Source organism: Pan paniscus, chromosome 18 (genome assembly GCF_029289425.2).
Source record: "Pan paniscus chromosome 18, NHGRI_mPanPan1-v2.0_pri, whole genome shotgun sequence".
Lineage (NCBI taxonomy): Eukaryota > Metazoa > Chordata > Mammalia > Primates > Hominidae > Pan > Pan paniscus.
Window position 1 is genome coordinate 89,304,777 of NC_073267.2, and position 288,358 is coordinate 89,593,134.

Here is a 288,358-nt window from a genome sequence, read left to right on the forward strand (position 1 = left end):
ACAGCTAGAAACTGACAGGACAAGGACTGGACACCAAGTCTGGCAGACTCTAGGCCATGCACAATTCACCCTGCACTGATAGACCCTGGGCCACTCTGATCCTCCTGGCTCTTAGGTCTAGGTTTGTGTATTAAAAACAAACAAACGCAACCAAACAAAACCCAACCAACTCACAGGTAATTCTGATCTGCATCCAGAACAACATCTCTGTAGATCATCAGTTTCTTTTTTTTAAAAGAAATGTACATATTCATATATCTGTAAGGACCAATTAAGTGCCAACACTCTGTCATTAGAGATACAAAGACAATCCCCATGCATCAATATAGGACACAGTTTCATCTTTGTGGCACTTTTAGACCAATGTGGGACAGATTAATCTTAGGGTCTTACAAAAGGCTGTAAGAGCTGAGGGAATGGTTGGAGGGGCCTGGGCTGGGATTCACAGCAGGGAGTGGGGACTGTACTGCAAGACCCCCAGTCCTCCCTGTTGATGGCCCAGCAGATCCGTGCTGAGCTGACGGAGTGATGGTGCTTCTGGGAAGGAAGGGCCCATGGGAGCATCTTGCCCACCTTTCAGTGCTAACCAAACCAACCATCTCTGGAGGGTTGATCCTGGACATGCGTTCCTTTCACTCTGCACCCTCGTGGCCATTTGGCCCTCTTGACCATGCCACAAGTGTAGATCTTGGGGGAAGAAGCCAAGGTTGAAGAGCAAAGTGTAATGTCCCCCATCCCCCAGCCTGAGTTAGTGGATGAACGCTGAACTGGAGTCTACTTGGCCTGAATCCTTCATCTTGGTGAGATGTGCAGGGCCCTAAGGAACCTCCAGTTCCCGACTCCTTCCACCACTTCATGGAACTGGGACTCTCACCAGGAGGGAAAAGGCCTTTGGAACCCTGTGGTTTGATTTCCAAATCCTCTTTGGCTGCTGAAGTTTTTGAGGCTCTGATGGATGTAGGGACCCTCTTTCCAGAAAAATGGACTTGGATAGAATCTTGAATACCTCTTAGGGCATTTTATAGAGTCCTGGAAGGTAATCTTTTGGCTGTCTGGGATGAAGTAAATGCATATAAAGAAAGACTACCTACAATTGAGATGCAAACATTAGGTGGGGCATGGTGGCTCATGCCTGTAATGCCAGCACTTTGGGAGGCTAAGGCGGGCAGATCACGAGGTCAGGAGTTCGAGACCAGCCTGGCCAACATGGCGAAACCCTGTCTCTACTAAAAATACAAAAATTCGACAGGCATTGTGGCAGGAGCTTGTAATCCCAGCTACTTGGGAGGCTGAGGCAGGAGAATCGCTTGAACCCAGGAGGTAGAGGTTGCAGTGAGCCAAGATCGTGCCATTGCACTGTAGCCTGGGTGACAAGAGCAAGACTCCACCTCAGAAAAAAAAAATGCAAATATTAGCTAGAGGGGTCACTCATTCAATCTGAGTTTTGATTACTACCTTAGTTTGATTATACACATACACAGATACATCCACATACTGTCAAATCAACTGAGAAACAGATCCATAGAAGCCACAAGGCAAGGGATTTTTTTGTTTTATCTTTTTGCTTTTTCTTTTTTAAAAAAAGTAAGTAAAAAAAAATGACCAATGATATTAGCAAACTAGTTTTGTCTGTTTGTATGTTTTTCCTGTCCCGATCTGGGTCAAATTTAATGAGAATTAAATAAAGTGAGGGCTTCAGAAGGTGAAGCATGGCCTCTCCCCACTGGGCTTGGGACAAGGCCTTGCTGGGTATCTCCTCCCTGCCTACCATCGCCTCCATGAGCAGCTCAGTGATCTGCATTTCCAATAAATAAATCCCATCTACAGGGCAACAGGCTTTCCTATGTCTAGGGAGATGTGTGCAAAATACCTTCTCGTCCTCAGAAATGGAATCTTCCACCTGCCAGCTAATGTCTCTTTGAGTTCCCTATTTATTTTTATAAGGCTCTAAAGGTGAATTTTCTCCTGCATCGAAGAGCTGAAAGTTAAGCTTAATGTACAAATCTTTATTTTCCAAAGAGGCAGGTTGGCCTTCTTGTATCGACAGACTCCAGAGCTTAGATTTATTACAGAATGATAATCAGGCAAAAGAATAAATACGCTGCATCTTTAATTCATTAATCACCTCGGAAAGCAAAATGAACTGCAGTAAAGAGGACAATATGTTTTCAAATGTTGGGGGTGGGGGAAGAGGGAGTCTGTTTCTCAATAAAATCCAGTCGCTAAAATCCATTTTGCATGCAGATTAGAGAAAGGGCATTTTACCTCTGCGGCTGTAGTTCAGATAGGAGCTGGAAGCTCTGCAAAGGAAGTCTGGCAGGGATGGGTGTCTGTGGATGGCCCCTAATGGTCCCTGGTGTCTTCCGCTGGGTTCCTGTTGTAACTCACAAGATGACCCACAGGCTTGTTAAGAGCCCAGGTGTTGGAATCAGACAGACCTGGGTTCAAATTCCTGTTCTATCTGGAAAATGGGAAGGCCTGTAGGGAGCCTTCCTAATTCATTTACTGCCTTGAGACGTCTACCTCATGGTAGGTGAGACTGAAGGTCTTTTATCTTCTCAACATTTCACTTCACCAAATTCTCATTAAAACAGGCATACACTGAGGCTAGAAACATGAGGTAAAAATTAAACATCAGGTTTTTTAGTGGCCACATGCACTTGAGCACTGTTGGAGATATCATCTGGTTTCTGAGTCTTGGGTCTGGCCTGCAATACTAAATAGTTGCTGTTATTTTTGCTGCTGTTCCTGAGTCCTTGCCACATGAAAACTAGAAATTTGCTGCCTTTCCACCGTTTAGTGGACCTACAAATTGAGAAGTAGTAAGTGAGCATCTTGGACCCTTCAAGACAACCTTCAGAATCAAGGCCTGTGTAAACATCTAACAGAAATGGCAATAATAGATCATGTTTACTGAGCACTTCTAGGGGCTTTACGTAGATTATCTCCTTTAATCCTTACAAGCATTCTTCAGAACACTGAGTCTGTTACTGTGCCTATTTTACAGATGAGAAGAACAGATCCAAAGAGGTTAAGCCCCCTCATGCAAGTTTATGTCACTAAATTAGTCAGCTAGAAGGTTAAGCATGTCTACCATGTACTGAGCACTTCCTGCCTAAGTCCCTGCAGGATCTCATTCACTCGTAGCAACAATCTAGAAAGACAGGTCTCACTATTCCCACTTCACCTAGGAAGCCAAACAGCCTCAGAGAGTTTAAACCAGAGTTTCTCAGTCCCAGCATAATTGACATCGAGGGTTGGATAACGCTTTGTGGGAGGGTCTTCCCTGTGCATTGTAGAATGTTTAGCATTATCCCTCGTCTCAACCTCACTGGAGGCCAGTGGCCCCCCTGCCTTGAGTCTTGGCAACCAAAAATGCCTTCAGACATTGCCAGATGTCCCTGGAGGAGCAGCATCCTCCAGTTGAGACCCATTGCTTTAAACAGGTGAGTTTCTCTGGATGGCAGCTGCAGAGCTGGGTATGGGATGTGGTCTATAACTCCTCTATCAGATTGTTTTCCAAATCCTGCTTTAGTTACTGAAGGCAGAGGTTCTCAAGTGCTCAAATGTGGTCCCTGTTCCAATATCACCTGGAAACAGGTTCGAAACGTAATTCTCAGCCTCTACACTCAGACTGCCTGAATCGGAAACTCGGGGTGAGGCCATGCAATGTGTGACTCTGATGCTCACCGAAGTTTAGAACTCGTGCCATAGAACAGTGCTTCTTAGCCTTCGCTACACAGTACAGTCACCCAGGGAGCTTTGAAAAAATTATTGATGCCTGGGTACCACCCCAGGATTATTTAATTGATCTGGGCTGGGGAATAGGCATTTGTATTTGAAAAGCTTTTCAGATGATTTTCACAAGTGACCAATGTTAGGAACTACCAACCTAGAGGGAGCTGTCCCCGGCTCTTAGGGAGGCAGGGGTCAAAGTACAACAAGTTAAATACAAACAATTGACGTTGGCTTCATGATCCATCAGCTGGAATCCGGGAGGGATGCAGCAAAGACCAGGTGGTGGGATCCTTTGCTGTCAGCTTCAAACCACAGCCCCCAAAGCCCCACTCCTGTCTTTGTTCTTTTTTTTTTTTTTTTTTTTTTTTTTTGGATCTTTCTTCCATTGATTTATCTAAATTTGTTCAGCTGTTTGGAAGCTATTTAGTTAGACTCTACACCAGCTCAAAAGGTTAAGAAAGCCATTAAATTGACAGGTTGATGCTTTTCATGCTGTTGCACATATTTGCAAGGTAAAGGAATTATTGCTTTGGATGGAAATAAGATTTACCTTTCTTTCCAACACTACCTAAGCATCCTTCTGGGCTCTGCCTAATCTAACCCCTCCCTCCAGCCCTGGCCTTCCAAAATGTCCTGTTATCCCCCCATCCCTCCTCAGCTCTTTGCTTGCCTATCTTCTCCCCAGTCTTTCAGATTCCAAAGCCATTTCCTTATTAACCCAGCCATGTTCCCTCCTATCCTATTCCCTATAGCCCTGGAGCATCCTATCACTTCTTCCTGGGTATCCATAACCTCTCCATTTTCCAAGATCTTTCTTTGACATCTCCAGCCCACAGCCATCTCTAACTTCTCTGCTTAGTTTGTGCTTACCACCAGACTAGCAATAGCAGATATACATTTGATACTCCTGTGTTGAAATTGTTCATCTGGGAAGCTCACGCAATGGTGTGCTGCTAAGTGTTTAACAACTGGCTCTCTGGGTGGGTCAGGATAAGGAAACGGGCTCTGATTTTACAGCATTTGTATTCCCTTCTGCAAATATTCCCACTATGGCCAATTTCATGCTACCAATGTAAAGTCCCCAGATGTGGAATTGAGAAGATACAATACAACTGGTCCTTCTGAGCCCATGCCTATGGGCATACTACTGACAGTCAATCCAGCAAACATTTACTGGGAATACGTTCTGTGAGAGTTTCTGTGCTAAATGCTGAGCGTAAGGAGGAAAAGAGCAGCCAGCTGGTATTGGCACTTAATAGATGCCGCCTGGGTTCATTCATTTAACCTGTATAAGAATTCCATCAGATCTGTTCTAGCATTCTCATCTGAAAGGTGAGGAAACCAAGCATCTATAGAGGGAAAGTGACTTTCCCAAAGTCACAAAGCTAGAAAGGTCTGGCACTGATGACTGTGTAGTTTGCTCCACCCTGAGGAATCCCCACATTTCCAGTTTAAAAAAAAAAAAAAAGTGATCCTTTGCTACATCCAAGACTGTCTGAGCTGACATTTCCTTAGAGAGAAGTACATCTCATAGATATTCAAATTGAATATCTCATAGATATTCAAATCCATAGAACTTAGTGTCCCAGGGAGACGAGCGGGAGGGAGGAAGGTCTAAGAACTTGGAGAATCAGCTCCACCCTCAGTGGCTTCCAATTTCTCTTTTACATAGTGATCCCAGATACACTTTCATTTTCCAAAACGGCTCCTCTACAGAAACAAAACAAAATAAAACCAGTATGAAAACGTCTGATTCATGCCAAATCCCTAAATTTATGGAGGTGGTAACTGAAGCCCAGGGAGCTTCTAGCGGTCATTTCCACCACTCCATAATTCTTTCTAGCCTGGTGCAGTATTAGCATACTACAAGAAAAAAACATCTCAGCGGAATTTTTTTTTTTTTTTTTTTTTTTACAAATGCACCAAAGCCCAGTACTTCCCCATAAAACGGGAAACTGTTAAGGCAAAATTTTAAGCATGCCAAGAACTGCATCCTGTAGGCCAAATGTAGTGGGTTCAAATCTCTCTATCCTCTGCTCTCCTAGGTTCAGGCAGGATAGATCTATAGGTCTACAAGGTTTCCAGCCTTGGCATCATCAGCTTCTCTTAACCCAGTCAAATCTAGATTCACGAAGGAGCTCCAACTGGACCCATGCTGGAAATGCTTTTCAGCCACGTTGAACAAAACATGTTTTACATCATTTCTTTGCAGGAAGTTTTGTCCCTGCTTCCAGGACTTCCCCCAAGTGCAACAAGGTCAAAGAATTAGAACTGCAAAATCTCCCCCTTTCTTTGCCAGCCCCTGCCCCTGCCTGACTCACTCTTCATTTTCCTTCTCCTAAGAAAAGACTATGACCGCATTGGTGTATTTTAAGATATAACTCACAAATTAAAAACTGAAAGAAGAAACACATTTTTCTGTCAATGGCTTAAGGGGATTCCACCTCTAAGCTGCTGCTAAAGCTTTTTCAGTCTTTTTTACATTTGTAGCATTTTGGAGCAATTTGCTGGCGTCAAAGAAAGCAGTGAAATTTCCACAACCAACTTCAAAGCCCCCAAATCCTGTATCGGTGGAGGGGAGTCTGGTAGCAACACTAGAGGGGCCGTTTTTCAAAGAGGTGTGTGGAGGGACGTGCCAGGCATTTTTGCCCTGCATCTGCGATTGATGTTAATGGCAGGCACGTGACCAAATCCCCATGTAGTTCTTTGAAAAATGCCCCTCCCTTTCTTCCCCCAACACTTTTGGCTGTGACAATGCAGATGATACAGAAAAATCCTAGAACAGAGGAACCGCTGCCACAGCTCAATGAACAATACCGGCCTTAATTCAATTAACGCACATAAGTCTCTTTTATCTGGTGGAGAGCTCAGAGCAAATTCAGGTTGATCAGGAGGAGGGGCTACCTGGACGGTTTCACATTTGAAAATGTTTCGCAATTGAAAAATGAATTCTAGGCAGAAGTGGCTTCAGAGAAGGGAAACATGCCAAATGCCAGGCACTGACCACTTTAGTTCATTCCTCTCTTGAGTTTCAGCCTCCTGTTTTCACGCCTTATTTGGCCTGACCTTCGAATTTCTTCTTGATCTGCGCCCTGTCTACCCATCTTGGCTTGTGTCCGAGGCAATCCTTCCTCCCCAACTCACACACATAAACACACTGTTTATTCCAGCTATATCCAAAGTGCTGTATTGAATTAAAATTCCCAAACATGAAATGTGTATAAAAAGGTGTTATGTCTGTGAATAGTCTGTGCTATAAGATGCTATAAATATTAGCTGCTTAAGAGGTTACCCAATTTAAATGCTCACAATGGTGTATGGAGACTGCCAATCATTCTATGTTCTAGCCAAAAGAAAATATCATTATTATGTGGTTGTGAGGAAGGTTGAACATTGTTTCATAATGTTATTGGCCATTCATGTGTATTTTTTTTTCCCAAAAACTGTCCATTCTTCTCTGGACATTTTCCTATTAGGTCATTTATCTTCTTATGGATTTCCAAGAGCTATTTATATTAAGGAAATTAGGTTTTTGACTATCTTGTGGTTGCAACTTTCCCCACTTAGTGTTTTCATATTTTTGTTGTGTTTTTGTTTTGTTGTGCTTTTGCTCTGCATAAGTTTTAAATGCTTATGTCATCAAACTTACCAAGCCTTTGCTTTACAGCATTTGGGTTTTACATCAGGCTAAGGAAAATCTTCCATATCCCAGATTAAAAATCTAGGTTGCTTTTGATACTTTTGAAGCTTTTGTTTTTATGCATGGTGTTTACAAAATGGTTACACCCCTCCTGTTCACCTCATAAATCCATGTTTGAAAAATTCCCCGCCCTTTCTTCCCCCATATCCTCTGGAGAGCATTGATCAAACAGGACCAGCATTTATGTTTTTAACTGTCTTAATCAATAATAAATCTTGAAAGCAAGAATGCATTTTATTTGTTTCTATATCCTCAGCACCATGTTCATTTTCTACTGTATAGGTAATACACAATAGATATTTGTTCAATGAAATCTTAAAATAATTAAAGCTTAATAACTTTGACAACAAACCAGTCAGAGAAAAAAAGACGAACTTTCTAATATATGTCCAAAGAAGAACATTAAGTAACAGCACTAGTGCAGACTACATTTAACAGGCTATCCCGGAAAGGAAACTTAGTCTGCAAAAGTGACAAGGAAATGTCAGGCTAGGGGTCTTTTGAAAACCTACAAAAAAGTTAAGAGAATAACTTCTAATTTTGACAGATTGCAAAGATGTCATCTTGGTCATTTCACAAACTTTTACCAGGCTCTTATCTCCCGTTCGTTTGCCTGTTTGTGTACCTAATTGCTTATTCAGGTATACCCTGACGCATTCTGGAAAGGATCTGAGACAGCTACTATGTGCTACTCACCGATACAGGGCTGTGTTGGACACAAAAATAAATGAGGCGTGAACTTCACGCTCACAGAGTTTAGCGTCCAAGAGGAGATGAGAAATTTAAAACGTAATTGTCTTACAAGGCAGAGTGAAGAGTGCCTTTGGAGCAGGCCCACTTTTGTGTGGTTTAATACTATGCTTTAGTGGAGAATCAATGAGTCTGACAGTGTGCGATCAAGTATCTTGGTTAATTCCAGCCAGCACCATTTTCCCTCAGTCCTGTTTCTACTTTAGCCCCAATCACACAGTAAATAAGTGTCTGATGATGACAAATAAATAAATATTTTATTGGTATCTGCAGAAGTCTGTGCAAATAATTTGGGAATACCTCCATCCTTGTGACTTGATAACTAAATACATTATTCTCTTTTCTCTGCAGAATGTTTTTAAAAACACCATCAACAGCGTTAAAATGAGCCATTCTAACACCTCAAAATTGTCTATGCATCTCTTTTAGTTCAGGTGCTGGCTCTGGGATGAACTGATCACTTCACTGATTTCGTGAGACCCATGGAAGACCTCTGACCATAGCTAATTGACCCATTTTCCAAAAGAGAAGAGTGAGACTCAGCAGGGCAATCGGGGGAATGTGACCTACCCAGGTCACTTGGCTGCTTTAGTGGCTAAGTCTGGCTTCAAACTGAGGCTTCTAGACACCAACTTCAACTCACTTTCCCTAGGCACCTTACCTGACTGCCTTGGGCTTGCTTATAAAGAATAGCATTGATGTTAATGAAGAACTAGGAAGGGCAGATGAAGCAGGGGAAATGCAAAGCAACTGTTCATCCCTTTCCATTTTAAACTGGACCTCAGACATGCTGAGTTGTAAAACTCAGAGTAAAATGTGGGAAATTCACCAGCAACTTCTTCCCTTTCTGGGTTTCAGTAGATAACTGTGTCCCTGGGGTTCTTCTACTAGGAGTTCTCAATCCTAATTGTACATCAGAATCACTGGGAATTTTTTTTTTTTAATACTGATGTCTGAGCCCCACCGGCCACTAAAGGTTCTTGATTCATGTGGTCTGAGGCAAGTCATCAATGTTTTTAAAGTCCCACAAACCAGTCTTTAGATTCAGAGACCCGTTTATGCCCCAATCCTACTCACTCCTCTCTTCGAAAGGGGTGCACATGAATCTCAGTACAAGTTTCCCTCTCCCCTATTGTGAACTGGTCATTGCCCCAGCCTTACCCTATCCCATGACCCCATTATCAGAAAAGCAGGCAGCTGACCATGAAGGCCCACCCTTGGCTACTGCTGATTGAACAAGAGCTATACACCTGACTAAGAGGAGACAGTCAGCTATCTTTTCTGACAATTCCTATAACCACATTTTCAGAAAATCTAATGAAGCAGGCAAGGGGCCATGAGGACTCACTCTTAGCTACTGCTGACTGGACAAGACATGAACACCTGACCAAGAGGAGGCAATCAGCTATCTTTTCTGAGAATTGGAGCTTAGAGACTCTAGCCAACCTCTGCTGAGGGTTTCAAAGGAACTGGCATGTTTAGGGTGGGACCCAGGGGTGATGGTGGGAATAATTTGTACTGCACAGTAGAGAAGGCCTGCCTGCTTTCTGGAGGTAGAACAAAGCAGATGTGCAAAAAGAGAAAAGGGAGGAACGTGGGACAAAGAGAATGTACCTTCATCCCCAATTTTTCCTGCTAGCCAGCTTCTATTTTATATCCTTAATAGATACCTTCATACCTATAACAAAGGAACAGAAACCTGAAAGCATAGTTTTTATATCCAAAGAATCTCTGGCCAAGACCCTAGGAAATTAACACATTCTTATACTACGTCTGCTTTCCTTGGAAGGCTCATTCCATCACAAATGTCTGGGTCAATTTAATCAGTGATCCTGGATTTTCTACAAGAGCAGAGAGTCCTAAACTGGGGTCCTGAAATCCCACAGGAAGCCTATGAAGACAGTAAAGGCACTCATGAGCCACTCCCACTATTAATGGGAATAGTGACCTTTACCCCACTGTAAAAACCTATAGGGTTACCCTCATAAGGTTTTCTTATCTTCTGACTGAGTATACATCAATGGAATTGTATCACTGCTCTTGCTTTTCTGATTAATAAAATGAATACAAAGAATGACAAATGAATTTTTCAGATAAAGGTTTCATGGGGAGAGATTAATAAAAGAGCCCTGTGGTACTAAAAAAAAAAAAAAAAAAAAAAAAAAGGACCAGTTCTTTAGGCAACTATTTTTCAAAAGTGCCCCATACAATGTGAATTCCATGAGGCGGTTGATTAAAAAACTGGTTCCATGTTCATGGAAGTTTGAAAGATACCATATACCACCTGAGCTGGTCCTTCCCCACGGAGAGTCGTCATGCATGTTAGTATACAAAGCCTCTGAGGTGGATGATAGCAAGATTAAATGTTTAACTTTCTCTGACCCTTAATTTTCCTAAATTGTTTGACCACAAAACTCCCTAAGCACAACTTTATTTATTTTTCAGGAGGAGTGCTATTTTTTTTTTTTCAGAGGAGGGCAGCTATAAACTAACTTTGTATGTTTTTCTTAGTTTTCCAATCTTGAAAAACTTGAAGTGTAGGAGGGAAACGTCCAATTTCATAACGGCAAAGTGATTCTAAAACAAACCAAGGCTTGCAAGGTGTCAAGGTCAAATTTTTATTCCATATAATATTGTCCAAGGCCAAGCATGGCAGAGTGTTTACCCTGTGCCAGGTGCTTTACATACATTATCATATTTAATCCAGGTGCTTTACATACATTATCATATTTAGTCCTCTACACATGCCTTTGAGGGTCTATTCCTATCTTACAGATGCAGAAACTGTGTATCCTTTTTAGTGTTACTACAGATTTTGCTGATAACTTTTTATTAAATGGGACTTTTATTAGAGTGATTTAATGCTGATTTATCTTCACTATCCAGTAATTTCCTGAGTGCCAACAGTGCACCTGATATTTTACACATTACAGGGTATTAATGAAATGTGCCATCTATTGTTTTTTAAATGGTCATAAAAGGACACTCTCTTTTTCAGTAGCAAAAAAGCCACTCATTACCTACCAATATCAAACCACAGAATCATTTGTTTTCAGAGCCGCAGGGGTCTTGGATCAAGACCACTGGCAGCCACAGCTCCAGCCTTGATACTAATCACATTATATGCATTTTCTTCTGGGCCTCAGTCAACCCTACTGAGAAAAAGATGACAAAGACGGAGAGGAGGGCACCTGGGCTCCTACTACTTGTGCTGAGGTCAAAAACGGGCTGCTTAACTAAGGAGGAATGAGGGAATCAACTGGTCGAGATAGTGTCTATCTAGAAATATCTGCATGACTGTGGTGAAGGGTCAATTGATACCTTAATTGCTTTGTGCCTGAGTCTCCTAATCTGTATAAAGGAGATTAGAATATCTGCCTCTCTATTCATTGTTACGGGTCAAAGACGGCATAGATCTGGTGTCCAGGAGACACTCGGTGCATGGTAGCTGTTGTCATCATAGCCCATGGAGGTTTTGGGTGACCTACAAAGGGCAGGGCTTCGGGAACATCACTGTCTTCTGCTCCACGGAAGTTGTCTCTAACCCCTAACATGCTGGAATGGCCCTCAAGTGATCAGAAGAAATGCTAAATGTTAACTTTTCTGTACATATTTTTAAAATCTGACTTTCATAATAGTCTCCACTGTTGTAGAGTTAGAGAAAAATGAAAGTCTATCTATAGTAAAATTTTGTGATTAAATATTATGGTGCAATGGCCCAAAAATGAAATGTTCTGAATCTTGACTGTGGATCTCCATGTATATTTTAAAACTTCCATCGACCCCTTTTTCTACATTTTCCTCTTCATTTTGGTGATCTTTGCAGAAACTGAGCTCTGGGTAACCTCTGACTCAGTCTGTTCAATACCCTTGACATTGGTTACATACGCTGGCATTCTGGTTTCAAATTTATGTCTTTGGTACCTTTGTAAAAGTATTTCCCAATTTCTGAACTAATGAGCCCATAATAAATAGCAAATAACAAGCAGAATAGCTGCTTTAAAAATATATATTTCAATTAATGAGATAATGTGGCATTAATTTAAAATGATCACTTTTTTAAACCAGCATTTATAAATTTAACTCCTTGGCTAAACATGTTATTGTATACCTATAATATGCTATGTGCATTGTATTTGTAATTTACAGAATACATTGATTTTTATTTTATTTTATTGGTATGCTTTGGGGTAAGTTTTTTTAAGATTTATACCAGGGACCCACTTTGCCCCAGAGAGTCACACCATGCTTTCTTCAGTATTAATGAATCCAAAGACTAAATGCCCAGGACTCAGGTGCATGCCGATATTTATATTGATACTTATGATCAATTTCTTCTCTACTTTCACACGATGTATCATTTTTCAAATGTAAAGATTTTATTATGTAGTGCTTTGTTTCTAGATAGAATTCTATAGCTCTATTCATTTCTCATATTAACAGGTTAATATTTAAATTTGAAAAAAACAGACATGGAAATATAAAATGAGAAAACTACAAGACTCCCCCAATAAATAACACTTATCTCCCATCTGACAAATATTAGAGAAGCTTTGACACACAAAACCTTTTAAAAAGCCATCCGTCCAAGTTGAAACCCAATGGTCCTGAGAAATAGATAAATAATTTTCACTTGCTATTAATCACAAATTATTTTTTCCTTTAAAAAATTAATTAAACACACTACATGAAATAAATATTTCAGGCGACCAGCAGCAAAATGGGAAAATACCATGTGTTTGGAGCTTTAGGGCCCTCTGAGTACAGAAATTTATTTGCAGCAAGCAGAAAATAGACAGCAAGCATAAAAATACAGCAGAGTCCCCCTAGTAAAATTATTTGTCAAGCTAACAAGGGAGGGACCCTTCCAGTAACAACAAGCCAGCCAGGAAAAGACATGGCTTTATATTTTACCTTTGGGTTAGAAAACCAGTAAAAATGCCAACTGACAAGCACTTCACATAAACATTTCTTTCTAAATGAGCTTCCTTGTTAGGGGGAAAGAAAAAAAAAGTCTTCCAAGCTAAGGAGCCCTATAGCTTACAGACAGAGAATTCTAGCGCGCATACTCTGACTCTTTCGTGCAAAAATAATACTCCTTCATGAAAAAGTAAGGGAATGTGAATTATGAATGGAGTTTAAATAACAAATTAGAAGTTCATTAAAGAAAATGTGCTTATATCCCATCAATGTATCCTTGTACTTGGATGTTAGAAAAAGTCACAGTTTCAGAAGATGCTTTTTCAAGACCAGCTTTAACAATCTGTGAAACGAAACACATATATATTTATATACACAGATATATATGTACTGACATTGCCTCTACCATACAAGCCTCATTACTATATTTTTTCAAATATTTATTTTATGAGCAAAACCCCAAAGTTGGTTTTTACAGTTTAGTTTACCGATACCAAACTTTGATTATAAATTACAAGTCACTTTATTGCAGCTTGCAATACCAAAAGAAAAAGGAAAAAGGGAAAGAAAAGAAAAGAAACAATAAAAGGAACCCTTGAGTCACAGTGGCCTGATCCCAATTAAATTTTAAAGAAATAGTAAAAAGATGCATTCTCCGAATAACTGCCTCACTGCCTCCTCAATAGCTCTACAAATAACTCCTGACAAATTCACAATGAAATCACACACTAGAATCTCGTCTTTCCTAAAGTGAAAATGTCATTGTTTAACCATGGCAAACATGGGAAGGTGCCTTTATTATTATTAGTGTAGAAGGAAATGATGCTGAAGAGGATGGGAAAATCTGAATGGCACTGTGACATGTTGAGTAAAGATAGAAAGAAACATCTTGCAGGAACCACACACCAGCCCAGCCTCCTACCAATACTTGAGAAAATAAAATTTCTCAGCAACAGCGATGGCATTTTTTTATTACTAATATTACCCTTCTCAAACAAAATAGGACGAAAACAAATAAAAAGAAACCCTTCCTTATTATTTCGCCCCTCTCTTGAACAGAGTAACATTTCACCACGCCTCCGTCAAACCTCCTACTCTCAGGCAGAGACCAAGTTGCACCCTATATTTTTCTTCCAGGGTCAGGACCAAAACACTCCAACACTAACCCTATCAGCCTGATTTGAGAACTGGGTCTATTATGTGGCCACAGATCTGCAGGGATGGTTTGTAGCACAGGTCATGCGCTATATCATGACCATAGCCTTTGTTGCCCTTAGACTAGGGTCTTGTCAGGATGCTACCAAGTGATCAAAGATCAGAGCAAACAGATGGAACATTCTAAATAACACGGTTCCCCCAAACTGCACAAGCTGACTAGAATGCCTAGGACACATCAATGAACAACTTTATCACTGACAAATAAGATGAGGACAGGCTGAAAGCAGAAGTTCTGGAAGTTCTGTTTCTGTGGTTCCGCTGGATTAGAAAAACATTGAAGATGCAGAGGCAGTACCTCGGGGGAAAGAGTGGGATGCCAGGGGGCTTCGAAGGTCTGATGAGTCTCCAGACGCTGCTTGGAGGGAGAACAGCTGGGATCCCTCAGACCTGGGCAGCTGAGTGGCCCCAGCTCCACGGCTTAGAGAAATCCTGGCCCCATCACAAATTCTTTCTCCTCCCTTACTGTGACAGATCCAGCCTCAAACCTCCGAACCTGCTTGGTAAAGCTCATGTAGCCTGTGCACTTTTCATTTTCATTCTACCAGGTAATGGTGAGAAACTGTTCCAGGCTTTAAAAGGAGAAAAAAAAAAAAATAGAAGAAAAATTTAAAAATAAGAAGTCTGGAGAAAACCAATACCAAATAAACAAAACAGCCTTTGAGCGTTGGGAGAGAACTTCAAGTATGTGCTACCCACTGGAGCAAAGAATGAGAAAGCAGTTCTTAGTTTGGGTCAAATAGGTCAACACGGGCAAAGGAATTTCTGATCTCTCTTGGCTACCCTTACTGCTGAGAGAAGAGAGATGCCAAGCATCTCCTCCAGCAGACTCACACGCCTTCTAAAATGCAGTGCTTGATTTCAACACTATTAAATGTACAGTAAGCACCTTAAGTTTTTTTAAAAGAATTCTAATCACTCCATTAAAAAGAGGAGAGAGAGAGAAGAGGAAAAGAAGTAATGAAAGTTAAACAGAAAATTCCATTCTGCTATTCAGAATGTTCAGCCCAGTAAGAGACCCTCATGTTCGCTTTCTCCCCCATTTCCTGTTCATCAGGAATGAACCTCATTTTAAAATATAAACAAGCCAGAGGCACACCACAGCAGTATAGACTCAGCCCTTTAATTAACTACCACCGGCAACAAAAGGTCTCTATTTTGATTAACTTTGCAGAGGGGGGAGTCAACCCCGGCGTTAGAATCCCTTTAAATAATGACAAACCCCAACTCAACTCTGCTACTGGCAGCACCCAGGAGCCAGGGAAGAAGAAAAGAAACTTTGTCTGTGGAACCCAATTTAAAGGAAGAGCGACCTCAGGGTCAATTTCTCGGAGCATTTCAGATCAATTCAATTCTCACCTCCACTGCCTACCTGCTAGCAAATGAACTTACTGTGCTTTTCAATAGACTGAGAGGACTAAAAAGAAATCGTCACCACTGCATGTGAAAAAAACACATTATTAGATGATGCTTGCCGAGGGAAAACACAATCCTACCAACAAAAAAATCTCCCTTCGCCTCTCTTTTTGGACTGTCATGCTCACCGTACTGATGATTAAGTTGTACAATGCGCCCCTGGATTGTTAATTACGTGTTAATGTCATTCCGCAGGCTTACACCTGAGGTCACTGCTCGGTGGCCACCTTGTCTCTATTGACAATACCTGTAAATCTCTCAGCTGGTTGGATTTTCCCACTAAGTACCTGACACTATGTCCTTCCATTTGGTATTAGTTCCTACGTGAAATTTTATAAGTGCTAATAATTTTACTGTATTTCCTATAGATACAGAAAACAGAGGCGTGCTGAATTTTCCCACTGTCTTACTGTTGTCCTACCATTTTCCTAAGAGTGCAAAATAGAGACCAAAAACAAACCCACAAAACTCAACCCTGCTGCTTTAGCTCATTTATTGCTGATAATTTCATTAGGTGTCAGGAGAAGCCAAAACTGCAGACACAAAACAACAACTTTACAGTAATTTTTGGATGGAGGAAATAAAAGACTCAGCAAGCAGCAGGTGAAGGGAGTTTAAACATTGGCATCTGTGAACGGCGGCAGTAAATCGGAGATTTTGGCAGGTGACTGAACGTGTGCTTTTAGAATGAAAGCTCTACAGAAGCATCATTTTGTTTTAAGTAAGTAATGAGTGCTGCACTTTTGCAGAAATTCCTTCGTTTTATTTTTTATTTCTAAATGCTTAATGTTTCTTTAAGTTGGCTCCTTCAATAGTACCCCAGAGTTGACTGAAAATAATACAAGTTTACATGGCATAATTAGGCTAGTTACGCTGCACATGCTCTGCTATAATTAATTGATTAAATCGACTCAGTAGTGGGCCAGTGCCCACAGAAAGAAAAACGTTAGCCAGCCTGTATGGAAAGGGGGTGATGTGGTAGTTAGGAAGGAGTATAATCCAAATAAGCAACAATAGCAAAAAAACAATTTAGGGTAAGTCCAAATAATAAAACGCTTTAAATAAAATTGTTTGGCCTTATTTTCTCAGTGCCAACAGATATATTGATGTAATTAGCTTAAGACATACTCGTCGAATTTGGGATAGATGGGTCTCTGCTCCAAATCTACAGCAGAGAGCATTCTCCTTCCCTTCTTGTGGGTGGGGGATTTACTCTTAAAACCGAATATTTAGAAGCCCTGGGGGGCCTTCAGTGAAGATGGGGTCAAGACCAGCCACCTGGATTTTTCAAATAGAGGCACCAAGAAATCAGAACTCACAGTGTTGGTTTTCACATGTCTTTTGTATGGGACCACGTGGTTCACCATTTCTGTTAAAATATGTTGATGGGTTCTGCAAGGGAAATTTGGTTATGGCTTCTTTACTTTTATATTTGAAAGAAGTAGCTATACACGTTGCGCTAAGACACCCACACCATCACTCAGCATCAGGAAGCCACATTTGCATTTTATTTCTGGATGATTACGGGCAACACAGAAGGACAGGCATGCAAGATAGAAACAAGATTTCTGAGTACTTTTTACTGTTTTTGTTTTGCTTTGTTTTTCCCCAGTTCACAAAATCATAAAGCCTTCCTTACGTTTGACAACGTTTGAATTCATGTCATCGGATTAGGTGCAATCAGGGTAAAAGATGTCCACTCCATCTACCGATTGTAAGACTAGAAAAAAAATATCGATGGGTACTTAAGGCCCAGGAAGTGCTGTTTATACCAGTTCCATCAGTTTCTCCCTTAGGTGACAGGAAAGCTACAAATGGGCCTCTCCCCTAGGTAAGTAAGTGTCCCACCTGCCCTGCCCTGAGACAACTCTGTAAGGTTTTGTTGCATCCGGATGGGTCTTAGCCAGTGTCAGGAATATCTGAAAGGGGCAGAGCATAGACATGAGCAGGCTAAGGTCCATCCCCACGTTCTGATCGGTCTTTCAGCGCATAACATGCAAGAACATGTTTTGAACGCCAACTCTCCACTTTGGTGCAAACCACAGTTAGTTGTGTTGTCTCCTTGTCACAACTCAAGATAGAAGACAGCCTCAAAGGGAGATTCAAAAGCCACCTTTAGCGGGAGGTTAAAACATCATCATCATCACGTGTTTCCCTGGCAAAGATGGTACCATGGAAAAATTTACATCAAGTAGCCAAATCGGGTGAAAGGCATACAAGGAGTGTGCAATTGTTGTCTATGTTAATCTTCATGTTAGAAGCCCTATTTTAAGAAGGCACAGTCTTGGCGCAGCATGCTTGTTGGTTGATGTGCGTATGTTAAGCTGTAACATGCCCAAATGAAAAATGTTAGTCAGGATCAAGGGATGCTACTGAAATAGAGATTTTAATCTTTTTGAGATACCACTTGGGATGAATATTTTGTAATATGTCCAAGAACCATAATATAATCTAGAATGCTTCTGAGACTACATAAAAGGTAATTAAATGACTCCCCAAATAGCTTATGATTTAGTTTTTATATCCTAGCCTAGAAAATTGTCAGAAATAAGCCATGAAGCTGTACATGGTTGAAATTAGCCAGAGAGCAGAAAAGCTAGTGGTTCATCAGTTTTGGCTTCCATGACTGAAATCCCTTAACCAAAGTGACATTCTGAAAATAAACTAAGTAACTCCCCAAAGAGTACCAAGTATTGAACTTTTCATATATCAGCTTATAATATCTAATATCACGGAGTAACTTCAAGGAATTGTCCTTCTCCTCCCCAAATTCCCCATCTGACCAAATGCCTTTCTCTTCCTTGCTCTCACCTGTCAATCATGTTCACAGCTGAAATTTGATTTCTTTCCCACCAGTAACCTTATATGAAATATTACCAGGGGGTAAGGACCAGTGTGAACCTTGCCTTTCAAGTTCATTAACTCTTTGCTGAAAATGGATGGTTTCAATGTCACGAAACCTGCCAGTGGACCTAGATCATCATATTTAATAGGTGGTTTTCACATTGTAATGATAAAGGCTGAGACAATAAAGGAATAAAGCATCGGAACTGCATGCACAGACTCAGACACACAAATTAACCCCAAATGTATACACTGAGTTTAAAACTATGTATGGGAGCTATTAAAGAAAACATTAATTTCATCCAAGACTAGAAAATAAACAACAAAATATTCACAATCTGGTAATTTAAAGTAAGACTCTCATGGTAGCACCGTGTAGAAGTAAGTAATCAGATACTAATTTTAAAAAGTGGGAAAAAAATGAGGCTATGTTTTTCCAACACTCTCAACTCACTGGATCCTTAACGTACCTCCTTTGCAAAGAGCAGCAATTTGAAAGTGTGATTTTTGCCCCCCTCAGTTTCACTAAAAACCAAAAAATATATTTCATGCAAATTTCTCAGCAAGCACAATTTTTAATTAAAAAAATCAAATGTACCATTAGCCAATAAGAGGTGATAATAATACATAAAACTATCACACTAAGTAATTATTGGTGTAAGAATGTTGGTCTAGTTTTCCAAATGAAGAGCGTTCATAATAAAATTCATGCTGGGACACTTGTAATTGAAAACCCATTTAAATAGCTCAATTCCATTATTTTAATAGATGAAAATCAGGTTTCTGCTTCCCACCCATCTCCTCCTTCCCCTTCTTCCTTGTATTGAAGTGGGGAGGGGATCCATAGTCACATTTGGACGCTGAAGTGAGGACACACTGTGCTTTGAAATTACACTAAAATGTCCAAATGTAAGCAAGAACTGAATTATAAGTGACTGTAAATTTGAAATGTTTATGAGGCCCCGGTAAAACTGGCCAAGGGCGATGGATACTAGTTTCACAGATTCACCCAAATTATCTGACACTCAAGTAGAAGAAGCAGCTCTTTGAATGTCAGTAGACTCACGTTGGATAAAGCTGAAGATCTGAGATCTACTCAAACTGGATTAGTAACTTGACAGAACACATGGATATAATGAAATAAACACAGAAAAAATAAATGCATGCTGATTCTCACATATATCGCATGTATCCCTCCTCTTTGGCACCTAGTGTCACCATTTACATGACATGTGAAACCCAAATACTAAAACTAATGAAACAGGAACTTTTCACACCTAAAAAGTTAGCAGCATTCCTTGTTTGCTTCCTTGCTTTTCCCTTCATTCAAAAAAAAAAAAGAAAAGGAAAAAAAAAAAAAAACAAAAACTCAAGCACATGCAAATCAAAAATCAAGATGTACCTCTTTGACTTCAGGCAACTGGATTTTTTCACATCACTGATGTAGAGGATTCCCTTGGGTACCTGATTTAGTAAATATATTAAAATAAACAAAGGGTAATTAATAACCACGAAGAATGTTTCAAGAACAGTATGCTACAGGCAGCCTATCTATCAAAAGGGCAGAATTACACCAAAAGAAGAGTGATTTTGTTCCATTTACTTTTGTGTGGTGGCCTCAACCCTGTCAAGCCAGAGGAGGGGTTGACGTGGAAGAGAATGGCCTGCGTTACAAGTTCACTCCCTCTGAACTACTGTTTCTCAACTGAGAGGCTGAGATAGCCATAACCCACTGGTTGGCAGCCTGGATCAGCTTTGAAGCTGTCCTGAGTTCAAAGGGAGCCAAGAGATTCTGGGTTCATAGAAGGGAAGGATTTGAATCATTTCTGTTGGGCTTCTCTCAAGGACTCTCAGGCTGTCCGCCCCTGGGAGAACCACACTGGCCCAGCTTCTGCCGGTGTGTGCTAGGGTTCCTTCTCTTCCATCTGCCCCCACCTCCTCTGTTGCTTTGTCTATCCTGCTGGCACCACTGACCTTAACTGCAAATGTTCTTTTAACAAATAGAACAGCTTAGATACTGCCTCTTTATTTATTAACTTCTGCCCTGTTTAAATTAGTAGCAGGGAGTGCTCAGAACGGTGATATGAAAATGAGGTTGCTTTAAAGAAAATCTTTTTGCTTCACAGTGAATAACAAAGCACAGTAATTCAAAGTAGTTAGCTTTCTATGGTTCAAAAAACGCTTATTGCTATTAGCTGTACTAATGTAAGTGGCAAAATAATTATCATTTACTGTACAGAGTCCAATATTTTCCAGACAGCAGTTTAATAACAAAGCAGACCTGTCATTTCTTCCTATAGTTAGTCACAATATAGAAGTTCGGACTGTCAAAATATATTTAAAATCTAATTTAAAAAATTCAACATGGTCACAGAAAATCTGTGTACAATAACGGCGATAAACTAGTAAGTCAATCTAATTCTTTTTCCAACATGGATATTCAGTTATTTTTCTTTAATCCCCCACACTTTTATTTGGATTACCTTACAATTGGTGCGAACAAATATGCTATGCTCATGCACCTGCTGAATTCTCTAGGCTGCTGTAACAGAACATATAATCTTTCTTTACTTTACATTTTCATTCCGCGTAACCCTCTAATTCCTTCAAATGCCCTTTATCTAAATGGTAAGACTATGCCCAAAGCACTCAGATAAATCATTTCTTACCCTTGTATCTGTCAAAGTTGCCCTAAACACGTTATATGCGTTTATTCACATTTTGTATAGAAATGCTTTTCAAATCTTAAGGTAGAAACTACTCGCATTTACGTATTAGTATACATTTTTTTTGCCAAATATATAATTTCTATGCAAAAAATTATAGGAAAGAAACAAGAAACAGACTGAAGTGATAAAACCTGGAAGTGTATCAGTATCAGTTGTTCTCCATTTGAAGTTCAGATGGCTAATCTCTTTAAAAAAAAACTTCCCCTATAGGATTACTTTTTTTTTAATCTTTAGAAACAACAGAGTCTTTCAGAAACGCCAGTGAATAGAGTTTAAAAGCTTAAGAGATTGTGGGGAGAATATTTTTGTAATTCCTTGGGGACGTTGCAAACATATGTTAAGCTTCGGCAAGGAATATTTACATGAGATCATATACTTGTGAGGCATTTTTCAATTTTAGAAAATTATTACAGAGCAATAATTGGACGTAGGCTTTGCAAAATGCCCCCTTTGCCTTCCTGACCATATCATTGATAGTCTCTGTTATTTTTGGAGGAAAAAAAAACAGGCCTCATTAAATGCGATATTTGGCATCTTGCCTGAAATCTCATAAAGTAGATGTCCTTTTTAGATCATTGGTGTCATTTTCTTCAAGATGACCTCTACTCTCTGGCCACCTGGGGAAACCATCCTGTTATCAAAGCATTTACTTTCAAAAGGGGGGGGGGTAGATACTATTTGCACACCTGAATAGCGTCCAAAAGCCATTGCAGTTTCTGTGTTCATATTACATTCTTTCAGACCAGTTACTGGGGAAAGATGGTGGGGGAAAAGGAGGTCTCACATCGGGGTAAGAGAGATTTTTGAGCTGGGCCGCAATGAAGTAATCTAAGCCAGATGTCTACGAGCACATAGCTCTTACACTTGGATCTGTTTACCTAACAATTGAAGAGTTCTTTAAACAGTACAGGAGCATGCACTGATATTCCAGGGAAGATTTTAAAAGGGCTCATTACCTGCACAGTGCAGTAAATTAACATGGGGATCGCAACCTGAAAACGTGTTGCAGGCTGTCAGCATGTGTCTCCACACTGCTCCGAGTCACAGAAAGTCTGGAAAAGGGAGCTTACCTGCCTTTTACTTGGGAAGATTGCCCTAAGACAGCAGTTTCAGCCCAGGCTCTGCGCATGTCTACCAAAGGACAGAGTTGACTGATGAACTCTGCCTTTCGGATCATTTTTATTTCATAAAGTGGGAACTGTAGATTTTCCTCTTTTCTTTCTTTCTTTCTTTTTTTTTAAGATACAGTCTTGCTGTTTTGCCCAGGCTTGAGTGCAGTGGCGCAATCTGGGCTTACTGCAACCTCCGCCTCCCAGGTTTTAAGTGATTCTCCTGCCTCCCAGGTTCAAGCGATTCTCCTGTCTCTGCCTCCTGAGTAGCTGGGATTACAGGCACGTGTCCCCACGCCCTGCTAATTTATGTATTTTTAGTAGAGACCGGGTTTCACCAGGTTGGCCAGGCTGGTCTCAAACTCCTGACCTCAGGTGATCGGCTCACCTGGGCCTCCCACAGTGCTGGGATTACAAGCATGAGCCACCACACCGGGCCAGATTTATCTTTTAATAGCTTCCCCCCTCCCTAATGTGTTAAAGGGTCCCAGGAAAAAATAAATGAATAAATAAATAAATAAATTTTTTAAGCCAGATGAAAAAACATATTGGAGTGAATGCCTGAAGATGGAAAGACACAAACATCACCTTTTAACAGATAAAATCTTAGAAAGATTACCGAGGGTTTTTCCGCCTTCTATGAAAAACAAGATTTACATAAAAAATCTGACAGTGTAAAAAGCATCTCAGATACTGACATGTTTGTTTTAGTTTCAATGTATTTATCTGTGCATGAATAAATTCTTCCCTAAAAGAGAGGGAGAGAGTAAAAAGTAGATTTTTTTAAGGTGTAACGATACTTGCCTAACTTAAGTATTCTCACAAACCAAGGGTCCCTCTAAGAAAAAGGCCCCTCATGGAAAAGATCCTTTCTGAAATTAGTGGTTTTAAAAGTCTGTCCTCTTGAGACAGTTCCTGGATGCCTGAGATGTGTCTAGAACTGTGTGAAATCCAAGAATGCAGGCAGGACCCTCATCCTGGCGCTGTTGGAGCAATCCTCATAAAGTTTGCTTGACTGACTTTGTTTTATAATGTGCATCAAACTACACCACGGAAACCCCAAACCGTATCGAGATTTCCATAAAGATTTTTAAACATGCTATCTGGATTTCCCGCTTGCCTTTCTCTTTTTCCCTCTTACTCTGTCTCTAACCGAAGCAGGAAAAAAAAAAAGAAAAAAGAAAAAAAATCTGGAAAATGGGCCGGAAAACTAATAGAAGAAAAATCAAATGATCTGGAGCCGATGATCTTATTTACAGAGGGTTCCTGGGGCCGCGATCGGGTGGAGTGAGGGGGTCTCAAGGTGAAGGGCGGAGCCTTGCGGGACCGAGTCTCGCTCCCTCCCTCCAGGCGCCCGCCCACCCAGGAGAGCGGCGCACCGGGGAGTTTTGATATCCCCCGGAGCTCGCTCGCGCTAGGGCAGTCCTTTTGACTTTTTAAACCAAATTTGAACACAATCCGAGCTCCTGCAGGGGTGCGGGAGCTTGGGTGGGCGCGGGGCCCTGGAGCGCGCTGGGTGTGGCCGTCATTAGCTCCCCCGGGCGCCGGGCGGCGTCGTGGGCATCTCCGAGGGGCGCTGCGTTGCTGGCGTCTGAGCGCACCGGCTCCCTGGGCACTGCCGCGGGTCTGGGACTGCAGGCCCGGCCCAGGACTGAGGGACTCGGTAGCTTCAGGCAATCTTCGGGACCCGCCCCCTCTGTCTGGGCTCCAGTCCCTGCGCACCTGCTGTACGCCCCTCGGGGGAACTCAGAGGGTGGGGAGCACACCCAGCCCCACGCAGCTGCAGCCACCAGGCTGGGGCAGTGATGTCCAGGGCTACTGGGCCCCGCAGAACCCATGCATAAAGGACTGGGATGCGGTGTTCCTGTCCCGGGCCAGGTTGGCGGAGCGGGGGATGATGGGGGGGCATGGAGGGAGGGTTGTTCTTAGAAAATGGGAGAGGGGACAAACTCAGCATCCCCTCTGCCTTCATCTCCTTCATTCCAGGCTTCAAGACCATTGCACCAAAAGCTCTGGCCAGCTTTGAAGATTCCAGCTGAGCTTCCAGTGATGCTCCCCGGACCCTCTGCATAGCCCTGTCTGTGTCTACACTTAAACTGGGGCGGAGGTGACTTATTGGGTCCCAGATCTCAGCTTCTGCCACTTGTTGGCCTGAGGACAGTGCCTTTTGAGGCTCTTTCATGGCCCTGGATGACCAGGCATGGAAGGAAAAGGTGTCAGAAATTATGGAGAGGACACTGGGATTGGACAGGAGTCAGGTGGGAAGGGTGCAGACCCTGGTGCTAAGGACCTCACTGTTGTTTCTAGGACTCTGTGGAGAGCTCACAACCTGTCAGCGGCTTGTCAGTCACCCTGCAAACATATCCTTCTTGGTGGGAGGTTTTGGGGGGACTCTGAGAATGACCTGGAGCTGACCCCTGGCGACTGGAGGTCATAAGCCAAGGTTGGCCTGTGTTAAAGTCTGGGCCATACTCTCCCAGCCTCTGCAGGCAGGTCCCTTCCTCTCCTCTGCTCTCTGGGCCTAGTTTGGGGTTGCCTATTGTCCTGGGATCCTCGGCCTGCTTTCCTTCTGCAGAATTCCTCCAACAAAAGTCAGAAACGCACTTCTACAGGCCTCAAGAAGTGGATGAGGTCATATAGAGAAGCAGGGCAACTATAGGTTGCAAAAAGGGACTCTGAACTCCTGACCTAATTTTTCAGGCCAGTGTTCCCTTTACAAAAATCCTTGTTGGGGATTCTGGAAGGAGAGTGATTTTCACTCCTTCCTATCCAGTTCTATAAGGTTTCATCGCTTCTCCTGTTCCCTAACGGAAAGCACCAACCACAAGGAAAAAATAGTTCTTTGGAATCTCAGTTTGGAAACGGTCAAGGCTGGTAATCAGAATATTTAGAATAGAGAAATTCAGAATGCGAATCACTGGTCTGCAGCTCACACCAAGGCCTGGGTTGAGGGGTGAGGGGCAGGTTGAGGAGTGCAGGGGAAAATACAGAAAACTCTTTCCTCTCCTTCCACTCTTTTCCCCAAAGCTCAGCAGACACGACTCCTTCATCCTCCTTTCTTGAATTAATGCTCCTTCTAATTGTAACTAAAGATCTAAGGTGCATCTCTGTAGAAGAGAGGAATGTGATTTTGCAATCCACAGTTCTAATTATAGGGAAAGCTGTTATTTAGTAAAAAGGAAGGAAAAGGAAATGAATTGTGTTGAACAAGAGAAGAGGTGCTCAATAGAGGCTACGATTTGTGTAAGGAACTGTGCATTCCAGTCATAGTCGTGGAAAATGTGTTTTGTGAGTTTCTTAAAACTGTACGACTCTGATGAAAATTCATAGAAAGATCTTATTTCTGTGTGTCGTTGGTTTGCTCTTCCCATCTCAGCCTTTTTCCTTCTGGCAGACTTACGGAAAACACACAGAGGGCCTTCGAATTTAAACAATAAAATACTGTCACGATGTCATAAAACTATTGCAGTGACCATTTAAATATTGGTACAACATGTCTGGCTGGTCCAAAATGTCACCATTGTCAAATCACAGACTGGTATATTTATAAATATACTCAAATGTTAAGACATTAACGATTTCCTCAAATCTCTCCATTTGGGTTTAGTCTCCAAAATTGTTTTCAAAAAGGAAACATGTGAACATATTTTAAAGAAATGGACAGCCGAGCCTAGTTTACTTCTGGCATACATGCACACTAGGTCTGACATTAGCCACGGAGCAAGTGAAATTCAGACTGGTAACAGGGATTATTTCTGGGCCTCCTGCTTTTAAAGTTCCCCTTTCTCTTGTTTCCCTCATTTCTCACCTCCTACAAATGGCGCAGGGAACAGGGAGCCCGAGATTTTATTTGCTACGCCTTCATGCAAAGCAATTTGATTTGTTTGTTTAGTTTTGTTTTGTTTCTCTCTAAAGGGTAAAGATGCTCCCAATTTGTGGCAGGACTGTGTTTCTTTATGCCCCAACAATCATGAGACAGCCTGGGAGACTGAAATTCTCTCACCCTGTCCCCTACCCCCGCTAGGGAAAAAAATGCTAGACAGAGCTGGGTTTGTTCAGGAGCTGGGGCGGAGCAACGCCTGGAGAGAATTCCCCTTTTCTGGGGCTGTTTGATGTCTGAATTTTGAAGATTTACATCAAAAGCGAGAAAAGCAGTGTTATGGCAAGTTGGGTTAAGACTCTTGCTCCGCTTTTAAGCAAATGCTTCAAAACAAACAAATCCTGATTGAGGTGGCTGGACCTGGACCACCTCCTTTATAACTACTACATGGCCTGCCTGGACCTGGGACATCTTCTTTTAGATTTAGGATGGGCTAAGAGTGAAACAAACTTCCAAGTTTCTCTTATTTTCCTCAAAACAACAAGGAAGGCACAGGACCCAAATTATTCATTCAGCATCCTGACAAATAATCAGCGGAGATAAAAATTGTAGCCTATCACTGCAGATAAAACTTCTCTAAAAACAAACAAACAAACAAAAGAACTAAGACATTTCTTCAAAGAGATGGACAAAACTATTTTTCAAAAATCAAATGACAGTGAATCGTAGTGGGGAACCTTGCAAATCAGCAAAGTGAAGCTGGAAAATCTCACTTCCTATTCCCTCTTAGTGAATGTTTATATTAGCAGCGCTAAGAAGAGCTTGGTTGTGTGTTTTACTGGCATGGAAATCAGACGGCTGAAGGTTGTCACTCATGTACTCCTGTATTTTAGTCTTCCAACCTATCTCAGTCTTTAACTACCGGCAGCCAAAACAGAAAAAAACAAACAAACAAAAAACAAAAAGAGAGAGAGAGAGACTTATGTGGCAATCAGACTTTTAAATATATTGATTGGCCTAGTAGACTGGAGGAGTGTATTTCGTAAAGCCAAGAGTATGTGAATACGGAAGTAAGTTGGCCTAAACGAAAACAACGGCCACAACAGCAAAAGCCTCCCAATGTACTGTGCTTGGGAACCTTTGAACGTGTCATAGGCAACTCTAGATATTTAGACCAGGACATGCTGGGAATGCAGCTACCGAGACAGCTGTGTGCCATGTTTGTGAGGGTGACCATGATTTGTCTTCTGTCCACTGCTTTTAGCAGGAAAACTGGCTGTGTGGCAAGCGGGTGGTTGTACTTCAGAACAGAAGTATCTAGAATTGGTGTTGCTAAGTAAAAATGACTGGGGTAAAGGCACAAGGGAGAAAAGATCAGAGCGTGAGCATCCTGCATTCAGTAATAAACAGCATTTCCCATCGGAGGGGTCTGTGTTGAAAGACTCCCAGGTAGTTATGGCTTTGAGACAGTGAGGAAATGATGTCTCCATAGCAGATTTATCTGCCAGGCAAAAGTAGAATGTCTGCCTATTTGATGTCAATATATTAATGTGTCAGATACATTGTAAAAAATTATTACATGGTTTTTGAAAAGGGAAACATGCAAGAAGCCAGGGAAATGTAAAGGAGGTGATTTTTTTTTTTTTTTTGAGTGTTTGGGAGCAAAAAAGAAAAGGGAGCAAAAAATCACACAGAGGGTGTGTATTTAACTAACTTTGTATTTTGCCACACATTGTTTTCATTTACAGCTATGTCTGACAAATGAGCACGTTTGACATCACTGATAAATGCAACACCATCTAGGGCCTACGAGAAAACCAGGGGGCTCCGCTCCGCTGGAGCCTCTGCCCGTGCATTTGTTTAGGGAAGAGGAGTCGAATATCTATTTTTCTTCTTAGTAAAATTATCTGCCAGAGAAACAATGAAGCATGAAAAAGTACTATTTAGAATGTGCATGCCTATATATGATTTTAAAATGCTAATTGTTGCATTCCGGGAAACTTTCCATTATATATATGCATATATATGTATCTTTGTAATTTCAGTGAATTTTTAAAACTAGTATGGCAGGTTGAAAGCAATGCACCTGTTTACTTGCACACACCATAAATCGAAAAGCAGGAGTGCGCTTTCCTACGGGTCTCTATGAAACCCCCAGACAAGAGGCATAGTTAACTACTACATTTAATAGCCTTCTTCTCTAACACAGTAATTTTTATTTAAAAAGGAGACTAAACAGAAGTCAGGGGTAGGTGGTTCTCCATGACTGCAAATAATAATAATAATGATGATTTTTTTTTAATGTACAGCTCTCACACAAATTTCATTTTGTGAACACACTGGTAAGTACACGATGCTGGGGCTTCCAAAATGTGGCGTATCCCACTGATGGCTCCAACTTGCGAGTGGGCTCAGTTCTGTAATTGGAATGAAAGGAATTTTAACACTATTTAGACAAAGATCAAACGCAGCGTAAAGGGGAAAGCTAGATTTCCTCATATGATTTTTTTTTAATTTTATTTAGAGACTTATTGTAATGAACGGCACTTACTCAGGATTTAGGAGTTCTTTGTAAGAAAAAAAACATGTATTTGTTTGCCACTTCCACTATACTTCAAAGTTTTCAGTAATTGTTATTTCTAAAAATGCCTTTTACTAGGAGTTAACCTTCTCTTACAGCCAGCCACTCAAACCTCATTTTTGCCAGCACCTTTGCATTTGATTTTCTAAAGTTTGGGGGCTCAAACCTGCTTATTATATTCAACTGCCTTGTAGATTCCTATCAAAATGCTTAATTCTACACAACTATATTTTCCTCCCAATCCAGGCCTCATTTGTCATGAGATAACTGCAATAACTACATCCAGAATATCACTCTTATTTTGAGAATGTTTGCCTAAAATCTTTCATCAGATGCTTTTTTGTCAAAAGCGTTCTCTCCATTTCTGCTTCTTCAGAGTTTGTGTATCTCTTAGTTGTGATGAGGAAAAAAAAAAAAGGAAAGAAATATCTGAAGTCAAGAACACTTGACTTCAAGCTCATGAGGGGAGGTTTACTCTTAAGACTTTTGTTAAGCAAAATTAAGTGTGGATTCAGGAGCCTGTCTAAACTAGCACATAAAGGAAGGTCAAAATGTCGAGGTTACACACTGTCTTCGTGTTCTGTAAAAAATAGGCAGGAAGGCCAGATGATAAACTGGCCAGAACTTAGCAGCACCAAACACAACCTGTTTTCTTAAAAATAAGTCTTTCAGTCAGAGTTGCAGTATTATCTTTTTTTCTTTTAAGAACGGCAGAAAACAAAACAAAAGTCATCGTGTTTGGCCATATTTTCAAAACAGTGCTGGCTTTGTCTAACATTCTATTGGTGTGCTAGGGGAAGATGACTAAGAGTGCAAACTGCATGAATTTGTAACATTAGTTTCATGAATTTGTGTCATTTAAAAATAGGTCAGCGCTTAGGAGTCCTACTAGTGAAGGTAGTTTTGAGTCTTTCCAAGGGATCTTTAAGTCAGCCCCCATACACAGCCTATTTTGGGGTAAATACCAATAAATCAAAGCACAGCCTATATTCCACACAGGTATTATTTTTTGCTTTTATTTCTGGGGATAGCATGATCTGAAATCATTACTAGCTCATCTAAGTAGAGAAGTTCTCCACTGAATATTCATGGTGAAATATGATTTGATAACATAGTTTAAACCAGATATGTACTTGGAAATATGGAAGTAAGGAGTGGATTTTCTTTTTCCTATTTAAGACAAATGATCTTCAATGTTAAAGAGAAAAGCAAAACAAAACAAACAACTATGATTTGTCATGTTTATGTTAAATCTTGTCAGGCCTTGCTAACAAGAAAATCACGGTGTGTAAGAGAAGAAGGAAAAATAATCAACTTTAGTGAAAAGGCAAGCGCTGTTTCTCTTTACCGTTCAATGCATATGTGCACAAGCCACCTCTGATGCGCCATATTTGTCCGGCTCCTCTGTCTATGGATGGCTTTGCTCCTGATCAGAAGTGTAGGGCCATGTTCAGGAAGCCTAGTTCCACTGTTTTGTTTTGTTTTTCCTACCAAGGGCAATTATGGCTCAACTCATTTGAAAACTGAAAACTTTGGGGAGAAAAAAATGAGGTCATAATTTACATCTATATTAAATATTGCTAATCAGCATATGGGGCCAGCCTCCTCACCTCAAAAAACAGCCTATAATTTCACCCTGAATTACTGTCTCCCTATTCCTCCATGAATCCTTCCACTGGAGAAAAGGATGCATTTTACACTTTTAATGAGGTTGTTGGGCCCAGTTAAACTGTACACTAAGAAACTGAGTACAGAATCAAAAAAAAAATGCCGTTTATTATTGTAGATTATTCTTTTCTTGATATAACCAGAATTGAAAATGAAAGAAAAGCACATAGGAACATCACGCGTGGTTAGTTAGTAACTCAAGATATAAAACAATTTTGCACAGCAAAATATGTAAAAGAAAAGTAACTGACAAGATTTTTTTATATTTATTGTGGTAAGATTTACTTTTCATTTCTTTTTAAAGACAGGATGTCAGTCCCTGAAAATAACATTTACTGATTATTGCCTTTAAAACTGTGGATTTTTTTAAGTTACAGAAAATCCAGTTCTGCACCACAATACAACTGTAAAAAAATCTGCATCATCTTAAAACTGTGCAGTAATGCCATTTTTATAACTGCATAAATTTTATTAGCGTTCTAAACAGTTTTGCAATTTTTTTTGTATTATATGCTTGCAGGTTATATCTTAGTGCAATTCAGTCCCAAATACTTTAATTTTGAAAAGAAAAAAAAACATACATTTTTGAATGTAAAATACCCCTACAGATATAAACAGGGGCGTTTCCCCTTTTAATACTTTGGTTTTCAATACAGTCAGTGGTATAGCAAAGACTACACATACCCAACTTATATTTAAGTTGCAAGCACATGCTGTATAAGCTACTTTTTTTAAACAGTCCCCTTGCAAACTCTACCCCCCTTAACATCACAATAGTAAACAATTTAGTGCATCAATCGTTTAAAAAATCTACAGCTAAACAGACCTAACTCTTTCAAATTTATCTATAACATTCCTTTATCTGTAGCATACATTTTAACTGGGCTAACAGATTATAAAAACTAGAATTAAATTATATACTAGAAACCCAGAGCATTCCACATTTGACAATGACCAAAAGCCAAAAAATATAAAATAAAAATAAAACAAACCAAAAATAATGGGGCAGTTTCTCTTTTTAAAAAATAAATTTTAGACCGCTTTTCGGCAATAGCACAATTTTAGTCCCCAAAGTGGGGCGTCATTCTTATTAAAAAGAAAACATTAAGAGTTCTTCAATGTTTGCCAGGTTAAATGTGTAACCCATTCTGGTATCTTTGACAAGGAATGCCTTCAGTGCATTGGGAGGTTGAAGTTCTGAGTAACTCAAAGCAGTTTTGGAGCAGATGCAAAATTTCATGGGAAGAAGGCTCTACGGTTGCACTGTTTTGTTCTAAACTCAAAAAAGTCATGAGGCAATAAAATAAAAGTATGAATGCCATGCTATAAGTCTTCGAACGTCCATTTCCAAGCCAAAAGGAAAAAAAAAAAGGAAAAAATAATTATACCATACATGTCCAGCATGCAGGCTTTTTTTTTTTAATATAATGTCTCTTTTCCATAAAGTCTTTGAAACAGTTATAGTTCATTGTTGCTAAGACAAAGTAGCAAGCATAATAATGCATGAGATGAGAATGAGTTTTTTTAATGGCAGACTAAACTCTCAGATTTGGCATCACAAGGCCAAAACTCACAAGTCACACCCAGAAGGTTGATGCAGGCTTGATTGTGGAAGGTTCATGAGGATTTTTTCTCTATTTTAGCATAACAATGCTAAAAAAAAAACCCGATGGAACTCGGCACGCTGCAAGTCTATAACATTTCACATTTTTTTTTTCCTTTGCAAGCTCAATCTCACATGAAGAACTCAGGAGAAGAAAAAAAAACTTTGCTTTTTTTTTTCTTTCATCTCGGAAGAGATGGGTTGAGAAGGAGTGAGGGTGGAGGTTGGAAAAAAGGTGGGCAACACAGCAAGCTCTAAAAGTAAAATTAAAAAAAAATCCAAACAAAATAAAACACACACACACAGAAAATGAACACCAGTTCATGAACTGAAGGGGAAGAAGAAGAAAAAATATGTGAATGATGCAGGCTTCAAAGGTGATCAACGTTTCACATGAAGAACTCTGCTGAGATCATTGAACATTGTGCAAGTCCGGGGGTGGGGGGGGGGTGTAAAAAAAAAAAAAAACAAGCTAGCAAGTTATGGAGAATTTCAGATTGGCAATCCATGAGCCAGACACCCATTCCCTCCCCAGTTTAAAACAGCCACCACCACCACAAACTCGAGCAGGGTGTGGGGTGTGTGTGTGTGTGTGTGTGTGGTGTGTGCGTGCGGGTTTGTGTGTGTGTAGGGGGCCAAGGGGGCCAAACTCGGTGGGGGTGGGGGTGGTGAGGTGGTGGCGAGCATGGCTCTAGAACTAGCAAGCCCACACCCGAGCCGGACCCCCGCGGAGCACTTATCAGGGTGGCTAGCTGGAATCGCGTGTCAGACTCACATGAAAAACTCGGGAGAGGACGGGTTGTCGCTGCTCGAGCCGTTTTCTCGGAAGCCGCTGCTCACCAACTTCTCGTATTTCTCCTTGTACGCGTCCCTCTCGCGCACCAGCCTGGAGATCTCCTGCTTGAGGTGGTCGACTTGCTGCAGCAGCTGGTTCTTCTCCGACTCCAGGACGTGTCTCTGCTGCACCCTCTTGAAGCGGCAGGACTGGGCATAGCCGCGGTTTTTCAGGGTCCGCCTCTTCTGCTTCAGCCGGATCACCTCCTCCTTGCTGACCCCGCGCAGCTGCCGGTTCAGCTCGCGCACAGACATGGTCACCAGCTGCTCGTCGGAGAAGCGGTCGTCGAAGTGCAGGCCGCCGGCGGCGTGGTGCGGGTGCAGGGCGCCCCCCGCCCCCGCCGCGCCCCCGCCGCCTCCGCCGCCGCCGCCGCCGCCGCCGCCCCCAGCGCTGGCCGGGCCACCGCCGCCCGCGCCCCCAGCGCCACCGGCCGAGGCGGCCGCGCTGCCCGCGGCGCCGGGCGCGCCGGCCGTCGGGTGGTGGTGGTGGCCGGCGGCGTGGTGGTGGTGGTGGTGGTAGTGCGGGCCCGCGCCGCTCTGCGCGGCGGCCGCGGCGATCACGGCGGACACCACGGCGGCGGCGGGGCCCATCTCCTCGCCGCTGCCGCCCAAGGAGGCGCCGGCACCAGCCCCGGCCGCCGCGGCCAGCTGCTGCGCCCCGCGCGCGTAGCCATCGAAGCCGCCCTGGAGCTGGTGGCTGTTGCTGATGAGCGCCTCGACCGCGTCCTCAGGGCTGAAGCCCAGCGCCTCGGGGTTCAGCTGCTGCGGGTAGCCGGTCATCCAGTAGTAGTCTTCCAGGTGCGCCTTCTGCTCGCTGCCCGAGCCCGGGCTGGGCGCCGAGAAGCTGGGGGAAGGGGGCACCGAGCTGCACGGCGTGCTCATGGGGGTGGAGGACAGCGAGCCCCCGGCGATGAGACGGCCGCACTGGCTGATGATGCGGTCGGTCTCCACCGGTTCCTTTTTCACTTCAAACTTCATCAGATCGAAGTCATTAACATATTCCATGGCCAGGGGACTGGTGGGCAGGTCGGAGTTGCTCATTGCCAGTTCTGATGCCATTCTCCTGCCGCCGCCGCCGCCGCCGCTCCGCCAGATGGGCTGCAGGAGAGGGGCCAGCGGGCTGTGCTGGGTGGCCAGCGGGTGAGCCAGCTTGCCGGGCTGGGGCGCTTCTAGCTTGCGCGGCGGTGGCTGGCCCGAAACCTCCGAGCGCGCTCACACACACACCCCCCCGCCCTGCCCGCGCCCCCCGCGCCCGCCCTTCCTCCCCCCTGCTCACGCCAATGTGCTCCCTCGCTCGCCCCGGCCCCTCCTTGCTCGCTCGCCTCCTTGCGCGCCGAGCCGGCGGCTTCAGGCTCGGGAAGATCCTCCGCGAGCTGCGGTGGCGGCGGTGGTGGCTGCGGCGGCGAAGCTGGAGGAGCCCGGCCCGGTGCGCGGCGTCCCCCGCTCGCCGCTCCGCTGCGCGCTTTGCATAAGGAAGGGCTCGCCTCGCCGGCCCGGGCTGCAGGCAGGGCGCGCGCGGCGGCCGCTCGGGGCTGGAGGCGCGGCGGGCGTCTGTCCGGGCGGCGCGGGCCTTGGCACGGGGGAGTTAACACTTCATGCTTCTCGCCTCCTCTTCTGCTTGGCTCTCTTTATTATTTTTTTTCTTTCCTCTCTCTCCCTCGCGCGCTCTCTCCCTCTGTGCAAAGTGCAAGGCAGAGGTGCAGCCCGACTGGAGGAGAGGGAGGGGGGAGTTTAGTTCTTTCTTGCCTTTTTTTAAAAAAGCAAAATAGCGAAGTCCTGGGGAAAGACGAGGCAGAGAGCAAAGGGGGGAGGGGGAGGCCAAGCCGACAAGCAGCCCGAGCTACAGCTCGAAGATGAAAAAAGATTTTAAAGCCTCTGATCCAGCAAGAAGAGTTTAAAGCAATTGCTGAGTTTTATAGCACTCGTGACGTCAGGTCCAAATGAGAAATTGACTGGCACTCCGGGCCAATGGGAGGCAGCGAGAGCGGCCGCGATTAGCATAATAGTATAGAAACAAGGAAACTTTTCGGAGCTGTCAATCAGGGCCCAATCAGCTGACTGTCAGCTGGGACGGGCTGGCTTAACCCTTCCTGCGCCGCTGCCTACCCGGGAGGGAACGAGGCCCGACGCAAAGTTTGGTGTAAGAGGGGAAGGAGTTTTTCCAGAGGGGCTTCGGCAATCCGGGCGGACCTAGGAGGACGGTTTGCTTTTCTTTGGAGCGCGAGACAGGCCTCCCATCCGGAACCCCAGCTCGCTGGGGGCTCACTCGGCTGGGATTGGCCTGATTCCCCTCCCCTGCCTGCCCTCCACCCCCAGGATTGTGAATTCGCCTCCCAGCTTTTCCTCCTCGCACCAACTCTGGTACCCAGGTGTCTGCCGGGGACCTTCCTTCCCTGAGCCTGGCCGTGCCCGGCGCTCAAACTTGGCCCCAACTCTTTGTCCGTCTCTCGGGCGCCCGTGCGGGGAAGGGACCGGGAAGGGAGGGATGCAGTGGGGTGTCCGGATCGGGACTGCGGGCTGGGCGCCGCCCGGCCGTGCGCCTGCCCAGAAGGCTGGGCATCCGTGGAGAGGGAAAGCCCATTTTATCACTCTCTTTACAAGGAGGTAAAATAAGTTGTTTAGAGGCCATTCTTCACGGAGACTGGCTGCCCGCTGGCGTCGCGTGCCCTTGGACAGAGCGAGCGCCTATGCGAGATAACTCCGGGGAAGCTCAAAGTCAGGTCAGCCGGGCTCAGCCTTCCGGCTCCTGACTGGCCGGAGTTTGGCCTTTGAGACTCATATTGCGCGCTCGCTCTCTCTCTCTCTTACACACACACACACACACACACACTCACACTCACCCATCCCCTTACGAAATCTGACCTCTGTTTATCAGGGTCAGGCGCGCCCTTTGCACTTTGACGTTTCCTTTAATTATTTCGGACTTGATCGTGGCAGGGAGCAAGGGGGAAAAACAATACCCCAGCCCTCACCAGCTACCCTCGAAGGGTTAAATTTTAAACCGCGGTTTCTGGAACTAGTCCGGAAACGCAGAGTGGGGGGTGGGGTGGGGAAGGCTGCTCCCCCTACCCCCAGTTGCAAATGCTAATAAGTAGTTTAAATTTCTAGATTGATTCTCTAAAAGTTTATGCAAAAAAGAAATAAAAAAGAAAAAGAAAAAAGAAGGAAACCAACAACTAACTCTGTTTCTAAGATTTTAAAGCGATAGGCAAGTCGAAGAAGCAGAGATTTATTTGGAGAGAAAGCTCCTGAAACCGACCCAGCCTTTGGAAGACCAGCCCGTCTGCTTAGAAGTTGGGACTGTTGATTCCTTCAATTAATGAAATGCATTTGGTGTTGTTAATCGTATTTATTTTACTTTATGAGAAGGGGGAGACGCTAGGAGGGTGCATTAAAAAAAAAAAATTCTGAAAAGCCTGCAAAAGGATCGAAGAGTGGAAACTATTGTTGGAGCGAGTTGGTTTTTACCTCAACAGCGCCACCTTTCGGCAAAGGTCAGTTGAAATTGATCCGTGTCCAGTTTTGTCGATGAAGTGAAAAGCAGCTGGTTACCCAGTGTGGGAGGAGGAAAAAGACACACAAAGTTAGTTTGACTGAAGTGGGAGAACCCGACCCTATAGGAAAGGGGCCGAAGAAAGTGCTGGCAGATGCAGAGATCATTTTTGCCCCTCCTCTTCTCCTTGATTGTTGACAAAGAGGCCAGGGGATACAGACACCCTCGGGGTGTAATTTCTGGCTGAGACCTTTGCAAGCGGATCCCCATGTAACAGGGCCCCAAACCCTTTAAAAGTGCCGGGATGGATTTTCAACGGGCTTTATGGCAATATCAATAGAATTAAAGTTACTTGTAATTCAGTCATAAATGAGATGTCTCTAGTAAGTAAGATTAAGTGCAGTGCTATAAAGTTGTTTATCTGAAAAGTAATTCTCAGAAAACTTGACTTCTGACACTTAGTCATATATTAAGCCAGCGTCTTGAACATTGCACTTCAGAATGGTCTTCCCCACCCCGCAGCATGCTTTGCTATTTATAACCTCAGGTGTCTCTCACTCGTTCCTCGCACCATATTAGACCTGTGTTAATTTCTCTGATCCTAGTAGACTTCAGTTTCAGCAAACCCAGGAATCCTTAATGGAAGACTTCCCAAAAGATTTATAGGCACAGCCTAATCTGAAAAGGGCAGCGCTGTCGGTATTTTTCAGACAAGTAGTGTTTCTTTTCATCGTGACTGCAGAGAAGTTGTTTATAAGGGTAGTTTTGGTCTTATAAGAGCATTTTGTTGGGTGGAATAAACTATGTCTATTACCAGTTTGGGGAAGAAAGAGTGAAGATTATGTCAATATTTATGCAACCTAGCAGAATTCCCTTGCTTTCCTTCTCTTTAACAATATTTTCCCTAGTAATGAAGTTAAGGGATTATAGTTTATTTAGAGGAAAATCCACACTTTCCATTACATAAGCATTATGTCATTTAACATTGCCCGTAACAATAGTTTTCTAGGTCTTTTTAAAAGTCAGTAGTCACAAATGTAGGAAGTTTATATTTTTCATGTAAAATATGAATTTAAGTATATTTAGAAAGAATTTATTGTTTGTTTATGATATACTTTTAATCCTTTTGCATCATATTTGTGTTAAAAGCTGTAAGGTATGATCATTGCCTCTGAAAGCAGTATTATAATAAATAATAATATTTTATACACAAAGTTTGCTAATGGTGAAGACTGTGCCGTACACATTCATGGCTGAGTATCTAATTGTTACATTGTTATATATCATTTCTAGAAATTAAATGCCCATGTTTGGGCAGCTAAATATATTATTATCTGCACATTTTTATGGTTTATTTATGTACACTGCTGTGAAGACATGGTATTTTTATTTCTCTTATTGCAAGGTCTTTTATAGTCGCCCATTTTCTCTTGGAAAAAAAAAAGAGGATCAGAATTATTTTTTTAGATGTGTAGCAGTAGTGCTCTCAGGCTTATAACTTAATTCTCATTTTTATCCTTTTTACATTATTATTTAGTGATTCACAGGGGTGTCTAAACATTTACAGTTCTCTGTTAGCAGCATTTATTTTATAACAATTGAGCTCTCTCATTTTAATGAGTACTATTCAGGTTTTTGATTCTGTACAATTACAGTGGGCCACATGTCTTTAGACTTCTTTGCTAACATTGTTTGTTTCACTTCTATCCAAGCCAATTTAATCCAAATACAATGTGAACTGTGTTTTCTTACTGCTTAACATCCCTTTGCTATATATACTCTAGTAATCTCTGTAGAACAATATACAGTAATTTAGAAACCATGCATTTGTCATTATTGACCAATTCGGACCAGTAGTATTAAAGTTTCTGAAAGCAATGAATATTTATAGGAGATTTGTGAGGGGGAGGAGGACATGGGTTACGTCGCATAGAATATTGTGACACAGTAACATCAGAAACACAATTATAGTTTCACGTCAGTACATACATAATGACTTCATGCAAAAATGAAAAACAAAACCCCTGTTCATGTCCAAATTACAAAGATTAAAAGCTTAAAGGAATATATTTTCCCCGATTGTGAGTTATAGCAACTCAAATATATCATGTTGGAATCAGACATCCATAATCTGAATAGAACGGGATGCATCAGGTATGGTGTCTGGACTTTTTGTTTAGGGGCTGATTTTATGGGGCAGAACTAACCAGTGTCCACTAAATTTCACTATGAAACCAACTAAATTGATTTGAGAAAGAGTTCTTCAGAGTAACTGAACGATAAGGCGTACACTGTTCTTAGGTCCAGTGTTAGATAAATCCTTTTAACAGTCTTCAGTTAGCAGGGTAAGTAAATCACAAATCACTGTTAGCAGATTCATGGAAGAAAATTAATAGAATCAGACGAGATAATCTGATAAGGGCAAAATTGCTGAGGAAACAGTCTTGCCTCATGTTGGAGGATGTGAAACAACAGTCTGATTACTAGGACTCGTTATGAATAGGTGAATTATGTGCTAAATAATCATCAGAGTAATTCAGCATTTATTAATTCTTTTCTCTTTAAGCAATTCACAGTTGTAAGTTAAAGCCGCTCTCTCTTTCAAGGCACATCTTTTATAATTTTTATTAGAGGTAATTTATTATTTGCATTACCTGTATTTACTTCATAATTGAACATTTTGCATTCAAATTTATGTAATGCATTATGCTTGAGAATATATTTCTGCCTGATTAGCATAAATAGTCACTTACCTCATGAATTACTAACAAAGTTTATCTTAAAATATAGGTTTTTTTATTAAGTGGAACACAAACATATGTACAACAAATCTGATTCTCCAATGCAGTTAGAGAACAACTCACATTTGGTTACCGGGAGGCGAGGGAGGAAGCAAAATATAGACAAATGAGATGTGTAGGTTTCTTTCCAAGGGTATCATTTAGATGGGGGCGTGTGTGTAGGGTGGGGTAGGGGGCAAAGTGAAGAAGGCCCTAGGCTTTCCGTACACTGTTTGGATTGGATGATCTTGACGTGAAATGTGAATTCTGGAAAAACCTGTAATTAGTGATCTCTGCCTTTGTAGAGAACCATGATAACAAGTAAATTAGCACTGGAAGAATTTGGGGGTTTTGTTTATCATATTTTTGTTTCAATTATTTGCTTATTTGTTTTTGTCTCTGCAGGTTTCTTCCTTGGAAAACAATATACATCACTTAATGAAATCTTTGTTTGTTTTGCACAAGAGATGTAAAAAATCCAGATGTTTTCTTCAGTGAGAATTCCTGGGAAGGTGTACCAGCCTTCTTCTCTTTCTTCACCTGACAAAGACACCCAACACGGCCTCGCAGACCGGAGGTGTTTAATACATAGTTTTGTGCACACATGAACATGGGAATGAAAGGGCTCCTTTTGGTTTTAGACAATAGACAGAGCTATAAAATGATGATGGAGCCTGTTTTCCCCACTCTTGTCATTTTAAGTCAATAGATTTCCCGGGTTTCTTCCCCCGCCCCTCCACTTTGCCTTTTCAGGGGATAGGCATCTCCTTAGATTTTTGTTTTCCTTCAATTAGGGTCAGCTTTATGATTCGTTCTTCCGCTGTCATCCTTTTTCATCCTATTCACAGCCTGTACCGGTGAGGGAATTTGTCTCAAAAGCATTCAGCCCTTCAAAGATTTTTATTGTGGTGAACTCAGAACTGATCAACAGAAAAACAGAAACAGCAAAAGGGAACTGATATGGGGGCGATCTTGATGCGGGTTGCGTCTCTCATGCATGATAACTCAGAGGACAGGCTCCTCGGTAGTGCGGTAGTGCTAGCTCTGTGAAGTTTCTTCACTCTCCTTCCTAGCCCTGGAGGCGGGGTGATTCATAGCTCCTGTTCCAAAGGCATTCAGCAGCCATTCGACCTGGGAAAGAAACAGAGTTTTAGAAAATACAGGCCAAATGTAGAGACGCCTGTGATTACCAGGATGAGTATGTCAGTGCAGGTGGCTTCTGAGTTTCTGTTTCTGAGTTTGTTTGGCTGATGCCTAAGGAAAGGGGTCCCTTACAGCCCTGTTTTATACCTTAGTTCTTGGTGGCAACGTAGGTGTTGCTGATCTCTCTGATGTGTTTTTCTGTGCATTGAAAACACCAGACATGCTCCGTGACATCCTCGGAGCATCTCCCATCATAATGGAGTGTTCCTAACCTGACAAAGAATAGCATATTACCTCCCCATCTACTCAAAATAAAATTATAGTAAAATTTATCGCCCTTCTGCTAATATTTTTTATTTAGTAACTTTATAACAGTGATACATACTCCTTATTAAATATAAACATTTGAACAGGACAGAAATAGAAGGATATCAAATAAAAGAACTGCTACTCCTCATCTCCACCCCAGTCCTTAAACCCTGGTCTCGGGGGTTACCATCTGTAATAGTTGGGGTATATGTGGGTACTTTTTACAGAATGGCATCGAAGCATGTACATAGTTCTTTAACTTGTGCTCCCTTTAAAACACATTCATGTTAACAATCTCAGAAAGAGATGTTGGGCACTTCTGTCTTCTTTGGCAGAACTCGCCTAATGGAACCTCAGACTGGGGGAAGTTTGGAGATCTGATCTTAACCCCGTCCTTCCAACCGGTATAGGAGCTTGAATCTGCTTTAGGTGAGCTGGCAGCATTCAGGGACAACTTCTCCACTGGGCCCAACAGACACCTTTCTTGGGGCCCACAAGACTGCTAAGGGTCCACAAAAACATTTAAAAAAACTTTAAAAATAGAAGTACAAGAGGAATGTAGTAGAGCATGGATTATGTCTGTCATCATACCAACACAGTTGTAAAATACAATTTAAAATATTTTTTAGTAGAACAAAGGGTCCACAGAAGCCAAAGTGCCCAGAGCCCACAACACTCCACACATGACTCCAACTCGGTGTACCTGATCACCTCCAATGACGGGATGATCTCAATTTTACCTCCTATTATGGCCATCTATATTCCCACAGTTCTTGAGGTTGTCCAGAAAGCTCTTGTTTAACACGAAGTCATACTCCCTTCTTCTAGACCTTAGCCCTGATTTTATATACTCATGAAGCCATGTGTAATAAGTGCTTCTGTGCCACAGAGTCTTTGGGAAGTTGGAGAGAGCCAACATGACCCCCTTTCCCTGCTTTTCGTTTTTCATTCAAAATATAGCCAGCGTCTTTAACTTTTCCACACATGTTTTGGTTTTAAGTGCCAACTCCTTGTGGTTACTAACTCCCAGGTGGGTGCACCTGGTTCCTGCTGCCCTCTGAGGGTTCAAGTCTCAGAACTGAATGCAGATACCCAGGTGTGAGCCTCACATCCTAGGGAGAGCACCTACGTTCCACCTCCTTAAGCTGCAGTTTGTCTGCTCCTAATACAGCCCACAATTTCACCAGCCTCTCTGGCAGACACTTAACACTGGTGACTCATCATTCATGGACAGTGGACTCAAGCCCAGGCTTCTTCTTCTCACATTTCCCCCATCCTAGATTTGTGTGCTTCTTTTTGAACCCAAGCACAGAAATTCATAGCAATCCTCCATAAGCTCCATGTCCTTAGATTCAGTCCGTTCTGGGACTAAATCTAAGGTTTAGTCTAAATCGGTTTGGATCTAGAATGTGCCATCAGCTAGTTTTAATTTGTTTTTCAGCTCAGTGCCAGTGGCAAATGAAATGGATGTGCTTTTTATATGACCTAGCCTCACGGAGCCTGGTCTGTCACCTGCAAATTTGGCATTGTCAGGATTAGAGATTGTGCTTCTGGAGTGTCTCCTGTGGTGTGGGCCACAGAGGAGCTCATAAATGATTGGAGCTTTTCTGAATTTCCTGCTCTTTCCCTGAGTTGCTGATAACAGCATTGGAAGGGACAAAGCCCTGTGGCATCTCAGTGGAGACTGTCCCTCCGAACTCCACAGTGACACACCAAATCATTCAAGTCCCCTAATGGACATTTTAAATGGACTCTGCCTAATTGGTAATTGGAGTTATTTTAAACTAAATGACCCTATCTGGAAGTCCTACATACACCTTTCTAATCAATTCTAAAATAATCGCACTTATTTTTTTTTTCTGAGACAGAGTCTCGCTCTGTTTCCCAGGCTGGAGTGCAGTGGTGTGATCTCGGCTCACTGCCACCTCCGCCTGCCGGGTTCAAGTGATTCTGTTGCCTCAGCCTCCCGAGTAGCTGGGACTACAGGCACCCACCACCATGCCTGACTGTTTTTTTGTTTGTTTGTTTTATATTTTTAGTAGAGATGGGGTTTCACCATATTGGCCAGGCTGGAATAACTTCACTTTTTTTTGGTGTAGGCAAAGCTCTCTGTTGGAGAAGACAGATTACTAGATAATTGTGTCACATTTCACACCTGCCCTTGTCTTTGTAAACCTTTGCCCTGTCAAAATACATAGTAGTTGTCCAAAGTTGGGATCTCAGAGACTAATAAAAAATAAATGTAACCTAGGAAAGCTAAGCAGAAGAGCTGTGTGTGTGTATACATGAAAACATAGTTGAGATCAGCTCTTTCCTCCCTGTTTTATCTCTGGTTTAGATCACCAACTTCCCTGCCATTTCCTGACGCCAATTTTGAAGCCAGGGGGCTCAGAGGCATTTTCTTCAACAGAAGAGTTCAGAGTTTCAGTGTCCACCTTTGAGCTGCAACTAGTCCCTCAGTGGTGTAAATATGCATGCTGCTGCAGAATCTCCTGTTCCAGGATCCCACCTCGACCCCTTTCAGAGAAATCTGGAAATGAGAGAAGGAACCGGCCCAGGAGTGATTTATGACCTGCTGTCTGTGTCCTGCCTGAGGAAGCATGGCTCTGGCTGTTTGAAGCAGACCCAGACTGGGATCCTCAGAGATTGGAAGGAGTGATGGGGACCCTTCAGGAAAATGTCACTGACCATTGACTCTCAGCTCAGCTCGAAGCTGCTGATGAGGGGGTAGGCTTGGTTGCTGTCACAGTGATGTGAGCTCAGGCAGTTGGGGTTGGGGAAGAGGGACCAGACAGGAGACACAGCATCTGAGTTCAGCACCCAGGTCTTCCTCTGATTCACCCTCTGACCTCAGCAAAGCCCTTCACTCTCTTCCTTCAACTCATTTTTCAGGCTGCAAATGGACTGCGCTGCGTGAAGCGGTAAAAACAAACCTGCTTGCATGGAAGGAATGTTCCTAGCCATGTGAGGCTGAATATAGGGTGGGTATAAATAGGGACCAGACTCCCATAGACAGACGGAAGCTGGCATGCCCAGGCTGCCATGGAGCATTGATGGGTCATGGTGGCAACGTTGGAATATCAGAGACGCTGGAATATCACACTGGGATATTTCGAGGTCAAAACAACAGACACAGCAAAGCAGGGTCAGAATGGCACAGCCAACCCCTCCTGCATCTCCAAGCCAGAGGATGCTGTTGTTTTAGGCTGACATTGTTTAGAGCCTTTGGTGGCAGCACAGTGAGGAGGATCACTGGGCAGGGAGACATACCCTGGAGGTGCCTGATGCCAAAATGAGGATGTAAATCCTGCTCTGCCCCAGGTGTAAGACCTTGGGCAAATTAGCTGACCTCTCTGAACCTGTCTTTTTCTTAGTGAGAGGTAGACAGGAATCTTGTGATCATGATGAGCATGTATACCAAGTGTTTGGCATGGTGCCTGCTCCGAGCAAACGCTCAAAAGAGCAGGCTCTGTTAACATGTGCCAGGGACTCTGCCCACACTCTATATACATCATTTCACAGTATGGGGCCCAGGGCATAGTAGGAACTTGAGAAATAACAATAGTTTCCCCTCTTCTCTCTGCTCTGCTCCTGCCTTAAAGTTGTATTTACCTCGTAAGCTGTCCTCTTTCTCTCCTTCTCTCCTAAGTCTTTGCACGATTTTGCTCCCTCTTCCCACTTTCCCTGCCCTCTGCTTTATTTCCTGGCTAATTTTGACTCTTCTTCAGGTCTTGCATTTCCTCTTAAAAGCCTTACTTGTGTTCTCTTTGCCCACTGGCCCCCAAGGCAGGCCAGGTGCCCACTCTGTCTGCTGGTTTGTGTTTGAGTCCTCACAGTGCCCCAGGAGTTCCTACCCACCTGTGAACTGCTTAAAGCCAGGGACACCGCCTCTCATCTCTCCATCTCCTTCACCTGCTACAGAGCTCAGCATACAGTAAGCGCTCCATAAATGTTTCTTCAGTGAACATGACCACACTGTCTGATTCCTGGCTTCTTTTTTTGAGGCTCGAACCTACACAGAATGTCCTGTCAAATGTCCCAGAAAACATGACTTTGAAAGGGACAGGGTGGCTGGCTCCTGTGTTGCAACACAGCACTTCTTACCTTCGCCTCTCACTAGTCTGATTGGCCCATCCTTCAATTACCAGGATGCTTATCTTTATCTTGCTCACTCATTAGCCTTTATCCCTTAGCTGGAATTGAGTGGACAACATGGTTGAGATATGCGAGCTCTGGAACTGAAGTGGGCTGCAGTCAAATCTTGCTGGGATTGGTTTTTGGAGGAAGGGAGGCTTGGGATTAAGTGGCTGAGTGTAAGTGGGGCATCCTATTCCAGCACTGCCTGCTGCTGCTAGAGAGAGCCCTGGTGCAGCTTTGAGTCACACCTGCTTTTCCCAGGACTTCAAGGCACACAGACACTATTTTGTAAGCTTCAGATAAGAATGCAAGGCCCGCCCTCATTTCCACATGCCCAAATCATGCCCATTCTTCCAGGCACAGCTCATATGAGATGTGACGTTGCACCTGAAGCTCAGAGCAGAGTGTCTGGCATCCATTAGTAAAAGTTTGATGCTAATACTAAGCCCCCAGCTCCAGAAGCCCCCCTGCGCTCCTACCTTGCATTCCTGTATCCTCACGGTTGTAGTTCGACCTCTCTTTGGGAGCCTCACAATGTATCCAACAGGTAGAGTATCAACTTGCTGATTGTGTGATCTTAGAAGAGTTCTCGATGTGCTTTTTGAGTCTCATTATCTTCATCTGTATAATGGAATGTCAATTCAGCCTCTTTGGGTTGCAAGTGAACAAAATTTGACCTGAATTTGTTTAAGCAAAAAGGATTCTCATTGGCTTGCATGGCCCAAAATCTAGGGACAGGACTAGTTGGGGTCAGGGGTCATATATTGTCATTGGAATTGGCTTCCTTCCATCTGTGTGGACTCCAGACCAGGGCTCTGCATAAGAGTGTGATAATTGTAGTAGTTCCAGCCTTTAATCCTCCTATGCTGAGTTCATGGGAGTCAGTTGGAGGCCCCAGTAGGGCACTCAAAGTCGCGGTTTGGGTTGCGTGGGTCTAGTTCATTTGACTGCTTATAGGCTCATCCCCGAGCCCACCCCTGCGGCAAAGAGATGAAATATCTAATTGGCTGAGACTTGGACTCAGATATGGTATGGGACAGGGGCCTGGAGAATTCTCTGAGCCTGTCTGAGTGTGATGGAAAAGCTGTCACCCAGGGCGACACTGAGGAACCCAGCATTAAATGGCAGCATTACTAACAGCCAACTCAGACATGATATTCACCTGGGCCTTGCCCTTAGTTTTAACTTATCAGATTGTCACAGAAACCCTATCAGATATGTGCTGCTGTTATTTACATTTGACAGAGGATGATACTAAGGTACCCCCTTAGTTTCCCCTTAGGCACTGCCTTAGAGGGCTTTTCCAAGGCCACATAGCAGGTGTAGTACAAGATGTAAATCCAGGCATGGCTGCAAAGTTTGCACACACAACTACTTTCCTTTATTATGTATTGTAGGAGGGAGCCAGTCAAGAAATGAAAGGTAACAAAACAGATAAGTAACATATAATATATTATGATGTAATGTAATATGATATAGTATAGTATCATATAATATAGTATATTACTATATAATATAGTAACATATATCATATCATATCATATGGTATCATGGCAAACACTGGTAAATGGTCCATCTTTGTATCTATCCCTAAAACATCTGTTGTGAGTGTGTCTTAGGGAGGTGTTGAGTGAGTGTTGACCAGCTGACCAAGTGACTCATTTTATGGGCACAGTGTGAATCCTTAGATCCAAGAAGATTGCTTCTGTCATCGCAACATCATTATTATAACATTCTTGTTTGTTTTGGTTTCACAAGAATAGCAAATCATTAAAGGAGGAAGTTCAAGGAAAAATCAGGTGAACTGTAATTTCTAGAAGTCTCGTTCTCTGGTTTCCAATGGTGGTGGGTGTTTAAAGATGTTAGCCTGAACCTGTGTCCTTAAGCCTATCTTACTGGACAGACATTATTTGAAAGGACTGTTTCCAAAACCTTTCCACTGGTGGAAAAGATCTGAGCAAATCTGTTTTACAGACAGGTGGAATAGGAATGAGATGGCAAATGCAGATGACACAGAGCTTTTGAACTTATTACCAGTCCCCGACACCTCCACCCCATAACCTTTTTAGAAAATGCCCTTAATTCTTTGGGAATTTCTATAACTATCCCTAAACTGGTATTTGCTACACACATATGCAGCAGTGTGTTTGCAGGTTGTTTGTGAGTGTTAAAGCACACAGGGCAAGCTGAGAAGTAAAGGTTTTATGTTGCATTTGATGATCAAACATATGCCCTCTTCGGCCTTCTCAGGGCACTGGCATTAAGGCTAGTAAATAACCTTGGGTTTCCTCGTGTCTCTCCAGCCTCCCATCTTGTAGCCCGGTATTACGTGAGGCACTTAATCAAAGCATAAAAGCAATTATAAAACGCCCCTGAAATTACATTCATATCTGTAATCAGAATTGCTAATATCTCCCCTCCCTCCACCATCCTGGTGTCATCTGATTTTCATTCCTTTGAGGTGACTGAGAGTCTAGTCATTAATGTAACACCCACCAACTTTATTGGAAGTTACCGTCAGAAAGATCTGTTTCCAAAATCTCTCTGAGCTGAATGCAATTACAGTGCTGGTTCTTCTTGGCCATTGCACAAGTCTGCGCATACTCTTTGTACTAGAGTCTCTTTCTAAATTTAAGCACCAATGTGAGGTTGCTGTCTGTTTTCTATGTCATGGGGAGGAAAGATTTGGTTTAAAGTTATTTGAGGTCTGGCACAGTGGCTCATGCCTGTAATCCCAGCACTTTGGGAGGCCGAGGCGGGTGGATCACAAGGTCAGGAGATCGAGACTATCCTGGTTAACACAGTGAAACCCCATCTCTACTAAAAATACAAAAAAATTAACCGGGAGTGGTGGCGGGTGCCTGTAGTCTCAGCTACTCGGGAGGCTGAGGCAGGAGAATGGCGTGAACCCAGGCGGCAGAGGTTGCAGTGAGCCGAGATCACGCCACTGCACTCCATCCAGCCTGGGCGACAGAGTGAGACTCCATCTCAAAAAAAAAAAAACAAAAAAAGTTATTTGAAAGAGAAATGAAACTTCTAGAAGCTATCACTCTATTGCCTACATTTTTACCTTTCCAATAACATTGGGATGATTTGGTAGTAATGTAATAGTGACGATGATTATGGCCATGATAATAATAAAACTACCAGCTTACAGGAAATGCAGGCGATAGAGAAATGATGCAGACCCTATTATGAAGCCATAATTCAAATGGATAATTTGGGAACTTCTCTAAGACGAATGTTCTGGTTTCTTCAACAAACAAATGACCTGTAAAAGGGAGGAGGCAGAAAGGGGTTCTGTTACAGATGAAAACAGGCCTTCTTTTAGGTCTAAAAGGAGTGGCCTGAACCCAAGGAGGTAGCAGCAGAATGGTGGGAGAGCTGGCTTGCTGGGGCAGGGTGAGGGACGCTGTCCACACTGCACTTTTCACCTGCCTCAAGGGTCATACTATCAACCCAGCCATGGTGCCTGTGGGTCTGGGCTTCTTCCAACCTGGTGCATCCTTTCCTCCTCCCCACCTTTTCAGCCTAGCTAACTCACGTTGATAGCTGAGACTTCTCTCCTTCCTTGAGAGGCCCTTCTTTGACTACTACTTTCTCATCTAAGTGGGATGATGTATCTCCACTCTGCTCTCAGGGCCCACTGGCATGGCATTGGTGATTGTACATTGTAATTATATATGTATTTTAATTTTTTTAATTTTGGGGTAATTGTAGATTCACGTGCAGTTGTAAGGAATAATACAGACGGCTCCGGTGTACCCTTCACCCATTCTCTCCCAGCATTGACATTTTGCAAAATGACTGCAATAGCACAACCAGGAAATTGACATTGTTATAATGTACCCAACTTACACAGATTTCACCAGTTTTACATGCACTTGTGTGTGTGTGATTTCATTCTGTGCAGTCTTATCACATGCATCGATTCCTGTGATCACAATCAGCATTTCCACAGTCAAGATACACGGCATTTCCGTCACAAGGCTTCCTCGTGCCACCCTTTTGTCACTGTCTTCTTACTTACCTATTTCTCTCATGATTTTGCGAGTGTTTTGAAGCAGAAGCATTATGTTTAATCTCTGTGTCTTAGTTCCAGCAAACTCAAACCAGCACCTGGCTCCTAGGGGTCCTATAAATTCCTATGAAAGCGATTCAAATTCTACCAGAGAAAGAGAGTAGATCCGGGATACTTTGTAGAAAAGTTTTGGCCAGGAGGGGGAGAAAAACATTCCAAGCCACAAAGCACTAAGAAGATACAACATTACAGGACTTTTTCCCCTATGGGACTATGAAGATCCTGGTGGTAACTATGGCTTTGTATTACCTTTAAAAACCACCTATTCATGCAATCCCCAGAGGGAACAGATTTCTGTGCAAGACCAGGCACAAACACCAGACTTTTATTTTGTGGTCTCAGTGTGGTTCCTTTTGTATCATCATTCCATGTATATGGGGAGTTTGAGGTTAATTTATTTGGAAATCGAGAATTCATCACATACTTGACCTGTATGAGGCTTCACCTGGTCAGGGGTCAGCCTCCGTTGTATCTGGCAATGATTCAGGACATGGGGACATATCACGCCTGCAGAGGAGAGTGACTTGAGCAAGCAATTTGGGTGCTCAGACAGAGTATCAGGATTTTTCTTCTCTAGACCCTCTCACGACAGACTTGGAAGGAAGAAGGCTTTCATTGGTTCCTTTCCCCACTCCTGAATTTCATCCTACTAGTGGTAGAGTTTTCAGAAAATATCTTAGAGTAGCAATGCTCTTCAAATTACCCCATATAATGGTCATGCTCTCATGAGACACATGAAGCCATGCATGCAACACCAGAATCTCTAGGTTTCGATGAATGAACAGATACCAACATGTGTCAGATGCGGTTGAGTTTTCTCCAAGCCCAGGTCTTGAAAGGCCAGTGACCAGCTGACCTATTATTAAGATATCAGAGCTACCTGTCTGTTCTTTACTTATTAAAAGCTTGTTGTATGTCAGGCTTTGTAATAGTCTGGGGGATAAAGGGACTAAAAAATCCTGTTATTCATCCATATATCATTCCATATATTCATCCATCCATCCATCATCTATCCATCCATCCATTTTTAGGTGTACAGTCCAACAGCATTTTTTACTAGTTTCAGAGGACATGTAAAAGGACACTAAAACAAAGGTGGCTTTTTGAGCTTCTCTGCAATATCTTCCAGACACTAACATGTTTTTGCCTCTTAGACACATGGACCCCTTAGAATATATGTGGAATAGCCTATTGGTAACAACGAGAACCAATGTTATTTGTTATTTTCTTTCCGCATTAAGTAGGAAACAAACGAGCATCTGAACGGAAAGTTAAGCTGTTGTTGTGGAGATGACCCTCCACCCTCTACCATGTCACTAAACTTTCACAAGGCCTCATGGTGCTGGAACACATCTCACAGATAGGAGTTGGGTCCATGCTCTCATTGGTCTCCCTGTTGTTTCATGAGAACCAACTCATTTGCATGGAATTTAACACTCTCTGCAGGGTCTAAAGGTGTGTTGAGCTAGCTGGGGGACCCATGTGCTCATCTGAAATAACAGATCGGAGTGCTGGGCTGTGTTCTGAAGTTCACTGGGATGGAGTAGTTAAGGCTGGAGTTACGTACATATATCCTTACATAATGTATAGGGTTGAGGAATAATTCCTGCCAATATATTCAGGGATTGGGCTGTTCTCATTGTGTGAAGGGAGTCAATACTGACCCCTAGCCAGCAGTTAATTTTTTATGTTTGTGTTTTCCAGAAATAAAACAAAAATATTTTATGTTTTTGTTTTCCAGAAGTGAAACTCTCATGGGAGACACATCTCTCTCTCTCCAGGCTTATATTTATAAATAAATATATACTATATATTAATCTCACATCATATGTAATTATCTTTCACATATAATATATGTGTTTGTGTGTGTGTGTATATATATACACATATATATATACACACACATATATATATATAAATATAAAATATTTTCCTCACTTGTATCTATTTAGATCTCTAGGGCCTTGTATCATGTTTGGAATGCACTATGATTATTCAGTTTCACATGAGAAAGAGTACAATTTCTCCTAAGCACTTCACTAAGCATTCACAAGGCCTCATGGTGCTGGAACACATCTCACAGATAGGAGTTGGGTCCATGTTCTCATTCTCATTGGTCTCCCTGTTGTTCCATGAGAACCAACTGATTTGCATGGAACTGAATACTCTCTTCAAGGTCTAAAGGTGTATCCTGAACCAGTTGGGGGATCCATGTGCTCACCTGAAACAACAGAGTGTGCCAGGTGAGCTTCCAGTGAACACTCCCATCATCCTGCACCAGGGGATCTCCTCCAGCTATTAGAAATAAAATCTCACTGGCTGGTCACCCAGTTTCTTCAAATACAGGGATATGTCATAACTGAAAGTGTCCCTATTGCAAAATTCTTGTCTATACAAATTTTAGACAGGGTTCTTATGTTATGGAACCAGAAGTCAAGGAGGGAGAAGGCACACTGAACCAATGACAGAGCAGGAGCAAAGATTCAGGAGAAAATAAAGCCAGTGCTTAAAATTGTGCCCCTGTTGCTGTCTCCTAGGCACAGAGAGCAGGGACACTGAGATGGGTAGGAGGAATTGCAGCAGAGCTGATCAGGGTAATGAGCTGTGTTCTGAAGTTCAGATGAAGTAGTTAAGGCTGAAGTTAAGTGCATATATCCTTACATAACATTAAGGCTTGAGGAATAATTCCCACCAACATACTCAGGGATTGGGCTGTTCTTATTGTGTGAAGGGAGTCAGTGCTGAGGCCTTGTCTTAATTAACCCTCTGATATTATCAGTCTCTCTAATGGATCTAACCTTTAAAGGATTTGGGGAGAATTGTTTCAACTCTGTAAGCTTCTCTTTTTTCATCTGGGCTATGTCAAGGAACACTGAACTTGCATCCTAAAAGTCTGCAATTCTACCCATATCTTTTGAAGCCATTTTTATGACCAAGAATGTTGGCAGTGCCTCACAGGCTGCCTAGCACATGGTAGCGACCAAGTGATGCTTGTTGCTTGTGTGTGTGTGTGTGTGTGTGTGTGTGTGTGTTTGTGTGTGTGTGTGTGTTTGTGTGTGTGTGTGTGTGTGTGTGGTGGGAGGCCCCATCGTCCTTGCCGGAGTATCTTTCTTGTTGCAGAAATACTTAGTTTCAATTAAATCATCCACCAACATATATTTTATTGTTATAGCTACTCATTATTTTATAAAGTGCTTGGAGATCTCCACTGAGAAAGAAAAAGTCTTGCCCAAGCTCTGATGGGGTTGGTAGGGCCAGGGCAAGCTGTCTGCATTCCTGACCTCTGTCTATATTCTTCTGTGAGAGTGCATTGCCTGTCTTCCTTATCCTCAATGGGACATAGGTTACTTATATAAGAAACAGGCTCCCCATGTCTCGGGGGGGCTCCATGACATGCGAGATCTGTGGAGTCAGGCACCTGCACTCAATAAATAGATGCAGCTACTGCTATTATTACTAATCATTGGTTCACTGAGATAATTCATAGAAATGTGTGACTTGGCTTGTTTTGCTTCTGAGAAATGGAGGTTAATGCTTGTTCCTTGCAGGAAGTTCTGTGGCTTAGAAAGAGAAAGAAAATTATATACCAAAGTGACCTTTTTCTCCAACTGTTGTGCAGTGCACAGAACTTATTAGCCAGGTTCTAATTGGGTTGAAGTCTGAGAGTAATGGAAAAGTTGCCTGGTGAAGATGACATAGTCCACAGGGTTCCCTATTTATTCTCTCTCGGTGACTTCTGTATTAAATTTGTTCAGTTTGCTGGTCACAAGCTGGTATTTCAGATAGAATGACTTGGCAGCTAGCTCCTCTGGGCCTCTAAGCCCAGCTGTGGTCTCCAGCCAGCAACCAGGAATTGGGAGGGGCTCCGGGATGGCAGGGGAGACCATGACTTTGAGTTCTTCTTTGATTCATGCACCCCATCTTTGCTTGATCAGGGAGATACAAAGCACAGATCCACTGTTGGGCAACCGTGATGGGCCACCTACCAAGGAGATGGGAGAACCAGGGCCTGGAAAGGAGGAGCATCTGCGAAGCACAGCCTGAACCATGAAGCCTCCCCAGGCGTCAAGTCACCCAGGGGGCTGTGGACTGTGGGGGAGTGTTGTGGGGTGAGGAGCCTGGGGCTCAGACCAGCCTGCGGTGAGCATCCTCCTACACCAAGGAGCCAAAATGACTGCACAGTGCGAGGGCGGCGATGCACGCTTGGAAAACAAAACCCGCCTCCTCTCTGTCTCCTCTGATGGGAAGCCAGGGCCAATAGAGGGGTCTGGTTCAGGGCCCAGAGCCACCAAAACCACTTGGCTCTTGAATGATCTGACTTGAGGGCTAACCTAAGCCTTGTGAAATCCCAAGAGAATAACTTCAGGTTCTTTAATTCTAGTGCAGACTTTAGATGCTGTTGGAAGAGAAGAAAAGGAAATAGTGACCCAAGTCAGTAATTGTACTTTCCAGTAGTCCCAAAGCATAGTTTATACGAGTATCCTATAAGAGGCCACTGGCATCTTAATAAAGGTAGCTAATAGTACACATTGCTAGTCAATAACAGCCACACCTTGCACCCATTTGATAGAACCCCAAGGGTCAGAAGATGATCTACTGAATATGGCCCAGCAGGGTAACAGGAACCGAGGGGTCCTTGAAGACAGTGTCCAGCCAGGGCATCCAATGTGGAATTTCCCCTCACCTACAGATCTCTGAGTAAGATAAATATTTCATTTTGCAAGCTCTGTGTTTTGTTACTTGCAGCTAAGAGCATTCTAACTCACATAATTTCTTCAGAGACACTTCTGTAATATGCCTACTTCTGAATTAACTCATGCTTCCCACACTACCCCTTGAATACTTCTTTTACGGAGTTTACCATTGCCTATTTGTCTTACATCTGTCATATATCTGTGAGCTCTTTGAAGACAGGGATAGTATCTTATCTTCCGTCTATTCAAATCCCCAAGTAAGTATATAAATGGATAAATAGGTGTAGTCAATTACTTTGGAAATTAGATATTGTTGTGAGTATAACAGGGTGTGTTTCTTGGGTGGCCCGTAAGGTCAACAGAGAGATTTCCTTGTCTCAGAATTAAATGAGGAAGGTCGACTTCTGCTCCAGCCTTGAAAACTCTCGTGAGGACGGAAGCATGTTCATTATTTGTCAGTATAATTTAAACTAGATTAAAGTTCCACCTCCCCAAAAAAATGACACAAGGAAAACTCGATATTTAGTGCTGATGAATTATGTGTTCCTGGGTCTTTTCTCCCCCCCATCTTCACTTCTTATCTGCACAAAAGAATGTTCTTTTTATTTTTGACTGACTTTACCGGAAGTCACACTTGTATGGGTATAAAAAACTAATAAAAGTGTCTAAGTCAAGGAAACACCATGATTCTCTCTCCATGCATTAATTACTGCCTGAGGAAGCCATCAACCTTAAATCGTACTCATCCTTTCTATGCAAAATCCATCGAATGTTCAATGCTTTGTAGACCTGAGCTTGCTCCATCAGCATTCCTGGGGTTAAAGGTCACAGTCTTCTGGCAATTTGGAGTAAGAAGACTCCTCAAAAAGAAAGTTTTTTGATTTATCTAAGGAAGCCATCCACAAGCCTTTTTTCCCCCTTACACTTCAATTAGAAGAAAGAGGCAGATTTTGAAAAAATCATCATGCACGCAGGAGATAGCAAATATAATTGTCAAGAGTAAGGACAGCAGCATCATGGAGAAACCAGGCAGGTGATCTCCGTTGCTCTTTCCCTCCTCTCTCATCCCACCAGCCCCTAAGCTCTGTGGGTTAGTTACACCCTGAATGTATCCTCACCCATCTTAGTGCATGCACCACCTTTTTAAAAAACAACTTTTTTGAGCTATAATTCAGATACTATACAATCCTTTTGTCCTAAGTATAAAATTCAGTTTCTTAAAACATATTCAGAGGGTTGTGCAGCCACCACCACTATGGAAACTCAGAGCATTTCTATCACCCCCACCCAAATCGCCCTGCTGGTTAGCAGTTACTCCCATTTCACCTTCTTCCTGGCCATGGGCAACCACCAATCTGATTTGTGACTCTAGAGATATGCCAATTCAGGACTTTTCCTATAAATGAAAACAGGGATAGTATCTTATCTTCCATCCATTCAAATCCCCATGTAAGTATATAAATGGATAAATATCAATTCTTTTCTGTAAATGAATCATGCAATATGCAGTCCTTTGTGACTGTCCTCTTTCACTTAATATTGTTTATCATGTTTTTGAGGTTCATTCATGTTGTAGCTTATAATGGAACTTTATTTCTTTTTGTGACCAAATAATATTCCATTGTATGGATACAGCATATTTTGTTGATCCATTTATCTGTGGATGGACAGTTGGGTTGTTTATACCTTTTGGCTATTTTGAGTGATGCTGCTATGAAAATTCATGTATGAGCTTTTGTGTGGGGGTGTATTTCCATTCCTCTTGGGTATAGCTGGGAGCAGAATTGCTGGGTCACATGGTAACTCTATGTTTAATCATCTGAGAAATGGCTTGACTGTCTTCTGTCTTTTCCATGTTTGTCTGGAGACCGTGCAATAGCCTTTTGATTATTCTCTTTGCCTCCAGTGTTGTCCTCTCCTTCTGGTCAAGACTTCTCACCACAGCAGCAGGGAACAGAGTCTCTCAACCAACAGACATTTTCAGAGCTTATATAGTGAATAAGAAGAGCATGGTACTGTCTAGTAAGCTGGCATTAAAACATAAACTGTGTCATGTGACTGACTGTCTGTAATTGTTCATCACACCTGGAACATAAGCTCAGATTCTCACTAGGATCTACAAGGTCCAGAAGTCCTCTGCTTTGCACTCCATTCTGATTATTTTTCAGTCGCTCTGGTCTTCTTTGGACATTGCCTCTTTTCTGCATTAAACCTTTGTGTATATCAATTATTTTCTTTCCTCTGCCTAGATTGGAACACAGCATTTTTCAAAAAGCTGGTTAAATGAATGAGTGAATAAATTGAATTCAATATGCTCAGTGTATTAACCTGCTCAAGGCCACAGAACTGGTTGATAGCAGAGTCCCTACCAGATTCTTACAATGGAGGGTTTTTGGTTTGTTTTTAATCTTTGTTCTAGATGATTAGCTAATATATTACAGACCCTCTTCTATCTCTGTGTGGCAGTTGCTCAACCTTAGCACCGTTGACATTAAAGCTGGATGATTGTGGTGGGGGGGCCTGTTCTGTAAATTGTAGGGTGTTTAGCAGCATCTCTGGCCTCTACCCTGTGATTAGTAACCACTCTTCACATGTTGTGACAACCAAAAATGTGTTTAGACATTGCCAAATGTCCTTGGGGGACAAAATCACCCAGTTGAGAACCACTGCTCTACAGCTATTGTCTTGTTCAATGAATATTGGTGCTTAGAATAAATAGCACAGGGTATTTTCCAATCCCTGCTCGCCAGAGAGAGACTTTTGTCTGATTACCCTGTAATAAGTTGGGAAATGAGACCAGTATTAATTTAGAAGGAATTTTAACGATATTGTTAAAAATTCAAAAGGGTTTTATGATTAATTTGCAGTTAATGAGAGTATTTAGTCTATCAGATTCCCCATTCTTCCAGAATTTTGGTCGATTAATATGAACTTGATGAGATTCCCAACCATCCTGGGTCAGGTAGATGGTAAGATCTTGCCCTTTAAGGAACCATTTCCTCTAAGTATTTTTCTGGGTTACTTGGGGCATCCTTTCCCAAGATCAGAACTTCACGGTAGTCAGAGCAACAGGAACGGAGAACGGAAAGAGCTCCTATGACAAATAGGGTCCATTTTCAAGTGTTTCATATTCATTTCAACAACTTGTACCTCTCTCCATCCAGCCTTAGGACTCAACCTGAGAAGCAGAAATGAACACAATTGCACTGAGTCAGTGACTTTCCAGATCCAGGGTGCTCCCCTGCTCCTGCAGTGGTGTTCAAACTTCCGAAGTGCGGTTGGAGGCTCCATTAATAACTCCCGTGAAAATATGAGTGATCTTAGCTGGAGATGTCTAAGTACAAGATTCATCTTTTCCTCCTTGGCGGAATCAATAAATTTGCATGATGCATATTAAATGTTTAATTAAAACCCAACGCTAAAGCATTTTCAGGAAGTTATAAAAGCCCTTTGGAGGGGGTCTGGAGTCCAGGGGTTCTTGTGAGTTTTCCAGGCATGCCTCCATCCATCAGACTCCAGTGTCCACCTTAGTTCTGTTTCTCTTTAGTGCCTGGGTTATTTTGCAGGTATGAGAGCTGCTTGATGTAATGATGCAACGACATTCAGATGACTGTTAAGATTTTAAACACTGGAGCCTTTAAGGGCAGAATCACCAAACTCCCTCCTGTCAGGATCCATGCCGGTGTCCACCTCCTGTCCCCTCACACAGTGGGAAGGGAGCTGGGTATTTAGCACAGATCCTGTGTTGGAGAAACACAAAGATCCTAAGAACAATTTGTAGCTTAACGGGGGAAAGTGCTTAGAGACAGAATTTTGCTTTTTTGGCTCTAATTGCCAGCCAGACTGCCTGGGGTCTTGGCGTTGTATGCACTCCCGAGCAGAGAAGCCAGGCTCAGATGACGTGCCCTAGGTGCCCTCACACTGCAGGATGAAACCTTATTTAGTAGCTGTATTAATTGAATCCTCACTTCGTGTGGATTGATGGAATTCATATCAGAATGGCCCCTCGCTGTTGGAGATGTCCCTCGATGATTTCCTCTGCCCTCCAAAACAGGAACTTTCATTGCTGGATGTTTTTTCTTTTTGCTTATTCATTCATACGTTCGCTCCCGATTCCACTCACTCACCCATTCCACAAAAGTCTATTTAGAAGCCACTATGGATTGTACACTGAATTTGTTCTAATAGTTGATGGTTATAGAGCAGCCACTAAATGCCCGCCACTGCTGTAAACAATTTAATTACATCACCTTCTTGAATCGCCATAAGGACCCCAGGAGGTGGGAAGGGTGGTCATTTCTCCCACTCTGCGTCAATCTCTCTGCTTGCTTTTCTGTGTGCTTATGTTTTCCCAGTCGTCCTAGTTTCTTTCACCTCTGATTTCCTTTTGCTTTCTCTTCCCTGTATCCTTAGCTGACCACATTTTAAAATGGTGGATGTTATATTTTGAATGCACATTCGGTTATCTTTTCTTCTTACATTTAAAATCCAGTCCCTGACTCTGGGTCCAGCATCTGTTTGAGCCACACCCATGTGGCTGTCTGTTCCAGCCTTGCTAGTTTTCTTCTTCTGCCTCTCATACTTGCCCCCATCCCAGAGACTTTGCACATTCTCTCCACTTCCTCCCAGCATCATTTTCCTGAATCCTATTTGCACTCTTGACCCTGTGTTAGTACAGCCTTCTGAGCAACGAACATTTTTTTTGTACTTTAAGAATTTTTTTTTAGAAGAAGGAGGAGAAGAGGGAGGAAAAAAAGGGGAGGAACACCAGTAGCAGCGGCAACAAAGACTGCAAGATAAATAAAGCTTAAAATAATTGCTGTTTGGTTCTTTACAGAAAGCGTTTGCTGTCTCAGTGGATGTCTCCATCATGAGACTGTAAGCTCCGAACGGAGGGATATTTCTTGCTCACCATTTTTTCCCGTGTGCCTAGCGCAATGCCTAGCATATAGCAAGTACTGAATGACCTGGTCAGATGGCAGAATGAATGAATGAATGAATGAAGAGTTCTCATCTTCTCACCTTTAAATCTCCCAGTGCTTTGCCTCTGAAGTCTGTTTGATGCTCACAGCCACCTCTTAGGTGATGGACTTCTTTCTCATCTCTTACCCAGGGAGTACTGCCTCTCAAGTCATGTCTGATCCATCCAATATCTCTCTCCAAATTTTCCCTCATCCGTGGCTTTCATGGTCAAAAAAAAAAAAAATCAAAAATATGTTGTAAAATGTAAACCTAATCGTGCCTCAATCCAAACCCTCTAACGTGCACATAGGAAGGCTCACAGTCAGGTCCCACCAGTATCTCCACTGGCTCTGCACCCTTGCTCCCCTTCTGCAGCAGATGGCTCCCAGCCCCTCGAATCCTTGCAGATCCCAGGGTGTGCCTTCTTTCTCTCACTTCTGTGCATCTTCATGTTGTTCCTCCTGCTTGTACTTCTGGTGAACTGCACGGCACAATGGCCTTCAGGATGCAGCTCCACTCTCACCTCCTCTGGGAATATTTCTCTGACTCCACAGGCCAACCTGGATGTGCTTCCTTCCTGCCCCGACGGCTCCTTGACTTACATCTATCCAAAAACTGACAGTCCTGGGCTGTAATTACTTGTTTAAGCATTTCTCTCTGCCTTTAGTTAGGGAGTTTACTGAGGACGGGACGATGTCTAAATTCATCTTGTGTTCTTTGCACCCTTGATGGTCTGTAGCCCACATTCAGCACTCGGAATTGCAGCTGACAAACTGATTGGACAAATGAATTCATGAATGATGACCAAAGTAGTTTCCCATTAACAAGGTGGGGAAGGAATCGCAGGGTTTATTATTATTATTATTATTATTATTATTATTTTTTAATGTCTAAACTCATTTTGTCTTTGCAACATCAAAACACTGTTGGAAATTTCCTTTACAACTCATGGCTAATTTACAGAAGGGATTTTTATGAAAATGTTTTCCTTCATTCCCATGGATGGTGATGCTACCTGGGGGGCAGGTACTCAAGTAGCAGCCATGTGGGTGGCTTTCAGAGGTCCTCAGCCTTCCTTTTGACTAGCTCCAAAGCACCATGAGAGGCTACAGGGGTGGAAACCCTGCTGACTCAGATTTCAAAGTTTGATGCAAGTAAATTTCAAAGTTTTCAGTAAGGTGCGACCCTATTTATATGGACAACCAGTAGGTAACCCTAAAAAATTTATTCAGTCCAGGGTGGTGCAAGCATTGTGAGCTTGTTATTCATTCGTTTTTCTGTTTTAATTTCTGGAACTATTATCATGATATTATTTGGCCAAGAAATAAAATCAATATTTAGCAGTCAGAGGCATCTCCGCTTGGATGCCTAGGTTGGAAATCAGTTGTGTGAGAAAGAATATTTTTCAGGCCAGTTTCTGAGAAGTTGGAGATATTGGTAAACACTCAATGAACACCTCTGATTGTGGGGGTAGTGTGCATCAAACAGATGCTACAAGTAGAGTGGTTGAGAGTTTCAGTGGTCTGAGTTAGATGAGGGTTCAAATTCAGCCTGCTAGAAACCAACTGTGTTATTTTGGGCAAATGAACATGCTCTCCCTAGACCTCAGCTTCTTTGTTGACAGCTCAGTTGTTGCAAATGTTTAATGAGATAATACATGCAATATGCCCCGCACAGTGCCTGGCATGTAATAAGTGCTCAGTTTCTATCAGCTACTGTGGAAAGCAGGCTGGTCTGAAGCAGGATCATTAACCTGAAGCGTCAGGACTATTAGGGTCTTCAAGGGCCCCCAAATGAACTGATATCATGCACATACTCCTACTGCAAGGGTCTCATGAACTCCCTCAAACTCTCAAAGTCATCCATGACTCAAGAAAAATTTTCTCACTGATGTAAAAAGAAGGCAGGAGAAGAAATGCATCTGGGCCATACAGGAGAGTTCTGTTAAGGTGACAGTGCCTGCTGTCACCTCCTTAACTCACAAGGCACCTGGTCAGCTAAGTTCTATGATCTGTTGGGAATGCAGGACTAGAGTTCCTGAGAAAGGTCCCAGCTGGAGAACATAGATTTGGGGCCACAAGAGAAGAGGGAGGGAGTGTGGGAATCGAGGTTCCATCAAAGGAGAGAATTCAGAGAAGATATTAAGGTCAGGAGGTTAGGAGATTCTAGTTTTCAACCTCTCTGCACGGTCAAAGACGCATCCCCAAAGTTCGGAAGTGACAGCAGGCACTGTAATGGACCAGACACTGAGTTTTCAGGAGACTAATCAACCCTTCACGCGGTCTTCTGACAGCTGTCATTCAAGGCAATTACAAATCCCCTCCTGCCACATCCACCCGGCTGTCTTCCTCACCGTGCCTTCCTTGGGGTCAGAGGCCATGCATCAAAGCGGATTTTCCTGTAACCACAATGCAGCTCCCCTCACCTTTTTGGGGCAGATCCAACTGCATTTTGAATAAGTATTTTGCTAATGAAAGATGACCAGGATTCTAAAATTTGCCTTCTTTGGCATTTTTATACATCAAATTTTTTACTTATTTTTCTGATTATGACAGTACTTTTTGTTTATTACAGAAAACTTAGAAAGTACAAAAAAGGACAATAAAGATATGAGTGATGATAACTTAGATACAGTGGTTGCCCATAGTATTTTCCTTCAAGTTATTTATTGGCATGCATATACAAACATATTTACATAAGTATGCAAATGTATAATTAAAAATATTTTAAAGATAACTGGGATCAAATTGAGTGTACCATTTATATCCTACATCTATATGGTGTTTTATATCCTACTTTCTACTTCACAATATACCAATCCAAGAGTATTTAATTCTGAGTCATTAAATACCCTTTGAAAGCATGTCTTTATAGGCCACATAAAAGTTAATCACATGAGTATAAAACTAATGTATTTGATTATTTTGCTTATTTGGGGACATTAAGATCCTTTCCAATTTTTCAGTAATACACCAACTGCTTTGATCCATATCCGTATACATGATTGCTGAATATCTGATCACTTCCCTAAGATAAATATAAAAACTTTGGACTGCTAGGCAAAAAGGTATAAATATTTTAGGGATTTGATATGACAAAATTATTTTCTAGATAAGTTGCATCTGTTTTCTATACTGTTGCTAATGTAATGTGATGCACAGTTTTTAAAAATCGACATCAATTTGAAAAACAGTATCTCTCCTTTAATAGCATTTTAATGGCCAGCCTTGGAACTTTTTCCCTTGACATCTCTGAATTCTTGTTCAAACCCAGGGGCATCTCCCAAAAGTCTCCCAAGTAGCAAACAAGGGACTAATTAGGCAACTCTCTATACATATCTACATTCGTTTATCTGTAAAGATAACCATATGCGTGTTCACCTAGTTACATAGTACATATGTCACATAAGGAACAACAAACCCCAAATCCAGTTCACTTCAAAAGAGAAGATGAAGGGCATCTTTTGGGAGTCCTGTTTAAATCGTTAGTTGTATAAATTAACGACTCAGCCATAAGCTATGGTGCCTGGTCCACAGCCAAGAATAGCAGATCATGTTTAGCTGAATCTCTTTCATGAAGAGAAGATAGAAAGAAACCTACATTGACTGAGGATATACCAGATTCTGCTTTGGGCTCCATTGTGTACATCCTTTGTTTATGCCTCACAATGTATTCTTTCCTCCAGTTCTATGCATAGAGAAGTCAATCTCAAGGCTAAGATTTGCCGGGGCCAGCAGCAAGGCCTCTAGGCCCTGCAATATGCACACAGAAGATTTGAACTCTGGTCAGCCTGCTCCAAGTCTCTGTGTTTTGTCACCAATTCCTCTAGAAGCTGTCCCTAAAGCAGATCTCCGCCCATAGCAGCCCCCCGGACAGCACATCCTTCTAGTGGCTTTTCCTTCTTGCTCTCTCAGAATTGCCTCTCCTTCCCTTCTACTTTCTTGGTTCAGCCCCCAGATAAACTGCCTGAACATACATGCTCATTGCACACTTTCCTTTTGGAGTCTCCAAACTGAGACATTTACTTAGAATACCTGCAGCTGCAGAAGGACCCAGTGGGGCAAGGCACTGCCCGAGTGCAGGCTTCCATTTCCTTCTGGGGTCTTCAGGTTCCCCAGGGGCAATTTCACTGTGTCCTGCTGGGCTAAACCTCTCCTGGGAGCTACACCTGACCCGGAGGTTTCACCTTCCTCACAGCTGGGCCTACGCATGACCACAAGTGAGTCACAAGTGAAGAATGGAGACATCTCCCCTGGCTGCTGGGCTCTGGGTCCTCAAACCACACTTATGTTTTTATATATGTGTTGGGATGATTCAGCGGAAACTTCTGGTCAAACGGATCACCATAGCAACTTTCAATAGACATCCAGCATGCAAATTAGAGAGTGGAAAGAGACACTTTCTCAATAGCCCCAAACCACCATCCTCTGAACGCTTCATGGATTGAACAGTAGATACTTTGAAGGTTTAAACACAGTCAGCTTAAATGCAGGGTCAACACCTGGCTGGGTCTGCTGGTACCTTCAGATGCTAAAACAAGCAGAGCAAACTGGCTTCTACACTGAATTGTGTGTCTAGCAGGGAAGACATCCCAGCAGATTTGGGGACAGATGCACATGTGCCCTGTGTCATTCGTAAGCCTCAAGATCTTTGCCAAATTATGAGTTTGTAGAGTAATTTGGCCACAAATATGGCCAAATTACTCTACAAACTCTCCAATTTATATGATTTCTTTCACAAAATTGAGCAACTTGCATTTTCTCCTTATATACCCCACGCTTGCGATTGCCTTGCTTTTGATTGCACAATTCCTAGCATGGAACGTCCCTGTTTCTCTCAGCTCTAGGGCTTTGCAAAGCTCCAGGCTTTGCAGGCTTTCCTTTTGGGGTCTCCAAACTTAAAATACCTGCAGCTAAACTTCTTTAAAATTTCTTTAGGCACATGGTGTGTCTGAAATAGTGATTAGAAAGTGTTTCGCATATGTTAGTCTCTCAATAAATGGTAGTTACTGCTAACATTTTCTTTGGAACTTCAGAAGCCAATTTTTTTTTCCTTTAGGCCTCAGTCTTTAATTGAATATCACTTGTATGAAAAATGTGATGTGGATATGTAGGGATACAAATGACAACATGGCATCTGCTCTAAAGGAGCTCCAGGAGTGGCTGAGAAGGATGGAAAGGGGTTACGGGTCTTAGGCATGACTGGGGGTAACTTGGGTTCGAATTAGTCTTAATGGAGGCCTCTCACTTAAAAGAACAGTCTATGGAACACAGATTTCAACTTACAAAGCAAATGTAGTGTTGGGGAAGATGAAGTTATTTTAACATGTTATTCACTGTGTGGGATAGGAACACCTATGGCTACAAGCAACAATCAATCAATAGTGGCTTAGACAAATAAAGATTAGTGTCCTCTCTCTCGCACACACACACACACACACACACACAAGGGTAAAGGTAGTTGGCTGCTTGTGTTAGTTCATTGGGTTAATAATATCAAAGCTAGCATCTAAGCAATTCTGATATCTTTTCCTTCTTGCTTATCACCTTACTTTTCCAGGGTGGCTGTTGAAGTTCCAGCCATCATCTCTGCATTCCAGGTAGTAGTAGAAAACAAAAGAGCAGAAATCGATGGTAGCATTGAAATGTTTACATCTTATTGGTGAGAACTGAGTCACATGGCTATTACTGGCTATAGTAGAATCTAGAAAAGTAATTGTTTTTTGGTGGAAACCCTTTGCCTACATCATAAGCTCCCAAATGCATGGACGTGGGGTAGATCCTGTGGATGAATAGAGAACTAGGCACAAGCCATAGTTTCTGACCTAAGGAACTCCTAGTCTAGGCTGAGGAGGCTGGATGCCAATCAAACAAGAGCACATGTATTGATTTAGAGCATGGCAAGTTTTAAATTGTCTTCATCTATCTTTCAAGTCCTTGGACAGCCTGATGAGAAACCAGGCTTGGGCTGTCAGCTTGACTTGACCAATGACCCCTAGGAGGAAGCATGTGTGTGACCCAAATTCAAGGGGTGGGAAAGGAGCTATACCAGGTCTTGCCTGCAGGCCTCCTGACTCTTGGTCTAGCGCTCTACCCTTTTGCACAGCTCAGCTCTGATGCAGGGGTTCAAAGAGGTGTGTTGGGTAGGGAGGGAAGCAAGGCCCTGATAGGGTGTTTATGACCCCAGCTTTGTCTCTCCCAGGAAGAGTATGAAGGTCATTCACGTTGTTCAGTACATGGGTCCAAGGAGAGAAGTGAAGAACCACAAAGAGCCTCTACTCCATTTGGACCTCCAGGGCGCCCAAGGAGAACCAACTCCCTTGTGATTCTATTTGGTTGACACATTTTGTATCATTTGAGTCCTGGCAGGAAGGAGTCCCCCTGGGTAATATGAGGAAAGTTTTGATCACGAGAATGTTGACGAAGGGTAGCCCTAAGTATAAGAAAAACCTAAGGGAAAGTGCAATTTTCTGGGGTTACCATTTTCAGGGCACCTGTACCACCTCCTGCTGCTGGGGGAGGCAAGGAAAGGGAGGGAGTCCAAAACTCAGAGAGAAAATGGGAGGAGAGGAATTGAGAGAGAGCGAGAGAGAAAGAGAAAGAGAATGCTGCCTAAGTTGACAGTGCAGCCTGACCCTAGCTTCTCATCTCCTTCCAATGTCTCTTGCAGGCCTGACTCAAATGGAAACCTGCCCAGAGAGCCTGGGGAGCCCAATGATCAAAAAGATCTGCCTCCCGGAGCACAGCGCTGGTGGGGAAAGGCAGAGGATAGATCTGGAGAGAGGGACAAAGAAAAGACACTCAACACAAATTTGAGTGAGAGCAAAAAGGTTGTTAACACACCCTCAGTCCTTGACGCCGTTACAATGTCCCCACCAACGAATGTTCCAGAAGCTTCCATAGAGCACTTGAGAGTGGGACTTGTACTTAGGACAAAGCCCCTTTGCCATGGGGTGCTCTGCCTTTGAATGAGGCCTCTGATTGCCACTGTCCTCCCCATCCAGCCCAAGGTCTCCACTCAAGGACAAAAGAAAAGCACTATGTTGTATTTCTCCTTTAATATCCTTTAGATAGTTATGCTTTGGTGGTAGACACTGAGGGCCAGTTTTGCAACTGTATGCTTTTCATCAATAAATGATATAATTGAAACTGTAAGAACATACATTTTGCTAAGGGACTTGGGTTGAATGAAGGGACATTTTTAATACATTTTTTAAAAAACTAGTTCAAATCTTTCATAGTAGTGCAGCAAGGAACCACATGATTTGCAGAGAGTCAGTAGATGTTTAAAGCAAAATATCTACAAGAGGGAGGAGAAAGTATATATGCATATCAATTATATATATATATATATAGTGTATGTTGATACACATGTGTGTATTCATTTACTGACTTGCCCTAATTGAACAATCAACTCAGTCAAAACAGAGGGTACAGTAGCCACATCCACAGGGTTAATTTGTTTCTTTCACAATACCGGCAAAAAGTGATGTCAGAAGCTTCTGTGCCATTCTCCAGAGCTGCTCCTACCCTAAGGACTAGGTGTAGGTTTTTGCTGCTTGGGAAACGTGTTGTTAGGAGTGGTCAGGCGTACTCCTGGAGACACTTCAGGCTCCACTTTTCAGAGGATCACTGTCAATTCTGACACCAAGTTTCAGGTTTGGCAAGAGGGACATAAAAATATTCTCAAGTTATAATGATAGAAAAAAACTCCAAGCTTCAAAGAGGATCAGCTTTGCCTCTCCCAACTTGCCTCTGCAGACATAAAAAGGGTGGGACTTTTTGGGAGAAGGCGTTGTCTCTGGCAGGAGACACGAGGCACCAGATAGCATCATTTGAGATATTAACACGGTGGCAGAGGGAGAGAGAGAGAAAGAGACCAGTTTATGAGGAGCTGTTTCCAGGGTGGGACACATCAGCGAATTGAGACGACGTTCTACAGGAGCAAGTTCGTTTATCTCACAAGCATTCATTGGGCACCTTCTACGTGTCCAACTCCGTGTGGCATACCATTTCCTGCCCTCCAAGAGGTGTCAAACAAGTGGACAGACAGACACCAGCAAATCAGAGATCCCAGTATGAGTCATCATGTAGCCTGTGATAGAGGGAAGCACAGGATGCCCCGGAGCCGGTGCCAGGTTGCATCACAGGCAGAAAGATCTGGGCTTCAGATATCAGTAAAGCATCTCGCCCTCCCCCTACTCCAAATAGCTCTGTTGACAGCAACTTAAAACACAAATCAAAGTCATTATCGTGGGAAAAGCTGAACTTCATTGGATTTTGTTTACTTCTCAAGTCTGATATTGTTTCTATGTTTAATTACATGGAGGGTGACCATCTTTCATCTTCCAGTTCTTGAAGTCTCTAAAAGGCTGAATCCACCCACAATTGGAAGCACAGAATCCCCTCTTCCTCCGAATCTGAGGGTTTGGGGAAGATACTAGAGAGTGGGTGACACCTGAAGTGTATCATGCTCCAAAACAAGACAGAGACAGGGTATGCTGACGGGAAGGAACAGCGATGGAGATGCCTGGATGTTACCATCCTTGACTGACAATCCTAGGGTTTCCAAACCCCCTCTCCATTTCACATCCAAGCGTCCTTTAGGATAGGAAATGGGAGGTGACAGCTGTGGGCCAGTAGTGTTTCAGTTAGATGGCACTGTCCAGCCCTCAGCTCAAAGTCTGGCCTGGAGTAAGGGCTCTGGAAATGTACGATTATTGCTGCTGTTGCCATTCATCTTCTTGTTATTGATACTTATCTCTTGGAATAGAGAGCCTCGGCATTCCTGCTCCACATTTTAAGAGGCTGCGTGGTGCCATCAGGATTCCACGCTCACACACAGATTCATTTGCTGAGCATTCATCTAATGCCAACTCCTTGCATGGTGCTGGGTCTTGGGGCAGAGCCATGCTGTGGGTCTCACCTGAACTTCAGCCTTCTCCCTCCAGGGTAAGGCACTTAGGCAGGAGAGTCTGGGGGTTACTTCTGACATAGGGCAAGACCTTGGAGAATGAAAATGCACAGGAGAATTTCACCAGAGACCCAGAACTCACACAGTGAAGGAATCCCAGGGCTGTCTAGCTACCTAACAATAAAAATGCCCTCCACAAACTCTCCCAAATGAATCTTACCCTGAAACCAGCACATCATTTTTTTTTTTTTTTTTTTTTTTGCTATTTGCAAACTTGCTTTCAGGCATGTTACTGATGGAACACTAGGAAATGCCGAGGAGTCAGGCAGGGAAATAACATTTATAGCATGTCTGTTGCCTGGCAAACCCTGGCATTTCACATACGTGATCACCCTTCATGTTCAAAACTCTAGGTGTTAGGTGAAATTACCTCCTCAAATTATAGATGAAAAACTGATACCCAGAGAGGTTAATTCATTTCCCAGACATCACAGAGCACACAAGAGCCTTGTTAGAACAGCTCTGCCCCGTGTTATTTGGAGCTTTTCTTCTTCTCCTACCTGTTGCAAAATTGGACCAGGAAAATTGCCCTGGACTCTGCCAATGGACCTCCAAGAAAACACACAGGAAATAGGATATATGCTACCTCCGTAAACTAGCTGCTTTCCATGGATTTTTAATGGCATCTATGTTATTATCGGGAGAATTCCAAGTATACTTTTAACTAGATAGACCTTAGACTTTAACCTAGTGGGTCTGGAGTTTGTAGCAAGACCTTAGGTTGGCTGGGCCAGGGGAGGTGATAACACCAGGTAGGTGGATGATGCCAGAAGAAAGCCAAGTAAATATTTGTTAAGGCAAGTAGTATATGAGGATGTCTTAGAAGGTTCTAATGGTCCTGGAGCAGTGGGCTATATGACCAGAGCATCATTACTCATTTCTGGATACCACAGATCCAACCAGATCGCCTCGGAAGGAAACCAGCCTGTGTTCAGAGTAAATAGTTAACTCTTCTGGGCTGGAAGAAATGATTATTCAAAAGTTGGTCCCCACATACAAATGCAAATGACATCCTGAGACACATGAATGCTAATTTCTCCAACGAAGTCTGTAGACAAATGCTAGTCATTAGAAACATTTCCGTGCATTTATATTAGGCTGTCCTCTAAAAGACTTTTTAGACAAATATGTCATCAAGATATTCAAAACCATGTAATCTTATCCAAAGTTTCATCTATCAACAGTACAGTCTTCATCTCTTGCAGCTGTGTGTCAGAATGCGCGGGGAGATTACTCAGCTGATGTAGCGGAGCCGGGGAGGGGCCGTAGTTTTGGGGGTCCACATAGCTTCCCAGCAGGAGGGTCTGGGTTTTCAGGTGGGCCAGGCCTTTTAGCCACAGGTGAGTGATCTGAGGTGGGTGAAGGATGACCTCTAACCGGTAAAGAGAAGGATTCAGGGGGAGGCTCCTTTTCCTGGGCATCTCTCCACCAGGCGGCCCTTGCCTATGAGTGCTACTGAGATGACAGGTTAAATAAAAGCAGAGTAGCTGGGAGCTCCAGATCTTGTCTTCACCACCTTCTACAAGGCAAAACCTCAGGCCTGTAGACTGCTCCCAGGGAGCCTGGAGGTGAGAGATGGTTAGACTGAAGTGACAGCACCTTCAAGCACCTGATGGGAAGGCTGGGCTTTAAGTCATTTCTGTGTGTTTGTGCATGTTTACTTCTCTCTCCTCTTCCCTTCTCTTCTGCCCTCTCCTCCCCTCTTCTGCTGTCTCCTCCCACCCTCTTCCCTTTCTTCCTCTTCCGTTCCTCCCGTCCTTCCCCTCTTCGTCTCCGGAAAGGGTGTTTGTTAAAACGGGTGCTCAGAGGAAGCCTTCATGATATCCCTGGGGATTCAAATGTTACTGTTATTTGGTTGTTTCCTGAGGTTAGGTCACTATTTAGTGGGTGAATGGATGGTGGCTTTTGGCAGTGATGCAAGAACATTTTTCTTAATTCATTATGTGATAATATAAACCCTTCAAATAATTTATTTATCTGTTAATCCACTCATTCATCAACATGAATATTCATCTACTTATTTGAACATTAATCCATCCATCCATCCATTCATCCGTCCATTTATCCTCTACCTATTGATAACAATGTCGGAAGAATGCAAGAGTGTATGGCATTACTATGATCCCATTTTTGTGGCTGAGGCATAGAGAGGTTAAAATATTGGACCAAGACCGCCCAGCTAATAAGGGATGATGCTGAGACTGACTCATCTACTCTCTGGTTCACTCCATTTAATCCATTAACAACCATTTCTTGAATGTCTGCCTTACATCAGTTATGATGGGAGGGTAAAGTTTTGTCAGACTTGTCCCTGCCCTTGAGGAGTTCACAGTCATGAATCAGAGCCAAATATCATGACTCTGGCTATGAGGCTGGCACTGAACTGTGTGTCCTGAAAAGGTGTGGCCAAATGCAGTGGCAGCTGTAAGTTGGTGCAAAAATCCACCAGCTGAGGTGCCTGGAGTGGAAGTGACATTGTCAGGGGTGGCCAAGAGTCATGGTCCTCACCATCCAACTTCCATGGAAACACCATCCCAAGGGTACCTTCTGTTTACTAACGCATAGCCTGAGAATCTCATCCTAACAGCTGCTGCTTTGCAAGGGGATTCAGGAAAGGACAGGCCTGGATAAGGCCCAGCTCCTCTGTAGATGGGCATTGTATAGCTACACTGGGTTCTTCAGACAGCACATCTTAGAGCTGAGGACATAATCTGCGACTGTTGGCCCATGCTTGCCAAGGGCATGGATATGTCTAGAAAGCATCACTAAATTGTGGAAGGCATTCTGAGTGGAGGAAACAGTTTCTACAAAGACACACAGGGTTGAGTGATGATGGCACGATAGAGTAAGCTGGTTTCTGTTATTGAAGCACAGGTAACATATGATGGGGTGGGTAACAGAGGGGCATGGGAAATATCTACATGGTTAAAATTAGGCCTCCCTTGTGAAGGGTTTTACATGTCAGCTGAAGAGTTTGGAATTTAAAGAAGTCATAAAAGTATTTGGGCAGGGGAAATATATACCCAGATTAGCATTTCAGAAGGATTTCTCGGCAGTGGAAGAGCACACTGGGTGGCAGGAGCCCTACTCGCTATTTGGTTGCTGCAATAGTAGAGATGAGGTTCTATAGTAGACCCAAGGAGTAGGAATGTGATACCGACAGCAGATTCAACATTTTTGAAAAGTAGAATGGAAAAGATGTGTGATCAATTGGCATATTGGATAAAGCAGAGGGAAGAACTAAGCTCAGCTTTCAGGTTTCTAGCATAGAAACTTATGTGGACCTGAGGTCAGGAGTTTGAAACCAACCTGGCTAACATGGTGAAACCCCGTCTCTACTAGAAATACAAAAATTAGCCAGGCATGGTGGCAGGCGCCTGTGATCCCAGCTACTCAGGAGGCTGAGGCAGGAGAATCACTTGAACTTGGGAGGCGGAGGTTGCAGTGAGCCAAGATCGTGCCATTGCACTCCAGCCTGGGGGACAAGAGCGGAACTTCATCTCAAAAAAAAAAAAAAAAAAAAAAAAAGAAAGGAAAAGAAAAGAAAGAAAAGAAAAGAAACCTGTGTGGATAGTTATATTTGTCAAACCTGGTTAGGAATCATGAGAGAAGAGGCCAGCTTTGAGGAGTCTGAGATGCCCAAGGGACATTCTGGTGGTGACATCTAGCAGGTAGTTGAAAATCTGCCTCTGGAGAATAGAAGATAAAGTTCTGGCTAGCAGTGGAAAGTGGGCAGTCATCAGCAAATAGGTAGCATACATGCCATTAATTGCTATTTCTGCACCCATAGCAGACATTGCTAATCAATCGTGGAATTTCATTGTCTCATTGTGCCTGGCTGCTTATGCAGAATGATTCAGGCATCTGTTACCAACAGACTGGAGCTGGCATGGACATTGAATTCTTTTTCATGGCTATTATAGAGGCAATGACTGAAGCCATTGAGGGACTGGGAATGCCCTACATGGTGAATAAAGTGCATTTAGGAGACACAGCTGTAGTTGAAAGACTGCTGGCTATGATGAAGGATGACCTGTGTTCAAATTCCATTGTCATCATTTAGGGCCTAAACTCCCTAGGTTTTATTGATTTGTAAAACATGGATAACAGAATAGTACCTCCTAAAATTTTGGGCAGGATTACAGTGATGTAAACTGTTTAGAACAACACAACCCATACTAAATACTCAATAAGAAGGGCAAAATAAACTGAAAATTAAAAGGGTTCCTCAGAGACTACAGGAGTCTGACTTCCCTGGCACATCTGAACTCAGACAGCCTAATTTGAAATACTTCTCATCACAGGAGATCAGCTGGCCCTGGGGAGAATGCTAAATTCTTCTCCCATCCCAGACTCGGTCCTCTTCATAGGATAGTTGCAGTTTCTATGGAAGTTCTGGTACCTTCTCAAACCCAAATATGGTTTGGGGTCTGAATTCATGCATTTCTAGAACTTCGCCTCCTAATTTTAAGGTTCCTCTGTGTGCAGTCTGGGAAAAGGGATGGACACCTTGATTTAGCATGGCGGCTGCAGGGTCTGAACTTTCTCTGCTCACCAAGAATGGCAGATGGACAGGTGTTCACTTCCACCCAGGAGGAAAATGAATAAGAGTTCAATTCTTTCAGATCAAGGGGTTGCTTTTTCTTTCAGGCTACCAAGCACATGTTACTGTAGAGAGGCCTTGTGGCATGTCTAGAAAAGCATGTTACAAAAACAAATACATATAATTTATTTATTTGTCTGGTTTGCTATTTCCCAATCACTTTCCTCAATCTAAAGGCACAGTTACAGTCCTTTGGGTATAGTACAGCATATAAAGTGTTTAAGAAAGAGCCCTCAAGTTTATGCAGCAAGTATCAAATTTATCTGGGTAAATAAATTATTATGTTTTCTGAACTGCGTCTCTGCCTGCTCAGCGAGCCTTTAATAATCTTGCCAAGAGCTGGGAACCACTTTCTACGGGCTCCATAGCCAGAGTGGTTGTTTCTTTTTGGAGGTAGAGGGGGTGAACTTTGAAGGTTATTTTTCCCTGCGAATGTGCATTACTCTGAATGCAAAGCATGACACGATTTCTTAGTTTGGACACAGAATTTCTAGTGACCTTGCAGTGAGGACACCAAGCCCAATCACAAGAAATGCTGAAAGCCTGGCAGGCCCGTTGATGTTTCTGGTACGATCTGTGTCCTGGTGACCTCTTGTTGGGTTTGCATGGGTGTTGTTTCTCAGAACGTTGAGTCAAGGACACGTGTTTAGTCTTGACTTTGAATTCCCTGCTAGTGTGTTGGTGGGTATGTGTGTGTCTGTTTGTAAGAGCAGTGATGGTTTTGTTTTTGTGCTTGAGAATATGTGCATATGTTTTGGTGTGGATGGAAAGAGAGAAAAGGCAAGAAAGACAAAGATGGACAAATAAGAGAAGGTAAAGGAAACAGGAGTAAAGTTCATGGTTTAAACATACCTGAAATGATGCTGCTTGGTAGACTGTGGTGTGGGATGAGCGTGCGTCTGCTCTCAAGTTGAAAATACACAGGCAGGTTCTCTAGTTCAAAAACAGGGTGTAGGGAAGGGGTTGAATTTCAGAAAGCCAACTGTGAGGTTTCACGGCCTGTGACACTTACAGCTTGATTTACAAGCAGGCATTTTCCATTTACAAACACTGTTATTTTGATTTTCAGTCTCTGCCTGCTCAGTGTGGTTGGAAGGAGGTGGACTAGTTAGATATTTAATACAATGAATCATGTGGTGATATCTGAAATACATTGAAGGGTATTTTCAGAATGGGTAAACCATTCAAAGTCCAGGACTTTCTGTCTGGCACTGTTGTAGGCTCTGGGAATACAGCAGTGACTCAGGTCCACAAAGTCCCTGGTTGCATGGGACTTTATCATCTTGCGAGGACACTATCATTAAATGAGTGATTCAATAAGGAAATTTCAGGTAAATTGTCTAGTCCAATTATGGATTAAAATACTGCTGCTTTCTTCTCAGCTGGGTCGATTTGATCATACTCCAGGGGCCAGCTCCCATCTCTGAATATTCCTTCCCTGGAATATTCATCTCTGGAATAAAATCTCTGTACAGAACGCCTACTCTTATTAGACAACTCCATTCCATTTGAAGTTTGTTTTCTTAAGTTCTCTTTATGTCAGTGGTTCCTAATCAGGGCTGATTTTGCCCCTCTGGGGGACAGTGGGCAATGTCCAGGGACACTTTAGTTTTTCAGTTTTTAAATTTTTGAGATAGGAATTTGCTCTATCACCCAGCCTGGAGTTCAGCGGCATAATCATGGCTCACTGCAGCCTTGGCTTCCCAGGTTCAACCAGTTCTCCTGCCTCAGCCTCTTAAGTAGCTGACACCACAGGCACAGGCCACCATGCCCAGGGGCACTTTTGGTTATCTAGACTGGGAGATGCTACTAGAATTCAGCGGAGGCCAGGGATGCTGCCAAATGTCCCTCCTGCCCGTGCACATCCTAGCATGCCCATGACAGCCCCGTTTATCAAAGAACAAGCAAATTCTAAGCCTTTATAGCGTAGAGGCTGAGAAACCCTGGTTTGCATGTTTACTTTCTGTTTCCTCCACAGTGAGAAGCTACAGTTTCTTGTCTCCTGTATCCATAGTATTGACACCTTGTGGTTGTTTCATAAATATTTGCTGGCTAGCAGTGCCTATGCTAATGCTGAACACACAGAAAGTGGCAGGACATGTTTGCTGAGTGAATATATGATTAGCTCTGTGACTTAATAGCCTCGTGACTTGGTGAGTCACCTAACCTTTCTGAGCTCCCACAACAACACCCCTCACCCCAAACAAAGAATGATCAAGCCCAAATGTCAATAATGCCAAGATCAAGAAAGTCTGACTTAAGAACTGGAGGCTGGCTGGGCGCGGTGGCCTAGCCCTTTAGGAGGCCGAGGCGGGGAGATCACGAGGTCAGGAGATCGAGACCATCCTGGCTAACATGGTGAAACCTTGTCTCTACTAAAAATACAAAAAAATTAGCTGCGCGGGATGGCGGGCGCCTGTAGTCCCAGCTACTCTGGAGGCTGAGGCAGGAAAATGGCATGAACCCAGGAGGCAGAGCTTGCAGTGAGCTGAGATCGTGCCACTGCACTCCAGCCTGGGTGACAGTGTGAGACTCCATCTCGAAAAAGAAAAAAAAAAAAAGAACTGGAGGCTGAGCTGGGGCACCCATAACCCCAGGGCTTATTAGCGTGTGTTTATGTGTACATGTGTATGAGATTTGCCAGGAAACCAGGAACTACCCCTTCGAGAAAAACCTTCAGCACAATGATTTGTCTCTCTCCATAGGAAAACTGCACCCTCTGGACAGTGAGTTTGGATCCCAGACAACCTTTTCTGGGAGCCACAGGCAAAGGCTTTTGCCCAGTGGTTTGCAGAACCAAGGGCGTGAAAGGCCAGTATCCTTGGAAACTTGGGGCTTACGTTGGTGATTGGTATTCTGAGAAAGCCCCACCCTTCCTGTCTTAGAGCATTTGTTCAAAACATATTTTCTAACAACATACAGGATCAGCCTGAAATTTACTCTGCCTGTAAATTCTGCCCCCTGAAACCACTTCTTAACTCACCCATGAACTCCCTCCGAACAGGATAGCAGCACACTCGATACCTGAATGAGTTTACTATCACTGCCGTCTGAGGCAAGGGGTGTTGGGAAGAAAAACAGAAATGAAATATCTGGGAAATCTGAGACATTGTTTTAAAACAACAGTGTTTTAGGGTGTTTGATTTACTATTCAACTGTGCACAGCTGCCGCTCGGAAAATAGGATGCGTGCCAAGCCAAGATAGCTGGTGGAGAGGGTCGGGGAGGGGGAAACAAAGGAACCCACAGCGTGTTTGCACACTTAACATGTTAACTTCACTCTAGAAAAATCAGCGCAGCTGACCATTCCTGGGAAGCCATAGGCTCATGTCTTTGGGTTGCTATTTATCTGCTGAACTGCTATTTCCCCACTGCTGTTGTCTTCTTTGTCTTAATTAAAGAGATTTAGGGGACTGCCCTGCCCTCAAGGTGCACATTTTTAATCAGTGCTTTGACAACTACTGACTTCTGTTTTCTTCATTCTGGCATCAAAAACACCTACGTGTTGATTTGGGATTTCTCTTTAAATTGAACTAAAATTAACGTTAACATAAAAGTGACCCCTTTAAAGTGTACAATTCAGTGGAATTTTGAACAGTCACAATGTTGTGCCACCATCACCTCTATCTAGTTCCAAAATATTTTCATCATCCCATAAGAAACTCCATACACTTTGGACATTAAGCAGTCACGCCTCATTGCCCCTTCTCAGTCCCTGACAACCACTGAACTGCTTTCTGTCTTTGTGGATTTACCTATTCTGACTATTTCTTAGAAATGGAATCTTACTCAGGATTTTTTTTTTTTTTAGGTGCAGTTTTGCTCTTGTCGCCCAGGCTAGAGTACAATGGCACGATCTTGGCTCACTGCAACTTCCTTCTCCTGGGTTCAAGCAACCCTCTTGCCTCAACCTCCCGAGTAGCTGGGATTAGAGGTGCCCGCAACCATACCCAGCTAATTTTTGTATTTTTAGTAGAGACGAGGTTTCACCATGTTGGCCAGGCTGCTCTCAAACTCCTGCACTCAGGTGATCCACCTGCCTCAGCCTCCCAAAGTGCTGGGATGACAAGTGTGAGCCACCGTGCCCGGCCGTATGGGACCTTTCGTGTCTGGCTTCCTTCACTTAGCTTAATGTTTTTGAGGTTCATCTTCACGTTGTAGCACATGTCAGTGTTTTGTTCCTTTTCATATTTGAATAATATTCCACTGTATGGATAGGCCACATTTTATTTATCTGCTCATAGTTGATGATCATTTGGGCTGATTCCACTTTTTAGCTATTGCGAATAGTGGTATCACGTATATTTGTGTACGAGTATTTGTTTGGAGACCAGTTTTCCATTCTTTTGCATATATACCTAGAAGAGGAATTGCTGGGACCTATGGTAATTCTGTTTAACTTTTTGAGGAATTGGCTAGCATTGGTGTCCAATCAGCTAACATGTCCTTCACCCAAGACAAGGCCAGAGTTAAACCTGGGGGCACAGAGTGAGACAATGCTGGCTCTGTGCCCAGGAGTAAGAACTGAAGGGACTCAGAGACCTCCATAGAGCTCCTACTTTTTCAAAATGAAGAAACAGGGATTTAGAGAGGGTTAGCCACTTGCCTAAGGATACAGAGCTCAGAAGAAAGAAGTAATAAACCTTACGAGGTCTAAAAACCCATCTGCCTCTTTGAACGTGTGCAACTGAAGACATTTTACCAAATTCAAAAGCCTGTTGGTTACCTAAGAAAGCAAAACCTTTCAAAAAGAAGTGCCCCCAGCTCAAGGAGAAAAATCCCTTCTCTTTTTGGGGGAGCTTATTTGACCCAAGATTGACCACGGGCAAGGTGAGATTTCCTGCAGCCTAGACGCAGGAAACAGAGATTGGCTTTCTCTGAAAGACCATTATGCGACCTGTGTTATTGGGAATGAACCTTTCTCTTAACAGTTACAAATTCATTGCCTCTGTCCATTCTCCTGGCCTACTGCTTTCCCCTAGGGGGAAAGTATCTACCTTTTCTTTCCATAAGATGTTCTCCATTTTAGAGAAAAAGTTGGAGCACGAGAAGAAGCCGGCCATCTCTAAGCATTCACCATGCCTGATATAAATTCTTATGACTCTTCACCCAGCAACTCTGTGAGTTCAGTAGTGGTGTTATTTTCATTCTGATGAGGGGCCTGACATTTAGAGAGAGCAAGAAACTTGCACAAAAGTTTTCAGCCCATGGGTGGAAGAGTCTAGGCTCAAAATGACAATTTGCTGAATCTAAAATCTGTGGAATGCAGGCATTCCGTCAGGCCAATAATTTATCAATCACTACCTATTATTGAATGTCTTAGCACCTTAAGCTATGTGCTCTCCCAGGTGGTCTCATTTTTTTATAAAATTTATGCTTATAGAAAAGGACCTTGAGGATCAGTTAGGTCACACAGCCAATGAAGCTGAAGACACTTATTGTAGGGCCACCCAATTTCAACGACTGTTGAGTTGACCATATTATACACTATCGTTTTGTCCAGTATGGTACTGGGCTCATCCCAGGATCAGGACCAGGAGAAATGGCCTCCAAGGAATCCTGCTGGTTGTATCATAAATGTCTGACAATTTCATCTTACTGTGACTCTGGTCACTCATTGGTTGTATAGTTAGCAGATTCTCACATTAGGTTGGAGGTCTTGGAGGGATATGATCTTCTGAATAGTTTATGGTTAGTGATTTTTCCTAAGACGAATTAAAAAGATAAATCTTTTGATAGGAGGCCAGTTTGTCTCAGGAAGAGCCAACATACAGTATCTCTCTGTTACACCATGTGGGCAACAGGTATGTTTGCAAACATATATGTTGTCAAGCAGGTAGGTGCAAGTTTGTGCAAGTGGACTCATTTGAGTGTTTGCCCAAGTATATTTGTGAGTATGTGTGTAGAGGGTGGGACTGTTAGGGGAAGAGAGAGTAAAAGATAGATATCAGAAGCAGGTTCACTACTACAACTAATTCCTGCAGTCTTGGATTAGAAGAATCATCTCTGGGTTCTTTTGGGGGTGGGGTGAGCCTTTGTGTGTCCACAGAGACCTTAAGCCTGGATGTAAACAACAATTGCCTTGTGCCTGTGGCTTGGTTCCCTGGAAAGGGTCTCCATCTGGCCTCAGTTACTCCATGACTTGATTGCCACTTGCAACTTCAGCCCCCTTGTGGGTTTGGAATTTGGCTGTGACCTTTCCAGTAACCCCAGAGCATTGGACCTCCAAACTCTGGAGTTTCCCTGGGCGCACCTTGACAAGCTTGTGGAGTCTCTGTCTCCACTTCGAGAATAGGACTGAAATGATTTGGAACTGCATTTCAGCAAGCTCACTAGGTGGTTTGGATATAGATGATGTGTACGGCACTTGGAGAATCTCTGGCTTAGAGAGTGTGCAGGGATTGACTGACATATGTCCTTTCTGAGCATCTATCTTCAAGAAGGCACCTCCAACATGTTCTATGATGGTCAGTGGGGAAGCACGCGGCCCGGAACCGGCAGTGACCTGGCTGAGTCTGAGAGTCATTCAGCGTGAAAATTGGATTCTATTTCTTCATTTTGCTGAGCAACTCTAGACACATTCTCAAAGTATCAACCCATTTTGTGATAAACCCTCACCTTTTAGTAAAGAGATAGCAAATGGTTTGATTGCATGTCTCTTCTGTGAAACCAATGAAATAACAAAAACCAACAAAACATGTATTATAGATGACACTCCGCAAATCCCTTTTGTTCTGAAGACCATAGAATCCACTGAATTCAAGAATGCTTTCAGATTTAAAATTCCATCTTGCCAAATGCAGACTATGCTCTTTTGCAGCAAGGGTTTGTAAACAACAATGATGATCTCCTTGTCCATAAGACATGACCTTTTCAACTTCTCATGTAGAATTTACCCTGGCTGGAGAGGGTTTTTGTTGTTGCTTTGTGTTTTTTGTTTCTTAGTTTGTTTTTGCTTCTTTTAACTTCTCTAAATAGGTGAAGGTAGGCTGGCTTACCAAAACCACTTGGCAATCCATGCCTTCATCCTCATGAAGCAAATCCTGATTTCATATGACATTGGAATGCAGCCCACAGCCCCTAAAAAAGGTGTGTGTGGGAGGGGGATGGGGGGGAAGACTTATTTGACAATGTTACGAGGATTCAAGCTGGACGCAAACATTTGACACTCCAGCCATGGAATGCTGTAAAAATTTAATTAGGTGGATCCATTAGTCATGTCCACATGGAGGTTTCATACGGGACTTAGAAAAAATGTAGGCTACTGAAGGAAAGTTTCAGACCTTCCTGTAAATGCCATTTTCCTCATTATTGGGAAATGCGGTCTCAGTGGGACCACTGAACCAGCCTTTGTATTTACAAAATATGGTTAGGACGAGATTAACATCATGCACTGAAGGAGTTTTTTGAATCCAAGTAAGAGACTACTTTTTACAAGGGAGTTGGCCCAGCCGGGCTGCCTCTGAGTCAATTGGGCTGAGAGATAATTTGGATGCCCACTGCCTGAGTCAAATTTTCAGGTTTAAACATACCTGAAATGATGCTGCTTAGTAGACTGCAGTGTCAGATGAGCGTGCATCTGCTCTCAAGTTGAAAATACACAGGTAGGTTCTCTAGTTCTAAAACAGGGTATGGGGAAGGGGTTGAATTTCAGAAAGCCCACTGTGAGGTTTTAGGGCCTGTGATACTTACAGCTTGATTTACAAGCAGGCATTTTCCATTTACAAGCACTGTTATTTTGATTTTCAGTCTCTGCTTGCTCAGTGTGGTTGGAAGGAGGTGGACCAGTAAGATGTTTAATACAATTAATCATGTGGTGATACCTGGAATACACTGAAAATTAATTCAAGACTTATAGCTCTTAATGAGATTGAATCACGTGAAGTTGCCCACACTGACCATGGACAATGTTTCTTCAGAAACATTCCATGTGATTCAATCTAATATGGTGCTCAATATTCAACTGAAAATGAAAGAGTTTCACATAATATTATTATTGTAGGGCCACTGTTCCCTAGAGATTGGCTGTGGACTGTGTTTTCATCTGTATGCATTCATTCATTTATTCATGTTATTATTTCAGTAAACATGTATTTCTTAACACTCCGGATTGAAACATAAAATTCAATAAGACACAGTCCCTCCCCTAGAGGAGCACAGACTCTAATGGGGAACATGGACTTATAAACAAGTAACCAGAGTACAATGTAATAATAATTACAATGTTACTATTTATTGAGCAACATAACTTTGTGCCCCATGTAATTTACATACATTAGTTCATATCTTTTCAAAAAACAACCCAAGACAAGATTTTTATTTTCTTTATGGGTGAAGAAACTGAGACCCAGACAAGTTTAAGAACTTTCTAGATACATGGTTAAAGAAGGGCAGAGCTGAGATTTTAGTCCATGATGGTCTAACTCCATTAAGCTATGTTGCCCCACAGCCTCAGGTCCATGCAGAGAGGAGGTGAAATGCCAAACAAATCAGTAAGTGGAGATCTTTGAGGGGAAGAGTCAACAAAGTTTGAGGGCTCCAGAGGGATGAATGGGAGTCCACAAATTAAGCGTGTAAACTGAAGTATTGCAGGGAAACTCTGCCAGATTGAACCTGATATTTCTTTTTCTTTTTTTTTTTTTTGAGACAGAGTTTCGCTCTTGTCACCCAGGCTAGAGTACAATGGCGTGATCTGGGCTCCCTGCAACCTCCGCCTCCCACGTTCAAGGGATTCTCCTGCCTCAGCCTCCTGAGTAGCTGGAATTACAAGCATGCGCTGCCACACCAGCTAATTTTTGTGGGATTTTGCCATGTTGCCCAGGCTGGTCTCGAACTCCTGACCTCAGGTGATCCACCTGCCTCGGCCTCCCAAAGTGCTAGGATTACAGGTGTGAGCCACCGCACCCAGCCTGATTGTAACTAATATTTCTTGGTCACTGCTATTTGTAATGCAATCTTAGTTTGAGATAAGGTATCATATTTCATATAACAAAAGATGCCTTGCCCCTAAAGATCCTTTGGCTTGGTCAATTTTTGGAATCCTCTGTTTTTCTCCAAATTTGTTACACACATAAGGATTTCAAGCATCAGCCCACGACCCTGTCTACATTGTTAGATGAATTAAAGAATCACTTAGGTATCTGTGAGCAGAGAAAGTGCATAGCTGTGAGGAACCTGAACTCAGTGGGAGGAAATTAGTGGGTAAAGCAGAAGTGAGTAATGGGTACAAAGAATGCCTGTGAGCAAGGGTTGCAGGTATTCAGAAGAAATGCATCATCCTGTTTGTGTTTTGGGTGTTCTGGGATCTGAAAAAGTCAGACTTTGAGTCTTGTCAGAGTTTTCACATCTTTGATCCTAGAGATCTTTCGTGCAAAATCAGTCACCATCTTGGTTGAAAGCTCACTGTTTGGGGGAAGGAAGGGAAAGAATATATTGCAGCCCAGTTGGTCCAAGTTTCACTCTTCTATATTTTCTGAGAATTTTGTAAAGTTAAATGTATTTTTCAGACTCCAGGGCCTAATTCTGATCTCAGTCTGTTACCTACATTCAGCCACATGGGACAAGGCTTCTTCAAGTAGATTTGCCAAAGCAAAAGAAGACTCCCATTGTGACCTTAATACTTAAGATTGGGACCTTAAATTGAGTTCCTCATCTACGAAATTCCAAGCAGTGCCTTCGCAGTAAAGATAAAAGTGGATCTCCTCAAAGGGTAATTGTCATAACCCAGGACAAAATGCCCCATTGTCCTCTGTCATTAATGCCCATCTCTAGTGAATGAGTATTCATTCCCCCTTCCTTTCCTTCTAGGAAACCCCTCCCTCTTACCCCATTCTTGAGGTTTGCTTGAGTCTGACCTTCTAGAATCCTGGCTCCAGAGGTGACTCAACCCTGACCAAGTACATAGTCCACAATGCTTGGATTCAGGGATAATCAGTGCACTGCCAATTCAAGCCAATGAGCCTCAAATCTGGGACTCTTTGGAACTATGTGAAAAAAGAAGCTTATTCTACAGGGAATGCTCACTGTACATAAGATTTACGGCTGGAGTTTCCAGTGGCCATACTTCTATGTCAGGGGGATCCACAGAATGAAGGCAAACACAGAATTAAGAGAATTTTGGAGCCATAGAAGACCCTGGTAACTCAATTGATATGTCTGGATACAGCCAAGCCAAGACAGAAGCCAGTGTTGCTGCTGGACTTTTCAAATTGAGAACCAATGAATTATTTTGTTATGTTCTTAAGCCAAGTTGGATAGAGCCTCCTGTCACTTCCAGCAAAGAATTCGGATACCATCTCTATTTAGGGTGGCCCAGGTTTTCTCTAGATACCTTAAAACGTGTTATAAAATTCTCAAAATATACATAAAACCTATAGAGAATTCATTTTAAAATGGGAATATATAAAGGGAATACCAATGTCATTAAATCCCAAAGTCAGTAACAGAACAGAGCAACTGATTAGAATGAGGAATCGTTTGTTTCATGCTGGCTGATTCACTAGCGCTTCGCTGTCTAATACTGGAGCTCCAAGCCACCTGTGGCCACTGCCACGGAGTGCAGGAACAGTGGTGGCTGGTCTGGATGCAGGTGTGCTAAAGATGTAAAGCACACATTAGGTTAGAACTGAGTACAAAAAGAAAATGAATGTAAACTCTCTCATTAATAATTTTAATACCGATCACATGTCAAAGAGACAACATTTTGGAAGGATTAGGTTAAATAACAGGTATTATTAAAATTAATTTCACCTGTTTCTTTTTACTTTTTGTAATATGGCTGCTACACAATTGTTATGTATGCCTCATGTTATTTTTCTATTGAATAGTGCTGCATAAAAGCTGCAATTGTTACAAGATTCCACTTCATGTTGAGCTCAAACCTTTATTCCTGTCGCTCCTACCCTCGCTGGCTGTCCCTATCTTGAGTTACTATGGTCAAACTTGGAGAATAAAAATGGAATCAAATCCATTTTTCACGGTACAGTCCCTCAGCTATTTAAAGGCAGCTCCCACATTCTTCCCATAACTTCTTTTTTTCTAGGCCAAATGCCCCACATTTTCTTACTCTTCTCTGGACATCTTTTGGTTTACCAAGGATCCCTTAAAACGTGATGCTTAGCATTCTTCCTGGCATACCAGTGTGGTCTCTTGGTATTGAGGTTCTCACCTTCTTGGACTAGACACCCTATCTCTATTTATGTGACCTTGTTGCCATTAACATCTTTGAAAACTAAAGCTGATACCAGTGGTTTTCAAAAGTTGATGCCCAAACTAGCAGCATCAACATCACCTGAGAAGTTGTTAGAAATGTAAATTCTCTGGCTCCTCCCAAGACCTCCGGAATCACAAACACTGGGGTTGGTATCCAGCCATCTGTGCTTTAAGAAGCCCTCCAGAGGTTTCTCATGCATGAATGAGTATGAGATCCACTGATTTCCACTGAAAGCCTTTTAAAAGTCCTCTGCCTTTCAGCCAAGGGTTCCATTCTTTAATGGCTGGATTTGGGGGAGCACATAGTGTAGAAGTTTGCATTTGATCTTGTTAGCGCATTATAACTTTGGCCCATGGTTCTAGCTTGTATGAACCTCCTGAAATACATTTCTCTCTGTGTTGCACCAAATGCTCATTGAATAATGCTGCCTTTAGTCTTTATCTACAGCATGGATACATATGTTAAACAACACAGACCCCAAATCAGAATCACACTTCCCCCCTTGCCTTGGGTCTCATTGTTTCCTCTGCCTCTGATATGTTTCCAAGACGCATCTCTCCCACCTTCCAAACTACTTCTTCTGCCTAGTTCTGCTAGGGCTGGTATTTCCATTTAGAGATCACTTCTACGAAAAAAACTGGGTTTGGGGCTGGTCCTCCAAGTTCCCTGTGCAGACAACTGTCCGTGTTTGATTAATGACTCTCCTCCTCTCCAGCAGTGGTTCTCAATTGGGGTGATTTTGCCCCCTAGGGGCATTTGACAAATTTCTGGACACATTTTTGGTTGTCACCTCTTGGGGTACACTACTGGCATCTAGTAGCTAGAGACCAGGGATGCTGATAAACACCCCTTCAATGCTCAGAACAGGGTCCTCCAACAAAGAATGATCCAACCTAGAATGTCACCAGCGCTGAGGTTGATACACCCTGTCCTGAATTGTAAGTTCTGCGTCTTTCCATCACTGATTTTATTCCCAGTTCCAACAGAGTGCATGGCCCAAAGGAGGCGCTGAATAAATTTATTTTTTTAATGACTAGGTGACATCTCTCTTGCTGGGAGGAAACATAAGAAAAACTAATCAAGATTACCTGCAGATTTATACTTTTCTGTTTAGGAAATACCTTGTCTGGGGGCTGATATGACGAGGGACCTGTGGAAACAGTTTTTACTGAACTGATAAGCTAGCTTTATAATTAGCATACTCATTGCCAGTTAATACATGTGCTTCTAAAGCACTGGCCACTAAAACATTTTTGCATCTCTAAGTCGCTGAGTGGGGCTCACCTTTTGCTATCTTATCTTTCTACTTATTTGCTGCGTTAATTTTTTCCTTTTTTTGAGACTGAGTCTTGTTCTGTCACCCAGGCTGGAGTTCAGTGGCGTGACCTTGGTGCACTGCAACCTCCACCTCCCAGGTTCAAGCGATTCTCCTGTCTCGGCCTCCCGAGTAGCTAGGATTACAAGCACCTGCCACTGCACCCGGGTAATTTTTGTATTTTTAGCAGAGACAGGGTTTCACCATATTAGCCAGGCTGGTGTTGAATTCCGGACCTCAAGTGATCCGCCTGCCTCAGGCTCCCAAAGCGCTGGGATAACAGACATGATAACGGTGCCAGTCATTAATATGATTTTTATTAGTTATGTGAACTTGAACCACTTGAGTTCTCCAGGTTCAGATTCCTCAAAGTGGCTTAAAGATTCCTGCACTTTCTGGAGACCTGTGACGGAGATGATGAGGATGGAGTCAGATAATATTTGTAAGTTACTGAGAGCATTGCTTCGGCCTGTCTCTGTAGTCATCATTTTCTTATTTACTCTTTACAACCATCCTGTGAGGTCAGTACCAAGTATAATCTTAATATAATAGACTATGAGTTTGAAGCTGTTAGGATAACTACTTGGATTTGTATCCAGTTTTTCATTGATGAGTTACGTTAACTTGTGTCAATAACTGATTTTGACTGCTCTGAAGAAAGAAATTTCTCTCGTGGATAAAGCTTTTCTGGAAGCTTCTAAAATATTGCAAAGGCTGTTTTGCACCCAACATTAGTTTCTACATTTTTGCATTCAAATTTGGCCATGACTCAAGATTTCCAGATGGGCAGGGTTATGGAGGGGAATCACATTCACTTTTAAACTGATCATGTTTGAACCCTTGAAGAAAGTCATCACGCATGGACACAGGAATCCTGCATGAGGGGTGAGGCTGGAAGACTCGCACTTGGACCCTTCTCCATGTTGAGTTTTTAAGCTCACTGTGTAGCACCCACATCGGCCTGGAGCCAGATGGAGGCTGCCCTGCTGCTCTTTGGGGAGAAGGGCCTGGCTCAGTGTCTCCCAGAGTGAGGCAAGGCCTGGGAGCCAATGAGTCATTCTCTCTTGGCACGGACTCTCCAGGCTCTTGGGGGAAACAAACAGACTTTGTTGAGAAGGAGCTCTCCTGCCTATGAATGGCCGCTAGTCAACTCTTCAGAGGAGCCCTGTAACCTGTGCCTGCCCGGTCTTCACCCCTCTTGGCCTGGAGAAACCACAATTACTCGGGGGCGGGGGTGGATTTTGGAGCTCAGACCTTTGTTGTCAACATGGAACAAAGATGTCAGACCCTGGCTGGAGAGAAATTTCTTGGGGGCCCATCTGGGGTGTGAGCTTCTGACTCTTGCTTCAGCTGTCTCACCAATGCTTGGGCAAAAAAGAGTCCGTCTTGACACCCAATTCCTGAGTTCTCTCTTCATTTAATTCTGCATTTAGCAGCCAGCCATCTCAGGTATCTTGGTCTTTTTTTTTTTTTTTTTTTTTTTTTTTTTTTTGAGATAGAGTCTTACTCTGTTGCTCAGGCTGGAGTGCAATGGCACAATCTCGGCTCACTGCAACCTCTGCCTCCCAGGTTCAAGTGATTCTCCTGCCTCAGCCTCCTGAGTAGCTAGAATTACGGGCGCCAACCACCATGCCCAGCTTATTTTTGTATTTTTAGTAGGGACTGAGTTTCACCATGTTGGCCAAGCTGGTCTCGAACTCCTGACCTCAAGTGATCCTCCTGCCTCAGCCTCCCAAAGTGCTGGGATTACACATGTGAGCCACCGTGCCCGGCTAGGCATCTTTTTAATATTGAAAGTACTCTCATTTCCAGAGTTCCCTTTTCTATGTTTATTCATCTTTGTCTGAGGAACTTCTCTGGTGAACACGCAGTTTTATAATGTGATGTTTTAGAGAATATTTTATTTTCTTGGCAGCTGTTATGAGAATTTCTTAAGGGCAGACACCCACTTTTGGGAGAGGAGAATATTTAAAAACGTCTCTTTGGGAATGGGTGATGGGAGCCAATCTTCCTGGGCCTGAATGTGAGAAAGTCCATGGAGAGGGGGACAGAACTAGGAGTTACTCTAGAGAGGGAAGGAAGAAGAAGATGGGAGGTGAGTGCAGGACTGAAGCTGGTGGGACACAGGAAGACCAGCCCCAGGCCCCTGTGATGTACCCCTTCCTGTGATCACAAAACTTTCAGTAAAGTCACTGAACTCAAAGTGTTTCAGACAAGTCGGTTTATTTTTGAAATTCTTTTAAGTAATGGGTTTTTGTTCAGCTTGATGGGGGTGGAATTTGAAGCCACATGCAGGTGCATTCAGAGCTCCAAAGCTAAGAGACATGTGAGGAATAGACGGAGGAATTCACAGCAATTCTGGGGACAGCTCGGGATTCTTGCAAGTCTGTGGAATTAGGTTTTGGACTAATTTTAACCAAATCTCCCAGGAGTGGGGGCCATGGAGAACATCTGAGTTACTTTATTAACATCCCTCTGACAGCTCGCTGCACTGACGTTGCCATTTTTCTCCTTCTCTAGCAAGGAGTAGGGGCTTGGTCTGCATCTGTTGAGGCTTGCTCTGACTGAGGGTATGAAATGGTCTCCAAGGAGGAGGTTGTGCAACCAATATGAGGCGTAACCTTGTTTATTAGCGCCTTGGAGCAGGACAATGAACTGGGACAACATGGTAGGCGCATGGTGAGTCTTCCACCCATTAACCCAGATGGAGGTCACAGCTCCATCTTGGCTGCTGCCAGGAAACAATAACTTGTCAAAACTTCAGGCGAAAGCACCAGGTTCTGGCTCATTAGAACCCAATTCCTAGATAAGCACAGGCAGAAGAGGAAGCTGTGCTTGAATAGCCCCAGATAGGCCAAGCAGATGTTGCAGGGGACTCCTTCCTGCAGAGCTGCAGAGCTGCAGAGCTGGCTGGGCTCAGCACCCAAACAGGGCCCCTGGGAGAGTGGCTGATGAGGGCCTCACAGTGCTAGGAGCTGCCAAGTGCTTAGCTCTGCCCCCCTACCCCAGAGATGGCTTGGCCTCCCGCCAGCTGAGTTTGGAAGGGAGGGATAAGGATAGGCAGTGAGTCTCACATGGGGAACTCTTGCAAAAGACCCAGCAATGGTTTTGGATAACATCCCATTGTCACAGGCTGCAAAGACTCCAGTGGGGCTGGGTTGTAGGGAGAGATAGAAGCCTGGTGCAAGGAGCGGCTAAGGCACTCCTTTTCTGCACCACCCTTACTCACGGGGAGGGACGTAGATATGAACTGTGTGATCCAGAACAGGTCTCTGAGCTGCCCTGCCTGCTGTGGCTGGGAGAATAATCACAGCTTCCCTCAGGCCAAACAAGGGCCTGCCTGGAACCCAGACACATTCCAGAAAGAAATGAGGAGTCTGCGTGTGCATGGTCAAGATGTGTGTGTGTGTGCTTGTGCACGTGCATTTTGGCATGGTCCACTGTGTGTGCCCTCTGCGTGTGTGTGCATGTGAATGGTGTGAGTGTATGTTCAGTATGTGTGTGTGTGTAAGTGTGGGTATGTTTAATAAGCATGTGGGAAGGTGTGCATGATTGGTATCCTGTGTGTACACATGGAGAGTAATGGTGTCCTTTCTTCATGTGCCTGTGTCTTTAGCGCCCTTGGTGTGTGTTTTGTGATGGTGTGTGTGCCCGTATGTGCATGGTCAGTGTGTACATTGAATATGCACGCTTGAGTGTGTGCCCTCTGTGTGTGTGCATGTTTGCCCACATGGTTAGAGATGTATTTGTTTGGTGCACATAGATATACGTCCTGTATGTGTCTGCTTCTTGATGCCTCCTGTGTGTGCTCAGACCGTGAATGTGTATGTATACAAGATGTGGACCCCAAATGCATCTGTCCTCCTAGTAGGTAGGTTGTATGTGCATCCGATAGATGTGCATGTTCCAGGTGTATGGATTTATTGCAAAACCACTGTATGTGTCTCATGCACATGTCAGTTTGTGTGAATGAGTGAGAGAGAGAGCACAGAATCAAAAACCATGCATGTGTTGGTGCTACTAATTTGAGGCATACCCAGCTTGTCAACCACCATCTTAAGCTATTGGAGCTCCTCAGCAGGGCACACAGGACCTGCTCAGTCACAAGCCCTCCTGCCACACCACTGCAGCCTTATCACCTGTCATGTCACCCCCACCCCCCAAACTATTGTCCCCTTCGTTCTAATCCTATAAAACTGCCCACTGCTCCTTGAATGGGTTAGGTGGCTCCATGCTTCTGGGCCTTTGTTCATGCCCTTCTCTTTCCTGGAATGCCTCTTGCTTTCTCCCACCTTTCTGACACCTACTCATTGTTTAGAACTAGGCTCCAGTCTCCACATGTCTGTGAAGTCTCCTTGAACTCGCCATTTCCTTCTTTGTCTTTCAACACATTTTTCTCAAATCACCTCTAACATTTGAGGGTCTTGTTTGCCTACATGTCTCTTTTCCTATCCACAGTGGTAACCACTAGGGCAAGGACAATGCTATCACGCCCTGGGGCTCCCACTAAGCATGCTCTCACCTCACAGCAGCCACATTAGACAGGCGACTTTATCCTTACCTGAGAGATGGGAACACTGTGACGCACTTAGAGACACAGAACTGCTAAGTAACTAGGCAAGAAATCAACTCCGTTTCTGACTCTGGGGCCCATGTATGATATTGTCACACCATTTCCAGGTTGAAATGTATTCTTCCGATTGATTGATTGATTCAATAAATATTTATTGAGCACTTGCTGTATACCAGGTGCTGTTCTAAGCACTCAGAATATAGTTCAAAGCTGTCCTCATGGAGCTTACATGCTAGTTCTGGTCCACTCATGGGAGGCTGAAACGGATGATGATGATGATGTGCGTGTGTGTGTGTGTGTGTGTGTGTGTGAGAGAGAGAGAGAGAGCATGCACGCACGAGAGAGAGAGAGAGCAGGAAAGTCCCAAGATCCAACATTATCTTAGAAAAATTGTTACCTGAGAAGTCATTTGTGCAACTGCCAAATTGAGGGGATGAGATAAGAACCGTTCTCAGAAGAGAAACTGTGGCAGTCAGAATAATGGCTCCCAAAGATGTCCACATCCTTTGGGAGATTAAGTGTCCAAGGGGAATGAAGGTTGAAGATGAAATGAAGGTTGCTGAGCTAACTTTAAAATAGAGAGGTTCTCCTGGATTATCTGGGTGGGCCCCATGTAATCACATGGGATCTTAAAAATATAAGGGAGGGCACAAGAAGAAAGAGTCATGTGATGTAATTTGAAAAGGACTTACCCGCTATGGCTGGCTCTGAAGATGGAGGACGAGGCCAAGGGCTAACAGGCAGCTTCTAGAAGCTGAAGAAGGTGAGATAATGGCTTCTCTTCTAGAGCCTCCAGAAGGAACACAGCCCTGCCAACATCTTGAGTTCGGCTCAGTAAAACCGACATTCATATTCTAGCCTCCAGAATTGTAAGAGCATGAATTTGTGTTGTTTCAAGCTGCTAAATTTGAGGTTAATAGTTATAGCAGCAATCGGGAATGAATACAGGATCCAAAGTCTCAGGGCAGGAGAAACTGGTTGTTGCATTAAAATAGGATCTAGATGGGGGCTTGATGGGATAAAGGCATTATAAAAGGTGAGGTCTGTTGAATGAGAGTCATCAACGAGCAAGCTCCAGCTGTATACACCCAGGTTAACGGTCACAGTGCATGCACACTGGGCCTCTGGTTGGCCTCAACTGCAGTGACAGGTGCATTTCACCAAGATATACGGAGTTATTTAAAGGAACACTATGGGCTATTATTCCTGCTTCTAATTTTAGGAAAAAAGTGAGACCACCAGGGACCAACGGAACAGTCACCACTACTGAAAGACGTGTCTCACAATATGAACTTTACCCAGACTCACACTCCCAGGACCTCTACAGGCAAGGCTCTGGTGATGGTGAGCCCCAGGCCCTGTCCTGAAAGAAGGTCAGTCGGATTCCAGACAGACCCCCTCTGTTTGATTGTTATCCCTGCTGCCTGAAAGCCCTGGGTGGTGATGGCCAGTCGCACTGGAGGAGGCGTCAATAGCCATAAAGTGAATAATTACATATTTCCCACTTAGGCTCCTAGTATGGGGCTGAGAGAAAGATCCACAAATAGGGCTGCTACTATGGAAGCTCATGAGGGAAACTGGCCTGAAGCTGAGGAACAAGATGGGGTGGGTTCCATTACCGCAATTAGCTCACTGTGTAAACAGCACTTAAGGGCTCTATCTGGGAGTTTGCAGTAATCCATCTGAAATAGACAACTATTTTATGCAGGGAGGCATGAGGGGAATTCTTTCCAAGTCAATTGAATAGTCTAGTCTGCAAACAGTCCTCTTCCTCCTCTTTCAGGCTCTACCTTGCCTCCCCCTCCCCCATAACAGCTGTGTTCCCTTGAATGGTCAATCAAGCACTGTATGAACCTGGCATGTGGGAAACTTTCAGCATTGCCTGGGCTCTGTTTATCCCATGCTGGGGTTTTGCTGAATTTCTTCTTTCTTCCTCCCTGACAATCGCCACGCTCTTTGTTCTGTCCGCTGTGGATTTGGGTGTTACAGATACAAGGGGTAAGAGAGCTGTGTTTGCTGTAGAAGTAAGGTGCCTCTGCAAGGAGTTAAGAGGCCCCCAGAGATTCCTACCCAGCTTCCAACGTTTCTCATTCTTCTGAGGATTTGCAGGTTGCCTGTTTGTGTGCAGCTCCTGAATGTTTCTCTCTCTGTCTCTCTCTTTTTCTCTCTCTCTCGGGAATCCTGATTGAGGCCACCATTTTATCATCAGACTGGACTCTGGGTAAAGCAATGCTGCCCAGAACTGGGAAAATTCCAATTACTAAGTTTTAGAAACTGAAATATATTATACCTTTTTTAGCAACCTATTCTTGTATTTCTCCTGTTTTGGCTCTTTGGAAGGAAATAGCTAAAAATTGTCATGAAGAGATGTTAACCAGGTTAAAAAATATAACATTGACATAGTGACTCTAGCAGACCATAGTTTACTTGCCTCCTTTCCCCTACATACTGGTCTATGTAATTTGAGATCATATACATTTTGTATAAAAATCTTGAAACAAAAATGAAGGTCTGAATCTTGACCAACTGTTTAGTGACTTAAAGGATTTTTCTATAATATCAAATGCCTCATAAAGAATGGTAAAGAAGGCTGGGCATGGTGGCTCACACCTGTAATCCTAGCACTTTGGAAGCCCAAGGTGGGCGGATCATGAAGTCAGGAGTTTGAGACCAGTCTGACCAACATGGTGAAACCCCGTCTCTACTAAAAATACAAAAATTAGCCAGGCATGGCGGCGCGTGCCTGTGGTCCCAGCTACTCAGGAGGCTGAGGCAGGAGAATTGCTTGAACCCGGGAGGTGGAGGTTGCAGCGAGCCTAGATCACGCCACTGCACTCTGGCCTGGGCGACAGAGTGAGACTCCATCCCCCACCCCCCAAAAAAAAAAAAAAAAAAAGAATGGTAAAGAAAGTGCTTGTGACAAACAAATATGTCCCCAAACATGGCCAAAAGGTCCCCTTGGTGGGTGGTGATGCATAATGGCCCCTAGTTGAAAGCCACTTTCTTAAATGAATGAATTTTTATAACTCTACAAGTTGAGGGTTTTACCTCAGAGAGGTGCAGTGTCTTGCCAGAGACCACCCAGGTACTGAGAGTTAGGGTTCAGGCCCCTTCCATAGCTCTGCAGCTGTGTCATGGATTGTTTCAGAACATTCCTTGTGGCCTGTAGCAGGGGCGGACCTTTTAGGTTCCGTCTAGTGGACATAGTACAGTAGGCCTCCTTTCTCAGCGTACAGAAGCTTTCTAGATCTGGCTGCAAAATGAACAACACAGTCTCTGTTATAAAGAAAACCACAGCTTGAAAAAAATAGTAGGGACACAGCTGATTCATCAGGGTGACTCATACCTGGGATCACGGCGCCTCGACTTGGCTTCCCATGGCCTGTCGTGGCTTGCGAAGGACCATGGCAACTTGAAAAGACAGAACTTTCCCCTTGAATGCTGGGGACGGATCCACCCGGCTGGGTACAGGGTGAGTTCCACGCAGCCAGCCATCAAGATAACTTCATCAAGGACGCGGAATCAGATTTCAGAGAATACAGTGGACAGCCTTGGAAGGCACTTGGAAGTTTCCAGTCCTATCCTGGCCAGCTCAGTGCACCCCTCCGTGAAGAGCTTATGGTCCTTGGGAGCAGTGGCCAGTTACAGTGTGCACGGGAAGGCATTTCAATAATCATTCAGCGAGGTCAGAGCTGGTGCGGGAAATGAGTCTTCACATGCAGGCAGGTACGGGTGATAATTATCCTGGAAAACTTGTCACGTCAAGCTCGGAGTTCGTCTCTTTACCTATAAGCCCATAATGCCACTGTGATTACATCAGGCCTCTGGGAGGCCACGTGCGTGGTCCTCTGTTATCTGTTGATAGATTACTCTGTAATTGCACTCACATCGTTTTCTTGAGGACAAGAGGGTGTAATTGTCTTGTTTTGTGTGTCTCACATTTCTCATTGTGCAGTTAATCCCCCTGATCTGGTTCGCTGAGAGACTGAGTTTACAGAGATGTGGGTGAATTTCCACTACCCCCATTAGGGGTCTTTGTGCCCCTAGAGCCTACGGTTGCCCGAATTCCACCCATTAGAAAAAAGAATGGGCTAATTAAGTCTGGCAGCCTAATTTTGTGCTTTCTAATTTTGCCCTTTAAATGCATCATAATTATCAGATGCAAAATACATTTTCAAATGCAGAGCCAGTGACGGGTGTATTTTTAAATGTGCAGGGCTAAGATGGGAGTTAGCAAAGAAGCAGGCAATATTTTTAACTTGTATCATCGGGCAGGAAAAGGCCATTGTTTCTCTGATTCCCACCACTGCATTTGGAATGAAAATAACATTCATTCCATGTGCTACTGAAATGCGTGTTATTGTGTTGCTGTCACTGGAAACGCTGCTGGGTGACATGTTCTTTGGGATGTGCTTGGACAAAGGAGGTGAGATCATAGCCTGAGACTCGTGGCTTCACGTTAAGGCATGGGGTACATGCCTCTACAGAGGCTGCGAGAAGTCAGGGTTGGTGTAGATAGGAACTTGGAAGAGCTCTTGGTGACCAAGTAACAGAAGTCCTTTCTTCTTAATTTTAATCCTTTTAATAGCTCTTAAAATTATTGACAAAAGCATGTACCCAAAGCCTTTGATTACTGGAGCTTTTGGACATAACTTTTTTTACTTGTCCCCAACCCCTCCTAAGAGGTATTTTACAATTTTATTCAAAGTGAATCCTGAAAAAAAAAAAGTCATAATGACATATCATATTACATTTAAAATATGTATGTATCTTGCTTAATGTGTGCAGTCCATATAAACTGTGTATCCCATATATCAATGCAGCATAATGCATTTCAGTGGATCTAGCATCAAAAATAACCATGTAAGAGAGGTTAGCATGAGACTCGGCTCCTTGGAGTGGTTCCCTCTGCAAGTTTAACTTTCTTCATTTCATGAAACCCTTTGTATTTTAGATGGAGAATCTTCTCCCACTTCCCCTACGGGAAAGGACAATGTAGTCTCTGCACATGAACCCACTGCTCCTTGTTGGACCCTGGGGTACATTCCAAAGGGGTGTTGACATCTCACCGCAGAGACTTGGAGTGTAAGAAGAGCAACTTGCTCACAGGCCTCTATGCCAGCAGAGCTCTCTGGAAGCCATTGGATCTTGTCTGGAATCCCTTCTAATTAGGTACAATAAAACGGATCGCATACATGTTCATAGTAGCATTATTCCCAATGGCCAAAAGGTGGAAACAACCCAAATGGTGAATGGATAAACACGTTCATGTTATGGCCCATGATGGAATATTACTCAGTTGTAAAAAGGAATGATGTCCTGATTAATGCTGCCACATGAAATAACCTTGAAAACATGATAGGAAGTGAAACAAGCCAGACACAAAAGCCACATTTTGTAGGATTCAATTTCATTATTGGTTGATTTGAGAATCAATGTTTTTATGTATTCTCGCATTGCCCAATTCCAAAAAGGGTTTGGAGCAGCTTACAAACATGCCCACGCAAAGGGAGCCACAAAATAATGGCAAACTGACAATGGAACGGAGGGTGAAGGAAGAAATGGTGAATATTAGACTCGTTTTGGTGCACAACCTAACAACGTGCAACGTTCACTTATCAACCAGGCAGGTTTACTTAGGACAGTAGAAAAACCTGATGTGGCTGCACCATTCTGTCTGATTCCATTTACATGGAATGCCAGAATAGGCAAATTCATAGAGGGAGAAAGTAAATTCGTGGTTCCAGCGGCTGGGGGAAGGGGATCATGAGGAGTTACTACTTAATGGGAACAGGATATCCTTTTGGGGTGTGATGAAGATTCTCTGAAATTAGATGGTGGTGATGGTTGCACAACCTTGTGAATATGCTTAAACCATTGAATTGTACATTTTAAATGGGTGAATTTAAGGTTATGTGAATTGTATCTCTATAAAAATATTGGGTTACATTATAAAATTGGAAAAAAAAAAGAAAGATCGATGACCTCTTTCCTTCTACGTTTTCCCTTAGAAATGGAAACCAGATATATGTTTCAATATTGATTTGGTGATGCTTGGTTTCTTTAAAGGAGAAAAAATTTCTGTGGATAAGTGATAAGGTGGCTTGAGAGGCTGTCCATGGACCCAGCAGTATGGGGGGAGGAATCCCCCTGTGGAGACAGCACAGGTGATTGTCCAGGCCTGAGAAAGGCAAGGCTCTTGTAGAGCTTGCAAAGGTCAGTGTAAGAAAATAAATGGGAGCAGGCACACATTACCCTTGGAGCCAGACAACCTGGGTTCACATCCTGGCCACGCCACTAAGAGCTGTGTGACCTTAGGCAGATTGCCTAAACTCTCTGTGCTTCAATGACCTCATCGACAAGGTGAGGAAACTAATAGTACCTACCTTGATGCATGCTTTTGGGGGATTCAATGATGAATTGTCATCTGTAAAGAGACCCAGAGTTCTGTAAACTGCTATGTGTATTTTTATCAAAGAAAATAATCTAGTAATTATTTTATTTTCTTTTTGCTACTGTAACAAATTAGCACAAATTAAGCAGCTTAAAATAACTGAAATGTGTTATCGTACCTTTCTGGCAGTCAGAAGTTGGAAATGGGTCTCTGGGGCTAAGATCAAGGTGTCGACAGGACGGTGTTTGTTCTGGAAGCTGCAGGGGAGAATCAGTTCCATTCTTTTCCCAGTTTCCAGAGGCCACCCGAGTTCCTTGGCTTGTTGCCCCGCACTGCACTGACCTTTGCCTCAGACATTACCTCTCCTCCTCGGATTCTGACCCTCCTGCCTCCCTCTTATGTGGACCCTGTGATTATATCCAGCCCACTTAGATAATTGAGGATAATTGCCCCATAAAGACCCTTAACTTGATCACACTTGCAAAGTTCTTTTCACCATGGAATATAACATATTCACAGGTTCTGGAGTTTAGGATGAGAAGATCTTTGGGGGACCTTTAGTCAGTCTACTACAGGAATATATTAATTTATGATTCAGATGGTTAGACCTACATGCAATTAGGTAGGGGGTTAGAAAGTAGTTGAAGAGCTCTGAGACTTTTCTTTAATTCAATTACACCAAGTGGTCATGGGTCCAAGGAAAGCCAGGCTGGCATCCTTGGACAAAAGGTCATATAGCACTTTGCTCCCCATTATGTAGACGTTGTCCACAGGCTCCCTGGCGTCCTGTGCTGGCTCACGTCACCTTATCAATAAAGCCTACCCTGGCTGTCCTATTCAAAATCACAACCTGGCCTCTGTCTCAGCTCTTCCTATGCTACTTCTCTGCTGAATTTTTCTCCATCTTACCATCTAACGCTTCATATAATGCATGTATATATAAATGGGACCTGAAATACAAGCTCTGTTGGAGCAAAAACAGTGTCTTGCATGAGGGAGGCTCTCGGTGTCTATTTGTTGGCTGACTGAGAGAATGAATGAGTGAACTTCTATAGGACATTTGCATGCTATATTCCATTGTAGATGGAGACTTGTTTGTCTCCCTCACTGGACTGGAAACTCCTGGAGGGCAAGACCAAGTTCAAGTCTTTTGCCAAGTGTTCTTTGCAGAGGGTGTGGCACACCAGGACCACTGCTAATTGTTTGGCGAATGGCTGAAAAGGCCAGAAAGTGGCATTTGGAGACAAAGGGCAGAATGCATGACTGTCTTGAGGGCCAGTCATGTGTCTGGATGGGACCTCTGGGAAGATTGCATCATAGGCAGGGACCAAGGTCATTCTGTCCTAAGGTGCAGAGGCAGCAGAGCCTCCTATTCACATGATTTGTGACTTCTAACATTTAATTTACCTTAATTTTTATTTGCTTTGCCTGAAGGAGCTCATTCTCAGACGATTCTTTAGTAGACATGCCACTGCATAGAGTGCCCATGCCCTGACCGGCAGCTTGCAGACCAATGGGATCTGGAATGTGCTGCCTTACCTGGGAGGGTGTTGTGCAAGGCAAGTATGAGGCAGCACATCAACCCCGCTGTTTAACACTGAGCTGGCTAGATGCATTTATGGGACCAGCACAGCCTTGGGAGGCATTCGCTTTTGTGAAATCTGGTAGAAGCTTAGAGCTTCCATCAGCACCTCCTGTAGTAAACCTTACAAGCAGCATCCACAGTAAACAGTAACAGAAAACATCACAGCAATGACCATACCCTCCTCTATCATCATGACAGAGGAACATGCTGAGGCTCAGAAAGGGGGCCGATTAATCCCATACCATAGAGGAGCTAGTGGTAGAAAGGTGACGGGAGCTCCACTCTCTTGGCTTTCAAACCAACGCTCCTACATAATTCCCAGTGAAGAGGCAGGGAATATTCTCATTCACTCATTGATTCATCGAATCATGAATTTAATTAGTCATCCAATTGATCACTCATCCTTTCCTTCCTCTCCAGCCCTATCTTTCCCCTTGCTCCTCCCTGCCCTGGCCACACTACTGCTCTTTCGTGTTCCAGCAGATACCATGGCTTCTCCTACTGCAGGATCTTTGCACGTGCTATTCCTTTTTTCCTGGAACACACTCCTCCCCACTTCTTGCCCAGTTGTTTCCTGCTCACTCTTCTCCTCTGCCCAGGGGAGTCTTCCCTAACCTGCTTGGGTCATAGCTCAATATTCTGTACTCTCAGCACGTCATCTCCCTCCCTCCCTATTATACAGCACAACTTGATTACGATCTACCTCACCCATTGGACTGTGAGACAGTTCAATGAGAATAGAGACTGAATATGTGCTCAATTAATATTTTTTGAATGAATGAGTAAATTATTGAACAAATGGATTTAAAAATTGACAACACACAGGTGCTGGGGACAAAAAATTAAAATGAGAATGGAATGAACAAGTAAGAGAGCAAGAGATAAGATTCATGTGTAAACAGTTATAATTCAACTTAGAAAGTGGTTTCCACTAGAAGAGAAGTCAAAATCCATACTGTGGATTTTGGAGCTAGAAGCTCACGTCTGGGGTTGTGGGGGAGGGCCTAATTTTGGAAAGCTTCCCAGAGGAAGTCGGCTTTTAATCTATATTTATCCTAGGGAACCTCACAATCTAGCAGACAGGATACAGCAAACACCAGAGCCAGAGAAGTGCTGTGAGGCCTGGGTGGGCTGGCATAGACTGTGCCCAATATGAGTGTCTCTACCAGACAACTTTTGGGGCCCACGCCACAGTCTATTCCTAGGGAGCTATCGAACCTGTGTGGGATGGGACTTCGGGCAGCCAAAGCAGCAGGTGGGGCAGCTCCCACTCCCTCACCATATAAATCTGGAGGGGCCCAGGTTTTCTCACATGCCAAGGTCCAGCAGCTTTCTGGGATGGGTAGCATAGGTCCCTCCAGGGAATACTCCATGCCCTGACCATCTGGATGGCAAAGAACTTGGCACAAGCCTTGCCTCCCCAGGGAGGCTTGACATCCGGTAAACCAACTGCTTTGACAAGCAATTAAACCTGCCTTAACACAATGAAAGGCATTAGTAGGACACTCTGTTACTTGTCCATAGCATTAAGGTTCACAGAAAGAGTGGAGAATCATAGCACCCTGGAAGTGCACAGCATCTCTCATATCCAATTTCTCTAGGAATTTCTCCTGTAATATATTTTGTTCAATATAGTCACTTATTTATTTATTTAAGACAAGGTCTCATTCTGTTGCCCAGGCTGGAGTGAAATGCTGTGATCATCGTTCACTGCAGCCTTGATCTTCTGGGTTCCAGTGATCCTCCTGCCTCAGCCTCCCAAGTAGCTAGGACTGCAGGCACTTGCCACCATGTATGGCTAATTTTTTTTTTGTAGAAATGTGGTCTCACTATGTTGCCCAGGTTGGTCTTGAACTCCTGGACTCAAGTGATCCTCCTACCTCAGCCTCCCAAAGTGCTGGTATTACAGGTGTAAGCCACCAGGCCTGGCCTTGGTCACTCAGTTTATTCTTAGAGACCTCTGAGGGTAGGACTGTTAACCTATTGCAGGTGGAAAGGTTCCAAATTTCAGAATTTATTTCTTTATTTCGTTCTGATTTTGTCCCTATCATGGAATGTACTATTGAGCCAGTTTGGCAGTTTCTCTCATACTAGGTCCGACTTTAAGGCTGGGCTGACCATGGAGGAGGAAGACAAGATGAACACCTCTGTTGCACTGGAACATCAACTTCTGTTAATATATCCCAAATCTGTATTGACTTCTTCATCAGCCAGACATCACCCTTGCTTTATATTGATCATTCTTGTTTACTCGGACACTGCTGGCTTTTTTTTTTTCCATGTATGTTCCTGCTTGGTCTTTTTTTCTCCAACCTATTTTGTGTTTTTAGTTTTTTCTTCTAAATCAAAGTAGGTGTGTTTTGTATCTATTTTTGCATCAATTTTAATGAGATGTTGCCATTATTCCTGTCTGAAAAATATGATCAGACTCTGGTTCTTTCATTGTTTTGATTTCCTTGTAGTCTTCCTGCCATCCACGAATTTTGTCTACTGGACACCACGCTGCCACCTTGGGGATCACATTTCAACATGAGTTGGGGTGGGGACCAACCATATTCACACCACAGCAATGGGTCACGTTTCAACTCCTTTTGGGGAATTGTGAAATTTGAGGTGGGCTAATGTGTAAACCAGATAAGTAACTAAAGCCCCTATATGGAGAACCCACTCCTTGGGATAACCCAGAGCCCCCTTTTATGAGAAATTCTGCCTGGCTTGGTAATGGACTCATCTAAGAACTAGCCAAGGATGAGTGGGTTTTCAGTGCATTTGCTCCAAATGCTCACACCAGGTCTTTGGTATAACTGTGAAGTGCATGGGAGGGGTGTTTCAGACTCCTGTCTTCTTTCCCCCAAAGCCAACCAGAGGGTGGGTTCAAAAGTCTACCCTAACCTAGGGGTCTACATGAGAGAAGCTCTTCAAGAGCCTTTGGAAGCAAGCCAAAGAGGAAGAGAGCCAAAAGGGCTCTTTCCTGCCTAAATCTATGCAAATTGGTGGTTTGCCCTCCAAACATGAGTGTTTATCTCAGTTTCCTTTTCAGCTGATTGAGAGATTGGAAGAAGCAGAGAAGTGGTGACCCACCTGCACTCCGCCCCTTCGAACTGCTTTGCTCCTCCAAAACCTGGGATTTTGACTCCATCACCTCTTTTCAAAGGAGAAACCCAAAGGCCCTGGTCTGCTTTGCTCCTTGCACAATCCTGAGAATGCCCTCCCCACACCCTGTTCCCAGACCTTTCTTTGCACTGAAGTTGACTTCCAGTAACCAACTTAAGTTCTCTTGGAAGTAAAAAGCAGAGGCCACTCTCCTTAACCCCTCTGGAAAATGAAACACAGCTAAATACATTGATGCTCACCTGCATTTTATTCCTATCATCGAAGGTGGGGAGCACAGAGTCAGAATGTTAACATCTGCAAGGTTCGGGCGAACACCAGGTACAACTTTTTTGTTATAGACAACAAACTGGGTCCAGAAGAGAATGAGGAATTTGCCTCGAATGACCTAGATGGCCACTCAAAGGGCGTATTTTGAAGGTTGCAGACTCATAAAAGTTGGAATAACCCATTCCGAAGCTCACAAAGCTCGCTGCACAGGCCAGATGATTGTGCAGCTGCTGCAGTGCGTTCTAGCTTTCTCAGGCACTTTACATATGTTATCTCCATCTTCACAAAAATATCTAAGGCCACAGTGGTTTCTTTTTCTCTTTTTTTTTTTAAAGAAGTTACTGACCTAGTTAACGAATCTGATGAAATCTAAAACTCTTTCCCTCATAAAAATTCATTTATATAGACAATTATATTCAATTTTAAGGGCATCTTAAGGTACCCTTAAGGATCCATGGACTCCAGGCTACAAGCCCCTACTTTAAGTTCAGTATTATTATTTTTCATATAGAAAATGAGTAAACTGAGGCTCAGAGAAGTTACATTCTATATCTATGGGCAGTACAGCAATGTGTGCCCTGAAACAGATTGACCGGGCTCCAAAGCACAATTGCTTTCTTTCCCAGAATACACTCAGATGCAATGCCACAGATTCCAGAAGGCAAATGTTCATTCATTCTTTACTGGAATAATATGGTTTTTAAAAGACATCTACTAAGTGTCTGGTATTGTATAAGAGATGGCCCTTTGAAGCTTACAAAATGTCTTGCACAGCTGATAGGCTGGTTACCTCTCTTCAAGAGAGAGCTTTCAACTGGGAGCTTATGGCCTGCCTTTCCACAATTTGTCCCTTCAGTAAGAGTGGACATACAGGAGTCCATACTGAAGGAGATAGGGGTGGTTGCCCTACCAAGGACTTTATTGTCTGAAAAGAAGTAGCCAAGGAGCAAAATCAGCCAGTACCCAGAAGCATCCCTCCTAAGCTGACATGCAAGGAATTGAAATCACAGGGGGATGATTCACAACTGATTTTTTATGAGTAAAAATTTAGGTTTTTGTCTCAGAGTAGTGTCATGGTTAAACAGTATCCCTCTCCTTAGTGAGAGGTGATGGGTCTGGGGACCACATCTTACCTGGTTGATGCTTTCCTGCCACTCTCTGGGGTATCCAAGTGACATGTGGTTGCAGTAAAGAGCAGAGAGCCAGCAATGGGATGGGAGGTCACCACGAGGAGCCTGTCTGGTAAGAGAGAAACTGTCTAGAATAGAGCAAGTAACCCAGCCTGGTTTGCATGGGTGATGGGAGGGAATGGGCAGATTCCTCTCATTGCTCCATTTCCTGCCCAACTCAGTGACCTCTGGCCAGTCTCTATAGCAGCCTGGGCTTCTGTGTCTGATCCTATTATGTTTTTCCTGGTTTCTGACAACCAGGGTTTTCTCTACCTTTCTTCTGAGTCACTGAGTTTCTTTTTTGGGTCTCTGCATTGGCCCTAGGATAACCTAAAACCTAAAACCTAGAGCTCCTATATCTAGAGAGAATGCAACTCTAGTTTACTCTAGTTAGTTTAGCTCTGCCCTAGTATTCATGAAGCTAAAGCTTAGGAAATCATCCACCTTGGTGAAATACCATAAGAAGGGGTTGTGGAATAGTATTGAGCAGGGTGGGGGTGGGTACAAGGGCACACTAGGACAATTAACTGATAATATCTAAGCAAGGGTAATGTAGGGGTGAAGTATTGGATTGTTGCAATAGTGGTTGTGGTTCTGGCCATTACCTTCAATGGCAAAAACCGCAATTACTTTTGTCCCATTGTAATAATTCCCAGCATTTCCTTTCTAAGGGATCACTCGATGAAGTTCCAACCTTCTTGCACATTAAGGACCTTGCGTTCTCATTCTGCCTCAGCCACTACTTCTGTGCGATATTGAACGTGTCAATTCTCCATCTGGGGACTCAGTTTCTTCATCTACACAGTGAGTGGGACCTTAGGATTTACTCAGGCTTCTTTCTGCCCTAAAAATCTAGGCTTCTTTTTGTTTGAGACTTGAGAGACAAAGTATCCAAAATGACTTTCTTAGTTTGAGGTATAATTTGCATACAATGACATGCTGTTCAGTGTGCTGTTGACTCAAATTTCGACAAACACATATACTTGTGTAACCTCATTTACCAGCGAGGACACAGAATGTTTCCCTCACCACAAAAAGTTCCCTTGTGCCAATTTCCAGTCAGTTCTCCACCCCAGAAGCAACCACTGAATTGATTTCTATCACCGTAGGCAAGTCTTCTATGAAATTCTAAAATTTTATATAATGACATTGTACACTATGTTCTTCTGTGTTGTCTGACTCTTTCATTCTGTATATCATTTCTGAGATTCATATATGTTGTTTTATGCATATAATTTATTCCTTTTTTGCAGAGTAATATTCCATTGTATAAATATATCACAGTTTTGTTTATCTATTTTTCTGTTGATGAACATTTGGCTTCTTTCCAGTGTTTCCCTGCTATGAGAGAAGCTGCTATGAACATTCTTTCATAAGATCTTTTTTGTAGACCTACATGTTTTCATTTCTCTTGGATAAATACCCAAGAGTAGAATTGCTAGGTCGTTAGGTGGATATAAGTTTAACTGTTAGAGAAACTACTCAGCAATTTTCCTAGGTGATTTTACCATTTTACACTCTCACCAACAATGTATGAGAGTTCTAGTGGCTCCACATCTTCTCCATCATTTGATGCTGTCGTTATTTTTCTCTGTAGCCATTCTAGTGATTTTCTCACGGTTCACAATAATTTCTATGTGCATTTGCATTTCTTCTGCTTCCATTTACTACTGAATCAAAAGCACATTAGTATCAAAATCATCAAAAATAATCAAAGAGGCTATAAATGCTTATTGAATATTGCATTCTTTTGCAGATGTGTGGTGTGCCAAACCATGCCTCATTTAATGAATCCATTCATTCCAGATAATTTCACTCCATTTCTTTTCATAAATATGTACTACTTGCCAAATATGTATAAGCCTCTGGTACTAGATTCCTGTCAGGATGATAAGGAAAAGTAAGACTTGTTTTGTGCCTTTAAGAGCCTTAGAGAAGAGGCAGACCCTAATATTAGGTTGGTGCAAAAGTAATTGCAGTTTTTGCCATTAAAAGTAATGGTAAAAAACTGCAATGATTTTTGCACTGACCTTTAATATCAAAGATGTTGTATTGTGACTACAGTGAAACCTGAAGGGTGTTCTCCAATTAAAGAGGCAAGTATTGGGAGAGTTCTGAATAGGGGGGAAAGAATTCCCGCCACCACAATCAAGGAAAGAGACAGAAGTGATTTTGAAAACTTGCATGTAAAGCAGTATTAGTGAACCCTGGTTTAGAGGCGCCAGAAAAAGGGTAAACAGGGAGGTTAAAATCTGAATGCACCTTCCCATTTTCTCAACTTGGCATATGGTGGGCATCTTTAAGACATGGCACACTTCGTGTCACTAGAGGAGATTGGGGCAGCCAGTCCAGTGAGTTTCAGGATTGCACCAACAGGCTGGTGCCTGGGAGGTATGCAGGTGCTGGTCTGTAAAATGGGCAATGGTGTCCCAGGGGTTGAGTGCAGAACATGAAGAGATAGGAGGTGGTGGTGAGGCTTTCTCTCCAAAGCGTTGGCTTGAAAAGCACATTCAGCATCTGCAGGAATAATGCCTGGGTCTTCTTTGAGTCGTGCCTCATGATACCCAATTTGAGCTTTCTGTTCTCTGTGAAGTCAGTGTTTTCCTAGACCCTGGAAGAGTCATATTTTTGGGGGCACAGTGAAGAGCCCATCACGGCTGGGGAAGTGCTAGATAAGGCTTGTTTCTCTGTCCTGGTTGGAGTCACCCTAGTAGAAAAACCTAACAGAGTGAGCCTGTCAGAAAGGTTATATTCTCTTCCTGTTTTCATGCTGAGTGAGAACGTTGAGCAGAGGCAACCTCCTATTCTTTCATTACCATCTTCATCTCTGTTAAGTACTGTATGCAGTACATGTACAAACTGCTGGGGATACGGGGATGAGAGTTGTGGCCCTTAAGTTTAAAGTTTAGTCATACAGAAAGGTAAAATGATTATTGGAATACAGGGAAAGAAAGCACTACAACATTGTATTAGTTCATTTTTGCACTGCTATGAGGAAATACCCAAGACTGGGCAATTTATAAAGGAAAGAGATTTAATTGACTCACAGTTCTGTGTGGCTGGGGAGGCCTCAGGAAACTTACTGTCATGGTGGAAGGGGAAGCAAACACATCCTTCTTCACATGGCAGCAGGAGAGAGAACAGCATGGGAGAACCACCCCCATGATCTAATCACTTCCTCTGAGGTCCCTACCCTAATATGTGGGAATTACAATTTGGATTACAATTAAAGATGAGATTTGGGTGGAGACACAGAGCCAGAACATATCACATATACTTGTAACTTGGGCAGGGACACCTAATCTAACTTGTAGGTATCAGGGAATATTTCTCCCAATAAATTATTCTTAAACTTAGATGAGAAAAAGGGAAAGGTTAGCTAGTAAAGGGAGAAGTGCATGCCTATACTTGGAAGAAAAAGAAATCTTTGCATTCCCAGGGTATGAGCTAGAGTGGTTCACTGGGGCTAGAACATAGACTGTGAGGGGGATGCAGAAGTTTGCAAATCCTCATCCTTTGGAGTCACTGAGCTGGGTAGTTACACTTGTCAGTTTCCCTAAGTTTCTTTCTGGATAGCTTTGTATATATTACAATGCAGCTCAGTGTGTGTGTGTGTTGATTCTATAAATTCTGTAGCTGCAGGCTCTAGCAGTTCTGAGTGAGTACAGTCCATTAAGTTTTGCTCCCCACAGCTCATGTTAAAGGTATATTTTCTGCTGCTGGACATCATCTAGTAGCTTTTTCTTTTGTGCAAAGTTTGGACTCACCTCTGAGGAGGAGGAGGAAAGCAAAAGACAAGGGGTCACATAGAAAGCCTAACAAAATTATCTGGATTGGTACAGGGTTAGGGAATGGGGGCAAAGATAATCTATTAGAAGTTTTGGTCTTCATTTTAGAGGTGTGCACCAAGCCAGCTCTCATTCATGAGAGTAAGTAGAAAAGACTCCATGGAATGAAATGTTGAGGGTCTTAAGAGTCTACAGAGAGCAGGTATTTGAACTATTAAATCTCCAAACTCCCATGAAAATACCATGCCAAAATGGCTTCTATCCAGGTTAATCAGGAGTTAGCCCAAAAAGCTAGTCTGTTATAGGTAGTCCAGTGGTAAAGCAAACTTCAAATGAAACTTTCATACATTATTATGAATAACAAGGCAGAATGTCAACACAGGCAGGTTAAAAGTAGCTTATTAAAAAGGAGGTGTTTGGTGCAACCTCCCATCCTGGGAAATTATGACTCAACTATCTAGAGACCACGCACTTGGAAGCTGGAAAAAAACAGGTAGCACTGTAGGAGACAAAGTCTGGCTGTACAACCCTGGTTCCTCTGAGGATGAGGGTCATGTTTGGTTATGGAGCTGGATTATGACCAACTACAATAGTTGAGAGAAAAGCCTCTGTTTTAATTCATGAAGTTCTGGACTTTTGGGGGAACAGTGATGAAGTGGGACTCCAGGAGTGGACAGGAAATCAAGGTGCTAGCAGAGAGAACAGTAAACTCCCTTTTTAATGGCTCTACTTCTCCACCCTTCAAAAACTCTGCTCTTTGATGGAATGGTCTCAGGACCATCTTATGTCCCTACAGCCATATTATAAGAGTTACTGCAATCCTTTCTCTCCTTCCCTCTTCAAATCTAACCAATCCCCAATATTCACCAGTCTTGCTGATTCAACCTCATAAGTAGTTTATGAATTCACTGTCTCAGTTATAATGGCCACAACTCAAGCTCTTATTCTCTGTTGCCTGGACCATTCCAGTGCTTCTCTAAATAGACTTCCTGTCTCAATTTTGGACCCTTCCCGACTAATTCATGATCTAGAGTCAGATACTGTTCTAGAATTTGAATCCAATTCTGCCTCAACATGACTTAAACCCCTGACATGTGCAGAGGATACAGGTGAACTTCCACAGCTGCGGTCACAAGATCCTCCCTAATGGAGCCTGGCCCACTGCTTCAATCACCTCAGCCACAGCTCCCAACCTCTCACAGCTTCTTCACCACACCAGCTGCCAGCAGTTCCTCACAGGTGCCTCATTTGCAATGCTGGAGAAACCACTGAGTCTAATTCATCTTTGTGTTCTTACCATCTATCCTAGTCCCAGCGATGGGGTCAACATGCAATAAATAACTCTTGAATGAGGGAGTGACTATGTGTGGAGCTCACAGTTTATCCTTAACCTAAACCCATGTGGTTGTTAAAAGACTTTACATACAGGAGTTCTAACTCCCTCCCCGTTACTTTCCAGTGATGTGACCACCTTCTCAGCCTCAGTATCCTCATCTGTGAAATGGTGACAATAAATGGATTATTATGAGAATTACACAATAAAATGTCTGCAAGCTCCCACCACGGTGCTTCGAATGTGCTCAGTAAGCAGCCCAACTACTGTCATTACTATGATCATTATCATTATTATTGATGATTAACTATTATTAATAGCAGTACTCCCTCTTCAGTTTTATTATGGGAGCTGTTCACCCCTGTTTTGGGCATTGATTTCCTCATCTCGCAATCATGGAGTTGAGTGGGGACAGCCCAATTCCTCATCATCAAACAATAGAAATGCACTACTCCCTGAGATCACATCTATGTCTGTCACTATTAAGGGGTGTGATTGATAGCAGGCATTCTGAGGGTGTGTGTGGAAACCAAAGGAAGAAAATAAGAGCAAACTACTGACTCTAATAAATACACAATATATATTATCTGCTCTCTCTCTGTGTGTGTTTTCTGAATGTGTTACATCTAAGCTACAAAAGTCTGGCTTTGGTCTCTGGTTTAAATTGGGGCTATGACCTCATTATCTGGGGTTGCAGGCTCCAAAATAAACCTTACTCCACAATTTAGTGAAATTCAAGAAACAATTATGTGTAAGAATCTCGGGAAGATCTCATTCTATTTCCACGTATTTCCACATCCAAAACAAACACAGTAATGCCTATGAACATCCCAGGTGTCCACCGGTGTGGGGGGATATTGGAAACTGAGAAGTTACTGTTGGCAGTTTCTATCAAGGCCAACTATACTTAACTTGTCAGAAGAGGTTGAAAGATTTACCCAATTTAAATCCCCTTCACGGCCTTCTGGTCTACTGTTGTTTTCTGACCTACCACAGACCAAAACAGTCATTTCATTTGTCAAATTCATGTTTGGCTGTTGTGCAAGAAGAACCCGCATTATGCAGCAAAGATCTCCAGAAATGATTACAGCAAATCCCCTGTTATTGTTGGTTGTCTCTTGTTTTTGCTCAAAGCCTATCTCAAACTTCTTCCCTATCTTTCCTTTTAAGTTCTCACAGTGTCTTATCTAAAATAAAATGGGCTCCTCTGGGTTTGTGAAACGATACATGGGGGTTGGTTCAAATTTTTTTTTTTTTTCTTAATGGAAGGAACAATCGTGGGATTCAACTCGTTGCCAGGGATTATGCTAGAAACCTATTACATTGTAGGGGTCTCACTTTATCATCATGATAATGCTGAAAGAATTTTACCTCAGTGGAGAAACTGAGGTTCAGAGAAGTTATTTAACTTCATTAATATCACACAAATAGTGAACAGTGGAGATGGAATTAAAAACATTTCAGTGCTTAATCCAAATTCCACACATTGCATTACCCTACCTTTTTTTTTTTTTTTTAAATACCTCCAGGAATTTTGTTTCCTAGTCACAACTCTGAGTTTTTCCACAGTGGAGAATATAGTCAGGGAAGAAGTTACAGTGGTAAACAGGAAGGAAGTACAGAGCACCCCCGTCTCTCCATAGGCTTGGAAGACATATTGGTGGGTCAGAAATTAAACAATATCTGCTCCTCATCAAAGAGAAGAGCTTTAGGACTGAATTAGAGAAAGCAGCCTGTAGACTTTCCTTTTAGAGTTGTAAAATTGAATGTTCTTTATCTTAAAAATATAAAATCCATTCAATTACAGCACAGAAGGTAAAATTTCTTTCCAAGTGTACCCAGAGATTATTGAAAGAGGAGAATCCTCTTAAAATAATCAAACTTTGGCATTTTGAACAAGCACCCTTGTTCACCATAGACATGGTGCCCCAGGATTTCCTTTGGGAACATGAAGAGTCTCCCTTGAGTTTCAAGTTTGCTGCTGCCAAACCCGGGTCCCTCCTACCCAGAAAGGACCTCTCCCAGTTGGGATCGGTGTGGATGCCTCTTTGCCAAGAATTGCCAAGAGATTCGAATAGTTCCAGAATGTGGAATAATTGCAAATTAATTGCATTTAATTACACAAGGCTAGATCATCAAATATCTTCTAGGTAGTTTGTGCTTTCTTTTGGGTACCAATGTATAATTTAAAGCATAAATAATGCAAATTTCCCTTTTGGAAATATTAACTAGTGCAGTGTTCTACCTAATGGAGGTTATTATTTTACTGTTTGTGAAATTAAGTTTTCCTGTCTAAATTGAAGTTGTAGGTAACCAAATAATCATTCTTGCATTAGTAGAAGGTATTTTTCCCTGAGGAATATGAACAGTCAAACAATGAGTACAGCTACAAGTTCTAAAATGTTCAGCATTATATATATATTATATAACATGTATATGTTTATATGTTATATATATGTGTATATATATATAAATATGTATGTGTATATATATATATGTTTATATATATAAAGCAATACTTCTTCCTCCCACTGGAGAAGGGAACTAAACAAAATAATTGTCTAGACTTAAACCTCCTTTTCTCCAAGTCATTTTGATGTTTACTCAGTTTACAGACCAGTGCTTGAGAAGTGCCCTTCTCTATCAGGCTAGCCCAGGCTCAGTATAACTTACAAACAGTATGATTTGGGGTTTGCCAAATCCCCAAATCTATAAAGAGGATGGATCAGCTGAATAAATAGTATGGTTTAATGGAAGACTATGGGTTCTGTACCTCACTTGCCAATATTTGTTGAGGGGCCCTGGGTGGAACCCAGCATCTCCCTAAATCTCACATTATCCTTTTATAAAATTAGGGGATTGATCTACTTAATTTCTTTTTTTTTCTTTTCTTTCTTTTTTCTTTTTTTTTGAGATGGAGTCTTGCACTGTTGGCTGGATCTCGGCTCACTGCAAGCTCGGCCTTCCAGGTTTATGCCATTCTCCTGCCTCAGCCTCCAGAGTAGCTGGGACTACAGGCGCCCACCACCACACCTGGCTAATTTTTTGTATTTTTAGCAGAGAAGGGGTTTCACTGCATTAGCCAGGATGATCTCGATCTCCTGACCTCAAGTGATCCGTCCGCCTCGGCCTCCCAAAGTGCTGGGATTACAGGCGTGAGCCACCGCGCCCAGCCAATTTCTAAGGCTCCATTAGGGCTAAGGTTCATGTATCCATGGTGAAGTATAGAAGAACTCAGAATCGTTCCAAACATAATGGGCTTGGAGTAATGGAGAACTCCAAGGGCAGGAGGTAACCATTAAAGAGGAACATCATGTAGTGTGAGGAGTCAACATTTCACACTAGAAAGCCCTTGGTTCAAGTTTTGTCTCTGCCACCTACAGATTTTGTAACCCTGAGTAAGTTACTCTACCTCCCTAAACCTCCAGTTCTGTGATAAATATAAAGCCCTTGGTTCACTTTTGAGGCAGAATGAGCTCTTATTAATTGCTAAATCTAAATAAAAATTAAAAAGAAAAACTGGCACATAGCTTATCCCAGGTGTTTGTCTTCTGAGGCCATCTTCTTGGGTCTGTTTATTCTTATATCCTCTTCTTCTCACTCTTCTTTCACTTTTTCTGCTAAACCTGTTAGATTTCTGTTTTTTGTCCACAAAGCAGTGCCATGTATTTGCTAATTCTTCAAAGTAGGACTATCTAAGTCCCAAATTAGCTCTATCTTGATATTCCATGGACTTCAGAGCACGTCTCTCCTTGGAAATTAATAAGGGCACTTGTTTATTATTATTGTCTTCAATCTGGTCTCCCCACTGCTTGTACCCATACTTTCCTGTCTATTCTACACACTGTAACCAGATGGTCATATCCCTTCATAGTGCAAATTCCTTAATGGCTTCCCCACTGATTTTATTTATTGATCAAGCCAAAATTCTTAACACAGCCCTGCTTATTACAGACCTTGCTAGTTTCATCAGACTGTATCTCTGCTTTCCTCAATGTGGGGTTTTCTCATGGCATCTTAAATATTAGCACCCTCCAAATACATTTTTGTTCACATTTAAAGCCCAACTCAAAAGCTTCTTCCTCCAGGAAGCACTCCTTGATCTCTATTCTGACTCCATTCATCCAAGACAAGATCATGCCTTCTGGGTAAATGTTCACATAAGAAGCCTACGCTGTCCAATTCTTTTTATTTTTAACAATCATTACAATTAAAATTTAACAATTAGGTCCGGCACAGGCTCACACCTGTAATCCTGGCACTTTGTGAGGCTGAGGCGGACCGATTGCTTTGAGCTCAGGAGTTCGAAACCAGCCTGGGCAACATGGTAAAACCCTGTCTCTACAAAAATTAGCTGAGCGTTGGTGGCATACACCTGTAGTCCCAGCTACCTGGGAGGCTGAGGCTGGAGAATCACTTGAGCCCAAGAAGCAGAGGTTGCAGTGAGCAGAGATCATGCCACTGCACTACAATCTGGGTGACAGAGTGAGACCCTGTCTCAGAAAAAAAAAAAAAAAAAAAGAACAACTATTGGTACAACCCCTAAGTTGATGTTTATTCTCTCTTCCTCCCCATGTAAGCTTCAGGTCTAGGTTGTGACTGCCTTTTCCATTATTATATCCACACTGCACAATATAGTTAGTGCCTGCCACATAGTACTTGTTCAATAATATTTAATGAATAAATAACTGGCTCTTTGAATGACAACATACACATCTAAAATGAAGAAAGTTCATCCTGGAATTGTAAGAAGTGGAGTTAAATGCTCATAAATTATTTAAAAAGTTAGATATTTGACAGGAACAAAATGATCCTGAGATCCTGAGAGGCTCCAGGATGTACAATTGTTGAAATGTCACCTTTAAGTCATAGGTATTGATTTACAGTTTGCATTCTTAAGTACGTAGGATTCTGTACTAGCAGGGGGAAAAATCAAATTTCTGCATCTCAGTGAAGGAGAAGTCTAAGTCACATTTGGTATCATCTGTCAGAAGGTTGTGGTGTGTGTGTGTGTGTGTGTGTGTGTGTGTGTGTATTTAAGGGTTTTACATTGGCATTCTTGGTGGTAAGAAGAAAAATGACTTTAGCCATATTTTTTTTCATCAGAGATTAGTTTTGCCTGTTCAAAACTTCAGTTGAATGGGATCGTACACAGTACTGCTTCATATCTGGCTTCTTCTGTTCAGTATTTGAGGTGGATTCATGTTGTGGCATGTTTCATAGTTTATTACATGTTATTGTTGTATGGTATTCCATTGTATGTATATGTCACTAATTGTTTATTCATTTCCTTTTGATGGACATCTGAACTCTGTATAGTTATTTATTATTGTTGGTGAAGCTTCTATAAATATTCTTGTACGAGTCTTTTTATGTACATATGCTTTCATTTCTTTTGGGTGCACAATAAAAGTGGTATTGCTGGGTCCTGGTGTAGGTGTATATTTACTTTTATGATATTGCTGGACTGGTTTCCAACTGATCCTACCATTTTGCACTCCTTCCAGGTCCACAGCAACATCTGGCGCTGTCAATCTCTTTTGTTTCAGCCATCCTAGTCAGTGCATGACACTATCTCATGGTTTTATTTATATTTTCCTGATGACTAATGTTGAACACTTTTTCGTGTGCTTTTGACCATTTGAGTATTTTTAAAATTAAGTTCCGGTTTGAGTTTCCTGTTCATTAAAGAAGCTGAGTCATTTATCTTTCAGATATTGAGGTTTAAGGGTTGTTCATACATTTATATATTTTGAGTATCAGTCTTTTTTTTGAGACAGTGTCTCATTCTGTTGCCCAGGCTGGAGTGCAGTGGCGTCATCTCGGCTCACTGCAACCTCTGCCTCCTGGGGTTAAGCGATTCTCCTGCCTCAGCCTCCCGAGTAGCTGAGATTACAGGTGCCCGCCATCAGGCCCAGCTAATTTTCTTATTTTTAGGAGAGATGGAGTTTCATGATGTTGGCCAGGCTGGCCTCAAACTCCTGACCTCAGGTGATCCACATGCCTAGGCCTCCCAAAGTGCTGGAATTACAGGCGTGAGCCACTACGCCTTGCCCAGTATCAGTCTTTTGACTATTTTCTCAACATGTATGTCTTAATATGCACTTTATAATGTTGTATGTTGAAAGGTAGGTATGCTTAATTTTAATGAAGTCCATTTTTGCCATGTTATTTTTCCTTCATGATAGGTACTTTTTGTCTCCTAAGAAACTTTTGATCACTTTAATGATGTGAAAAAATTATCTGAGATTCAATATAGAAGATTTTTACTTTTATCTTTTACATTGAGGTCCATGGACCATCTGAAATTAATTTTTGTATATGGTGTGAGATATAAGTCAAGTTTCATCTATTTTATATATAGATAAATTCCTTCCCCAATAAATGGCTTTGGTCCATTGTTGAAAAATCTACTAACCATTTAAGTCTAGATCTATTTCTGAATTTTCTATTCTGTTATATTGATATGTTTTTCCAATAAGTATTTTATATTCTGTGATATTACTTATATTTTTGTGTGTTATTGAAAAATTTTTTAAAATGTTATTTTAAGATTTATTTCTGTAAACATATGGAAACATAATTTATTTTTCTATATTGACCGTATCCTGTGACCTCAGTGAATTTATTTATTCACTCTGGTAGCACTTTGTTACATTCTTTATGATTTTCTACATACAGGATGATGTCATCAGCTAATAAAGGTAGTTCTACTTCTTCCTTCCTAATATATTTGGCTTTTATTTTTCTTGTCTTATGGCACTGTCTAGGACCTCCAGTAAAACGTTGAATAAAATTTATGAGGAAAGACATCTTTACCTTATTCCTGACCTTAGGGAAAAAGTACTTAATCTTTTATTTTAAGTAGAATGTTAGCTATAGTGTTTTCCATAGATTCCTTTTATCAGATTGAGAATATTTCCTTCAACTCCTACTATGCTAAGAATTTCTGTCACTAACAGGTTTTACACATTGTTAAAGTGTGCATTCACTGTGATAATTATATAATTTTTCTCTTATATTCTGTTAATGTGGTGTATTGTATTTTCAAGTATTAAAACTACCTTACATTCTTAAAACAAATTGAACTTGATCATGATATATTATCCTCTTGGTTGCCAAAATACTGTCAAGTTCCATTTCCTGGTATTCTGTTAAAGGTTTTTGTTTTTCAACCTATGTTAATGAAGTTTTTTTTTTTTCTTGTAATGTCTGTCTGGTTTTGCTATCAGGGTTATGTTGTCTTCATAAAATGAGGTAAAAATTGTTCCTTCTTCCTTTGTTTTCTGAAAGAATTTATGTAGGAGTAGCATTATTTCTTCCTTGCAAGCCTAATAAAATTTACCAGGGAAGCCATTTGAACCTGATTTTTTTTTGTGATAGGTGTTTATGAATTGAAATTCTTTAATAGATGTAGAATATTTGAAACTTCTATTTCTTCTTCTATCAGTTTTAATAATTTGTGTATTTTAAGAAATAGGTTTTGGTATTGGTAGAAAGCTCTTTCAATATTCCTTTATTATCTTTTTAATGTTGGTAGTTTTTATAGTGTTTTCATTCTTTATATTGCTAGTAACTGATTACTCTTTTTTTCTTGACTAGTGGAATTAGGGGTTTATGAATTTTATTAATATTTTCAAGGAACCAATCTTTTGTTGCCTTGATTTTTATCTGTTGTTTATCCATTTTTTTTCATTTATTTCCACCCTTTCTATTATTGCCTTTTTTCTGAATAGTTTAGATATAATTTGCTATTATTTTTCTAGTTTCTTATAGTGGAAATTTAGGTCCACACTTTTAAATCTTTCTTTCATGTTACTAGAAATACCTAAAGCTATAAATTTCCTCCTATACTATGCTGCCATAAAAACAAATGAGATAATGTTTTTCGCAGCACCATAGATAGAGCTGGAGGCCATTCTGCTACGTGAACCAAAGCAGGAACAGAAACCAAACATGGCATGTTCTAACTTATAAGCCGGAGTTAAACATTGGGTACACATGGACGTAAAGATGGGAATAATAGCCACCAGCCCTACTTGAGGTTGGAGAGTGGGAGGTGGGTGAGGATCAAACAACTACGCTTGTTTGGGTCCTACGCTTATTACCTGAGTGACAAATCATGTGTACACAAAACCCCTGCGACAGACAGTTTATCTATAGAACAAACCTGCACATGTATACGTGAAACTAAAATAAAAGTTAAAAAAATTTATTTATACCACTACTTTAGGCCAGGTGCGGTGGCTCATGCCTGTAATCCCAGCACTTTCAGAGGCCAAGGCGGGAGGATCACATGAGGTCAGGAATTCAAGACCAACCTGGACAACATGGTGAAACCCTCACTCTACTAAAAATACAAAAATTAGCCAGGTGTGGTGTGTGTGCCTGTAATCCCACCTACTCAGGAAGCTGACGCAGGAGAATCACTTGAACCTGGGAGATGGAGGCTGGAGTGAGCCAAGATGGAGCCACTGCACTCCAGTCAATGTGACAAGAGCGAGACTCCATCTCAAAACAAACAAACAGTCAAACAAAAAACACTGCTTTAGTTGCATCCCACAAATTTTGATGGGTTGTGATCTCTTTTTGTTCAGTTCTAATTATTTTCTGATTTCCCTTATGTTTCTTTTTTGACCTATGCATTATTTTCAAGAGTGTTGTTTGATTTCAAAATATTTGTGGATTTTCCAGATTTTTTGGTAATTGACTTCTAGTTTAATTCCTTTGGCCACAGAAATACTCTGTAAGATTTTAATTACGAAAAATTCATTGAGACTTGTTTCGTGCCCCAACACACATACCTTGTATTAGAACTATTCCACGCCTACTTGGAAATAATATATATTTTGAAGTTGTTGGATACAGTGTTCTATAAATACTAAGTCAGTTTCACTGATAGGCTAAACTGATTTTTCTGTCTACATGCCTTTATTAATCTTCATCTATAATCGTGAATTTGTTCATTTCTCACTCAGTGCTGTCATTTTTGCTTCAAGTATTCTGAAGCTCTGTCATTAGGGGCACACAGATTTAGGATTGTTATGTCTTCTTAGTAAACTGACCTATCGATTGACATAAAATACCTTTCTTCACGTTTGGAAAAATTTCTTGTCCTAGCATCTACTTAGTCTCACATCAATATAGCCACTCCAGCTTTCTTACAATTCCTAGCTGTAGGGCATATTATTTTTATTATTTTATACTTAACTTGCTTATGTAATTATATATAAAATGTATCTTTAGTGAAAAAACATATAGTTGTGTCTTTCTTTTCCATCTAGTCTGTTAAATTCTATTTTTCATTTGGAGTGCTGAACTCATTTACATTCTATGTAAAATTGGTATGCTTGGGTTTAAGCCTGCCACCTTATATTTGTTTCTATTTGTTTCTTTCCTTCTCTTTTCTGTCATTCTTTGGATAAAATGAGTACTTTTTTCAGATTTTTTTTTTTTAGTATTCTACCTTGTGTTCTATATTGGTTTATTATCTGCATCTCAGTGTTTTATTTATTAATTTCCATGTGTATGTATGTAGACATATGTATATACATATATGTGTATATATATTTATTGAGGCTGCTGTTCTTATATTTACAGTATACATGTATAATTTATCATTGTAAACCTTCAAATACTATTACAAAACTTGATGTAAATGTAAGAACTTTAGCACAGTTTATTTCTGTTATCCCCTTCCACTATTTGTTATTATTGTTGTATGTTTTACTTCTAAATCTATGATAATACTGAAATATATTGTTGTCAATTTTAAGCCTTAAATTACATTAAAAAATAATAAAAGTATTTTATTTATATCTACCTATAGAATTACACTGTTCATTCCTTTATTCATAACTCAGTTCCTGTCTAATGTCACTTTCCTTCAGCCTGAAACATTTTCATTAATATTCTTAGAGTGCAGGCCTTCTGATGAAAAATTATCTGACTTTGCATTTGTCTGAAATTTTTGTTGTTGTCGTTTCTTTAATCGTTAATGAGTATTTTAACTGAATATGGAATTCTAGGTTGAAATTTTTTTTTCTTTCAGCCTTTTAATGACATCATTTTATTATGTTTTAGTTTGCATTTCTTTTTACAAATACTTTGGATATTCTTATTGTTTTTCTTATATAATGTGTATTTTCGGGTTTTTTTGTTTTTTTTTGAGACCGAGTCTCGCTCTTTCGCCCAGGTTGGAGTGCAGTGGCACGATCTCGGCTCACTGCAAGCTCTACCTCCTGGGTTCACGCCATTCTCCTGCCCCGGCCTCCCTAGTGGCTGGGACTACAGGCACCCGCCACCACACCCGGCTAATTTTTGCAATTTTTAGTAGAGACGGAGTTTCACCTTGTTAGCCAGGATGGTCTCCATCTCCTGACCTCGTGATCCGCCCACCTCGGCATCCCAAAGTGCTGGGATTATAGGCGTGAGCCACTGCGCCCGGCCCATTGTTTTAACTCTTCCTCTTCTGGTGCTTTTAAAATTTTCTTTGTATCATGGATTTTAGCAATTTGATTATGATGTGTCTTGGTTAGGGTGTGTGTGTGTGTGTGTGTGTGTATGTGTGTGTGTGTGTCTTTGGCTATCCTGCTTAAAGTTTAGTGAACTTTAAAAACTTTGAAAAACTTCCATCATTATTTTTCCATATATTTTCTGCTCCAGTCTCTTCTCTCCTACTGCTGCTTTAGTCACATCTATATTAGACTGCATGATACAGTCCCACAAGTCACTGAAAATTTGTTCCATTTTGTTTCCAGCTTTGTTTCCTATTGTCCTTATGTTGGATAGTTTGTATTGTTCTATGTTAAAGTTTCTCATCATTTCTTCTGCAGTGTTTAGTCTGTTATTAAGCCATCTAGCAATTCAACTAGTGAAATTTAGATACCGTATTTTCAAATTCTAGATTTTTAGATACTGTATTTTCAAATTATAGATACTGTATTTTCAAATTATAGAATTTCTATTTGTTTCTTTTCTTATAGCCTCTATTTCTTCTCTTTCTCCTTCTCCTTCTTTTTAACAAGATCTCACTCTATCGCCCAGGCTGGAGTGCAGCGTCATGAGCTTGGCTCACAATACACTCAACCTCCTGGTTCAGATGATCCTGTTTCAGCCTCCCAAGTGTCTGGGACCACAGGTCACAGGTGCACACCACTATGCCTGGCTAATTTATTTTTTCGTAGAGATGAGGTTTCACCCTGTTGCCCAGATTGGTCTTGAACTCCTGGGCTCAAGCAATTCGTCTACCTCAGTCTCCCAAAGTGCTAGGATTACAGGTGTGAGCCATGGCGCCCGGCCTACTTCTTTCTTGAGATTCCTTATGTTTCCTCTACATTATTCTTTTCCTTTATACTTGTGAACATTGTGATTGCTAACTTTATGTGTCAATTTTTTTTGTTGTTTGTTTGTTTGTATTTTTTTGAGACGGAGTCTCACTCTGTTGCACAGGCTGGAGGTCAGTGGTGTGATCTTGGCTCACTGCAACCTCCTCCTCCCAGGTTCAAGTGATTCTCCTGCCTCAGCCTCCTGATTAGCTGGGACGACAGGTGCATGCCACCACATCTGGCTATTTTTTTTGTATTTTTATTGGAGAAAGGGTTTCACCATGTTGGCCAGGCTGGTCTTGAACTTCTGGCCTCAAGTGATCTGCCTACCTCGGCCTCCCAAAGTGCTGGGATTACAGGCATGAGCCACCATGCATGGCCATGTCAATTTGACTCAGCCAAAGAATGCCCAGTTGGCTGGTAAAACATTTTTCTACGTGTCTGTCACTGTATTTCTGGAAGATATTAGCATTTGAATCAGTCAACTGAATAAAGAAGATTGACATAATACAGTTGGGCATCGTTCAGTCTGCTGAGAGCCTGAGTAGAAAGTTGGAGGAAGGGTGAATTTGCTCTCTATTCCTGAGCTGGGACATCCATCTTCTCCTGCCCTTGGACACTGGACCTTCTGGTTCTTCATCCTTTGGACTCTGGCTGGGACACACTCTTGGTTCCCCTGGTTCTCAGGCCTTCAAGTTTGGACTGAAACTAGACCATCAGGCTTTCATGGGGTTCCAGCTTGCAGATGGCAGATTGTGGGGCTTCTCACCCTTCCTACTCACGTGAGCCAATCCATCATAATAAAACTCTACACTGTTGGTTCTGTTTCTCTGGAGAATCCTAAATACAAACATATTTATAGTGACTCTTTTAAATTCTTCTTTTGCTAATTTTATTATCTCTGTCATTTTGTTGGGGTCTGTTTCTATGGACTGAATTTTCTCCTAGATATGGACCACATATTGTTGGTTCTTCAAATGTCTAGTAATTTTTGGTTGGATATTGGATTTTATGGATACTAAATTTTGAGTGTCTGAATTTCCTAATCATTCCTAATAAAATCTTAATAAAGTGTTGAATTTTGTCCTATTAGGCAGTTAACTTACTTTCAGGTCAGTGCAATCCTTTCAACCCTTCTTTTAAACTCCATTAGAGGTCTAGAATAACCTTGACTCTAGGGAAGCCCTTGTCAAATACTGTTGTCTTGTGGCCCTTCAAGTGCATTGTATTTATCTATGTTTAAAATATTATAAATCAGAACTGAAAATTGTAAATATTTATTAAGTTATTTAAAATGGCAATTATAAACCCCATTACACATAAAAAATATGTTTTTATGAAAAGCAACTGTATCATCAAAAAATTAGTGAGATTAGTTGCAATGCAGAATCTGAAACCATATCAATAAACTTTTCATACTATGTCATGTTAAAATACATTGGTCTATCTTGAATCCAGAATAAATATCTAATGTATACATAATTTTGTAATGTCATGTTACAAAAACATCATGACCCCAAACTCTCATCTCGGTCTCCCCAGCTGAGCTAGATTGTACTGCTCTAGATCCTTCTCCCTAGTTTACATTACAAAAAAGTGTGTCCAGGTGGAAAGCCAATGGAATCCTGCACTGCTGCTTGCAACAGTGCTTGGAGATAATTATTTCATGTATTTTTTGTCTACTGTTATAGTTGCTTATAGTGGGAGGGCTTCTCCCATCTTGTCCAGAGTCAATATATTTTTTAGTAAGAGATATGGATACCTATAGAGAAGTGAGAAAACCTTTCTTCCCACCTCTACCATGGGTTCTCTTCTTTCAAAAGAACAAATCCCTAGAATGCAGTACTCTACAGTTTACAAAAAGCCTTTTGTAATTATTCTCTTATTCTGTTTGTATCACGTGGTTTCCATTTTGAGCTTTAGAGTGCAGTGGCGGGCTGAGGTCACAGAGCTAGGTCAGACCTGGAAAATGGAGTGGGGTAAGCTAGTTGTGTTTCACTGCTCAAGAATAGATCTTTCCTATGCTCTCACCAAAATAAGTTTGTAGGTCAGCCTTCTTTATAAACAGCTGAAGAGGGAAGGAAGGGCAAGGTTGACAAGAATCGATCGAGCTCTGCCCCTGAGCCAGTTGCCGTGCTGGGCCCACTGATACAGAGATCAAGAAGATAAATATGAGCAGGATCTCAGGTTGCTGGAGCACTGGTGAAATAATTTTGATTCATATAGATTTATTTACTCAATCGACACATTTGTGTTTGGACTACAGAACCGTTTCCTCATCAGTAAAATGGACATTAATAATCTCTCATTCCAGTGAGATGCTGGGGCTGGCTTGTGCTGGAATTTGAGAGCTGATTGTTAAAATTTTCAGAAAATGTTCAGGCCAATTATTAAGCACAGTCATAATTAAGGATTACATTATACAAATTTATCATTAAATCAATCACATTAAAACAAAGGTAATAAATCCTCAAGACTTAAAACTTTCTAAGTATTTTACATGTACCTATATTCTTTGGTTTATTTACATCTATTATATCTGTATAGTAGAAATATTATGTAATAGGGAGCTGCTGTGCATCTTTTCTTGCCTCCATGTTCAGTAATGCCAGGTTAGTAGCTTGAAATCAGTGCTGATGGAAATATTTACACCGTGGAAATAGGCAAATCAGGGCTTCATTGCTATTTTGATTCTCTAGACTTAAGTAAGTGTTAGAAATGATGTTAATGATGCAAATTAACCATAAAATTGTGTAGTGTCTGCAACTATTACTTTAAGAATATAATATTTCATGTCCAAAACACCAAAAGCAATGGCAACAAAAGACAAAATTGACAAATGGGATCTAATTAAACTAAAGAGCTTCTACACAGCAAAAGAAACTACCATCAGAGTGAACAGGCAACCTACAACATGGGAGAAAATTTTCGCAACCTACTCATCTGACAAAGGGCTAATATGCAGAATCTACAATGAACTCAAACAAATTTACAAGAAAAAAACAAACAACCCCATCAAAAAGTGGGCGAAGGACATGAACAGACACTTCTCAAAAGAAGACATTTATGCAGCCAAAAAACACATGAAAAAATGCTCATCATCACTGGCCATCAGAGAAATGCAAATCAAAACCACTATGAGATATCATCTCACACCAGTTAGAATGGCAATCATTAAAAGGTCAGGAAACAACAGGTGCTGGAGAGGATGTGGAGAAATGGGAACACTTTTACACTGTTGGTGGGACTGTAAACTAGTTCAACCATTGTGGAAGTCAGTGTGGCGATTCCTCAGGGATCTAGAACTAGAAATACCATTTGACCCAGCCATCCCATTACTGGGTATATACCCAAAGGACTATAAATCATGCTGCTATAAAGACACATGCACACGTATGTTTATTGCGGCATTATTCACAATAGCAAGGACTTGGAACCAACCCAAATGTCCAACAATGATAGACTGGATTAAGAAAATGTGGCACATATACACCATGGAATACTATGCAGCCATAAAAAATGATGAGTTCAAGTCCTTTGTAGGGACGTGGATGAAATTGGAAACCATCATTCTCAGTAAACTATCACAAGAACAAAAAACCAAACACCGCATATTCTCACTCATAGGTGGGAATTGAACAATGAGATCACATGGACACAGGAAGGGGAATATCACACTCTGGGGACTGTGGTGGGGAGGGGGGAGGGGGGAGGGATAGCATTGGGAGATATACCTAATGCTAGATGACGAGTTAGTGGGTGCAGCGCACCAGCATGGCACATGTATACATATGTAACTAACCTGCACAATGTGCACATGTACCCTAAAACTTAAAGTATAATTTAAAAAAAAAAGAATATAATATTTCAAATAACTACTTGAGCAAATATTATTTCAGTATTTCATCGCTATTATCTAAGCTAGCAAAGAATTCACTCATGTCATTAATAAGTAAGGGAAGTTCCAGCATTTCACATTTCACTTTCATCTTACTCACTAATGAAAACAAAATTATCAACAAATATTTATGCTGGAATTATCCTCACTTGTCTTTTGCAACCACAGTTTGGCTATAGATATAATTATTTGACCAAAAAACAACAAAATATTCCTTAAGAATCGAGGGGCTATATGGAATTTACAAAAAGGAGTATTGAATATTTCATTATTATTTGTAAGGGGGCTTTGTGTCCTTTATATCAACAACAGTTACAATAAATGTATGTATGCAAATATATGCATTTACTGTCTCCCTCCCTTCCCCCAAGAACCAGTTGTTAAACATTTACTAGCACACCGCTGCCTAACTCACATCATTGTTAAGATTAGATTAAGAGTGCCTTCAGAATGCTTATCTTTGCAGGCAGATATGCTAAACTGAGGATTACCATTAGCTAATGTTCCAGGTCTTGACTTATAGGAGAAAAGGAAAATCCTACGGAGGAGGGGCTCTGATGGCTTTGAAGAAGGCAGTGAATGGCCACATGTTCCCTGAGGACAGCACAGGCTAAAGGCTCAGTTTGAAGAAAGGCACAGAGATAGCAAGGTCAGCTTGGAAATGGTTCTCCCCCCAGGTTGGACAGAATGAAGGTGGGAGAAAAAGTAGGGAAAGTTAGACTGAAATAATTATTTCAATATCCTTAAATTCCAAATTGCAGAGTTTATACTTGCATCAGCAGGTGGTGGGGAGCCACTGAAGGTCTTTGAGCTGTGTTTTGTGACAGTTAATATGGCAGTCTGGGTAAGATGGGTTGAAGAAGAAAGAAACTGGAGTTAGGAGAAGATTGTTAGAAGAATCCAGAAGAAAACGAGCAACATGAGCCCAACTAAGTTAGTGGTCATCACAACAGAAAGGATGTTAGTAATGGAAGAAATATTTCCAGGGTAGAATGAACAGCCCTTAGAAAAATAATCATACTTATTTTTATTATTTTTATTTTTTTAATTTTTAGTGTTTTTTTTTTTTTGTAGATGTTTGAGTATGTGGGGAGGTGTCAGCGGATCAGAAAAGTATGAAATAAAGAGACTGAGGAAGAGCTCTGGAATATTTATGCCAAGCCCCCACTCCCCCACTTCTTTCATTTGCAGGATTTTGGGTTACTGGAGAAGTGTTTTGTCAAGCAAATACTCATTTATTTTAATTAATGTACATTTTATTTATGATTTACTTTTTCATTTATTTACTATTTTCTTTCTAGGGGCTTGTTAGTTTAAAAAAAAGAAATAAGTTTTTTTTTTTTTTCTTAAACTAGAAATATTTAAAGAATGCTCTCTGTTTGTCTTTCAGTGCATTCTGGCAAGGTGACTTTAGGCCATAAAGACTTGTGTGTTTGGGTCATGTCCCACCACAGGGCTTTCAGGCTTTGACTTGTTTATTTGGAATATGGAGGAGATATTGTAGAGACCATTTAATTCTCAGGAGCGATTAGAAAGCATCCAAACCCATTTTAAGGAAAAAAATTATATACTTAAAAAAAAAGATTTCTTTTTAGAGACTGTAAGTCATTAGAATATTCAAGAAATTTTAGAAGTTTGTTTATGGGCAAAAAGTCCTAAAGGGAACATTCCCATAGGCTGTACATAGACCACAGACTCAACCCCACAGATGGTAAATTGACATTGCAGCTAAGCTAGTCAAAGAGAGGACATATCTCTTCTTTTACAGGTTTACAAGATTAAGTTATTTTCAGCAATATTTTCTTGTGTGTGATTACAAAAGACATGACTTCATGTTGTCAAATAATTTAAACAATACACAGGTAGACATTATAATACAGGCATCTGAGAACAAATTATAGTGTCCAGATACCTGGGTTTCCATCTCTGCAACTTTCTTGTTCTGTGGCCCTGGGCAAACAATTTCTACAAGCTTTTTTCCTTACAGTAACATAAGAAAGGAAACAGAAATTAACTCACAGGATTGTGATCATTAAGTGAGAGGACATACGTAAACTCATGCAAGCTTTTCCAACACACCTTATTTTGTTTTGTTTTCGGCTTTTAGCAGCCTGAAGCCACGGATTTTAGTTTCTGTCTCTAGCAATAAATGGAAAAGTGGGATGGGTCAGCAGTAAAAAAAAAAAAAAAAAAAGCCAAGCTATCCAATTCCAATTTGAAAATTCACAAAATATATGAATAAACATTTCACTGAAGAGGGTGTACAGATGGCAAATAAACACATTAAAAGATATTGAACATCAATGGCCCTTAGGCAAGTAAAAATTCAAACCACAGTGAAATATCATTACACACCTATCAGAATGGCTAAGATTAAAAATAGTGACAACACCAAAAGGTAGTGAGCATGCAGAGAAACTGGATCACTGACACATTTCTGGTGGGAATGTAACGTGGCCATGCCATTCTGAAAAGCAGTCTGGCAATTTCTTATACAATTAACTATGTAATTGTCATATGACCGCACCATTATTCTCTGGGATATTTATCCCAGAAAAATGAAAATATATGTTTACACAAAAACCTAACATGTGGATATTCAAAACAACTGCATTCAAAATAGCCCCAAACCAGAAGTAACCCAGATGTTCTTCAGCAAGTGAATGGTTAAATAAACTGTGGTACATCCATAGTATGGAGTACTACTCAGCAATAAAAAGATATGAGCTATGGATACACGCAACGACTTGGATGAATCCAGATAATGATGCTAAGTGAAAACGTAGTCAATTCTGAAATAATACATACTCTACAATTCCATTGATATAGAATTCTTAAAGTGAGAAAATTATAGAAATAGAACACAGATTAATGGTTGCCAGGGGTTAGGGATGGGTCAGGGAGGAGGGTTAAAAAAAGGCACCCAAGGCATTCTTGTGGTGATGGAACTCTTCCCTACCTTGACCATGGTGCTGGATGCTGGAACCTACCTGTAAGACAAAATTGCATAAAACAAATGAGCAAAACAAGGCATATCTGAGAATCAATGAATTGTATCAATGTCGATATCCTGGTTGTGATTTGACCCTATAATTTTGCAAGATGTTACCATTGGGGAAAACGAGGTAAAGTCTACATGGAATCTCTTTGCATTATTTCTTACAACTGCTTTTGAATGTACAGTTTTCTCACAATAAAAAAGTCTTTAATTTAAAAAAGTAATATTGTAAGTTCTTAACAAAACAAAACTGAATGGGTTAACCAAGGGTTTGACTCATTTCAAATTACTGCACTATTTGTTTATTTAGGCACTCACTAGCCAAGCACTGATTGGCCAAATTCCACCTCCTTTCTTATGAATGAGTCCAGTGAGTTGCTCAGGGGCAACACAGCCTAAATGTAGGAGATAGAAATGCCATGTGAGGAAATGGGGTTAAAGGTCTGGGCCAGAGTTGTGCACTCAGCAAGTTTATTTATTAGGGACCTCTTTGTACATCCATTGGGAATGGTAATGAAGATTTAGTCTTATAGTACCTTCCTCAGGAACATCACTCTGGGTTCTGGATGGCCTTTACAAGAATAGTCAAGACTTGAGCAACTCACATCTGCTTGGGAAATTCAAGCTTATTATCTCTAACTGGGGAGGCAGTAATGACTGTCATGGAAGAAGGAGACCTCAATTTAAGCAAACAGCTGTCTTTCCTTGACTACAGAAGGGTAAACAGGGCTCAAGTTGGCCCTTAGCGAACTGATCCATGGAAACATAGCTTAAACAGATTCTCTCATTGAGCACAGTGAGGAAAACACTCCGTGGCAGTTTCTAACCATGCACAGGTAACGCACAGAGGCAAAGAAACTCTTTTTGTTTTGCTGGAGCCAGGCAAGATAAAGGGGCCCCATGCTTTAGTACCCTGCATTTTAGCCCTTTCCCAGGGGCTGCCTGTGCATTGCTGCTCTCTCTTTTTAGGAAAGCTATTTGGAGCCCTATCCTGGCAGGGTTTGTGGTTTGTCCAGAGGAATCCCCTGTATCCTGTTCTTACCCAATTATCTGCTACTCAACTGGTGGACCCTTCAGCCAATTTCCCTTGGCACTGTAGGGTGGCTTAGTATTAAAATTCCACAGATTTTTCTCCTGGTCTTTGCAGTGGGGAGGACTCGACTGCAGCACTGTAGGGCTGTGCGAGCTTGCTCACTGGCGACAGTCAGCTGTGACTTTCCATCAGCTGCATCTCATTATCCCATCAGGGCTCCCTCCTGCCTATCGATGAGAAACACTGTGTAATCACTCCCAACTGATTGCAAATCACTCTGCACTCCTGTGTGAACCTTGGCCCATGACCACATGGCTCAGCCTGCCAAATGGTCCCTGGGCTGGGTCTGTGGACCCAGCACTGCTTTCATGGAGGGGGCTCCAGGAGATTATATCACAAAGGCAATGCTTTCTTCTTGGGATGGAGTGGGAGAGAGGGGGCTGTGTTAAAGAGGGACATTGGCTAGTCACAAAGCCCAGAGAACTACAGGGTCAGATTCAGAATAGCTATCTCATGGAACTAGTTTTCAAGATGGAGAAAGGGCCCTGCCTCTTCCTTTTATGGAGTCTAGTATCAACCAGTTGTTGGTGGTATAGACTTGATTTTTTCCAATAGAAACAGTAAAGCATATTGGTTATAGAACTCAAACACTGAAGGCACACAGATTCAATTCAAGTCCTGATTCTGATAGTTACTGCCTATCTGACATTGGACCAGTTACTTAATCTGTCTGAGCCTTGGTTTTCCTATATCTGTAAAATGGGAAAAATATCAGTACCAAGCATTTAGAGATGTTTTAATGATTAAATGAGATAATAAATGCAAAATCTTTAGGACCCACTGAATGCCAATTGTTGATATTAGTAATACAATTTAAAATTGTGGAAGACACTTGTTACCTAGTAACAGATACCAGCACCCATTCTGTATCCTCTTTCTACCTAAAGTATTGGGGAAACAATAAAGACTCAAAGGCTCTTAGGGCCCCAGTTGTCTGTTGATGCTTTCAAGGGAAGAGTTGCTAGGTCTTTGGGGAAGTTCCCGTAATGAACAATCAATGCCTGGACAAAAGTCCTCTTGAGTAGTGAAGTCATTAGTGAAGACAACGGCATAGGAAAGTCATGATAATGTATGCATTATCATACAAGTCATGCAGTGTAGACAGTAAGTTGTGTGTATGGTTGGAGCAGATTCAGTGCTCAGTGTTTAAGCTATTTCTTGGGTAGATGGCTTTGTTTCTCATTTTCTATTTATCTTTATCATAACAAGGGAAAATTTTCTTTGGGGCTCTAATCTCCTGAAATGTTTGTACTTCTCCTGATAAGCCCTTTGATTTTGCCTGTTGGATGCTGCAAATCTTAGGATTGGCCATGCTTTCCTCTTTGTTTTGACTTCAGGGAAGTTCAGAGCCAGATCTCACTGAGCAAACATGGGTCACACCATGGTATATTTTGCATTTTTACCTCTTACCTGGTGCATGTTGGCTTTGCTGGTCATGGTCCAAATGTTTTTGTTTTGTGTTTGGTTGTGGTGGCGGTGGGGGAAATGCAGAATGCATGGATGCCTGTGGCTCCAGGTTTCCCCACATCATAGTACCGAGTACAAATGGCTTGACACTTAATACAAGAAAATTCCCGAAGATATCAGCCAGTCAAGAAGAAAAACTCAACTTTTCCATTTAGCAGTTCCCTCCCTGGGAATTTACTCCTCTCCCAGACCTTTATTTATTATTACTAATTTTTTTTTACCAATGTGCTTTTCATTTGGCATATTTGTGAACAGTTGGGTTTTATTCCTTTAACTGCAATTGCAATAGGTATTAGTTATAAGCTTTAAAAATATTTGTCATATTATGAAATCTTTAAAGTATATAGAAAAATGCAGACAATGATATAACTTAGCCAGTGCATTCATCACTCAACTTTGTTAAAATGTTTTTCTCTGCCATATTCACATTCATTTTTTTCCTAAATGATTCATTATTATAAAGACAGTTGAAATCCACTGAATTTCCCTCATTCCGTTTTTCTCAGTCTCTTCTCAGAAGCAACTACCCTGAATTTGCTGATTATTAATCTAATTCATAATTTTATACTTTTACTGAATATAGAAATACCCATAAACAACATAATAGTGTTGTTTTTATATTTGAAATTTTATATAACCAACAACTTCCTGTAGTCTTCTTTTTCTATGTACTATTATGTTTGGCAGATCAATTCATTTTGATAGGTATATATTTCTAGTTGATTTATTTTATCTGCTGAGGAGTATTTCACTGCATAAATATGCAATTAATGTATCTATTCTCCTATTGATGGACGTCTGCAGGGCTTTCCACTTTTGGCTATTATGAACATCCTAGGTTATAGCACTACACATTCCAGTACCTGCACATCATACATACGTACAAAGCTTTCTCCAGGGCATATTCCTGGGATTTGCTGGGTCTCAGTTATGCCTATCTTTAATTTTGCTAGATTTTGCAAAACTACTCTCCCAAATGATTTTAAAAATTTACACACTGAACAAGAAAGTATGAGAATTTGCTTTGTTCTGCATTCTTGCCAACACTTGGTATTGTTAGACTTTTCAATTCTAAACTATCTTATGTGTGTGGAATGGTATCTTAGTGTTGATTTGCTTTGTTATTAGTGAGACTGGTCATCTTTTCACTCACGCATTAGTCTTTTGGGTTTTCTGTTCTAACACTTGTCCATTCATAAATTTTGCTCATTTTATTATTGCCTTCTTTGCATTTCTTTATTAGTTGTAAGATATTCTGTATATCAGCCCTTAGATAGTGGATTGCTGATATCTTCTCTGAGGCCTTTTGGCTTTGTTTTATTTTGTTGTATGGAATTTTCAAATTTTAGTAAAGGCTAAGTTATCATTAATTCTCTTTAAAGAAATAATAATGCATTTGAGCAATGGTTGAGAACTCTGCTATTACGAGGCATAAAGATAATACTCTTCTACATATTCCACTACATTTTTGGTTCTGATTTTCACATTTAGGTCTTAATCCATTTGGAATAATTTTTTGTGCATGGAGTGAGAAAGTGATTGGTTCTATTTATCTTCTTTTGGAAAACCAGCTGCACCAGGACTATTGATTATGTAGTTCACTTTCCCTTTGCTGATTTCTATGGCTATCATATTCTATGTTACATTTCCATAAATGCTTGGATCTGTTTTGGAGTTTCCTATTCAATCCCATTGGTCTGTATTTTCACCTTATAATGATGACTTACCTTGACACCTGGTAAGTCCCTTGGTATTTTCTACTTATTCAAAATTTTCTTTATTACAGCCTCTTTTATCTCTCATGTGAAATTTTAGTATTATCTTCTCAAGTTCCTTGTTGGATCACCCATAACTATGATCTACATCTTCAGATACTGATTTTTTTTATGACATAAGGTAACATATTCTATTTTTTTCCACAGAAAGTGTACATTTTTGTTAGTTTTTTTCTCTACATATTTGGGTTGCCATTATAAATCACACCCGATTTAATAAATATATTTTGTAATTATGTGATGTCAGATAAATAAGAACACAATTGATTTTTGTATGGCGCCCTCCTATTAGTTTCAATAGTTTGTATCTAAAATGCTGTCAAACATATGAGTGGAATAGGGATATGCCAAAATGTTGAATTAGTTACTTCTAGGTGAAGTGATTATGGGTGATTTTCTATTTGATTTGATTCTTTACACTTCTCAATACTTTTAATTTTTGTACAATAGGTATCATCTCTTTAATAATTGAGAAAAAAATGAAAATTAAATAACAATAGTAAAGATAATAGCCATCATTTAATTGGCATCCAAAACTTGTCAAGCATGTGCTAAATGCTTCATACACATAAGTTAATTTTAATCCTGACAATAATTTTGCATAGAAGATGCTGCTTGTCACATTTTCAAATGGGGAAGCTGAGGCACAGAGCAACTTACCTAAATATTTGCCAGTGAATCAAATGGTTCAGCTGAGTTTCATGGTAATATTTTGTACTCTAGTCCAACTCAGAAGGACACATTCTTATAGTAAATTCTTCTTTTCTGCATTCAGTCTGTAAAGGTCTAGATGGACCCCAGAGAAACAGTTTTCCAAAGAATTCATGCGGCCCCCTCTGCAAGCGGAAGAGGGGAGGCCAGGCTTGGCGGTGACTACTTGGACTAAGGATTTCGAAAATTAAGATTTAAAAAGTGTCAAAGGATGAGAGATGCCCCGGAAGGCCAGAGCTTTTGTAAGTTCCTTAACTTGCAACCATCCCTTACTCAGGAAACGAAGCATTGGACCTAGTAATTTACAACATTAGAAAAAGGAAGTCTCTTCCTCTGAGGGTGAAAATTTTCCTTTGCCCTCAGCTTCCCTAAAGTTTAAAGATCATAAATATGACGGCTAGGCGCGGTGGCTCATGCCTGTAATCGCAGCACTTTGGGAGGCCCAGGCGGGCGGATCACGAGATCAGGCGATAGAGACCATCCTGGCTAACACGGCGAAACCCCGTCTCTACTAAAAATACAAAAAAAAATTAGCTGGGCGTGATGGCGGGCGCCTGTAGTCCCAGCTGCTCCGGAGGCTGAGTCAGGAGAATGGCGCGAACCCGGGAGGCGGAGCTTGCAGTGAGCCGAGATCGCGCCACTGCACTCCAGCCTGGGAGACAGAGCCAGACGCCATTTCAAAAAAAAAAAAAAAAAAAAAAAAAGACTTAAAGGGTTCAGGTAATCTAAGGCCACAAATGTGCTACAATACAGACCAGGAAACGTGGGATGAGTTAAAGTAACTTATTGCCTTTGTAACTCTTTCCCCAGTGCATTAATGATCACCGGAAAGTTAAAATACAGTTTTAGGTAATTGCATTCAAGTCTCCAAACCAGGTTTTCCAAATGGATAACCATCTAGAAGCTACCACTGGAAGAATCTTTAGCAACCATTATTACCAAGCCCAAAATCTCACAATCTTACCGTATTTCCCTTCTAGCTTTTCTTCTTTTGTTGCCCCCAGTTCCCTCCTCTCTTCTGCCCTCCCCTTTCCTCCTTCCTAAGACTGTGATGACTTTTGTAGGCCCTGGGCACTTTATGGGTCACTTTCTCCACTAAATAAATTTAAAAACTGCATTTCATGACAGCATTGGTATATGAATAAATATGATACAGGTAGGCTTCAATAGTACATATTTGTTATTATATTCACTTTTTTCTTCTGACTTTAAAGAAAAATAAAGTTAAAGCATTGATGTGGACCCCTAAAAGTATCATAGTCTCTAAATAATGGGCCTCTTCTATCTAGTGGAGAAGGCAACCCCACTTCTTCCCTCTCTCCCTTTCCTCCTCCCTTTCTAATTTTCTCTCTCTCCTTTTCTTCTTTCCTCCCTGCCTCCCTCCTTTTCCTTCCTTCCTTCCTTCTTTCCTTCCTCCCTCTTTCTTTCCACTTTCTTTCTTTCTTCCTCTCTTCTTTCCTTTTTCTTCTTTGCTTTCTTTTCCTTTTTTCTTTCTTTTTTCTTTCTTTCTTTTCTTTCTCCTCCGTCCCTCCTTCCCTCTCTTCCTTCCTTCTTTCCCTCCTTCCCTTTCTTTCTCTTTCTTCCTTTCTTTCTTCTCCTTCCTTCCTCTCTTTTCTCCTTTTCTTTCTTTCATTTTTCTTATTTCTTTCTTTCTTCTTCTTTTCTCTTTCTTGCTCACTCTCTCTTCCTTCTCCTCTCCTTTCCTTTCCTTTCTTTCCTTCCTTCCTCACCAACAGTTGGCATACTCACTAAGCAAAACATGTTTTCAGTTTCTTCTATATCTTGCTTGCAATCATTTCTCTTCTAAGAAATGAGGAAGACATTTTCTTTCATATTTCTTTTAAAAAATGAAATATAATTGTAAGGGTTTCTTTCTGGAATCTTAAAAGATTTTTTGTTGTTGTTCTATCACGGGTAGTTTGGATTATCTGTTTTCCTTTTATTTCAGCATCATCTGTGCACTCCAATATTTATGAGAAACCCACAAAGATCCTTTGGCAATGTTTCCAACACTGGCTCAACTTCTGGTGCACTGAGCTGTCCTTTAGAGTTCAGATTGCCAGGGCTTCTGCTGCTGCAGCGGATGACATGGAATTTTAAAAAATAAGAAGCACATGCACTATCTTATCATTCAAAAACAAAAGCCACTTGAGATACGTAGCTACCAAAGGGAGTCCACGCAAGCCTGGCGGTTTCCCTCTTACTACTCAAAGCAGCAGCTGGAGTTCCACAGCTGTTTTCCATTGCTCTTGGAGCATTACACATGCATTCGGAAATGACCCTTAGGAGTCAAGCGGCCTTCTTTTTGTTTGCTTTTCTAGAAGATAACTTTCCCAATATAGCACTGGAGTCAAAAGCAAGAATTCAGGGTTGGAAACTCAGTCTATGCAATGGCCCGAAGGTCTTGGGCCATTCAAATTGCAAAACTGTGAATCTTCTGGGTCTGGTAGGGGGGCCAGGGAGGGTTGAGCTTGGCTATCCTTGGCCATGGGCTGGTGATATGCAACATAGCCTCAGAATGTACTCCAGGCTTGAGTGAACAGACAATTTAATAATGATTGTGACAGGCCTTCCTCAATGACATGTTCCAGCCTCATGGTGAAAGGACAATGGTTTTCAGTATACCTGACCTTGGATGCCAAGTACCTGAAGATTGAGACCTAAAATAAACTGTGGGCTGAAACCTTAGAGTGCGTGTTATTTATATAATGCAGCGTCTCACTATGTTTAACATCTTTTCACATCATGCAGTGGGTGCTAGATAAGGAGAATCAAAATAGTCATCTTTTTAAGGACTAATGAGTGGAACGGTTCAGTAAATAATTTGGGGAAAATCGCCTTCACCACTTTCCTTGATGCACCCTTTATTGTTTGGTTCTTATATTAACAGAGACTCTTTATTGAGCAACTGCAAACATCCAGACAGCAAGCTAAGTCAGAGTTGCATGAGCACTGGGTTTAGAGAGCTGCAAAAATATTTACAAGTAGGCATCACTGGGCGCAATGGCTGATGCCTGTAATCCTAGCACTTTGGGAAGCCAAGTGTGTGGATCATGATCACTTGAACCCAGGAGTTCAAGACAACCTGGGCAACATAGTGAGACTCTGTCCCTACCAAAAAAAAAAAAAAAGAAAAGAAAAGAAAAGAAAAAAAATGGCCAGGTGTGATTGCGACCACCTGTAGTCCCACCTACTAGGGAGGTTGAGGCTGTAGTGAGCCATGATTGCACCACTAATAAACAAAAACCCAGTAGTCGTCATTATCTTAACTCACTGTGAAAAATCTGAGTCTCACAGAAGAATTCATAAAAGACTATGAATTCATAAAGGAATTCATAGTTGATTCTTAACCTTAAATCTGTGAGATTGCTCGATTTCTAAGTAAAATGTTTAGGGATGAGAAAAATTAAAGATATTTCCACTTCCAGAGGGTACTTGAATAATCATCTTCCTTTTTACCTGGGTGAGAAAATTTCTCCTAGAAAACTGCTAAAGACTATGTACTTCTGCTTTTACTCAGTGCAAAGTCCCCTGGACTTGGAATTGAGAATGTGGGGTAGGCATCCTGAATCTGTTTATTATGACTTGGTGTAGGTGTAGGTCAGAAGAATACTAAGAAACAGAACTCATCTTTTCTTCCCAGGACTGTAAAGATTGCCTTGTTCATCCTCCCAGCAATGCTAGAAGGTTGGTATTATTGTTGTCTATTTAACAAATGAAGATTTTTGACTAAAGGGACTGAATAGCTTCTCTAAGCTCACAAAGGCCATGAGAAAGAGGCCCAGGATTTGAAGAACATTAACACTGCCTATTTCCAAAACTCCTGAACTCTCCCATCTGCTACCTTGCCTGGCACAAATTACTTTTTGAGCCTCCTCTTCTTTGCCTGTGAAGTAGGAATGATAATATCTTCTTTGTGCTGTTGTTGTCCTATTGTGTGTGTTAAATACTGTATTCTACACAAAGATGCTCAGGAAAGTACTTCACACACAGTCAGTGAGTGATACATACTAATTGCTTTGAAATCAAAGTTTCATTTGCAAGCTGCTTTTGAATCTTCTGTCTCAAACACAGCTTCTTGAATCAAATGCAGACTTAAGTAAAACCTGAGTACATTTTGATTGGAGATATATATATATGTGTATATATATATATATATATATACATATATCTATATCTATATCTAAATATGTATGTGTATATATATATATATATACACACACATATATATATACATCTCCATATATATATATATGATGGAGTCTCACTCTGTTGTCCAGGCTGGAGTACAGTGGCATGATCTCAGCTCACTGCAACCTCTGCCTCCTGGGTTCAATCAGTTCTCCTGCCTCAGCCTCCCAAATAGCTGGGACTACGGGTGCATGCCACCACACCCGGCTAATTTTTTGTATTTTAGTAGAGACAGAGTTTCACCACATTGCCCAGGCTGGTCTCGAACTCCTCAGTCAGGCAATCCTGATGCCTTAGCCTCCCAAAGTGCTGGGATTACTGGTGTGAGCCGCTGTGCCCGGCTTGATTGTATATTTTTAAAACAGAGACGGCCATAATGGAGAACACCTTGGGCAACTCTGCCAAAACTTGTGCTGCACGTCTCCAATTAAAGTCTAGCTTTGTTGGTCCAAAGAAAATATTGCTTTCTAAATAACATGAATTTGATTTCCTTAAATGAATATTTAAATGATGTCTGGATTTTGAAAACAGCAAGGAGCTGTTCTTTGCATCTTCTAACTGAGAAATTTTTTTTTCTTTAAAAAAAAAAACAATTTCAACTTCCTTTGAGATTCAGAGCGTCCATGGGCAGGTTTGTTTTCTGGTTATATTGTGTGATGCCAAGGTTTAAGAAATGATTGATCTTGTCACCCAGATAGTCAGCAGAGTACTCAATAGTGAGTTTTTCAACCCTTGACCCCTCTCTTCCTCCCTCCTCTAGTGGTCCCCAGTATCCATCGTTCTTATCTTTATGTCCATGAGTACCCAGTGTTTAGCCTCCACCTATAAGTGTCAACATGTGATATTTATTTTTCTGTTCCTGCATTAATTTGCTTAGGAAATGGCCTCTGAATGCAACCATATTACTGTAAAGGACATGATTTCATTCTTTCTTATGGCTACATAGTATTCCATATGTTACATACCATATTTTCTTTTTCCAGTCCACAACTGATGGGCACCTAAGTTGATTCCATCTTTGCTATTTTGAATAGTGTTGTGATGAACATACACGTGCATGTGTATTTTTGGTAGAATAATTTATTTTCTTTTGGCTATCTACTCAGTAATGAGATTGCTGGGTTGAATGGTAGTTCTGTTTTACATTCTTTGAGAAATCTCACTGAGCAATTTTTGGTCTGAGTCAACAGAAATGTTGCTTATCTCTCTGTTCCTAACATCTGGGCAGCCCCTAACCCCTGTCCAACCCAGAGACAATTTGGGAGATTTTAGGGAAAATTTTAAAAGATGGTTGCCAAACCCTAAGCCAAGAACTTTACAATTTTATTGGTTTAAAATAGTTTTTTAAAAATGACTATTTTTGAGGTTCTTCAGGTGATATATACAGCCAGAAATGAGAGCCATTCTACTAAACTGGTTTTTTTACAGCTCTGCAAAATTGCCATTTCTCCTCAAAACTGGGTCTTTGCGCACACCGTTTGCTCTTCCCAGAACTCTGTTCCCTCTAGGTTTCACCTAGCTAGATCATATTCATCTATCAGTCCAAAAATAAATACTGCTTTCAATGAAAAATCTTCCCTTCCTGTGGTGAGCAGACCTTAGGGTGGTCCTGTGATTCCAGCCCTCGTATTCAGAGCCTGTGTAATCCCCTCTTCTTGAGTTGGGTGAGACCTGTGCCTTGCCTCTTAGACTATGGCAAAGGTGAAAGGTTTTGCAGATATAATTAAGCTCCAAAATAAAACAATTTTTAGTTAGTTAAAAGACTATCCTGCCCTTCTGGGCCTGACTAAATCAGGTAAAAGCCTTTGAGAGAGACAATGGGTCTTCCCAAAGAGAGACTTTCCTTGTGGGCTTGATAATGTAAGTGGCCATAGTCATGATGGAGAAGTCCCTGGGGCAAGGAACTGTGGGCTGCCCTAGGGGCCTATGGGTTCCCTCCAGTCAATGGCCAAGAAAGGCCAATACCTCCAATTTTACCACCACAAGGAAATCAATTCTGCCAACAACTCAAAAGGGCTTGGAAGTAAAAATTCCCCCCATTTAAGCCTTCAGATGAGAATGCAGCTCAATGGACACCTTGTTTGCTGCCTTGTGAAACCCTGAGCAGAGGACCCAGTTAAGCTGTACTTGGACTCTCAACCTACAGACACTGGTAGATAATAAACATGTGTTATTTTAAGACATTAAGTTCATGGTAATTTATTATGCTGTGATAGACAACTAATACCTCTCCTGTATTCTCCCTCACGTATGTTTTCTTGGACTCCTGGAATTGTTCACAGCACTTAGCACAGTTTTTTGTTTTTTGTTTGTTTGTTTGTTTGTTTTTGAGACAGAGTCTCACCCTGTCGCCCAGGCTGGAGTGCACTGGTGTGATCTTAGCTCACTGCAAGCTCCGCCTCCCAGGTTCACACCATTCTCCTGCCTCAGCCTCCTGAGTAGCTGGGACTACAGGAGCCCGCCACCATGCCCAGCTGATTTTTTGTATTTTTAGTAGAGGCGGGGTTTCACTGTGTTACCCAGGATGGTCTCAATCTCCTGACCTCATGATCCATGCGCCTCGGCCTCCCAAGGTCCTGGGATTGCAGGCATGAGCCACTGCACCCAGCCAGCACAGTTTTAAATGTTGATTCAAAGTCTGTTTTTCCTAATAGATAGTAACCTTGGTGAGCACTGGGTCCTTTGCTATCTTTCTCACTACTCTGACCCTAGCACTTCATTGAGTACCTGACACCTATATAGTAGGTTCTCAATAATTGTCATTACATGAATGGACACATGAACCAATGAACCATGCTATCTTTCTGCTCCAGTGTTCCCACCAAGTCCTATCCAAATTCCCCTTTTGATCTGTCTTCTGGCATCTCCCCTTGCATTAGAGCAGGGGCTAGTATGCTATGACTCTCAGGCCAAATCTAGCCCGACACCTAACACTTACAAACTTTGGCCTATGAGTGAATCATTGCTTTTGCATTTTTAAATGATTAGACATTTTAAAAAATAATACAATTTCATGACAGGAAATGATTCTATCAAATTCAAGTTTCAAAGTCTGGGAATAAAGTTGTTTTGTTTCTCATTCTTTTGAGACGGGGTCTCACTATGTTGCCCAAGCTGTTCTTGAACTTCTGGGCTCAAGCAATCCTCCCTCTTCAATCTCCTGAGTAGCAAGGAATACAGGCATCCAACACTGTGCCCAGCTTACAAATCAAGTTTTATTGGAACACACTCATGTGCATTTTTGTATGTATTGCCTGTGCTAACTTTTATGCCACAATGGCAGAGTTAAATAATTGAAACAGAAACCATGTAGTGCACACAGAAACATCTAGCCCTTTAGAGTAGAAAAAAAGCTTGTCAGTTTCTGATATAGAGCTCAAGAATTATGGATGAAGATGGTAGAGTCAGAATCAGAGGTTTTTTTTTTTTTTTCTACCAGCTGGTCCAGGCAGTGAAGCATGAGAGCTTTGTGACATAAAGTAGTGTGGCATCTCAGGGCCTACCTGCCTCAGGAACAGCTGGAGGAGGCAGCACTGGTGCAGATATGAGCATGAAGAGGCAACAATACTGTGGGTTAGGTGCCATCTTCCAATGTCTTTCTGAACGAAGATCATCAATAGCATTTAGGCAGAGTCCCAAGGACAACTTGATGATCCCATAGGACATCCCCTGAAGCCTCTCAGAAATTACTGGGGCAAATTCTAGAAAGGTTTAGGGTCTCTATGATATGTCAATAGAGATGAAAGAGCAAAAGTTTATATTAAGATCCATGTGACTTTATTCAAACCCACTGTAAGTTGAGGATAGGGAAAACTCCCCTGTCAGTACAACTAATACACCAACTTTCAAATTAAACTAAAGCTCTATCTCCTCTGCTTCCCCAGGCTACAAGTCTCTAGCCAGTCTCCAAATTCCCAACATACCCAATTCCTGGTGCACTCCTCTGATATGTCTTACTAGCTGCCAATTTAAGGGTGTATTTTCTGCCCGACTAACTAGGCTGTGAGTATCTTGTGGCCAAGACTGCATATTATTTATATCACACTACCTGGCACACAATTAATATTAAACAAATAACACAACTAATAATAGTTGTTTTCATATTTTATTGATGGAAATAGGAGCTTTTCGTTGAGACCACTAAGTTTTTTGGAGAAATTGTCAAAGCTTACATCTTCCCACACACATGCTTGTCTCTCTGCCAGAGATACTCCCTTTATGCACAGTTGTCCTTCGCCTGGTTAACAATGGCTTATCCTATGGGTCTCAGTTTAAAACCTCCCTGTGAGTAGAACCATAAGATGTCCTGCCAGCCAGTGAGATTCCACAGCGTAGACATGGGCCCATTAACACCAAGCCCCAGATAGATCCGAACGAAGACGCAATTTTCAGAAACGTGAAGTCCAAAGATACTTGCATATATAGGATTTAAGTGGTTCAGTCTACATTTATTTTTGGATGTGTAAGTTATTACAGATTTTTGTAGCTAATATAAATAACAACTAAATACATCAGAAATAATATCTATCTTTCTGCATGTTCTCAGTCTTTTAACTTCAGTACACATGGCCGCCCCCACTACAAAGCATTATCTGGTTCCCAAAGTCAATACAACGGTAATGTTGAGAGACCTCACTAGAGATGTAATTTTTGATGGTTACATATAATTCTATGGTTTGAAATGTTTCTTTGTTTGTTTTTGAGACAGAATCTTGCTCTGTCGCCCAGGCTGGAGTGCAGTGGTGGATCTCAGCTCATTGCAAACTCCGCCTTCTGGGTTCACGCGATTATCCCGCCTCAGCCTCCCAAGTAGCTGAGACTATAGGCACCACCATGCCTGGCTACTTTTTGTATTTTTAGTAGAGACGGGGTTTCACCATATTGGCCAGGCTGGTCTTGAACTCCTGACCTAGTGATCCACCCGTCTCAGCCAAAAGTTTTTTATTTAGTTAAACACCAGCCCTCTATTGTTGAATGTGTATAAGTGATTACAAATTTTTGTAGCTAATATAAATAACACCTAAGTAAATCAGAAATAATATCTATCTTTGTGCAAGTTCTCAGTATTTTAACTTGTTTCCTCTACATGTTCTTCCTGTTTATTGAAATCATATTCAGAACATTTATAGAAACATCTAAGTGATTATCATCTCACCACTTGGAAGCAGCTATTTTTAAGCTTTTGGGCTATTTCCTTTCAGTCCTTTCTGTGTCACTAAGTTTTTCATTTTCTTCTATCCTTTTTTCCCCTTTCTTTTCTCTTTTCCTCATCCTTCTACGATTATTTTCTATAGAGAAGATCATACTCTATGTCTAGTTTTCATTTTTTTTTGTTTTTCTTGCCTATGCTAGTGTATGTAATTTCTAGGATGATTCAAAATTTTCTGTGGACCAATAACTCTCTACAAGGGGCAATTTTATCCCCCAGGGGACATTTGACAATGTGTAAAGACATTTTTAATTGTTACAGTTAGTGACAACTAATTGGAGGTAGTGGGTAGGGGTTTTGCTTTTGACATCTAGTGGTTCAAGACCAGGGATGCTGCTGAACAACCTATGATACACAGGGCATCCCCCACCACAAAGAATGATCCAGTTCCCAGTGTCAGTAAAACACCAATGTTGGAGACCTCACAGTAGATGCAATTTTTGATGGCTGCATACTGTTCTATGGTTTGAAAGTTTTTCATTTAGTTAAACACCAGTCCTCTATTGTTCGGTGTATAAGTTATCACAAATTTTTTTAGCTAATACAAATAACATTGAACACATTTAAGTGTTTCAAATTAACACATTAGTATTCCTCTCTTTTCTGTAACCACTGAGCCAAATTAAAGCCACGGGTATTGTAAATGCCAAAACGATTATGGCTCTTCAGTACGATAAGCCCCTCAATGCAGAGACAGTAGTAATTCTTTATACTCACAAGGTTTATCATATGTTCTCAACAAAAGATGATTGTCTAATGGTTAGTTATGTGAATAAATGCTTGTTGGCAGTGAAGGTTATTCATTTTTTTCTCAACAACTTTCCCTTTTCCCCAACTTTCCGTTTAGTCTCTTTTCATGAGGTCTGTTGGCCCCTGAGACCGGGAGTTAGAAAGCAGATGCCGAGTCACATCGTCGCTCCCTGGTACTCTGCCAACGTTATGGGGATGTCAGCGACATTGGTATTAGTGTGTCATTCACTATAAGAGATCAGCAGCTGGGCTGGGCATGGTGGTCACGTCTGTAAACCCAGCACTTTGGGAGGCTGAGGTGAGTGGGTCACTTGAGATCAAGAGTTCCAGACCAACCTGGCCAACATGGTGACACCCCCATCTCTACTAAAAATACAAAAATTAGCCAGGCATGGTGGCACACACCTGTACTCCCAGCTACTCAGAAGGCTGAGGTAGGAGAACCACTTGAACCCAGGACATGAGGTTGCAGTGAGCTGAGATCGCACCACTGCACTCCAGCCTAGGTGACAGAGTGAGATTCTGAAAAAAAAAAAAAGCGGTAAAGAAAAAGAAAGAAAGAATGAAAGAAAGACAGAAAGAAGAAAGAAAGAGAGAAAGAGAAAGAAAGAAAGAAAGAGAGAAAGAGAAAGAAAGAAAGAGAAAGAAAGAGAAAGAAAGAAAGAAAGAAAGAAAGAAAGAAAGAAAGAAAGAAAGAAAAGAAAAGAAAGAAAAAAGATTAGCAACCATAGGACAGAAAGACATCTGAATAAATAGGATTTGAGTGGTCTATTTTACAGATGAGAATGCTAAGGCCCAGGGAGAAAATGCCTCCACCAGAGCCACATAGCTGATAAGAGAGGTTCATTCCTCTGTGGCCAGTACTCTGTGCCTTCCAAGTGAGAAACCCTGCAGAGGCCTCCTGGGGCTTTTCTCTGTGGAAGCTGGAGGAGCTCTGGACGTCTGTAAAGAAGCCTTTATGTCCTACCTGGTGTAGCCTGAACTGCAGACCTGGTCCCCAAAGCCCAGGATGCTCCTAGAGTCAGCCCTGCCTCTCCTGAGCCAACGATAGGCCAAAGTTTCTCAAAGAGTGGTCTTGAGTTATCTACATCAAAATCCCTAAGACTCTTATTACCTTCAGATTCCTAGGTCCTACTGTAAATGCACCAACTATTTCATATCAGTTCCCTACCAGACTCTCAGGCATGCTTAAATCTGAGAAACACTGGGTTAGAAAAGGGGTTGACACATTTTTTTTTTCCAACGGGCCAGATGGTAAATACTTTAGGCTTTGTGGACAGTATAGTCTCTGTTGCAAAATCTCAACTGGGCATTGCAACATGAAAGCAGCTACAGGCAATACATAGATGGTCATGTCTAGATTTGGCCTATGAGACATAGTTTACCAGCCTCTGGGATAAACCATTCAGTCAACCAAAATAGCTTGAAGCCTGAATTCATATGTTAGCCTCATTTATTCTCATCTCACAAAAGGGGATGCTCTTTGAGACACTGGATACATATTGGGAGGCCTGGAAATGATTGCAAGCTTGGCTCAGATCTAACTGTATGGACTTGGCAACTCTGTTCCTTCACTAAGACTCAGTTTCCCCATCTTATAACAGTTGACCCCTCAGCCCTCAGTCAGCCTCAGCTGGCATGCATGTCCCTTGACTTTCTCCTGCAACTGATGGCATCTTAGAGCCTCAGGAGCATTTGTCTACTGTCTGTCCCTGTGTGTTGGATGGAAAAGGAGGGCTTTGGCCAGCCTAGGCCTCACTTCCCAGCAGCTTCCCTGAGCACCTCCGGGCTTCTCGGCAAAGGCTAGAGCTCAAAAGGCCAAGAGTGAGTCACAGGGCGGGGGTGCCAGAATTTGCTTTTCTCACTCCCTCTCTCTAGGCTTTGCCTTCCAAGACACTGGGCTGGAGGCCCTGGCGGTGTGGGAGGAAGGGGCAGCCCTCTTCCCAGCCCCACCCGTGTGCCACCTTGATGGCTCTCAACAGGCGGAGTCTGCTGGGCTCCACCCACAATCCTAAGTCCTCTTCTCCATCCTCATCTGCCTGTCCGTGTTCATCATGCCCAGTAACCATTGGCAAATGCCCATATGGACCACAGGGATCAGATCTCAGCTTTCTCTCCCAAACTCTTCTCTCTGTACCTATCTTCTCTGTTTAGCAAATTCCTGCTTATTCTTCATGTGCTGCCACTTCCAAGAAGCCTTCCTGGGTTGCTGAAGGGGCTTACTCCACTCCTCTGTGACGCTTTGGTTGCCCTCACACAATCCACCTTTTGACCATCTCTCAGCACTTGGACTATTGATGTTGTTGTTGCTGCTGTTATTGTGAGTCTCTCACATAGGCATTGGGTGTGTCCATGGCAAGAACTGAATCTTACTAATTTTTATATCCCTTGACCTCAGTGCAACTTGTACACACTAGGAGCTTAATCATTGCATGTCAAACTTATTTCATAAAGGTAGATTTCATTTGGTGCTCAAAAGAAAATTAAATAAGGCTTTCTCTACCAGGTAGCAAACTTATGGAGCTTATTACCCCCAAGAAGTGGACGAATACAACTATGAATGCATTACAGAAAAAGTAAAATACTGAATGCTGAGGAGATCCAAATGGATTGTGATCATTTTTAGCCACCTTTGCTTTCCCTTTCCTTCTCTTTCTTCATTACACGCTTCGTTCTCCTATTGGTGGGCATCCTCCAAATTTGTTATCTTGAGTCCTCCTTTGCTTTGATTTCTTTGTCTTTATAATTGAAAGCCTCAGATTTGAGAAAGTCTCAGAATCTCTTAGCTTGGTAAAAGTTCATATTTCAAGGTCTACCCTGAGAGAGGGGGAAGTAGTAGGGCTTGGGTGGGTCCTGGAAGTGCCTTTATGACAAGCTCCCAAGGCTACCTGCAGGCAGGCGGTCTGTGCGTCACTCTACCCATCCCTTCCTGGTTGATTAACTTTTTTCTTTTTTTTAAAGTGCCAGTTCTATGCCCAATACTGCTGTAGGAACTGAAAATAGAGTGGAGACCCAAAGAGTGGTCCTCCCTTCATGGGGAATGCATGCTGCCCTTCCCTCCACTGGATCTTCCATGACATCATTTGAAGACCTCCATGGTTAGGCTGTCCGGGAAATTTCTCATCAATGTGTTCAAAAGGCCATTTCTTACTCTCTCTCCAAATATCAGCTGCCCTCCATGCCATCCTGTCCTTGACTTTCCTGCATCTATCATGGTTCCAGCATTCTTCTTCCTCCTTCCTCCAGTTGCCCACCCTCTGTGTTGTTTGTGCATTATCTACTCTAACTGTGCAGGTATCATGCCTTTTTGATTCTTCATCCATACCACTTGTCTCTTCTCATGTCTCTGGTTAATCACAAACAAGATCCTTAGAAGTTCATGCTAAAAGCCTGCAGAAGACACTTCATTTGCTTCCCTCATCTTTTCTTATTTGAATTTATTCAAATTGATCTTCAAGTGCAGTGTTTCTGAAACTATGACAAGCACTAGAATTACCTGGAAGTCCTGTGAAAATGAGATTCCCTGTTCATTGCTCTGCAGGGTCACCTGAGGTTTGGCAATGTCACATGCTGAGGCTGGTGGTTTGTGGATGTCACTTTGAGAGGCAGGTCCTAGAATACACTGTTTTTACTTTGTAAGTCTCCTTCCTTTTTCTCCATTGGCTGTCACCCATCAGCTTCAACCCTGAAATTTAGACTGGCATTTACAGCTTAAACCTGGCAGTGGTCTTCTCATTGAATTTTTTTTCTCCTCCTTCTTAGATTCTTTTCTTTGCTTCACAGGTCTCCTTCCAGCCCAATTCCCCCATCTTTGCTTTTGCTACCTTTCACATCAGAAATGTTGTCATCTTTCCCTTGATTCTTTGAATCTTTACCTAACTGACATGGTTTGGCTGTGTCCCCACCCAAATCTCATCTTGAATTGTAGTTCTCATAATCCCTAGGTGTCATGAGAGGGATCCAGTGGGAAGTAATTTCATCATGTAGGCGGTTAGTCTTACGCAGTTCTCGTGATAGTGAGTGAGTTCTCATGACATCTGATGGTTTTATAAGGGGCTTTTTCCCCTTTCACTCTGCACTTCTTCCTGCCACCACTTGAAGGAGAATTTACTTGCTTCCTTTTCTACCACGATTGTAAGTTTCCTGAGGCCTCCCCAGCCATGCTGAACTGTGAGTCAATTAAACTTCTTTCCTTTATAAATTACCCAGTCTCTGGTATGTCTTTATTAGCAGTGTGAGAACAAATTAATACACAAACCTTCCAGTTAAACTAAAGCTCTATTTCCTCTACTTCCCCAGACTACAAGTCTCTAGCCAGTCTCCAAATTTCCAACAAGCCCACTTCCTGGTGCATTCCTCTGATATATCTTACTAGCTGCCAATTAAATGGTGTGTTTACTGCCCAACTAACTAGACTGTGAGCATCTTGTGGCCAAGACTCCATATTATTTATATCACACTCCCCAGCACACAGTTAATATTAAACAAATAACACCACTAATAATAGTTGTTTTCATATTTTAATGGAAATCAGGGCTTTTGGTTGAGACCACTAAGTTTTTTGGAGAAATCATCACAGGTACTTATATCTTCCTATACACATGCTTGTCCCTCTGCCAGAAACACTACGTTTATGCACAGTTGACCTTTGCCTGGTTAACAATGGCTTATACTCTGGGTCTAAGTTTAAAACTCCCTTCTTCAGAGATGTCTCTGACCATCCAGATTAGTCTATTTCTCTCTGATATCATTTGCATAGCACACTATACTCTCTCTTATAGCATGAATCACACCTGAAATTAGTAATTTTACTATCTTTTCCAACTATTTGTATTGTAAGAGGATTATATGTCGTTGCCTGTTATTGTATGACCTACAGTTCCTCTCTGTGGGAAGAGTGTATTTTCCTACTCCATTTATGTTGGTTCTGGCCATGTGACCTGATTTAGCCAATGAAAAAACACAGTGAAATGCACCATTTTTAGCCATCTCTAGTTAAACACCTTCCTGGAGGAGTAATTCTATACCAGTGGTTCTCAACTAGGGCTTGATTTTTCTTTCCATGGGACAATTGGCAATATCTGGAGATCTTTTTGGTTGTCACATATGGGGATAATGCTGCTGGCATTAGTGAGTAGAGGCCAGGGACGCTGCTAAACATCCTACAATGTGCAGAATAGCTCCCCACAAAAAAAGAAGTATCCAGCCCTCAATGTGAATGGTACCGAGGTTGAGAAACTGGGCTATACAGCAATGTCATCTGAGAAAAACTCTACTCCAAGTGGGAAAATGAGCTTTGAAATAAACATCCATTCACTAGTTTAGTGTCCTGGATTTTACAATCTTTCTGAACCTTATTTTCTTAATTATTTGAGAAGTGTGTATGATAACTCTACCCTCAAGAAGATGTTGTAGGGATTAAAGAAAATATTGTAAGTATCGTGACTGGCATATTGGTCTTCAAGAATGCTAGGTCTGTCTCCTGTCCTCACTGATGCTATGTCAGGATTTATTACACACAATCAAGTATTTTTTTTTTTTCTTTTTTTGACGGAGTCTCACTCTGTTGCCAAGCCTGAGTGCAGTGGTGCGATCCTGGCTCACTGCAACCTCTGCCTCTCCCCGGGTTCAAGTGATTCTCCTGCCTCAGCCTCCCAAGTAGCTGGAACAACAGCTGTGTGCCAACATGCCCAGCTAATTTTTGTATTTTTAGTAGAGACGGGGTTTCACCATGTTGGCCAGGATGGTCTCGATCTCCTGACCTCGTGATTCGCCTGCCTTGGCCTCCCAAAGTGCTGCGATTACAGGCATGAGCCATCATGCCCGGCCCAATCAAGTTTTTAATTCTCTAAATAACATTGGGATTTGTGCTAGAATCTTTAAAATATTACTCAAACCAGGGCAGCAGGGATTGGGGATAGGATTTCTATTATTTGTGCTGCCTGACTAATTCTGGAGACTTGGACCCAGACTTTGGTGGGTTGAATCCAAAGGTGCAGGGACTTTGTGTTCCCCAAGAGGGAAGGCAGCAGAGCCCATGTGTTCTTTAACTAACTGTGTCTTTGTGTTTGCAATGGCAATGGGAAACAGGGAAAAATTATAATAATTCTTACAATGATTATGTGCTGGGATCTTTAGCTGGAATGATCCCTTGGAATGAAAAGCTGATACTACCATGCCTTTGCTTACATCCCTTCAGTGGCTTGTTTTCTTTGGAGCCTGTAAAATCAAAGTCCAAATCCTTCCTGTGACTTAGAGTGGCCGCAGTCTGTCTCTCGTCCTCCCTATTCTAGTGTCCCCATATTGTCCACGGATCTTGGAATATGTCATGCCTTCTCTAGTATCAGGGTCTTTGCACAGGAAGTTCCCATGTTATAAAATGCTTTTCCCCCTTCTTTTCACCTTTATAACCTCTACTTATCTTCGTGTTTTATGCTAAAGTCTCTGTCAGAGAAGGCTTTCTCAAATCCTCCAAACAAGTCAGGTCATTTCACCCTGTATTTCTACCATGCCCATTCCCAGAGCTGATGGCAATCAGTAAAACTGTGTCCCTCACTGTATGCTTACCAGTTAAAACATTGAAGACAATACTTTTGTAATTGTTGATGATTTATTACTGCTCTGAGCCCCCAGTGCAAAGCCCTGACCACACAGACCCTCTTTGGAACATTCCCTTTTGCCCACTCCCCATTACTCCAAAATCAAGCAACTAAAAGTTTATTCTCTGGCACCATAGTGGACTTTCAGACCCCTGATCTGAGGTTACAGCCAACATCCATTCTGATTGGCCCATATAATCCCTGCTCATATTTCTGCCTTATGATTATTTGTCTCATAATCATGTTATTGAGCAGTGATTATTTGTGTTTTTGGTAACATTCTAAAATCCAGAAAGCAGGGGTGAGTTTTAGAGTATAGTGGACCTGCAACCTGAAATACTCAATATGCACTTCTGTTAACTGCTTGTGTTATTTAATTCTCACAACTCCATGAGGTAAGAGTTGTCCAGCCTTTCTATGAAATGGTTTCAGGGGAGGTCACTGTGGTTATATCCCAGAAGATTTGCCCTGCAAGTGAAACAGAAGTTTCTCATGGAGATATGGAGGGGGCTGCCCCACTGTGTCAGAAAGTGGAGACTATGGAACCAACCCCATTATACTGAGATAGGGTTGAGGCTGCTGATGGGTCTTTACCTATTGTAGCTTCCATTTGTATGGTAGGCAGCTGCTAAGATGGCCCCAGATATCACTGCCTTGTGATAGTCCTGTCTTTGTGTAATCCACTCCTCATGAGTGTGGGCTGGATCTACTGGCTCTCTTCTGCTAAACAGATGATCGAAAAAGTGATGAAATGTCACTTCTAAAATTAGGTTACACAGAAAATGTGGTTTCTTTTTTGCTCACTCCCTCTTACTCAGGGAAACTAGCTACCTCTTTATGTACTGCCCTATGGAGAGGCACACATGTCAGGAAACTGAGGGAGTGCCTTCCAGTCAACAGCCAGCCAGGAACTAAGGTGCTCAGTACAGCAGCCTCCACAAAGGACTGAACAATGCCAACAGCTATTTGATTGTGCTTGGAAGATCTCCGTTTAGTTAACCCTTCAGATGAGACCGCAGCCCTGGCCAGCAAACAAATTGCAGCCTATGGAAAGACCTTAAGGCAGAAGCACCCAACTGAACGACCCGAAGGCTCTGACTTACAGAAACTGTGAGCAGTAAGTGCCTATTTTTTTAAACCACTATACTTTGGGGATGGTTTGTTACACAGCTATAGATAACTAATAGAGTTTGTTAAGTTAGTATTTTAGTCTGCTTTTTTAGCTGCAAGATAAAACTAACCCCTTCACATAAACAGTTAGATTGCAACTCTATAGGTTCAGTTTTGACTTTATAGTTAGCTACTAATGAATCTACACATAAATATTCAGATTCCCCTAACATAGAAGAGAGGCCTACTATGTGCAGGATTATGAAATGTGAATTTCTAGATATAAAGACTTTGTCTCATTCATCTCTATACCCCAAGGCCAAGACCAAACTTTATCACATCATAGCTATTTAATATTGATGGGTTGATTTAAATGATCTAATTACTGGATAGCTATTATGACCCACATTTTACTGATATAATAAGAGAAGTACCTAGAGTTTAAGTGATTCAGAGAAGGTCATGTGAGTGGAGTCAGGGCTTTCGCCCAAATTCTCAGGCTGCCATCTGTGCATCCCAGAACTTCCTTAGTGGGTAAAATAGCTCATTACTGACTAGAATGGCAATGTTTTCCTTCCATTGCAACATACTAGCTCAAAATAAGCAGGTGGCTTTTTTTAGAAAAACAGTGTTTTATTAAAGATTGTATTCCAAAAAGGCTTTGTTAACTCCTTTTTTCCCTTTAAGTATAGTGAAATGGCCTCTAACTTATTTTGAATGGATTTCTGGGATAAAGTTCTTCAGTGATAACATGTTTGAAGTAAGTAACAATTAAGTTATCTTTGTCCTCACTAGTAATGTTCATAGAGCAATTGGTGTTTCTTTCTGAGTTAATAAGAAACATTTGCAGCCAAACCATAGGACTCTGAAGATAAAGCAATTGGCAAGAAATGGTATGTTTAAATACCAGAAAATAGCCCATATCCAAACAGGTGTGCGATAAAACAGTATAAATAAACGGCTCTGTATGCAGTTTAGCCCAAGCAGAATTGTGTAGGAAACTTTCCTATTCTGGAAAAAATATAACCAAACCAGGCCGCTTGTATCCTCCTTAGACTGCACAGCTGGAAAAACAGTTCTTGTTCAAACAGCCGAAAGTAAAAGTTGTTTTAATTTTTTTAATGGCCAGATAAACAAAACCTTGCTAGAGGAATGACTATACTTGTGCAAATATGGCCTTGAGCTAGAATCTTGTGAAAGACTCACCTCTTTTCAACGTTTAAGAAATATGCCTGCTTCTTTGAATTCGCGATGGTCACTTCGTGTTGTGTTAGGATATTTTTTAAAAATGTTTCTGTTGGTACAGTTATCTTAACCACCTGGGTACTTGACTTGACTTACGGCATTAAGAGTATAGATGCCTAAAAGAAGTACTTGGTTTCTATTAAGATCTCCTAAGTGCACAGGAAACATGGTTTAGAGCTCAAAGAGGTTATAAAAACTGTCCATCCTTTCATGCCATTTCTTTCTGGCCAGGAACAAAGGTAAGACAAGAGGTTGGTCCATGCCAGAAAGTCTGAAAGTATGCGGGTTAAATGTTTCCAAGTGTGCTGTTTGGTGTTTGGGATCATTTGTTCTTCGCCAAGCTGTGTCTAAGGGGGGAAAAAGCAAAAACAATGGAGACGTAGCCTAAGGTTCCTGGAGATATCTGGCATTTGACATGCCTCAGTGGTGAGGAGCATTTATGGTCTAGTGAAAAGTAAGTGGTCCTCTGCATTCCACAATCCAAACCCTGGCTAAATCTCTGACCAGTAGGACAATTACCACTTCTGAGTCTCAGTTTTCCATCTCTAAAATGGCCTTCTATACACAGTTATGAAGACTACATGGAAATACATAACTTGTTAGAGGCAATAACACGTGAAGATTACATGCAGTAATACACATGCAACAACATAAATAACCTTATGACGATTACATGCCCTGGAATGATTATCTATAGATACTGTGTGCAAAGTGAAATTATACCAAGTGCTATAGAAATAAAAATGGCTGAATAGAGGTCAACTGGTGTGGCAGTTAGGAGCATAGGTTCTGGGCCGGGCACAGTGGCTCATGCCTGTAATCCCAGAACTTTGGGAGGCCAGGGCAGAAGGATAGTTTGAGCTCAGGAGTTAAAGACCAGCCGGGACAACATGGCAAAATCCTGTCTCCACAAAAAAAAAAAAAAAAAAGAAAAGCTAGCTGGGCAGGGTGGTGCATGCCCATATTCCCAGCCACTTGGGAGGCTGAGGTGGGAGAATCACTTGAGCCCAGGAGGTCAAGGCGTAAGTGAGCTCTGGTAAGTGCATTAGGTTGGTGCAAAAGTAATTGCAGTTTCGGGCTCTAGTTTTAAGTGGCAAAGACCACAATTACTTTTGTGCCAACCTAATACCACTGAACTCCAGCCTGGGTGACAAAGTAAGACCATGTCTCAAAAAAAAAAAAAAAAAATAGTGTAGCTTCTAAGCTCAGGCTTGCTTGAAATTCTGGCTCATTTTCTTTGTATCTGGGTAGCCCTGGTGAGTCTGAATTTCCCTATCTGTAAAATGACAATAATAGCAGTACATTCTTTATTCTGTTTAAAATGAAGAGCTCAAGTGCTAGTGTGTACTCACGTGCTTTCTTTGTGAGTTCAAGCACTCAAGACTTCAAATGGTATCTTCCAGAGCTTCTTCAGCTAGGTTCTGTCCTCTTCCTCATTTGTCACTCTGCTGGCTGCTCCAGGTCGTTCCAATCTATAAATAACCATTTCAGAGCCAGACATCACTGACTAATATCTCAATCTCTAGGAACAAACATTTTGACTTGTGCCACACTCAGTGGTTCAGAATGATTGTAACCCAATTCTGGCTATAACTAGAATGAGATGGAAATCCAGCATTCTACTTGGGAGCAGGATTTTCTCTAAGAAACTACAGCGGATCAGGATAAAAGTTCTCTTTTCTGTTATTCATAAAAGGCAGGGAAAGACAGTCAGAGTTATGGCTTATGGTGTCGCAAGAATGTTCAGTATCATTTTAAGGATCTCTGTCACGTTCTCTCTCTCTCTTGCTCTCGCTCTTGCTCTTGCTCTTGCTTTTTCTCTTCCCTTTCCCTCCCCGTGGCAAGTATTATAAATAGGCCTCCTTCTTATCTGATCCTCCCCTAAATGTTTTTCTTTTGAAAACCACAGTTAATTTTAGATAAATGTCGGAGATAATCTCAAATTTGTGTGTAATATAGGCCCTAGTTCTAAGAAAAACATGACATGTCTGGAAGACCTTGTTTTGGCCTTTGTTCCTCTGCTAGTACCACGGCCAATATCTCTGACTTCCCACCCTTTATCTGAGACTGGGTTGTATCTGAAGTCTCCTAACCCCCTTTTCCAGAAGCAGAGAAACTGCTGCCTTCTGAAGGGCTCCTTTCTAATCCAGTAGTTCCCCAGGAATGATTTTAAAGCTGGAAAGGGGCTCCGGGGAGTGAGGGCTGAGTTCATCAACACTGCCCGCCTGAGCAATTTGCAGGATGAAGTGGCCTCTGTCCCTGGTTTTCACAGGCCAGGCCCCCTCCAGATCCATGTGTAGATAACTGCAGTCGTAAATGTTATGCGAAGTCTGCTGTACAAGCCTTTTAAATAAGAGGCTGTTTTTCAGAACCTGGGCCACATTTGTCCTGGCCTGAGTTAAGAGGTAAAGAACATTCCAATTGTGAGCTTGGATGGAAAAAAATATATTTGAAGGTTTTTCTGCTAACAAGGTATGCAGAGGACTCAAATTCCAGTAAACGAAGGTTAAAGACGGGCTGATTTGCAGAATACGGTCATCACCCCCACCCCTTAATTTTTCCATAAAGTGCCATAAAAAGCCACTGCACTAACAAACATTTTGGGAAGGGAACAAGCTCCAGGCCAAGAAGCCACAAGCTTAAATGGAGGGAAATCTGAGCCCTGAGGCACAGTTTCCGGAGCAGAGTCATTACTCAAGAAGGGATCAGGCATTAACAGAACTATCCCAACCCGGTACCAAAGCTAAGGCTTCCTGGGTGCCCTGGGACAGTGCTGGTCAGGAGAAAAGTGCCAGTGTCCCTCACTGGAGTTATACCCTTCACCTTGACTTACAATGTGAAATGAGAGCACATCTCCAAGACTCAGCTTACACCTGAAAAACATCTGAAGAAAAACGTCTTGTTTTATTTAAAGGATGAAAAGAAAACGCGATGCAATGAAATTGCAAAAAAAAAAAAACTCCAGCTGGATGTATTTTTTAAAATTTTTTGTTGTGGAACACAGAAAAATTAATGCTAAAATGGATACAGAAGAGTAAAGTCCCCCCAGAGAGCTAGGCCAACTGTGAAGAAGAGGAATATGGAGGAAGGGCTTAGCCTACAAAATGTCAACCTTCTACAAAACCATCATCGTAAAATTGGTCTGCTTCTGGCTTGAGAACAGAGACCAGTGAACAGAACAGAGGCCTAGGAGACAGGCCTCTTTATAAATGAGGACTTGAAATATGTTTAACGTGGCTTAAAAATCATTGGGAATGGTTAGATTATTTAGTAGATGGTATTGAGAAATTGGCTCACCATATGGAGAACAAAAACATCTATATTTCTTTTTTTTTTTTTTTTTTTTGAGACGGAGTCTCGCTCTGTTGCCCAGGCTGGAGTGCAGTGCCACAATCTTGGTTCACTGCAAGCTCTGCCTCCTGGGTTCACGCCATTCTCCTGCCTCAGCCTCCCGAGCAGCTGGGACTACAGGCACCAGCCACCATGCCTGGCTAATTTTTTGTATTTTAGTAGAGATGGGGTTTCACCGTGTTAGCCAGGATGGTCTCGATCTCCTGACCTCGTGATCTGCCCGCCTCGGCCTCCTAAAGTGCTGGGATTATCGGTGTGAGCCACCACGCCCGGCCCAATAACATCTATATTTCTATAGTATACAAAGGTGGACTCCAGATGCATATGATATCCAGTATGAGAGGAAAGCTTATATGGTTAACAAAAGAAAATTTAGAAGAGTATTTTTACAACTTAGAGGTGGGGAGAAACTTTCTAAAGAAGACCTAAAATTACCAAATATAAAGCAAAAAAAAAAAGAAGTGTTTGATGACACAAAAGTTGAGGATTTCTTTTTAATGAAAGATTGTAAAGATGAAGTTAAAAATTAAAAAATTGCAACACAATATGTGCAACATTTACAAGTGACTAACAGCCAGTATAGGATATATGAGGGTAACCTGTAAGTTAACAAGAAAAGGATCATAAAATCCATCAGAAATAGGGGCAAAGGGCTGGGTATGGCAGTTCATACCTGCCATCCTAGTACTTTGGGAGGCCAAGGTTGGAGGATTACTTAAGGCCAGGAGGTCAATATCAGCCTGAGCTACATGGTGAGATCCAGTCTCTACAAAAATAAAAATAAAAAGGTTAGCCAGGTATAGTGGTGTGCACCTGTAGTCCAAGCTACTTGAGGAGGCTGAGGTTTGAGGATCACTTGAGCCCAGGAGTTCAAGGCTACATTGAACTAGCATAACACCTCACACTCCAGCCAGGGCAACAGAGCAAAACCCTATCAAAAAAAAAAAAAAAAAAGAAAGAAAGAAAACGAAAAAGGGCTGGGCATGCTGGCTCACGCCTGCACTCCCACTATTTTGGGAGGCTGAGGCGGGCGGACCACCTGAGGTCAGGAGTTTGAGATCAGCCTGGCCAACATGGTGAAAGCCCGTCTCTACTAAAAATACAAAAATTAGCTGGGTGCGATGGTGTGTGCCTGTAGTCCCAGCTGCTCAAGAGGCTGAGGCAGGAGAACTGCTTGAACCCAGGAGGCAGAGGTTGCAGTGAGCCAAGATCGCGCCACTGCACTCCAGCCTGGGCAACAGAGCGAGACTGTGTCTCAAAAATAAAAATAAAAAAAGAAACAAACAAGGAAAAATAAACAGAGGCAAAGAATATGACAGGTAAATCACAGAGGTAAAAATCCAAATGGTTCACATAATAATATAAAGCTCAAAATCAGGGTAAAGCAAACCAAATCCAATGAGCTATAAGTTTATACTCATCAGATTGGTAAAAATGGGCAAGTTGGATAATGCCAAGTCTAAGATGTGAGAACACATGACTTTTCACGTCCACCTCTTAGGGTTATAGAAGTGAAGCCAATCCAAAGAATAAGCTCACAAAAATTGAGCATCTATGTACATTAGAATCAGTAGTTCCCTTTCAGAATATCCCAAAGAATCCCCACTTGGGTCCTGGGGTCCAGAAGAGGGAATCTAAGAGGATTTCATGCAGCCAAGACCTGTGATTGCTGGGCCACAGAGGCAACCAGGGGGTCCTTAGCTGCAGAAATGGGAAAGTAAATTGAAGAGGTGACCTTTATGGAATACCATGCGGCAGTTAGAAACAATTATCTGGAATCACTGATTAGCAGTGTGTGAAGTTTTTTAGAAATGCAGTACTGGGTAAAAAAATAAGAAAAGGCAAAGCAATCAGGGTTGCTTGGAGAATTAAATGGCAATAAAACCCTTGATGTAGCAATTGGCTCAAAGAAGACTTTAGATCCTATCCAGAGGTAGGTGGGGAATTAGAGGGGTCAGTCCACCCTGACAAAAGACTCAACACCATAGAGGTGGAAGTGAAATTTGAAATGATTCGAAAGACACTTTGTGGACTACCTGCTAATAAATTTTCTTTCCTACATCCTTTCTTTCTTAATTGGTAGTGGAATCTAGACTTTTACAAGAAAGAAAACTCAGAATATGAAACACTGCATCTCTGGCTGACAGTCTACCTGTCCTGGTGTTCCTTAGGAGATCTGAGAAGTGCCCCAGCCAGGTGCTGCATTTGCTAAAGTTAATTCTAGGGAATTTGTTTATGTGGGTTCAGAATTCTTCACTGCCTCCCTTAACTCCCCCATATGTAGTCTGTGCTAAGTGACCATGGATGGAATTGTGCTGAAAGTTCTTTCACCGTGGTTAACAAAATCTACTAAGTAACACTTCATACAGGGTATGGAGGAGCCAAGTGTGATTGGATAGAATTTTTTTTTCCCTTTCTTCTTCTTACCATATATATACTTTTAGGAGTATCCATTATTGCTAGTGTCTGCTACCAAAATGTCGGTGACCAAGATGTAGAAATGAAGAAGGAAAAAGGACAGCTTGTCTAACATTCTTGCTCTGAAAATCCCAAGAGATGAGATTCCATCTCTAAGCAGGAGGCCAGGGAGTCCTTTCTTAGTGCAGGAGGCAGCAGGATATTTTTATTTTTACTGCATTTGCGATCCGGGGTCACAGAGAGGGGCAAGGAGCTGAATTCCAAGAATGGAATAGAATCTAGCTCTCTCCAAAGGAAATCCAGGGTTTGGAAAACTCCCAAGGAGCAATAATTCAACTGAACTAACCTGATGAACTGTTTTCAAATGAGTATGGAGAAATATAGTCAAACATTGAACAGCTTCCTAGAATTGAAGCAACCGGGCAAAGGTGCCTTTTATTAGACCTTTGCAGTACACCCAGAGAACCGGTTAGAGTGTCAGGCTCAGCTCCATCTGGAAGAGAGAAAGACTTGATTTTATTCCCCAGTAGAAGGTTCTCTAGAGCAGTGCATACATTTTTCACTTCCTTATAATTATTTATTCAAAACTGAAATATCAGCAAATCAAAGTCTATTCCATGCATTGGGTACCTACTCTCTGCCCATCATCTGCTGGGGCTTTTCTCTATCTTATCTCATAGAATCCTCCCCAAATGCTTCAAGGAAAAGATGATCATTCCCCATTTTTCAGAAGAGGAAGTCTCTGAGAGGACAGACACATTTTGAAGGTCAGAGAGCTTTTAAAAAGCAGATCTGGATTCAAACCCAGACAGCTGAGTCCAAATCTGGAACTTTCTTCAGCTCATACTGCCATGACCACACCCCTGCTTCTAAGGGATGTCAGGCAGCCTAGAGGGTCCCATGACATTTAGAAATAAAGGGATAAATTGTCCTTTCCTCACCCATTTTCAAGCAAAAATGCTAGGGGAGCAGCTGTGTATTAAAAAGGAGTTGGGGCGGAAATAATGATCATAAAGATAGTGAACTTTCATTGAGTTATGGGTCAAACATTGTGTTAAATGTTCAGTATGAGCCACATTCCTATGAGCTGGCTCTATTACTGTTTCTATTTTTTTTTTTTTTTGTGGGGGGGAAATTAAGTTTCAAAGGTTAATTGATTATTTAAACTCAAACAACTAGTACTTCTTGGAATAGATCCTAAATTGGTCTGAATCTCAAACCAGTGTTTTAAAAATACTACTCTAAACTGCTTCCTTGGGATATGGCAATGTGAGTTAGGCGTGGCAGCTATCGTGGTGGTGTTATGGTGGTGGGAACAGCAGTGATGGTATTGTTTTCATTGTTCTTGGTGGTGGTGAAATTAATGATGATAAGTCATTGGTGAAGGTGGTTGTCCTCATAGTGGTGTGATGGTGTTGGTGGTGGTAGAAGTGGTGCTGGTGATGGTGGTGTGGGTGGTGATAATAGTGATAATGGTGGTAGTAATGGTTGTAGCAGTGATGGCAGTGTTGGTAGTGGTAATGATAACTATGGTGGTGGTGGTGGTGTGGCAGCAGGGCCAGAAGTAGTGATGGTGGTGGTGGTGATCAGGGACATGGTGTTGGTGGGAGGTGTGACGAGGGCATGGTGATGATGGTGTTGGTGGTGGTGATGGTGGAGGTGGGGGTGGGGTGATGATGGTGGAGGAGGTGATGGTGGGGAGGGGGTGGTGATGGTGAAAGCAGTGGTGATGATGATGGTGATGGTAGTGGTGGTAGTGATTGTGGTGGTGATGGTGGGGAGGGGGTGGTGATGGTGATAGCAGTGGTGATGGTGACGGTGATAGTGGTGGTGGTGATTTTGGTGGCGATGGTGGGGAGGGGGTGGTGATGGTGACAGCAGTGGTGATGATGTTGGTGATGGTGGTGGTGGTGGTGGTGGTGGTGATGGTGATGGTGGGAGAGGGATGATGATGTTGTTGATGGTGGTGGTGGTGGTGGTGGTGGTGATGGTGATGGTGGGAGAGGGATGATGGTGATCATGATGGTGATGGTGCTAGTGGTAATGGTGGTGGTGGTGGTGGAGGCCATGGTAGGAGAGAGGGTGGCAACTGTTGAGGTAGTGGTGTGGTGATGGTGGTGGTGGTGAGGGTGGTGGTGGGGTGGTGGTGGAAATAGAAGCGTTGTTGCTGGTGGTGATGATGGTAATGGTGATGGTAGTGGTGGTGGTAGTGGTAGAGGTGGTGGTGATGGTGAGGATGGGGGTGGGGTGATGGTTACCATGACAGAAGTGGTAAGAGTGATGATGTGGTGATGATATTGATTATGGAGGTGGTAGCTATGGGGTTCTTGATGGTGGTTAATTCACCCTCCCAGATGATATTTTCCTTTCAGAAATTCTGAAAAAAGAACACTTCCGTTTTCTCTGTGCCTTTAAAGGTCGATTCACTTGTTTTTTCCATAGGCTTCAGGAAAGAGGCACTGGCCTTTACTTCTCCACCTCGATTCACTTCCCTGCTGTTGACAAATGTTATAGTTGCCCAGGATCAGAGGGAGAGACTGACCCTGTGACCATTTCCCCAACGGTGGCCTTTGGCCACTCCGTGCACTGGAGCACATGACCCTCTGCCTCGCCCCTGCCACATTAACCAGGTGACTGTCTGCCAAGGCCCAGCCCAGTCCAAAGGGAATTGGGATTCAGTGTCCCAAACAAGGCACTGATTAGCTGGTAATCAGGCAGCGATTAGCAGGTCGGGTCACCTGCAGTTCAGTGCCCATTGTTCCCAGCAAAGTCCTGGGATATTTGCCACACGGCTGGCCAGTCTGAATGTCTGAGGATTCCGATGCCTGCAGCTCTGCTGTGGAGATGTGTGATTAGGAACAAATCCTCTGTTCTCTAAGCCCATCCCCCCAAGGAGGCAGTGCGGTGAATCCCCTTCTCTATTCACACACAAAAGATTGGGGAGAAGAATGGCCTGCTTAGGAGCTCAACAGTGACAGAGAGGTGAGGCCCCAAGGATGCACTGAAGAACTGAAAGCAAATTAGCACATTCCTCTTCCTGCACCATGATGACTGAGAGTGGAGGAACGAGCAAGCCCACGTCCAGACTGGCATTCTACTGTGATCTTGAGATGTGACCTTGGACAAGATTTTTAACCTCTGAGCTTGTTTACCTTGATTTTGAGAGGTTAATAACACTTGCCTCTTCAGCCTTTGAAGTTCAGATTTAGAAAATGAACATAAAGCAGTTACTACAGTCTCTGTAGCGTGTGACCAATACATGCTATCACCGTTATCATCGGTCATAGTAATATCAATATTTAAAATATCATAATTATTTGAAATACTTTATTTAAAATATGCCTCTGTAACATCACTTCTAAATGAGAGATAGCCCTTTTGTAGGAGGCCATGATAAGGATGAGATGAGAATTCTTGTAAAGCTTTCATCACAGGGCCTAGCAAGTAATTAGCACTTAATAAATCATAGTAACAATGGTGATCACCGTCATTATTGTTTGTACAAAGTTGAATGGAAAAGGCTATTTTGTAGCATTTTTCACTGTATTGTAGCATGTGATCATAAAAATTTAGACAAAGTATAATTTTTTGAGCTAAAAGGAGATTAATGAAATTATTCATGGCACATTCACACCATTGGCACATGAACACCACACTGTTCAGCTTTATAGTCTATATGCCCTTCCACCACCTGGAGATCTTGCTAAAATTCTCATTTGGTAAATCTGGGGTCAGCCCAAGATTACGCATTTCCAGTGGATTCTCAAGTGATTCCAGGGCTACCTGTCCATGGACTCCACTTTGAGTAAACAGGATGTACACTTTTACAATAAAAAATGTGTATATGCATTTATACAGAAATATAGAAAAATATTCCTAGGCTATACTCAAGATGGGGGACAGTGTTTTTCACCCCCTTCGCTAAACTGTACTATCTTTCCCAGAAATTTAATAACAAACATGTAAAAACATTTAAAAATGCAATAAATTTTATTGATGCAAGTTCTTCCCTTCTCTAAAAGTTTGTCACACAGCCAGGTTTTCCAGCACATTCTTTGCCAGGTCTGCATGCCTGATGCCATGATTTTCTCCTAGAGCCACACTAGGCCTTTTCAGCATCCTAACCACAAGGAAATCACATTAATGAGTGCTCATTCTGGAGGCTTCAACTCTCCAAGGAGCAGGTGGGCCCCAGCTCAGATATAGCTGCTGGCCAGAGTTCAGGACCCAGAGGCGTGCAGGCCAGCCAGGTGCAAGATGGACAGTTATTAACTCAGAGAAGCCCAGAGAGTTTCTAAAATCTGATTCTGGCTGCACTTGGAAAGGGCGTTCCAGTTAACATGGCGGGGTGCTTTCTGCAGTTTAAAGGAGCTCAAGGAAGTTCCTTGTACAAAATAGATGGCTCCACTAGCCCTTCCTCTAAAGGGTGGCCTCAGAGAGGACCCTTGTGATCTAAGGGTAGGTGGGTATAAGGTCTTTTCTTCCTTTTAAGTCCCCTCAACGGAGACTGGGATACTTACTTGGCTACTTGAGCCAAGTATTTATCTTATTCTCATCAGACTGTTTCTGTCACTGAGAGGTTGAAAGAGGTCTGAATGAGCATCCAGAGACAGAATTAGATAGAACCTCAGTTGAATTTTGACCTTGCCATTTAATAGCTAAACTGCCTTAGGTCTAAGCAGTGACTCTGTTTCCTCCCGTGGAAAATGGAAGTGGCAATGCTCTGGTCTCTCCAGGATTCAAACTTATGGAGCTAAAGATCCTAGTTTCCAGTTAGGTAAAAGCAGGCTTGCAAATGCCAATACTAATAATTATTATTTTTATTCAGCGTTCACCATCCTTTGCACCTTAACATACACCTTGTACCTGCCTAGATGAGCCCCCACCCGCTGCCCACCTGAGATCCCTGGTATGGGGTCTCCATCACCCCATCCCTCTGTGTATCAGGCAGTGGGTAGAGGAAAACAGATACATAACAAAAACTGGGTAGTGGGAGGACAGTTTACTAAAGGGATATTTAACTGAGGTGAGGGCGGGACTTGAGGAATAAATAACATACAGTGGCATGGATAGGGGTTGAGGAGGTACATTCCCCCCCAGCTTCTGGCTTTCAGTAGAGAGAACAGCCAACTTGTCAAGAAGGGGGATGCCAAGGAATAAATAGCTTGACTCCTGTCTTCCCACACTCCTGTGTCCTCCTCATGCTTTTGCCAAGATCTTGGCTTGGTTTCTCCTCTGATTGATTTCAACCAACTTTCTGATATTGGCAGGCAGCTATCTTATGTGCCCATGTTACATGCTCATGATAAAGCTGCATTTCCTGAGGGGACACCAATGGATACACCTCTGCCTGGCACGCAGCTTAGAGGCTAAATGTATGAAAAGCAACACCATGCAAATCATTTTGAAACTGCTCTGGAACCCTCACGGGACCCTCCATTCTAGACATCCAGTCCCACTAGTGATCTGACCATGAAACCTACTAAGAGACTTCCAGAAGAAGATGACCTCTGAAAGGAGAAAACTTTCTTCCAAGCTTCTGTGGAACAACAAGTTGCCATCCCTTTGGTGGAGCCCAAAGGGAAACCAGGTAGTTAGCAAGAGAAACTGTTGTTATCATCTATGAAAGGTGCTTCCTGGGGTTTCAGAGGAGGGTGCAGAAGGGGAACAGTGAGTCTGGAGGGACAGATGGAACATTCCTGCAATGCTATCAATCCATATCTGACCCTCAATTCATGAAACCTTCCAGACAACCCACCCTGACAGATCCCTCTCTTCTTAGAGCTCTCACGTACCTTTCTTTTAGCATTTAACATTCATAACCTCAAATGAATGATTTCTATGCATGAGTCATTTCCTGAGTAGACTGTCAGATCCTTGAAGGCAGGAAGGCAATGTAATATAGTGGAGAATATCCTGAGTCTTCAAATAGTTATGAAGATTAGAAAGGCAATCTAAGCAACATCCTTAACATATTACCAGGTGCACATAAAAAGTGATGAAGAGACAGATTTATGACTATTCATTTTTTTTTATCCTTCCTATCCTTCACCATGCAAAAGATACACTGCCATTACACACACCTCCAAAAAGAAAACTCAGCATTTCTTATATATCTTCTCTGGGTCATTTACTATGTAGAAGTTCAAGTACGTTATTAGAATGCTTCCCCAATTTAGTTACACACAGAATCCACTTAAAGTACGGAATAAAATCTGACATATTCTTTTTAGTATGATGTTTTAAAAAAAATTTGGAAAGTAAAATTCTGTTTTACCTCCCAATGCTTATTGCTGCTAAGAAACTAAAAAACAAAATAAATTAATAAATTTAATGCAAACGAAGCTACATAAATTTTACTTAAATGTAACAGATGATATGGTTTTGATGAAACTGATTCAAAACTTACTATGCAAAAGCGGTATTGAATGCTGCTGTACAGGACATTTCCATTCACCAAGCCTACACGCGGTATGATGACTCAAGTGTCCCATGATTGCTCCCCATTTATACTGGGCATCATGATGTTACTTGGCATTGATTTGACAGCAGTGTATAATTTTAAATTTATTTCCCTTTTATTCCTTTTTCACTAGTAGAGCCAAACAAATTAGTATTAGATCTTGCAAGCTTTCTTTGCAACCATCGGCATTAAAATGCAATGGCAGTTCTTTAAATATAAAGGGTCATCCGGATAGTGCAGAAAATGCTTTGCCAATTTTACTTTAGATTATCGTTGCAATGAGAGCACATGGTTCAAAAGTTCCAGCAGCAAAGGTGGTTTTCCCACCCTGCCCCTGGATTATGGCATGTGGTACAGGCATTTTGAATCTCAGCTTGTGTCAGGTAGGTATTGTTACCCGTTTTCTATTGGAGGACATTTAGGCTTGTGAGTGCTGGGAGGTGATCAGTCACTTACCTAAGTTCACTCACCTAGTAAGTGATGCAGTGAGACTCATACCCAAAAGTTTCAGTTTCTACATCCAGTCTTTTGACTGATTGGTCTCATCTTTGATTATTATTGAAGATTAATGCTACATTGATGCAGATTGATGATGAGAGATGAAGGGGATGTTGAAGAGATAGAAAGCAAATAGAGAATGAAACATGCTTGGCCAGAGATGGCAACATAAACCCTGTCCATGGTGCCCTGTTGTCTTGGGTGCTGCTGTGGTTAGGTCAGGAGCAGTGGGAAGTCTGGGGCCATATGGAAGCTACACAGCCACACAGATGAGGCAGACCTCTAAGTGGGGCCACTCTTGGCACGTCCATGTTGAGCTCAGCAGCAACATGATGAGTTGAAATACCGAAGAAAGTTCTAGGTTGCTCGTCATGATTTAATCTATGCACCTAGTCTTTGGCATTTCCTATTTCCTGCTTTGGCCTGAAGCTGGACATTCTTTCCAAGAATCCTTTATGTCAGTCCTTTTGGGATTCAAAGAGTTGTGGGAATGGTGACCTCAGTTCACATCCACATTCCACCGGGAGAGCACAAAGCTGAGGCCCTCTCTGCCTCCAGGAAGTAAAAGAGGCTGTGAAAGAAGTGTTGTGAACCAATGTTCTTACTACAGAAAGCCAGGGGAGGTGCTGCTCATCCCTCCAGCTCCAAGTGATGAGAATTTTGGAAATAAATAAATTCAGTAACTTATAGGCACATGTGATAAACTCTCACTCACCAGGATCTGATAAACTAGTAGTGAACACAATTTTTGCATAGCTTGCATTTCCTGATAATACAGACGTATCTGCTATTAAAATTCCACTTTCCTTGTAGCAAAGTTAACTTTTTGTTATTCTAGAATGGCAAATTGAGTCATGTGAAGTTTCGGGAATCACACACACATCAGGTAATGCCATAACAAAAGTCGTTTTTGCCTGCAGTATATTTTGAGGACAATGAAACCATTCAATCATTGCCCAGAATGATAATTATCTTTTTGGACACATGACCTCATATTCCCAATCTATTAAGCACACAAAATCTGAAAATGAGTGGTATTAGTGATTCTATTGAAATGGATACAAGGGAACTGAAACAAAATAAAGCCAGCTTTAGTTCTGTAATCCCCGAAAAAAATAGGTGCTAAGAGGATGGGTGACTTAGGACACTTAGAAAAGAAAAACCAACAAGGAAAAATAAAACAGTAGATGCACATGTCTTTTGACTTACTAGATGTCTGAAGTTCATTGCTTCAGGACACATCAGCTTGGGGTAGAGGTGGGGAAGGAGTTGACTCAGATGTGGGTAACAATTGTGATGGCCTATGACCAAATTTCACAGTAAAGTGATTGGTACCCCAACCTCTCCTCTGCTCTTTCTGTTTTTTTTTTTTTTTTTGTAATCATCCTAGATAGACATTAACATTTTCTGCAGAAGCCAACTGACAGAAAGATTAGCTACATCAGAAACAGCTGCTTTCACTGGTCTCAGCTTCATTCTAGGGGCAACCTCATCCAGAGTCTCAGAACATCATTTTTTAAAGACCCAGGTGCAAGTCACACCAAGGTGGCATGTATTAGAAGACGTGTGGCCATCCAGTGTAACTTTCACAAACTTTCTTTACTGGCACAGACCTATTGCTGATCCAGGTGAGAATGCAGGTTACTGGCATCTCTCCAACTTAAGTCAGCACCCTGCCTTTCTCCAACATTCTCTGCAGAGAAACGTGAATCTTAATTCATACCATACTCTTCATATGAATCTTCATGTCCATGTGCTGGTCCCCACATTCCATGGCTCCAAAGGTCATTGCTTTTATATCTCCTTGAAGGACTACAAGTGGATTCTCAGGCAAATTGAAACCTTGCGCAAGTCCCAGAAGTTCTAAGGCGGGAATGCTGATCAAGTGTCTCTACTGTCCATCTTTTGCCCCTCTTATGCCCCTTACCTCACCCCTCTGGAGACCCAGATTAAAAACGCTTCAGAGCAGGAAACCTGGTTGATGGATTGATCAATCAACCAGCAAGTATCTACTGAGAGCACCTAATTTTTGCTCAGCAAATGCTGACGGGAGCTGATGGTGCAGTGACAGGTAATAGAGGACTCTTTGAAGTCAGGTAGAGGACTTGAAACTGAGGCTCAACTCACCGCGTCTTCATTCAAGAGACAGCAATTGAACACCTACACACAAGCTGCGCGGCATGCTTGGAAATGGGAATAAAAAGGGCAGACTAGATTTCTATTCCCATAGAGTTTATAGTTTATCAGGGTTATAATTCTTTTAAGTACTTAAAATTAATGTGCACTATGATTGGAAAACAGACTGCTTAGGTAGCTTATGGTGGTCAAGAAAGTGGGAACGTGTAAAGTTGTTTTTAGCTTTTTGAGGCCTGGAAGGATACGACCATGCAGTGACTGGGTAATGTGATTTTGGTAGCAAGATAGATTGAAGAATGGAGAGTGAGTAGTGTCCTCCCAAAATTCCTGTCCTCCCAGAACCTCAGAATGTGAGATTATGTGTAAATAGGGTCTTTGCAGATATAATGAAATTAACATGAAGTCATAATGATTTAGGGTGGGTAATAAATCCATAAATCCAATGACTAGTGTCCTTGTAAAGATACAGACACAGACAGAGGTAAGAAGGGCAGATATCAGAGTGAAATGGCTACAATCCAAGGAACGCCAAGGATTTCTGGCCACCACTAGCTGCTTGGAGATTTTCATGGAACAGATTATTTCCTAGAACTTTTGGATGGAGCACGGCCCTGCCAACACCTTGATTTCAGACTTTCAGCCTCTAGAGCTACAGGAGAATAAACTTCTGTTGTTCTAAACCACCCAATTTGTGATAATTTGTTATAGCAGCCTTGAGAAATGAATGCAAGACACAACTGACCGGGGTGAAGATTCCTGGTTAAAGGATGTATGAGTGCTGCCCTGGAAAATGAGGGCCAAGGTCAGAAAGAATGGTAAGACTCTATTTGTATGGTTGTGTACAAGATAATAGCTGAAGACCATAATGGAATAAATAGAGTATGTCTTTTCCAGCTTGTTTTATAATAAACAAACCACCTAAAGAGCATGAAGAGACAAAGATTGAACTTCTCAAGACATGTCTCCGTTTATGGAACAGAACAAAAAAGAGTAAGCAAGGGAGAAAGTGAAGGAGTTACTGGCAATATTCCATTGAACTCAGTAGATACTTATCAAGCCTTGCCTATTCCATACCTCTAAGGAACACACAGTGTGAGTTGGAAGCAAAACTAGAGAATTTCCATCCAAGGGATATAGGCAATGATTGAAGTAAGCTGAATGAATAGGAACAGTGAAGACAAAAAGAAACAATGGTCCCAGTCTAAGGATGATCAGGATGTCTTTGCAGAGATGACATCTGTAGGGAGGCTGAAAGGATCCTTCAGGGTTGGACAGAAGGCAGAAAGGCAGAAGAGAGAAGAAAGCTCAGAGTATACCATCGTATCTCAATGCTCCTTGAATAGTTGCTATGTTTAATTCTGGTGCCTCTTATAGCACACAAAGGCACATGGAAATGGTGGAGTGAGTGAATAAATGAATGAACTAATGAAATGACCCAGAAGCCAAGAGAAGAGAGCACTTTGTCAAGGAAGAGGGGATAACGAACATTATAAAAGGCAAGAGAGAGGCTGAGAAAGACAAGTATGAATGTCAAGAAATGAATAGGTCAATAGAACATTGAAGAGATAGGAGCTTAGGAGAAGTCAGAGGCAATTCCTAGGAGCTGAGAAGAAAAGAGTGAGCTGTGAGGAAGAAAGCTTGTGCTGATGAAGGCTCAAGGAGTATGGCTGAAAAAAATATTGGAGAGAGGTTAATAGTGTTTGTGAATTAAAGCTGGAACAGAAATTAAATATCACATGTTCTCACTTGTAAGTGGGAGCTAAGCATTGAGTACACGTGGACACAAAGAAGGGAACAATGGATACCAGGGCCCACTTGAGGGTGGAGGGCAGGAGAAGGAAGAGGATCAAAAAACTAACTATTCAGTACCATGCTCATTACATGGGTGACAAAATAATTTATATGCCAAACCCCTGCATCATGCAATTTACCAATGTAACAAACCTGTGCTTGTATCCCCCAAACCTAAAATAAAAGTTGGAAAGAAAAAAAAGAATGTTAGGAAGACTGTGTCTGAAGGTAAACGATAAGGAAACTTGAGGATGCTGGGGACAGGAGTCATAGAGTTTCTCAGGAGCCAGGGGAGGAAGAATAAATGAAATAACCAACATGTATTGAGCACCTACTGTATGCCAGGCACTAAACTAGCTATTTTCAAATACTTTAAAAAAAAAATAATCTGGAAGCTACGCTTCATGGCAAGTGTTAGTTTTAGAAAGAATAATGGATTTCCCTCTAATGACGGGGGTAGAGGAGACAAATGAATTTTATAATTTGTTGTAATGGGTTGAAAGAGGTATCTTTTCGTTCATCAAATATCTACTGGGTACGCCCTCTGTGCTGGACATTCTATAAAGGGCCTCAGATATATCACCTAATGGGAACCTTAGAATGCCCCTAGAATGTTCTATCATGATTCTCATCTTGGAGACAAGGATTTCATAGACAAGCTCTAGAAAAACAATTCAAAGCTGAGTATGTCTGCACAAACAACTACATATGTCTCAGCCTCAGTTTCTACATCTGTATAACTTTTCTTCCCATGGTTGTTGTGAGGATGAAGCAAGGAGAAAGTGCTCACTAAAGGGCAGTTCTTGTTTTTAACCTTACTTTATTCCTTTGGAATGAGGCCATTGGGTCTTCACTACACCCTCACCCCTCTACCAACATTGCCCATTGCTTTTCAGAATTGAAGACCTCCTGGAGCCCCAAAACAGGTGTCAGCAGCATTACCACGACAGATCAATCTGCAAGCTTGAGCACAAGATGTCTACTATTTGCTCTGAGAAAAGAAGCCATGTTGGGAAGGCAAGCTAAATACAGAACATGACCCAAAAGCAAAGGGTGTCTCCAAAAGGGGTAATGCAGACCGAGACAATAGTTTCACAGATCAGTAGGAAACATTTAAAGGTCCACTGATGAGCTAGACTGCAGGGACGCTCCTCTTCTATAAAAGGAAAATAAAATGGATCAATAAGAAATGAAAACTGATATTAAAAGGCTGAGATTTACTTTCTGCTACCAAGGGTTCTTCTCCAAGCTGGATCTCTGGGCAGACTTGTTCATTCCCTTCCAACCCACTATGGTGAGATCCCAAGGTGGTGGAATAAGATAAATACACATGGAAACAGCCCCCAAAAATGGCTACAGTAAGGCCATACAGCATACCTAACATAACTACTGGTTAGCATAAAAACAAGTAATTTGTCTGAATGCAACATGTTGGGTGTAGGAGGAAAATGTATGCCTTAAACCTCAACCCATCACCCTCCACTCTTCAATCTCTATTTATGTCTGTGTATCAGCAGTGTGGTACATTCTAAGTCGTTTTCTGGTGTATTTCAAGGATTCATCTACCAATTCTGTGATCTTGGGCAAATGATTTAACCTCTCTCAGTTTCAGTTTTCTCACCTATAATTATGTCAGTATTATCATGATAAAATAATAGAAATGATTATTCTCACCTTCCCCATCCCTACCATTATCACCCCATCACCACCCCGAAAACTAATATCAAAATGGCTGAATGCCCACGTGGTTTTATAGGAGGAGATTTAAGAGCCAGAAAGACCAAATTTATTAGCGAGGTTATCTTGAGCAAGCTGTGAATCTACTCTGATCTTCATGCAATTCATCATGGACTTGGACAACATCTTTTCTGGTTATTATGAAGCATAGAGAAGACACGTACAACCCTTAGCACAGTGTCTGGTACATAATGAGGACTCAGTACTGGCCCTTAGTCTTTGCCCTGACTCTAGTCTGTGAGAGTGTTAGACTAACATCTTGGTGAGCCCATACTGACCACTGGGAGTCCAAGTTGACTCTGACAAAACTAAAAGAAAGGCATACAAAAGGATCTATTTGTGGGAGGGAGAAGGGATGGAAAGCCACATAGTCTGGTTCGGCATGAGACTGAGAGAGGTCTGGGCAGGTTCAGCCCCCCTGGAGAGAGAACATCCCACCACTGCTACCTCTCCTCCTTTCTCCTGCCCTAGTGCAGAGCACACAGCTTCGCCCCTCAGCTGATTGGGTGCCTGTGGGCAGTGCAAAGAGATGAAGGGCTTCTCCTACCAGCACACAGCACTGGCTACTGGGGGGTTTCTGTCTCCCCCACCCAACCACCTCCACCCTCACCTTGCTGCTGGGATTCTGGGCTCCCTGCACTCATGGTGCAGGATAGCAGGGGCCATGGATCAAGATGACTCCCCTCCTACCATAGGTGCTGATTCATTCAGCACTAACTGAGCGCCAACTGTGTGTCCACATCCTGCTGGATAGCAGGGGCCATGAGGCAAACGAAACACAGTCCTTACCCTGAGGACATCCTACACTGAGCAGTAATCACGGGTATCACAAAATGCCCTGCTCCCCACCACTTCATTTTGACTCAAAGGGAAAACTCTTGAGAATTTACAATTCTATCCCATTTTTTTTCAGTAACCCCTTAATATCTTTTTTCCGCAAAACTCATACCCTCCCAAACCCACCCTGAATCCTGCACACCTCACTCATTTTCCTCACATCCCTGAGTCTTTTCCCTCCACACTCTCCCCTCCTGGTTTCTTGTTCTGCAATATCTTCTTTCCCATGTTATACTTGGATTTTACTCCTTCCTCTTGTCTATGCTGCTCAGTGGCCAGTTTTCCCCAGTGGAGGCTGGGGACGTTCTCTTTCTACGTCCCTGTTTATCTCTACTCTGAATAAGTCAATATGCAAACATCTGGGTGTCTAACTCAGACCCCCCAGAAGGGATTCTCTTTAGCCTGACAGCCTATTATACTTGTTGTGGGTGGCCTAACGTGTGTCTGGGTGAGGCATATGCAGATTGTAAAAAAGAAAAAAAAATTGGCAGGCCAGACCCTTTGTTTCCCTACAATTTGACTAATAAGAGATTCTTTCACTATAATATTTCTTCTGCTATTCTAGTTGTTCTTATCACAATCATTGCCTGATTCCTCTGGGTTCTCTTACATCTCCATTTTGAATTCCCTTGTAGGCACTGTGTCTTCAGTAAGTGTTTCCATTTTGAACCCAAAGAAAACCTGTGTGTCCATTTCTTTCTCCTCCACTTTTCTTTTCTTGACACACTGATTCCTTAGAAGTGGGAAAGGGACTGAAATCTGTGTGTCTATGCCTCTATGTGCTAGATGTTATAAAACACTTCCATGGATATATCTCATGTAGAAGAAATTAGCCTCTTTTTAACAGTGAGGGAACTGAGGAGAGAAAGCTTCAACCATGTGTTCTAGCTCACACATAAAAACATAAAAAGCCTCCAAGACTTCATGCTATCTGTCCCTTGAAATGTACCCATGTGGCTGACATATGCAAACATATGCAAACCCAGGCAGTGGGCCCATGTGACATTCATTATAGAAAGTGTTTCTTTAATTATCTCTCATTCCTGACTCCCACTGAGGTCCTCATAATGGGTTTAGAATTACTGTCTTCTAAGTGATTCCGTGTGCAAAGTTGTACAATGAAAAGGGTACAAATTTGAGCAAATCTAGGGCAGAGAGTAGACCCAGAATGGCTGAGATCAAATCCCAGTTCTTATTATCTGGATGACCTCGGGCTATGGGGATAATAGGAACACCTTCCTCATAGGGGGTCTTTCCTCCTTATTGCCTCCTACTGAGGACTGAGGGTGAGGATTATTTAGGTAGGTGTGTGTAAACCACTTAAACCCTTGTTTAGCCCATGGTAAGACTATCAAAATGGACACTGTTGATTTTATTATCTGTGGTCTTGTTGGCCTTACCACTTGTTAGATGCAAGACCCTTGGATACCTCTCTTGACATCTCTGAACTTCATTTTTCTTGTTGGTAACACAGGGGTAATACTTCCCACATTGAACTTCGCTGTGAACCTCTGATCAGATAAGCCATGTAAACCACTAACTCAGGGACTTGGTTGTAGCAAGTGCTTTCTTACTTAAAACATGCCAGTTCCCTTTTCTCCAAGAGAGCTCAAAGCACTGCTATTCACTTAGGATCAATGGAAGAAGCAAGAAGAAAACAAAGGGAAAAGCAAACACTGGGGGCTAGATCAGGCTGAAGATCAGCTTCCTAGGGGCAGTTCCTACCAAAGGGTGGTCTGTCCTGAGTAATCAGCTGGAGTCCCCCCCACCCCTTTCCCAGGTGGTCCCCAAAACTGGTTGGTGAGTAGTGCTGCAGATGTGGCTTCCTTATGGGCGATAGTGTTGATGGAAAAGATAATTCATGCCTGCACTGAGCTCTCTCTGAGTCAGTCCAGAGCCCAGTGATGAAGGAAGAAAACACCCCTGATCAGTACCACATTTCCAGATTTCATTATAATTTTTAATTCTTCAATGTTGTTTTGAAAAGCAGCATCAAGCATGCATAAGTTTTTGGAGACAAAGAAAAATGTAACCAGCCACCCTTTGAGTTTGGACTTGAGGACACCCCGGATCCTCTGAGAGATTTGTCTCCTTCCAGAAGCAGTGAGATGCCCTGTTGCTGTGACATGAAACAGTCCTGCCCCCATGCTGTCTGGAGGCTGAGGCTCTCCTTGTTTTATGCAGTTGGGCTCTCTGGACATCATGTGCTTGAGTTCTGCATCTTTTGCCAAATTCTACTCTTTTCACTCTTACAATCACCAAGTTCTGTCCATATTATTACTCAAATATCTACTTGTCTCTTCATTTATGACTACCACCTTTTGCCAAGCAAGCTCCCCTGAAGGAGACCAGCAACAAAAATCACCAGGCCTCCCAGCAGCCAGATGGAGCTATTCAAAATGTAATGTGAGCTGGGCACAGTGTTGGTGCACACCTGTCGTCCCAGTTACTAGGGAGGTTAAGGCAGGACGATCCCTTGATCTCAGAAGTTCAAGGCCAGCCTGGGCAACATAGCAAGACCCCATCTCTTTAAAAACATTTTTTAAAGTCAAAATGTAATGCAAGACTCACTCCTCCCAGTCAATCACCTTCATTGCCTTCCCATTGCTTCCTGGGCATCAAGTCTCTGCCCATCTTATAAAACCATCTGTGATCTCATCCTCCCTCACTCTAATTCAGCTTTCCAGGCTTCTTTGTTTCCCCACCTATGCAAAGATTTTGTATACTCATGGTCTCTTCATCTAAAACATTCCTAGAGCCTGGACAACTCCTCCCCAACCCCTTTACAGACTGGTTATTTTAATTCACTCATATCTTGGCTTACCCATCTCCTACCGAGAGGCCTTGCTTGAGAAGCCCACCTCAGGATACTGCTTCAATTCAATGAAAGGATTTCAATGCATATTCTTTCATTCACCTCAGGATACTGCCAATTGCTATTCCCATTCTCTCATAGTCACATTATTTCTTTCTGCAATTTGATTATGAATGAATTTGATTATTTACTTGCTTTTAGTCTATCTTCCCCACATGACTGAAAGCTCTATGATGTTTTGTTCGCTTCTGACTACCCACTACAAATAGCACATAGTAGGCACTTAATAAATGTGTGCTGAATGACTGCAGAAATGACTGCTGTGAATTTAATCATTTGGTAGGCAGGCAGTTCTTTTCCTTGTTTGTGTAAGGGTGAGGGTGGCTTTGTGCACCCATGTGTGAGTTTTTGAGAATGGAGGAAAGATATTCTGGAGCTTGGATTGCTCCCTGCTAAAACCCTTCAATGTTTCCCCATTGCCTCTTGGCTCAGCTCAGTTTGCAAAGCCATTCAGGAACTGATTCTGCTGTCTTTCCTCCCCTTTTTCTACCATTTCATTTCCCTACTCCCTCATTTGCGGCCTGTGTGTATGTGTATGGATGCCCACTTGGGTTGGCCCCTTCTATTCTGAATTGTCTACCTTGATGACACTAGGATCATTTCATGTGAACCCCCCAACAGAGAGCCTTGTCTGAGCCTCCATTTCATCTTTTTTGGTGAGCTGGGTGCCTTCCATTTGTTATCCCTGCACTTTCCACCTTAACCCGTAGTCTCCCAAATGGGACAACTCATGGCCTTCTTTTGAGTAATTTGGAAAAAAAAAAATATTTATTGTAAAAAAATTATACTTTTGTTCGCTTTACAAGATGCGTAAAATACTGGCATGCCCTTGCACATATATTCATTTTAAAAGGGGGACTATAAATGTATGTAGAGAGTATAGGTTCAAAAATTTATTACAAGAGTTCGTGATCAAAAAGTTTGGACAGCATGATGACATTATACTTTTCATACTGCATGGCATTTGTCTGGATTTTGTCTGTCTCTTCAAGATCTTTCAAGGCACTCTTGAGAGAAGAAACACCGTACACAGCCGCAGTTCTTTGACAGTGATATGGGGGTGGTTTTAGAAGGTGCACAAAAGGAAGGTCGCTAACGCCTGTTGAGAACTCATTGCCCTTTGAATTCTCTTTTATTCTTCCTCATTTAAATAATAGGGGGGAAAAGTCTCAGCTGTGTGTCAATATGTTTCTAATACCTCTGGGTACCACTTGCTAGTTTCCCTTTATAACAGTAAGAACAAACTTTAGGCTCAAGCCCTTGAAAATGCCTCTTATCTAACCAAAACCCAACAATTCAGCTTCATTTTCATTGCTCCTTTCCATTTGAGGTCAGTAATATTGCTCTGATATTTAAAACAATGTATGATTTTTCTCTTGCTAACCATGTAGAGTTTATTAAAATAAATTTATTTATAAAGAGTAAATTTTTTTAAATAAGCAAATTATAATATAGGTGAAACTAGATGTTTCAATCTAATGTCAGTTGGGTAACACAAGGGTAACAGAGTCAACATGAGCTTTGAAATACAAAGACCTTGTAAGATTTTTGACTCTGGCCATGGCTAAATGTGTGACTGTTGCAAAGTCCTTCTCTGAATCTACTGTAAAAGGGATAAAAATACTTACTCTGTACAGTGTTTTGAAGATGAGCATTAATGTATTTAAAGATACTTCCCAATGCATGCACTTGATCAATAATGGATATATGTTTATGCAATGAGCAAATGGATGAGTAAGAATGGAATAAATCTGGATAAATAAGTCAAGGAACCTGGATCCTCCTCAAAAGTCCCAACCTTCTTAGCTGGAATGAGTCAGACTCCAGAGAGCCCCATTCTCTCCTTCACTAGAGTCCCATTTTCACAGTCATTTGACATTTACCCAGAGGACCTGAGAAAGTTAACAAGTTTTGCCTAGTCCCTTAATTCTCCTTTGGAGTGATTAGTGTGAACAGAGAATGGAATGTGCATGAGACATGGATTGATTTTGTGGCTCTGCTGGAACTCTGTTGGAACTTCACTTTACATTTGAGTAGTCTCTATGTAGAACTTCTGCTTTGGAAGCTGATGAGCTCCCCATACAAAGAAGTATTCAAGACTAGAAGAGATGAACATGTGACCCAAGTGTTGACTTTCTGCTTCTCTAAGAAACATTATGTTCATCATCCTGAAAACAAAGACATATTTAAGGGTATCTTGAACCAAGTCTTGAAAGCCTATTTCTGGAAGCTGTGTGTAGGCTATGCAGACATGACTTCACAGACCAGTGTGCAGTTGCACCCCTATCTAGCACTTAACAGACACAGCTATTTTACTTTTATTTCAAATTGAAAGCCATGTTTTTAAGAAGTCAAACCACCTAAGATCTTATAAAAGTAAGCAAATGAGTTTTTTCTCTCCACATTGTTTCTCTCTTTTTTTTAAGTAGTCTATCCAGCTTCTTTCAATAACAGCTGGATTCCAAAAGGCAAACGTGAAAACTTTCAGGCTTCCCAAGAAACAGTATCACTTCTGTTGCACTGTGTTGGTCAAAACAATCACAGGAACAGCTTTGATTCAAGAGAAGGAGACTCCTATTCTTGACAGAAGTAGTGGCATGAGTGTACAGGAATGGGAGGAATTGCTGGTGGTTGTTTATGTAGATGATCTAACACACACACACACACATAATCCAGCTCACGAAATGTAGGACTCCCTTTTGCTAAACGCCAGGCTCTGCATTAGCATCCATCATACCTGATTTCTTCAAGGAATGTCTGTGGAGACTCCATAGGATCTCCAAGGATAAGGACCTCACGTCCTTCCATTTTGCTTTCATTTCCATTTCCTTTGGAGACAAATGCAAAAGAAAGTGGTTTCAGATCACAGGTAGTCATATGTTTTTGTGTGACTGAAAGGAAGGCCTTCGTGGTCTGTATGTGTACTTGTGTATGGCACGTGTTCGTGCACCCATGTGTGTGTATCTGGCAGGGAGGTGAAGGTCATTTTAGACTTTATATTCAGATCTTGAGCTATCCTGTGATGTCTTGTTCTCAATTCAGCTTTTCCTGTCACTAACCCTTTGCCCAGACCATCACTCACGCATGACTGACCTGCCTCGTGCACAAGACCATGTATTTGCTTTTCTGCAATTAGTAGATCAAGGTCCACCTGCTTTATGCTCTTCATAAAGATTGTTCTGGCAAAAACAAGTCCAGCATTCTTGACCCTTTTCTATTCTGAAAGATGTAAGAAAATGGATAGGAATTTGCTAGATATAGATCAGGTCATGAGGCAGAGGAGACAGGCTGTGTAAAGTTTCAGATCTGGAAAAGGGAAGGCCGTGTAGCTATTTGTCAGGACTTCTTTTCTGGTTTTACCTCCCAAAGGGAGATTTCTATGGGTTTGTGGGATAAGATGAAATGGGCATTCTGTTAAAAAACAAAAAAAAGAAAAAAAAAAAAAGGTAGTGCTGTACCTAGAGAATAAAATATTGGCCAGGTGCGGTGGCTCACACCTGTAATCTCAGCACTTTGGGAGGCTGAGGAGGGCAGATCACAAGGTCAGGAGTTCAAGACCAGCCTGATCAACATGGTGAAACCCCGTCTCTACTAGAAATACAAAAATTAGCCAGGCGTGGTGGCGGGCACCTGTAATCCCAGCTACTCAGGAGGCTGAGGCAAGAGAATCGCTTGAACCCGGGAGGTGGAAATTGAAGTGAGCTGAGATCATGCCACTGTACTCCAGTCGGGGTGAGAGAGCGAGACTCCATCTCAAAAAATAAAAATAAAAATAAAAAATAAAAAATTGAGGAAGAATTTGAGAATAAGATGACATAAAGTAATTGTTTACATTTGCAGATTTATATTTGGTTTAACTTATCTTTGGCAGAAAATATAAGCACTAAAATGATTGTAACACATTTCAGTGTCCTTAGCAATAATTTCTCCTTATTAACTGCTCAAGGCTTCATCTGTCAGAATGTAGCCAACATCATTTAACCAAAAGGGGGAAAATTTTCTCTGTAAGTCAGTACATGTATTACTCCATTCATCAAATACAGAGACATCACTTTTTAAACACTGCACCTTAGAGAACAGTACATTTGTGATTGCAGAAACCAATATAATCTCCCTCAAATTGCAAGCAGATACTATAAAGTGAAAACCTCCCTTCAAAAATAAACCCTGATCAATGACACAAAAAGGTGGCTCTTTGAAAAGATCAGTAAAATTGGCATATTTTAGCTAGACTAGCCAAGCAAAAAGGGAAGATCCCAATGACTAAAATAATAAATGAAAGTGGGGACATCATTACCAACCTTACAGAAATAAAAAGAATTAAAAGAGAATATTATGAACAGTTGTATACCAACAAATTAGATAACTTGGATATAACAAATTTCTAGAAACATGCAAACTATCAAAACCGACTAAAGAAGAAATACAAAATCGGAATAGGCCTACAACAAGTAAATATATTAAGTCAATAATTAAAACCAACCAACAATCCAACAAACATTTCTAAAAAAGAAAAGCTGAGGATCACGTGGCTTTATGGTAAATTTTACCAAACATTTAAAAAATATAACATCAATTCTTCTCAAACCTTACAAAAAATAGAAAAAGAGGGAATACTTCTGAACTTTTTCTGAGGCCAGTATTACCTTGGTACCAAAGTCAGACAAAGAATGACAATAAAAGAAAATTATAGATCAATATCCCCTGTGAACACTAGCACAAAAATTCCCAACAAAATACTAGCAAACCAAATCCACCAGCCTATTTAAAGAATTATACATCATTACCAAGTGCAGTTTATCCAAGGAATGCAAGGTTTGTTAAAAATCAATTGATGTAATACCTTATATTTATAGAATAAAGGGAGAGAAAGCCACAGGATCATATCAATAGATGCAGAAAAAGAATCAGACACGATCTGTCACCTTTCATGTTGAAAACACACAATAAACTAGGAATTGAAGGGAACTTCCTCAATCTGATAAAGAGCTTCTATTAAAAAAAAACACAACTAACGTCATACTTAACAGTGAAAGACTGGACATTTTATTTATAAGAAACAGTATACGGATGTCTGTTCTCTCCACTTCTATTCAATATTATACTGGAAGTTCCAGTCAAAGCAGTCAGGTAAGAAAAAGGAATAAGCACCCAGATTGAAATGAGAAGCAAAACTATCTCTATTAGCAGAAGACATGATTTTATGTAGAGAAAATCCTGAAGAATCCATAAAAAATACTATTAGAGCTAATAAACAAGTTTAGGAAAGTTGTAGGATACAAGATTAATATAAAAATCAGCTCTACTTCTGTACACCAGCAATGAACAATACAAAAACAAAATTTAAAAAACAATTACATTTAAAATACCATCGAAAAGAATAAAACGCTTGGTAATAAATTTAACCAAGAAAGTACAAGACTTATGCACCGAAAACTACAACACACTTTTGAAAGCAATCAAAGACGACCTAAATAAATAGAAACACATCTCATATTAGTGAACTGGAAAACTAGAAAATATTGTTAAAATGACATTAGTACCCAATTAATCTATAGACTTAGTACAACTGCTATCAAAACTATAACTGCTTTTTTTTTTTTTTTTGCACAAATGGGCTAGTTGATCCTAAAATTCATATGGGAATGCAAGGAACCCTGAATAACCAAAGTCCAGATGAATAACAAACTTGAAGGACTCACACTTTTAATATTAACATGTAATACAAAGCTACATTAATCAAACTTTGTTGTACTAGCAAAGAGATAGACATATAGATCAACAGAATAGAAATGAGAATACAGAAACAAACCTAAATATCCATGGTCAATTGATTTTCAACAAGGTAACTGAGACCGTTCAATGGGGAAAGAATAGTCTTTTCAACAAATGGTACTGGAACAACTTGATATGCACAGACAAAAGAATAAATTTGAACCCTCTACCTCACACCTTATACAAAGAACCTGAAAATGGATCAAAGACTTAAATATAAGAACTGAAGTCATAGTATTCTTAGAAGGAGACATAGATATAAATCTTTATGACCTTGGATTATGTTATTGTTTCTTAAATATGACACCAAAAGCACAAACAACAAAAGAAAAAATATATAAATTGTACTTTAACAAAATTAAAAACTTTGTGCATCAAAGGATAGTATCAAGAAAGTAAAAAAGGTAACCCACAAATGGAAGGAAATATATATATTTTCAAACCATACATCTGATAAGGGTCTAGAATCCAGAATCTATGATGGACACTTACAACTCAGCAATAAAACGACAATCTAATTAAAATACATGCAATGGACTTGGATTTGAGCAGGAATTTCTCTAAAGAAAGTATACCGACGGCTAAAATGCACATAAAAAATGATTAACATCATCAATCATCAGGGAAATGCAAATGAAAACTATAATGTCATATCAGTATACAGTCTCTAGGATAGCTATAATTAAAAAGAAAAAAGAAATATAACAAGTATTGGTGAGAATGTGGATAAACTGGAGCCCTCATTCATTGTTGATAGGAATGTAAAATATAGCGGCCACTGTGGAAAATTTTGTCACTTCCTCAAAAACCTAAAGATGGGGTTACCATATGACTAAGCAATACCACATCTAAATATACATCCAAAAGAATAAAAACATATATCCATGTAACACTAGTAGACAAATGCCATGGCAGCATTATTCATAATACCAAACAAATGGAAAAAATCCCAAATGTCTACCAATCAATGAATGGGTAAACAAAATGTGGACTATCCATACAATGGAATATTATCCAGTCATAAAAAGGAATGAAGCACTGATGCATAGTACAACATGGATGAATCTTAAAAGCATTTTACTAAGTGAAAAAAGCCAAATGCACAAGGTCAAAAATTGTATAAATCTATTTATATTAAGTGTCTAGAACAGATGAATCCAGGAAGACATAAAATAGTATAGTAGTAGCCAGTGGATGATGGGGAAGAAGTAATTGCGAAGTAAGTAATTTCTTTTTAGGGGGATGGAAATGTCCTGAAATTAGTAGTGATGATTGTATAACATCAAAAATATACTAAAAACCACTTCATTGTACGCTTTAAACTGTCTGAAACGGTAAATTTTATATTATATGAAATTCATCACAATTTGTTAAATAATATCACAATTTATATAATACATAATAAAAAATTTATCACACTTTATAACATAAGTTGAAATAATAACTCATCTTCTAGCCAGGAGTGATGGCTCACGCTTGTAATCCCAGCACTTTGGGAGGCCGAGGAGGGCAGATCACCTGAGGTCAGGAGTTTGAGACCAGCCTGGCCAATGTGGTGAAACCCCATCTCTACTAAAAAAAAAAACAAAAGTTAGCCAGGTGTGGTGGCGGACACCTGTAATCCCATCTACTCAGGAGGCTGAGACAGGAGAATCACTTGACCCCAAGAGGCGGAGGTTGCAATGAGCTGAGGTCGTGCCATTGCACTCCAGTCTGGGCAACAAGAGCAAAACTCCATCTCAACAAAACAAAACAAAACAAAACAAAACAAATAACTCATCTTCCCACATCATCTTCCCTGATGTGGGAAGATGAGTTATTGAGTCTTCCTTGAATTGGGAAGGAGACTTTCACAAGTTCTGGTTTCTCAATATATGACAAAGCAGGAACCGTGGGGAGGGAAGGCAAATCGTGCCACCAGTGCGCTTGGCCTTGGCTGGCTCTTAGGCCACCCTTAGCACTCATCAGCTTGCTTTGGATGTTTGTATGTTATCCTCATGTCTTTCTTCTCACTAGACCATGAGTATCTCCATGCCCGGCACCATCTCCTATTTAGTTCAATAAACATTTATTAAGTACACACTTGATGGTTAGCATTGAATATAGAAAGATAATTATAATGATATATAATAAAAACAATAATAATTAAAATGGTAGAAGCTAATACACACTGAGAACTGGTTTTATGCCAAAACTTTTTCTAAGCACTTTACATATATTGGTTCATTTTGCAATCATGTTGGTGGTTGCAAAATGAATTAATACTGGTAATCAAAGCAACCTTCGGATATATAATAGGTATTATTAGTATTATTATTATTGTTTCCATTTTACAAATGAGGAAACTGAGAGGTCAAGATTCTTGCTTGAGGTCCCATAGCTAGAAAGTGCAGAGTGAGGATTTGAAGCCCTGCAGTCCGATTCTAGGTCCCGTGATCCTGCTCTTCAGGCACTTAGTAGAGATTCTGTTCTTCACCGAAGTCCCCTAGCACCCCGGCTCCTTAAACAGAGGCAGACAGCAAGCAAGTATGGGAATGCAGGAAACAAAACTTGGGCATCCTTCTACATTATCAATCTTCAAAGAAGATTGAGAAGTTAGAGGGTAGAGGCTGGCTGCTTTATTAGTAAAAATATAAAACACCATCATTCTGTTAAATTGTTCATGAGATTGGAGATTATTATAATCTCTTACCACTAGACTGTAAGCTCCAGGAAGACAGGGACTCTTTTTAACTGTTTCAATTTTTTAAAATTGCTGTCTCTCCAAAACCCAGGACAGTATCAAGTCTATATGAACATTTATTTACTATTTCTTGGGTAAATATATAAAGGACAACATGTACTGAATGCTTACTATACATCAGACCTTGATCTTAGTGGGGTTCAGGTATTTATTAACTTTTTTCTCACAACATTATACCATCTCTATAATTTAATAAAGAGGAAAAAGCTGAAGCATAGAGAAATTAAATTTCATATCTATTCAACCTGAAATTGTTGGAGCCACAACCCAATCCCAGGCCATTTGGAAAAAAGCACCTCCACTGGTTTCTTTTTTTTTTTTTTGAGACGGAGTCTCGCTGTGTCGCCCAGGCTGGAGTGCAGTGGCATGATCTTGGCTCACTGCAACCTCAGCCACCCGGATTCAAGTGATTCTCCTGCCTCAGCCTCCCAAGTAGTTGGGATTACAGGTATGTGCCACCATGCCTGGCTAATTTTCTATTTTTAGTAGAGACAGGGTTTCTCCATGTTGGTCAGGCTGGTCTCAAACTCCCAACCTCAGGTGCCCCACCCGCCTCAGCCTACCAAAATGCTTGGATTACAGGTGTGAGCCACCACACCCAGCTGCACCTTCACTGTTAAACAATAACTTTATAGCCACATTATGAAGATGAATGCAAAACCTGCAAGATTTTGAAGTCGAAACAGGGACTGTCAGATTATGTGATGAAACTGCCAAAATTATGGCAGTTAGTGGTGATGTCCCCAGATCCTCAGGGGTACATGTTCACTGTCTCCGCTTGCCTCAGAATTGGTGTAATGTTGTAAAGCTTCCAGCTAGGGGATACGGAACGTTCAAAGCAGGGTTGTTGAATGTTTGCTCAACATCTCTACTCCTGTGTCTCTTCTTTGAGGTCTTTCTTAAGGGGTGAGCTTCAGCCTTGAGAAGTGAATGGTTTCCTAATTTGGTTTGTAGGCTCCAGAATGCACCAGGAGGAGCCAGTGAGGCCCTGATGGAAGGGCAGATGGTTGATTTCGGTGTTTTTATTACTGCCCACATTCTATTTCTGTTGTTCAATTATATTATATTATGTACTTAGGACACTGAAGGAATTAACCAGAAAGAAAAGAAGAAGAAGAAGAAGAAGAAGAAGAAGAAGAAGAAGAAGAAGACGAAGAAGAAGAAGAAGAAGAAGAAGAAGAAGAAGAAGAAGAAGAAGAAGAAGAAGAAGAAGAAGAAGGAGAAGAAAGAGGAAGAAGAAGAAGGAGAAGGAGAAGGAGAAGAGGGAAGAGGGAGAAGAGGGAGAAGAGGGAGAAGAAGAAGAAGAAGAAGAGGAAGAAGAAGAAGAAGAAGAAGAAGAAGAAGAAGAAGAAGAAGAAGAAGAAGAAGAAGAAGAAGAAGAAGGAAGAAGAAGGAGAAGAGGAGGAGTAGGAGGAAGGAGAAAGGAGGAAGGAGGAGAAGGAGAAGAAGAAGAGGAGGAGGCGGAAGAAGAAAACGTGAGTGCATGAGAGTCTAACATCTTGGCCTCTCTGTGAAAATGGGTAATTTGGCACCGTCCACCTTGTTGTGTTGTGACTTCTTAGATAAATACTCCCATCCTGATATTTCATTGGTGTCAAAGAGTGCAGGCTGTGGAATTACACTTCGAGGGTTCAAATCCCAGCTCTATTTAGAATTTGGACAACTTATTAGACTTCTGTCCTTAGTTTTCCCATGTGCCAAATGGGGTACCCTTCGTAACTATGAATCATTTATTCTACAAGCTCCCAGAATGGTGCGCAGGGCATGATAAAGTTGGTAAGGACTCTATAAATAAGTGTCATTGATTATTTGTGGTAGTCAGAGGTATGGGAGCTTGATGTAATTACAATATTCTCAGAGCATCTGAGAAAAACTGATAGTATTTGCTCCTTGACTTGGGGGTAGAGTTTTGTGTTTGCTTTTAAAGTGCTGGGGAGAAGACGTCACCCCTTTTGCCACATTGTTCTGTACCCTTCCCCCTCTTCAGTGTCAGTTCATTTGCAACACCACCCTTGGCCAAGCCACGTATTTAGACTCATGGAAGGGGATACATGCGGGCCTATAAATGATAGGTAAACAGCCCAGCTACTGAGTTTAGCTCCCCGCTGAGTCACGCCCTGCCCCACCCTGGCTCCCTGAGTGACCTCATACCTCTTCCTAATATCAGTCCATTTCCCCATCACCCTGGCCAGAGCACTTTTTCTGAGCTCACCTTGTCTGTGACAGAGCTAGGTCATTTTCCATGGGTCACCAGCAACTTCTGGTCTTGGGTGTGCAAGTTCCATATTGCCTGGGGTTGCTGCTATCTGTCACTCTATCTCTGTATTTCTTGACTGGAAGACAACACTCCAAACAGCACCCCAAACCAGCCCTTCTCAGGAAGTTTTGCTTCCTGCCTCAACTCACCAAAACTTCCCTTATAACTTATTATTACTCTTTTGTTTCTAAGTCTTACATTCTTCCCAAACATAGGACTTTACACTCTCGTGGGACTGTCTTTCCTATCTGAAGCAAACATCCCCAACCCAATTTGTATATAACATGTGATGATTATAGCATCTAAAGTGCGTCAGAGCTGACTATGGGGCAGGCACTCTTATTCACAAGAGTGCTTGCAATTGTCAGAAAAACTATAACACCGAGACACTACTACCTCCATTTTATATATAAGAACACTGAAGTCAGGGAAGGAAGCAACATGCTATAGATACAGGGCCGGAAAGAGGTACAGTAATAAAAGCTGCGGGTGTTTGACTCAGGAGCCAATACTCTTTTCTCTATCCCAATATTTCCTTTATGGACACTGAGACCATCATTAACCATCTTCCCCATATGACCATTTAAGAATGACTTAATGGGTATGGGGTTCCTTTTGGGGGTGATGAAAACATAGTGCAGTTAAATAGTGATGATGGTTACATGATTCTATGAATATAGTAAAATGCACTGAATTGTGCACTTTAAGTGTACATTTTATGGTATGTGAGTTATATCTCAATAATAATAAAAGTAACCCATTCATACCCCTATACTCTAATGACTCAGCCCAGTTAGAGAGCAAATGTGAATAATTCATCACCTCTGATGGCTTTCCGTCACACTTAGAAAAAGTCCAAATGACTTTCAGACATTTAGCAGACTCTGAGGGTGCCCGACCCTTGTCATCCAGCACTTACCCTTCCTGATCACACCTGCCCAGCAGCATCCCACTGCAAACACCTGCAACTCCTCACCTGGGGATTGTGCCTTCTTCAGAAGAGCCAGGAAGTACACATAAATTTAATCTTAGGCTCCTTAGGGAGCCTAAGATGGGTGGAGGAGTAAGAAGCCCACTTCTCTCCGGAGGAAGCAGTGTGCAATGTGCTGTGTACAGCCCTGTGGACAGTCCCCGTGGGATTGAGCCCCATATGGTAGCCAGGTCAATAACACACCCTTAACTGGAATCTTTCCCCTCCCTCTCTCACTTCCCACTCACCTTATTGTGCCCTCCCAAATAGCTGTTTGTACTCAAACCTTCACCTTGTGGTTTTCTTATGGCGAGACCCAACCTAAGACAAGGCTTTTTTTTTTTTTTTTTTTTTTTTTTTGACATAGCTGCCACCTATCTCTTTGACTTCATCTACACTTTGCTTCCTACCTGACTAGGTTACACCCATACTGAACTTTTTTCCCTTCTCAACACACCAAGTTCATTCCTCCCTTAGGTCCTTTGCATTTGCACTTGGTCCTTTTTGCCCATACTATTGTACCTTGGTGGCCTCTTCTTGTTTTGAGGCCACAGCTCAAATGTCACCCTCTAAAAGAAATCTTTCTTGAACTCCGCCTAAATAATCTCAGTGAACCATCCCATACCCAACCAGACCCCATTTTGTTACTCCAATGCATCTCCACATACCAGTACGTGCTGGAAGTTTTTGGTTTGCTCATCTAGCTATACAGTCTCCACCTTTCCCCATCCTCTTCTGTGCCAAGGGAGGCTGATCCTTATGGACTGCAGTAGTGGGTTCCCTGAATCTCAGGCTTCCAGTTGGATTTAGCTGGGGGAGGGCAGTCAGGCAATAGGAGTATGAATCAGAATAATGATGTCCCCAGTCCCCTTCCTCCTGGGCTGCCATGGATTAAGGACGCGCTGCTTCTAAAGTTTGGGTTTGAATCGGGTGGTCGTTTGCTTCAAGCCTGGTTCTGGTAACAGCTCCCTGCAATTGCTAGCTCTGGGGTACTGCACCATCCTTCCTTTGTCCACTGTGAACCTACTCATACCTTTATAAATAGTCCTGTATGAAATTCTCCTTAATGATTCAATTTGTGTCACGGGTTTAGTAGCGTGTGTGTGTGTGTGTGAGAGACAGAGACAGAGAGAGACCTAGCTGTTAAAACTCACAATTAAATTGTTTTATTATTTTCAGCATTTACATTTCTGTTGTCTAACACCTTCTACAAGAATATAAACACCACAAAGGGAAAAACCTGGTCTTCCTTGTTCACAGCATGACTGTATTCTCAGTAGCTGAAACCATGCTAGGCATAAATTAGTCACTTAATAATTTTTTTAAATGTATACTGTATTTATCTGGAAATTTTTAGCAAAGAAAAGCTGACATGTTGCTAATGGATCAGGTTACCTACATTTCTTGGGGTAGCCCTCTTTTTCTAGTCCCGTTGCAGCTTCCAGGCAACTAGGTTTTCTGAGTTCATGCTTTTTTTTTTCTTTCAATTCCTTTGGCCCTGGATGCTGCGACATCGGGTTGCAAATGAGTTTTTCTCTGGCATGGATTCAGCTGAAAACTCCTTCTGTTACAGGTTAATAAAACCTAGGAAATTACCTCCGAACAGCCAGAAATACATTGTGGAAAAATGAGGAGGCAGTTGAGAAATAAGGATTTGAGTTTTCAACATTTATGTTGGCTTTCACTCCTAATAAATATTTAAGTTAAATTGAATTTTACTTAACTTGATGACTATTTAACTTTAATAGTCATTGTTTATAGCAGTATTTTCAGCAAATGTTTAGTGAAGACTCTTTGGCTCTTAACCAAAATGCATTATCAGAAAACACCTTTCTCTTTCTACTATAAATTTATAACTGGAAGTTTACTCATGTAATTGTTGTATGAAGCCAATTTCAGTTGTTTTTCTTTGTAGAAAAACAGATGGAAAAGAACTCCTTTGCATTTGGAATTTACGTGGTATGATTTACTTCACAGGATAAGTTGGAAATCACAGTAGGCAAAATGGTGCCCTTTTTCCAAGATTTCCATGCCCTAATCTTCAGAACCTGTGACTATGTTACTTTCCTTGGCAAAGAATTAAGATGGCAGATGAAATTAAGGTTGTGAATCTACTCAATTTAAAATAGGAAGATTATCCTGGATTATTCAGGCAGGTCCAATCTAACGACAAAGGTTTTTAAAAATGGAGGAGAGGGCAGAAGATGATCACAGAGAGATGTGATGTGAAAAAGACTCAACTCACCATTGCTGGTTTGAAGATGGAGGAAGGGGCCATGAGCCCAGGAATCCAGGTAGACTCCAGAAGCTGAAAAAGGCAAGAAATTGGTTCTCCTGAGAGACTTCAAAGGAATGTAGTCCTGCTGACACTTTGATTTTAGTGAGACCCATGTTAAAATTCTAACCTTCAGAACTCTAAGATGATAAATCTGTTGTTTGAAGACACCAACTTTTTGGTAATTCGCTACATCAGCCATAAAAAAACTCCTGCAGGAAGTTAACTGCATTCTCCCCCTAGAGGGGTAGCCATAGTATCTCTCTTCCACATTAGATATCTTTAGTTTTGCATGAAATTTCAATCCAGCAAACATGAGCACAGAGTCACTTGGGTACACTTTTAAGTTTCCATTAAGTCATTTATTTTACAAGTATATAGTACATTCCAAGTATTCCCATCAAAATGGGAGGTGCCCATAAATCAAAGTAGATTTAATCTTTCAATTCCCAGCTCTTTTGCAAGAAGCAAAGAAGAGAAAAAAATGCAAGCACCTAACATTGTGTTGAATATGGAAAGAATATAGAAGTGCAGCTCTTCACTTTTTCCACCCAGCAGAGGTGGTGAACTGCAGTACCAGGGTTAATACCAATGAATAAGATTAGACCTGAATTGTGAGGGAAATAGTAGATGCCTAGAACAGTATGTTATTTTGAAATTACATTTTCCTACTTCTTGCTTTCCTGCTTCCATGGTGTGAAGGGAGCTTGTGCTTCTCGACGTGTTCCAGCTAGCTGAGACGCTCCGAGTGCGCCAAATGACTCAGTCTCTGGACTACTACCAAAGTTTTTTAGGATTGAATCCTGCTCTTATTTTCTAAGGAACAATGTTTAACTGGTCTCTGTGGCATGGTGTCAACTGACATCACCCTTTAATTGCAGATATGTCACGTTAGACTATCCCCAGTATTGAGGGAAAGATCCCAAGGCAAGTTAAACATTATGATGGAGGCTGTGGGTGCATTTTTTCACACTCCTGGTCAAGGGGAGGGCCCATGTCATGAGGATAGGTATATTTTGAGCCCTCTCAATATGACCCCAAAAATGCTAATGCAAGTCCAATTTATCAAACAGCTATATAGCAAGCCAGTATGAAAATCCCTCTGGAGGGTACATCATTTTGCATTCATCTATTTTAAGTAACTCTTGTGAATCAGATAGTGCGCAAAACATATCAAGCTCAGTTCACACCAAAAAGTGGTTTTTTTAAATTTCTCTTTGTGATTATGAATGTATGTGCAATGAATTATGAGACTCAAAATAAGTATTCCCATATGATTGCTTAGGGATTTTGAAATTTAATATCTACATGAAAGATGATGAAGTCATCTGCCCAGTGGCCTCTGAGTGAGCAAGGTCCTGTGAAATAGATCCTGCTCAAACTTGTTTTTAGTACCAGGAGACTAGAAGTGAATACAGGGAGAGCTGACCTTTGTACGGGTCCTTTATAGAACTGTTGTTCATCCAGATCTGATCTCGCACAAAGTCACTGGTTGGCCCTCAGATAAGACATTCAACCTCTCTTTTGCATGAAGAACACCTGACTTTATTATCTTAAAATGACGAGAGTTGGTGATCTCTCACACTTGTGAGAACTGAGAGAGGGGATCTGCTTAAGGACCCCAGGGAGGTCTTATGAGGCTCTCCACTTCCTGGAGAATGAAGGTAACAAACCTGTAGGAGCCTTGAAGGAGGTGTGGAGACAAAAACACATCAACAGAAGACTTATCACAATGCTATTGGGAGTCTTTGGATTTTCCTTAAAAGAGAATTTAGTTTTCTGGCTGAGGGGTACACATTTTCCCCCTTTATGGGCAGATATATAGAAGAATGTAGCACAGAAGCCAGCTCTAAGTAGAAAGCAAAGACGGGAAAACCAAGAAAGCAGAGTTTATGAGCTAGACATGGCATTGGGGGTATGGTGAGAATCAGATAGCAAGATGGCAGACCAGGAAGTGTCCATTTCAAGAAGGTTTTCCAAGGCATTCACAATGCGCACTGGACTAATTTCATACAGCCTCTTTACTGTGGGGTTTCTTTTCTCAGTTGTATTCTGATGCCCATGTGTTAGGTCTTTGAGTTTTATGGGTATGGTCTTCTGTTCCTCGTATTTGACTGGTGAGCTCTGATCACCTGTGTTGTCTGCCCCATTGCAGCTCTGCAATGAAGGAGGGAGGGAGCCAGGGATAGCATGGGCATGAAGGAGCAGGGGACAATTGCTTGGATGACAACTGCAGAAGGAATGAAAGTAGAGCAAGGGTCACATAAAGCCTTTGTGATGGCCCCTTCAAAACCAGCTAATGTCAACTTTGTCAGTGTCACCCACTTAGACTAGGGACACTCCTCATAATCAGGATATCGTTTAAATACATTGGACATCATGTGCTGAGAAGCTTGTCATTCGCTGTCTCCATCAGAAAAATCATTGTCCTTTCCAATATAATAATACTTGATTTCAGGCAAAATACTAGGTACTTTCCATGTACTATTTAACATTTCCCTGACACGCTCTTTCAAAGAAGCTCAGTAAACAACCCAGTAATTTGGCCAATGCTCTCCTGGATGATCTGGCTTCGTGTCTGTTTACAAAGATACTGGATAAGGCTAATATGTACATTGTTTAAACTAAGGTCAGATTTGCAAAGGACCTTGATATTCTAATGCTTGTGTTCTATACTTTTGTCACTCAAGATGACTTCATATTCTAAGGCTAAAAGGAGGTATCAAGCCTGACAGGATGATCTCTGTAGAGTTCAAATAAATTGGTGAAAGAAAAAATAATTGTGATCCTCTCTGATTTAGCTGTGTTTAGTTTCATATAACCTTGCTATCTCCCTTAAGCTTAGGCGTGTTCCAGAACAGTTTTCAAAGCATGGTTTTTGTCAGCCTTACCAGGTCGAGGTCTTTGAGTGTGAGACTCTGTAAATCTAAACTTTTAACAAACACTCCCAGGAACACCTACTCACAGAAAAGTTTTAAAATCACTGTTCAGGAGGATAACATCTTAAACTGCAGAACAAAGGGTCTCTTCCTCCTGCTTTCCCTCCTTCCCTCCTTCTCTCCCTCCCTCCTTCTCTCCCTCCCTCCCTCCTTTTCTCCTTCCTTTCCTCCCTCTTTCTCTTTCCCTCTCTTCTTCTTTTTCCTGTACCAGGCTTTTTTTTTCTTTTAAGTTTTAATCACTTCTTCTTTTCTCCCATATTTTCTGCCAAAGTTTACTCTTGTCCACATGCCAGTGACAACCAAGATAAGTACAATGAAATCAAATGTATTTAGGTAGTTAGATTTAATTACATGATGAAAAATGAATTCACCAGGCTTTCTTTCAGGAAGAACAAGTTATTTAGAAAACTTTCTTGGCAAGTACTTAGGATATGAGCTGAGGCCTCTAGGGGCTTGATATGAACAGCAAGGCTCTGTAGGGGGCAGACAGGAATGTGTTTATTGCTCCTGAGCTGAGGAGGAGAGATAGGGAGGTTGAGGCCCAGGAAGTGGGAGAGGACCAGAAACATCAACTGGGAGGGGCTTATAAACCACAATGTGGCTATTCCCAGCACTCTCTCAAAATTTAAATAAAGTATATCAAAAGGCTTATAAGATCTACATTAGTGGAGATTTTGAGTCATGCAATGAAAGCTGAATTTTGTATCCAGGTTGGTAGGAGAGAAAAAGAAAATTCAGGGAGGCACAAAGAAGCAAGCGGGAGTGAACCTCAGGAACCCAGGGATTTCTGGGAAATCCCGGGGAGGGCTTCAGCTTGCTTGCCCCAAGCCATGAAATTGGGGTCTAAGCCAAGTTGAAAGATCTCTTAGGAATTGAGTGGCTGCATAATTTGTCAGAAAATCAGGACACTTTTGAGAGTTAAAGGGCACGTTTGAAATAATCATTTAAGGACAATAGGCATACACAGGGGAAAATGGCCATTCCCTCTAGAAAGGCCTTTGATATTTTGGGTTCATAGGTAAAAGGAGAGAAAAGGTTTGTGGAGGTGATTTTGAAGGTTTCTCCTAGACTGGGCTCAGGCTGGTAGGGACAGAGGTGAAGTGAAAGCAATTCGACAGGAGCTGGAGAAGCTCAGGAAATGAATCACAGATGTCTCCACTTCTGTGAGAAGATTAATTTTCATGTGCTTAGGTAAAAGATGACAGCAAATTAAGTTTTGATAGGAGTTGAAAGATACCCAGGTAAAGAATCTACAATGAACTCAAACAAATTTACAAGAAAAAACAAACAACCCCATCAAAAAGTGGGCAAAGGATATGAACAGACACTTCTCAAAAGAAGACATTTATGCAGCCAGAAGACACATGAAAAAATGCTCATCATCACTGGCCATCAGAGAAAAGCAAATCAAAACCACAATGAGATACCACCTCACACCAGTTAGAATGGCAATCATTAAAAAGTCAGGAAACAACAGGTGCCGGAGAGGATGTGGAGAAATAGGAACACTTTTACACTGTTGGTGGGACTGTAAACTAGTTCAACCATTGTGGAAGTCAGTGTGGCGATTCCTCAGGGATCTAGAACTAGAAATACCATTTGACCCAGCCATCCCATTACTGGGTATATACCCAAAGGACTATAAATCATGCTTCTATAAAGACACATGCACACGTATGTTTATTGCGGCACTATTCACAATAGCAAAGACTTGGAACCAACCCAAATGTCCAACAATGATAGACTGGATTAAGAAAATGTGGCACATATACACCATGAAATACTATGCAGCCATAAAAAATGATGAGTTTATGTCCTTTGTAGGGACATGGATGAAATTGGAAATCATCATTCTCAGTAAACTATTGCAGGGACAAAAAACCAAACACCGCATGTTCTCACTCATAGATGGGAATTGAACAATGAGAACACATGGACACAGGAAGGGGAACATCACACTCTGGGGACTGTTGTGCGGTGGGGTGCGGGGGGAGGGATAGCATTAGGAGATATACCTAATGCTAAATGACGAGTTAATGGGTGCAGCACACCAGCATGGCACATGTATACATATGTAACTAACCTGCACATTGTGCACATGTACCCTAAAACTTAAAGTATAATAATAATAAAAAATAAAAATTAAAAAAAAGATACCCAGGTAAATTACCAAAACTGATAAAATAAAGGAAAAAAAGGACAAAAGAAAGAAGGAAGAATGGAGTAAGAAAATAAGGACAAAAGAAAGAAGGAAGAAGGGAGTAAGAAAAGAAGGAAAAAAGAAATGAAGGGAGGAAGGCAGGAAGAGAAGGAAGGAGGGAGAGAGGGAGGAAGGAAGGAAGGAGGGAAGGAAGGAGGGAGGGAGGGAAGGAGGGAGGGAGGGAAGGAGGGAAGGAAGGAAGGAAGGAAGGAAGGAAGGAAGGAAGGAAGGGTAGTTTGAGGCTGTTTGTTCCTGGCTGTTTTTCTGGGTAAACTGACCACAGAATTCAAAACTTTGATTTGAGTGATGCATCACAGAACTAAGACATGGCTGTCAAACAACTGCTCAACTAAATGGTACACAGTGTGGTAACGTGAAAAGAGATGAGGCTTTGAAATCAGCGAAACCTACCCTGCAATCCCAGGGAAACAAGATGGTAGCAAAACAGAGTTGACTGCATGGAAGAACAGTTTCTCAAGGCGAGTCACAGTTTCTAAAAACACCCTCTCCTTTTGCTTTCTACTACAAATCCATTTTTTAAAAACCCTGTCTATTGTTGCATCATGTAAAGACAGTCAAACAATATCACAAAATTTTCAGGATTTCTTTGTAATGGGTTTCCTTCCACTGTAAGCTTTATGGCACATAAAGATTTCAGTGTAGGGGTTACAGAGGTTTCTAAGAAATAGACAGTTATTCTCCAAGTAGCTGAAACTGAAGTTCAAGGGAAGATCCTGTGATCTCTTGGTAGGAGAGATGGCACAGATACTGAAGATGCTATATACAGAAAATCATCACCAATAACATCAAAAAACCCAAAGCATTCAAGCAGGAAAGACATATCAAATGTCACAGGAGAGAATGTTCCAGGCTTGAGAGGTTGATTTGCAGTTGAACTTCTCACACGGGCAAGCTGATGGAGCACTTTCCTGGGGTATGTTTATCTGGACTAACACAGGGAAGGCAGCTGGTCTAAATTAGATCACATGTGCAGAGGCCTTGCAATGGCGTGTACATATGAGGGGGAGGTGGGGAACCATGCGATGGGTAAATCAAGTGAAGACAGGGCCAACGGCCACAGTGGGTCACTACCGAGCAGGGTAACCACTTGTTGAAGCCACCAGACTTGAGCAACAGTGGTGTATATGTGTCAGGACTAAAACTACCTTTCAAGTCCTTGCCTAGGTCTTGTCAAAGCTGGAAGCTCTATCATTTCAGATCTGCAAGCAGTTTTCTGCTAAAAACATGACTACCCCTTTAGGGACACAGTACCCTATTTTCTTGTCTGAGAAAAATTACCTGGATAGGCCCTTTGGTGGTGCACATAGGAAAAACCAGCATTGTCCAGGGTCCTTGGGGAAAACCTGTAAGGAGTCATGAAATTGAATACACATTTTTAGAAGTTTGGTAACTTAAAATGGAATGTTTGGCTGAGCCATAGCTCTGTTTTCATTATCAATATTTTGTGGTGGAACAGAAGTGGAATTTTTTTTTTCCATTGAGATTCCATTTGCACTGTGCCTGTGAACCAGGGCTTGTCCTTGGTGGTATTAGTGTGTTTCTGTTATAATGTATAAGGCAGAAGATGGCTGGTGAATGCTCCTGTCATCTTGAAAAGGCATGGTGAAAAACAGAAAGTAGACCATCCTGGTCAAAGACCACCCTAAACCATTGTGTTGATAATCTATGGGCAGAGTTCTTGAACATTTAACGGCTCAGACTTGGAGAACTGCCTGGATGTCAGACAAGTGCATTCTGACCACCTATTTAGCGTTATGTGTGTATGTGTGGGTGGCAGGTGTGGATGATGGGGGAGGAGATGTGTTTTCTTGAAGACAATGGAAATCCCCATTGTCTATTATCCAGGATTGACGTCAATACTAGGACAGAGATAGAAAGCTGGCCTTAAACATGATGCAGGAAGCACAGTTCCCTGCCTCTGCATCCCATGGTGAGTAGGCATGGACTCTGGGACTAAGACATGCTTGAGATTATTTCCTAGAGAGAGAAGCTGCTCTCCCTGCATGGAGAAGTTTAGAATGCACATAGCGAGGCAGCTCTGTGAAGACCTCATGAGGAAGGGTCTAGGCCTAGGGTGGGGGTGTTCTAAACAGGCTCACCGTTAGTTGCAAAAATGGATAGGTTCTTGTTTCCTTTCATTTACAGCCCCAGATACAGTCAAATATTCCTAAAAACAAAACGCAACTCAACCAAGCAACATCAACAGCAAAGTTCTAACTTTATGCGGAGGAGGCTTTGAATGGAAGGGAGGGCAGCTCCCCAAAACCTAACCCCAGAGTTCAGCCTCGTGGGATGAGCACCCACCTGAGAAGGGTGAGCAGAGGTCTCAGCAGAGTGTGAGAGAAAGGACGGGGCAGGAGCCACACAGATGCCAGAGAAGGTTTAGGGCACCGCCACTTTCGACATACTAAGGAAGAGAGAGAACCTAGCAAGCGTGGGGAGCTACAGCAGCCCGGCAGGCGAGGTGTTGTCACTCACATCCAGTTTCTAGCTCGGTGACCTCCTTTGGACTTCTAAGTTGGTGCAGTTAATGCAACATACAAATTACAGCAACAACCATCGTGATGATGTAAAATAATGATATGATAACAGTAATACCATGATTGCCGTCTTTAAAACAAAAAACAAAAGACGTGCTGCTCATAAAATCTTGAACAATTGTAAAATGCTTTTCTCACTCTTCCCCTCCTATCCTTCTGAGCTGACTGCTCCCTGTAAATGAGTCATTTCAATAGGAATGTTAATGTATTTGACATGTGTCAACATCACCCTGAAAAAAAGAAGATGTTGGATTGTTTTACTGGCACACACAGTGCAAAGAGAACTGACAATGTGTGTATTTGTCTGGGCCTTACACTTATGAGGCATATATAAATCTAACATCTCACGGAATCTTTCCGTCAGCCCAGGAGTCCACTCACCACCTACGTTCCTGCTGTCTCTCCTTAGAGTTAAAAATGTGCTCTTCATAGACTTGGTGTTCCTTCTTAAATCAGAAACATTGATGGAGGCTTTACTGTATGCACTAGGTATTGACAATATGAGAATAAAGGACCTACCACAACATGTGAAGATAGTAATATAGAGACAACACATACTAATGCACTTGAAAATGTACTTTGCTTGGCTGGGCGCAGTGGCTCACGTCTGTAATCCCAGCACTTTGGGAGGCTAAGGCGGGTGGATCACGAGGTCAGGAGTTCAAGACCAGCCTGGCCAAGATAGTGAAACCACGTCTCTACTAAAAATACAAAAATTAGTCAGGCATGGTAGCGGGCACCTATAATTCCAGCTACTCAGGGGGCTGAGGCAGGAGAATTGCTTGAACCTGGGAGGCGGACGTTGCAGTGAGCTGAGATCGTGCCACTGCACTCCACCCTGGGCGACAGAGTGAGACTCCATCTCAAAAAAAAAAAAAAAAAGAAAAAAAAGAAAAAAATGTACTTTGCTCTTTGGTAACTTTGATTTTAGGTAACGAGTATAAAAATTACATATAATGGCACTGGTCGTATCTGTGTGCTGGCTGTATACTGACTATTTTTAGACCTATTCCTTGAGAAAACTGAATCCTGAAAACTATATTTCCCCCATTCCTTTAGGAACTGGCTCCTGATTGGCTTTAGCCAATGGGAACCACTGGTTGCAGTGGGAATGCGAGAGAAAAAGAGTAGTCAGGATATTTTTCCTTTTCTTGTTATGCTCTGATCAGCATCTCCAGCAAATGCTTGTCTCTCCTCCAGAATTCCAGCTCCACCCAGAAAGCCTCTATCATCCAAGCTGCTGCCACACAGCTCTGGCTTTTGAGTTTTGAGGAAGACACATCCTTTTGTCTCTCCAGCCCTAGGAGAATCTAGCTGCTGCAAATCCGTGGGTTGCTTCCTCATACCCTTTAATGTCTTTGTACCTTATGATATGGTTTCCCATATTGAATGTTTGCCATTGAGCTCCTAGGCTTTGATTCTTCTTCTGGCTGGAACATAACTAATCTAGAATATCTAGAACATTCCAAACAGCAATACGCATGTAGGAGTGAAATGTCAGTGTGCTGTTATCTAACTGGCTGGTGCCTTTTCAGTTTGTTTCCTGCTGGCCTGAAAAACATTCTGAAAATTGCATGGACCCATACGTATTGTTCCACTCAAGCTTTCTGGGTGTGAGTTTTCTGATAATATTGTCGGCATATGTATGAGTGATCCTTGATATAAACAAAAAATAAATCAACTGAGGGATATACAGTCTGAAGGTTGGAGGTAGCTGAGAAAAAGCTTTCCAGATGACTCTGAACTTAGGTGGGGAGAAGCTTGTTGAAACCAAAAAGAGATGGCAAATCTCAGTAGAGTAATTGGCTTCTCTCTCAGATCACCCCCACGGGCTTTATCTAGCTGGGGTATTTTTTTCTTCCTTTATAAAACAGGCTGTTTTGCTCCCAAGTCACATGGAAGCTTGGTAAGATGCTTGGATTTCACGTTCCCTTGTTCACCAGACTTGTTATATTTGAGAGAGAATTTGGTCTTGTCCTTGAGGACTTTGCTATAGAAGACATGAGGCCTGGCTTTTCTGGAACTTCCAGACAAGTTGCACAAAGGCAGTAATGACTCCCAGGTTGAAAGGATAGGAGGCTGCAGGTCTCAGTGCTGGGTGCCCAGGACACACACACACACAGTCTACTGTGCTCAAAGAAACAGTAAGGTGAAATCAATCAAGGCTTCATGGTGAAGACTTGAGTTTGTCAGGTGCTAGCAGGAGTGAGACAGACTCAAACTTGGCCAAGAAAATTAGCAATGGGCGTACCTCATAAAACATTTAAGTTCAGGCTCATCTCAATTAAGCCTCCCAGAGCCTCAGGTGTTTGTCCAAAGCTTACCTGGGCCTGAACTCCTGGAACCAAGCAAGTTTGCTGGGGCCTGCAAGAACATGCTTCCCCATGAGAAACTTGGCAATAAGAACCCCCTCTCCTCATTCTCATACCCAGTCTAAAAAGAACCATGTGAAAACTATGAAAAGCAGGTTTCAAACATTTCTAAGCTATGAAAAATTTGGATTTAATTTTAACCAGCTATATCCAAGTCTGATGTAAAAACTCAAAAGTTATCTCTCTGTCCCAGGTGAAGCTGTTACTTCTACAATATGGAATCATAATCTCTCCTTTAGACAAACAATCAGTGATGGGCATTGCCTAAAATGTTGTCCTGTCTTTCCTGAACTCTGGGCTGAAAACTGGATTGGTGTAAGCTAGATTTGGGGGTCAGATCCGGTCAAATGAAGTTAGTTTCCTCTTACTTCCTATAGTCATTAAAAGTCTTTATCTAATATTTTAATAACAATGATAATGAAAATAATTATTGACATTAATAGAACCCTTACTCTATGCTGGGCATCACGCTAAGCATTTTACAAGTGATTATCTCGTTTCATCCTACACTTTGGGTGGGTACTGTGATTATCTACCTACATGGTAGAGACAAGAGAAACAGGTTCTGGGAAGCTACATTACTTGTCTGAATTCTCTCAGTTATTAAATGGCAGGAATTAAACTTGGGTCTGTGGTTCCAGAGCTCATGCTTCTAAGCACTTCAATGGGTGAATCTCTGTTGAGATACTTTTCATAAGAAGGAACAAAGCTATCTAAATAAATTATTCTGTTAATAAGATAATGGGCATGAAAATGCTGCGAGAACTGCAAAGTCTCATAAAGGTTAAGAATTAATTATTACAAGGAAATTCTATAGCGTGGGAGGAACACCAGAAAAGGGAAAGCAGAAAGAATATTGATCAAGAAATTAAAAGACCCGTATCTCAGAAGCATATGAGTGTAATGATTATGAATTTATAAAACTTAAGTATTCAAGGCCTGCGAGGAAGAAATATGGTGAAACAGAGAAAAAGATTAATTTGTGGGGAGCTATGAAAATGAAGATAAATCTTTTCTTTCTTTGATTCTGATTTCATTGAGATCATTTGTACAAATCTTGAAACCAAAGCACAGCCTGTATGAACCCATGTTGAACCCTGGACTTTCAGGACTACTGTATGGCTAACCACAGCCCTGCAAGGCCAGGCTCAGCATGTCACAGTTTTGCCACTGAACAAGAATCTTTCGAAGGATCGCAAACACTACATGGAAAATGACTGTATTCTTTCTGCAAGGCCACTCTCTTAGACATCACCCTAACAAAAACAATTATGGGTTGGAAGAGGAGAAAGGATGCAAAGTTTGTGCCTTGACCTAAAAAAGGTCATGAGCACCTCTACCGATTCTTGGAAACATTAGTTGCAGTGGATCTCAAATTCTACTGCGCAAAAGAACGACCTGGTGACCCTCTAAAAGTGTAGATTCTCTGGTTTCACCCCTAGACCTTGTGACTCAGATGTCCAGTGAGGCCAGGAACTCCTCATTGTTAACCTGTGCCCTATTTTAACAAGCCCTGCTGGGAGTCGGGATGTTGGGGGTCCGCACACCAAACTGAAATAGAGGAATTCCCTGCTCAAAGATCCCTTTATGACCTGATTACAATCTGCAATGAGATTATAGAATCATTAAATCATGATTAAGCCAATGTGGAGATTGATATGTGTTGTATGAAACTATTACTGATTGGGTTTGTTCTTAGAAAACTAGACTTCCAGAACAGTGGCCAGGGTGAATTTGGGGCACACCCTATACCCAGCCCTGTGCGAGAACTTTTATCTATAGTCTCATTTCATACTTAAAATAACTTAGGGAGATTAGTGTTACTTTGCAGGTGAGGGAACTAAGGATTAGGACAGCAGTTAAAATACCTTCAGTGAGGTCACATGGCTAAGAAGTACTGAAATCAGGATTCTAAATCAACATATATATTTGACCCTTTTCAGTATACCATGCAACATCTAAACTCCTGCCTTCAAGCAAAATGTGTCACGGGTCGATTGTGATTGGAGCAACGGTCATTCAGGGGAGAACTTGGACATTGTGGATGAATTGACTAAATTCACATTGCCACAGTCAGCCCTTGGTACCTACTGGTCTTATGTTGGGAATTTATATCCTAAGGACTTAGTCTTTTTCCTAGTGGAATCGCAGGGTTCAGAGCTTCTACTCTGGGGTCATCGATCCTATCTTTCTACTGCTGGGGTAGCCTCTTACTCTACTTTCCCATTTGGGACTGAAACTAATGGCTGTCATTAAGCAGCCCCCATGACAAAGGATAAGCTTAATATATCCTGTATCCTGGTCTCGACTTGTCATAGTTATAAATATGGGGAAAGCTTAGCCTTCCTGCAATTACAATTATTCTTCTAAAATATTTTAAGAATATTTAATTTTTATGATGACAAAAAGAGCAAAGAGTGAAATATAGCAAATAAACCACTAAATACATAGTAGTCAAGTGGTGAACATTGGTGTGGAGAGGAATAAGCAGGGCAAGAAAGATAAGGAGGGGAGAAAAACTAATGTGTATGTAATATATATATTAGTTATACACACATACTTATCAATCCATATTAATATGTAGATACTTTAGAAAACATTGAACACCGTTTAAAAATATTACCCCTAGTTCTGCTACATACAGATAAACACTGTTAACAGTTTGGCCTATTTCCTTTTGGGTTTTTTTTTCCCTATATTAAATTGGGATTATATCCAATTCGCTTTCATAAGGTAAGCTGCATTTTTTACTTAGCATGTCATAATCATTCTTCTATGTCATTAACATTGCTTTGAAAACATAATTTTATATTTAAAGGTTTGCTAAGTACCATTGTAGGAAGGCACTGAAATTGATTAAGTAATTTCCTCTGTTGTGGGACATTTAGATTATTTCTCATTTTTTCACCCACATAAATATCCCACGGATGTACTTTCTTACGTATAAATCTTTATGTGTATATCTAAACATTTTCTTGGAATAAATCTGTGTTTTTGAGTCTGTTCCCCCAGGCTCTTGATGTATGTTGCCAAATTACCCCCCAGAAACAGGGTGAAAACTCCACAATTCAGTGATCTTGCCACTCCAGGGCTAGTAGATGCTTTTACAAGCTCTCTAAAGAGTTCTGTTCTGGGCTTTCATTGAACTGATCCAATCTGGTCTAGTTCTCCCAGGTCCATGAATACTTACGTGCCACTTTCCAGTGTGATGCTCTGAAATGACCCTTCCCATCCACACCCTGGAGTGGAATATCTCTTCCCACAGGGGTGCCTTTCTCAGAGTCTGGAGGGGCAACCTTAGTCCCTTCCCCTACGTTTTGCTTGAGTGAGTCATAATCTATTCCTGGCCTCTCAGGGCCCCCCTCCAGGATGCTGTAATCACAGCACTAACCTGTGTTCACATTTCCCATTATTGAGCAGAAATCCCCCTGTGCCTCCACACAGCCTGGCTGCTTCCTAATGGCCCCAGCTCCCAACTTCTAATAGCCCCATCCTCATTTCTCCCAAGAGCCAGCTTTTTTTGCTAGTGTTTTAAGAATCCTGATCCAGACGAAAATCCTCCCATGATGTCCATCTGGTCAAATTGAAGGTGATGTAAGCAATGAGACAGAGAGACGGGTGTGTCTGCATCGATAGGACAGAGGAACCTCCCAGGACCATCCATCTTCTGTCTCCTCCAGTGACATCCAACTGCCCCCCTCCTAGTCTGGGATTTGGGGATGACAGACAACATCCCTAATTGCCAGTGCCACACTATAGAGATGGGGTGGATGTTGGGCTCTGAGCATAGCCCACGCTTCCAGCCCTGACAACAACTTCCTGGAGATGCTGCTTCTTTCTTCATGTGCAAATCCTACTCAGAAAGTGGATGTTCCCCTTTGCACTTGATCATGTGGGAGATTTAACCCTTGGAGGAAATGGTAGCAGGGACAGCAGAGATTTTTGTGGATGTGGATCTGTTCCAGGTTTAGAGCTGTTTGTCCTATCTCAAGGAGAAGGCCCTCATCCACTCCTGACCTCAACTGCAGCTTCCTCAAAATGGATAAAATGCTGTGCTGATGTAAAGAATGGTGATCAGAAGTGATTACAAAGCATGCTGCAAGCACAAACATAATGATTGTTTTAAAAAAGGAAAATGTTATCAGCACTGGACAATGCCAGCATCTCCTCTTTTTTTTTTTTTTTTTTTTGGTTCCTATGAAGCCACCTGGGGATCAAGTTTTCCATTTCTCCTTTCCTTGATTAGCATGGGATAAGGTTCACATGCTTCCATGACCAGCTGCCAAGTACATGGGTTTTATGTTAGGCACCTATTTCTGGGAAGAGATGGGTGGATAGTCAGGGAGAGAAAGTAGAAAAAAAGGTTTTCAGTTGCAGACTCAAGAAGTTATCTCTGAACTTCGATGTAATAATTAACCAGTAATTAAATTATTAAAACAAAAATAGCCGTCTCTCCAAATCCCCAAGGAATTGCTAAAGAGTAAACTAGAGCTCTTGGAATGACAATAACACAAAATGGCAGCAGGAAGCTCCAGATAGGTAAGGGTTGGGAAAGCTGCCTGCTGAAACTCCTGCTCACCTGGATGTTGAACTGCTTCTAGCACTCCTGCCTCAGTCAGGTTTAAGGAGAAAGTCATGTGTTAGCTCAAAAAATCTGATGATGTTCTTACTTGGTTCCAGAAATTCTGATAGGGGCTGGAAGTTCAGAGGTGAGTAACCTAGAAAAGTTCCTCGTTTCATGGAACTTTCATTCTAATGCAGTAAAGGAAGATCATCAACTGGTAAACAAGCCAACAGACACAATAACCTCACAGCCTGATAGGTACTTGAAAAAAATTAGTAAAGGTCATAAAATGTCAATGTTGTTAGCAACGGACTGAGATTAAAGTCTGCTTCTCTGTCTTCCATTTCATTCTCAGGAACTAAAGATAAATTTTTGAAGGGAAAATCTGATTGTGCATAATCATTGGACTTTGGCATTTCACTACTGGCCCTTTAAATATTATCTTTTTTCCTCCACAAAACTGCACATGTCATGAAAGTGGAGACAGGGCTGCTTTTTCACTTCACCCCCTCACTGTTGCACTTCACCCCCTCACTGTTGCACATAGTGGGAGCTCAGTAAATATTTGCTGGATGGATGGATGAATTAAGAGAGGTTCTATTTGGTAGTGGTGGAGGGGACTGCTGTGATTGATACTTAAGACAGGTGCAATCCAATTGGTATCTATCAAGGGAGCACCCAACTGGAGAAGCAACATGAAGCAGAACATAGGTTGCCGGTGGAGTTAGGAAACTGACTCTAGGTTTGGCTCATCATTGGCTCCGAATATGTCAACTTCATGGCCCTTTCTGCTCCAATCCCAGCATAGAAGTGTGGAAAGGTAAACCTCAGAGCAGCAATTTGGTGGTATTAGGTATAGAAGGATTTCCATTGTTAGGCCATGGAGAAGAATGGTCAATTCAATGACTTAATATTGCAATTTAGAATCCCAAGAATGCAGGAGAGGTTGTAGGGTCAAGAGGAGATGAGCCTAGCCCTCAGGGATTCTTAAACACTTAGATTATGGTGTTTATGAAGCTACTCTGAGTTCTTCCTTTATTTGCAGAATTGGCATAATCACCAAGTAATGAGCTTTGCTGTTAGTACCCTGATTCTGTTTACGCCCACTACCTTTGCTTAAACATTATATCCACATCATTCCTAAAATGGTTATGTTTCCTGTTTGAGCCAATTGGAAGTCTGAAGGCTAAAAGCTTTTTTGAACAATCAAAGATCTGAAAGTCAAACTGGCTTCATCAAAAGGGCAGTGAATTTCCTAAGAGAAGAGAGATTCAGCTTGAGGCTGGACATGTCAAGGATGTTAAAGATCAAACACTGGCAAATAATTGAAAAAAAAATGTTTGTATGAAATGCTGTCTGAACCTGACATTTTGTGAGCCTGTGATATAAAACATTCATTTGGTGAGCTGTCAAAGAAGACTTTATCCTCTTATGCATCCATGACAAATACTTGGGATGAGGCTCCAGGGGTTTTTCTAGTCCTTGGTTTTCTCATCTGTGAAAAGGGGTTGAAAAATTCTACCTCCTAGAATTCTTGTAAGGCTTCCAAGGGGTAATACTTAGGAAATACCAGGTTCCTAGTCAGCACTTAATAAATCTCAGTTAAATTTGAATCTGAACTCTTTCAATACAGGGGCACTGAAAGTTTAGCCTTTCTCAATAATATAAGCTACCCTGAGCCAAGGCAAAAATCAGTAGGACTCCAACGTTCCCACTCCCTGATTATGGAAGCAGTGAAAAATGTGTTGATTTTATCCTTTTGGTGAGCTGTACACCCACCTAGCAAGACCAGGCCTAAACATATGGTCCCAATTTCTTGTCTCAAGGAAAAGACCAGTGTTCTTAGAGAAGCTAATTTTTCCCAGTCTCCGTAAAAAATAATTTCCCATCCATGGAAAGTGGATTGGCCTAAACAGGCTCTGTTAACTGTTCTCAGGGCAGATGCGAAGCCCAGCAGAGGGCACTTGCCTGTGCTAGCTCTACTTCTATCTACTCTCATCTCCAACTTCTACCCTCTGTCTATCTATGAGACCTCACAGGTCTGTTCCTCTATGAAGCCTGTCTTGATTGCTCTAATTGGGTTTAAGTCCCTTTAGCGTATGTTGTCACTGTGTCATGAACATACATCTTTGTAGTAGTGTTAAGTTGGGGTTTGTGAAAGTTTGGGTAATATTATTTCTCCCACTTGACTGTAAGCCCTGTCTGTGTTGGCTCCCTATATCCCAGCGTCTAGCAGAGAGGCAGAACACACTCCACAGGAATACTTGCAGAAGGGAGAAAGAATGCTTGTGAGGCTGTTGGCTGAAAAGAAAACTGAAAGCAGGAGAGACAAACCATTGTGTAGATAGGCATCTCACTGCACTGGGCAAAGCCGGGCAAACAGAGGGAGTGGAGGGTTACAACAGGAGGGATTTAGGACAGTGTTCAGGAAGAAAGCTGCTTTGCAAACATCCTTTAAAATTCAGGGCTGCCTAAAGAGTTACAGTGGGATCCCAGGGAAAACAGCCAGCAATTATATCAGCCTCTGCAAACAGAATAATCTGCTTTGCTCCAATCCCGATTTTTACTTTCCATAGGTTTTAAAGAAAAGTTAGAAGATAAACTTTACGGCGAAAGATTATAAGCAGGGTTCTGGCTAGGCTTTTTAAGCTAGGGGGATTTAAGGAAAGGAGACAGTACTATCTCTCTGAGACCAAGTGAGTCTCTGGGGATGGGTGGAGCCGAAAACCTCTCCCTTGCTGGGCGATACTGTCTCGTGTTGACGTTCAAAAATATCTCCTTTAAGTTATCAAAAGAACCATCTTTTAGGTGCTGTCTGTTAGGTTAGGAGGTGGGCATGCCTAGGTCTTCTCCTGCTGCGAAGGGAAGAAGGAAGCTAGCTGGGGCCTTTCTGCTGAGCCTTTTAGACAACAGCACAGTGAGTACAGACACGTTTCCCTCAACTGCCAGGCTCAGAGCAAGGGCGAGGGTGGCACACAGGCATCTGCTAAGCAGAAAAATGTCATGCCAGGGGCTTCTTCACCAGCCAACCCTGTTCCTAGCTGGCAGGCCACTTCCCAGGCAGTTTCCAAACAGCAAAACAGAAGAGATTTCATTTCTCACTTCATTTTTTTTTTTTTTTGGCTTCTGCATTCCCAGTCCCTACATTCTGAATAAACAACCTTTTGTTGTAAATGGATAACTTGTAAGCCATAGGCACTCAGGGAGAGCAAAGAAGCTAGCTAAGGTGTGGGGAGGGGGAGGAGGAATCTGTGCTCCAGGACTGGGCCTGCCTACTGTGTTGTTATGTGTCTGGGCTACATGTGTCTCCATGTCTCCGCGTCCTCACCTGGAAAGAGGGATAATTCTGCATGCCATATTGACAACCACAATGGTGAAGATGAATTAGAAGGAGGCACCTTGAAAAAAAGAAAAAAGGAAACTGTATAAGAAAAAAAGCCCCACACAGTTTTAAATATGCTCAACTTGATAATTCTTCATAAAATTAGAATCACAGTGACTTCCAGTATGCAGTCGAGTTCACGTGAAATCTGCCGTCACTTGTTAGAGAAGTGCTTTTACAGAATTGCTTCACCAAGCAGAGAACTGGCTCTACTGTCTCACAGATGTGGGAAGTGACCAGCTTTGATCAGAGTAGCCTTGATCCAGTCACTTTCCTCTCTGAGTTGTAGTTCCCACATTAGTTGAGGGGAAGCTGCCGAGGTGGATGTGTGTTGCAAGATGAAGATAAGATGTTCCCCAAACACACAGAACATGTGTCTTTTCTACTCATTCCAGGATTATTGGGGAAGATCCACCTAAGATGCAAGTGTTAAATACAGTGATGGGGCAGGATGGGCCAAGGGTGATAAACATGCTCATTCTGAGAATTGGTAGTTATGCACAGGACTGCATAAGGCTGGCATAGCCCTGGCGATGTAGGTTCTACTGAGACCTATCCCCAGATGGGGGCCATAACCACATGGGCAGTTGTACAGCCATGCAACCACACCGGTAAGTGGATAGAACCAAGAGCTCCAAAGTTACACAGACAGTTTCCAGTCCTGCTTCTGCCTCCCCTGCTCAGTGCCTCTGTTTACCCATGGGCACACCAAGCTCTAAATAGGATTAAGCATGGCAACTACTCAACACAGTATCTGGTAGAAATCCCTCAGAAACGATAGTACTATTAACAATATTATTACTAACCCTAAGTACCTGGGGCTGCATATATCTCAGCTCTCTTTTCCTCCTGGGCAATTTCCATTTTCTAAACCGAGGTCCTGCTTTTTCAGCAAGGAAACTGTGCTAAATGCTCCCGCACCAGCGTGTGTGTGTGTGTGTGTGTGTGTCTGTGTGTGTGTGGGGGGGGGCAAGGGGCTCAAGTGTTGGAAGGCGCCCAGAGCATGTGTGTGTGTGTGTGTGTATGTGTGCAGGGGCCGGGGGCTTAAGTGTTGCAGGTGGTCCAACGTGTGTGTGTATGTGTGTGTGTGTCTCTAGGGGCTGGGGGCTCAAGTGTTGAAGGTGGTTCAGCGTGTGTGTGTGTTTGTGCACGTGTATGGGTGTGTGTAAGGGCTGGGGGCTCAAGCATTGGCGGTAGCTCAGCGTGTGTGCGTGTGTGCGTGTGCTCAAGGGCTGGGGGCTCAATTGTGAGAGGTGGCCCAGGGGCCGGTTAGAGACTGGGAAGGACGACAGAGGCAAGACACGCAGCGAGTGCTCTCGCGAGAGTTCACCGAGTTGATAAAGTTATTAAAACACAAAATACACATTTGCGTGAGGGGGAAAAAATACCCGCGTGTCCGTCCTGTCCCTTCAGGCTGCGCAACGCTGGAGGGCGATGGGAGCTCCACACAGGTGGGACGAGCCTAGCAGGTAAACCTTCCACCGGCCCGAGCTCCGCGACGCCGCGCCCCCAGCGACGCCGCGCCCCCAGCCCCGCCCCGCCTTAAAAAAAAAAAAAAAGAAGAAGAAGGAGAGAAAAAGCCGCGCGGGGAGAAGCGTGGACGCCGCCGCTTCCCGGGCTCCAGCCGTGGCCCAGAAGAGGAGGAGCCCAGACGCCCCTCGCGCGCCATTGGTCCATCCGCCTAGCAACAGCCGCGGCCGGACCAATGGGAGCCGCGAAGCGGCCGGCCCCGCTCCAAAAACTTGGCTGAGGAGAAGTTCGCTGTCCCAGCCAGGAAAACAAACCAAGAGACCCTTCACACCCCAGCCCTAAGTTTTCTTTCTTACCCTGCCTACCCTCCCCCTTTCCCTTTGCAACTTGTCACCATTCCCAGCTCATGCATGCTTTAGTCGCCAAATTCTGACGCGGACGGAGGGCCTTTTCAGAAGGTCATCTCTTCCCACCCAAAGGAGAAGTCTCATTAGAGGCAAAAGAACGGACAGGTTGAAAACGATTTGTCAGGTTTCCGAATCTCTCTTGGTCTTCAATTACAATAGCTTCACTTTTAATATATAGTGTGTTTTTGTTTGAACTGATCTGCAAGATCTGTGCCCAAAATGAAGGGCAATTTGGAACATTTATTATGTACCGGGCTTTGACCTCGAATTTTGTTTGCTTTCTGTGCCTTATTGCATTTAATCCTCTAATTAATTGTAATTCGGAGAGTGGTTTGCCCTGTCTCCATTTAATAGATGGGAAGTTGAAGTTCAAAATGGTGAGTGGAAGTGTCAGAGAAATTCTGTTACTACATGGTTCCACAGGATTCAAACCCAAAGCCAGTCTAATTCCCAAGACACTCTGGTTTCATGATGCCAGGAACCTCTGCAAGCAGTTTTCAGAACTGGCCATAAAGAAATTCTCTGACCTACCTTGTTGGTTGTAGGTCCTGCCCCATACTGGAGAGGAAGACGTGCTACATAGAGAAGCTAAGAAAAATTTGAACAGACAGGCCGTGCTGGGTTTTCTGCCTCAGTCTCTTGCTATTAGATCAGACTCTTCTTTGTCTAACCCTATTTCTACCTGGCTATCCATGCTTCATCAAACTTAAGCCCGGGTAAAAACAGATACCCGGGGTATATATTTTTATCTGGGACTTGCGGTCTTCATTTTGAGGGCTCCCATGTCACATAAAACTATGATTGAATAGCTTTGTTATGGCTTTTCTCCTGTTAATTTCTTGTCAATTCATTCAGCAGACTCAGATTAGAGCCTTCAGGGGGAAACTTTGAACTTTCCTAAAGAAATGGTGTATATTGCAAAAATCGAATCCAGACTCTCTATGTGTTATCCTCAAACCCCAGCTTGCTTTGCGGGTGTGTGACCAGCCCAAATGCGCAGATTCTGTACTTAGAAGGTCTTACACTTGGTTTACTACTCTGCTGTTGCTGTTTTGAAGTTATTAATACGATTTGAAGGAGAGGTCCCGTGTTTTCATTTTGCACTGGGCCTGCAAATTATGTAGCCGCCCCTATGAATACAGCTTATTTAAATGTCCCAGAGGAATCTCACGTTTTGAGAATGTAGAACCTCAAGGGAAGGAGGAAGGTTGTAAGCTTGCCACCCCAACCCACATCACACACACACTTAGACTTCTGCACACACCCTGCAGATAGTTTTATGACACTATAACTGTAATTTGAATCTCCAGTCTGTTAAATGGGAGTGTATATATTTATGGCTGTGTTTATGTGTGTGTGTGCATGCACACGTGCCTGTGAGAACTCAGAGAGGGAATAGAGGTTTGGGGCATTTACAACACACAGATACAGCCCTGATTATTGACTCTATCCTTTCCCTTTGGAGACATTACAGGGGACTTGGACAGGCCCTGCTTTTATGAAATACACTCTAAGGAGGTTTTCGAGTGCCTGTAAACACTGGACTGTGAGTGAGGTTGGTGTGATGCCGGCTATCCCTGGAGGGAACAAACCTTGAATACACTTCCACTGGGCCTGGCAGAAAAGCCACATGTTCTTGCATCTGTGTTACCCTGAAATCTGAATCTTCTTTCCTAGTAAAGATTGGCCTGGTTTTTATTCTCTGGATTATGTTGATCTAATTCTCTTGGTTAAGAGATGAAATGATCAGTAAATCACCAATGGCGTGAAAGTCTGAAATAAATGAGAAGAAAGCCTGAGTGTTTCCCTGACACTTAGTTTACCAACAAAGATAATCACACTCTGTGGCAGTTGTAAGGGACTCTGACATGGCTTTGAAACCATCTCCAAATTTTGGAGCACTTTATTTGGTGTTGAGGGAAACTGAGGCCCTGAGAAATAGGCTAAGTTACTACAGGTTACACAGCTAGGTGGTAGTGATATGTAGGTTAGAATCCACTTTGCCCGACTTCTGACCCAGGGCTCTTTCTTGCTTTTCTGTACCAACAGAAAAATACCATCAAACATTATGTAATCAGTTCCTGTGAAGAGAGGTTATTGACTTAATAAATAACCATATGGGGTCACGAGGGAAGGTTACCAGTATGTATTAGTGGTTGCTGTTTGCTCTTGTTTTGTCTATATCATCTCATTTAAGAGAATCTTCTGGATAATATTGAGAGAATGTAGGCAGCATTATTTCCACTTAACAGATGAGGAAAGTGAGGCACAAAGTCATGGAGTAACTTGCATAGAGTCCCTCAACTTGTTAATGGATTAGCCAAGATGTAAACTCTGTTATTCTTCATTCCTAAATAGCAATATTAAACCACTCAAATTATCATGGCGCCATGGTAGCCCATTTTAATGACAATATAGATTAAAGAAATGAGTCTTGTCCTACCAAACAGAAGTTAACTATTATGATAATCATTAAGCTAACTTTGGGTCATTAATTGCTCTTAATTCAGTTTTGTCTCAAGTTTTTTGAGGCTTTATGGTGATGATGTGTTACTTTCCTTTGACATTGCAGACCAATTTAAATTTTATTTGATGTCGACTAAAAATCTCAGTCTAGCCAAAATATAAGTCTAATGATTTGCTTGGCGTTTCAGAAAAAATAAAAAATAAAACAATTATTAGCAAATGGCTTCGTTGATTAAACCATTTGGTTCTAGGTGAAACTGGCAAATATTACCTGGGGTTTGTTGCACATTCTCTGAGGTCTCAAAGCAGATCTGCTGATTCACAGTCTCTACGGTGGTACTCACACTGGGCTGCACACGGGAATCACCTGGGGAGCATTAAAACTCCTGATGTTTGAATCCCACACCCTGAATTTCTGATGGAGTTGGTCTGAAAGACAGCTTGGTCATCAGGAGTTTTAAAAGCTCCCCAGTTGAATCTAATGTGCAACCGACGTTGCAATCCATAGGAGGAACTTGGGAAGCTGTGTGTTTAGTAAGCATCCCAGGTGATGTTTCTGATCAGAGGAGTCTGGAAACACTCCTGCAACTTACATGCTCTGTACAAACCAGGAGCAAGCACTCTGACAGGTTATTTAAGAAAAGTTTGTGGGAGAGAAGCCAGAGACAGCCTAGAGATTGCCTACAATCAGGCTCACCCTGCATAATTTGTGCATTTTTCTAGGAAATAGAGTTTTGAGTGATGAATTGAAGAGAGAAAGAACTAGCCAGAACCTTGAAACCACTTACCATTAATTCTGTCATCCTTTTACGCAGTCACCCCTTTATCCTCCAAGTCTATATTTATTGGTCATCTATTATATACTATGAATCACTTTAGTGAAGGGCTAGTAACCCACTGATGAATGATAATATAGATACTTGGGATCTTGTAATATTTAAAATGCTTTTGGCTGGCTTAAAAAACTGAGGAAAGTCTTGACTGAATTAAAATAAAATAAACAGGATAGTATATTTGCATCCTGGCCCTTTTCATCATACTTCTTCTTTCTCAGAGAAAGCTCACATATAATGGCAGCAAAATCCATTGAAATCCTGATTTAGAAACACTTAGCAACCCTCGTCAACAATGAGTCCCATGATATTTTTAGCATCTCATCAGAATTAAAACAAATAAACAAACAAACAAGCAAGCAAAATCTCTACACAATGGAGCAATCTTGGAGAGGGAAAATTATAGCTTACTGATCAAGTTTTAGGGACAGATTTCTAACCATCAAACCATAGGCGGTAAAAGTACACAGATTCCAGCCACTCCTGGGCAAAGAGAAGTTGACCAATTTGGAAGGCAGTATTCCATCCTGAGTAAAGGAAAGAGCAGCGCTTTTCTTCCTTCCTTCTTCTCCACTCTTCTTCTTTCCCTGAAAGGTTTCATATTCCAGTTCATACATACAAGTGTCCACTTCATACTAAGGCAATTTTTTTTTTCGAGATGGAGTTTTGCTCTTGCTGTCCAGGCTAGAGTGCAGTGGTGCCATCTCGGCTCACTGCAACCTCCTCCTCCTGGGTTCAAGCGTTTCTTAGGCCTCAGTCTCCTGAGTAGCTGGGATTACCAGGAGCCTGCCATCACACCTGGCTAATTTTTGTATTTTTAGTAGAGACGGGATTTCACCATGTTGACCAAGCTGGTCTCAAACTCCTGACCTCGGGTAATCCACCCACCTTGGCCTCCCAAAGTGTCGGGATTACTGGTGTGAGTCACTGTGCCCGGCCATACTAAGACACTTTCAACCTTAGCATGTCCAGTGCTCAAATCCTGTCTTTTATACTGGGCTTGGAAGAAGCATTGGATAGCAGGAGGTATATAATCTAAGTGATAATTTTTATTTGCATTTGTAAGAGATTGCTCGGCTTAATTTTTATATTCCCGTGATTTAGTGGAGGAAAAGGAGAAGAAGGCAAAAACTAAGCCTTTTGTTGAACTCCAATAAGGCCTCTTCCATCCCTGCTGTCTGGAATAGCTTGGGATGGGGCATGTGTTCTGTTCCAGGTAGAGTGTGGCGTTTTCTTTTATGTAAGTGTCTCATAGGGACAGATCTGCCTGCTTTGCATCTTGGAAGGATAAGCAGGTATGAACAAGCCTGGTGGCCCCAGGACGTGGCAAGGTGTGCATACCTACATGACACCGAATGTCCTCAGCAAACCTGGGTGTTTTTGCAATTCCCTGTGTTTTAGAGCCTATGAACTATGTAGGGGTGTCCAATTCAGCAAGCATCGTTCTGGTGCCCGAAAAGATGTTCTGTTTCTAGGAAAAATCTGAAAAGCTCATCATTCAGATTGAGAAGGAGACAGATTGAGAGGGAGTGTCTGTTGGAGGCAGCATTTCTAATGTCCACTTGTTTCTACTGGAATCTTTGTTGGAGTTCTGTGGTCCAAAGCCCAATGTGCTGTCTAGGTTATAGATTAAACTCAGGAGCTATATTTTGTTGTGGATGCATGGACAGGGAGGTGCTAAACTCAAACATCATCATATTCAATGATTAGAATTGCATCTCATTCCTCACTGAAACCCCTTCATGGAAGAACATTTGTTCTAACAGTCATTTCTTTAAAAGGAAACATTCTGGTGTTTAAGGAGGTAGGGTATTGGATATATATTTTAAAATTTCCGCTAAGGTGCGTTTTCCAAAATTCCTATTATATATATATGTGTGTATATACATGTATGTTTGCATATTTATATGCACACATATGAATATATATCCATATGTACAACATTCATATTTATATATAAATGAATAAATTCAGCCTTTGTTTTTCTCCATATCTGAAATTAAGTAAAGAAGATCTAATTTACAAAATAATATTAATCGTCATAAATTGAGCTTCTGCACCTTGTGATCTTTGCAAATTATCTTTATATGTTCTAATTTCTTTCTTGTTCCCTCTTTCTCATTCATCTCTTCCCAGCCAGCTCCCTCCATCTCCTCTTCCAATCCTTTCTTGCCTCTCTCTGCCCACACAGACTTGAAGAACCAGTTTCTCTCCTTGCCTTTACTCCAAAATCATAAACTTAAACCAAAACACATGGCCCAGAACAGGGTGCTGTCTTCAGTTTCCTTTTGCCTTCTCCTGATACTTTCTTGTTAGTTTTGGATTCTGCCCTGCAAACCCCAAAAGCACACTTTCTAGGTATGGAGAAAATAGGGTGTTTTTCCCCCCCACCTCAGCAGAATCTTGCTGAGTGTGTGGGATGCACCAACTCAATGGTGCAAGATTTGATTGGAAGCAGCTGACGAGCCCCAGCCATCTGGTGAGTGTGCTCACCAAACAGCCCGTCCCTTGTGGTTGCTTAAGAAAAACATTTGTAGTCTCTGGGTCACACTGCTTCTCTTTTGTTCTCTTAAATGTTGAATTTAGGCTTGCCTTTATCCCGGAAGGACGGGACAAGGCAAATAGAAAGAGGGCTGCAAGCTCATGGGAGAGACTCCAGGTCTGTGCACCACTGCGACCTCATATCTAAACATTGACCTTCTAGACCCTTCCCTTTAGTGCACATGGGGATTTATAATCCCGTCCTGCCCTTCACAGATCATTGTCTTGGGGTCTTTTATAAGGCAGAGCTTTGGGGTTACCTTGTAGTAGGGCCACCTCCCTGTTCTTTTTCAGGAGACTTTAAGCTCCCTGAAGCGAGGCACTTGCTCTGATCAGAGACTGACACAGGGTTACCACTTAATACATATTTTTAGGATACTTCAATGCATAAGTGAGTGTTGCCTCTTTTCTCAGCCTCTCCAACCTACTTAGAAATGGAGAAGGGAGGTTTGACCAAAGGACACAGACTTGATTTTGGAAGTCATGGATTCACTATGTCCCCAGCATTGTCCTTAAAGGACCCCCTTCCTCAGAAGGTACCAAGATTTGCTCTGGGGACTTCCAATGTCAAAGGTACCCTTAGGTTACGGATGCTCCTACTGGCCAGATGGGCTCCAGTCTCAGGGAGTGAACATGCAAAAGAACTCTCCTCCTGAACATTTGCCTGGTTGGGGCCCACATTTAACCTGGTTGTGGTAGTGAGAGCTTGGCATGTGGGCAGTAAGGCAGGCCTCTGTTTGCTATACGCATTCTTAAAGTTTATTAAAAATTTATTTTTATATTTTTTATTAATAAACTAAAAACAGTTTTAGATTTACCGAAAAATTGGGCAGATAGTAGTGGGTTCTCATATTACCTGTTTACCGCCCCCTGCACACAGTTTTCATTATTAATATGTTAGTGTGGCATATCTGTTACAATCAGCAAACTGATATCAATACATTATTATTAACTAAAGTCCCTAATTTATTCAGATTTCCATGTTTTTTCCTCTAATATCCTTTCTCTATTCCAGGATCCAATCCAATATTCTACATTCCAGTTAGTTGCTGTATCTCCTTAGACTACTATGAGCTGGGACAGGTTCTCAGAATTTCCTTGGTTTTGATGACATTGACAGTTTTGAGAAATACTGGCCAGTTATTTTCTAAATGTCCCACCACTGGAATTTTTTCTGATGACTTTCTCATGATTGAACTGCATTTAAGGGATCTTGGGAGAAAGACTCCAGAGGTAAAATGCCCTTCTCATCACACCACATCAAGGGCACATACTATCAACATGATTTGAAATTGTTGCCATTGACCTTGATTACCTGGCTGAAGTATTGTTTGCCAGGTTTTCCCACTGTACAGTAACTCATGTCCCCTACCTTCTATACTGTACTCTTTGGAAGAGAGTCACTATAGCATAAGGATTTTTGTTCTCCACTGTGAGTACCATGATGTCATTTCTCGAGGGTGTGTATTGCAATAGTTTTATGTGGTCTTATATATGTATGTCTCCCTATACAGAGAATGGATTCTCTATATGTTTCTGATATTAGGTTGGTGCAAAAGTAATTGCAGTTTTTTTGCCATTAAAATCAATGCTTTGCAAATTTTATAAAATACAGAGTTATGAGCAAGATTAGTTGTGTGGGTATGTGTGCATTTGTGTGTGTGTGTGTACGTATGTGTGTATTGTGAGGACAAAATTACATGCAAAACTTAATAGATTTATTTCTGTTACATTTTAAGAAAAAAAGATATGGTTACCCTGTATGTACCTATTTCTTTTAGAGTATATTTAGCTAAGAAAAAGATGGCTAAGTTGACAAGAGTGATGTAATAATAATAGCAACCTCTGACATTTATCAGGTGCTTAGTAGGACCAGTCCTGTGCCAAAGATTTTACATGCGTTTTATTTGATCTTATATCAACCTTTGAGATAGCTGAGTGGCTTTGGATCATCCACTTAACTGCCCTATTCTTCCATTTCCTCATCAATTATACGGAAACTAGAGAAATATCTACCTTATGAAATTTTTATGTGGAATGCATGGGATTGTATGCGTGTGAGTCTCAGATAACTTAATAACCAGCCCAAGGTCACTCAGTTAATAAATGGGAGAACTGTGGCTCAAATCCAAGTGCAAATCATTCCATATCCATGTTTGTGAAACACCTACTGTATGCTGTAGGTCCTCCTGGATAAAGTACCATCTCATTTGAGTTATTCTGGAAAAGGAAGGAGTAGGAAAGGATGATACCGGGGACCCAAGGACGCAGTTTTCTGTTTCTTCCTATCACCACATAATTTTGGGGTAGGGTTGGCCATGAATCAGAAGCATCTGTTGAATGGGTTTTTCATGAACTGTGCTTTTATTTTCTCTTCTCAGAAGAACATCCTAGCACATCCCAAGACCATGAGTTTAAAGCTGCTTTATTTTATTCCCTCCTAAAAGCTGAATTTGTGGAAACTTCTGAGTGAACACTCATCTCCTTCTTCCCTTGTTTGATGAGTTGTTGGTCAGTCTTCAAAGAGCCCATCTTCCTTGAAAGTATGATATGCCTCTGTCACTGGTTTGATTTGGAGAATTGCAACCACTGGGCATGAAGCTTAGATGTACCTTGAACTTGAAATGATCTCAAAAAATTCCAAGATTGGTGTGTAAACTACTATCACCCCTGTGGGGTTATTATGTTGACTTGTTTTAATTTTATAAAACTCCTCAGAGATGGGGAAGGAAATCATCCTTCACCTTCTATTGCTGAAAAGCATGCTGCAGGAAAAAAATGGTGATTCTTGGCAAAGATGCTAGGGACAAAATTTCTCCTTGGAAACCCTGAGAAGCAGAAGTCCTTTCTCTTTCTGGGCAATCTCAAGGTAGCGTGAGTTGTAAATACAAACTGGTTTTAACTGTCCTCCTGAGTGGCCTTGCAACCCATGACTAGAACTGGTCAAAGATTTTTATTTCACCCAACCACAGGGAGGAACATGAAGGCACGGTCACTAGGTGTTTAATCAGCAGGTGAATTCAAGCCTTTAATTCTTTGTATACTGCAGTCAATAGAAAGTTATTGCTTAATTAACCCCTTTGAATGAATACCTGATAATTAATAAACCCATAAAGTATACCCTAAGGCTTTAAGTTGAAGAAGGCTCCCCTCTTCAAGTGGAAAAGAGAAGAAGAAGAAAAAAAAAACATGCTGAACTAATGGGAAAAAATTCCAGTAGAAGGCAAAGCAATTAGGATTAGTGAATTCCATTTCATTTAAAGGTGCAAGATAGAGGAGCCATTTATCTAACAAATTAATAATGGGAGTGACTTGCCTAATATAGTAACAAGTCCTTATATTTTATTAGTGGAAATCCAAACCAAGTAATTTAATGATAGACAAGTTTCCATATATGTAATTTTTTAAGGCTTTTTAAAAAAATTGTCACCATACTCAGATAGTTTTAGATTTATGCATTGCTTCTAAATTAGTCCCCACTTCAGTTTGGAATGATACTTTTAATATTATGGCTTTGTAGAAAAATCAATATTTTTTTAGTGTTTTCTTTCATTTTAAAGAGCTTCGTCATCTGGCTAATTGTGTCACCATAAAAAAAAATAGAAGAGTTGAGGAGGTGGTTCATATTTCGCAAGTATCATTAAATTTGCTGTGTGTTACAAATGGGGTCTACTGGGGGCTGTTGAATGCTGGAGCTGTGGGGCAGAGCAGAAGGGAAGGTATTAATGTAGGGCTGCTAAACAAATCTCTCTTTCTAAATTGAGAGAAAATATGAAATATATCCTGAAAAGTGTTTGCAGTAGCAATAGCATGACAGAGATCCACTGTGGTCTTGAATTCTCATGGAGCCTCTGGGGTTTGCTTAATACCCAAGGCAGGTGAGGAGGCCCTGAGACTTCTACCCCTCTGATCTTCTCCCCAGATAAGGAGGAATTTATTAATCATCCAGCAGCTATTTACTGTGCCTCTGCTGTATGTCAGATATTTGATGCTAGTCCTTGCCTTACCTGCAAACCAATGGGGGAGCAACTGCAGTAGCCTCACATGGCCTCTGCTCTCAAAGTTTGCCTCTGCATTAAATTCCTAGAGAAGAATATGCTTCAGTATGGGGAAGGGCAAGAGCACTAGTCGAGGGACATATAGTTCAAAAAAATCAAAGATTTTGGAGAAAAGCACAATGGCACCCAAGTTCTATCGGCCATGACCTTGCACAGGGCTGAGCCTCAGCTTCTGTAACCTGCAAAACAGATATTTTCCACGTAGACTAGTTATTGTGCTGTACATTAAATATGTGGTATATGGTGAACACTTTGAAGTCCTGGAGAATAAAATGAGACTGCAGTGAAAATGTATTTTGAAAGTCAAAAAAATACAGTATCAATTTAAGATACTAATAATTTTAGCAAATGGTGGGACAAATATATTGCTTGGAAGGCAGTTGAGATATATTTATTTATTTGCTAGCTACTCTATTTTGATGCCTCTTTCTTTTGATTTTGCCCAGTGACTAATAGCCTTTTTGAATTGCTTCTTTTCCACTTTCACTTTCTTTACGTATGTAAAATCTTAGAGGGATCCCAAAGTGTTTAAATACCACCAGCACCAACAGTAATAATAACAGCTCAGCAGCACTAAGACTAAATAGCATATCAGGCACCCTGTATAGAACTTTCTAAAATAGTTCTGACAACCCTAAAAGAGCAATATTATTTAGCCCATTTTAGAGATAGAGAAACTAAGGCTCCGTCTTTCTGATATAATCTATTACAAAGACTTTTATTAGCAATAGCGAACATTTGTAGAGTATTTATGACTATATGACAGGCAGTTGACAATTTCATCCTGTTTATTTCTCATTTATTCATTCAACAAATATTTACTGAATGCTGGGTATTCATAGTGGCCCAATCAGTATAGACCGGTCAACGGGAGAGAACTCATAAGCCCAGTTAGGAGATAGTATAGAACAACACTATGAGGTAGGTGCTTTTGTTATCTCTAGTTTATGTCCAAGAAAAGTGAAGATATGATTCAAATCCAGATGCTTCACTTTTAACCATGACACCATATTGCCTCTGAGAAAAGTGCTTGGGATCAAGAGAATTGAGACACTGGGGATAGTATGGTTGAGATGAACCATCCTCCTCTGAGTCTATAAGAGAATTGGGCCTAGATAGTCAGTGTGACTACAGAGCATTCCTTGCCTTCTCAGGAGGGGGACCAAGGCTCTAAGGCAGCAGCCCTAGTTCCTCCATTTGCCACTAATTACCATGTAATCTTGGTAAGCCCCTCAGTTTTGCTGTGCTTCCCTCATCAGCCAAATGGGGATAGCCACGCCTGACTTAGAAGAAGTCCTGGAGAATAAAATGAGATTGTAGTGAAAATGTGTTTTCAAAGTCAAAAAACACAGTATTGATCTAAGATACTAGTAATTATAGCAAATGATGGGAGAAATATATTGCTTGGAAGGCAGCTCAGATGCATTTATTTATTTGCTGTTACTCTGTTTTGATGCATCTCTTTTTTGATTTTGCCCGTGACTATTGATGACACATATATAAAAGAAAAATGCTCATTGAAATGGAAAATAGAGACTTTAAACATGAAAGTTCAAGATAGATCAGATTGATTTTTTTCTTTTTTTTTTTTGCCTATTTCTGTTAGCAATAACTGGTCCTGTACTGCTAAGTATCTAGTTGAAAATACCTTAGCAGACACATTCTGCCTCTACCTAATAAATGAGACTGCCTATATAGACTGTCTGATAGTTGTACAAAGGAATCAAATGCATATATCTAACCATACACAGGTACTCAAAGATCAATTGTATTCAATAATATAATGGAGGTGTTTTTCATCTTTAAAATTCCTGCAAGAGTAGTTATTCTTCACAGATTGAATTAGCAAAATAGGAACAGATGAAGTCAATTGTCAATTGTTCAAATGCAGGTACATATTATATAGACAGATCACAACCTTGGGGGCTGCTAATGTGAGAAGATAAATCCCTCCTCATAAAACGAGTATTAGTAGCAATCTGCACCAATGCATTTAATTTCTCATATCCTTGTAAATCTTCAGAGCTCGAATGAGGTGCTTACTTCCTATTACTTTATTCAGATCAGAAGGTTTAGAATAATCCTAAAAATATCTTTTTATTTTTTCAAACCTGCTTCATTTCATCCTCAAAAGCACTGTAGCATCAACATTAAACAGAGTTAGTTAACAGGGGTTTTAAGAAAATTAAAGGTGTGGCCAAGTCTAGACATCCCAAAATAAGTGGATGGGGGATACAGGCTTTTGGTCCAGTTATTTCGGCCACCTTCTTAATGGACAATTTGGATCACTGCACAGTCAATCCGCTTAATTGCATCTGTGTTGGCCATTAAAACAAATTGAATGCGCTATGGCCAATTTGGACATGTCATAAAGAAATGGCCTATAGGGCCCACGGAGATGCAGAATTTCAGCCATTATTCGATTATATCTGATCAATGGAGACAGCTTGTATAGGGAATCCAGGAGCTAAAGTAGATCACACAGGAGCCCCCAGCCTACTTTGCCGACCATGTTATTAGGATCCACTGTCGACAGCAACAAAATTGGCCAGGTGGTTGACAAAGCATCACTTTACTTTGTCCTGAGGAGAGAAAATTCAGTGCCCCATGACTTTGCCTAAAATATCCCGTCAGCAAACCAACAGGTCGTCTTTTTCACTTTGAGTCCTGAGTAATTTGAGAAGTAGAGAAAAAAAATCTGAAATGTCCACTGTCGATGACCTCTAGTGTTGGTGTAAAAATAGACCTTATGCTGCATCCTTTGTGATTAATGCTGGGTAAAGGTAATTTAAGAGGGGCCTAAGTTTCTTATTTTTTCAGATCTCGACTCCATGTACTTTACCTTTCCCTGCACCTCTGCTTGTCTGAGAGGTCTCAAGATCATCATTTGGGACCTCCATTTCTGCTGGGTCTGTCGTCTTAGATCGCCTTGATCTTGAGCATCTTTGTGAAGTTGAACAGGGGAATGGCCTTATTATGGGTATTTCTGGATTATACTCTATATATTTAAGCCATAACATAAGGAATAACTGTGGGCCATATTTACTAAACATTTGATATATGTTAGGTGCTATCTGGCATTTTAAGTATATTGTCTTATCTAATCCTCATCTGACCCTGTGAGGTAGGTTCTGGTGTGTTTACTGCGTGGATGAGGGAGCTGACACTTAAAATTGTAATCACTTGTCAAGGTCAAGGTCATTCAACAGGATCAGAATCAGGACATAACCCCTGGTCCCTCTGGGTCCAAAGCTTGTAGTCTCAAATACCGTATCATCCTAAGCACCATTGATGATGACTCGTTTCAGGCCGGCTTAAGGGATAAGCTTTCACCAATTTGTTCTTATAAATATTTACTGTTTTCAAACCATGTGTTAGGCATTGTGGGAGTACAGAGTTGAAAGAAACAGAGTCCTTGCTTCTAAGGAATGTACAACTAGTTGGGGAGATAAACTTTCAATGTGACAGTATGAGTTGGGTGCGTTCGGTCTGAACAGACAGCAAAGCTCTTTCCTTGTTGCCTTGCTGAGTGACGAGCTAATCTGCTCACCAACTTCTGCTCCCTTAGCCTGTGAAGAGAAGAGTTCTCTGCCGGGGGTTCCCTGTTCTTCAGGAGCTTAGCAATGTGATAGAAACCAAAAAGGGGTCACCACCTGGAACCAGCAGTGGAGGTTTTGTCACCATGCTAATGGGGCCAGAGACTGTGGGAATATAAAACACTGACAGTGGCCCCTGAGAACCACGTGCATGTGGCCAGGCAAGTGACGGCTGAGTCCTGGTGGATTGTGAGAAACCACGGGAAAATGGCTAGAGCCACCTCATTCACTCCAGGCGCCTTCTAGGAGTCAGTGGCCTTGGCATGATTTGATTAGAGGATAAAGAAAATGTGGCACATATATCCCATGAAATACTATGCAGCCATAAAAAAAGAACAAGATTATGTCCTTTGCGATAACATGGATGGAACTGGAGGCCATTATTCTAAACAAACTAACACAGGAAACAGAAAAACAAATTCTTCATATTCTCACTTAAGAGTGGGTGCTAAACAATGAGTACACATGGACCTAAGAAGGGAACAACAGACACCGGTCCCTACTTGAGGGTGGAAGGTGGGAGGAGGGTGAGGATTAAAAAGCTACCTATTGGGTACTATGCGTATCACCTGGGTGACAACAAAATATGTACACCAAACCCAACCACCAGCAGTTTACCTATATAACAAACCTGCACATAAACACCTCAACCTAAAATAAAAGTTAAAACAATCATAAATAAATACATAAAAGGCAAAAAAAAAAAAAAAAGAAGTGAAAAGAGCCATTATCCAAGAAGAAGAAGAAAGAGGAGGAAGAGAAGGAGACTGTATTTGGAAATATTCTCATGGAAAGAGATGAGACTTGCTTCTTACCTCCACCCTCATATCCTATTTGTTCCTCCTAGGGACCCTATCACCTTATCCATTTCTTCTTTGTCAATCCAAATTCTAGCCACCAAAAGCAAATCGCCTCACCTCCTTTGTAACAATTTTTCTGATCATCTCAAGGAGAATGGTTGGAACATGTCTTCTCATTCTTTCTGAGTTCCTCATTTTCATTCATTCCTTCAGTCAATCAGTCAGTCTGTCAACAAATACTGAGTGCCCAATGGATGCGGACCATTGTGCTAGGTCTACAGCACTGAATCAGTGTTTGCTCATTCAGTCACCCACTGACTGCTTACTCCAACAGCCATCCTTAAAAGTGATTTTTGGATGAGGAGAATCTAACATATGCAAGATCACAGTGCGGCATAGACAACAACTGTATATGCTAAACCTAGATTCACAGAGTATTGGTATAAACTCATGAAATAAGAGAAGACCCAAGGCCAAAGAAACTTCGGTTAATAGAAGAGAGTAGAAAGGGCATTTTGCATGTACTGGAGGAGCTAGGATTCACTAACTGGTTCAGCTATTTGTTTAGAAAAGAAAACATGAAGGAGAATATGTAATGCAGTAATAGTTTCTTAGCACAATATCATGACAGGTGGACTACGCCAGTCCAGATGCCTTCTGGAACTGGAGAGGGGAGCTTTTAGGAGTGCATAAAGGCCTTTACGACAGACATTAAGTTTCAGAAAGAGGAAACATTTCACCATTTTAGGACTTATTCCAATGAAACACCATATAGCCAAATAATTTTGGAGACCATTTAAAAGAAGAAGACTGTTCCGATATGATGGTATCCACAGAAGACAGGTCTGAAAGTAAATAAAAGATGGTAGAATCAATGAAGTCATTTCAAAAGATCAAAAGGAGAAAAAAAAATAGTGCACATGGCAGAAATAGAAATACCGGGGCACTAATAAAGTATTTGGATTCAGTGGGAGCAGATGAGACAGGTCTCTGCTTGGAAAATTAGATTGGAAAAGAGGAATAACGAGAAAGGGAGATGATAAGATAGACTTATATCAGGTGGGTAGTTGTACGGAGACACCAAGAGAAGGATGCTGGTTAGAGGTTGAGTGTTGGGAGAGTAGAAGCTGAATCAAGGGCAGTGAATGAGAGTATGTATTAGTTCCAAGGCTATTAAAATAACAGTTTCCATGCCATTTCCTCCACCACTACCATCACCACTGCCATCACCACCACAATAACAACTATCACCATCATTATCATCGCCACCATTATCATCACCACCATCACTGCCATAACTACTACTACTACCACCATCACCATCACCACCACCAGCGCTACTATTAACATCACTAGCATCATTGCCACAATTACTATTGCTACCATCATCACCACCACTATCAGCATCACCGTTACTACCACAACCACCATCATGCTCACTATCATCATTGCTACAACTACTATTTCTACTACCATCACCATCACCACCATCACTACCACCATCACCATCAATACTACCACCATCACCACCACCACCAGCACTGTCATGCTCACTGGCACCATTGTCACACCTATTATAACCACCATCCCCACCACCACAGCCACCATCATCACCACCATCATTGCCACAACTATTACAGCCACCATCAACATCACCACCACCACTACCACCATCATCATTACCACCACCATTATCACTACTACCAGCACCATCACCATCACTACCACCACCACCATCATCAACATCATCATTGCCATGACTACTATTACTACCAACATCACCATCACCGTGACCACTATTGCCATCATCAGTATTATCACCATCATCACCATTAGCACTACCACCCCCAAATTATTGCTCCTTTGCAGGTGGAGACAACTGTACTTCTTTCTTTCTGATTTGAATGCCTTTTATTTCTTTCTCCTGTGTAACTATTCTGGCTACGACCTCCAGTACTACTCTGAATACCAGTGGTGACCATGGGCATCTTTGTCTTGTCCTGATCTTAGAGGGGAAAAGCTTCTAGCTTTGCACTGTTGAACATGATGCTAGGTGTGGCTTGTCATATATGGCCTTTATTATGTCGACATACATTGTTGTTGCACCTGATTTGGTGAGAGCTTTTGTCATGAAAGGAGATGATCTTTGAATGGCTGCTATTTTCGTCGACTCTTTGGCTCTCTCTGGATGCAGCTTAAGTCTGCAGTAAGGACTCTGATGAGTGAATTCTATGCAGCTTGACATTCTTGTCTGAATAATAAAAGTTCTGCAAACAGGTGGCTCCAGTAATCTGTTTATTATCATTTCTCTTTCCTAGTTAGAATTTATCGTTTTTCGTGTGTGTGAAAAGGAGTCTCTTCATTGTTTCTAGGCTATGCTATACTTCTGTATCCAGAAACTCTGACTTAGAGAGCCTGGGAGATGTGAGAGCATTTGACAGAAATATAAGTTAATGAAAAGAATATTTAATCTATTTTTTTAGATGGGAACACTGAGACCCAAGAACTTGGAATGTCTACACCTAACTGCAGGTGAATTTTTTAAAAGAGTTTATATTAAGTGCCTCATGGAGACTTAGAAGACTTACATCTCTTAATATTTTGAGATTGGCCAATCTTAAGTTAGAGTTGTTTCCAAGAAGAGGAAAAAATAAATGATCAACCTCTCTAGCAGATAGATAGTCACAGGTTTCCTATAACACAATTTAAAGGAATCACAATTTGTAATTGCACAGATTACAAAAGGACTATTCATCTTATAAACCAAGATGCTGTAGAACTAATTTCAATTAAAGTTTTGCAAGTGAATTTTAAATCACATCGAATTAAGCAAGAATCAATTTACATGCAACTTCTAGCAAAGAAATTACTATGTAGAGTAAGAGACACCTGTTAACTTCACTACCCGAAACCCATTGCCATGATTTTTACCCACCACATTTTCTTAGGACAAAGTGTTAAAAGATTGGCATCTTTGATTTCAAGCTGTTTCCAGGACCCCTTTGAAGAGTAAATATGTTTTTATAGCTTCAGTTGTGTGTGTGTTTGTGTATGTGTGTTATGTGTTTGGCAATAGGAATATTTCAGGAAGAATCTCTAAGCTGATAGAGTTCAGAAGAGCAGGATATTCTGAGAGGGTTTTCTGTCTCTCTGAGTCAATAAAAAATCAGGCTATAGTTCTCTTCTTTCATCATCTAGAAAATAGAGAACATTATTTGTCTTTTAATCCTTTGTAAAGATAAAAAGTGGGTAAAAAGGTAAGGGTTAGGGTCAAGAGACCTGTATTCAAGGTCTGTGCTCTGTTACTTACAGGCTAGTTAATCATGGATGAGTCCCTTAACTTCTCTGAATCTTAGTTTTCTTATCTATGAAATAGGGTTAACTCTTGGTGCCATTAGGATTAACTGAGAATGTACTAATGTTCAAAGAATATGTAAAAGTCAAACATAGTGCCTGACATAAAATTGATACTCAATAAACTAACACAAAATAGACACTGAATAAACATGTTGAAAAATATGGAGATTTATGTGTTCACACTAATTGGTTTAAGTCTTAAACCCAGGAAAAAATCTGAACTGCAACATGCAATGAGGAGTAAACCTTGTTTGCTAAGTAAATGTTAAGATTTCAAAGAACGCTCTCCTCCTGTAAAACCATTTTGCCTTTGAAGAGACCCACATATTTCGCATGCGAGCAAAATTGTTCTTCATTCCTTAAACCCACTACTCATAGGTCCCCGGACTGGGGTGCAGTTTCTCTTTGGTAGGATTTTTCTTGCCAAATGACGCCAGGTAGCGCATTATCAAAATGACCCATTCTGGTGCTTGGATGATGTCACGTCCCTTGAGAGGAGGGCAAGTAGATATATCAGGCCTTGGGCACTCACAGATTTGGCTCACTGCTAGTGAATCCAGAACTCCCACACTGGCTAGGCTGGTTCCAGAGAAATAAATCAACCTGAGAAAGCCGTTGGCCAGGGATGAGTCTCGGCAAGAGGTTGACTTTTCTGGCTCCCACGCTGCTTCCAGATTGTCATTTAGAACTAGCTCAGGCATCCAGTCTGTCTGTCCTCTCTGTAAAACCTGCAGCAGATCACCAGAGCCACAGAAAACCACTCACCCTGCCAATGGAGGCCCTCCTGCAAAGATGCCAGTCTTCTCTTTGCTAACACATGGCTTCTGCATCAATCAACCTTCCTCCTCAGTGCTGCCTCACCACCCCAATGCGTGAATCACTGCCAGGGATCTTTACTTGCAGTTGTTCCTCAATCACCACCCTTCCTGTCACCTAATCTAATTCCACATACCCATCAAATTCTGCCTTAAACATCCCCCATTCTATTAAGAAGAAGATGTCTTCAGCTCCTGCCTGCACTGACGTTTGGCATCCAAACTCCTATTGTTATGATTCCATCTCCATTCTTGTTTAGCTCATCCATAAATTGGGGAAAATGATGCCAACATCACTCGATTTTTATGAGAATTAAACCAGATAATTTTGTAAAGAGCTTGTCAGAGTTGATAGACTCCATTGCATTTGGCTGTGGAGATGGTACGTAGAAAGTGCCCAACAAATGATAGCTGGCAACAAGTACTTTAAAAATAATTGAACCTACTGTCATAGTTGATATTCTAGGTTATTTGTATCCAAACACATGCATACCTCTGGAGAGCAAAGAATTTATCATAAACATTTGTATCCCAAGTACACAGTATGTGCTCTCAATATTTGTCTATCAACTTCTGATAACAATTTGATTTGGATAGAAGCATTTCTTTCTTGCTTTTATACATGAGCATGTGCCCAGTGTCAACAAAAGCAGTTTAACATGGCCGAATGCTTACTATGTACCCACTCATTTACTTGCCACAGCAATGGTCTGGATTGGATGCTATTTTATCACTCAGTTTCAGATGGGTAAACTGAGGATCCAGTTTATGTCATGAGTAAACAGTGAAGGTGATGTTCAAACCCAAGCATTCTGGCACCAGAGTTCGGGTTCTTAACCACAATGTTGTCTTTCCACTGCCATAGCATGGCATGGAAACCCTTTCAAGACCTGGTCTTCCCCTGCTGTTTCAGATTCTTTTCCTGCCAGGCTTTTGCCCAGTTTTGTTCTTTCCCCCTGTTATATGGAACCCTTAGTGGTTCTCTGGACACAATGCTCCTGTTCATGCTTCAATCAGATTGCCAGAGAAACTATAGCATGCCAAATTAAATTTGAATTTCAGATAAACAATGAATACTGTTTTAGTATAAGTCATGTCCCAACTATTGCATAACAAATATTTATACTAAAAAAAAACTCATTATTTATCTGAAATTCAAACTTAGCTTGGAACTCTGTAATTTGGTTTTCTTTTGTTACTAAACCCAGCAACCTTCTGCTTTTAGGCCTTTGCTCAAAGAGCTCCATCTGCTTGGCAATTTTCTATGCCTTCTCCATCATGCACTATCTTGTTCATCCTTTTAAGTCTAATGCAAAGGTGAGTTCTCTAGTGAGAATGCCTCCAGTGCCTCGCTGCATTGTAAAATCCATCACTGGCATTTCCAGTACTACCCAGTCTTATAGACCGAACGCTAAGCTCTCCAAGGCAGGGCCCATGGACTCAGCTCTGAATCCTCAATACCTAGTGAGACACGTGGCATGGAGAAGGCATTCAATACCGAGTCATGAATACAGCTATGGAGAATGCTCCTTAATTCTCCCATTCCCTGTCATATATTTCTGCTTTATCTTTGAAATTCTTTGAAATGCACCAAAATTCCTGCATAGAAATTGCTCCTCTCTATATATTTTATTTATTTATTTATTTATTTAAGACAGGGTCACGCTGTCGTTCAGGCTGGAGTGCAGCGGCGGCATCATGGCTCACTGCAGCCTCAAACTCCCGGGTTCAAAGTGTCCTTCTGCCTTAGCTTCCTGAGCAGCTGGGACTATAGGAGTGTACCACCATGTCCAGCTGATTAAAAATACTTGCAGAGACTGGATCTCACTATGCTGCCCAGACTGGTCTTGAACTCCTGGGATCAAGTGGTTCTCCTGCCTCGGCCTCCTGAACTGTTAAGATTACAGGTGTGAGCCCCTGCTCCCAGCCAAGAGTATTTCTCTTTCTCATTTTGAGTAAAAGATATCTGGCCATTGTAAGATGTCTGAACCATATTAACCTTTGTGTTAATCTCCTAGGGCTGCCATAACAAATTACCACAAATGAGGTGGCTTAAAATAGCAGGAATTTATTCTCTCACAGCTTAGAGGCTAGAAGTCTGAAATCAAGGTGCCGGCAGGGCCACACTCTCACTGAGGACTCTAGAGGAGGGTCTGATTCCTGCCTTTCTCTTAGCTTCTGGTGGTTGCTAACAATCTTTGGCTTTCCTTGGCTTGTAGACACATTGCTCCAACCTCTGCCTCCATTGTCACATGGTGTTCACATGTGTCCTTCCGTCCTCTTCTTTCTATACATGTCCATATCTCACATGACATTTGCCTCTGTGTGTGTGTCTCTTCTCCTTTTTTTATAAGGACACCAGCCACGTTGGGTTGAGGGCCCACCTTATTCCAGTACAATCTTATCTTAACTTGGATCGTAGTTATATCTGCAAAGACCCTATTTCCAAATAAGGTCACATTCACAGGTATTAATGGTTAGGATTTCAACACATATTTTGGGTGACACAGTTCAACTCACAACAACCCTGGACAAGTGACTTCTCCACTCCAGGCCTCCATTTCTGCATCTATAAAATGGGCATAATCTTGCCTACATCGCTGAAGTCAGGGATTGAATGAGATCATGCATAGTGCCTCCTGCATTGAAGGGCTGTGCCTATGACTTCTCTTCCTCTTTCTTTCTAGCTGTCTGCAGCATGAAAGCATGAAATATTGACAATAAAGGAAGTTCCAGCAGGTAGAATTTTGGCTCACAGAGGCCAAACAGAAGCGCAACGTTCTATGTGTTCTTTCAGAGCTCGCTTCCTTCCAGCTGGAGGACTTTTCTTTGTAGTGTAATCCTCTGCTTAACTTATTCTCATCTATGTAGGACGCAGGGGCTGGACATGTGAACTGACTTTAATAAAGGTTTCGGGTGATTCTAGGACACCAGGCGGAGATGTGTGTCTTTGGCTGTTTACCCCTGTCATGAGTGGTTACTTTTTCATGGTCAAAACAAATAAATACATAAAAAGTGCCTAAAACCTATAGGGAATCAAGTTTCCAAACTCTGTTCTTGCGGCTGACTTCTGAATCATAGTGTTATAATTAAAAAAAGAAAACACGAAATTGCACTTGGCCATGAAACATAAATTGTACCTTTGTAAAGGTCAAATACTAGTTGTGATTAACCAGACGAATCACACTTTATCCTGGTTAAAACAATACTGAATTTTAAAACTACTTATAGGATTCTACACACCACCCGCCCCCACCCAACACTCTTTCTTGCAGAAGTTTACAGTTGGAATCTTATTTGAAGTGGGGTTTTATTTTCATTTGTATTTTTTTTTCAATTTGTGAGATGATTTCCATTGGTTTGGCAATTTGCACTTGAGTGATGCTATATAGCATTATCAGGGTGCCGACAGCTGCTGTGGCATAAACAAGCGGTGATGCATTGAGCTGGCACATCCATATGGTTTGGAAAATAAAATGAAATAAAATAAAAACATTTGTTATCATTTGTGGAGTTTTTGAACACAACCAACTTCAGCACAACTTTAATGCCTCACATGGCTTTCTTTAAAAAATAAATAAATAATTTTAAATGAGAACATTTTGTTTCGCTAGGAAGAGTGGTTTACTGTGTGGATGGGGAGAGAAGCCTCGGTTTCTAGCAGCTGTTGCTCATCTCTGGCCCGGGGTCTCGTGATGGGTCTGCTGTTGGCTAAAGCCCAATGCTGGATCAGTGGTGCTAATGGAATCTCCGTCTGCTTATCATCTCAGACACTGCAGAGCACTGGCCCTCAGAAAATCCTGGCTGTCTAACCCCCCTTCTCCCCCATCCCCTCCCTACCACTCCAGGAAATTCTATGGAGGGCTGCTATGGAGGCAACAACACCTAAAAATTTAACATTGGTTCTTTCTTCTAGAAAGCTAAGCTCAGGATCAGGTTTGGTATTTAGAAGACCTTATACTTTTAGGTGGTAGTAATAACAATGCCAGCCGCTAATAATTATGGCAATCGGTGGTGACAATTTAAAGCACTTTTTTATTTACAAATTACCTGGGAATATGTAGCCTCATTTTGGGGGTCTCTGGTGTCAATCACTATTCCCATTCCACTTCCTAAAGATGTGATATTGGCACTTCCCACTTCTTAAAGGTGTAACCGCTCCCATTTCACATGTATAAAATGGGAACTCGGAGTCCTACCCCGAGGGCTTATCTATGACTCTTTTTGGTGACTGGAAATATGAACGAAAATCAGACACACACTTAGACATCTTCAACACCCACAAAGCCATATAAAATGCCTTTACTTTTTGTGACAGGACTTTAGTTCATTGTGACCACATTGCGTCTTTCAACTGATCGGAAGTTTCACTGGGCAGTTTTACATGCCTTCATGCCATTTCTTAAAAATGAAAAATAAATGAATAATTATATAATAAATGCAGATTTTAAAGGGGACGGTATCTAAACTCCACGTAGGCAGCGACCTAATCTGTCTTTTTCATCCTGTATTCCTAGTGCCTGGGAGAGGGCTGGCACTAAGTGTTTCTGGACAAGTCAACTCACTTCTCTGAATTGCAGCTTTTACATGTGTAAAATGGGGACTGGATTTCCTATTCCAGAGGGCTGGCACCTAATAAGGGCTCAATATATATGAATTAAATGAATGAATAAATAGATATATAATCTAGGGGTAGGAAGTGGATAACCGTAGATGTTAGGCAGAAGTGTGCTGATAAATTAGCTTAGTCCTGATTGGTAATTATGGCCGATTTCACGCTGCCGTTAAGAGGTTACTGAATGCTGAGTTGGGAAGAGATCTTTCCAATCAGCTCCCGTGACCTGGGGCACTTCTGCTCTAGCACACCTTTGACTTGGGTGGTAAAATAGTTGCAAATCCCTCTTCCACTTCCTGTTTGTTTTTGGGAAGTTTCTCCCTCGGGCAGAAAGGTTTGGGGACTTCCAGATTGCTTCAGTTTACACAATTCTAATTCTCTGGCCAGTATCAGACCATTTTTCTTTCATTTGGCAGAGAAGAGAGAAGGGTATGAGTTGCCAGGTAGTGGATGCAGATGGAAGCGCTGGTGGGCCCATTGGTTGATCATTGGTTGGGACCATCTTACACAGAAAGTTCATCCTATTGCCCTTTCCCACTGTGTTAATATGGGAACACTCCTTCTCTTCTGTTTTATGCCTGTAGTGATTAACCCGGGCATTTTTAAGTAGGCTGTGCCAGGAAGCACCTTTGCAATTCCTGCTATTTCATAGCCTTTGCAAAAGTCCTAGGTTTTTGTTTTCTTCCCAAGATTCATTTCCTACCAGTTACATCTACTATTTCCCATCCTCTCTGGCAAAATTGCAAGGAGTGGCATCAGCACATCTTTGTACAGTAGGCGAATATATTTGGAATGCTTATTTCTGAGAGCTGTTGAAGACGGCTAGCAATTTTACACCACGCAGAAGGACTGACAATAAATTTAGGAGTGGCAAATGGAACCACTGTTCTGTTTCCCTCTCAGTAAATAAATAACTGCAAAACCTGTACTCCAATACCAGAGCGTCAAATCAATGGCGCTCTGTTGATTAACACCGAAAATGTCTTTGTGAAGACGATGCATTTAGAAGAGTCCTAAGGCTCGCACCAGAAGCTGACACTGAAGGTTTATTTTAATGTAGCACAAATCAGAGCGAACGATGTGAAAAGAGTTCTGTTTCTCCTGGAAGGATGCCACTTGTTTCTACTCCCAGGGAAATGTCTTCCAAGCTCTTTACCAAATCTGCAAGCTGAACCAACTCAACTGTGGCTGCGTTGCCCACCTGAAGACCTCAGGATCCACCAGCAGCCCAAGACACCTCGGAAGCTGTTTCAAGGTCAGTACCAGAAATCGTGTTTTTGAGTGATTTGCAATGTAATGCAAAACTCAATGGAATGAGGAGTTTTTTTGTGGCCTTGTATTTTCTTTCACACCACTGAATGCCAGTGTTTATGCTGGGGCATGCTTAGAGATGGAAATTTGGAAGGAAAGTCCATCACAGCATTTATGCCAATTGGGGATCCAGCAATAATATCTGTTTAACAACACCAATAGAAAGCAGAGGAATGTATATTGACCACGTTAGAAGTAAAACGAGAAAGATGTTAGAATGACATGGAGGAGAAGGAGAGAACAAGACAAGGAGGGAGAGAGGGAGCAAGAGGGGAAACATAAAAAAATGGATGGATTGAAAAACTGTGCTATCCTTTGTAACAACGTGTTTGCTCCTGCTGTTTCCTTGTCTTAGAATGCCATTCCACCCTTTCTTCACCTGGCGAATTCCAACTCAACCTGTGACCTCATCTTAATGTTATTTCCTCAGCGAAATCTTCCATAAGCCACAAGACTGGGTCAGGTCCCCATATTATGTGGTCTGATGAATCTGTCTTTTTTTTTTTTCTAGTACACGTCATGATGTAATGATTATAATTATGTATCTGGTCTATATGATTATCTGTTACATGCTAGTCTTCCTCAAGGATCAGAAGCTCTGAACTAGTAAGACTCCAAAAGCCCAGTGCTGGCCTTAGCTCTGAACACGGCCTTCAAGCCACCCATTGCATAAGGGAATGATGAATGAATGGATGTTTAAGAGAACCGCATTTTATTATCTGAGCCTTGCTGGTTTAGCATAGTCCTGTCCACACGCACATACCACAGGCCAACCTTGTGACATAAGAAAGGAGTTCAATCCCCATAACTTCTCAGTGCTATTTCTCAGGTCCCAACAGGTTCACTGATTTGCCAAGAAGAAGCACCAATGGGTCAGAGGCAGAGCGTGAACGGAATTCATTCTCCCAGTGCCAGGGTCCCTCCCTCACCTCCCACTCCTCAGTAGACAGGTCTCTCTGCAGAAGGGAAAAGGGAGGGTTGGGGGTTTAGAGAAAGGACGGTGAAAAGGCAGGAAGAGTAATCATGACAGAAGAGATTTACTCCAGCCTTCTTCTCCTTTCTTTTTGCATTAAGGACAAGCGTCGCCTGCACACGTCAGCACAAATGGGAACATGATGAGGTACCACTTTTTCCAGGGCTGTGACCAGCTCCTCAGGGCAGCAGGCGAAGCTGTCCCTCTCAGTTAGCCTTTGAAGTTTTCCTCAAATCTCTTGCTGCAGGGAAGCCATGCCAGTCAACTCTAGGCTTCCACTGGGAGCTATATTCCTTCCTTCCTTCATTCATTCCCGAAATATTTTTCAAGGGTCCACCATGTGCCAGGCATTGTGCTAAAAGTGGTTTGTGTAGGTTCAAGTGAGGCCTGCGGGGTGACCAGCTATCCCAGTTTCCCTGGCATGAGAGACTTTCTGTGTGCAGACTAAGACAGCTGGTCGCCCTACTTTGGGCGTGAGCTTAGCATGCAGTGTAACTTTCTGTACAGAGTGTAATTCTTTCACGCCAAGATCACCTTCCTTGCTAAAATGAACATTCTCAGGCTCCACTCCATACCAGTGATTCCAAATCCTCTGAGGCTGGAAACCTATGTTGAATCAGTTCCCCTAAGCTATTATTATGCGTATTTAAGTTTGAGAACAGCTGAACTAGTGCTTAAGGGTACGAACTTTAAAGCCACTCAGGCATGAATTCAAATTCCACTCTCACCATTAAACATCTATGCACGTTTTTACAAATTGCTTAATCAATATTGACTCTAATTTCCTTATTCGTAAAATGGGTCTCATAATACTATTTTCATAGTGTTCTTGAGTGATGCTGCCTGGAGTTAAAGGAGGCCAGCAGCACCAGAAGCTGGAGGAGGCCGGGGTGGATTCTCCCCTGGAGGCTTCAGTGGGAGCACGGGCTCCCGACACTTCGGTTCCATCTCTTGTTTAAAGGCACCTAGTTTCTCGTCATTTGTTACAGCACCCTGGAAAACCCACACACAAGTGAATCCCCGACCCACCTCCCAAGTGCCCATCTGAGCACCCCTCGTGGACTCTGAGCAGGGGTGAGTACTCCTTTCACGCGGGCTTGCATGCCCAGGCCCCATGTAGTGTAAGCAATGAGCAGGCTACATATTGTTGAAAAACGCGTAGGCCCACACGATAGCAATTCTTTTTATTTTTTATTTTTATTTTTGGAATGCAAAACAACAGCAATAACAGAACACCAAAACCAACCTGAACTAGAAATGCAAGAGAAAAATGAAGCAACCCAAATTGTATAGCTGTTTCTTTCTTCCACCGAAGGTATGCCCAGCATCTGGTAGGTAGCTTGGTGACATATCATGGTGATGTTTTACAAGTTGGTTTTGACAATAGTCACGTCCTTTTTTTTTTTTTTTTGAGTTGGAGTCTTACTCTGTCACCCAGAATAGAGTACAGTGGCGTGATCTCTGCCCACCGCAGTTCCGCCTCCTGGCTTCTCCTGCCTCAGCCTCCTGAGTAGCTGGGATTACAGGCGTGTGCCACCATGCCTGGCTAGTTTTTGTATTCTCAGTGGAGACAGGGTTTCACTGTGTTGGTCAGGCTGCTCTCGAACTCCTGACCTCGTGATCCACCCGCCTCAGGCTCCCAAAGTGCTGGATTACAGGCATGAGGCATCGTGCCTGGCCCCCTTTTTTTTTCTTATGTAGCTGTGAAGCCTCTGGGCTGCTTCTGGGTTCTTCCTTCTTGATCTAGCATGAATCCCAACCTCTTGGCCATGTTCCTTTCCTCTCCAGGGTGGCCACCATCAACTCCAAGTCTTGCAGCCCCTCTTCCCTTCAGTCTGGCTGCCACCTTCTTCATTGCCCTGGAAAAAAATAATGAAGTTTCACCATTTAAAGGGTTTCAGTGCAGCTTGCTATGGGAACACTGGAGAGTAACACAAATGGCCAATTGTCCTAATAGCCACCATGGATTGGATGGATGCTAACAACAGGCGCAGAGTTCTCCATCTGTTGCCTCCTTTTATCCACATGAGAATAAAACAAGTAGGTGCTGCTGGTATTACTGTATTTTTCTCATTTTAAAGGTCAGGATGGGGAGGGTTGAGGAGGTTAAGGAAGTTGTTAGAAGTTACACTGAAGTTAAGAAAGGAAAAAGGACTTAGAAACTTATTCTTCCAACTTTAGAACCACGGTCAGTGACCAAGGCCCTGCTTAGAACTTTCTGAAGGTCGCAGCTGGCCTTCTACCTGGAGTTTTAACTTCCTTTCCGAGAAAGGAACTTGAATGGCAATCACAAGAAAGTTGAGAACTTCTCTTTCATATTTTAAGCATTCATTTATTTTTTAAATTTATTTTAATTTACAAATACTAATTGTAGATATGTATAAGGTAAGATATGATATTTTGATATGGCTACCTTGTAATTAAATGAGCCTCATTACCAAGTCTGGCACTTCACATGTGTATTTTTTTGTTTGGTAAAACATTGAAAATCTATCCTTTTAGCAATTTTGAAATGTACAATGCATTTTTAAAAATTATAGTCACCATTCTGTGCAATAGATCACTAAAGCTTATTCCTCTTGTCTAACTGAAACTTTGTACCCATTGATCAATATCTGCCTTTTCCCCACCCACACCCCTCCCCAGTCTCTGGTCACCAACATTCTACTCTCTGCTTCTTTGAACTCAACTTTCTTTAGATTCCACATACAAGTGGAATTATGCAGTATTTGTCTTTCTTTACCTAGCTTATTTCACTTAGCGTAATATCCTCCAAGTTCATCCATGTTATTGCAAATTACAGAATTTACTATTTCTAAAAGGCTGATAGTATTCCTTTGTTTATATAAACCACATTTCTTTTATCCATTTATTTGTTGATGGGCACTTAGGTTGATTCTATATCTTAGCTAATGTGAATAATGCTGCAATGAACATTAATGTGCAGCTATCTCTTTGATATACTGATTTCAATTCCTTTGGGATATACCCAGAAGTGGGATTTCTTTTATTTTTGAGTGTGATTTAACTCCAGCCTCTTGGTTCTTTCTCTGAAAATCAGTGTGAACTAATTATTGCCAGATAGAATCTATTCAGCAGGACTTTTGTTTGGGAGGCACCTGTAAGGACTTGCAAATTAGGAGAAAATATTTTTCTGGACGTCTGCAACAACACAAGCCTTTTTGTTGGCCAGCATTTCCTAGAAGTCATTCCAGGTAATAGGTGTTCCTTGGGCAAAAAAACGTTTTCATGAGCAAAGACTTGGAAATCCTGCCATGAAGGTTTTATAACTGCTGGACTTCAGAGCCTTTTGTTTGCTGATATAGTTTGAGGATCTCTAAAATGATGCTATGATAGGCATCCATTGTCTTTTCATGAAAGGTAGCTACATTTGGGCTTCCACAGAGCAACTTTGGGGCCACATTGCTTTGGTTTCTTCCTTGCAATTAGCATTTTCTTCTCTGTGACTTAGGGAGATGTGTCCATATCTTTCCTGAGAGTTTATTATTTTCCAAGCCCGATCTATGTAAACATCAAATCACTTACAAGACATGGCAGGCCTTCCCAATGATGAAATTGTCATGACTTCATCATTCCTATAATCACCCAAATGAGTTCTGAAGTATGGGCCTTTAGCTACTGAAAAATAGGAAACAGAGTCAAGTCTGGCCCTATCTTGAAATGTATGTGACAGCTCATGCTCAGTTTCAGTGACAAGAAATGTGTTGAGCTAAAAATATTCTAAGCAGATGTGAATCTGGGACATGTGACTGCAACTCACCCCTGCCTGCCATTTTTTCAACTTCTAGTGTCTCTCAATGCACAGTTGCTACAATCTCAGGCCACCATAGCACCCTCTGTATGCATGCAACTTGTTTCTGTGAGTGCATGTCTGCGGCCCCTGGAGATGGCTTGGTGGAGAATATCCCTAAACCAGCCAGCCACACTGGCTCCTAGCAGCCCCAGAGTGGATGGGAATAAATAAATTCCATTGCAAATTAGGCATAAGTTCCTCTCAATCAAATGCTTGTGCATTTGTTTTTTTCCTCCAGTCTTCCATATCATTAAGAAGAGCTTGATTCTATCCTCTGGTTGGAAGACACACTGCTCCCATGATTCTGTAGAAGAAGTGGGTTTCAACTTGGTCCAGGAGAACTTGATGCCCATGGGCAAAGGTGGAATCTACCCTCCATGCAAAATGGTGTGTGGGACTTTCTTGGGGGATAGAGTCTTGTCTGGAAGCTGAATTATTTTAAGAAGGCTCTTGGCTCACTTGCAGAAGATAAAAACTAATACCTATCTATCTTTTACAGAATGACAAACAATTACTACACTTCACTGAACACATCTTGTATACTAGGCATAAGAGCCAATTGTAACTACTTTTATTTATTGGGCTCTGTCATTAAAGCTTTTGGATACTGTCTTAGTGTCAAACTATTGTGGTACTTTAGTGCATTGAGAAGTGAGCTTGTGTTTTGGTGGAGCCAACGTAAGGTTTCATATCTCTTCTTTTCATCTTAGTATCTTCCAGGAATCTAAAAATGTGTGTGAGATTTCACCTGTAAAAGCTGAGTTATTCTGAATCTGTGTTTTCCTGATGATTTTTCTTTGTGTGGTCAGCCTTCTTGGAAAAATCCAGAAGCCACCATGAACTTACAACCTTGCATGAATAAATGTAATATTTTGTTTGGAGATTGAGAGCTGATATATAGGACAAGGCTAAATGGCCCAATACACACAAATTTCCTTTGAGTAAAGCAATCTGATCATCCTCAAGGAGAGCCTCAGTATGGAGCCTAGTCAGAGCCAGCGGAAGTTTAGACTCTCAAAGAGTCAGCCAGGTCCTCTTGGGAAGCACCTACTTGAGAATCCTGCATGACAGAGTTTGACATCTGGCTCTGTTACCTACAAGCTTGACTTCATTCCTATAATCCTCCATTTCATCATCGTTAAAGTGGGGATGAATTGTGCCTAGACAGACAGAATAGATGACCATGCGAGGTCATCATGCCACACTGCACATAAGTGCTTAGCATATAGTGAGTACTACACAAAAGGCAGCTTCCATTGCTGTTGCTAAGGGTACGAGCTGCTGGGAGAATCATCCATCTATCTTCTACGTGCTAATTGAGTGCACGCCTTTCTTACCTCTGAGTGTTAAAGCTTTGTCAGGAAAAGTGGCAACATCTCAGGCTGAATCAGCCCTATCCAGGACTTGGCATTCCCTGATCTGGGCCCCAACCTATGAGTCATACAGCCTTCTCCATGTGGACACCACAGCAAATCACTTTTCCCATAATGAACAACCAGACACACTCCATTGTGGTGACGGAAAGTAATTACGAACGTAAATGATCTAACCAGACATGGGTTCCACCAAGGTTTAACCCCTGGTTTCCTTTTCTGCACAGTAATCACACACTGTCCTGTGGCAGCCACTGGGGGAGAATCATTATGGAGAATTATGTGATCCATCTGCCCACTGAACCACAGGTGGGGGTGCAGGCAGGAACATGGCACATCTGGCTTTATTTTGGGGTCTGGTGACACCAGGAACATGGATAAATGCCCTACCTTAAGTATGGGCTGTTCCAGATCCAGGAGCAAATATCTTACAGGACACATTCCCTTTTTTCCCAGCCAGAATGGAGGTTTCCATTCTGACATGATATGGCTGCAATATCATTAGAACTACCAGCACTCATATTCCCCTCACTGTGATCCTTGTAGCTCAAAACACAGCTTTCTAGGCTATGGTCTGCACAGGTCAATGTGACTCTAGTAATTCTGTTACTACCTTTGCAATTGCTCTTTATGCTAGCACAAATACTGGTATTAATTCTCTCGATACCATGGCTAGGTAACCTTTGTTCTGTGCCAAGCACTGAGCTAAGCACTTTCACATATATTTTCTCATTTCATCCCTATGAGGTTATACTGATATTACTCCCACTTCCTAGATAAATGGACTGAGACTTGAATGGGGTAAGGCGACATGCCCAAGGTCCCGTAGATAATATACAGCAAAGCCAAAATACCAACCCAAGTCACATGGCTACTGGGTCAAAGCTAGATGCAGCATATGACAACTGTCCTCTGCAGTAACAGGTCCATGTAACCAACATCAGAGTAGATGAACTGATTTTGTTAACGTAAAACCTAGGAAATCTAACCAAGGCCATTTGTTGTTATTTAAATTGGACCAAGAAGAAGATTGCAGTTATGAATGAAGGAATTAAGCAATTTTGGTATAGCAAGAGTATCCTGACATTTGTTGCCATTATGTATTTATTTATTTATTTATTTATTTATTTATTTAATTTGTTTCTTGAGGCAGGGTCTCACTCTATCACCCAGGCTGGAGTGCCGTGGTGTGATCTCGGTTCACTGCAACCTCTGCCTCCCAGGTTCAAGGGATTCTCCTGCCCCAGCCTTCGGAGTAGCTGGGATCATAGGCACGCACCATCATATCCAGCTAATTTTCATATTTTTGGTAGAGATGGGGTTTTGTCATGTTGGCCAGGCTGATCCTGAACTCCTGACCTCAAGCAGTTCACCTGCATCAGCCTCCCAAAGTGCTGGGGTTACAGGTGTGAGCCACTGGTCCAGGTGCCATTATTTATTTAGTTTTTTAAATGAGGAGTAATATACCTATAGCCAGGTGTACGTAAAGTATGCTAATCTTAAGTATACAGCTTAATGAGACAGGTTACCCATGTACACATCCCTGAGAGCAAGATAGAAAACATTTCCACTCTCTAGAGGGCTACCATGTGCCTCCCTCCACCACTGTACTCTTCCCTCTACCACTATTTAAATGTCCATCATCATCGATTTGTTTTGCCTGTCTTTGAATGTTTTATATATGTGTGTATATATATATACATATATACATATAACAAAGAGTGTATATATATACTTATGTATGTACACATATATATACATATATATAAGTATATATGTGTACATTTATACACACACACACATACACACACACACATACACACATACTCTTTTTGTCTGCTTTCTTTAACTGAACAAAATATGTGTGGGATTCTTCCAGACTAAGTTATACATGGACAGTACTGTTGTACCAGTAGTTTGTTCTTTTTAATTGCTATATGGTATTCCATTGACTGGAAACAATGCATCTATTTATGTTTTGGCTAAGATAAGTAAGTCATTTATAAACATTCTTGTATATGTATTTTTGGACATATGCAAATATATGGGTATATATTCCTATGAATAGAATTGCTGGGTTATAGTGCAGTTGTAAGGTTCATTTTAATAGAAACTACAAACAGATTTCTAAGGTAGTTTTACCATTTTATATTCTTAGCAGTAATGTATGACAGTTCTTCTCACATCCTTGCCAACACTTAGGGATGTCCTGACATTTGTGTTTGATAAGCCCCTTGTACATTCTCTGCTTTATAAAATAAAGCCTGAATTGTGTCTATGAAAAGAATCACACGCCCGATCATGCTTTATTTTTATCTTTTTGTGAGAAAGCGTTTACGAAAAACATATACTGGCATTTACAGGTCTGCCTCTGAGTTGGGGAATGGAAAAAACAAAACAAACAAACAAACAAACAATCAAAACAGGCTTTGAAAAAAAGACCCTCAAGTCAGGATGGAACTCAGATGAATGGAATTGCTACAGAAAGCCTACAACCAAAGTTTTATTTCATGCATGCATAATTCTGGGTTTATTGCAGCCCTCAAATCCTATTTTATAACAAGACAAGCTTAATGACCGATTCTTTGCCATATACTTAATGAGCTGATGCATATACCCCAAGTTACTCAAGTCATCAGATGGCAAATGTTTTATTTAGCCTAGAACATTAAATATTTATTGAGCCAGTCCATGGTTTACTCATTTATTCACTCTTTCATTCATTCATGGGCCAGGCACTGTGTTCAGCCTGAGGATATGACACCAAGTAAAACCAGCATATACGTGCTGCCTAAAAAGACGTAATTAAATCAATACATGTAATATGGCTTGCTGTGTTCAACAATAGGGAAAGGCAATGTTTCATTATTCATTCACTCATTACGCACCTAACGATTGACACTCACGCACATACATTGCTCGTGTTCTGTACACTGGGGATGAGAAAGATACCTAGACCCTTCAGCTGCTCCTAAAACTTGTAGTCCAGGAAGTGAAGGGAAAGTAGCCTGAATGCTATGGCCAGAGGTAGCTGAAGTATGGCGCAAGGAATGAGGAGGGTTCAGATAGCAGATAGTAGAGTTACGCCCCATTCCAAGAGACCCTTTATCAAGAACAACCAGACAGCATGTCTTGGTCCTGGAATCCCTCCTTGCATTCTCAAAGGCTTGTCAAGCACAGGGACTTGGCCACGAGTTGATGGAAAGGCAAAACCATGCTAACCATGCTGTGTAACAGGGATTGGACTTGCCATGTACATTAGTTGCCCTGCTTTTTGCCCTTTCTCTCAATCACAGGCATTAAAATTAACATCCGTGTCAAAACACATGCTAATGCACTTGCATGTAGAGAACTCGAGAACTCAGGCTTTAAACCCTGGATGCTTTTTATTCCCATGTCTAGAATTTTTGTAATTTTGAATGTGTATGGGTTCTCAACTTAGTGTCACTGCCATAGCAAAGGATGGCCAGTCAAAATATTTAGGAAATCTATTTTTGCACTGATGAGAGTGCTGACGGTATGACCATAATGTGTATACTATCAGGTAAGAATTGTGTACATTCTGACAATCATCCATTCTTATTCCATTTTACAGATGAGTTAACTGAGGTTCAAATAAGCATTTTGTTGCAAAGTTATCGTGTAGGAAACATGTAGGAGAAGTGCAATTTGAGTTCAGGAGGTGTGACATTCAGAGCTCCAGGGTCTGAAGCCACGAGGCTATATTACCTTCCTGAGACATAGAGGATCTTTTGAAATGAACCAACCTGTAATTCACATCAAATGTTTCACATACTGCAGGCGATCAGATTATTTACCATATTCTCAGTGATACTTAAAAACTGATGGGCTTAGTTCAGATTTAGGTAAGGTACAAAGGCACATTTCAACTCTGCTATCCTTTAAACCCCTCACATTCCAGAAGAATGAGGTTGTCTGTGTTTTGTGTGATGTCAGGATTTCCCTGCTGGGCTGTGTCCACTCTGTTGGAGTTCCTTTGTCCTGGGAATCAAATGACTTAGTCTCTTTAGAGAAGTTGGGCATGGAGCCCTGGTTCTCACATGGCCATTGGCCATGCTAAGTCAGAGAGCCAGGAGACGTAATCTACATCTCCATCTCTGACAGTGGGAGGGGACTTCTGCACCACAGGTGTTCTCTGAAATGGAGGATAAATACCTTTTAGAAGTATTTTGCAATCGAACACCACCTGCAACCCTGATATTAAATGTATCATTTCTTTCAAAGGGATCCGCATTGTCTTTTTTGTTCAACAGTCTGTGTATTTAACACGTGCTACTATGTGAAGAATGCCACAGACTTCCTATAGTTTGGTACCTTCTGCAGAGATTGGTAATACCTCTCAAATGTTAAACTTTCTTAGTTTTTCTCAAAAATGACATGAGGTTATTAAAAATAAACATCTGCTTAGAAATGGTATGAACTTTCAGATGTTAAAATATACATTTCTTCCTACTTTTTTTTCTCACCAATAATTTGAGAACTATCCCCCACCCCAGGATTAGAAATGGACCCTTTCAACACTCTCTAACTGTCTCAAGATCCAAGTTATAATAAGCAATATGCCATTCAGAGACAGCAAGTCCCTAAGTAAAGGACAGGCTCTTTGATGACTTGCAGCCCTTCTCATTCCTCCTCTTTGTGGTGTGTCTATGAGAACCGGCTTCTGGTTGCTGCAACACTGGGAAACAAAATGCAAACCAAACAAATAATCTATTTCCAAGGTTTGCTTACAGAGAGAGAGATCTATTTATGAAACATACATTGTTCGGTTTCAGGGGAAAATCATGTAATCATTGCAAGGGAAAAAGCATGGAAAGTGCTTTATTTTGCATAAAAATCCCCTTGCTCTATGATTTATGTAGCTGAGAGTTTTAGTCTGGGGGAGCATGGGTCTTAGTATCCCACCAAAAGAAGACGGAATCTAAAATGCAGAGAGAATTGCCTCTCACAACAAAACACTGGCATTTATTAACCTGGCATGAGGAGGGGCAGTGAGTGTGTGTGGCGGGGGTGGGGTGGGGGGGTCAGGGAAAAAAAAAGAAATAAATATATTTTGCTTGTGGGTGATATTACGCAATAAAGATGGACCCCAAGCTATGCATCACTCCTTAGAGCAGACAAGTCATTCCTGGCAATTAATATTTGAGGACTCAGCTGGGTTCTGCTGAACTTATGTAGGGTGTATAGGAAATCAGCATTGATTCAATATACCAGTTACTTAGAAGCTGCAAAGAACTGCCCTTCTCTCCACTCTAGTTGAGAATGTTTTATTGCAGTCAGCACCTGTTTATGAAATGCCCTCTGGGAATCTCTCCCACTTAAGAGGTACAGTCTCCTAGCACATCAGGGCTGGAAGGAAACTAACAAGTCTTTCAGCAAAAACACCTTATCAATGCTTTGATTTTCACCACCACGTCCCAGAAAAGAAGCTAGAAAGCTTCTCCTTCAGCACATCCAGAGATGGAAAGATACAAACCTTCCAAGCAACCTTTTCTATTTCAGATAACTGCAGTTGTTAAAAAGTGATTTCTTAACATTGAACCAAAAACTGGACCTCTTCTAACTTCTAGTTTTGCTCCTTCTTCTGCCCTCAGGACTACTGATTAAATGAAGCCTTTGATGAAGTGCATGCAGTTTGTAGCTTGATTCGTGGGAATACTCATCACTGACTGAAAGTGTAACCCAGGGTCTCTGGGTTTTTGGGAACGCACTGTGTAAAAGTATCTACTTGTAACTGTTACTCCCTGAGTTGTTGTTGTTTTAGAAAGTTCCAAGAAGAAGCTTAGCCTTGGAAAAAAGAAAAACTGGTTGAATCCAGAAGTGGAGATGAATTTTGGCCAACGCTCCTCACTGCCACACTAAAAACCCTGCTCAGAGAGGAGCTTATTCACCATGTTCTATTCATGCAATGTGTGTGGAAACATGATCTACAACAGCATGCGTGCTGCCTTCACCCTACCTCTACATACAATGACTCATTTAATCTGCTGAATAAAAGCCCTATTTTCACCTTTGCTGGGGGAGGTGCTGCTTTGGGAACTATTCGCAGTGTCCTCTTCACTTTTTGCAAGTAATAGAATACCCTTGTTAAATCCTACTTGGTTGTGGTCATTATAGTGTCACCTGCCAAGCAATCGGTCCCACCCAGGGTTAACAAATGCGGGATAACAAATGTCAGGTTTTAGGCAAGTTACTTACTCGCTCAAAATATGAAGATATAAGTTACCATCAGTTGTCAATCATGGTGAGCTTTGCTCTGCTGCAGTAACAGACAATCGTAACTCTTAGTAGCTCTAAATGACCAGTTTAAATAACACCTCATCTTTGTAGTTTTGATAGCGACAGGAGGCAGCCAAATGCCTAGGCAGGTAGGGGCAGGTTCCCCGTGAAACTCCATCTCCAAGCCGAAGACAGTTTAGAGCCTGAAAGCCAAGCTCCACATTAAATCCTCTGACTGGATTGAGAACTTGTCTTCCTGTTTGGTGTGCTTTTCTCTCATTGGTCCCTGCCATTCACCTATTTCATATACACCTAACCTTTTCTAATTGGTTTTCTATACTGTCATGCCCAACTTTGAGTGGTCTTTGCTTTAACCTTTTCTACATATTCACAAACCGATCAGCATGCACCCCCCATTCTGAGTACATGAAAGGCTCTGGATCTAGCCACACAGAGGAACTTTCCCATCTTCAGGTAGAGGGGCCACCACCAACATGTCCCCTCTCCACCAAAAGCTGTTTTCATTGTTCAATAAAATTCTTCTCTGCCTTCCTCACCCTTCAATGTCCAGCATATCCTCATTCTTCTTGGGCATGGTACAAGAGCACAGGAACCACTGAAGGTGGGTACAAGTTATAATACAGGCAAGTGGGGGCATGCCAGCTTTGGCTGAGTGAGGACCAGGTCGAGCATTACTGTCAGGGGATCCCTGGCTTGCAAAGTGACCAAGAAGAAAAGTCTTACATTAGTTTGGCTAGGGTGAGGCCCTGACCTCTGTTACCTTCACTCAGCCAGTTCACTGATGGTGACTCTGTATTGATAGGCACTCCACCCAGAAATCATGCACTCACATTTCCTGGCCAACGAAAGTTACTCAGCTATGCCTGATTTTAAACTGCAATCCTAACATGACCCAGAAGGTGAAGAGCCAGAAATATTTGATGACTACACTGAGCCCACTTTCCCTCACAGGCTTGTTTTGCAGGGTTAATGATTTAAGCCATGTGATGTATGGTTCACAGGGTGCCTGGCACCTGCCAAGTATTCTTCCCCCAGGAGTTGGCAGATCCTTGAAGGCACTCTCTGGTTTAGACATTCTTAGCTCCTTCCACTGTTCCTCATGCTACATTATCTTGAATCTTTTTATTTTTACCGTCCTGGTTCGTCTCCTCTAAAAATCCTACCCAAATGTCCCTGTTAATTCATGATCCACCAGAAACAAACAATCTTCCAGCTGAATACAGAACCCAAGAGAACAAAATGATCTCCTTCCTTCTTCTAGATTATGCATCCTAAAATCTGACTGTTTTTTCTTTTCTGGCAATCAGAGTGCACTGTTGAATTTACTGTCAATTAAACATTCTCCATCTCTTCTATGTATTTTTCTGTATTTAGACATTTTTCTCCAATCCCATACTTGTGTCATTAGCTTTTCAGTCACAAATAAAAGAGGTTTCACATTGTTCCTTATTAACGAGCATCTGTTTGACTTGGCCCCTTCTTCCCAGCAGTTATAATTCAGACCAAGGTTGTTCTCATCCAACATTCAAACAAACACTATGGAATGGGAGAGGTATGAAAGCATTCATCCCGACAAACAATGGTCTCACCATTTTGGAAGGCATCTTTTTCACTTCATTTTTTTAACAGCTGTATTAATATGTAACTGAGGTACAATAAACTGAATACATTTAAAGGGTACAATTTTTATAAGTGTGGACCTTTGAATACACCCATGGAACCATGACCAAAATTAAGACCATGAACATATCTGTCACTCCCAGAAGTTTCCTTGTGTTCCTTTCTAATCCTCCCTTCTTGCCTAGGAGACATTTTTTGTTATTTATATATTATTTTTTTTAAGGACTCTTTCTCTGTCTCCCAGGGTGGAGTGCAGTGGCGTGATTTTGGCTCACTGCAAAGTCTGCCTCCTGGGTTCAAGCGATTCTCCTGCCTCAGCCTCCTGAGTAGCTGGGACTACAATTGCGTGCCACCACACCCAGCTAATATTTGTATTTTTAATAGAGACAGGGTTTCACCATGTTGGCCAGGATGGTCTTGATCTCTTGACCTCATGATCCGCCCGCCTTGGCCTCCCAAATTGCTGGGATTACAGGCGTGAGCCACAGCACCCGGGCTAGGAAACATTTTTAAATCACTCTTTCTATTCTAATGACATATGTAGCAACTAGCACAGTGCTGAGCACAAAATAGATGATTTATACAAATTTGTTGGAGTTCTAAACAAGTGTCCAGAATATCTGAATGCTTGTCATGTCCATATAACAATGCCCCAAGGTTGGTCCTTAAGCAGAAGGTGCCATGTGATGGCCTGCATCTCACCCATTAGATCACAGATGATTACACAAGGGCAGAGCCCCTCATCCCAAGGTGCCCAAGCTATGGACAAACCAGTGGCATATGGGAAGACCTGGTATAGGGCCTGGTCCAGAGGAGACAGCACTATCCAATTGAACCACTCCAATCCTTCTTTGGGGAAATGGATGCCATCATTCTTCTCATGCAGAAGTGGAGACATGTTGTATCAACTTACAGACCTTTCATCCTATCCAAGATATATACATTCCGGTCATTCCAAATTATTTACTGAGCACTTACTATATATTGGGTACTATTCCATGTGCTAGGCATTTAGCAGTGAAAAAAACCTGTTGGAAGCCCAAGGGAATAGTGTATTACTGTAGATGGAGAGTAAGATGATGCAGAGGTGGACAGAGAAAGGGGGAAAATATGTAAAAAGTAAAGGGCGGGAAAGTCACGATCATTTAGGGGAACTCCAGAAGTGACTATCACCCTCTCAGCCTTATTACCCTGATATATTTTTGCTTTTCTTTTCTTTAGGCAAAGAGAGTGTTATCTGACATCCTCTTTTCCACTTCAACTCTTCCTACCCAAGCAGCAATAGGAGCACATGTTCTAACGTGTCTGGAAAACCAACTCTCATCAATTAATTACTAACCGTTCTCTAGAGCTCTGGGGGTGGTGCCTGGGACACAGAAGGCATGATCTTGAAATACGGGTGTATCACTGTTTCTTTTGCATTGCAGAAGGTGAGGGCACTAACCTGCTGTCACAGCAGTGGACTGACCTCACAGAAGGACTGCCTGCTTAGTGGGAGAGCAAAGGGAAAATGATTTAAAGAAATCCAAATTCTATCGACCCATACTGCACAAGCCTTCCATTATTCAGCTTTAAGAACTAATGTATAATGTGTGCTATTACCATCAAACTTCTGTTGCAAATAATTCATGCTTGGAACTCTTAAAAGATATATCGTTAACATTATCACCAGCAGAATCAGACTGGACAAATTCTTGGAATTTGATGAAAATGATCACTCTGGTATTTGAGATCCTCTTTAAGTGTTTTAGTATATGAATCTCAGCAAGAGGCTAACATAATAAGGCGAAATTTGGCTCAAAATTTACCAAAAAACCGGTCACTGGGTTAATTATCTAATGCTGATTGCTACATTTTTTCAACACAATTTAGATTCAACCCTCTTTGTCAGAGATCAACAGTGCTACCTGGTTAGTGACTTTTTTGTTTGTTTGTTTGCTTTTTTGTTTAATAGCTTTATTAAAGTGTAATTTTTTTTACAAAATGGTTGGTGTTTACATCAACAGCAAAAGTAGAAACTCATTCCCAGAGTCTTGGATGGAGGCCAGGAATGCTGCTAAACATCCTACAATGAACACAGCCTCCAATACGAAGAGTTAACCAGCCCAGAATATTAGTCATGCTAAGGCTGAGAAACCGTGTTTCAAAATGAGCCTCAGTTTTCTCATCTGTAAAATGATAATGATATCTACTTTTCAGGATTGTTGCAAGGCTCATTGACAATGCCAGTAAAGTACCTATAATGGCCTGACTTGCACCAAGCACTCAAAGTAGGTATTCTCATGTGAACATGATGGTGATAAATATTATTTCATTTCTTATCCTGGATTGGATCAAGTCTCAGAAAAATAGGCACAGAAATGCCTTCTGGTCACCAAGTAATTAGTCTTTCAACAGCAAAACATGCGCAGTTTTAAACTAAGGTTCTAAAAAGGTACAACACAATGTTTGTCTTTGGAATGTGTAGCATTTGGGGTAAGGGCAGCTTGTTTGTTTGTACTCCACCCTGAATATGACCCACAGTCATTTCCTCTTCTTTGGCTTTGCTCTTGGGTCTTTACCATGATGAGGAAGTGGGGTCTCTCCTCACACAGGATCACAGTCCAGAGGGAGCTCCCACAGGGAACGCCCAAGCCTTTTATGAAATAGGACTTCTGGTCTGGTGGTGTCTGAGTGATGCCACCTCCTTCCTTACACTCAAAATAATTCCTCCCCTCTATCTAGGACGATAGCCACAAAAAGAATGCTACAGGCCACCCAGCGTAAGGTGGAAGTACTGTTTAAGTCAAGGGAATGCCCCTAGAGTTGTGACTTGAACCTTATAGGTAAATGAGGAGTTCCTCACCCTTCCATTTCTTATCACAGAGCTTCTTCAGTTCAGATCCTAGGGGGCCTCCACTATATACTCCCATCTCTACTTTCTTGAAAGAATACCAGGAAGATTTCATGGCAGGCTCCTTGATCCATCACTGAGTAATAGGAAAGGGACTACTACCCTTTGGGGACTGGCAGCTTCAGAATTTTGCAGGAGCAACTCAGGGCTCATAGAGCAACTATTGTAGAAGTACTAGAAAAGCCAAGAAGCAGTGCTTGCATAACAGGCACACTGGTTTTACATAGCTAGCATATTTATTGGGGGTAGCTTGGGAAGAATCACCGTTCTGGGGGATTGAAGGACTATACTCCCCAAATCACCAGGGGTGCCACCACTGCATGTGGGTTGACTCTTACGTCCAGTTTTTTTCTTCTTACCATCCTCAGGAGAACTCATCCCCAAATCACAACCAATAGTCTTCTTCACCCAATAGTGATCGGATTTTGGAATAAATATGTTTATTATTTCATTCAGCAAATATCTACCAAAAAAACCCCACCGTGGTAAACTCTGGCATAAACAGTCAGTGGAGCTTGTAGCTAAATAAATGTGATAATGCTTAACATGTGTACAATTGATTATCATTTTTGGTTTAGCTCTCTTGGGTCTGTTACATCATTTAATGCTCATAGCACCTCCCCCATCCCAAGACAAGGAGGATGGAGGTGATAGATGCCTTTTTGATGGACGAAGCAACCAAAGCTGATAAAAAGAGTTAAGGGGACATCAAAACTCAAATTCAAGCCTTCTAGCCCCAGCCTAGTGCTTTCAAACTACAGATAGCTCTTTTCCCTCTTCATCTTCTGCACCTCTCCCTCATTTTTTACAAGCTCTTTTTGTTTTAATTTTTTAAACTGTGTATAGGTACATAGTAGGTATATATATTTATGGGGTACATGAGATGTTTTGACACAGGCATGCAATGTGAAACAATCACATCATGGAGAATGGGGTATCCATCCCCTCAAAGCAAACAACCAACAAAATTAAGAGATAGCACACAGTATAGGAAAAAAAAAATGTAAACTGCTCATCTGTCAAGGAATTAATAACCAGAATATATAAGGAGCTCAAACAACTCTATAGAAAAAAAATGTAATTATCCAATCAAAAAAAATGGACAAAAGATCTGGATAGACATTTCTCACTCTCTTATAGTGGTGAGAAAGTCCTAGGTTGAGTTAACTAAGCTCGACTTTTATCCACCCTTTCTCACAAGGGATGAAAGCATGGTGTGGATGGAAGTTATGTTATTCAACTTGTAACTTTTTATCTTGTCACTACCCTCATTTGAAATATAATCAGATAGAGTGGAAGTGAGACTCTAAGACCTTTCAATCTGATCTTTTCATTTTATGGATGATGGTCCTGAGATCTGGGGCATTAAAAATGACTACGACACAACAACACTAGTGAGAGAAAGTCTCTCATTCTCCTAATCCCAATTCACCAATCTTCTTAAGTTTTCTTACGGCTCTTGTCTAAACCTAAGGAAAAAAAGTGATCTTAGCATCAAATAATAATTCTTTCTTCCAATTTCATTGGAAAACATTTTGAAAACATTGTGAATTGCCACTTGAAACAGGCAACAGTTCTGTTTGCAAATAACTCTCTGATGAAGTGGAGTGGGTTTAAAATCAGAAACAAAAACAACTTCTTTGCTACCTTGCTGGAAACTTCAGGCAAATACGTGTCATACATGGTCAATTATATAAATTATCAAAGTTATTTTTGTTGAGTCACTACATGCTTCAAAAGATGTATCAATCCCTGAACATCCTGTCCATGGAACCCTGGCATTAACTTGATGAATGGGATAGCGTATTCTGAAATGACATTGCTTAATTTCCTGTAGCTATTGTAAAGTTTAAGTTCATTAGAACTTTGGGCTCAGCAGCGACAGCATCCTTCCACTGAAGGTGCAAATGGCAATGATAAATTGGCCTTGCAAAGTGATCACAGTGATACACAGTATAGTACATATACATTGCATATCATTTTTTGATAACCAATAAAGAAAATATCCAAATTAATTGATGCATTCTCTGGGGATCTTTTCTCTAGGGCTGTCTCAAACTAGTTCAGTAGTGAGGTTGGGGCTTGCTTATTTCTATGCACTTATCTTCTTGAGAAAGTCACTCAGAAGGGCAATGCAATTGCTCCTACTTCAGTTTTCAAGCAGAAAGTTGGAGAATAAAGCCTTTGGCAAGAACTTTCTTGGGAGATGAAGGGTAACTGTCTATAAGGTGCTCTTGAAATGTGTTTGTTTGCCTTGGTGATCCTCAAAGACACCTGGAAGATCTTTTCTAGGCAAGAAGCCTTGGCATGGGCACTGCCACGCTGATAATTCATTTTGAAGTACAGCATATAACGTATAAACAAAAGCCAAATGCTGCTCCTAAAAAGCATTTTCTACATTTCATAAATAACAATAAAATTTGCTTGTAATGGTAACTACCACTTTTAGAAAACAAAAAGCTTACTATTTTGTGTCTTATAGTGAATATTTCTGGAAAGCAGTGAAAAATGCCCAATTTATTTTAGAAATATTCATTGAGTCCCTCTGGCCTTTTAGACAGAGTGCTGGGGAAACAAAGTTTCTTAAAATAATGCCTGCATTCTTGAAGAAGGCTCCCACAGTCTAGTGGAAATGCAAGGTTCGTGAACAGTCATGATGCAATCCTCAGGGAGCCTACCCATGATGAGATGAGTTGGGAAAAGCATAACCAAAAGGATTTCTATGTTTGGGCTCTGAAAGAATGCAAGGGTGTTCGCTGGGTGAAGAAAAATGGAAAGGTCATAGGGCAAAGAGAACAGCATGTTCAAAGTTGCAATAGAAAGAATGTGTGACGAATTCAGGAATCCAGAAGAAGACCTATGTTATGGAAATAGAGAGCTCAAAAGAGGTGGCTTTCCCTACTTGCCGTGGGGAAGCACAGGGAGATTTGTGCAGGGGTGACATGATTCACTTTGTGATTGCAAAATATCATCGCTGCAGAGGGTGGGGAATGCTGTGCATGACAAGGTGGGTGAGGAGGCCTCTAGATGCAGAAGAGGGAATGGTGAAGGTCTCAGCTCCACCTTCTGGAGCAGGATCCAGAAGACACCTTGGCGGGAGAGTCATTTATTTAGTCCTGTTAACACACATTTATTTTTTTGTTCCAGGTATCCTACTAGGCTCTAGAGACACAAGACAGATCATAAGACAGCCTTTGTCATGATTTCTCTGTCCTTGGCTCACACTTTTCTCGTGGAGCCTACCCTGAGTTGGTCCATAAGCCAGATCTATTGTTAAGTGTCCCCAGAGAACAATATCATCCAAGTGTGCACCTGTGTTTCCAATTGCCCTTTAGTACAATCTATTATTTCATTCACTGTCTTCCCTTCCTGCATATAACAGTCATCAGGACAGGGACTCCTGTGTTTGTCTCATTCCATGTAGTGCACAGCAAACGCGTTGTAGGTGCCCAGTAAATATGGGTGGGATGAACAGATGAACAAAAGAGCTCACAAATAACAGCAAGAGATGGACCTGATAAACCCCAGCGCCACAGTCTCATCAGTGTGCTGACAGAAGCATATACAGGGGTGGGGAGTGACAGCAGTTCTTCTCTAGGCCACATGGTCCACAAAGAACTTTGTGAAGTGACCAGGCTGGATATGAGTCATGAGTCATTCTCTTGGTGAATTCATCCCTGGCAATGGAGCCTTCCTCACACCTGCATATTTCTTCTTAATCTGGAGAGAATTACGGTTCCCTCCTCCACAGAAGCTGCCCCAACAAACGACGTCATAAAAGCATCCCCAGGGGGAAGCTTTGTGTGAGAAATCCAGGCTGTCTCCCACCTTCAGCTGTCAGTAAGAAGGTTACAGCTTCCTGGATAACGCCACGCCAGAATGTGGAGGCTGAAAAGGGTGAGGTGGGAGGGCAGGAAGTAGAAGAAATGGAAGCACATTTGCTGGCAGCAAGAATCTCCTCTGATCTACCCAGAGAGGGAGCCTCTGTAAAATACTCTGAGGGCAGTCTGAATATCGACCATTTCTTTTCTCCTCTGTCTCTGGTATGTGGTGAAACCTCCAAAAGAAAGCATATCTTGATATTCATTCAAGTTAGAAATATTGAACCGAAATCATAGGCTCACAACTTGGTAGAACTTGGAGGAAATGTGAAAATCTTATAATGAATCGTTTATCTTTTTAAATGAAATTATACATATGTTCTTAAAATATTAATGCAATATGGCCGGGTGTGGTGACTCATGCCAGCAAACCCAACGCTTTGGGAGGCCAAGGTGGGCGGATCATGAGGTCAGGAGATGGAGACCATCCTGGCCAACATGGTGAAACCCCATCTCTACTAAAAACACATAAATTAGCTGGATGTGGTGGTACACACCTGTAGTCTCAGCTACTTGGGAGACTGAGGCAGGAGAATCGCTTGAACCCAGGAGGCAGAGGTTGCAGTGAGCCGAGATCACACCACTGCACTCCAGCCTGGTGATAGAGCAAGAGTCTGTCTTAAAAACAAAAAGAAAAACAAAAACAAACGAAGTACATTATTATAATATACACTTTCTGTAACCACCACCAACTTAACTAGAATATAATCCTCATGAAGATAATGCTGCATGCATGCATTCATTTAATAAATATATTTCAATCTGACCATAAGCCATTTGGTGTGCTAGGCTCTGGGGATATTATGATGGATATTAGGATAATACAATCCCTGCTCTCAAAAAGCTTATACTCTAGAAGTTTTACCATATCTATAATTTGTACTCAAGCCTAGTGCTAATGATCAGAGCCCATTACATATTTGTTGAATGAATGACTTAAACAGCAATAAAAGGAGGCTGGGAGTAATATTGTTATTTATTGCTCCACAAATACATTTTCTAAAATTGGACTGCAGCCACATTGAGAATAAACCATCCTGATTTTCAGAGTCCAGATAAATAATTCAATCTGTCTCTGCTCACATGATTTATCAATGGGAAAAGACACTTTAAAAACATTTTCTTTGGGGGGATGTGGGTAAAGAAGTGCTGGCAGACTTAGGAGCCTGCTTTAACACCATTAAATTGGGTGTGGTCACTGCACTTTGTATGGCTTCTCCAGGGCTGATTGGAAAAAGAACCATCTGCATTCATGAAGAATAGCAGTTAACACATTGGCCTGATATGGCACACACTAATTGTGGGATGCTCAGGAGTCTTCTTCCTTGCTAAGAGACCTTGAGTTTGTCTGGGACAGCAAGATCCTATGCAGGACATTGTCCATCCCAAATTCTATATGGGGGGGTAGGGGGCACAGTTTTGGCCATCATTTAGAAGTGGAGTCTTCTCAGGGTTCTGAGACGGCAGTTTTTTTTCTGAAAAATGGAAAAGACAAAGACATGATAGGCACCTTTTCTCCCATCCGCTATCTTCTGGTCTGGAATAAGGATGTGATTCAGCAGCCCATCTGAGGCCATGAGGCAAAGGCCAAGAGAAATGCAGAGGGATGGGCCTTAATGATATTTACTACTGGATCCAGATTTCTCAGCCTCAGCACTATTGAGATTTGGGCCAGATGATTCTTGTTCTGGAGAGCTGTCCTGTTCCTTGTGGAATGTTTAGCAGCGTCCCTGAAATTTACCCACTAGATGCCAGTAGCATTTAGCAACAACCAAAACATGTATCCCCCAGTTGTGATAACCAAAAATGCATGCAGGCATTGCCAAATGTCCCATAGGGATGAAGCGGTTATCCCTGGTTGAGAACCATTATATTAGACTAATGCTTGATACTACCTACCACTGGACTTCATGCAACAAGGAAACACTAAATCTTCATGTGTGTGTACCTCTGGAATCAAGTGTTCTGTTACTTGCAGACGAAAGCATTCCTCATGATATACAGAACATGAATACGGCCAGCATATGTGTAGTATCTAACTACATCTAACTACTACTATGACAAGATATTGGATAATGGTGCTTTCTACCTTTTATGCCTATCTGGGCTCCTAACTTTCTTCAAGGGCTACTCTCAAGACTTTTCCTCCAGCTCCACTCCAGACCTTCTCAGCACCTGTATATTCTATTCTTATCAATGTAAAAACATAAGACAGCGCCTGGCACTCAATACTGTTAGCTGAGGGGCAGCTTCATGTAGTGACTGAAAGCACTGAATCTGGAGTTAAATTGCTTGGGTTCAAGTTCTGACATTTAGAATTTGAGGCAAGTTATCTTGAGGAAGTGACTTAGTTTCTCTGAGCCTCATTTATCTTATCCATAAAACAGGATAATAACAGTATCTGCCTCCAAGTCCCTTAAGAGAATTAAAGGTTTTCATCCAAGCAGTGCCCACATTTTTAAAAGTGAGGTGATATAAAAATGGGAACATTGTATAATTGAGGATCTAGTATGCTTCCCAACCTTCAATCCCATTTATTTTTAATTGATCAGAGGACCATCCTAGTGGATGGTCTAATTTCATTTTAATTGGATTGAAGCATACTAGGTCCTCAATTATATAATGTTGCCACTTTTATATCATCTCACTTTTAAGAATGTGGGCACTACTTGGACCCTAATCTAGTATAAGGATCTAGTGTGAATCAAGAAAGAGAAATTGGATTGAAGGTTGGGAAGCAGTGAACTCTAGGATACCAAAAGGACACTCTACTTTCATGGACAATTTCTCCACTTCCTCTGAAAAGGGTACTGAAGTCAGTGGAATCAACATTCTGAATTTTGTGTTACAAGCATTGAACCACAGGTTTATGCTTTCTCAAAAAATTTAGAAAGTATTTTGGCTTTGTCACATAGCTACAATTCAGAAAAATTGGTAAATGCCTCTGAAGGTCATCAACTGTATCCTTCAGCCTCCAGTGAGAATATCCTTCTGATGCACCTGGCCATCCATTAGGTGTGTAAAGACATTCCTGAAGCTGAGGCACTCATAGACAAACCTCTCATTGATTTCTGTCTTATGCTGTGAGGAAGCGCTTTCTTTTGTGTAACTCACATTTCTCATGGTGCCCTGCAAAACCATGTTCTCTTGAACTGTCCTTTCAGAAAACAAATCACAGCCCAAGAGATTTGAGCACCTCAAAACCACATTTAGGATGTTAGATATATTTGGATCTTCAGGAAGCATTCTCTTGTGTTTGGGAGCTTCATATTCTACTCTCAACCCAGTGCCTCCATCTTCATTAAAGAAGACCCAGTACATACTTTTTAAAAATATGATGCAGCCCACAGTGAAAGATTTCTGCAGGGATAATACTAACCATTGGTCATGTCTTAAAGTAGCACAATCTCTTAAGAGAAGCAGAGTGGTTTTTCTCATCTTTCTCTTTTCTTGGCTACAGGAATCAGAGTGGAATCTCTAATAGCTGAAGTTTGTAATAATTAAAACATGGGCCCTGCCATCAATTTGATGTGGTGTGAGTGTTAAAAATGGGATTTCTTAATTTGAATTATTGATCAGCATGTTCACTCAGGCAGCCATTCTCCCCTTCAAATAGGCAGTAAATCTCAGCTGACAAGTGTTCACACTTTGAAAAATACCAACAAACTCTGGAACTTCAAATACAGTCACGAGTCTTCTGTCTCAGCTGAGAGCGGTCTTTCTAAGACATTCTTCACAGAGTGTAGGTAAAAACCATTTTTTAAGGACATTAGGAAAGGGGTGAATGATCTCTAAAGCAATATCTTTGCTGTGGTAGCGTCCTATGACAGGGCTTCACAGACCTTAATGTGCACCTAAATCACCTGGCGATCTTGTTAAAATGCAGACTTGGATATAGTGGGACTGGCGAGGTGCAACCTGGGAATCTGCATTTCTAACAACTCTCAGGTGGTGTTGATGCTGCTGGTCTAGGTGTACCCATTCAGGAAGGCTCTAGTACATATCTCGGCTAATGACAGGCCTGATTGTATCATTGAGCATAGTATTTCTATCCAAATCCTGCCAACTCCCCATTCCCTGAGTGGGAAATCAAGACACCTGCATCTTGTGGTAGGACGTTCTCAAGCAGTGTGATCCAGTGAGAAGGTTGTCTCAAGGGAACCAGGCATTAGTAACTATACACACTTAGTCAACTCTTCCAAGAGATTAAGCAGAGAATGACCTCAAAACAGACCTATAAGGGCTTGAGACATAAATGATAAAATAGTAGAAACGGATGAGAAATGGGATGGCCAAACTCAGGAAAGCTGAGAAAAATAAAAGGCCTTTATAGAAGTCAATACCTTTGGAAACCGATTTGTAAGCCACTAAAGGAAGAATTGCTGACAAATTATTAAGAACAGAAAGACTGACTTGAGACAAGTGATTAAAATTTAATAATAGGCTGGGCATGGTGGTTTACGCCTGCAATCCCAGCACATTGGGAGGCTGAGGCGAGCAGATCACTTGAGGCAAGGAGTTCGAGACCAGCCTTGCCAACATGGTGAAACCCCTTCTCTACTAAATATATTATACAAAAAATTAGCCAGACCTAAATCTCACCACTGCACTCCAGCCTGAGCAACAGAATAAGACTCTGTCTCAAAATAAATAAATAAATAAGATAAAATAATAGTAAAAGGCAAAAATTAAAAGGGATTCAAGATAAAATGATAGCAACGGAATAAAGTAATACAAGCATATTTGACGTAACTGATGTATGTTAAGAATATGTAGAGCTGATATTTATAAACTACACTAAAGAAATAAGAAAAATTTAGAAGAAAAGACATATTTAATGACATATATCAAGAATGTTTTCCTAAAATATAATACTTATGAATTTACGGTTTGAAATAATTAAAAGAGATTAGAAATTAATTAATGACTCTGGAAGACAAAAAAGATTAAACATAACACAATTGTATGTCTAAGGCAAGGATTCAACAACATAAGTGAAATAGAAAAAAATTCAAAGATATAATTTAAGAGAGAGCATAATGTGCTCTAGAAAAAAATTGGTAGAAATTAACAAATACTAAGACATCTTGGCATAGTTCTCAAGTTGCAAAGAAAAAGTGAGAATCTCATGACAAGCCAGTTAAGTCACCTATAAGGAGAGAAGAATTAGACTGGTTTCAGACTTTATGTCAGTGATAATTCAATACTAGAAGACAGTGGGACAATGTGTAAAATACCCTCAGGGAAAGAAAATGTTACACCTAAAATTTATAGCCAGTCATTTTATCATTCAAATACAAAGGTAACAGAGAGATTTTTTTTTATCATGCAACAAATCAAGAAATGTTGTTCTCCTCTATTGGATTTGAAAGTGTCTCTTCATTTGGATATTTGGGAAGAGACAATTTGGCTGTTTCATTTTATTATTAACATATATATTCCTGTTCCTACCTCAAAAAGATGGAGCTATTGACATGGCTCACTACGTCAGTCAAGATAGACAAGAGACCGAAAAGCATGTAGACATGGCTGCAGTGGTGATTGGAGGTGTCTTCTGCTAGCCACATGCTATGGGTGTTTCTTTCTCCCTTTCATATAGTTGGCTAGTTTAATAGGTGAATTAATTGCTAATCACTGAATGTCTACTTCCTGCTGCTGAGATTGGCAGCTGGCCATAGCTGGCTGTGGAAGAAAAGGCTGTGCTCTGAGCCCAGGCTCAATACCCTTCCTTTTTCACTCATCTTGATGAAAACCCACTTCATCCCAATCAAAACCCACTTCTTCCCACTCCACCATTTCAGGTTGAGCATTCTGAATCCTCACCACATTCATCCATTCTTTGAACAAATATTGTGCTAAGGAGAGATGACATGAAAATGAAAAAGAGAGACATCATCCTTGACATCATAAAGCTTCAAGAAATACAGAGAGAGGGAGAATGATGGGGTGGAGGGAGGTTAATGAGGTAACTGCACACTTATTTCATTAACTAATACAGTGACGATAAATGAGGTGAAAGCAAAAGTCAAGATATTGTAGGTATACATAGAAGAGGGCCATCCAGAAGGGAAGGGTCAGAAAGATGCCCAAAGAGGAAGCGCACCTGACGTTGCAGCTGGAAGGATTCATAAGACAGATAAGAGTTGGTCCTCTAAAGAACCTTCAGAGTATTTTAGAGGAAAGGAAGCAGCATGTATGAAGCTCTTGAGTTGGGCAGAGGTGTAGCCAATCAGAACACCTAGAAGATCAGTGGTCTAAAGTGTCAAGTGGCGGGACTGCCATTAGAAAATGCTAAAGAGGTAGATGGCCTTGAATGTCTTGGTGAGGAGTTGATGCCAAAGTCTTGGGCAATTACAGGGGTTTCTCTGTGAAAGGATAACAAGATGAGTCTGGGGCTGCTCAAATAAGTCATTGCACAGCCTTCTGGCTGGCTTCACTGCCTCTATCCTCTTGTAACAATTCAATCCAAAAAAGAATTCTTAACAAACCATAGTGCCACTCAGAATGGGTCACGGGCTCCCTGCTGCAAAGAGGATGGAAGCTAGAACCCATCTGTAAGTATTGAGATGCTCCTTGACCAAGTCAGCCTTTTCTAACCTGCTTGACTTTCCTCCCCAACACTCACGGTCCTCTCCAGCCAGACATACACATTTACGAAGTACAGTCTGGGTTTGTTCATAATTGCCTTTGCTGAGTTGCCAGAAAGCTTTCCTTTTTCTCTGAGTTTCAGAAACTTTGGCATGGGTCAAGACATAATAGCAGGTATAAGAAAGATCATAGGCTTTAGTATTGCACAGAAATGGATTCAAATTATGTCTTGCTACTTACTTGGTAGCTATGTAGCCTTTGGCAAGACCTTTAATCTCATCCTGCTTCCATTTCCCCATTATTAAAAGAAGGAAGGCTCTGTTTGATCCTACACAAAGGGGGATAATAACAGTACCAGCCTTCACTGGGTGATTGTAAGAATTTTAGTAAATAGTGGATAAAGAATGCCTGGCAAGCCCTGAGCACAGTGTCTGGCACATAGTAAACAACACCTGCTGCCTTACTGTCATTGACTCTTTTCTGTAACGTGTGTGACCTGGTATCTAGTCACCCTGGGGTTGCATACTCTCATTCTAAAAGGAGCTAGCTGCTTTCTTCTCCCTCTCCTCTCCCTCCTCCTGACACCCTGGTGATGGCTGAGGCTGATGTTCACATCTGTCCTGTGGACGACTAAGGTCTGTTTCTCCCCCAAACTTTTTGGAGAGTTTCTTCCCTGAAGGAGGGAATCTGTTATGCACATTGCTCTATTCCATGTGTGTCTTTCTTGGTGACAGATTGATTCCACAGGCATGAATCATTGATGACTTCAAGTGACCCAGAATATTCTTCGTGTGTAACATACAGCTGTGAAGGACGCTTTTGTCAAGGGGAATCTGGCACAGATGGAAAACACAAACCTCAACATTGTCTGGGACTGTGGACAGGGGCCCTGATAGTTTTCAAGAATCTTTCATAATATGGGCTTTTCTCAGACGCCAGAGGGGTGGATGTTCACTTCATTTTTCCAAGGTGGAGATCTATTGTGGACTTCTTTGAAAAACTAATATGAAATCTGAGATTTCATATTTCATGTATTAGCCATCCCTGTGACTAATCAATCACATTTGACTGACCAGGGGGACATGTGCTATAAACAACTAGTACGTTTATATTAATTCATGCCATTTACTACCAATTCTGCATTTTAGAAATAATATTATGGGATTCATAGGCCCCTACGTCTGAAATATTAATTTCAGTAAGGGTTATTTCTTAAGTGCATACTCTGCCAGACCCCAGAAATGCCCTGGTGTTACAACAGTGAATACTATCAACTTGGTCCCTCGAGTTCACACTGCAGTTGAGGAGGCAGACGTTAAACCAATAATCACACCAATTCCCACATAATTAGAATTGTGGTAACTGCTATGTTGAACATGAGAAGCAGGTGTAAGCACAAATAACAGAGAGGCTTAATCCAGTTTGGAGACTTAGGGAGAAGGTGGTTACAGGTCAAGAAAAACTCACTTAAAGGAGCTACACTGAAGCTCAGCCCAAAAGGATGAGTAGGAGTCAGGCGGGCAAAAGTGGAAGAAGGATATGGCTAAGAGATGGTAGTCAGGGAGACCTCGCAGATGAAGAGGAGCAGAGATAATGGTGTATGAGAAATGAGGCTGGAGAAGTAAGCAGAGCTGACCTGTGACAGCGAAGTAGGCCACACGGAGGACTTCAGAACTTACCAGAAAGATAAAGTCGTTACCACAAAGAAAAGATTTGATCACATAGTCAATTCACTATCACTGTTGATTTCCTGGCCACATTCAGCTGGCAGACATTACAACTAAACTACAGAAAATGTAGCTGACGTCAGATGCCCACTTTTCCAGTCCTAAGTGATTAATTCATGCATCCACATACCCATCTACCCATCCATTCATCGATCTACCCATACATGCATGCACCCATCCATTCATTCACCTACTATCCATCCATCTACCATCCATCCATTCATCTAGTCATCTATCTATCCATCCATTCATCCATCCACCCACCCATCTATCCTTCCACTCATCCATCCACTTACTCATTTATCCATCCATCCACCCATCCATCCATCCATGCATGCATTCATCCATCTACTCATCTATTGACCCATCCATTCATCCATACATCTACCCATCTATCTATCCATTCATTCATCCACTCATCCATCCATCAATCCATCCATTCATCCATCCATTTACCCATCTGTCCATCCATTCATCCATCTGCTCATCCATCCATCTATCCACCCATTCATCCAACCATCCATCAGTCCATCCATTCATCCATCCATCTACCCATCTGTCCATCCATTCATCCATCTGCTCATCCATTCGTCTATTCACCCATTCATCCATCAATCCATTCATCCATCCATCTATCCACTTATCTATCCAGTTATCCTTCTATCCATTCATCCCCTCCCTTGTCATTAATTTACCCACTCACCCAACCACCCATCCATCCAAACTTCAATCCATGCGCTTATGTATTTATACCTTCACCAAGTATTTATTCAATTCTCTAGGAACAGAATTGTGCTGGATGCTAAGGTAACATGGTGAACAGGACACCACCCCCGCATTCAAATATTTTATAGTACAATAAGAGAGACAATTAAAAGGGAAAAGATAATATAGTGAACTCTTAGCTGGGATGAGGGTAAGAATTAAGTATCAAGGGAACACAAAGAAATGAGGCAAATATTGGAGAAAGCTTTCTAGAACTGAAGTCTAAGCTGAGATATGAACAGTGAAAAGGGTATGAGGCCAAAATCTGACAGGAAATGCAAAGGCCAAGGGTGACGGAGATGGAGATGTTTTGAAGGAGGTGGCTGGTTTCAGGGTGGCTGGGTAGGAGGTCTGGATGGGGTGGAATCATGAGATTGGACTGGAGAGGTAAGCAGGGGTCAGTGTATATCTATTAAAACTTTTGTTTTATTTTGTTCGGATGCTGTTGCTTTGTTATTATTTTTGTTTGCATTTCTTTATTTTATTTATTTATTTTTGCAGAGGAGGTATATGAGCAAATAGAAATATAATTTGATAAATTCTGTACTTGGGCAGAAGCTATTTGATAAATATACAAAAAAGTATTTTCAGGAGCCATGTAGATGATGGAATAAGAGAAACAAAACTGATTGAGTGTCTACTGTATGCGAGATACTTAACCTGAATTGGCTCCTTTTAATTTCACACCCTCTCTGAGATGGAAATGTATTCCTAAGAATTCAGGTGGAAAGTCAGGGCCTGGCCAGCTGAGGCTGTTGGAAAAGGCCACACAGCTTGCAAAGTGCAGATCCTGGGTGAGGACCCAGATCTGTCTGATGGTGCCGCCTTTCCGTTACTGCATGCTACCACTCCGCTTCTCTCCAAACTGGTCATTTCCAATTGGGTGGACTCACGATTTCCAGGACTGACTTGAGGACACCCGAAATTATACAATTATTCCAGGGCAGAAGTAAAGATGCCAAATTCCTCTCAAAGCAACTCAGTCTTAAGTAGTTTGAATTGGTAAAAAGGTCTTACATATAAAGTATCTAGAATATATGAAATGTTTAGAGTTCATCAAGCACTATGCTAAATGCTTCTGCTTCCTTATTAGGGAGGTGACATCATGGTCCCATTTTACAGAGGGAGACAACGGAGACTTACATGAAGTAATATAGCCATGGGAGCTCACTAAGTGGCGGAGTCAGGATTTGAGCCCAGGTAGTCTAAGGAAGAGGCCCTCCTCTTAACCACATGACCTCACAACATATACCTACAATGTTGCACCCTACAAGCCTCTGTTCCAACCAAAAGGAACTCTTGGGAGAGAAGTGGAGGCTGTAAAATTGAGCAATATCCATAGGACCTCAGAAGAGATTAGCAACCAGTGAAGTCTTCAGTGCATACCCCACGTATCCTGGAAAACAGCTGGAGACAAGAACCTCAGAACCACAGCAGAGCCAGGGGCTTACCTTCCCTTAGCTGTAGCTCCCTTGCTTGCCTTTCCTGAGGATGGAGCTTTCTTTCTGCTAAAACAATTTTCCTTTAATCTTTTCTGCAGAAGAAAACCCAGAACAAGCTTTTTGGGGTTCACTTTAGTTTTGCTGTGAATTTTCTGTGAGCCTGAGGAGCTCCGGTGTTTTGCCAACTGACAGATCTGCCTGTCCTCTTTTCCTTCTCCCCTTTCTTTTTTTCCTCTTTTCTCCCCCTGCGTACAATTTATGTAGAACATCTGGTTTTAAAAGTGTCGCAATTTTAAAACATATTATAATGCTCATGGGATCAGAGTATCAACAGCTGTCTATTGCGGTAAACCGCATGTCTGGAAACTGAGTTCTTGAATAAACATAAAGCATCTATAACACATGATGCTGAGCAACATGCATTTGTAAACTGAGTATTTAGACCAGATGAGGTGCAAAGGATGGCATTCTTGGTCAGGCTGTCAAAGTGGTAAGGGCATCTTCATTTTATTAGCCCTGAATTTATCCGGAGATCCCGGAGCCTGTGAGCTAAGTCAGGCACCTGGGGGCCCTCTTTAAAATCTTTTTGTCTTCTTCCCCCCCTTTTTCTGCCGGGGTCTGCTGCTTTTGACCTTACTTTCCTACCATTTAGTTATCAGTAGCCTACAGTTTGGGGAAGTTCTTTTCCACCCCTGTAATCGAGATTTCCAGGAGAGTAAATGATACTTGACTTTAGTTAGAGCCACTCCTTTCTCTGGGTCTTGAAGTCTTCAAGAGAGAATTCTGTATCTACACATATCCATGTGTATTTGTAAGTGGATTTCCAATATTTATTGAGTGTTTATCTGTACCGGACACTGTTCTCAACCCTTTTCCTGCATTTAATGACATTATTCTTCAAATAGCTCATGGTATAAGTACTATTATTATTCTCAGCTTACAAATGGGCAAACTGGAGTCCAGAGGACACACAGTGGTTTTAGACCACATAGTTTGTACCGTGGTAGTGGACGAATATACATTATAATTTAGGCTAGGAATCATTTCCCCACGGAATGATTAGGGTTCTACTTGGGTCATTAGGAGAAGTATGGCACTATGTTTCTGATAAACGCAACCAAAAGATACGCTTCTATAAGGACAACTTACTTACAGGCTCAATGGTGCAGGTTTTTGGAAGAGCTCACAACAAAGTTATGTACTTTTTTCATTGAGTTATTTCGATGGTGCTAAAAGCTCCACATCCATTTCATTTGGGAGTCGGGTTGGTCCATGAATAGCTGAGAAGAAACACTGTATAAGTTATCTAGATATAAATATGGATACTTAACTTCTCTCGCTGCCCTCTTTAATGGCCTATCAATAAAATGGGGCAAAAGACAGAGGGTAAAATATTATTTCTTTTTTGTCTTTAAAATGAATTTCATAGATATCTACTGCAGTTAATCTAAAAAAATGTGTGTGGGTGGGGCTATGATTCAAAATGCTTTATGTTCTGCACTTGGTTAAGCTTTATTTAGAGTATATATTTTGTATTCCATTTCTTCATAGTGCAAATGGCTCCTGAAGAAGGAAAAGAGATGTGAACAGTTATTAAATATACCTTCTTAGTCCTATTTATCATTAATTCCAAAGGTCATGGGTAGAGCCCCCCACTGCAACTGGATCAGTGTCTGTAACAGTTTCTGGGCTACCCTTCAGCATTTGATTTCCTTGACCTAAAGTTTTGTGTTGTGGCCTCAATAAATACATAGATCTGATTTGTACAATGTTTTCCCCTATGGGGTACAAGGGAACTTGCAAATAAATGGCTCAGAATACTCAAACTGGACTTACACAGCTTTACTTATGGAAACATAGCATCTATTTTGAGCTTATATTTTCACCTTGATGTTAATTCTGCAGCGGAAAGGCTCTCACCTACCTCTCCAGTGTAAAGTCAAAATCTACATTTAAATGGAGACATCGCACGCAGTACAGTCCAGGAAAGCTAGTAAACATAAACCCTGCTGCGATTTAACTGGAAATAAGATCTGATAAGTTAAAAGAAAGAAATAAAAAAAACAACAAGGGAAAGAAATGGCACATAAAGGAGTCGATGAATTTGTGTTGGAAAAGGTTGAAAATCAAACTAAACAAAAACGAAAACATTGACTTGGAAAGATTCCAATGAAACAGAACATTTTCTACCATAAGAGTATTTAACTTTAATAAGGCCGTGTTCAAGGTACAAATATGATGGGCTTATCTTTGTAACAAAACAACAACAGAAAGAGAACAAGGGCAGATATTAGGGTGCTTTTTATACTGATATTTCCAAACCTCATAAAATATTAGTAGCTGCATCAGCTATAAAAATTAATGGCTCCAGAGTCTTTTGTGTAACCCTCTTCAATTTCATTTTATCACCATTCTTTTCTATTTTTTTTTTCTCTCTCAGGTTTTGTCTTTCTATCTTCTCAAGTTGTTTGGGGTTCCAGTGTTTATGAGCTTTATAAGCTTGATAAGGCTTGTAGAGTAGGATTTCTAACAAAAAGCATTGATCAAAAGCTCGCCTGATTCCTTTACATTGAAGTTTCTATGGTACAGTTAGATTGTGATAACAGATTGTGATAACATTGTCAAAAAGAAAAGAAAAAAAAATTCTGGTCTTCTTTACTGAGTTTGTTGCCAACTCATTTTTTCTTTCTTTTGTTCTTTTTTTCTCTTTTTTAATAGCAGGAACTAAAACTTCCAATTTCCTCAGGCCTAACCTGACCTTTTAAAATGTTTTCAGGCCACTGTGAACACGAAACTCAATTCTGAATTTGCATTTACATAATATAATTTTTTACCATCAATTAATTGATCACATTTAAGTTTAAAAGTATCCAGTGAGTAATAACTACCCCCTGGGGGATGTAAAAGTTAATTTCCAAACACAAAGGCCACTTTGACTTTCAACAAGCTGAGTTGAGTTTTCCATTTAAGTCAAAACCAATAACAAAAAAAGGGAAAAAAATAGTTTGTGTTTCTTTGTTTTGTTTTGTCTTGTTTGACCATCCCCAATGGCTCCAGAGAATCATATGGGTTTATAAATGAAGGAAAACTTAAAGTTGTGAGGCTGGGAAGGCAAGGTACCTGTCTGAGTGCACTACAGAGAGCTAGCTCTGGAAGCTTCTACATTTCCTTAATGAGTTCTTCACGAGTGGTAATGTAAAAGGCCATTCCTGTCTCGGGTGTAGAATAGCCTCTTAACCTACATTCATAAAACAACTGGCAGGTGACCTAGAAGACCCAGTATCTGGATATTAAAATTATGCTGTCAAATCATACAGTGAGTCTAATACTGAATGTACAATAGGTGTTCAATAAATAATTAGGGTGGCACGATGAACCAGAAAAGACACAGTTCTTGGAATAAGAAGACTTGCTTCAAGAGCTCTCTTCTACCATCAACTAGTTGGGTGGCTTTAGGCAAGTCACTTAACTTCTCCCTAGATGAGAATGCCTATCTTCAGAGATTGTTGCCACAAGGCAATTCTGTTATAGATATAGAAGTGTTTTGTGAAGACGGGAGCAAATGGAGTAACAAAGACTGGGATAAATGCAGGTGCATTAGAGAAATGCTTCCTGGTCTTTGCTTGTTGGCTTTGCTTCTGACAAGAGTATATCAAGTAGACAAATGTCACCACTTGTACTCAACATCCTGAAGTCAGCCTTATAGGCATTCAATCGATTATTTTCATTCTCAAGGTAGGTAAATAATAAATACTAGTTCAGTTACCAACTTGCAGGTAGTGTAAACTGGTATTTTCCTTGACCAAAGTAACCAAGCTATTAAACATGAATTAATTTGGGATCTGTGATAGGTGTTGGTCTGGGATTTGAACATACCCTGCACTATCATTATATGGGTATATATCTGTCTTTCTAACAAAACCATGAACTTCGCAAGGGCAGACACCATGTCTTATTCATCACTGAATAGTCTCCTCCTCTTCTTCCACACAAGCACCTAGCATTGGGTCTGGCTATAGTTGGTGCTCAATAAATATTTGGTGAATGAATGGACAAACGGTGAGAGAAACATAAAACCAATGAGGTGGAATTTAATTCCACAGCCTGCAAATCAAAATCAGGCTGCAAATGGAGGTCATTTTCACAGGGATATATCTCAGCGTCACGTGTAGTTAATCAGAAAACAGCAATTTTTTTTTCATAAACAGAAGACAGATTATATATTTTTTCATATGTCCCCTAAATAGCATCCTCTTCAACTAATTTCAAAACCAAATGGGATGCTTGAAACACCAAATCAAATGCTGATGTGGGTTGGCGTGTGGATAATTCACAAAGGCTGAATCTTCACACCCATGACTAAATAAGGCATGGCCAAAAAATTTAGTGGAAATAATGGGGTCTACTTGTGGCTATAAAATTGCCCCAAATTTTCCAGTAAATTGCTCTAGCCAGGGTGCCTTGAACCGGACAGCCCCAAACACAATTGTTCTCCTCTTCAACTCAACTTGAGACTATCACTTAGGTAGCAGAATATGGAGCAATATGTGCATTAAAAGATATTTTGCTTTTTCAGAACCCAATCAATTTAATCCAAGCAGAGTCTAGTGTAGAACTGTGTGTAACTGTAACTTCCCTATGAGTCTTTGGTCCTCGGTCAAATGCATTATCTTCATGCGGCTAGTAGTTTACTGAGTTGACACAGCCTGTGAGATTGCCCCATTTGGAAGGCTACGAGAAGTTCAGTCCAGTGTCTAAGCAAGAACCGGACCCAGGCTGCCTGGGTGGAAATCTGAGCTCTACCACCTACTTACTAGCTGTGCGACCTTGAGCAAGAGAGTTAGCATCCCTGTGCATCAGTATTGCACCTATAAAATGGCAATAATATTAATAGCACCTGTCTCAAAGGAGCGCTTTCAGGATTATATGAGCTGATGTAGAAGAGGCGCCTATAATATTCCCTAGCACATAATAAATGCTATATAAGGGTTTGCTCTTATATATTAAGGCTACACTGACTGCTATATTATAAGAATATAAGTTACTTTTAAATCTGAAATTGAGACCTAAATGCTGTTGTATATCTTCTGCAAAGCTGCTTCACAAAATAACAAATACTGCCATTCCCCAGGAGGGTATGGTGGTGTTTCTGAAGGCATATAAAACCACAGGATGAAACTAATTAACTAATTAACTAACTAGCTAACCAACTAACAACTCTTTGTGCATCTCCTTGGAGTTAAAATTTTGTTTGACATCTTGAAGGAAAATAAAGGAAAAAAAGACTTGGTTTTTATATTAAAACAAAAGTTGATATATTTTGGAATGTGGTGCAAGTTCTATGACTTTTCAAGTTAACAGGAGCCTTTAAAGAAAGTTCACATTTGCGTTTCTGCTTCAGGCTCATCTATCCCCTGTCCCCCATACAGTGGCCCAAAAGATGTGGGAGTGGGACCAGAGGTCCCAGAACAGAGCTACGTTGTGCCCTTAGCTCACTGCAGGAAGTTGGTGAAGATTCCTTGGGTTAATCCTTCCCAAACTATATAAAAAAAAGTTTTTTTAAAAAAAATTTCATATGCATTTTAGACTAATAATAATTTTATAAAACACAACCAAAATAATTAGAAGAAATGAAACATACAAGACATGCAAAATACAAGCCCCATTTAAAAACTATTAGATTAGGTAGATATAAAATTACTGTGCCAAATTACTAATAAATTTCCTAAATATGCACTATCCATCTCTGTATTTACCTGGGTGTGAACTGGTAAGGGACTCTGATGGCCACACCACACCTGAGTAGCTATTCCATGTGACTTGTGGGTGGAATCCTGGGAAATGGGACCCTGGGTGGCCACATAAATCAGGTGTCTCCCTAATATTCACCCTTATGCAAAACATAGACCCATGTTGGTGCCTAGTGATGAGCTTCCTTGACTTCCGGTTGGTGGATTATTGGACCTGAGAGATGTAGCTTGCTAACATATCCCTGTTGAAGGTGAGAAGTCATCTACAAATGAACACAGAAGTGAGGTGGTTAATTTTCTGATGTGGGGAGATCACTCCAGTACGGTAGATTTCAACCTCTTTTGGACATCGCAAATTTGAGAGTCCCTTGGAAGCTGAAGCCCTTTCCACTAGCAAAGTCCAGAGACCTAGGCTCACACACACAAGCATATTAGCAAGGAATTGAACAACCATCTGAAACCCATTCCAGTGTCCCCATGCACAGTTCCCCAGCTTGAGGATTGCTGTGGACAGTGAACTAAACTGGGCATTACAAACAGCCTCACCAGGAGGTACTTCCACCATCTCTTGACACTTTTATCTCCATAATTAATCAGTCCTGATTTTTCTTGTCTCTAACATTCTTCCGGGGCAGCCTGATGCTTACTCCTGCCTCTACAGCTCCAGAGTGAAAGGGTTTCTGTCTTCAGGGCCTGCCATAGCACCATATGATTAGCTCAGTCTGTCTTCCCATAGATTCTTAAACCAAACTGGGCCTGCCCAGTACAACCTCTTCATGGTGGCACAGCCCTGAAAGACAAGCAGACAGGTGGGTCCCGGCCCCCCTGTTATGAGGTAGCGTCTCCTGGAGCTGACACCCCCACCCAAATTCAAGAGAAATGTAATGATGGGCTACAGGTGGAGCTCAGGTGAGAGATAATGTTACTGAGAATAGGGTTCAAAGCTACAATTTCCAAATGCTTGGAGGTACTTCGAATGCCAAGAACCATCTCAGAAACAAAGTGGTTTTTAAACCTTATCCACATAGTCAGGATGTTTTGACTCAGAATGCTGAGCTGAACAGGAGATAACACAGCAGACACTGTCAGTCACCTAGCTAACACGTGCTGTCCTGTCTTTCCTATTGGAACCCAGGGTTTTTTTTTATTATTATTATATTACTTTAAATTCTGGGATACATGTGCTGAACGTTCAGGTTTGTTACATAGGTATACATGTGCCATGGTGGTTTGCTGCACCTATCAATCCATCGTCTAGATTTTAAGCCCCACATGCATTAGATATTTGTCCTAATGCTCTCCCTCCCCTTGCCCCCCACCTCCCGATAGGCCCCAGTGTGTGATATTCCCATTCCTGTGTCCATGTGTTCTCATTATTCAACTCCTAGTTATGAGTGAGAACATGTGGTGTTTGGTTTTCTGTTCCTGTGTTATTTTGCTGAGGATGATGGTTTCCAGCTTCATCCATGTCCCTGCCAAGGACATAAACTCATTCTTTTTTATGGCTACATAGTATTTCATGGTGCATATGTGCCACATTTTCTTTATCCAGGCTATAATTGATGGGCATTTGGGTTGGTTCCAAGTCTTTGCTATTGTAAATAATGCTGCAATAAACATATGTGTGCATGTGTCTTTATAGTAGAATGATTTATAACCCTTTGGGTATATGCCCGGTAATGGGACTGCTGGGTCAGCACCCAGTTTTGTTCAGACACAACACAATAGCGTGACAGCTAACATTTGTGCATGCCGTGCACATGGCCAAGTACTGTTCAGAGTGCCTGGCATCTATTAGCTCATTTAATCCTGAGAACAACCCTGCAAAGTTGGCATCTTGCTATATCTGTTATACAGATAAGGAAACCAAGGAACAGATAAATCAATGATATGTCCAAAGCCATAAAACTGGTAAGTGTCACAGGCATGATTTGAGTGCCAGTGTTCTGGCTCCTTGGGCAAGCTGCTGTATTGCCTCCTGTCCATCCTCAGCTCTAGGGGCAAGTCTTGATTTGTTTAATGTGAGCAGAGCATGGCATTTTCTTGCGAATTATTACTGGTTCAGGGTGGACACATGACCTAGGATAGGTCATAAAGATGAAAAGAAAGGACTGGAGCTTGCAAGTGGGAACACAGAAGTTTATTGCTCCTCATTGTCACGTCATATGGGTAATGCATGCCAACACTGTGATAACAGAGTAGAAAAATGGAAAAAAAGTCCAAGGCGTTGCTGACATCATTGACCACTGAATCAACTAGCCCTGGAATCTGCCCTAGTTCTGGACAATATGTGTGATACCAAAAAATGTCTTATCCTCTTGCTTAAGCTAAGCTAGTTTGTTTTTACTAATTATTGTTTTTTTTTTTTTTTTTTGAGATGGAGTCTCGCTCTGTTGCCCAGCCTGGAGTGCAGTGGTGCATCTCTGCTCACTGCAAGGTCCGCCTTGCAGGCTCACCCCATTCTCCTGTCTCAGCCTCCCGCTTAGCTGGGACTACAGGCGCCCACGACCATACCTGGCTAATTTTTTGTATTTTTTTTTTTTTTAGTGGAGATGGGGTTTCACCGTGTTAGCCAGGATGGTCTCGATCTCCTGAGCTCATGATCTGCCTGCCTCAGCCTCCCAAAGTGCTGGAATTACGGGCATGAGCCACCACGCCCGGCTGTTTTTATGACTTGTTTCTAAAAACATTTAAACTGACACAGATGGGTCTTACAGACCTATCCGAGAATACATTGATTGAATGCCAGGAAGGACATTTCAGAGAGTTACAAAACCCTAGATCAGATTCAGGATGCACTGCAGAGTCTAACTTATAAGTCTTTAGGGACAGGGCATCCATGTGGCGGGTCCTCAAGCCACTTGGTTGATCCTGTTGTTTCTTATTTTGGCTGGTTTGTGTGAATATGTGTGTGTGTGTACATGTGTGTACACACATGTTCATAGACACAATGGTGCTCCTTAAAAGGGATGGAGCAAAGAAAAGATGGGGATTGGGGGATCCGCCTGAGGTACCTATTGGTAAATGTATGCATCATTTCTATTGGGTTCCTATTGGTAACTCTAGTCAAGGATGAGTAACTTACCTGGAATCCTACAACTAGCAAGTGTCAGACCCGGGATGACAAAAGCAGGTATGTGGCTCCAGAGGCCATGCAGTTAGCCACTACACCTCCTTCGTGGAAGCAGAGACTGAGCTAGGTTGAGGTACATGATTTATTGAGGATGTGCGTTCAGTAGGAAAAAAGCTACTAAGAAGAAGAGGTCAGGGCAGGAGCTAAGCAAGGATGTGGCCTCTGCTGTAGTCTAGTTCTAGCTCAATCTTAGCATAAGCTCTGGAGTAAGAATTGCATCAAATAATTGGTCCAGCTGGGAGAGGACTCTTACCCCGAAGTAGTCCTGTGTTAAACAGTCAGTCAACAGGCTACCTTCTGGGCAGGGGGGTGCTGTGACCTCCTTGGCAAGTGGCTCTAGCTGGCCAAGAAGAGGTAACATGGAGCCCTTAGCAGTCAGCACAGCAACTGGGGGATGAATGGAATGGTCTGGAACAGAGGATTTGGATGCAGCACCAACACAGTCCACTAGAGCTTCCATCAATATACACAATTTCCTTTGTCTGGAAGCCCCTTATCCAACTTTCCACTCACACACGCAGTCTCATACATCTGCTTTATGACTCTTATCTTCCACAGTCCTGTGAGCTCTTGGAGGATATGGGCTGTATCTTATTTCTCTTAACATCAGCATCCCAGAACTGCCTACTCTCTGTGTCTCTCCCCTGGCCAGGCACCCAGCAGATGCCTGGCATGGAATGGAGGCTTCAATAAATGTTTGTGGGATGCATGAATGGAGAAATGAATGGATTTCATGAATCCACACGCTGCTAATTTGGAATTTGTGATACTTTGGAGACAGGATATTTATTGAGTAAAAGATTGGAAAAAATACTCTAACTTGGGCTTTTACTACTTCTGTAGTTCACTACTAAGGAATGCAAGCCTCTAGTCCTCCTTCCCCCAACCCATAACTTTCCACATTTTATAATATGTAGAATAATTACAACTCAAGAAACTGCATTTCTTTTAAAGGTTGGCTAACCTCTGCTATTTATTTCTTCATTTCTTTTAAAGGTTGGCTAACCTCTGCTATAATTAGACCTCTTAGTTAAGTTAGAAGAAATTTCTTCACTATCCTGTCCTTGATTCTGGAGAAGATCACAACACTTGGTTAATAAGAATTTCACTTTTAGTGTCATACTTGAGGATGAATTGTAGAACACGATTCGAAAATAACTTGGTTCTTTCAAAATGCAAGAAGAAAAAAGCAAAAACAGTCAGTGATTGAACTTGTCTCCCATTGGACGATGGCTTTAGTGTTTCTCAAAGAGTCATCCCTGGGCAGCAGCAGCATCGCCACCCAACTTGTTGGAAATGTACATTCTCAGGCCTTACCCTAGACCCACTGAATCAGGAATTCTGAAAGAGGGCCCAGGAAACTGTGTTCTAGCAAGCCCTCCAAATGATTCTGATGCTGTCCAAGCTTGAGAGCCACTGGCCTAAGAGTTGAGTCAAGCACACCTCATGTGGATTCCTATCAGCCTCTTTGCAGCCTATGAATAATCTCCTTAACATTCACTCCCTCTATTTGTAAAATGTGGAAAAAAATGGTGTTGCTATGTGAATTTATGAGTCTATGTATGTCAAGCTCTCAATACGGCTAGGCACAGATTGCTTCCTCTGTCATTCCTATGATTATGGGTGTATGGAAGAGAAACAGAGAATAGGGTAAATCCTAGCATTTTCTCCATGATTGGCTTGGGAGGCCAGAGTAGGGGAGTGATGAGGAAGTCTGAGAATAAGAGGAGAAAGTTGGAGTCTACAATCCAGGATAGAGAAAGGAGACATTCCTGGGCATCCCAGAGAACACATTTGTCTGACAAATGTAAACTGAGATGTACTATGAATCCTTCATGGGGCTAAGGACTAGAGATTAGATATGAATGAGATGACCATGGTCCCTACCCCTCAGAGGGACTTATAGTGTAGTGGGTGGGGTGGAAATTGTGTTTGATGATACCCGCATCCCATAGAGGGTTGTCATGGGTGGAGCGCCCAAGTTATTTCTTTGCAGGGAGTAGATCTATAGGTACCAATGAACAAATATCCAAGCCAGAAGGTCTCTATGGGTAGGTTGGAGTGGATGTGGAGTGGTCTGAAGGCTCCCATGGCCTTTCCTTGCTGGGGTCTTCAGGGTGACTTGACAAAAAAAATTCTCCCTCTCTCTCCCTCTCTAGTGGCACTACATACTTCTCTCCCTAACAGTTCTCCATTCCTTCATTCCAGCTGCTCCCCTAAGCCCTCGGCTCAGAGGGCCCATTCCAAATCATCATGAATATGCTGAAATTCAGGACCTCAGAGGAGAAGGGACACTGAAAATAATGGTGATGAGAAGAACAACGGTAGCTCCTGCCCGTGGAGCGGCGCTTCCTGTAGTCCCGATGTGAGCTATGCATTTATATGTTGCATCTTACTTACTTCTAATCACAATTCCAGCAGGTAAACAGTGCTGCTTTTTTTTTTTTTCTATTTCTCAGATGAGAAAACAGAGGCTTCAAAAGATGATAAAACTTGCCCCAGGTACACTGCCAGTGTGTAACCCCAGACAAAGTGCTGGGGGTAAAAGCCCAAGTTTATACCCAGGAAACTGAGCCCAGAGCAACACAGGGCAGGGGTTTTCTCAAAGATTCACGGCTACCAAGGAGAATAAGAAGGAGTGAAGCCTCTATCTCCTGGTGCCCCCATCCAAGAGCCCCGCAAAACACGTACTTTCGTTTACGGCAAACCAAATGCAGCAACAGTTTGGTGGCAGATGGTTAACGCTCCTTCAAAAAATAGAAAAAGATTATTAAAGCTACTGGTAACATTGGCTGAAAAGTCTTGGAATTGAAAATTCATTTTAGCCGATTTGCACAATCACCCCGGCTGTGTTTATATAGAAAACGTATGGCACACGCTTTGATTACCACGGCTAATAAATCCATGCAGCCTTCCCTCTTCTCTGCAATATAAATCCTTTTCCTCCCTGGCTATTTAATATGCAAGGCAGATTGGAACATTTGCGGTGCAAGAGGGTAAATAATCTGGTAATTGATCTGGGATTTGTGGATTTTTACCTCAAATTTCTGTATACGGTTGAAGGTCGTAAGCTATACAAACCTCTATTGATCAGAGTTCTTTGTTTAAATGGAACCTACTGTATTTATTTGTGTTGCTCTTCCAAAGTCAAACAAAAAGGGCACTGATCTAGCTAAACCCCGGCATGGCACCGTGGACATGTGGTCCATTCACTCGGTGTACAGATGTTTTCAATCTGCACACTTTGTCTTTCATATCCATATGAGATGAAACAGCCTTCATTTAGCCCGGGAGACACGCCAGCAAGAGAAGATACATACTTAACCCTTCACAGACACATTTCCCTGCTCCCTTTGGACACTGAGATGTGATTCTGGGGAAGCAGAGTGTTTCCCTAGAGATTCAACCTGGTGCTCTCAGTGTTGCTCTGTCCCTAGTTGCTCTGGGTATCCAGAAAATAATAATAATAATAATAATAAATAATCCCTTCCACTCCCGTCTTCGCCCCCCAGCCTCTACCTCCCTATCTTTGGCAGTTCTTCAAAGCTGTAGACCTCTTGTGAAAGAGATTTAAGGTGGGGAATGGTATTCTCGGCTGTCTCTGGGCATTTCAAACAATCCTGCATAGATGATGACAGAGATTTACTAAGGGTCGGTTTGGCCAGTGCCTGGGTCCTTAGAATGCAGGCGAGTTGCTATTACTAGGCCCCTTTCCTAGGGTGGACTTTACTCTCTCCCATTTCTGTTTCTTTAAGAGCAACTTAGCCAAGGTTTCTCAACCTTGGCACTCTTGACATTTGGAGGAGGATAGTTCTTTGTGGTATGTGAGTGTGCTGGGGCCAGGGGCTGACCTATGTGTTGAAGGATGTGGAGCAGCATCTCTGGCCTCTACAAACTAGACATCAGGAGCACTGCCCACCTGAGTTATGATGACCAAAACTCCCTGGGTTGAGAACCCAGTTTCCCCCAGTTTAGAACCCTTGCCTTTTAGGGATTGCTTGTGGTATTATAAAGATCATGAGCTTCAGAGCAGACGGACGCTCTCCCACTCCTTGTCTGGCCTCCTGCGTGCTGTTTGACCTTGGCAACCTCTTATCTCTATTACAGCTTCCCCATCAATGAGGTGCCTATTAGAAGTCCCAGCTTCCACGGCTGTGTGCTGTGGACCCAACACAAAGTGGTGTGGTCAGCACCTTAGCCCAAGCCTGGTTTGGAGGGGCACCGGTGCATGTCCCTTAGCACCAGCCCTGGAAATAAGTTCAAAGGGAGCACACAGGACTTGCTGAGGGAAGGCAATGGATGCAAGAATGTGACATCCACTCCCTTTAAGGCCTCATCAGCTTTTGAACACCCTGTGCCAATAGTAGCAGCTTTGGATTTCTGGACGGAGCTATGTGGCTTGGCAATTGGAATCAGGATGGATTCGCTTTTTCCTTCCACCCCTGGCTTTGTGGCCCTCCCTTCTTAGAGCTGGAGCTGAAGGCTGGCTGCTCCCAAATGCTTATCCATTGCTCTGAGTAGGTGAATGTGTTAAATAAATTGAAGTCCTTCATAAAATAGGGTTATTCTCAGCTTGGCTGGCACATTCTCCTGGCTGTTAAATCTTTGGAAATTACGTATGAGGACCTGGCTATAATGTGAGTGGCTTTACCTGCAGACATACTGAGGTTGAAATCTCAGCTTAGCCACTTTCTAATTGCTGAGTGTTCTTGGGCAAGTTGATTTAACTTTGTGGGTTTGCCAATCCCCACTGGCAAATGGGTCTTGATAATGACCTCAAAATATTGCTTTGAAAATAAATAGGGTGTCATATTGGGAGTTTCTCAGTGTGTGTGTGTGGTACATTCTTGGCGTTACCAAACAATACTGCTATTATTGTTATTATTATTAATTATTAAAGTGTTCTTTACTGGTTGTCTAATTCACATAAAAATTCAAAATCACATGAAGTCTACGATTCAAACATAAGTGTTTCAAGATATTCACTAGTAGATCTGTGTGATATCCAGACAGTTTTCTTTTCACTTTTCATTATAATATTTTGTGATACAGCTTCAGTCATAATGTTTGGGGAGGATTATTTCCATCTCTTTCAAACTCTGATTTTCAAAGCTAAAAAGGTATTTCTAAACCTAGCAAAATGGGACTTGTATGAAATGGAAAATAGACTCAGCAAATTAAGGCTAGGGTCTTTATCTGCAGAAGCACGCAAGTTAAGATCCTGGGTCTAGTGAAAGTCACCGTGACCTTTATATAAACACAGCATTTTACAGCTTACAACTTGATCTCACATACATTTTATCACTAGATGCCCCATTTATTCGAAGGCATGAATACCCCCACCTGGTCACACTTTTCGAGTAGAAATGAGACTCTGGGGTTTTTGACACCACGTTTAGTTCTCCCTCCAGCCTGTGCATTTATCAGCCTGACGGTGGACAAGCATTTTGTCCTGGGGAGGGTAGGTCTATATTTTCTCCCTTTTTCCATGGGTCCTTAACCAAATATTTTACAGGGTGTAAGAAGAGATCATCAGCAACTGAGAGTATCTTATGGAGAAAGGAGAAATAAAATCAATAAAATCAAGACACACGCACACACAAACACACACACACACAATTATTCTCCAAGCTTTCCTACTTTTTTCCCATTTTTCTCCACTTCCCATGCTCCCCCTGGCCCCCATCAACACTCCCCACAAATATATCATATTCCTTGTACTTTTCTTGAGTTCATGTTTACTGATTTTCACTGAATAAAACAGTTTGCCTTTGGGCCATTTGGTCTAGGAAACTTCTCTCTTGAAATATGTATTTTGAGACATATACAATTATATATGTAATCTACATGTAAGTCATGAAACTGTATATAAACAACCTGGAAAACAATGTCTCAAGAACCATAAACCAGTATCGGTGAAACTTCTTTCCCAAGCCCTTTCTCTTTTCCTCATCAAGTTAAACTACCTTAAATTTTATGTTTACCATTCTCTGGCTTTTCTTAAAAGTTGTATTTTTCAGGTAGATATCACTGAACTGTAGGTGTATGTGTGTGGCTTGTTTTTAACTTGGTAAAAATGTCACCATATCTTATATTATCTGGCATCACTCAATTTTTCCTCTCTGCATTATATTTCTAGGTTTAATTCATGTTGGTGCATGTACCTGTATGTGGTTCATTTATTTTCCCTGCTAGGTACTGTTCTATTCCATTTATTCATTGTCCTGTTGTTAGATATAGGGGCCATTTCTAGTTGCCTGGTTTTCGTGTATTTGTTTGTTTTCAAATATTAGCGTGGTCCAAACATAATGGCGGTTTTTGCCATTGAAAGTAACAGCAAAAACCACCATTATATTTGCACCAACTTAATACAACTATATGATATTCTTGTACATGTTTTTCAATGGATGTGAATAAGAGTTTTTCTAGAGTACATATCTAGGAGTTGAACTGAAGATGGGTCGAGCAACCTTAGATCTACTCCCATGACAAACCTTCTGATTTTTAAAATATTTTTATTAGTTTGCTCCAAAGAAAACACCTTGTTTCTTTTTGCTGAGTGCTTTTTTTTCTCCCCAAAGTGTGAGTTTCCACTTCCTGACTTCCTCCAAAACGGCTATTCAGCCAGGGTTCCCTCTCTTCCTCGTTTGCACACACTGCTGTAGTTTTACAAGAAGCCCTTTGGTTTGAATCCTGGCTCTGCCATTTACCAATAATGACTTTGGACAAATCCTGTGTCTCTTGTTTAACTCACAGGGTTGCATTGAGGATCTTGCTCTTTTAGAGTTGAAAGTAGGAGAAAGTTCTCTTCATTTTTTTCCCAAACGTCAACCTACTCTACCTCTCCCTGCACACACACACACACACACACACACACAAATTCAATAAAAGCTGGTTGTGATTTAGGATTTATCATGAATCATGAGCAAATTGAGGTTGGTACATGTGGCAGTAGCATCTTAAATCTTAAACCCCCTTTCATTTTTTAGTGGAATGGACAAATTATACCTGTTTTAAAATGTGGTGGAAAGTCAACTATTTTTCTCAATCCAGAAAGAATCTTCAGCCCTGCCTCAAGGCAGGAGGAGACAGGCTGAAACCATCTATGGCGCTTTTTGTTCTGTGACATATCAAGGCTTCCCGTAGGGCTCCCGGGAGCCCTGCTCTCCAGGGTGGGAGGAACTTGGCTAGCTTCTGTCTTGGATCTCCACATTCAGCATATCATACTCTGACCCAAAGCCTCAGCCCCTTCATCTGTCAAATGGACATTACAGCAGGTAACTATTAAAAACACAACAGTCATTGAAACTAATTACAGCTTTTACTCCTGTTTTGGAGATCCAGGATGAAAGACACTTCGTGAAGGTGGAATATTGTGACAGGGGATAAAAAGCAATTGATTAAACAATCTTACGCATAATCAAACACAAAGTGTTCTTCAGTTGCTGAGAGGGTGGTTGGTCCTAGGTGTTATTATGTCTTGGAGGCCCCAAGATCTATTTCACATGTAGCAAAGATGTTAGAACCCAAAGATCTATTTCACATGTACACCACATCCTATAGTTTAAGTAAAACCATCCCACACTCTTACCTTCCAAACTCAGTGAAATCCTATCCAGTCAATTCGCATAATATAGTAGCAGATAACGTTACTAATAGAAATATAAAGTATCCATTTGAAGCCTGGAGGCCACCTCTGTGTGCTGAGGTTCAAGAGCATCTTTCATCTCTCCTTACTCAACTCATCACACCCAAGGTTCTCTGAGCTCACCCCCTGCTCTGTAAAATGAGGACAATACCAGCACCTAGCCCACAGGCCTTTTGTAGGAGAGCATTGTGAGTTCATCAGCAGGCTTCCTGGAAAGTGGGTTGAAGGCCTTGATTTGCACCCTGGCTCTTACTTATGAGCTTGTGGTTCTGAGAAACCTGCCTCATCCCTCCTACTCTCATTGTCTCATCCCCTCTACTCTCATTTTCCTCACCTGTAAAATGGAATCATAATAGTACCTAACTGTTGGAGGAGGTGCTGATGACTAAACAAGATATTACCACAATGCCTGGTATGCTTTCAGTTTTCTTTAAACAAAGGGTATTCTCAATAAATGACAAGTAACTAGCACTTTCTTGGAACACAGTTCAGCAACTTGTCCAGGGCTGTCTAGGACAGCATTTTTTCTAGGGTGGAGACAGATAGTTACAATACATATCCCTATAAATTAAACAAGCCTCTCTTTTTGTGTAAATAAAACTGGTTGAACGGATATTCTTCAAACTTGGAGGGCATGTTTAGAAGGATCTGGCTTTAAATATAGGCTAAGTAGTATGTAGGAATTCCAGGTAGTTTGTACTAAAAAAAAAAATAAGCAGAATAGCTCAAACTGAGATAATAGTAGATGGTCCATGAGGCTTATTGATTAGGAAAGAAACTGATGGTATATGAAGATAAAAGAGAGAGAGAGGAGGGAATAAAACAAACAAACAAAAAAGGCAAATGGCAGATGTCTTTCTCCAGGGGCAGATATTGCTGTGAGAAGGTGCTGCTTGTAACAGGGGCAACTCCATATGGCAGGCTGCATGGGCGGCATCCCACAGTTTACTTATTTCATGATGATTAATGATTATTCTTAGCAGCTAGTTCAAAATAAACCCATAAGAGGACCTCTAAACACCCAGATTCCTCATTTGGGTCCTGGGTTACTTATGCTAAAAACTCAGGGAGAAAAGCCCTCTGTGGAGTTGACCCAGTGAGAACCCCATCCCTCTCTTGTGGCAAATAGGACAAAATCAGAACACATGGAAAAATGACAGTGAAAATGAGGTCCACAGGTAGCGTCTCTACTCTTAAAGGAGCGCATTTGCAGTGCTCTGGAACATGGCTAATACTCCCCAGCTCCCACTTGCAGGCACACTGAGCCGAGGAAGTCCCTCTGCCTTCAACCTGCCCCATGATTCTTACAGTAGAACCGTGAGGCAGGCAGTGCTCATGGTGCTTTATTCTCCCCACTTGACAAACATGGAAACTGAGGCTTGAGGAGGCCAGGGGCCTTTCCTGGGGTCACAGGAGGCCTACAGTGGCCCAATCTATGCCTTGTGACTTCAGAGGATGTTTCATTTCAGGAGTTTGGCAGTTGGACATGCCTGGAGCATTTGAGACCTGGAAGAATATGGGAATCCAGAAATGGGGGTTCAGTGGAGGGGAGGCCAAAAGGGAGCAGGGGCTCGAGTCATCTATTCTTGTGGCAAGGAGCAGGTGGCGGGATTTCCTTTCATCTCCCTTCCTCTTTCTTGCAGCTGCAGCTCTCAAACCCCAGTCATTTCTGCCTTTGAGTGGTTGCTATGGGTGCTACATAGGAACAAAGAACACTTTTGAAAGAGTTTGCAAGTCTAGGGTGAGTCTCCAAGGCCAGGCCCCAGAAGCAGAGAAACAGGCCAGAACCTCAGTGCCTGGCCTTTGGTGGGCATTTGCTGGCCCATGGGGCATCAGTGCAGCAGGAAGGAGGTTGGATCTTATCACCCGTGATGGGTGACCAGGCAGCAAGATCCCAGACAGCAGGACCCTTTCCGTGCCTTGCTTTGTATCCGCACCGAGGAGCTGCATTGCTTGACAGTTAGTACGTGCATTTCCTTTTCTCCACAGCTGTCAAATCAAATTGATTTTCAGTCATTTTAATCTGGGTAGGATCAGCAAACCAGATCCCCTAGGTGAAAAGCTAGTTTATCAAAGAAGTCATTTATCCAATTCTTCTGCGATAGGAACGGAATCTTTGAGTGGCTTTCAGAAAATGAATAACCAATTTCAAAGGGTGTTCATAACAATAATAATAATTACCTTTTATGAAGCATCTTTGCTGTGTTTCTTTATATCCCTTTTCTATTTCTCCAGTAATCCTTTGAGGTAGATAATAGCTCAATTCGGGAGTACTTACTTCTTGTGCATTCTCTCGTGACATCCTAACAACTCCACAGTGTATGTATTATGATCCCAATTATTTAGCAAATGAAATGGAAGCTCCAACAATCACATGTAACTTGCCCAAAGTCACACAGACAATGACAGAGCTGGAGTTCTGACTCAGCAACCAGTGTCTCCAAACCCAAACTCTTCCTGCCTGCCCCTTCCACCAATCACAGCTCTCCTGCTGCCTAAGTCCTTTCTGCCTCATCACCCTACCATATTTGCCTTTGAATTCTGACTCAGGACTTGGGGTAGCAGGCATAATCTGCGCTCTCTTTTGAAGCAGAGACATTGTAAAGGTATTGAGAGAAAGAAGAATGAACTAACGCTTCCCCCCACCGCAACCCCACAGTAAACAATAAAGTTTATATCATCCATTCTATTTTTTTTTCTTTTGTCACCCAGGCTGGAGTGCAGTGGCATACTCATGGCTCACTGCAGTCTTGCCTCCTGGGCTGAAATGATCCGTCCACCTCAGCCTCCCAAGCAGCTGGGACTACAGACATGTGCCACCATGCCCTGCTAATTATTGTATTTTTTATAGAGATGGGGTCTTGCCATGTTGCTCAGGCTAGTCTTGAACTCATGACTTCAAGTGATCCTCCTGCTTTGGCCTCCTAAACTGTTGGGATTACAAGCATGAGCCACTGCAACTGGCTATGTCAGCCATTCTTCAGTCCAGTTCTGCAAATTGTAGCCTGGTGCCCTCGGCTGGATCATTACTATCTGGCAGGCACAGTTTCTGCATCGGTGCAGAGAGAAGCTGCATAGATAGAAATGAAAATAGAAATTTTATTTCCTAGATAGTTGTCAGTGTTAAACAGGATAATGCATGTGCGTGGCTAGCCTAGACCCCTGGGAAGCAGTTGGGCCTCAATTAATGTTTCTGTAGCATTCAATTCACCAAGAGGCTTGTTTTCAGCTGAGGCCTGAGTTTGCACCCAGGAGACACTGGGCCATGCACGGAGACATTTTTGTTTGTCACCCCATTTTTGTTTGCCAAGTGTTTTTGGCATCTAGCGGGTCGAGGCCAGGGATGCTGCTCAATATCCTACAATGCATGAGACGGACCCCACCACAAATAATTATGTAGCCCCAAATAGCAGCAGTGCCAAGGTTGAGAAATGAAACTATGAAGTGACTGAAAGGTCTACCCTCCCTTAACATGGACTTTGGGAAAATTCCCTGACCTCTTCTGGCCTTTGCTTTCTCATCCTGGCAATGGGAGCTTCACACTAGCTGGTCATGGGGACCCACCGAGGTGCATCATTACCAGCTTCTGGAATGTTGCTCCTCCCACTGCTGGTGCGGGCTCCTGTAGCCACCGTGGAGGGTATAAGCATCAGAAATGGCAGCCCCTTGTTGCCTGTGATCTGTGTCTTTTGCCTTCCTGAGGTGGGAGGGCTCAGAAAGCCCAACCCATCCCCACCCTTCCAGGGCATTCTACCTTGGCCCTGCGCTGGCATGGCTGTCGGGATCGACAGTCCCTCACCCGAGGGCCTTGCATGAATCCAGACACACCTTGGCTCCATTGCCCAAGGCCTGGCAGTGGATCAAAGAGCTCCGGTTAGAACATTTGCAGCAGGAGGGAGATCAGCAAAATGGTCCTGCACTGGGTGCAGCATAAGCACAGCCTCCCAGGTAGCTGCTGTCTGCGGCCTCTGCAGCTTCTCTCTCTGTCAGAGCCTGGCCTTCTCTGGACCCTTCTCCCGGGACACTAGCACCTCTCTTCCCACGCTTCTGTCTCCACCCTCCCCCCTATATCCCTAGATCCTGGTACTGTAGAATTGTGAATGGATCTCAGTACACCACAGGAGTGTGCAGCGTGACCTGTGCGTAGTCCAACTTCTCTGCTTCCTTCCCTGAAGGAAAAATAACAGCCACAACATCTCCCGTTGTAACCAGCACCTGGGTGTCAGGCTCTGAGCTGTGTGCTTCACGTGCATTATCTCATCTCATCTTCACCCCAACCCTCTAAAGTAGATTCCATTATTATTATTCCCATTTTGCAGTCATTTAATAACTATGTGTTAAGCAACCATTTAAGCCCTTTATATCATGTGAGTTTTCATTTGCTCATTTTGTCCTCACAGCATCTCTGTGGGATAAGTACTAGTCTCACTTCCATTTTACAACCAGGAAAACGGAGGTACAAATAAGTGAGTGTGTAATGGATCTGAGATTCAGACCTAGATCATCTGCTTCCAGAGTCAAAGCCCTTAATCACTGGGCATACTGTCTCCAAAATAAACAAAAGCAGATTCAGAGAGGTTAATCAATTTGCCCAAGATCACAAAGTCAAGATATGTTAGAAAGACTAGTAGGACCCAGGTCTGTCTGTCTAGAGCCTATTTATTTTCCCACAGTACTACTTTATGTGTGTGTGTGTGTGTGTGTGTGTGTGTGTGTGTGTAGTTCATCTTTCTTTATATATTTATTTTTTTGAGATAGAAGTGACTTTAAAAACACATGTGCCTATCTACGATAATTTCATTAATCATAACTAAATAAAACAAACTGATATGAACAATTCATGGTTGACTCTACAATATGTGGACTACTATAAGAACTGGAAATTAACTAATGTCCTTGATTGTCCTTAACAGATTTAATGAGGAAGGCTAATTACATGAAAATACTTTTATTTCCCGTTTTAGAAACTCGTCAAAGCAGGGAAGGCTTCCATTCTGATGAATAGATTGAAGCTCAGAAAATGTAAGGACCAAGGACCTGAACTAAGACAAGTCCTCACCAAGTTTCGTCTGACCCAGAGGCTGTGTTCTATAGGTTAGCTGATCCTGCCTATTGCGTGGATCCTGAAATATGAGACAAAGCTTCAAGCTTGGGTATAGAGGTGTCCAGGAGCAGGTGGCCCAGGCAGAAGAAAGAACAAATGATGACAGGTGGTATCACCTCTCAGCTGGCCCCAAATCCCTGTCTGGTAAGTTCTGGAAGTTTTCACGGTGCTGCATTCTTCACTGAGACTCACAGGGCTTAATGTAATTTCAAAATATCCTAAAAAACAACATTTTATCATTTTCCTCCAGAGCTTCTCGCCTTGTAAATAGCGTGTTGGCATGTGTGGAAGCCCAGCCACACAGCTCTGTCTCCGGCTTCTGCAAAGCGGCATGAGGCCTGCTGTTGGTGTGCAGGGGAGTGCAGGCCAACCACACCCCAGGAATGGGAAACCTCCTTTCGCTCCCAGGAAAGGCTGTGGCAGAGCCAGAGCTAGACTGTGCCTTTACAAGGCATTTGCTTCTTATGAACCTGCTCCAAAATCACTGCTGAGCACACAGAAGAGAAGCCATAAATCAGCAGGCTGGGGCTGGGTCCTTTGCTCACAGCAGGCAGAGGATGCAGTGTGGACCTGCCTCCAAAGGCCCTTTCACCACCACCTTATCCTGCCTTCCCACCTTCCCGCTGGTCCTGCAGCAGCCCAGCTCCCCAGCTCCTGGAGGCCTGGCGGCTGTCTGCCATTCACACGGTTGAGCTGCCCCAGACCTGCCCGTGTGGGCCCCACCTTGCCACTCCCACTTGTCTGCTCCCAGGACAGCAATTGTGCAAGAAGCCCCACACGTGAGCGGGCATCAGGGCGACAGCCAAAGAGCCTCTCTGCGGTGATGCTGGGGCGGAGAGGCTACCTGGCAGCCACTGGAGCGCGGTGACATGGGCATGAAACCTGAGCACCTAGCTCATCAGATGACAGAAAGCCTCGGGTGAGAAGAGAACTCCGTGGGATGCAGTGATGCCACATTAGAGGCCTGCTAGGTACCCAGAAGAGTCACTTTATGTGGATATAGACCCTGAGCACGACTGCACCCACTTGGTCAGCTGTCCAGGCCATGGTCCCTTTGAGGCAAGTCTCAACTTTTCTCCACGTGCCAAAAGAAAACCGTATCTGACAGCTGAAGAAATGGAAAGTGGTGTAGCTTTGACTGAAGCTTTCCTGGGGAAACGGAAGAGGGGGTTACATCAAACCCCACAGAGTTTCTGGAAGTCTCTTGTAAACATCCTTGACCCCACTCCTCCTACAGCTGCTGCTTCCTCCCTTTGGTGTACCCCAACCACCTCGTCTGCAGTCTCTCCTTTCACCTGGTTCTGTGTCCCTGTCAGCAGCCCCTCAAAAACCCTTCAACTTCCACATCTCACTCTGCAAAGCGAGAGGGGTGACGCTTGGCAACATAGAAGTCTAGTTAGCAAACTACAGATCAAAAGCAAGTCTGGGAAGCCTTATGCCACCCATTAATATAACCTTTGTTTTTTAACTTGTTAATTTAAAAAGTATTTTATGTTTTACTCAAACAAAAAGTGATAGATCCCCATATACTGGCCAATCTGATCTGACCGATGTTAACATTTTCCCCTGTCTTTTCTGTGGATGTACCATTCTTTTTTTTTTTTTTTTCTTTTTTTTTTGACACGGAGTCTCACTGTGTCACTCAGGCTGGAGTGCAGTGGCGCGATCTCGGCTCACTGCAAGCTCCGCCTCCTGGGTTCACGCCATTCTCCTGCCTCAGCCTCCCGAGTAGCTGGATATCCCATTCTTTCTCTCTCTCCCTGATCCTCTTCTCTTTCTCTCTCTAAAATATATTATATAGAAGGTAAAGCCCCAAAGGCCATTTGTATTTTATTTTCTCCACGTCTAGAAACATCCCTTTCCATGTCTGGTGTCGTTTGGTCTGAATCCAGGATGGCACCGTGTTTATGAGCACAGACTTGGAAGCCAGCCTGGCTCTGAGCTCCAACTCTGTACCAACTAGCTGAGTAACCTGGAAGAAGTTGCTTAACTTTGCTCTGTCTCAGTCAAATAAAAAAGGGGATAGTAAATCAACTGTATGTGCAATCATCAAATGTTGATACATTTAAAGTGTCTGGAGCAGAGCCTGGAAAAAAATAAATGCTTAATATTTATTAACTGTTATTATGATCCATGAAAAATAAATAGAATGGCTATTTGGTGTGTTTTTAAGTTTCATCTAAATTGTTTCATGGCATTACACCTACACACCTACACACACACACACACACACACACTTTGCGACTTGCTCTTCTCACACATTTACATTATGTTCAGGTGTCTCTATTTGGATGCATGTAATGCGTTCATTTTTCTTGCCATAGAGTGGAATATTATTGTTGTTTTAATTTACTTTTCCCTGATTACTTATTCTAAAATTTACTTGGAAAAGTAAAGAGCCCAAGCAATTTTAAAGAGGAGAAAGAAAGAAAGGAGACTTGCTCTATTATAATGATACTAAGACTTATACATTTAAGCAGTGCTGTCCAACAGAGCTTTCTACAATCATGGAGATGGTCTCTAGCTATGCTACTCTAATATGGTAGCCTTGGGTCACATGTGGCTACTGAGCACTTGAAATATAGCTAGACTGACTGAGGAAGTTAATTTTTACATTAATTGAACTTAAATAGCTGCATGTCATTGTGACCCATGTGGTGACCCATCACCAGATAGCACAGGTTTAGAGTATCAAAACATTGTGATGAAGTCGCAGAGACCAGCAGTAGACCACAGAAACAGCAGAGAGTCTAGAGACAGACCCCAATGTTTGGTGTTAAGTCCTAGAAGGCATTGTAAGACAACAAGGAAAATGGTGGAAATATATTTATCCAATGTTTGGGTTTTCTATTCTTTGAATTTTGATTGTCATTGAACTATTCCCTCTTCCTTCTCCCATTGTTTAGTGTGTCTTTTATTTATTAATATGTCAGAACGACTTGTATATTTGGATATAACATAAAAATTATATTTATCTTAGTTTGTGGATTTTTGTTTTATTTCTTCTAAAAAAAAAGGGATACATGGGCAGAACATGCAGGTTTGTTACATAGTTATCCGTGTGCCATGGTGGTTTGCTGCACCTATTGACCTGTCCTCTAAGTTCCCTCCCCTCATCCCCTACCTCCCAACAAGCCCCGGTGTGTGTTGTATCCCTGTCTGTTTCCATGTTCTCAATGTTCAACTCCCACTTATGAATGAGAACATGTGGTATTTGGTTTTCTTTCCATATGTTAGTTTGCTGAGGATGATGGTTTTCAGTTTCACCCACGTCCCTGCAAAGAACATGCTCTCATTCCATTTTATGGCTGCATATTATTCCATGGTGTATATGTACCACATTTTCTTTATCTAGTGTATCATTGATAGGCACTTGGGTTGGTTCCATGTCTTTGCTGTTGCAAACAGTGCTGCAATAATCATATGTGTACATGTGTCTTTATAGTAGTTGATTTATATTCCTTTGGTTTTGGGTCAAATGGTATTTCTGCTTCTATATCCTTGAGAAATCACCATACTATCTTCCACAATGGTTAAACTAATTTTCATTTCCACCAACAGTGTAAAAGCATTCCTCTTTCTCCACAGCCTCACCAGCATCTATTGTTTCCTGACTTTTTAATAATTACCATTCTGACTGGCATGAGATGGTATCTCATTGTAGTTTTGATTTGCATTTCTCCGATGATGAGTGATGTTGAGTTTTTTTTCACGTTTGTTGGCCACATAAATGTCTTCTTTTGAGAAGTGTCTGTTCATATCCTTCACCCACTTTTTGATGGGGTTGTTATTTTCTTGGAAATAATGTTGAAGTTACTTGTAAATTCTGGATGTTAGACCTTTCTCAGATGGGTAGATGGCAAAAATTTTCTCCCATTTTGTAGGTTGCCTGTTTCACTCTGATGACAGTTTCTTTTGCTGTGCAGAAGGTTTTTAGTTTAATTAGATCCCATTTGTCATTTTTTTGCTTTTTTTTTTTTTTTTTTGCAATTGCTTTTGTCATTTTTGTCATGAAGTCTTTGCCCATGCCTATGTCCTGAATGGTATTGCCTAGGTTTGTTCTAGCATTTTTATGGTTTTGGGTTTTACATTTAAGTCTTTAATTCATCTTAATTTTTATGCAAGGCATAAGGAAGGGGTCCAGTTTCAGTTTTCTGCATATGGCTAGCCAGTTTTCCAGCACCATTTACTTAATAAGAGATCCTTTCCCCATTGCTTATTTTTGTCAGGTTTGTGAAAGATCAGATGGTTGTAGATGTGTGTTGATATTTCTGAGGGCTCTGTTCTGCTCCATTGGTCTATATGTCTGTTTTGGTACCAGTACCATGCTGTTTTGGTTACTGTAGCCTTGTGGTATAGTTAGAAGTCAGGTAGCATGATGCCTCCAGCTTTGTTGTTTTTGCTTAGGATTCTCTTGGCTATACGGGGTCTTCTTTGATTCCATATGAAATTTAAAATAGTTTATTCTAATTCTGTGAAGAATGTCAATGGTAGTTTGATAGAAACAGCATTGAATCTTTACTTTGGGCAGTATGGCCATTTTCACAACACTGATTCTATCTATAGATAAGGATGGAATGTTTCTCCATTTGTTTGTGTCCTCTCTTATTTCCTTGGGTGGTGGTTTGTAGTTCTCCTTGAAGAGGTTCTTCACATTCACTCTTAGCTGTATTCCTAGGTATTTTATTCTCTTTGTAGCAATTGTGAATGGGAGCTCATTTATGATTTGGCTCTCTGCTTGCCTATTGTTGGTGTAAAGGAATGCTTGTGATTTTTGCACAGTGATTTTGTATCTGTGCAGGTCTTAGGGCTGAAGTGCAGGGTTTTGCTGCGCAAGGCTGTCATTGCTCCTCGGTCAAATGGGGGTAAGTTCCTCCCTTGGAGGTCTGTTGACAGGATAACATGGTGTAATGGATGTGTATGTTGATTAGCACATTCCTGTACTAAGCAGAAAGTTGCTCAGTGAATGTTAGCACTAGAGTTGTTAGTACACATGCTAAGTCATAAAAGAGTATCACTCTTCAGCAGAGGACTTTAAATTATATGACTGTGGTGGATTGTATTAATGTTCAGCAAACATCCTCTCTCCCCTTGACCCACCATTCCAATTTGGGCTTGGTCGTGTTTCCCATTTGGCCAATGGGACGTGATTGGATGTGATCAAGAGGTAGTTCAAGCCAAGTCTGTAAGAGGCTCCGTGTGTTTCTGCTTGCCTTCCTTGATCCTGCCCACTGTGATGGGAAGGACACTCCCCTATGAGATGCTGCCTTTGCAACCTGGGACCTAAAATGAGAGGCACTTGGAGCTGGCGTGAAGTGAAGCCTGGCCGAGGCTGGCTGAGCCACAGTCAACATGCAAATCTGATGTGTTTGTAAATCACTCTGATTTGGAGGGTTGTTCATGATATCACTGCAGCAAAACCAGGGGCAGTAACCCACATAGAAACCAACACGCTGTCTCTCACCGGTGTACTTTGAAGGGCATGAGCCTCCTTTAGATGGGTAGGTTCTGGTGCTTTTTGCAAAATAACCAGTTGCCCGGCTTCACACATTTATTTCTAAGTCATTGTAGCACACTCTTCTCTTTGGCCAACAGCCGTGTTGGATAAATCTTGTAACCTCTCTGAAACTCCATTGGTTTATAATCTAAGGGAATAAACACACGTTGAGGTCAAATTTGTGATTGTCTTGAGTGTTATTTAGACGGAAATACAAGAAACCCATGTCAGAATATGAAGCTTGAGTCAAGT

The 288,358-nt window shown here is 41.7% G+C and overlaps 1 protein-coding gene and 2 long non-coding RNA genes across 4 annotated transcripts; 1 reads left to right on the top strand and 2 right to left on the bottom strand.

Annotated features, from left to right (window-relative positions):
• Nucleotides 1–28,434: 28,434 nt before the first annotated feature.
• MAF (MAF bZIP transcription factor) lies at nucleotides 28,435–34,816 on the bottom strand. Its single transcript, XM_034940771.3, has 2 exons — nucleotides 32,869–34,816; nucleotides 28,435–28,658 (listed from the first exon to the last, which is right to left on the bottom strand). Exons 1-2 carry the CDS (start codon nucleotides 33,984–33,986, stop codon nucleotides 28,565–28,567), a joined length of 1,212 nt encoding a protein of 403 aa, XP_034796662.1. The 5' UTR covers nucleotides 33,987–34,816; the 3' UTR covers nucleotides 28,435–28,564.
• Nucleotides 34,817–34,820: 4 nt separating this feature from the next.
• On the top strand, nucleotides 34,821–40,675 carry LOC134729367 (uncharacterized). The gene is made up of 2 exons (XR_010110376.1): nucleotides 34,821–36,421; nucleotides 39,606–40,675. It is a non-coding gene; the product is annotated as an uncharacterized LOC134729367 (long non-coding RNA).
• On the bottom strand, nucleotides 40,216–208,109 carry LOC103786505 (uncharacterized). Of its 2 annotated transcripts, XR_010110378.1 has the most exons (5): nucleotides 203,315–208,109; nucleotides 185,321–185,383; nucleotides 150,577–150,696; nucleotides 125,036–125,066; nucleotides 40,216–40,331 (listed from the first exon to the last, which is right to left on the bottom strand). It is a non-coding gene; the product is annotated as an uncharacterized LOC103786505 (long non-coding RNA). The 2 variants fall into 2 exon arrangements; XR_010110377.1 differs by lacking the exons at nucleotides 40,216–40,331; nucleotides 125,036–125,066 and having other exon boundaries at nucleotides 149,516–150,696.
• Nucleotides 208,110–288,358: the final 80,249 nt, after the last annotated feature.

Bases quoted from the DNA above. Each gene is read 5' to 3' on its own strand.
- MAF (XM_034940771.3), bottom strand. From the start codon at position 33,986: ATGGCATCAGAACTGGCAATGAGCAACTCCGACCTGCCCACCAGTCCC. The intron at 28,659-32,868 runs GTGAGTCTGACA...TTCCAATTACAG, and splicing joins TCCTCTCCCGAGTTTTTCAT to AACTGAGCCCACTCGCAAGT.